Raw genomic sequence first — 288,358 nt, 5'->3', positions numbered from 1 at the left:
AAGCTGCTTTGAAACAATTACCAATTGTAAAAGCGCTATATAAATAAATTTGACTTGACTTGACTTGACTTGACTTGAACTACGGCTCTGTCTATTAAATGCCGCTCCATTTGAAAGCAGGTGATGGTGATTTATCGGTAATCAGGGAACCGGCTTTACTGACGAAATGCGTGACAATCGCATGCGATATATCGCCCAGCCCTACTGAATAATAATAATAAAAAATAAAAAAAAAGCAAGCAATATATTCAAATTAAATATTTTTTAAATAGACTGCAGCAGTTCATATTTTGTTAGAACCTCTAGTAAATGTGTAGTCACAAAACTCACAGTTCGGATCATATCACTGTTATTAAGTCACAGATCGGATCATTTTTCAGATCAGCACAAACAAAAAAGCGGGGGGGGGGGGGGGACTTTGCATTTATTACTTAGCCCACTTTAACTACTTCGCAGAAACGAATAGCCTAAGTAATACATTATTAAAAGGCACATGAACAGATGGAAAAAGAACAAATAGTGTACACTGTACTATACACACCGATAACAGCGTGGTGTGCGAAAGCCTACCAAATTAAATCCTCTTTTGCCTCTTCTAGCGCTGAATGGTTTTTTTATCTATTTATTATGTAAACTAGCAATACAAAACACGTGCAAATGATAACCTTTCACTGTATTGCGGGTAAACTTGCAATTCATCCGCGAATCACATGCTTGCCGAACCATGGGGCTTGGTCCATATGGATCACGGATCAACAACGATCCATTTAACCACTAGTAAATTGTTATTTTATTTAGTTGTCTATTCAGAATCTTGGAAGAATTGTGATCTCTATTTGAAACAAAAAAAAATCATGATTCTCGATTCATCCACAATCGTGCCACTCTACGTGAAAACAAATGATCATTCACTCACCTTGCAGTTTAAAGAGCAGAAAGGAGCAAGATCTAGGATCTGAGGAAACTGCACATGTCTGTTCACCTTACAAACACTGTATCCAACCTACAAGCAAATAAATGACAAAATAAGGGTGTAAATGCAGATTTCTTTGAGTTTATCAGTGTGGTGAGATCTGAGACAGGGGGAACAAGGTGTTTTACCTGCTGGAATCTCTTCAGGTGGAGCGTGAGCACTGCTGGAGGATGAGAGATCAACATCTGCTTCAGTGCTTCTCTGTAAACAGCTTTCTTACCACCTAAATCATGACAAAATCAGTTTAGAAACACTGCTGTCAAAATTGAGGTTTATGACAAACATTAAGTTTTAGACAATTTTAAATGACATTTTAATGTATTTTAAATATAGCAAATGAGATGTTAGAAAATAGCTGAAACATTTATACTGCAGAATATTTTCTAAACGGCCACTAAAAAATAAAAAACAGTACCACAGTATTTTCTATTTAATAGGCAAGGGGTTTTTGAGTTGATGAAAAGCTAATAAAATGAAAGTAACACTAAAATTAATAAATGGGGCTTCACAATTAATTGAGATAAAACTAAATGTGATATATCTTATCAAATCTAAGTGTGTGTGTTATATTTTGTCTGACAAAGAAAAAGAAAAAGAAAAAGTCTGTTAATATAGTAAATAATGTAAAAGGTGAACAATATTTTCTGAATGTGCACTAAAAAAACAAAAACAGTACAACAGTATTTTCTATTTGCTAGGCAAGGGGTTTTTGAGTTGATGAAAAGCTACAAAAAAAGAAAAGTCAGTTAATATAGTAAATAATGTAAAAGGTGAGCACAGTACCGTCTGAGGCTTTAGACTGGCGTTTTGTACAGGTAACACACATCAGCCTGTTGTTCTCTGTGAGATGTTCCACCTCAGTGAACTGGTAAAGACAGGACTCCACCGAACACTCCTGCTTCACTGGCGACTCCCTGGTGGTCAGTGCGTGAAAAGCAAGCTCAGGGTCCTGATTCACCACAGTGTATTCTTTAGCATCAGCTGAGTCATCATCTCCATTCTCCATCTCACATTTAGGAGCTGTCTTTAGTGACATAGTATTCAGTTCTTCTACTAATAGATCCTCTTCAGCACCATCCTCCTCCTCAATTTCATTCAAATCTTCCACTTTGTCTCCCTCCATAGACACATCTTCAGAGGTCTGGTCTTCGGATAAGGCAGTGAAACGGTTCTTGCCAGCAGTAGCATGTTCTTGCTCGGGTTCCTCATCATCTTCATCCTCATCCTCATTTTGTGAGTGTGTGGGAGGTTTCTCAAGGATCAAATGCTCCTGGCTGTTTTTATCTGGTTCCACATCAGCACTGCCGTTTACTGACACACTCTGATCAGAGCCGTCTGCTGGATCGGTGCTGCTAGCTGTGCTCTGATTGGTCAGAGCATCCAGATTGACTTTACCACCCAGTTTCTGCTGCCGTCTCTGATTCTACGGATACAAAAGCCAAAAAATATGCGCATTGCACATTGTCTGGCTTCTACTTGATATTGTGAAAAAAAAAAGTGTTTTTTTTAAGTTACTGGAACATGATATGTAGAAAACATGCAAGGAGATATCAGTCATAAAAACTAGAGGGCGCAGACTGAAAACTTTAAAACTAAAATTAGAAATGTTCCAATAAACTGAAACAAGTTTAAGTTGAAGCTCTAAAATTAATAACTGATCAGTTATCAATATCAATAAAAAAACTGAATAAAGGTGAATTAAACCAAAATAACATTATTAAAAATAAATAAAATGACAAAATGTCTAAAAAAAAAAAAAAAAAAAAATGAACCAACAAAAAATATAAAAATAAAAGCTAATTGAAAATATTAATAAAAGTGTAATAAAATTAAAATACTACTAATATACACATAAAGAGTAATTGTCTAAAAAAAATAAAAAAATAAAAGCTAATTGAAAATATTAATAAAAATAAAATATTAGTAATATACACATAAAAAGAGTAATTGTCTATTATCCACTGCCTAGGCTGTTTGAAAAACAAAAAGGGAGCTAAAGCATCTATTAATCTACCAAAGAAATTATTAATAATTAATATCAATATATTCACAATTAAATCCCGTCTCTTTTATATATATATATATATATATATATATATATATATATATATATATATATGAAATTAAATTAACATTTATTTTACATAATATTTACAATATCAACCAAAGCCATTAACAAACGCCTACATTTGGCGATTAAACAGCCTGGTCAATACACATAACATAGATGTAATAAACTTTATTGACCATCTGAACCAGTGTGTGTCTTTACCTTGGCTTGTTTCTTGGCCTGTTTCTTGGCTTTCTTCTGCTGGTACTTGCTTCCTGTTCCTGTAGACATGTCTTCATTCCCATTGGCCAGAGATGTTGTGCTGTCTCGATCTCCATCATCACTGACGCTGCTGCGATACTGAGGGGTTTTCTTCTGATTCTTCTTCCTGTAGGCCTGGAGGAGACACACAAATCAGTTCACTTCCCCAGAACATGCTCACACTTTACAACAGCAACTATGCACATTTTTCCAGAAGGAAGAGCCAAAGTGTTTGAGGGATAAAGCAGCTACATGAATCTTACCTCATCAGCTACTGGAAGAGAAAGATCCAGAAACATCTCTGTCACCAAAGACACAGTTCTGCACTCTTTACACATCACTGTGCTGCTCATCTCTCCACCAAACACTCGGTCCACAAAGTTCTTAGGTGCACCGTTTTTCTCATAATCTGGTGAAAAAAGATTTGAGAGAAAGTCAAAGTTATTAATTTAATATTACTCATGTTATGATTAAAAAGTTAGGGGTTTAACCATGCCTTATTCATTACATAATAATTAGTGCTGTCAAAATTAACACTCATGCAATTAACTTTTTCAGTTCAACACGTTAAAATTATGTAACGCAACTAACACAGTATCTGTTTTTTCCGTCATTCTTTAGCTAGCGTTACATTATATGATCACGCTATCATTCATTCAAGTGCAATAAGACGCAAAAATAACTTAAATCTGTACTGGCACGCTGTCTGTAACCCCTTATTTACACTGTACGCATCTGCGGCGCGTTACGGCTGCAACGCAATGCTTGTGTTTACACCAGCCACGCCACATTTCAGAAGCGTCCCAGAAGCGGCTCACCACACCGCTTCGCTAAAGATAGGCTAAAGATAGGCGACGAGCCTATTTTTGACAGATGCCGTGTCCAAGCCGCGTTGCTTAAATACAAAATAATGTCAAAACAATTACCCTGTGAAGACTCCTGCTCATATTTCATATCACTAGGAGGCCAGAAATTGAGGACAAGAGATTCGAAGTTGAAGAACTTTTTGTCCTTGTCGTCCATAACTGGACTTTTAAGTGCTGTAGCCTACATTAACTTCATCTGTAGGCTACAGCAAAATAAAGTATGGCATACGTCGGAGAGGCACATCTTGAGGTCTCGCGAATCCAGCCGCTTCGCTTCTGAAATGCTTCTGGTCTGAGTTGACACCACATAGAGGACGGAACAAAATCTTGTGGGAGCCGTAACGCACCACAGTGTAAACAAGGTGTGAATCTCCTGTCTGACAGACACACATGACTCGTGCACACAGAAAGCCTCTTCAGACAGAGCGCTGTCCGCATTCAGTTTTCTTTCGAGCTTGAACGTACAGAAACACACAAAAGTATACCAAAATGCCGGCTTTGTAGAGTATCCTCATAAGCACAGTCTTAAATAAGTTAAATAAAGTCTTAAATGATCGTAAAGAGTTATGAGAACATTGGATGTGTCAGATCCACGTCATGTGCTTCAGGTCTTAAAGTGACAGCACCCTAATAAACCTGCTGCTGTCTGTCATTAATGTTAATTAAAGTTAATTAAACAAAAGACAAAGAAAATCACTCACTTAAAAAAAAAAAAAAAAAAAAATCAACTGACAGCACTAATTATAATATATTATTTGTTGTTCTGATAATCTAATAATGACTTGTACCTTTAAGAACCTTCTTCGTCTGCTCAGCCTCTAAGCTTTTGCCAGAGTTTTTCAAAGCATCCAGAATTCCAGAATTCACTCTCTAAAAAATACAGGAAATAAACAAACAGGACTTGGTTAAACTAAAATGTCTCAAACATCCCTTAATCAAATGAAATGGGAAAGGAAAACAAGCAGCTATGTGCTGTTAGAGGTCCATACCTTCACTTCTTCTGCCCTCATGCCATCCAGAAGGTACCGGAGCAGCTCCTGACTGTCCTGCTGCTGAAAGCCTTTAAAGCGTGGAGCTCTGTGAACAACAGATAGTAAGAAGTCTTTTATTCTCACTAAGGGGTGGCTGCACCAGCTGTGCGTAAGTTGCATCATAGCCTAGCATAGCCCTTGACGTAAAGAGGCACTAACTTGTTTTTAACTGTAAAACTTAGTTGAAGCATAACTCTACGTATAAACTAAATATTTCCAGAAGCCTCAGATCAGGAGTAATGGTTGGAATAAAATAGCAGACTGACTGAACTGCATCAATGAGAGAGAGAACATTATGTGAATAAATTACTTTGTTAGCGGTTCTTCAACACGAACACGTCCTAAACAGTGAGCCTCTGTGTACATCGGCCCGTATTGTTCATGTCAAAATAAAATCAGTCATAATAAATAAACGCATTTTCTTATGTTTTATGGTATCAGCATTAATTTATTGATCTTTATTATTTCTCAAATAGTTTCTGAATGTTATTAAAGGTGTTATAGAGGATGTTTTGTTTTATACATTTTTGCAATATTACTTGAAACTGTCTTTACTAACTGATAAAAGACTATTTATTAGGTGCACTGAAAGGAATAATTATCAATATACATCATCTGTACACGAGGTAGGGCCTTAAAAACATCAGCCAATCGTTTGTGTGATCATCGCATAAACGATTGGCCGTCTGGCTTGTCAATCACTGCCATTACGTTCCTTGTGAGAGACGTGCACGCTCCAGTAACTTTCCACAGGCGCCGCATGCAATGTTTTTGTCAGGAATAACAAGTTACAACTGCAGATTATGAGTTACCTGCGGTGAGTCCGACATAATGAATCCACTAACACGACACAAGTGAATGCCGGTGGTAAACACTCGTGTTCCAATACTCGTGCACGAGTTTTGGGAGGCGTTCCCTCGAAATGAGCTGTGAAGGAGGGGGGTTGTTCTTACGCATGCGCTCATTTCAAAAACTCACTAACAGTCTTTGGTTTCTCAGTCGTCGAAAACATCCTCTATAACACCTTTAACATATAAAACACCTATTATGATATTCATGATTAAGTAGCATAAGTTAGAATGAAGGAAAAACTGAAATTCACAGCATTTAAACAACTTTTGCTCATGTATTTGAAGGCTGGTATTGGATCATTGAGGGTAAACGTCACATTATGCGACTACACATTACTTCATGGAGAGCTTACGACCTACTAGCTATGGCCTGCCTTAAGAACAAATGGTGCAACAGAACAGAGTTAGTTACAAACTATCTAGTAGTTACTAAGCCTCTAGTGTGGACTTTACATTTCAATTTAACTAAGAACTTACGAATGGCTGGTGCAACCCTACACTAGGCTGCATTTATTTAAACAAAAATACAGTAAAAAACACTAATATTGTGAAATATTATTACAGTTTAATTTTTATTTTAATACATTTTAAAATGTAATTTATTCTTGTGATCAAAGCTGAATTTTCAGCATCATTACTCCAGTCTTCAGTGTCACATGATCCTTCAGAAATCATTCTAATGTGATGAATCGCTGCTCAAACATTTCTGATTATTATCAATGTTGAAAACATTTGTGCTGCTTAATATTTTTTTGTGAAAACTGGGATTGTCTGATGAATAGAAAGTTCAAAAGGATAGCATTTATTTGAAATAGAAATATTTTGTAACAATGCAAAACTCATTACTGCCACTTCATACCAATTTAATGTTTAATAAAAAAGATTAAAACCTTTAAAAAAAAAAAAAACATCCCTTTGAACTATAGTGTAAATCAAAATGGTCTTAATTATTTTTTAGTATTTTCAATAGTATTTATAATAATTATTTATAACTTTTTGTCATTTTATTAATTGTAAAAGTGAAGAGAGAGGCAGATGGGATTGAAACGTGATGCAGGGCAAATCAGAGTCTCTTATGATCATCATGACCAAACTAGCAAACAAGAAACTAAACATATATGCAATAGAAGTTCTTTTCACATGTAGATGTAAAATAAATCAGGGTTACACTTTATTTTAAGGTCATATACTTACATTGCACTTACATAAGTACTGAGTAATATTAATTTACTAAATGTACTTATCATAGAGTTACTGTTAGGGTTAGGTTTAGGGTTAGTTACTTGTAATTATGCATAATTTACTGTTATTACTATAGTAAGTAATGTGTAACTACCTCACCTTAAAATAAAGTGTTACCTAAATCAGTATAACAGAGCTTTCCTCTTATTATATGAGGCTGCTGTGCTTGGAACATTTTTATGTGGATTCTTACTTTTTACACACTTGTGTGAAGAGTTCTTTAGGGGTCACAACACCTTTCTTGGTCTCCTGGATTTCATTCAGTAACTGACACATAGCCAGTGTGAGTGATCCGGGCCTTTCCAGCTGGATCTGAAGAGATTCCTGAAAACATAATGTGAAAATGTCCTGTTAGATGAAGATTCATGCATAAACTGAGACAGAGAAGAGCATAATAAGGCTCAGCATTAGTACCAGCTCAGATGACAGTGCAGGTGTGATGGTGAAGCAGCTCTTCTCATCCAAAATCTGGTTCATCAGTTCTCGCAAATACTGCGTCTGAGATAAATTCTGAGAGGGAGACGAGAGCAAGAGAGTTTTCAGAGCTTGTTTACATGCAGCAATATGTAGCATCTCAAACTCTGACTCTGTACCTGCACGACCGCATTGAAGAAACACGTGTTGCCCAGATTACTGAGACCCCTGACGCACACAACACCAGAGCTTCCTGCCGCTGCTGCTTTCTGTCTTTTGGGACTGTCATCATGCTTGGAGTTGCTCTTCTGGTTCTCCTTGTTCTCTTTCTCTTCGTCCAGTGTTTGCTCAGCAGGAATCTCTTCCTTCTTACATTCTGCAGAGTATGCAGGCAAATTTATGCTTTTTTTTAAAAAAATTTTTATTGAAACTAGTGCCTTTAATAATCTAATTTCAAAATAACCCAAAATATAGGTGTCTAAATATATTGATAATATCACTAAAAAAGCATTTCAAAAGATATAGATGCCAGCTTTTCTTCCCTACATTAAGACAAATAAATATTTTAAAACAAGGGCCTTCAACGATTACAGTTAACAGTGAAAACATGCTTTAAAAAGAAAAAATTTAAGTCCTCCGGGTTTCGTGTTCCGGCGCTCGGCATCGCAGTTTGATACACGCTCCGAAACCAGTGATTCAAAACAAAAGATTCATAAAACTTTCAAAGCTTTATGAAGCAGTGTTTTGAAATCGCCCATCACTAGATTATTGTTGAATAAAGTTGTTATTTATTTATCTTTTTTTTTTTTGCCGCACAAAAAGCATTCTCGTTGCTTCATAACATTAAAGGTGCTCTAAGTGATGTCACGCGTTTTTAGGCCAAAACATTTTTTGTCACATACAGCAAACATCTCCTCACTATCCGCTAGCTGCCTGTCCCCTGAACACACTGTAAAAAAACGCGGTCTCTGTAGTCGCCACAAGCTCTGAAAACGGCAATAAAAACAAACTGGTGCAGTCTGGACCACGAATCATAATAAACATGCTCCAGCCAATAACCGACAAGAATGATTTTAAATGCGCGTTCATGACTGTTTCAGGAAGCACGGAGGGGAGGGGGAGGAGGAGGAGGAGGAGGAGGGAGGGTCTAGCTAGCCTCTGTTTTGTTTGACAACACTTCGAACGTCAACAGGAAGTTACTCCACCCAGGATCGCTTAGAGCACCTTTAAGGTTGAACCACTGTAGTCACATGAACTGTTTTAAATATGTCTTTAGTAGCTTTCTGGGTGTTTGAAACTGTTAATTACCTTGCTGGCAATGGACATCTCACTGAGCCATCGGATTTCATCAAAAATATCTTAATTTGTGTTCTGGAAGATGAACGAAGGTCTTACGGGTGTGGAACGACATGAGGGTGAGTAATTAATGACAGAATTTTCATTTTTGGGTGAACTAACCCTTTAAGGAGAAAATTCCCAGCAATGACTAATGAATTTGCACATGTATTTTTTTTTCTAAAAGCATATTAAAATACAACATAGACACATAAAGATCATTAAAAACTTGATTTTCACACAGGGGGTCTTTAAGTTAATAAAAAAATTGTAGTTAAGAAGCTAAATGTTCAACTAAATGTTTCATTGTCCCTTCCTAATTGAAATGTAAAATGAAAATGTAAAGTAGAAATACATGACTTTATACAACAATTATATTTATGGTTTATATTATATTAACATAGCTCAAAAAGTTGCCCCATGTATCATCACTTTAAGGCCTGGTTTCATAGACTAAGCTTAGATTAAGCCAGGATTAAAGGGTTAGTTCACCCAAAAATGAAAATTCTGTCATTAATATTACTCACCCTCATGCCGTTCCACACCTGTAAGACCTTCGTTAATCTTCGGAACACAAATTAAGATATTTTAGTTGAAATCCGATGAATGTCAGAAATGACATTTCCTCTCTCAAGATCCATGAATGTACTAAAAACATATTTAAGTCAGTTCATGTGAGTACAGTCATTCAATATTAATATTATAAAGCGACAAGAATATTTGTGATGCGCCAAAAAAACAAAATAAAGACTTATTTAGTGATGGCTGATTTCAAAACGCTGCTTCAGGAAGCTTTGGAGCGTTATGAATCTTTTGTGTCGAATCAGCGGTTCGGATTGCCAAAGTCACGTGATTTCAGCAGTTTGGCGGTTTGACACTCGATCTGAATCATGATTCGACACAAAAGATTCATAATGCTCCGAAGCTTCATGAAGCAGTGTTTTGAAATCGGCCATCCACTAGATATTGTTGAATAAAGTCATTATTTTTGTTTTGTTTTTTTTTGTTTGGTGCACCAAAAATATTCCTAGTCGCTTTATAACATTAATATTGAACCACTGTACTCACATGAACTGGATTTAAATATGTTTTTAGTACATTTAATGGATCTTGAGAGAGGAAATGTCATTGCTGGCTATGCAGGCCTCACTGAGCCATCGGATTTCAACAAAAATATCTTTAATTTATGTTTCGAAGATTAACGAAGGTCTTAAGGTGTGGAATGACATGAGGGTGAGTAATAAATTACATTAATTTCATTTTTGGGTGAACTATCCCTTTAAGCCTTACTTCAATTAGGACATTTAAGTAGCTTTTATAAAAGTACTTTAGAAAATAACATTACTGGTGAGCATCTTGAGGAAAAAACAATGGCAGTGACACATTTTCATATACAGGGAGTGCAGAATTATTAGGCAAGTTGATTTTCTGATCATATTTTTTTCCCAAGCACATTTTACCAATTCCAATCCACATCAATCTTAATAACTACTATTAATATTGTTTTTAATCATTTATAAGTGATATATAATTGTTCATGAAGTCTGGAAATGAAAAATGCCTTATATTCAGGTGTGCAGAATTATTAGGCAAGTTTTCTTTTACAGGCAAAATGAGCCAAAAAAGAGATTTAACTCAGACTGAAAAGTCAAAAATTATTAAATACTCATGAGAAGGACGCAATACTAATGCAATACTAGAAATTGCAAAGTTAAAGCATGACCAAGGGACAGCAAAATGCTCATTGGGTCAGCGGGGTCAGACAAAAACAGGTGGAAAAGAAAAGACACATGTTAACTGCAAAATAATTAAGAATTAAGGTGAAGAATTAAGTGTGAAACCATCAGGAACCCTTTAGTCTCCAGCGCCACCATTTTCCAGAACTGCAACCTACCTGGAGTCTCCAGAAGTGCAAGGTGTCAGGATCTCAGAGACTTAGGTTAGCTAAAGAATCCTAAAAAATGACCCGCTCTTAATAAGAATCACAAGCTGAAGTGTTATAAAATACATGAAGACTGGGTTTTTATAGGCTTTATAGACAGACAGCTTGAGAGTGACTCCTGAAGGACCAGCACCACATCCTCTTGTACCACTGTTTGAAGAATTTATCTTCCAGAATCTGGCAGTAAGTTTTGGAAGATCATTTTTAGTCCATCTCTGCAAGACAGACATTTCAGGATAAGAGATGGACTAAAAGTGAACTCAAACACCTTACTGCCAGATTCTGGATAAATTCTTCAAACAGTGGTACAAGAGGATGTGGTGCTGGTCCTTCAGGAGTCACTCTCAATCTGTCTGTCTATAAGGCCTATAAAAACCCAGTCTTCATGTATTTTATAACACTTCAGCTTGTGATTCTTATCAAGTGCGGGTCATTTTTTAGGATTCTTTAGCTAACCTAAGTCTCTGAGATCCTGAGACCTTGCACTTCTGGAGACTCCAGGTAGGTTGCAGTTCTGGAAAATGGTGGCGCTGGAGACTAAAGGGTTCCTGATGGTTTCACACTTAATTCTTCACCTTAATTCTTAATTATTTTGCAGTTAACATGTGTCTTTTCTTTTCCACCTGTTTTTGTCTGACCCCGCTGACCCAATGAGCATTTTGCTGTCCCTTGGTCATGCTTTAACTTTGCAATTTCTAGTATTGCATTAGTATTGCGTCCTTCTCATGAGTATTTAATAATTTTTGACTTTTCAGTCTGAGTTAAATCTCTTTTTTGGCTCATTTTGCCTGTAAAAGAAAACTTGCCTAATAATTCTGCACACCTGAATATAAGGCATTTTTCATTTCCAGCCTTCATGAACAATTATATATCACTTATAAATGATTAAAAACAATATTAATAGTAGTTATTAAGATTGATGTGGATTGGAATTGGTAAAATGTGCTTGGGAAAAAAATATGATCAGAAAATCAACTTGCCTAATAATTCTGCACTCCCTGTATGTAAGTGCAAGTTGCTTTGAGTTAAAACAGCTGGGACTAGGATTAAGCCTTTTCTGTAAAACCAGGGGTAAATTTTACACAGCATGGGGTCTGATTTATCTCTCTATCCATAGAGGTGTTATTGACCTCAAACAGGTTGAAGACCCTGTTTTAATCTATTCATTTGTAGTAACACAAATGATTCTCATATTCCATAGTCCATCTTCAATCGGTCAAAGCGTGTGACCGATAGAATATCAGAATCAACCGTTAGCTGTGAGCAGATTGTCTGTTTGAAAATAAATATTACATAGTATATTCTGTTAATATTATGCACAAATACATGTTTGTTTAAATCATGAGCATCAGCCACTACAAAACAAAGTAAGTAGCTGTGAAAACTGTCTGGCACCTACTTTTGTTAGAGTTCTTCTTGCCAGGATCTGTCAGCACTTGTTTTCTTATGTTTTTGATCATCTGTGCCAGCTGCCCTGTGCTGGAATACTGAACTTCTTCATCACAGATGTAACACCTTGACGACACCAAGCAGAAGGTAAGAGGTCTGAACACACAAACCCTGCCACATTTCAGTGAGGGTGTGGATGTGTGTCACTTACCAGACGCTCCAGACGTCCAGGCTGAGCACTAAACAGTGTGGCTCGGATCGAGGCGTCTCATAGTGCTTAATCGCATGCTGATTCTCTGATCTCCCGCAGCCCTGATGAGGATCACAACATTGTTTATGAGCGGCTGGCCAATAGCAACGTGTCATCATAAGTCACCTGATCACTTACTCTGTGGCCGCATTTCAGGCACATCCACAGAGCTGGACTTTCTCTATCAGTTTCATCCTCTGAGATCTGGTTTTCAACAGGCTTGGTCGGCTCACAGTCTTGGCACGAGCTCAGACTCAGATCAGCCTTCTTCAGTATGCTGTTGTCTATTCCTTTACGGATATGAGTGCAGGAAACCCCTTACAAAGCAACAGGAGAATCTTGTGTGAGGGACCATTATTAAAATCACTGAAAGCATTTCATTGTCACACATGTACCTGGTGTCTCAATGCTGCTGTCTGCTCTAGGACTTCTGTCTTTCCCCTTCTTTTTACCCATTTTGGTTTATAGAAGAGCACCTGGGTGGGGTTTTAAAATATGAATATTAACAGGCATATTTTAACAGGCACATTATTATACTTTTATTATTACAAATAAACACCAATGATGTGATGACAGGAGGTCGTTTATGAGTGTGTCAGCAAATTAAGAAAAGTAATAAATTATAATCAATTTAAAGATTAAGTCACGAATAAGTCATGAATATTTCCATTTAAACCAGTAAAAATACAAATAAACTGCGACAACTGTTGTTTTCAGATGACAAACGTGACACAAACAGTTTAGGGAAACTTACGAAGCCACCAAAACCATTTAAAACTCTGTAAACGGAATTACATCCATCCAATTTTCCGTAATCAAATAATTTGTAGCGAGACTAACTGCATTAAAACATCAGTGTAAAGCATGTTCACCAACTGCTCTGAGTATTTCCGGGTGACGTGCGATCCTGTTGAAGTTTATTTCAAAATAAGAGTCTGACTGACTGAATTTCTCGTCTTTTCTCGTCAAGTCGGACCCATCTTTCTAGTGACTACACTTATTAGAAGAACATAACCAAATATACATATACATACAAAGGATACAAAAAAAGTTAATTAAACGATTTATGCTCAGAAAATATACTTAAATTCCTTATATGTGGATATTTTTTGACCTCTTTCTCCTTTATGATTTTGTTGCTCTATTGCCTGCACACCTAAGGGTTTTTCCATTATTATTTTATTAAGATATTTGTATTCTAGTTATGAAAGTAGGCTTTGTTTATTTTGGTCTTTTTTATACTGTTTACCTTCATACAGACCAGCGCTTTTCACCACGTAATCTGAAGCTGGAATGTTTGTTCCAAAATCCAAAAGGAAAGTGAATGTAAACAAAACAAGAAGCCAAAGGTGTATTCTATTAAATTAAATTAAATTAAACGCAGATAACAGTGGTTTACATTTCGGTGACCTATTCATGTCAAATTAATAAAAAGAACATTCTAATATCTTGGAAATTTATTATTTTGCTTAAAAACATGTCAAAATTGGACCCACTTGTTAATGCTGGTTTAATGAGAAATATTAGTTTATATGAACAAACTTTGGAATATACATAAGTACTTTGTCATATTGTTTCACACTTGAAAGTTACACCTTTTGAAAAAAAAAAAAAAAAAAATGCATCTAAAAAAATGAAAAATAGACTACCTCTACTACCTCTCTCCATTCAATATCTAAAAGTGATTTAATTCTAAATAAGACAGAGCGGTTGTTCCAAATAGGTGTATTATATTGAGTAAAGGCAAATTGTTCATACAGTAACTTACAGAGTGCAACAACATGATTAAAACCAGAAAATTTAAATGGATGTTTGTGAAGTATTGTATATGTATTGATGTGGTGAAAATCAATACCACCTACATTTTTCAAAATGTTCCTGCAAACACAAAACCAAAAACTGCCAGTTTACTGTCTTTACTGTCTAGTCAGAAAAGAGAAGGGAACATGCTGTATCTTGAAAGACTCCTCTTTAGTACACAGTATTCACTGAAACATGGAAATATGTATTTGAGGTCATCTTCAGAAAATATTAATTTCTTTATTTAACTTGTTCGAAGTTATACCTAGGTGTTTAACACTAGATTTAATTAAGGACACAATATAGCTGTCATATAAAGCCATTAATTCACATTTACCAGAATAAGTCATGAACCATGACAGGAGCTTTAGAAAAAAAAAAAAAAAAAAAAAAAAATATATATATATATATATATATATATATATATATATATATATATACCAGATTTATGGTTGTAGTCAGCAATTTAGGAACATAATTAACACCCTCAATCAGAATAATTTCTATTCAGTTTCACTGAAAGTATTATCCCATTTTAATATAAAGCGTGTACAGTCTCATCACTGCTCTTTTGTTGTTGGCTTCAAAAATGCTTTCCATCATGATGAATGTGTCAACATACCAATTAGTAATTTACTGTGTTCAAAGGCAGGAGGCAAAATCAAGAAACCAGTAAAAGAATGTGAAGATTTAAGTTGAAGCTTTAATAGATTATCATATACAAAAAAGGTAAATCATATTTTACAGACAAACATTTCCAGTGAAATTATTTGCATGATCTTTGTCTCCCTCTGCTGGTAGAGAAATTCAAAGCATCTATCACTTCTGTAGTCAGGCCCTTGTTTTCTCAAAGTAAAACCTGTAAAAACATTTCCTAAATTTATAGTCAAGATTTAAAAAAATGTTTCATGAGTTTGTGTGCCCATATAATCTTAGCGTAAGTGGTAAACAGATTTGGCTTGCTGTCTGCTATAGAGGGAATCTGAGGATATTCTACTCAAGCTCCGATTGCCCCCCATAACAGGTAAAATTGTACAAAAAGGAGGTGAAGGGGAGGAGGAGGGATGCCGAAAGAACTAACAACAGGAAGAGGTAAGATGCTGGTTTTATACCTTGGTATTAATTGGAAGATTAGATGGGCGTACTCCTCCCGAAATTACGTTTATTAACTTTACTTAAAAATTGTTTTATGGCTAAAGGAATCACATTATCCCGTTATAATAAGGCACAAACTATTTTACTATACTACTTTATTCCCACTATTAAATACCTGCACTTAGAGAACTTAAATTTTTTTAAATTTTTATTTACAAACCCGATTCAAAAAAAGTTGGGACACTGTACAAATTGTGAATAAAAAAGGAATGCAATAATTTACAAATCTCATAAACTTATATTTTATTCACAATAGAATATAGATAACATATCAAATGTTGAAAGTGAGACATTTTGAAATGTCATGCCAAATATTGGCTCATTTTGGATTTCATGAGAGTTACACATTCCAAAAAAGTTGGGACAGGTAGCAATAGAAAGGCCAGAAAAGTTAAATGTACATATAAGGAACAGCTGGAGGACCAATTTGCAACTTATTAGGTCAATTGGCAACATGATTGGGTATAAAAAGAGCCTCTCAGAGTGGCAGTGTCTCTCAGAAGTCAAGATGGGCAGAGGATCACCAATTCCCCCAATGCTGCGGCAAAAAATAGTTGAGCAATATCAGAAAGGAGTTTCTCAGAGAAAAACTGCAAAGATTTTGAAGTTATCATCATCTACAGTGCGTAATATCATCCAAAGATTCAGAGAATCTGGAACAATCTCTGTGCGTAAAGGTCAAAGCCGGAAAACCATACTGGATGCCCATGATCTTCGGGCCCTTAGACGGCACTGCATCACACACAGGAATGCTACTGTAATGGAAATCACAACATGGGCTCAGGAATACTTCCAGAAAAACATTGTTGGTGAAGACAATCCACCGTGCCATTCGCCGTTGCCGGCTAAAACTCAATAGGTCAAAAAATAAGCCATATCTAAACATGATCCAGAAGCGCAGGCATTTTCTCTGGGCCAAGGCTCATTTAAAATGGACTGTGGCAAAGTGGAAAACTGTTCTGTGGTCAGACGAATCAAAATTTGAAGTTCTGTTTGGAAAACTGGGACGCCATGTCATCCGGACTAAAGAGGACAAGGACAGCCCAAGTTGTTATCAGTGCTCAGTTTAGAAGCCTGCATCTCTGATGGTATGGGGTTGCATGAGTGCGTGTGGCATGGGCAGCTTACACATCTGGAAAGGCACCATCAATGCTGAAAGGTATATCCAAGTTCTAGAACAACATATGCTCCCATCCAGACATCGTCTCTTTTAGGGAAGACCTTGCATTTTCCAACATGACAATGCCAGACCACATACTGCATCAATTACAACATCATGGCTGCGTAGAAGGAGGATCCGGGTACTGAAATGGCCAGCCTGCAGTCCAGATGTTTCACCCATAGAAAACATTTGCCGCATCATAAAGAGGAAGATAAATCTATTTTTAACACTGTCAATGGCTTAAAATGGCTTGCTTAAAATGTGTTTAACTTTTTCCACTTTGCTTTAATTGTTTGCCATGTGTATTGGGCTTTACAACATCTACAATACATTGTTTCATATTTGATACAATTCAAAGTATCTATTTTCAGAACTCATTTTCATGGGCCTTACATATAAAACAAGAAACTGGTGTGAAAACACACACACAACAGTGTGATCGCTGTGGCGTTTATGTCTTCAGTCTCTAGCAGCTCCTTATTCACCATCAGCTGATCCTGAGGAAACTGAATAAGGAGTCCTACAATAAAACAAACACAACCACATATGGAATATGAGACATTACTCACATTACAAGTGACATTTTAAAGGTCCCGTTCTTTGTGGTTTTTTGAAGCTTTGATTGTGTTTATAGTGTGCAATATAACATGTGTTCATGTTTCGCGTGTAAAAAAAAACTGTATTTTTCAAATAATTTACTTATCTGTATACCGCTGTTTCCACTGTCATAAAAACGGGCTGATGACTTCCTTGTTCTATGAAGTCCCTCCTTCAGAAATACGTAACGAGTTCTGATTGTGCCAGCGGTTCCTGTGTTGCAATTCGACAACAGCTTAGCGCTCCTTGCCCGGAAAGGTCACGCCTCTTACCATAACGGGGAGATGCATGCGCTCAGTGTTATCGTAAACATGTCTTTAATTTTACCCTATCAATTTGAGCCGGAATCAGACCCGGAGAACATAGATGAAGAGGATCGAGTAGAACCTGTGCAAACACGTCTTTTACAGGATGTGTCACAATGGTAAGCTATTTATTTACAGTAGGTAACGTTACATAGGCCTAAACATAGAACAATGATTCGCGTGGCTGCAGCTAAACCAGCATGTGGTTAAACAGTAAACAACAGATATAATCAACAAATAATTTAAACTGATCATAACAAACACCAACAATCGATGGTGTCCGGCTGAATTACTACACTTTTTAAAAGTTTTGGTCGGATAAGTTTCAATTGCCATCTAGTTAACAAAGCTAAACAGCATTGCCCTTTGTGTGATAAGTTACAGAAACTGTTAAACGCACCAACGTAAATAATAAAATGCACTTACCGGTTGTGGTCCACAAACAACGCCTTCTCCAGACAAAGAGGGAACTGCTCCATCTTTCAAAAATAATCTTTGTGCGAATCCGCCATTAAACTGACTGAGATTGAGGAAGCTGTCCTCAGTAAAATGTGCTGCACATAGTTTAACATGTGGATTATAATTTTCGGGAACCGAGTTAAACATAAATTGTAACCACTGATTTCTAAGTACAGCGTCCCTGGGAAGGCCAAACAAAGGTGATTGGACTGCGGGATGAAAATAACAGCGTTTCGACGACATGGCGACAAACACACTTTACAAACGCAACTCTTGCTCTTCTCCGTGGGAGCGCAACAAGACCACGCCCCCTTTTTTTGTGTATTCCTGTGGGCGGAGGTTAGTCAAAACACAGTTTTAGTGACGTCATTAAAGAAGGAAGTAGAGGGATGTAGTCCAAACTGGCCGTTCGTTGTAGGCTATTTCTGTTAAATAAAATATCTCGCTTGGCATTGAACTTTGAGCTTTAAAATTTTACAGATTTTATTTATACTCTAACAACAACATTACACACTAACTAAAGTTGGAAACATGGGATCACGAAGAATGGGACCTTTAATCACTTACACACAGAGACACTGATGAAGATATTCATACATTTATTGATCATAGAATTAAACTCATTATTCTAAAGTGTAGCTGAATTATCTTATATTCTCCTGTTACACACATACAGTATGAGGAGTGTTACTAAACTTTGACTAAGTTAAAAGTTTTAAATAAAAATTTACTCACAATAGTATAGTCCCTCCAGTATATAATATGGATCACCCTTCAGATCAAAGAGCAGCTTCACTCCTGAATTTCAGTTTGTTCCAAGACAGATCCAGTACTCTAAGCTGCGACAGGTTTGATCTCAGAGTTGAAGCCAGTGCAGCACAACCTTCATCTGTGATATCCCAATGTCTCATCCTGTAGAGAACAATGACAGAATGTGAATTGTAATTCTAGTGTCTGTAGTTTGTTATTCTCTTTGGTCTCAGAGCAGGTCACCTCATGCTCATTACTGATCTCTCCACATTCACTCTCTGTGATGTAAACTTGGTGTAGATCTTATTCAGGAGTGTTGGGTGCTTTGCTGCTGCCTCATACAGACACTCAAACTTTGGCATCAGATTTGATCTAAATATGTCGAAGACTTGGCTGTAAAATAAAAAAACACAGTATTACATGAGTGAATAAGCACGATGTCTTCTGTATTCTGTACCATATATTCAAATCATTCAAATCATATATTTTACAGGAATGATTTACCTGAGATCAGGCTGTGTATCCACTTTTGACTGAACTATAAAAAAGAGATTAAAGTGAATCCTTTGAATTTATCATTTATGTCAAAGGCACTCACTTTATGATTTTTCTTTTTCAACAAAGTTCTTACAAAAATTGTGGATTTTAGAGTGTTTTCACAGATGTGTCTCTTTATTAGGGCTGGGACAATACTACTGATGCATAACGATTTGTGAATAATTTCTGATATTTTTCAAATGCATCGCAAATCAATTCTGAGCTTAGTTTTTAACAGCAGATGGCGTTCTAGGCCATTTTTTTAAACGCACACTCAAATGCTCACGAAGAAGATCGCTTGTGCATTCTGAAAATGTATTTGCACCTCAGAATGCTTTAATGATGCAAGATTAATGTAAACAGCCCACTGCAAACACCCCTGTAATTCGCTTCAACCTTTTTTAACTTTATCATGGATTATTTTATAGAAGGTTCAAGCGGTGTGTGTAAGGAATTGGAAGGAAGCAGAGTAAAGCATGCAGTGCCATCTGCTGTTGAAAACTAAGCTAAGAATCTATTCGAGAGAGAATCGAGATACATACGGAAAATATCAGAATCAATCCAGAATCTTTTCTACAATTTACTACAATTTACAATATTTTGTATAAAATACTACAGATACTATTCTGATAAGCTAAAATGCCATACTATAAAACATATTTTAATGTAAATGTTATATCTGAGATCAGTCTGTGTATCTCCAGCCTTAAAATCTAATGGCTGATCCATAGACTCATAACTCTTCATTGACACACAGCTAGACTCTGGTTCTGATGTCTTCTGATGAACTCAACTATAAGAGAACAGATTTAATACCCTATGATGACAATCACTTTATTATAAGGTCTTTAAAAGGTTTTTTTTTTTTTTCATAAAAAAAAAAATGTTATGAGGTGGCTGGTCTTGTTTTTAATAAAATCCTAATTTTTAACTTAAAGGTGCTCTAAGCGATCCTGGGTGGAGTAACTTCCTGTTGACGTTCGAAGTGTTGTCAAACAAAACAGAGGCTAGCTAGACCCTCCCTCCGCCTCCTCCTCCCCCTCCCCTCCGTGCTTCCTGAAACAGTCATGAACGCGCATTTAAAATCATTCTTGTCGGTTATTGGCTGGAGCATGTTTACTATGTTTCATGTTTCATGGTCCAGGCTGCACCAGTTTGTTTTTATTGCTGTTTTTGGAGCTTGTGGCGACTACAGAGACCACGTTTTTTTACAGTGTGTTCAGGGGACAGGCAGCTAGCGGATAGTGAGGAGATGTTTGCTGTAGGGCTGGACGATTAACCGAAAAGTAATCGAAACTGAAAAATCGAAAGTGAGCAGGTAAAATGTAAATCACGAACACCTGTTTCTCATTCCAGTAATTGGCGCGGAGACAGGATAAAATGCCAGGAGAAGCAGGAGTGTGTGAGAGAGAGAGAGGGACTGCTGACTGAGACGCTGAGCACGACAACAGCACTGGAGTGAAGCCCTATTGTGGATTGTTTATACCGACGTTGGAGTGAAGCCCTGTTGTGGATTGTTTATTTTGTTGTTGTGTGTTGCAGACTTTTGTTGGACATTTTTATACACCGAATGAAGCTCAGTCAGCAGTCAAAAGCCGACCCTTGTCCTCTTCCTTCCCTACGAACTCTGAACTTTACTACACACAATAATTCAGCTGAACTGAGAGAGACAGAGAAACAGGATCACGAGATGCTGGTGTTCTCTCAAATATACAATGATAGTCAAATGTTAAAACAAATGCTAAAATAAACCACAGCCAACATGAAACACCAATGGAATTGGAATTTTCCAGATGGAAGTGATGGAACAAAGACACAAACTAAACGAAGTAAAGAAACACTGTGACTTCAAAATTCAAGGAACAAAAGCCAAAAAGCTGCATACCTGCTCATAGTGTGGAAAAAAAAAAAAAAGAAACCTTAATGCACACATAAGATTTCACACTGGAGAGAAACTGTATACATGCACTCAGTGTGGAAAGAGTTTTTCTCAAAGATCAGGTATCAAGAATCATCTGCTCAATCACTCTGGAGAAAAAACATTTAACTGTGATCAGTGTGGTAAAGGTTTTAATTCATCTTCACATCTAAAATCACACCTGAAAGTTCATTCAGGTGAGAGGCTTTATGTGTGTTCACTCTGTGGAAAGAGTTTTTCATGGCCGGATAGTTGTAAACAGCAACAGGAAAAAACATGATCAAGAAAGAGATCGTGTATAGTGTGAATGTGTGAAGAGCTTTACTAGAGCTGACAACCTGAAACGACACAAAATAATTCATACGGGAGAAAAACCTTACAAGTTCTCATATTGTGACAAGACTTTCACTCATTCTGCAAACCTTAAAGTACATGAGCGAGTTCATACTGAGAAGCCGTACTAGGCTACTGTACTCAGTGTAGGAAGAGTTTTAAACATTCAAAAAACCTTCTCACTCATATGAAAAAATACTGCAAAGTTCATTTCATGTCAAATGCTTCACAAGAAAACTGTGTGAATTAAAATATGAAGTTTTTCCTAAAAGCACAATATCATCTAGATTAATTTTGTTAATTTGGTGAAAAGTTTAGAAAACTAGAAAGACTTGAGAGTTGAAGCTTCAGTCAACAACTCTTACAGTGTAAATAAAGTCATTGTTGTTGTTTTTTATTTTCTGCTTAGCAGGTCTTACTTGAATAAGATATTTATGTCATTTATTTACTAAGTGTAGCCCTACTATATTGTGTTCTAATTTTGTCTTGATTCATCATTATTAAATACATCCTGTTTGTGTTTAGTTTCAATTTCATGGGCTTTTAGGCAATGTACACACTGCAGCTAAATTCGGTTGTCGGTGCACCTTTTATTAGGCCTAGTGCTTAATCTTATTCTGTACATGTGCACACAGTTCAGTAAAATACGGGAGTGACAACCGCATTCTACAACCGATTAACTCCCGAAATATAGAGGTAGTGACAACAGAATTTACCGAAATTCTATGCAGAGTGTACAGAACCGAACTGAACAACTAGTTGTTAATGACGTTTATAAATAAGCAATAAGGTACGAGAGGCTGTGTTGTATCGTGAATAAGTCACGGCTGAAGGGCATTGTAAGGCACAAGGCGAAGCGGAGCCAAAAATATGTATCAATGCAACTTTCATGAAGTAAACTTTCACTAAAGCCTTCCTTCTGCCGGAAAAAATAGTCCCTGACCGTGAACAGCAACAGAAGTTACATTATTACGCCATTAGATGGCGGCAAAGACTGTCTTTATGAGTGTGTCCGTCAGTAGGGAAGACTTTTATATTGAAAAGTCTGAATTGTGAACATGGAACAAGATGCAACTGACAAATGCTTTGTCACGGGAAAACCCCTTAACTGTTAAAAGGACAAGATAATACATTGGACGTTTAAACAGATTTTTTATTATGAACATAGGACTGACCGGAAGGAAAATGCTAAATCTGAATGCAGGTAATGAACTTGCTCACTCGATCGCTTTCTCACAATACTCTTCTACATAATACAGTAGGCTTCAATGAACAATATCAATTGAGAACAAACAGTTTATGTTACTAAGAGTGGTTGCTAAGGGTGTTGTGTAGTGATACACAGAACCGTTGGGTGAAGTGGTCATAGCCGTGTTTTTTCGTGAATAAAACACAGCTATTGACCAATCAGAATCAAGGACAGGAACTAACCGTTTTACAAAAGCGCATAAGAGATGTTTCTCTCTTCTGTATCACTAAAAAAAAAAAAAAAAAAAGCATCACGAGCACGAGTGTTGCCAGATCTTTCTATAAAAACAGCGAACAAGAACAGGCCTATTGATGCAATTAGGAGATCCAAGGTCAGATGATTAAATAGATTTTATTGCTTAACAAAATATAATCATAAAATAAATGATAGACATATTGATTTTGTTAATTATTAAAATGTAAATTTAATAAATGAAAATTATCATAACAGAATAATACAAACAGATCAACTTACAATATCTCTGAAATATTGAAGTTTAAAAATTTAGTTTAAGTATTATCAAACAAAAATGTTAGTGAAGATCTTAATCAAAAGTTGGTAAGATCTTAACCCAATCTAAATATAATGTTAATCAAATTCTATAAGTCTCTTGCCTATGAAGAGTAAAGTTTGACGAGATCTCATTGGTATAAAATGCAAAGAGCAGAAATTGAGTCACGACTGAGAAGGTGTCAGATGAACTTTCAGGAGAAAATTGACCTTCCTATACCCTAAAATTAGACATCAGCAATTCCTTTTTTGTGCATGTAATCAAAACAAGTAAACCACAAGAGCTATTAAAGCAATTCAAGAATAATATAATTGTAGGAGTCTCAGCATTTTGCAGATCCACAGTAGTCTAACAACGGTGCTAGACGTAATGTGATGGACAAATGGGGAATTAATTCCCCTTTTCGTGGAAATCAAATACATCTGTAAAAACAAAGACCTATTAAAATGTACACTTTGGCCTTTGTTCAGACTAAGTTCATGTCTACTTCTGCAGACACGGCCTTTTAATAATATCTGTACTTTATCACCCTTGTATGCCAATGGAAACTTTCAGACAATGTGTGCATATGCGTATGCAGCAGAACAGTCAGTAATGTAAAGGTTATGTAATGTAACCCTTTACATGAGAGAAACAGTATTTGCCATAAAATAATGTTTTGTCATAAAATCATAAAAACATAAAAAAAAAAATGATTACAATATAACTTGATTAAATGATTGATTATAGGCAAGAAAAACACAATTTTTTCAATCTTCATCCATCACCTTCATTCAAAAATATATGGTTTCTATAAAAATATAATTGTGGCGACCAGGGCGGGCAAGAGCCGTGAGGGAACGGCGCGAGGCGCACCGGCCTTGAGTCTCTCACGGAGGAGCTCAGGAAGCATAAAAGGAGGAGCGACGACAGTGAAGGACGAGAGACGACCAGGCCTGGATATTATTTTATGTTTTATTATGTTTGTGTGGCCGGCAGACGTCCGTGAGGACGGCATTACTTTAGTTTTTCATTGTTTATTTTGGAATTAAAGTTTTGTTAAATGTTCGCCGGTTCCCGCCTCCTTCTTCCCGTACATACGAACTGTGTTACATCTCTTCGCCTTCATCACCCATGATAAACTGAAATAAATGCGAATGCTTTATTCTTAAAATAAGACCAAAACAGACCAAAATACCCGCGTCAAACTCCGTAAACTCGATCGCTTTATGAGCCGACCTTAAACAAGCTTAAAAACTCTTGAAATAAGTGAACATGGCAACGTCAGCGCGTGCTCTGTGAAGCAGCCTTTACAAGCATCAACAAAACACGACACCTCCATCCACTCTGCTTTAGTCTTAAGTAAAAATTTCTGAAAATAAGGAGTATTTTGTCATTGTAATATTACTTTGGTGGCAATAACGGACACCACACAAACAAGGTGCCACGTTGCTATGGTTTCCGAGTTGTCAATCTTCTGAGTTACGAGAGTGAGGTGACTCAGATAATATAAATAAAGGTGACTTGACTTGACTCATGTCCGTGCATCGGTCAAAGATGAAAAAGGGTTTTCAAGCATCAAAACAATAAGTGTAATACAGCTTTGAATTGTTGTTGTTTTTCAATACATCAGAATGGGTCCTGTTTAATTTGTGTGTTTGTTTTTATGAGCAAAAATTCAATATCATAAATTTTTTACCATGATTTACAGAAGACATCCACTAAAATGTCATTCAGTGTAACAATCTTGTCAGGGATATTAACATAAAAAATATATTTTGGCTATGCCATATTAAAGACTAATTACTTTTACCCCAAATGCTAATTACTTGTTATTTTACATTTTTAAACTTTTTCACACTTTAAACTAGATTTTGCCCATTTGACAGCAAAATTTGTCATTTAAAATGCAATAACATTTAGTAGGCTCACTTATTCTTTTATATATTTTAATGCATACAGGTCAGAATAAGTATTTTGTTTCAATTTTAAATGTAAACAATGGAACATTTTTTCACCCACATTTTGACATTTTATTCTCCCAAAACGTATTTGAAATCTTAAAAGTATGTTTATTTTTTATGATGTTTAATTTGCATTTAATGTGCTTTCTATCTATATAAAATCACTTTTGTAAATTTCTATTGATGCGGACATCTAGGCTAAATGTCTCTGACCCACATACAAGTAACGATATCTGATTTAGGGGATTCATTCCCGTAAGAAAAAGGACGAGAGAGGACTTATTATGTTTGTGTGGCCGGCAGACGTCCGTGAGGACGGCATTACTTTAGTTTTTCATTGTTTATTTTGGAATTAAAGTTTGGTTCAACGTTCGCCGGTTCCCGCCTCCTTCTTCCCACATCTACTAACCACGTTACAGTTATTTTAATAATATAAAATACATGTAGTTATGTTAGTAACCAACTTTGCATGTGGATGATACAACAGGACCGACTGTGCTATTGGTAGGCTGCTTGTAGAGGGGATTGCAAGGTGCCATATAGGTGAACATCTCTTGGACAGAAAGTATTGTCTGTAATAGGGAGTAAATATTGGAATAGTTTACCGCAGTCAATAAGACAATGTTCTACTTATCATGCTTTTTAAGACAGTGCTTCCCACACATAGACTTTACTTGGGCGGGCCGTCCAGGTATAATAACGGCCGCCCAAGTATATTTGGAGACACATTTTTGCTTTTATTATTTTTATCATCTTATAGTTTTATATCCAGCGCAAGATAATGAAACCAACCGCGTTTCGTACCTGCTCGTTATGTGAGCGTCAGAACTGTTTGCTCCCGCTTGACATTCCCACGGGTGATGCATTTTGCAAAGTCACAAGGCAGCGCCGTTGCGTGTTCTACAAGCTCGCGCGACAGCGCTTCAGACTGCTTCAAAGTGATTCTCAATCAATGAAAAGCGCAGATTTATGCCATGCGATTGCTAATGAACTCAGGTTGATGAATTATTACAATGTCTACTTCACGGCCTTTATATAAAATGTTTTATACGGTTGTAAGAATCTGAAGGATCAGCCTGCAATAGTACAGACATTTCAAAATAAGAGTCCCGGTGTATTTTGGGCTTGTTTATAATTAAAAGTCACACGCTAAGTTTTTTCTTTCTTTTGGGCATTATTGGTATTTTGGTTACACAATAAATTGTATTTAATTTGATTTCCATTTAATTCATAGTAAATTATTGTAGTCTCCCCCACAGGAAGAAAAGACTAAGAACATTATTTGACACATATATTATTCATTATATAAATTTTACTAGTAAAATCTGTGACCCATTCACTGAGAGAGACACTATATGACAGCAAGGAGAACATACGAAAAGGTGAACCATTTAAATGCTGTAATTTTGCATAATTTACAATGCATAATAATAAATGTAATAGTATGCTATGTAATTCAAATTAATTTCAATAAATAAAAATATTGTTAAAAATCACATATTATTTGTTTGTCACATGTAGTAGACCATTTTTGTGCCGTGGGTAATAGGAGGATATTTCACCCGGCTACCACCGCAAGTATATTTCAAACCTGTGGGAAGCACTGAAAGATCATCTTAAAAAGTGGCTTATGACGAATGAGTTCTGTAAACATGTGTCTTTGTGTGTACCTGCCTAGGGACTGCAGATGTAAATTAGCAATGTTGTATAATCCGGCTTGTTTACATTTTGTATTTTATACAAATGTTCATTAACATGTATTGTCCCTATTAAATAAATAATCAAACAACAACAAACAAAAGACCATTTTGCAAAAATAAACAAACAAACATGCGCACAAATAAATCTCAAGAGGGAGCTTGCCCTGCATGTGACCCTGCTAAACCCCCCAATGTTCAAATCAAAACTACGCCCAACCCCTTTTTTAGCATTTTGATTTTACGATTCCTGGACGAAATCACTTGTCTGTGATCAAAGATAGTGAGAGCTGATGTTGGGGAATTTAGCCAAATTCATGCTAAATTATTATTGATGCAGTCAAAAACTCTCCCAACTGCTTTGAAACCAAGCTTTAGCTTAGCTTTAGCTAAATGAAACTAAGGAAAGGACTAGAGGTGTATTCATTATTTTATTTCAAATTCTACTGTATTATTACTCTTTCAGCTATGTTAAGACTACATCTCTTAAAGGATTAGTTCACTTTCAAAAAACTCACCCCCATGTCATCCAAGATGTTCATGTCTTTCTTTCTTCAATGGAAAAGAAATTAAGGTTTTTGATGAAAACATTCCAGGATTATTCTCCTTATAGTGGACTTCAATGGCCTCCAGACGGTTGAAGGTCAAAACTACAGTTTCAGTGCAGCTTCAAAGGGCTTTAAACGATACCAGACGAGGAATATGGGTCTTATCTAGCGAAACGAATCGGTTATTTTCGGAAAAAAAACTTTAATGTAAATGCTTTATATAAACAAATGATCACCTTGCACGTGTTTCCACCAAAACCGCACTTCCATATTCTTCAAAAAGCTTACGCTGTATGTCCTACACCTTCCCTATTCTACTTACGGAACGAACGCAGCGCCAGTTCCGTTTTTTTCCATAAGTAGAATAGGGAAGGGGTAGCCCACTTTAATCCTGGAATGTTTTCATCAAAAATCTTAATTTCTTTTTGACTGACGAAAGAAAGATATGAACATCTTGGATGACATGGGGGTGAGTAAATTATCTGGAAATTTTTTTTGAAAGTGAACTAATCCTTTAAAGCAGAGCTCTCTGGCTATCATTTCAGTAATGTTTAATATCCTGTCAATGCATACATTAATCATTGCATTTGTCCGTTTCAAAGATGTCAGAGAAAAAGCAAAATTCAAATGGGTCTGATACCTTTTGTGGTCTGTGCAGACTCGCGCATATGATCCGCTCGGTGCTCTCGTGTCTCTGGACTGGAGCAGACTGCTCGCGTTGCGGCCTTTCATGTGACACTAATGCGAAAACGGACTTCATTCGCGTCAAAGGATAGCATATTTACACTCTCTGAATCGTTCCCTATTCTCTATATAATGCACTATGTGCCATTCACCATGAAAAAACTAGTAAATGTGTGAACAAATGACCGATTTCAGCCGAGGCTTCAGCGTCTGTAAGAGTGTAGGAGGAGGCGGGACTTCAGATTTAGAGAGCATTTGATTGGACAGAAGATTTGACGAGAAACTGAAGTGCGATGTGATGTCATGAAAATCCGTGATCCATTTTAGCAGAAGTGACAGACTGTAAGTTTTGAATGCTTATCTCCTAAATGCGACTTTTGTCATTGTTTTGGAACACACCAGCTTATCCATAACCTTAAAGCAGAACTCGGTAAGATTTGCGAAGCTCCCCCTACAGGTTCCTTCAGTGAATCACACTGTCGTAAATACTCCAAGCGCAGCTCTGGACTACAACGACTACAACGCTCACCAGCGCAGTAGTTTTGCAAATACAGTACAAGAAATCTCGATGGAGGTGGGTAATTTTCGAAATTGTCTTATAAAGTCATAATATATACATTGTTTTTGAATTACCGTAAAGCATTTTGTCACTCTCGCTCGCGTGAACGTGAACATGAGGCGAGATTGTGTCGGGTCGGTGCAGCTCAACTTGCAAGTGCTGTTTTCTGGCGTAGATGTGCCAGAGGGGGTTGGTGCATACCTCAAACACACCACTACAAGTCAATTAACCATCATAAGGACTTAGAAAACTATTTATGAAGGTAAAAAAAGTTACTTAGTTCTGCTTTAAGGCTATATTCATACTAAAAGCTAAAAGACTTAAATTTTGATTTCATGGGGACTTTAAGTTTTAGTTCAGGGGTGTGCACACTTATGCAGTTAGTTATTCTAAGTTTTTTATTTTTATCCTTTTTTCTCTCTGATTTTTTTTTTTTTTTTTCTGAAACCAAAAATAATGTTTTGTTGCCACTCTCCAGTGCAAGTTAATCTTTTCTTGCAATGACAATTTGTGCTACAGTACCTGCAGTTAAAAGTCATTTGTCAAGTTAAAACATGGGTATATACTTTGTGAGACACAAGTTACCAGATAGGATGGCGGGGTGAAATGTGTTATAAATGTAGGTAGCACATCTTGTCAGGGGAATGTGCATGTGGTGCAATGTGCTGTGATTTTTTTTTCTCTATGTTTATATGCTTATTAGATAGAGAGATATTACAGTTTTTACAGCTTTGGGACATTTTTTGAAACAGCCTAAACGTTCTCTAAACTGTACAATTGTCACAACTGTTCACTGAAACATCAGAACTCTATCACATGTCTGCAAAATGTAGTTACTCACCCAAAACATTTAATTTACGCTTCAAAACCTAGTTATTGTGTCAGTAAATTGGCTAATGTTTTTTGGTTTTTTTAAAATATGTAAAAAGATGTATGTACACAAAAAGTGCTTTGTATCAAATTATTCATTTACAGTACATTGAATGTTAGTACAAAGTAGTTAAAGACACCTATAAAATGGGACCGAACATTTTTATTTATACAGTACACTTATTTTTTTTTTTTATAAATATGTTACATGTAAACTGAAAATTCACAGTTGCTAGTTAAATCTTACACAATCTACTACATCTTCACCAAACATCACCAACACCACCACATATTCTTACATATCTTTCTATTGCACAGAGAGAGAGAGCGGAGAAAGAAAGCATACTTATCTTAGAATAAAATAGGTAATTTAGAGGGAAAACAGGAAAAATAGTTGTTTTTTATCCAATTGTTTGTCATATTTGTTTGCTTGGTCAACAACAGCTTCGTAGTACTATACATTAACTTAGGATATTTAGAACCCAAGTTTTTAGATGACGCATGCGCAGTTCGTCGATCTTTCCACTCCAGACTACTCTGACACTAATCACTTATTTTGAAGGTTTTTTTTATTTTTATTTTTAGTTTAATTTTTATTTATTTTAAGTAAAAAAGAAGTTTAGAATCAAACTGCATTGCAACGAAAATTACCTCACTTCCTAGCGTCCAGGTCCAAACAGGGCTAGTAGCGGTATGAAAATTGTGATGTCGAGTAAAGTCCAGTGCAGGGGTTCAACTTTGGCCCTCGAGGTCCACTTTCCTGCAGAGTTGCCCCAACCTTCAACCCGAACCTGCGGACTCAAAAAACCTTCTTCTTCTTCTTCTGGGGGATGGACAAGATGGCGGACCGCAGCTCGACTCATCAGGTGAATTACATGTTTGGGAGTCTGTGAGCTATTTTAAATTAACCCGTCCAGCAAATATAACCGATAATTTCATAAAACAACTGTAAGAGAATACAAACCTGTGAACTTGAGCAAAGTTACGTGATGGATGGTAAGAATGAGCTGTGAATTCTCGTTGCGAATCAATGATCAAATACGTAATCTGATCAGTCTAAAATTAACAACAGTCTGCAGAGGGAGAAAAACTCACCACAGTCATTTCTTAAAAGTAAATAAATTATCTCATGAGTTTAGATCTTTTAGCTTAAGATTTCTCTCATGTCATTATGATTATGGGCTGCTCGAGACTGACACCTACAGACTGTTTTAACAAACGTTTATTAATTATAATTAATTATTAAAACAAACATTTTTAATTCATATTTAACATTATTGGCATATATTTTATTTATTTTTATTTATAAAATAAATAAATGTATAAATATATAAATGTGTACAGATACATTTAGTAGTTCATATATATTTAAGTACAGTCTGCTCATGTCTGAAGTGTGTTTCTCTGTCCATCTAGATGCTGTTTTCTTCAGTCATTCTGTAGCAGCCGTTGACATCAGTAATGATGACAGGTAAGTGACGCTCTACACTCTGCTGTTATAGAGCTTGATGATTTCTACACACACAGACATGTTTCCTCTTCTAACCCGTAAGACCTTCGTTAATCTTCGGAACACAAATTGAGATATTTTAGTTGAAATCCGATGGCTCCGTGAGGCCTCCACAGGGAGCAATGACACTTCCTCTCTCAAGATCCATTAAGGTACTAAGAACATATTTAAATCAGTTCATGTGAGTACAGTGGTTCAATATTAATATTATAAAGCGACGAGAATATTTTATGTGCGCCAAAAAAACTAAATAACGACTTATTTAGTGATGGCTGATTTCAAAACACTGCTTCATGAAGCATCAGAACATAAATGAATCAGTGTGTCAAATCATGATTCAGATCACGTGTCAAACTGCCAACGGCTGAAATCACGTGACTTTGGCGCTCCGAACAGCAGAATCGATACACTGACTCATTTATGATCCGATGCTTCCTGAAGCAGTGTTTTGAAATCGGCCATCACTAAATAAGTCGTTATTTTGGTTTTTTTGGCGCACCAAAAATATTCTCGTCGCTTTATAATAGTGATATTGAACCACTGTACTCACATGAACCGATTTAAATATGTTTTTAGTACCTTTATGGATCTTGAGAGAGGAAGTGTCATTGCTCCCCATGCAGGCCTCACGGAGCCATCGGATTTCAACTAAAATATCTTAATTTGTGTTCCAAAGATCAACGAAGGTCTTACGGGTGTGGAACGGCATGAGGGTAAGTAATAAATGACATAATTTTCATTTTTGGGTGAACTAACCCTTTAAACAGCCTTCAGGAAATGAAGCACACAGACATTAAAGCGACAGTTCAGTCAAAAATGAATGAATTTACTCACCCTCATGTCATTCCAAACCTGTAAGAAGATATTTTGAAGAGTGTTTCAACTGTTTGTGTCCACATTTTGTGACTTAAAAAAATACAAACAAACAAACAAACAAACATTTTTTTCAAAACATCTTCTTAATGTTGAGTGAACGATCTGTTTAAGGGCAATCAGAATAATATATTGCCTTTTGTCATGATGTGTAAAGATAAATTAAAACATAATCAGACATTAGAAATGAAACACAGACAAATGACAACTTGAATAAAACATTTATTTTTATTGTTTTAACTCTTTTGAAACCACATAGAGAAATGTTGAGAGATTTGAGATTTGATTGTTGTTTAGATTGTTTGATAGTTTTATTTTTCAGTATATTTCATTTTTATTTGAGTAAGACTTTGTTTGAAAAATGTTAATAAAACTTACATTTTTTGGATTCTTAAGAAGGAAATGAATGCATTTTAAAAGGAACAGAAATAAAAAATATAGTAATTTAAGTACTTTTAATATTTGCGATTATGCATAAAATATTTTAATCAATTTACTATACTAGTTTTTATGTTTAACAGGCAGATTTTGATTATTGAAGCACAAATAAGTGCATTACAGAGCTTCTGTTTTATTAAGCTTCAGTTTATGAAGTTCACTGTGATTGTGTTTACCTGTTATAAACAGTAATTGTTGTATTTAAATAATTTAATCATTTTCACTGCTCTAATTGCCAATATTTATGTGATCATGTGCAAATCACACATACAAACATTTAAGAAATTATATATTATATTATATTATATTATTTATATATTTATATTATATTATATTATATTATATTATATTATATTATATTATATTATATTATGGTAACACAAAAAGATTCATTAGAGTACATTAGTTAATGTGAACTAATAATGAACTGCACTTCTACAGCATTTATTAATCTTTGTTCATGTTAATTTCAGTATTTACTAATACATTATTAATATCAAGAGTTGTATTTGTTAACATTAATGCACTCTAAACTAACATGAACAATGAACAGCTGTATTTTTATTAACTAACATTAACAAAGATTAATAAATACTGTAACAAATGTATTGCTCATGGTTAGTTCATGTTAGTTAATTGTAAAGTGTTACCATATTATTATATTATATTATATTATATTATATTATATTATATTATATTATATTATATTATATTTTATGCATGATTTAAATTAAAAATTCTGATTTAATTACCAGTCCTCAAATTTGATTGGCTGAGCACTGAAGAAAAAACACAGACTTGTCGTACACCTTTACCAATATTAAACCAGACTCTGTTTCCTCCTGTGAAGTGAAGTTTCTTCCATTCAGGTAATTCTGATGTTGTTGCCGTTGTCACGAGACTGTGATCTTCTGGCCAATCTGCTGCTGTCCAGAATCAGGTGGTTTGTCTTGGTCTGGCATCTCAGCTGAGATCTGTCCACTGTGGGTGACCCTCAGTAGTTGTGAAGTAGCAGTGGCGTCGCTCTCAGCATCACTGATGCACACAAGCCCTCACAGCACGTCAAGCTGCAAACCGTGTGAGGGACCCTAACCTACCCTAACCTAACTCTTTAAAAGCAACCGCATATCCACCAACCACACAAACATCCTAACAACCATGTAGCAAAGCACGAAAAAACACTCTGAAGAGTCCAGCGACCGCACAGCAACACAAAAACAACCGCTCAGAAAACCTTGACAAACGCATGTCAACAACAAAACTGCCCGAAACATCCCGACAATCGCGTAGCAAAAGACTAAAATCTGTTTAAAACAACCGAGGAACCGCATATCAGTGCAATGACAGAAACATCCTGCAACACACAGCAATGTGCTAAAAAATGTACTTGACAAAATAAAAAATAAAAACTTACTCAAACTAAAACTTTAAAAACTGAAACTTACTCATAAAACTATAAACGTACTCTATAACTATATACAGTATGTACATACGTCGCCCCGCTGTGATGACTCAGTGTCTGGGCTTCTTTCTTGCCGGTTCCTCTGGCAGCGGCTCTTCACTGATGTCCACATGGACACGAGGAGCGAAGCTTCTTCTGGATGTGGAGAAGCTCTCAGTGACGAGGACGCGTCCATCAGGCTGCTCTGTCTCCAGCAGTGAAGGGCGCTTGAGAGTCTCCCACAGGCGCTGCTTCATCTTCAGTCCCAGCTCAAGGCTGTAGGGACGGTGCCGACCATAGCGTGTCTTCATCATGGGCTCTGCCACAGAGCGGTAAATGTCCTGGTACCCCTGCGTGCTGTAGCCGTGGATGGAGACAGACTCTTCCTGCTGACACGGAGGAGCCGGACACACGTCCACCGAAGAGACTGAGGCTGCTGGACGGACGTCGGGAAGGACAGCTGCGTTCTTCAGGTAGCGCTTGGACACTTGCTCTTCCAATCCGTTGGGTCTTCGAGCTTTGGCAGAGATGCAGCTGTAAGTGTGATCCAACCTGCTTACAGCTGCCAGCCATGAAAGCTCACAGCGCTCTTGACTGGAAGAGACGCCCTCCACCCAGAATCCCCTCAGGTGTGTGGAAAGAGTCCTGGTTCTTCTCAGGCGACGCTGCTCCATGCTGATGACTGAAGAAACACTTCCCAAACTGATGAAACTTGTCAAATAGTAGAGTTGTAAAGAGTTTGTAGCGTGTGATCAGGCTTCAAGGCTTCAGGGACAGTTGTGATGATTTCAAAAATCAACTCAAGCTGCTGGACTGACATAGAATGTTGAGGCTGATTTAAATGTAAACAACACTTGATATCAGCAGTAAGTCCATTAGAGCAGCATGAGCTCAATGTTACATGTATGCTTCTCTGTAACCATTAACATCTTCATTTATAGTTATATTTCTCATCTGTGTGTGTGTCTGTGTCTGTTAAGGCCAGCATCACTAATAGAAACTGCTCCATGGTTGTGGTTATTTAGTCAATTTAGGCCTATGTGTTCAATGAATCTTTTAAGTGAACGAATCATTCTTACACTGACTCATATCTTTTGTTCACTGAAGTCTCTTCCTTTTGAAGTGCAGAACTGTTTGGTGGCTTTTCCTGCTTCCACAGACTGACTATAGCACAAGCCAGTAGCATTCGAGTGCGGCCTGAGAAAGAGCATTTCATTGCTTGTGAATCTACTGAACGAATCTTTACTGGTGTTTGAATGAATCTTGTTTGTGAATAATTATACATATGCACATACATATTGTTGTTCTCATTTTTATTACTTTTTTATCCTTTAGTTGTCCCTTTTCTAGCTTTGTAAATGTCAAGTAACTGAGCAGATCTGTTGTTTTTGGTCATTTTTAATTCTGTTTTTAACCCACGTCTTGATTTTGTAATTGCAAACGCCAGTGATGAAAAGAAACTTGAGCTTGTGAACAAGAAACATGGAGAGGCTGAAAAGAAGAAAGCAGATATAAAATGTAGGTTCTGGCAAGATTTATATAATGATTTTCATTCATTAATGCCATTTGACTGCTCACTTGATTATTTTATTCATTGATAAAAGAAATCAATAAATAATTGTATTTATTTGAATGTGTTCAAGTATGTATTCTTAACACTGAGTTTTTAAAACAGTAAAAATGGCTAGTTTGGATTTGTCCTGATGGAGGTGATGACTGTATTTACCGCCACACTCTTCATGTGTGTTTCTGAAGAAAGAAGAAAAGAATGAAGAGGAGGATTTGATAGAGACTGAGGTGAGAAGGAAGAGAAAATAGACCATTAAGAAGAGTGTCATAGAACATGATTGTAAAGGAAACAATGACATTGTATTAAAACTGTTATTATTTTCTTAAAACTGTTGTAATGATCAGCTGTTATTGTTGTAGCAAACATCACTTGAATTACTCTGGAAACATTTTTGGCCTGGAAGACAAAGAAAAGGCAAGAAAGACATGCTCTTACAGCAGAGACATGGAGAGAAAGAAAGCTGACGGGTGCTTCAGGTGAGAAAAATCATGGCATTGATATTCCTCCTCGTTATGTATCTGGTTTATGATTTAGTTTAAAGCGCTGAATATAAAGCACGTCTCATGTTTAAGACAACTTGGATCATGCCCTTATCCGGCAGCAGCACACTCTGTGTCCTTCATAATTTTTCAGATTTGTTAGCATCATCAGAGTAACCTATATTGGCCATCCTAGTGAGAAAATCGCAGTTTGAAGTTACGTTCCGCACACAGAGAATTTTCACACGTGCAGCTGTTAAAACAACACTGCATTAGCTCGGTACACATGCATATCCAACCAAAAGACCCGTTCTGAAAAATTTCAGTATGTGAATACATGTACCATTACCAGTGTTGGGGAAAGTTACTTTTAAAAGTAATGCATTACAATATTGCGTTACTCCCTAAAAAAGTAACTAATTGCATTACTTCGTTACTTTTTATGAAAAGTAATGCGTTACATTACTTTTGCGTTACTTTTTCTCACTGGGGATGGGCTTGTTTGTTTTTTAATAACAACAAAAAAGTTCTATTTTTGGCAAAAAGGCCCTTTCACACCAAAAGTGAAATGAATAAGCCTCAGGCTGAAGGAAAAGCATATTTACACCTGTACAGTAGGGGGCGCAGCTCAAACAAACCTTTCAGCTGTGCTGCCATTCTGGATTAAAGAAGAATAGGATACAGAAAAAGGAAGTTCTAGTTCTTATTTCTAAATCTAATCTAAAGTATTTTTTGCTTATTAGTATGGTTGAATTAGGTATATTGAAGGTCAGCAGCAAAGACATTGGTTAATAATTGAGAATAAATACATAAAGTATATTTGTGTAATTTAATACAGTTAATTATTACAGGTTTGCAAAAATTCTGAGATTGCATTTCACTGTTTTTATTCATTTTGAGGAATACTGAATGTTTTCGTGCAAGTGAGAAGAGTAAATGCAACTACAATAATCATCATACACAACACCTCTGCACTTTATTTCTCTCAACATGGGGACATGTCAGTCAATAAATGTGAAAAAGTAACTTGTGTTACTTATTTGAAAAAGTAACTTAGATATTTTGGGGTAAATTGAAAAAGTAATGCGTTACTTGAAGTACGGACTAGTTGAAACTAACTAGTTACTTGAAAAAGTAATCTGATTACGTAACTCAAGTTACTTGTAATGCGTTACCCCCAACACTGACCATTACATCCCTGATATATATAGAAAATATGAACACTGCAGAGTAGATTCAGACCACCCAGAGACTGGGTCGTTCCATCAAGATCCATTTTTGGGATACAAAGAAAAAATGAGTTTTTCAACGAGAGTTTATATCCAACATTGAGGTACAGCATATCACAGGATGACCTGTTCTGTGTGGCCTTCATACTTTTCTCCTCTGGCGAGATGACTCTCAGGACAAAGCCATTCAGTGACTGGAGTAACGTAAAAAAAATAGTCACAAAACATCTATCCACTCAAGCACATCAAATCGCTCAGTTACGTGCAGCAGATTTTCTACATGTGTGTGTGTATAGGAAAGAAGCAGTTAATTTGTACAGCTTAGATCATTCTCAACAAGACACAACAGAACGCAACAAACATTGGTGTCAAAGCAATAATTGATTTAATTGCTGTTTGCAGACAGCAAAATGCATCTCTTAGAGGTCATACAGACGAACACAGCAATTTCCTAACTTTCGTGCAGATGGTGATGCAACCTTAAAACAGTATTTGCAGCTTGCACCTTCAAACGCAAATTACTGTGGGCATCAAATACAAAACAAAATAATTGAGTTGTGTGGGAAACAGATTCAGAACACAATTCTTCAGAAATGCAAACGAGCCCAGTGGTTTTCTCTGCTGTCGGATGAAACCGCTATGTGGTTTGTGACTGGCGAATTTTTCGTTCAAGAGGACGTTTTGTGCTTTGTTTCCACTGCTGATACTACCAGCAAGACACTAACAAAAACATTGCTGGAAAAGCTAGAAGAATTTAAATTACAGCCTAGCAATATGGTGGGACAGGGGTATGATAGGGCTGGGAACATAAGTGGCAAGGTGCGAGTTGATCAAGCCTGCATTAAACCGCTGTATCTAGCTGCCACCTATGTGCATTATAGAAAACATGCACTTAATTTGGCAATAGTGCACTCAACATGCATCCCTTCGGTTCGAAATGCCTTGAATGCTGTACAAGACATTGTGTCTTTCATAACAGCTTCACCAGAACGACTGCAAACCTTTTTAGGTGAAAGCAGCACGAATCATGCTGGTCTCAGCATGATGTGTGCATTAGCACTGTCATCCAAAACTGCGAGAACATCTGTGTGACAATGGATCAGCTGAAGACTGAGGGGGAGCCCAGGAGCTGCAATACAGCGATGTCTCTAAGCAGAACAATGGAGTCGTTTGATTTCATTATCAGCATTATTGTGATTCAGGGTTTATTACAATTTCTAACGCCTCTTAGCAACAGTTTGCAAAACCCAACTTGTGATCTACTGAGTGCTGCCAGTAATGTCAGTGAATTGGTGATGCTGCTTCAAAATAAAAAGGAGGATGCAATGTTCGGAAAGATGTGGGATCAAAGTTGTGAATTGGCTGCCAAACTTCATATCAATCCCTCTGCGCCGAAGTTTGTATGGAAGAAGAATAGTAAGCATTCGTGATTCGCATCGCAAGCAGTAGAGCTGCACAATTCTGGATAAATTGACAATCACATTTTTTTTTGTTTGTTTTAAATAGTGATCACAAATCTCTGATAATTCTGAACAGACAACTAAACAAAATAACATGTAATTTACTAGAGGTTCTGACAAAATGTTAATTGCTGCAGTCTATTTAAAAATGTTTAAAGGTGCCCAAGAATGCTTTTTCACAAGATGTAATATAAGTCTAAGGTGTCTCCTGAATGTGTCTGTGAAGTTTCAGGTCAAAATACCCCATAGGTTTTTTTAAATTAAATTTTTTAACTGCCTATTTTGGGGCATCATTAACAATGCACTGATTTACACTCGGCGCCGCCCCCTTAAATCGCGTGCTCCCTGCCACATGAGCTGTCGACTATATTACAGCGCATTTACAAAGTTCACACAGCTAATATAACCCTCAAATGGATCTTTACAAGATGTTCGTCATGCATGCTGTATGCATGCTTCGAATTATGTGAGTAAAGTATTTATTTGGATGTTAAAGTTTTATTCTGAGTGAATTTGAGGCTGTCCTCCGTGGCTAACGGCTAATGCTACACTGTTGGAGAGATTTATAAAGAATGAAGTTGTGTTTATGCATTATACAGACTGCAAGTGTTTAAAAAATGAAAATAGCGACGGCTCTTGTCTCCGTGAATACAGTAAGAAACGATGGTAACTTTAACCTCATTTAACAGTACATTAGCAACATGCTAACGAAACATTTAGAAAGACAATTTACAAATATCACTAAAAATATCATGCTATCATGGATCATGTCAGTTATTATCTGCTCCATCTGCCATTTTTCGCTGTTGTTCTTGCTTACCTAGTCTGATGATTCGGCTGTGCGCAGCTCCAGACGTTAACTGGCTGCCCTTGTGTAATGCCCTTTCATAATGTTGGGAACATGGGCTGGCATTATGCAAATATTGGGGCGTACACCCCGACTGTTACGTAACAGTCGGTGTTATGTTGAGATTCGCCTGTTCTTCGGAGGTCATTTAAACAAATGAGATTTATATAAGAAGGAGGAAACAATGGAGTTTGAGAGTCACTGTATGTCTTTTCCATGTACTGAACTCTTGTTATTTAACTATGCCAAGGTAAATTCAATTTTTGAATCTAGGGCACCTTTAATGAATTTTAATGAATTATTTTTATAATATCACTTTGAATGAATGATTCAATGACTCACTTAAATACTTCTTGTTCCATTACTGGATAAATCAGCGTTTTTGGATTAATCTCTTGACAATAAATTTTTTAACAGTCCCTTGTCGCCACCTACTGGTGTAACAATGTAATTGATAGAATCTTTATTTGAAGCACCAAGTTACTTTCAAAAGATGATTTGCTCTATTTTGATTGCTTCCGTAGGCATCAGCGTTTATATCTGATTCCGAACTATACATTTTTATCCCAGCACTTCTGTGATAATTTGAATATTTGTAGCACAGAAATAATAATACTGTGTGGTTGGAAAGCACCACTAATTATTGTGAAATGTGTAAACACCATTGATGCCCAGAGTGTTTTCCTCTCTTCAGCCTGAGATGCTGGGATAGACTCCAGCACTCCGGCGATCTTACATGAGAAGAGAGCAGGGCTGTTGCTAGGTAATCTGACGCCCCTTGAAAGAATGGTGCTTTCAAGTTGCTTTCAAGAATGGTGAATGGTCCTTCCCCCAAAGGACGAAACAAAAGAATCCCAACGTGTTCTCATATGAACTTTTTTATTAAGTAACAAACAAAAACACATGTGATCATTGAAATAGATACAAAACAAAAAGAGTGGACACTCTGTGGCACTTTTAAGACTGGAACTGGAATTGCAATCCTCTTCTCTCTCTGAGCAGACATGGGTGTAGCTGGGCAGCAGGTCCAGGGGCCCTTTTCAATAAGGAGGTTCAACCAACACTGAGTTAAAACTTGAGCTCTGAGTTGACTTACCCTGAAATGGGAAACTCTGAGTTTTCAGTTTCAGAACAGTTGAATTGAGTTAGTTCAATCGACTCTGAGTAGGTTGACTCTGAGTTAAGCGTATGCACCACGACTATGAAAAGCCATCATCAATGGAGCTCCGATATTACGATTCACCATGGCAACAGCACGTGACAAAAGGACGTCAGCATACTTCTGAGTCAATGCAAGTTTCATTTTTATCACTGTTAAAATATAAAAGGTGAAAACTGGTAGAATGGTAAGTTATTGAACTAATATTCATTTTCATGGTATCCCACATGCAAAAAAAGAAGAAGAAAAAAATAATTTAACAGGATGCAATAATAACAGAGGGTAAATTATTTTATCATCATTACACACTCGTTAGGCAATTTACTTCCACTTTTAGGAGATTTTCTTCATTTTTATTGAAAATAAATGCCTTTCTGATGAGATATGTGATGGGAAAAGGGAGAATAGCAAGAAGGTGGATTCGATCCCAGTCATTCGCATCACAAGTTAATTCTCCGCACCTATCGCATTACCGTCTACACCATTGCAGCCACAAGAACGTGCGTTAATTTTAACCTGGTCTGACATTTGTGGGCGGAGCTACTGTAAATTTGCACTTAGTAATAGACACTCCGAATAATCTTGTTTTCCGTTTGCATTAAGATTATTTGTATTACCACACTGGCAGATATTGATAATTTTACTAAATGCTCTTAATTTAGATCCCCCCAGGAAACAAGACTAAATATCTTATATCATTTTCTTATATGCAAAATCCATCTTGATTTAAGAATTTTTAGATATTTGTACTTGAAATAGGACAAAAAATACTCGGTACGAAAAGCATTTTTGCAGCATGAACGAATGAATGAACTATTTAAACATCACTAGCACTTTAAAAAGGGGGAGGAGACCGATAGAAACTCTGGGTTTACTAAAGAAAACCTGCCCCTGACCAGGTTAGGTTCACAGAGTAAGTTACCATGGTAACTGACTCTGAGTATAAGCAAAGACTATAGAATAACACAAGACGTGTCACTTGTATGGTTTTGAATGGGAGAAAGTGTAACGCGCAATATGGCGGAATAAGTCCCGCCTTCTAAATAAGAGCCAATCGCCGACTGGTAAAGTCATCACGTCACTTCAGCGACCGTTAGAATCACCGGTTTCTATAGAAACAGTCAGACGCGCGCCTCCGAAAGAGACGCGCATTTAGGTCTGCGCATGCGCATTAGCTTGATCCAGCCTGAAAAATACAGTTTTTTTTGTCATGATTCGAGCGTTTAGAAACTAAATTCATGAGCCGGTTGTTGTTAGATTTCATTGGTGATTTCAAATATGAAATTTAAGCGTAAGGTTGGCGAACAGTTTTGGAGAATTTGATGTTACCCCATTCAAAGAGATTGCATGATGCCCAGGATGCCCGAGAGGCGTTTCAAAGATGGCCGCCGAGTGAAATGACTTGTCTTAAAGGGACTTTGGTATAAGTTACCTCTCTTTCAGAAACGGGCTTGACTTAACCTGCTTTCTTGTTTTTGACATACCTCCCATTCTGAAAAGGAAAACCCAGAGTTTCCCTCATTTCAGGGTTAACATACTCAGAGTTTTCACTTAACCTCCTTTCTGAAACCCAGGTCCACACAGGATGTACATAAATGAAGTCTTAGTCTAGATTAACTAGCAAGATGATAGCAGTTCACTATTTGTTTAATTGTTCTCACTCACCTTCTGACACTGGACTGGAGGACTGGCCCTGGGTGTCAGGGGAGGCCACAGAGGGGTCTGCATTAAAGGGTTAGTCCACCCAAAAATGAAATTTCTGTCATTAAGTACTCACCCTCATGTTGTTCCAAACCCGAAAGACAAATTAAGATATTTTATGAAATCCACAAGGTTTTTTTTATCCTTGATAGAAAGCAATGAAATTACCACATTCAAAGTCCAGAAAAGTAGTAAAGACAGTTAAAATAGTCAACGTGACTAGTGGTTCAACCTTTTTACTACTTTTCTGGACCTTGAATGTGGTAATTTTGTTGCTTTCTATCGAGGATAAAAAAAAACTTGTGGATTTCAGAAAAAAATATCTTAATTTGTGTTTCGAAGATGACCGAAGGTCTTAACGGGTTTGGTATGACATGAGAGTACTTAATAACAGAAATTGAATTTTTGGGTGAACTAACCCTTTAAAGGTGCCCTAGATTATGTTTTTAAAAGATGTAATATAAGTCTAAGGTGTCCCCTGGATGTGTCTGTGAAGTTTTAGCTCAAAATACCCCATAGATTTTTTTTTTATTCCTTTTTTTAACTGCCTATTTTGGGGCATCATTATAAACGCGCCGATTTTATGCTGCAGCCCCTTTAAATCCCATGCTCTCCGCCCACAGAGCTCGCGCTTGCCTTGAACAGTGCCTTAACAAAGTTTATACAGCTAATATAACCCTCAAAATGGATCTTTATAAAGTGTTTGTCATGCATGCGGTATGCATGCGTTGGATTATGTGAGTATTGTATACTGTTATATTGTTTACTTCTGATTTTGAATGAGTTTGATAGTGCTCTGTGGCTAACGGCTAATGCTACACTGTTGGAGAGATTTATAAAGAATGAAGTTGTGTTTATTCATTATACAGACTGCAAGTGTTTAAAAATGAAAATAGCGACGGCTCTCTTGTCTCCGTGAATACAGTAATAACCGATGGTAACTTTAACCACATTTAACAGTACATTAGCAACATGCTAACGAAACATTTAGAAAGACAGTTTACAAATATCACTAAAATATCATGTTATCGTGGATCATGTCAGTTATTATTGCTCCATCTGCCATTTTTCGCCATTGTTCTTGCTTGCTTACCTAGTCTGATGATTTGGTTGTGCACATCCAGACGTTAATACTGGCTGCCCTTGTCTAATGCCTTTTATAATGTTGGAAACGTGGGCTGGCATATGCAAATAATGGGGGGCGTACATCCCGACTGTTACGTAACAGTCAGTGTTATGTTGAGATTCGCCTGTTCTTCGGAGGTCTTTTAAACAAATGAGATTTATATAAGAAGGAGGAAACAATGGAGTTTGAGACTCACTGTATGTCATTTCCATGTACTGAACTCTTGTTATTTAACTATGCCAAGATAAATTAAATTTTTCATTCGAGGGCACCTTTAAATTCAGGTTCACTTCACTTTTATAATGCTTGCAGATTAAACAGTCAATAAAGAATAAGCTTATTTTGTTTGTGTTTACTTCTAAATAATGGCGTCTTTGATGTGTGTGTTCATGGACCGACAAAACAACACAGTCCAACATAGTTTTAAACTGCTGTTCTGTTTTTACTCTACCCAATTTATCAATGTTAAAAACTGATAGATGATGAGACAGAGTAAGGGCTGGTTCACACAAAACGCGATTTTGCTTTGAAAAATGAGAGACGTGGCCAGTGGAATGGGAGAAAAAAATGTCTTGTGACACGTTTTTTAAAAGTTGAACTGATTTTAACTTGAGCGCCACGTTTTTAGAACGCCGTGTCACAATGTTGATATACAGTTAAACTATTTCATATTTTTTAAATAAACAGTTATATTATATAAGTATGCCTTTTTTGCAGAGATGGTTGATGTCTCATAATAAATCTAAACACCCTGTGGGTTTATTTTCATTTGAGTAGTCCTTGAAATTGACTACTTGATTATTAGCAGAACCTTTAGCTTTTTGAAAATGAGTGAATTTTACATCATAATTTAGAAACATCTAAAAACATTAAAAAAAAAAAAATCCAAAATCTTCATGTCCAGGTTTAAATTACAAAAAAGAATCTCAGATTTTCAATGAGGTCTCAGACTTTTGCGCCTCACTGTTACATCCCTAGATGGCAGTATATCACATGAAAACACACATCAGACTAAGTGCACTGTAAAATGCATTTGTCACAGATTGCATACTGTTATTCAGAATTAAGGTCTGCCTGTGTCTCAGGGCTGTCAAGTTCATGCTTGTGAGAACTTTCTGAGAAAAACACATGCCTCAACATCTCCAAGACTTCCTCTAAAGCACAAGACCTCACGGTTAACATGAATTTGGATTTGATTTTCAAAACAGCATGAAAGGAGGATGTAGTTCCAGACTTTGATTGAGTCATGTAGTACAGTATCTTAAAGTGTGTGTAGACCTAGATTTACCATGACCAAATCTGTGGGTGTTTGGAAACCTCAACAGCCTCTTATCTCTAGGTTTTCATGCTTTCCCCCCCTTTTATTAGCCTACTAACACACAATGTTTTCCCCGATTGTTATTCACTTCACATTTAGCAGGTATTGAATGCCAAAAACTTCCATCCTACATTTGAAATAATCAAAGGTTATTATCATTTTGTTCACAGGAAGTGGTCTTTGAAAAGATAGTAGTGACATTTTGGAACATTGTTTCACCAACTAGAATTAGCCCAAAGCTTTACAGTGAACAAATGCACAGTCCAAACCTGCCTTTTAATATCATTCATATACTCGAGTATGTTAGTTTCTTTATGTTTTGGTTTGGGTCTGTTCTGTTCCTGTTTGCTTGTGTTCCCAGTCCTTGTTTGTTTCTATGGTTACTGAATGCTAATATGAACATTTAGTTTTCTCAACTGGTAGGTTGCGACCCAGAAGTGGGTTCAAAGAAACAACAACAAATCATAATTCTCAGGGTATGTTTACACAACAACAAAGTACTAAAAATGTAAAAGATTTTCTTTTGCGTGTACAGATGACACTGTTGTCAAAACGATCCCGTTCACTTGGATCTGTGAAAAGACAAAAAACAATGTATTATGCTGCCAGGCCAGTAGTTGGCGATGTCACTTTGTGAAGAAAAACTACATGCCTTACACATGTAGTTCAAAGCTTGCACTTTGAAACCCGTTTGTGTTTTCAGGCCGCTGTTGTCGTGTAAATGAACGGCCAAAACACGATGAGATGAGATGTTGTCAGGTTATATGTCAGTGTCATTATTCTAACTTTATTTCCGTAACCTGTGCTCTGAAGTATTCAAGATTTTTAACAATTTAAGTTGGAAAAGTCATTTTCATATCTATGCTTAAAAAAATGGGACAGACAATTAACTTGTAAAACATCTTTATATTTTCACAAACTTTGAAAATAAAAAGTTGTTAAACTCAGTAAGACACTGGCACTTCAGTGGCCTGTTGCATGAAGCTAATTGAACACTCTGAGTTTCAGAGTAGGTTTAGAGTTGACAAATCCAGATAAATCTAAACTGGTTAAGATCAGATGTTGAACAGCGCTCGGTATAAACTTTCTCTGTCAACTCGGGTTTAATCCAGAGTTTGCGATTAACTCTGAAGCGCATGCACCTGAAAGTGTGACACGTGCGGCAAACAGCCAATCGCACGTAACATGCAGAGCGTCCGTTTGATTCACTTCTCGCGAGAGAGCCGCGCAATTCACTTCTCTTCTGAAGATTAAGAGATCATTATGAAAAATATCATGAAATTAAATGCATTTACAAGGCAGGAATAAACACTGCTGCAGTGAAAGTTTGAGAAGGCAGCTGAAAGAAATTATCTGGCTATATCAATGCGTGTGAATCAAAGAAATATGCCTAATAATTTATAATATAATAACTTATATTAGATTCACAAAGAGCTCAAATAAATACACACAAGCTTAATTTGTTTAAAAGCTTTATATATTGATGCATGTATTATATTTATATAATTTTTTAAAGCAAAGTTAAATATTAATAGTCAAGTAATATAATCATTTGATGAATATACTATTATATGAATTATACATAATTTATTCATATAATATAAATATAAATAATTAGCAGCAAAAGATGAGCAATTTTGTCTCTAAAATGTTTTCAATATAAATTGCTTTAATTTGGAGTGAGAGATACAGGGGGAGAGGCTTTATTGCATCAGATAGGTGTCACTTTACTCACAGCTGATCCAGTTTGGGTTTACGATCTCTAACTCAGAATAAAACCTGCTCTGGAGCAGGTTAGCCATGTAGCGTTAGTTACCATATCAATGAAACCCGCTAAAAACCAATCCACTTTAATAAACCTGAAAAACCAGAGTTTGCTCAAACTAATCTTGAACTTACCTGGGTAGAAACTGAAACCGGCTTTGTGCAACAGGCCACACGACTAGAGTTGAAGAGCTCTGACATACAAACACAGAAGTGTTTTGTATTTTGGGTCTGTAGTTGCTTTTGAATGGCTGTTTGAATGTGTTAAATTGACCGATGAACAGTAAGAACATATACAATTTCTGTATGCACATTTCACAACACATTAGCATGTTGAAACTTAGCATTCATGTTCATGAGCCCAAATGAGAAAAAGTCACCAAATTTCAAGAAAAACAACATAGGTTAGATAGTGTTTCAGTTTGCTTGAAAAAAGCTAACACAGCTAACCTGCTCCAGAGCAGGTTTTATTCTGGGTGAGAGACCATTCGGACGCTCTGCCTGTTACGTGTGATAGGTTGTTTGCCGCACATGTCACACTTTCAGAGCTTCAGAGTTAATCGCAAACTCTGGATTAAACCTGAGTTGACAGAGAAAGTTTATACACTCTAAAAAAATGCTGGGTTAAAAACAACCCAAGTTGGGTTGAAAATGGACAAACCCAGCGATTGGGTTGTTTTAACCCAGCAGTTGGGTTAAATGTTTGCCCAACCTGCTGGGTAGTTTTATTTAAACCAACTATTGTTTAAAAATTGCTATATGGCTAGCTTAAAATGAACCCAAAATAGTTGGGAAATTAAAAACCAGATGCAATTAAAGGCAACAATAATAGACAAAAGGTGAATGTTTATTAATAAGCTTTAATATTTTATTAATATAAATTTAATAGTTTAATAGTTTATTAATATAAATTTATTAATAAGCAATTTAATAAATGTTTATTGTTTAATAATTATTCATTGAACATTAATAAATGTTCATTTCCAACATACTTTGGGTTAATTTTAATTAAGCAATACAGTAATTTTTAAACAATAGTTGAGTTAAATAAAACTACCCAGCAGGTTGGGCAAACATTTAACCCTACTGCTGGGTTAAAACAACCCAATCGCTGGGTTTGTCCATTTTCAACTCAACTTGGGTTGTTTTTAACCCAGCATTTTTTAGAGTGTACAGAGCGTTGTGCAACATCTGATACTGATCTTAACCAGTTTGAATTTATCTGGATTTGTCAACTCTAAACCTACTCTGAAACTCAGAGTTGTTCAACTAGCTTCATGCAACATGCCACAGGGGTCCCCAACCCCGTTCAGCTCCAGCCCTGCTCAACACACCTGTCTGTAATTATCAAGTGCTCCTGAAGATCTTAATTAGCTGATTCAGGTGTGTTTTATCAGGGTTAGAGCTAAACTTTGCAGGTACGTAGATCTCCAGGAACAGGGTTGGGCATCCCTGCCCTAGATCATTAAAACATGTAACGTAACAGTAATTTTGTGTGTATGTGTCAAAACAAATCAGCGTGTTGAAACTTTTCATGCATGTTCATGACCCTAAATGAGAAAAAGTCATAAGCTAACCAGCATTTCAGTCAAAAAACTCAAAAATCAAAACGGGTCAAATTGACCCGCAACATAACACGAGGGTTAATGTAATAATTTATTTTGATGTAATTTAACTAAACCCAGAAAAATGAAATTTTGAAAAAAGAAATATAAAACAAATATATCAATGTACAGTATATTACATTTTATAGAAAAATTGTATTGCAAAATGCAAAACAAAAGCATTTTCACTGGTGGTGAGAGACCTACCAACATCAGTGTATATACATCACTTCCTCTTACATCTCTTTTTCTTAGATGTTACTTGGTTGTGCACTTTGCATCACTGCATACACTTTTTTTCCTTCCTACCGGTGCCCACAATTTTGCAAGAATTGCCAATGGTGCAACACTGACTCATGACGCAGTGTCTTTTCAGTTTGTTCAAACATGTTGCCACACGTTCTTTGTCAAGAACCAGCATCTCTTCTGAATTTGTGAATTGCAACATCAAATAAACACCTATTTCTCCCTTGACATACGAAAATTGAGGCCGTGTGCCATAAACACCAGCAAATACAAGAGCTTTCACAGAACTTTTTTTGGGGGGGAAAGGCAACCAGGTGGGAAAGATTTCACAAACTTGTATGACTTTCTTTCTTCAGTGCATGGAACACAAAAGGAGTTCTACCAGAAAGACTCGGGAAGCAAAGAAACATTTGAATACAATTTATTCAACAGTATGAATGTAAATATCAAAGATAAATGATAAAGTTCTTTGGCGTAGGCCCCGTCCATAGTACAATCCGGAGGGTAGCAGACGATTGCAGATCCTGCCTGAAGATGAAGGCAGGGGCGGAGCCTACCCCTGTTGTATGGACGGGGACCGACCTGGTGGTGGTGGGGAGAATGGGGGTGAGCGCCGGCGATGGTATCTGCGAACACGATAGTGGGTGGGAACAGAACTTATATACTCAGGTGACGTGTAATGATTGGTTAGAAAATGAGCAATGACGTGCATTAGAGTCTTCCGGGTAGAACTTCCGCTAAACGCTCCCATATCTTTAGCACAATGTTCTGGCTGCTATTTTGCCTATAATGGAAAAATGCACTATTTTCACAAGGGAAGATGTGCAGTCTACTATTGACTGGGCTAGTAAATGATTTTCATTTTTGGATTGACTATTCCTGCAAAAACTATAAGTGCAACTTTAGCAATTATGCAATTATAGTCCTCTTAAGTTAGACTTGGAAACAGTATGAAACATCTGGTACACATTAATGTGTTTCTATTTGCAAAAAGCAAACCATCAGCTATAGATTGTACACAAAATGTACCACATAATGGCAAAGTAGCCATCAGTAATATGCCCATATGTACTGTATTGTCCATTATATGCAGACCAACTGCCTGTAAGGCTAAATATTTAATGCGTTTCGACCATGGCAGCTATTAAACTAACCCAGCTATTAGCTGTCTTCTAATAAAATATTATGACCAAAGGGAAGCAGGAAGAGCAAACATACTTGATTTTCCCACAAATCACTTTGTCCTAATGAACAGATACAGATAAGTGCCTTATGTATACAATTTGTGAAATGTCATGTTCTAATGTAGGTTTAATTGATGGTATAAAGGGTTTTCACATGCCACACAAATCTGATTTGGTTTTCAAATCCTGATTATCTGTCCATACTGTCAATTCGTAAGTAATGAAATCTGATCTTTTTACTCAGTGTATAGTCAATATCCAGTGTTTCTACATTAGTTATACAGTAATTATGTAAGCATCAACACAATCCCAAACACTTGAGAAAAAGAAGTGCACATAATTGTATTGAATGTGCACTCGTAGTATATTTTTAAAACGCTGTACTTGCATATTTTATATTATTGAAGTAAAAGGCCATTTAAAGAGAGTACACTTTCATGACTGTTTCTTAAAAAAGTCTTTAAGTTATAGTTCACTCAAAAATTAGATTCCTGACGTCATTTTCTCACTCTCAAGTTGTTCCAAATCTGTACTAATTCCTTTCTTCTGCTGAACACAAAGATATTTTGAAAAATAGGGGTAACCAAACAGTTGATGGACCCCATAGAATGAAAAAAAGTGCTATGGAAGTCAGTGGGCTCCATCAGCTGTTTGGTGCCGTGATGAAGAGATCAGTGTTATTCACTTCACCTGTCAGTGGTCATAATGTTGCCTAATCGGTGTATTTATATACATGCAATTAAGTGTCTAAAAACATTACGTTCAGTTCGCACATAAGTGTATTCTATTACAGTATAGTATTTCTTTAAAGGGTTAGTTCACCTCACCCAAAAATGAAAATTATGTCATTAATTACTCACCCTCATTTCGTTCCAAACCCGTAAGACCTTCGTTCATCTTCGAAACACAAACTAACCCTTTAAAGGTGCCCTAGAATTAAAAATGGAATTTATCTTAAATAACAAGAGTTCAGTACATGGAAATGACATACAGTGAGTCTCAAACACCATTGTTTCCTCCTTCTTATATAAATCTCATTTGTTTAAAAGACCTCCGAAGAACAGGCGAATCTCAACATAACACCGACTGTTACGTAACAGTCAGGATCATTAAGTACGCCCCCAGTATTTGCATATGCCAGCTCATGTTCAAGCCATTAGACAAGGGCAGCCAGTATTAATGTCTGGATCTGCACAGCTGAATCATCAGACTAGGTAAGCAAGCAAGAACAACAGCGAAAAATGGCAGATAGAGCAATAATAACTGACATGATCCACGATATCATGATATTTTTAGTGATATTTGTAAACTGGTCTTTCTAAATGTTTCGTTACCATGTTGCTAATGTACTGTTAAATGTGGTTAAAGTTACCATTGTTTCTTACTGTATTCACGGAGACAAGAGCTGTCGCTATTTTCATTATTAAACACTTGCAGTCTGTATAATTCATAAACACAACTTCATTCTTTATAAATCTCTCCAACAGTGTAGCATTAGCCATTAGCCACGGAGCACTATCAAACTCATTCAGAATCAAATGTAAACATCCAAATAAATACAGTACTCACATAATCTGATGTATGCATGCAGCATGCATGACAAACACTTTGTAAAGATCCATTTTGAGGGTTATATTAGCTGTGTGAACTGTGTTTATGCAATGATAGAGTTGAAAGCTCGGGAGGGGGCAGAGAGCAATTAAAGGGGCCGCAGCCTGAATCTGGCGCATTTCTAATGATGCCCCAAAATAGGCAGTTAAAAAAATGAATTAAAAAAAATCTATGGGGTATTTTGAGCTGCAACTTCACAGACACATTCAGGGGACACCTTAGACTTATATTACATCTTGTAAAAAAACGTTCGATGGCACCCTTTAAGTACTCTTAATTCATGCTAAAGTGTATACTTTTCACAACAGTTGTCAGTGTGGAAAGAAAAAAAAAGTATTTAATAAGATTTTTACGGAAAATTGCACATGACATGTCAAAAAATTAAATTGTGCGCACGATTTACTAATTCGTTCCCTCGATTTACTAAATTGTGCGCACGATTCTTCAAAAACTTACACATGATTTACTATTTTGTTCCCTCGATTTATAAATCGTGTGCATTATTTATAAATCGAGGGAACAAAATAGTGAAATCGTGCAGACGTTTTAGTAAATTGAGGGAACGAGATATTAAATCGTGCTCACGTTTTAGTAAATCAACGGAACGAATTAGTAAATCGCGTACACAATTTAGCCTACTATTTTTTTCTTGCATGTCATGTCCTGGGCTTTGTAGATTTCAACACTATGCTGAACAATTTATTTTTAGCAAATATAATTTGCAAACAAAATGATTGAAATGCATTAACACACACACACACACACACATATATATATATATATATATATATATATATATATAATATATATTATAAATTATTCAAGGACAAGGTACTGTAGATGTCTGTAGTTTTTTTAAATGGCACGAGGGACAGCTAACACTGGTCCCCAGTCGAGCATACCTTGGCCTTTGCACAGTTTCCTGCTATTGAAATGAGATGCTTTGCGTTCCTGAGACATACGTTTCATCTAGTTGCAGTGCACAAATGAGAGTCTTGTTTTTATGTGTTCAGTGCTATGGTTTTGTTGGAGGTATTGCGTGCAGCAGACAATGACATGTCTGTTTTTCACCGAAAATGTCTCCCTGACCTTGGTGGTGTTTGTTTTAAGAGAGCCCCATGGGGAAGACAGAACAATGGCCATAAAACATCTTACATGTTTTACAGGGTCGGCACAGGCTTTCTGAATTATATTTTCATGTCAGTTCTGGTTTGAGTATTTTCGCTTCTTAACAAAATCTTGAACACTCTAGCATTGGTGATGTTTGCTTTGGTAATGTTGTCACACATAATACATTAGACATGAATATACATGTCAGCATGTTACAAACTGTCAAATCTCAGCCTCAAATGGCCGCACTAACAAAGCATTCGCTGACCAGGCTACAACTTTCCAAAAGTGTCAGTTTATGCCATTTAGGGAGTGTTTACTTATTCATTTTTTTTTTCTGTCCAAAGAAAAGTGAAGCATTTGAAATATCACAATGTTTGTAAGGTTTACAACATCAAATATTTGAGTTTTGTTTGAGAATTTTTGGCCTGTTTTATCACCTGCCAGTCTAAACACGTATTGGTTTGGAGGTTAAACTCCCTTTCTATGGAGAAATTGATTTATAACAATAAAATAATTTCTAACATTCTTTACCATCTTTTTTATATGAATGGTATGAATGACTAGAAATATATTGCATTTAATATGCATAATAAATGTCTATATATCAGTATTTTGTTTTATAATGTGCTGCTGTCTTTAAGTTTAATATGATTTTCTGCACTGGTTATTCATGGTCATTGAGGACTTTTGTCTAAAATTCCTAAATGAAAATGAATGAATGAATGAGAAAATACTAGCAGAACTACGATTCCTCTATTATTTAATCAAAGACTGATTCCTCAAAGTATTGCATAATACATTGCATGTTGTTTTTGAAAGTTACATGCAATGTGTCATAGGGTGTGGTGTAATCCAAAGTGCCTTGCCTAACCCAAACATAATGTCTCAAAACTGAAGGAATTTTTGCTGAGGTAGCTGGTTGTACTTCCGCTTTTTTTTTTTTTTTTTAATCTTTGTTATAGTTTGGAAAAGCACAGAGATGCAGTTTCTATGTTCATGCAATAAAATGAAATAAAGCTAGAGCTCTTTAATATTTAAATGATTTCTCTCCGACAAGTAGCAAAAGTCTCTTACTACTCAGATAAAATAATTATTATTATATTGTTTTTATGTTATATTATAATATATTACAATGCTCTTTGCAGTCAGATGGTGTAATTATGGCATCTACCAGCAGGGGCTAACTGGTCCATGCTAAAGCAAACTGTGACTCCCTAGTAATCTCCCTAGTAAGCTTACAACTCAAAAGTCTTTGTCAAGATACCAGTTAGAGATTTCAATATGAACTCAAACATTTGAACTCTCAATAAATTATTTCAAAGCCCCACTAACTGAGCTATTCTATCCACATTTTATAGCTCCAGGTTTCAAGACACACCATATGAGAACTACTCTTGATTTTATTTTTTCCCTTTGGGTAAGGTTTAACATTAAATCATTCAATAATAAATTAAAAGTTGTCAAAAGAGACAGTTTGCACCTTGCACACTGTATAATAATAATGTCTTGCTGTTTGGCTTCTCTGTTAGAGGAGGAGGGATCTATCCAGGAGGCAGGAGGAGCCATGGTTAGTCAGATACGTTAGTCATGATAACAACGGCTTGTAAAGTCCTCCACAGCACAGCTGCCTCTCTCCCGCCTCTTCAATGCACACAGCACAGAATGCCCCTGGGGCTACTGCTGACGGAGACACCAAGACAGAGCAGTGAGGAAGGGGGTGGGCCAACAGACCCTCGGTTGAAGCCAGTCTGACTCGCTCATTCGCACTGTCACACACTCAGGGAGTGCTGCATGCGGTCTACAGGTGCTCTACAATCACTGGACCATATTTGGGACTGAGAACAAAGAGAGCTAATTGAAAGGATACTTCAAGAAAAGTCAGGGAACAACAACTATTTTGGAATGCTTTAATTAGTATGTTGGAAAAAGAAGTTTGCTTTTTCTCAATTGGATATACTAGGAGTGGATTCTAACAGGACTACTCCCTTTGGCTTTGGTTTGCTTGTGGATGGTATTGCTCAAGTCAAAGCAGAGGAAAGAACTGTGTGAATTGAAACTTTGAAGTGAGTAACTTCTAAGCTTGGGGCAACAATCTTGTGGGGTGGCTGGGGAAAAGGGCAGGAGGAAGGGGGAGGGGAAGAGGTAGTTGGGGTCTGGCTCCAGTCTCTGGGGTGAAATGCCTTCAACATGAGGCTTTGTTGAAAAATGCCACAGAGAAGTGTTTGATCGCTTCAGTTTTGAACTGCCAGCAGAAAAAACACATTAAAGAGATCTATGTGCCCTTGAAGGCAAGACCATCTTGCGGTTGGAAACAATCTGTCTGCTGCACATGCTTTGTTTTTCCCTGTTGAATCGTGGATTGAGGGAAATCCTCTTATTGTGTAGTCTCGCCTAACTGCCACCCCATAGTGTGCCTTTGTTTCTCATTGAGATGTACAACACGACTGTTCAGATGGAGAGTTCGACTCAGAAGTGGGTTAGCAGCTTCAGCAACTTGGACAATAATTCTCTGCCGCTGAACACCACCAGCTGCCCGAAGAATGACAACTTCAAATATCCACTCTACAGTATTGTGTTTAGCATTGTCTTCATGGTGGGACTCATCACCAATGTAGCAGCCATGTACATTTTTACTTGTTCGCTGAAACTGCGCAATGAGACCACAACGTATATGATGAACCTTGTGGTATCGGACTTGTTATTTGTGCTCACACTCCCCTTGAGGGTCTTTTACTTCATCCAGCAGAACTGGCCATTTGGCAGTCTGCTCTGCAAGCTCTCTGCTTCACTCTTTTACACCAACATGTACGGGAGCATCCTCTTCCTAACATGCATCAGCGTGGACCGCTTTCTCGCCATCGTTCACCCCTTCCGTTCGAGAGGGCTCCGGACCAAACGCAATGCTAAAATCGTGTGTGCCGCCGTTTGGATTCTGGTGCTTTCTGGAAGTCTTCCAACAGGCTTCATGCTGGATAGTACAAACAAGCAAAAAAATAATACAATATCCTGCTTTGAGAACTTCTCCTCAAATCAGTGGAAGAGCCATCTCTCTAAGGTGGTGATCTTCATTGAGACAGTGGGGTTCCTTATTCCCCTGATACTGAACGTGGTTTGCTCTGCTATGGTGCTCCAAACTTTGAGGAGGCCGCAGACTGTCAGTCGAGGAGGGAAGCTGAACAAGAAAAAGATCTTGAGGATGATCATCGTCCACCTCTCCATCTTCTGCTTTTGTTTCATCCCCTACAATGTCAACCTTGTTTTCTACGCACTGGTGCGGACGAAAACCTTGGAGGGCTGCGCAGTGGAATCGGTGGTTCGGACCATCTATCCCATCGCTCTGTGCATCGCTGTGTCCAACTGTTGTTTCGACCCCATCGTCTACTATTTCACCTCGGAGACAATACAAAACTCCATTAAGAGGAAGTCTCAGATGAACCGTTCCTTGGATGTCAAGTTCTCGGAGGCCTTGCAGTCAGAGACGTCCTCCTCCCTTCATTTCAGCCTGAGGTCCATAAAGAACAAGATGTTCCATTATGAATCCAACGTATGAGGACATATATATATATATATATATATATTTATATATATATATATATGTTGGACAAATGGATACTTGCTCAACATCCTATCTTGTTCCAAATCTCAAAGTAAAGTGGATGTAAAGAAAATGCACAAAAAGCTCTCTGTGGTGGATGAAATATGGCATAAAACATGTGGATTATGCCCTAATTGGGTTTGTTAATATCTCTCTGGGCAATAAGTAAACTATGCCCTTTTAGAGGGATTTACCTCCCTCTTAAAGTCATCCTTCAGCCCAGTACTTGGGGGCACACCTGTTCTCAGTGGAAATCTATCCAAACATTTGGAATACTTAACTGTGGAGTAAGAGTAATACAAATATAGATCAACTGGAACTTGATTAAAGTAGACCAGAACCTGTAACTATATGTGAATGTACTTACATTTCCAGAATGGTAAGTGAATGTGGAAATAACATACTAAGATATAACCGCTATTTAATTAAACCCACAAACAAAATAGAATGATAATATTTTATGCAATGCCACATAAAAACACATTGACTGCCTGAAGTGTCATAATATTAACAAGCTGAAAACGATTGTTGGCACTTTATATAATGTTGTATATTAACTTTGCACTGACATTGATATTGTCATAATGCACTGTTTTTTCTGTTATAAATTTCACTTGAAAAATAAAGTTCTAAAATCATAGGTAGAAGTATTTATTTACACTACATCATTATCATTCCTTCTCCCTCTGTAATGTCCATTCAAAAAGTACAAGCCTACAATATTTGCAAAGTTCTCTTTTTTAATCTTTAAATATTCAGCAGTTACTATTTAAAGTCTTTACTCTCTACGTATATGCCATTGTAAATGTGTGTAATGCCACACTGATATAAAAGATGAAATTCTCTGTGTTGTCAGCCATCTCAAGTGGCTGATATTGACAAAGAACAGTCTCTCAGACTAAATGGAACATGAGAACAACATTTCAACCACTCAAAGTGTCAGTAACTGAAGAGTGTAACAGCTGTGCTTTATTCGTCTAGAACTAGCTCCGCAACACTGTAAACTTTTTCCAAAATTCTGTTTTTCCTTGTTGTTATGAAAATGTAATTGCTGCGGGCGAAACTGAGCTGAGGTTTTGTATAAATAAGGTTGAGAAATTTCTTTATAACTGTGTAATTTGTGAGATGACAGCGCAACGCTAAATTTGGCAGGAACTGTCAACACACCCAATCCTAGCCAACATCCTCCCTTCTAAACGTGCCTGTAAAAGTTTGCAATAAGGTGTTGTTTTATCTGTAAAGATGTGTCATTCAAAAAGGGAGATTTACTGATAGATCAGATCACCCTCACTCATTGTGTCTCCAACTACAGTCAACAAATCAAAGAAAAAGGGGAATTGAAAAAGACCACAAGCGAAAAAAAAGTCTGATGAGAAGTATTAACTTCGCTTTTACCCACTTAAATCCAACTGCTTCCACTTACTCATGCAAATCATCGTATAGTTTTAGTGTTTTGGCTTCAACAGCGGTTAACCAGGGAACATGACTCGATCCCAATTTGATTCTAATGCACGTGTCCCTCACAAAATTCTGCATAGTGGTGCATGACTATGGATTTTTCAATTACAGATTTGTAAATTTTACAATTGGCTGAAAGTGGTTAAAAGTCTTGATGTTTTCTTTAATAACTGCTAAGACAGAATGTGGTCCAGAGCCTCTGAGCCCGTAGATGATGTTTCACCAATTAGTAATTATCTATGATTGCATTCTGTATTCAAAACTGTATAAGACAACTGGAAGTCCAAACTTTTAAATGCATCTTTAATGATGTCATTATGTAACAAGTCAAAGCAAAGATCTAAATATGGAAGATAAAAACATCCTCAAAAAAGCAGTGTGTTTGTTCCCAAATATCAAACTAAAATCCTGTTTTGTTTTCACTTCCTCATCTCCTCTTGTGTCAGCATGCAAGGTGAATGTCACAAAAAAACAGTGTGCGTGTCAATTTTCACCTCATGAATCAAAAGGAAAAAAAAGGATTGTTTTTCATAAAGAAATGTATGGGGTTTTTTTTGCAAATGAAGCATATTTTCTTCCTAAATTCTCATTACCATACACTGTAAAACCCAAATAAGTTGGCAAAACTCAAAAAAAAATGAGTTAAGACATTCAAAGATTTAGTAAGCAGAACTGGCAGTACTTGTACATTTTAATGACTCCTAACTTGAAATTTCTGAGTATTTTGAGTATTAACACTTAATTTTAGTTTTATTCTCCCTTTTGAGTGTCATGGCAAATCATGCTGGGAAATAGAAATCCTAGCCCAGTTTCAGGTAAATTAGGTTTGTCTAAATTAAAAGAAACAAGTTCATAAAACTCAAAACTACTTGTGTCAGTTTCATGAACACAAAAGAAAAAGAAAGTTCTAAATACTCATAAAAGTTAATTTGATTGAACTTATTTGTTTAATTTGAGTTCGCCTAACTCAAACCAATTAATTATTTTGAGTGCAAGGGTTTACAGTGTAATATGAAATAAATTGTTACAGTGCAAAAAATCAATTTGCAAAGCAACGCCGTTGTGCGATCCACCCATTAGATTGCTTGTATAGATATGCACTGGTTTCTCTTGACTTTGCATGGTTTTTTTCTTCTCAGCAGTTTGTTATGCTCCTGTCGCTTAAGATGGAGCCAGTGTGCTTTTGATAAACACCGGATTAGGTCTCCTAACTTCAAACAAGCATTACACATCCATTTTTTTTCCCCGCTGCTCAGCCCTGCACAAACACAGCATCCGAAACCCAGCATGCCACCTCAAGCTCCACTTCAAAGCTTCAAAAACTTCAACACAGCCTTGTTTACTTTTTCTGCACCTTTGACTGGTTCATTTCCTGATGTTGTGAGAAGGAGGGGTGCATGATCCAGAGAACTGAAGACAGTCTTAACTTGATTAAGACTAAAGCTATTATTTAGTCTGTTTAGTCCATCTGTTAAATTTTGTTCTGTCTGAATTTTAATATGTTTGATAGAAATGTTTATCTTACATTTAAAGGTACAGCTCACCCAAAACTCAAAAATTAAACTTTAGTCATTTAGGCAACCCAATTTATGCAGCTTTTTCATACAGTGAGGGTGAAGACTCCAAAATACACTAAAAAGTTATATATATATATATATATATATATATATGCACACAAGCATTAAAAAGGATTTTTCATTATTTTTGAAAGATGCCTTTTATGCTCACCAATATTTTAAAACATTTTATACATACATATAAATATTTATATAATATTTTATACAATTCAGTGTCACATGATCCTTCAGAAATCATTCTGATTCTGATTTGTTGATCAAGAAACATTTCTGATTATTGTTAATGTTGAAAACAGTTGGGCTGCTTAATTTTTTTGTGGAAACCATGATACTTTTTTTTTCAGGATTCTTTGGCGAATTGAAAGATCTAAAGAACATTATTTTTTGAAAATATATACATAAAATATATACTGTATATATAAACATTACTGGTGTGCATCTTGAGACAAAACAATGGCACTGACATATTTTAAGATTTAACTTTCAGTTAAAATGCATTTTAGTCTGGGACTAGGCTTAAGCCTTGTCTGTGAAACCATGGGCAATTCTTCTGAAGTCATATTGCTTTGCAGACTGAAATTGACATTTATTAAAAGTAGAATGATTCTTGGTTTTTAAAGATACGTTTTATGGTGCTTGCTGTCATTTTTTGTCATTTTTCATGTTGCATCCCCAGAACACAAGGCAGCAGAGAAGGAAAGGCCCGCAACAAAAACAAAGAGGCTAGTGTGTATACTTGCGAGTGACCTTCTGACCTTTCAACATGTGAGCGCCGCATTACAAGAGACGCTGTGAAGCAAAGCAATTGTCTGAAAAAAAAAAAAAGCTCAGCCATCGTAACTGTTTTCAAATCCTGGTGTTTTATTTGTATTCCTCTGTCTTTAAATGAGAGATTAGCATGTTTATTGACATGTACTCATGGTGAAGCAGAACAGCTGAACAAGCAAGGCAGGAACCCACTGAAGTTATTGATAGGCTGCAAGATTAGGTTTCCCCTTAACCCTTGACCCTTTTTCAGCAGAACACGTGACAGGAACTGTTCTCAAAACTGACTCAGGTATGCTAACCCAAACCGAAGCATGGCCTGAAAGCATGTTTCCTGAGTGTGAAGCGTTGTTTGTTTTTTTGTTTTTTTTACACCAGGCTGTCGACCACATTGTAGTGTTTGTGACAGTTGCTTTTGCTATCAGTATTCATTTTATAAAAGAAATCTGTTTTCAACATTGATCATGAACATTGAACATTTGTGATCCAGAGAATAAAGTCATATCCCTTTAAAACAAGGGGAAAATCTGCCACTAAAAAAAAAATACTTTTCAGAATTTGAGCTTAAAAGTAAAATTATCTTATTTAGATATTCTTACTGACATCTATCTATCTGTCTATCTATGTAATTATCAAAAATTCACTTTTTTAACTTAACACATACTCCCACTTGTTCTAGCAAAAATAATTTACAAGGCATTTAAGCAAGACAACACAGTGTCAGCAATTTCAGGAATTTAAAATGGCGTGTTATTGCACTTGAGACTAAACACACATAAATAACGCGTCTTCATCTTGTCAGAGAGACTATAGAGCAGAGTGAGTGTGTGTGCGTTCGGGGTGTTGCTGGTCCAGGTCGTGCTGTTCAACCCTATCTGAACTGGATCAGGAGCCTCGCACGCAGTCCACACTGACTGCTCTGAGTACAGTCTTATCTTATCACTCTAACAGCTCTCCCCCTGGGGCCGGGATTGAGACTAGCCAGAGCATACACACAAACACACATGCAAACACACACTCATTGTGTCCAATACACAAATCTCAAGTCTCTTACACCTCTGCATCTTTGTTTCGTCAATGGTGTGAGTGAGAAGATCCTGATGCATGTCTGTGTGTTTGCTGAGGCAACCAACTGTTAGATTTTCAAGGGTGGGTGGTTTTTAGTTCATATGAGTTGCTGGATAGGGAATTCTTGGTTGTTTCTCGGATGTTCTGGGTGGTTGCTTACTGGCTGAGTCAGAAAAGCTCCTCCTCAAGCCTCTATGATATTCCAGCCCCTAGATATGACCAAAGACGGTACATATACACCAAGTTGATTCACTCATATTTCTCTGAATCGAGCACATGCAGCACACATTATGGCATGAACAGTCTCATCTTCTACATAAAAGAGCTAATCAGCAATTGGTAAAGTCATTGCATCACTTCAGCTGCCAATAAAAGATCCAGGCTGCACAAGCGCATTTGCTGAACCAACCTGAAATGTATAATTTTTTTTTTTTTTTTTTTTTAAAGTATAAGAAACAACATTTACACACACACACACACACACACACACACATATATATATATATATATATATATATATATATATGAAGAGCTCTTTTCCAAAACGCTATAAATCCATTTTAATGACATTTTTTTACCTAGACCTATACATTTTGTTAATATTCAATTTATCCGGTTAAAATGGTCTATTGGCTCAGTCCGAACATGTTAAACAATAATTGTTAAATGAAACAACAATTTTGTTGATTATAAATTCAAAGTTTTTTTGTTTGTTTGTTTTTTTCAAAATGCTACAAATCCTTTTTTTTAGCCTTTTTATATAAAACATCTAGAAACATCTAGGGTGACTATATGTTTTAAACAGTTTACTGAACAGGTTGATCGCCTGATAAGATGTCACACACTTGCGCTCACACACACATACGAGGCGAGGCGAGACACCCTTATATTCAAACGAACCTATCTCGGGAACCAAGTCCGACTCCGGCCCCCAGGTGTAGGTCTCACTGGCTCATCCAGGCCATCAAAAGTATTAATAGAGTTTAAAGCACTCATTTTGAGGACTGAGCAAAAACAAACTCCCTCGCTTCAAAGAACCGCCATGTTAGATTGCATCGAATGCTCGCTGAATTCTGATTGGTTGAGAGGACATATCGCATTTAGGCTAAAAACAGATTTGGCGCTTATGGCGGTTTGAAAAGAAACTGCATCTTGCAGTACATTTTAAACAAGGAAATATAGCGATTTGGCATGAAACATTGATGGAGCAGAGAATAGGTTCAGTACACAGCAAAATGGCATGACGAACTCATTGTTTTAAAATTTGTCATTTATCGCGTTTTGGAAAAGAGCTCTTCATACATAATAAATATATATATATATATATATATATATATATATATATATATATATATATATATATGTAAGGCTGTGAGTGGAAAAAGAAAGATATATTTATGTATTATATTATGGCCTACATTTTAGCTTGCTTTTAAAGGTATGGTTCACCCAAAAATGAAAATTTGATGTTTATCTGCTTACCCCCAGTGCATCCAAGATGTAGTTGACTTTGTTTCTTCAGTAGAACACAAATGATGATTTTTAACTTCAACCGTTGCCGTCTGTCAGTCTTATAATGCGAGTGAATGGGAACACAATCTATAAGACTCAAATAAACATGCACAGACAAATCCAAATTAAACCCTGCAGCTTGTGGCGACATATTGATGTCCTAAGACACGAAATGATCGGTTTGTGCGCGAAACCAAACAGTATTTATATTATTTTGTACTTCTAATACACCACTATGTCCAACTGCGTTGAGCGTCTGAATTCATTGATGCTCTAATGCCGGAAGTTATCTCTCACACTCACACATATATAGCTTCCACCAGACCGCCTTCTATATCCGCCTTACAAAGAATTTGTAAGTTGAATACGGAAGGCAGTCTGGCAGAAGCTAGATATTTTACTTTATAACTTGTTAAATATGGATATTTTTCTTACACAAAAGCTCTTCAGGCAGTTCCTTTGACCTCATGATTCTCATTTGCTCTGACATGCACTGTGAGCTGTAAGGTCTTATATAGACAGGTGTGTGGCTTCCCTAATCAAGTCCAATCAGTATAATCAAACACAGCTGGACTCAAATGAAGGTGTAGAACCATCTCAAGGATGATCAGAAGAAATGGACAGCACCTGAGTTAAATATATGAGTGTCACAGCAAAGGGTCTGAATACTTAGGACCATGTGATATTTCAGTTTTTCTTTTTTAATAAATCTGCAAAAATGTCAACAATTCTGTGTTTTTCTGTCAATATGGGGTGCTGTGTGTACATTAATGAGGAAAAAAATGAACTTAAATGATTTTAGCAAATGGCTGCAATATAACAAAGAGTGAAATATTTAAGGGGGTCTGAATACTTTCCATACCCACTGTATGAAGAATTTGTAAGTTGAATACGGAAGGCGTAGGACGTAGCATAAGCGTTTTGAACTGCGAGAGGCATTACACTTTCTTCCTAAGTTGACTATGGAAGGCAGTCTGGCAGAAGCTAGATATTTTACTTTATAACTTGTTAAATACGGATATTTTTCTTCCACAAACACATTGCTTCACTTCAAAAGGCCTTTATTAACCCCCCGGAGCTGTGTGGAGTACGTTTATAATGGATGCACTTTCTTGAGCTTCAAACTCCATTGGTCCCGTTCACTGCCATTAGAAAGCTCGGATGCATCAGAATATTTATTAAAATACCTCCGATTGTGTTCATCAGAAAGAAAAAAGTCAAATACACCTAGGATGGCTTGGGAGTGAGTAAAGCTGAAATTTTCTTTTTAAAGTGAACTAATCCTTTAAGTAGGATTTAAGTACATCTTTATATGTAATTTCATAATTGCTTCTATTGTCTAGGTTAAAATATGGTTAAACTAAACTAAAATAGTTTAATGAGCCCCTAAACAAACAAACAAAAAAATGGGATAGGACAAAAAGCAAGTTTCTTAGGGGAATGCAATAGTACTGTGAGAGAACATTGACTTTTTTGGTGTGATGGGATGAGTTACACACTGAGTTTCTTTGTTCAAATTCGAGCATACGCTATAGCAATAGTGATGCTTGCCTTAGCATTTATTGTGTTTCATATTTAGCTCCATATTAATAATGTTTATATGAAACTCAAAATGTCATGACTGCACTTTGCTCATACTTTTTGGAGTGCAAATGAATGAAAGGTCGTACTGACTGCTTAGACGCATTTCCTCTCATGTTTCCATTTGTTTTGTTTACTAGCTACGTAAGGTTTTGCGTGCTAAACACATGCTGTTCTGAAACCCACACATAAGGTAGTGGCTTTTTTATGTGTCAAATGCTTCATGTAAGTTGTTGTGACTAAGGGCATGGGTCACAAATGCAAGTGTTTGTGGTTTGAATGAAACCTTAGCACAGTGACATGTCTGTATCTGTGTGGCCTGGGGATTAGCATTAGCAAATTCAGTCATGCATATAGTTTAGTTTTTCTAAGAAAATGTTTGTTTGTTTATTTATCCATGTCTTTTAGATAACTGGTATCAATCTCAGACAAAATAATTTACCACGTCTATGGAAACCCTACTTAGAGGTTGTTCCACATTATTAAGCAAGTCACAGTTCTCATGCAATATGGGAAGGAAGAAAGATCTTTCTGAAGATGAAAAGCATGAAATGGTCCAATGTTGTGCAAAAGGCATGAAAACAACTAATATTGTATGAAAACTGAATGGAGATTATCGAATTATCATAAGATTTGTGAGTGATTTAGAGCACAGCAGAACTCGGTCAGATAGAGGCTTATTAATGAAAGTTCCTGTCAAAAAAATTATTTGTATTAAAAGGGCAGCTAAAAAAAAAAGCCAGTTTTGAGCAGCAAACAGGTATTTGAAGCTGCTGGTGTCTCTGGAGTCTCAAGAAGCTCTCCATGCAGGCTGGTCATCACGAGCCGCAGGGTTTAATTTGGATTTGTCTGTGTATGTTTTTTTTTACTCTTATAGATGGAATTCCCATTGCCATCCATTATACGACTGACAGACGGCAACGGTTGGAGTTAAAAATCATCATTTGTGTTCTACTGAAGAAACAAAGTCACCTACATCTTGGATGCCCTGGGGGTAAGCAGATAAACATCAAATTTTCAGTTTTGGGTGAACTATCCCTTTAAAGGGGTCACATTTCCCAACTGTGAAACATTTATGCATATTACAAATGCTTTAAGTCTTGTTGTGGCAAATAAAGTTACCACAGTTATAGTTGACAAATGATAACTTCCGGTGTTTCATGTAAATGAATTATGAATGAATGTACCATTGTTTGTTGCACTGTCATTCTTATATTCTTCTTTCATCATGAAAGTAAAGTGAGTACATATAACTATGTAACAGACCAGTGACACATGGTTAAAACACTGTTACACTGTGAGTTGTGACATTACTGTTGAATTCAATATAGTCGGCACTGCATCATCTTTTATTTTCAGTCTCTCTGAAAAGCCTGTGGTGTTTTGATTAAAAATTAATGACAAGTATGAAGTATGAAGCTCAAAAAAGCACATCCATCCATCATAAACGTACTCCACACGGCTCCAGGGGGTTAATAAAGGCCTTCTGAAGCAAAGTGATGTGTTTGTGTAAGAAAAATATCCATATTTAACAAGTTATAAAGTAAAATATATAGCTTCCACCAGACCACCTTCCATATCCGACTTACAGTGGGTACGGAAAGTATTCAGACCCCCTTAAATTTTTCACTCTTTGTTATATTGCAGACATTTGCTAAAATCATTTAAGTTCATTTTTTTCCCTCATTTTTTTTCCTTTTTTTCCTTTTTTCCTAATGTACACACAGCACCTCATATTGACAGAAAAACACAGAATTGTTGACATTTTTGCAGATTTATTAAAAAAGAAAAACTGAAATATCACATGGTCCTAAGTATTCAGACCCTTTGCTCAGTATTTAGTAGAAGCACCCTTTTGATCTAATACAGCCATGAGTCTTTTTGGGAAAGATGCAATAAGTTTTTCACACCTGGATTTGGGGATCCTCTGCCATTCCTCCTTGCAGATCCTCTCCAGTTCTGTCAGATTGGATGGTAAACGTTGGTGGACAGCCATTTTTAGGTCTCTCCAGAGATGCTCAATTGGGTTTAAGTCAGGGCTCTGGCTGGGCCATTCAAGAACAGTCACGGAGTTGTTGTGAAGCCTCTCCTTCGTTATTTTAGCTGTGTGCTTAGGGTCATTGTCTTGTTGGAAGGTAAACCTTCGGCCCAGTCTGAGGTCCTGAGCACTCTGGAGAAGGTTTTCGTCCAGGATATCCCTGTACTTGGCCGCATTCATCTTTCCCTTGATTGCAACCAGTCGTCCTGTCCCTGCAGCTGAAAAACACCCCCACAGCATGATGCTGCCACCATCATGCTTCACTGTTGGGACTGTATTGGACAGGTGATGAGCAGTGCCTGGTTTTCTCCACACATACCGCTTAGAATTAAGGCCAAAAAGTTCTATCTTGGTCTCATCAGACCAGAGAATCTTATTTCTCACCATCTTGGAGTCCTTCAGGTGTTTTTTAGCAAACTCCATGCGGGCTTTCATGTGTCTTGCACTGAGGAGAGGCTTCCATCAGGCCACTCTGCCATAAAGCCCCGACTGGTGGAGGGCTGCAGTGATGGTTGACTTTCTACAACTTTCTCCCATCTCCCGACTGCATCTCTGGAGCTCAGCCACAGTGATCTTTGGGTTCTTCTTTACCTCTCTCACCAAGGCTCTTCTCCCCCGATAGCTCAGTTTGGCCAGATGGCCAGCTCTAGGAAGGGTTCTGGTCGTCCCAAACGTCTTCCATTTAAAGATTATGGAGGCCACTGTGCTCTTAGGAACCTTAAGTGCAGCAGAATTTTTTTTGTAACCTTGGCCAGATCTGTGCCTTGCCACAATTCTGTCTCTGAGCTCTTCAGGCAGTTCCTTTGACCTCATGATTCTCATTTGCTCTGACATGCACTGTGAGCTGTAAGGTCTTATATAGACAGGTGCGTGGCTTCCCTAATCAAGTCCAATCAGTATAATCAAACACAGCTGGACTCAAATGAAGGTGTAGAACCATCTCAAGGATGATCAGAAGAAATGGACAGCACCTGAGTTAAATATATGAGTGTCACAGCAAAGGGTCTGAATACTTAGGACCATGTGATATTTCAGTTTTTCTTTTTTAATAAATCTGCAAAAATGTCAACAGTTCTGTGTTTTTCTGTCAATATGGGGTGCTGTGTGTACATTAATGAGGAAAAAAATGAACTTAAATGATTTTAGCAAATGGCTGCAATATAACTGTCACAGAACCCTTGTTTCCCTGGACTTCAATTCCCAAGATCCTCCTGTTCTCCACACCTGCACTCACTTCCCTCGTCAGCTCCTCATCAGCACTCATCACCTGCACCTGGACTCTATTGTCTGCACTCCCATATATTGCACTCACTCCCTTCACTCCTCGTCCGTTCTCTGTTGTGTTACGTTATGTTTGGTGTTTCCTTGCCTTTGTTTGATTAAAGCTCTATGTATTGTGGAAATCCGTATCTGCCTCATCTCTACACCACCATACCGTAACAGAAGAACGGACCTAAGAACGACCGGATTTTCCACAGAAAAAAAAAAAAAAAAGGGAAAGATGGAGACTTTCCCTGGCTTCCTGGCTCGTGCTCCTCCTATGCCTCTCATCCATCTGTCGGTCGGCGATCGCCTCATCGGGCTCCTGCAGGTTGGTCGTTCGCTGGAGAGGTATGTGGAGGAGTTCGTTGATCGCTTATGTGTCTGAGCGAAGCAGTTTTGATCTCCCTGTTTCTGGATGGACTGATGATGACAATCCGTTTTAGGCATTACGTTTCTCCTTACGAAACCATAAATTCTTTTGTGGTTAAATGATTCCAAATATCGTTGATTGGGTTCAGATGGGTGTCTGTCTCTATCCATCCAGGAAGGTTGGCCGGGCCAGTCAGTCAACCTCCGGCTTCCTCCGCATACCCCTCCAGCGAACTCCCTGCTGCCCCACACGAACCCACAATCCTCAACTGGGTCCCGTAAGCGGAGGAGGAGGAAGCAAGCCGCTACTTCCAGAGCCCGCTATAACTTCTCCAGAGCCCGCTCCAGTCTCTCCAAGCCCGCTCCAGTCTCTCCAGAGCCCGCTCCAGTCTCTCCAGAGCCCGCTCCATCCCCACAGAGCCAGCTCCAGTGCCTTGGGGATTTTAATTGTATTTGAGGGGATGAACGAGCCCGCTCCAGCCCTTTCCACCTGCAGCTCCAACCCTGTGCGACACCAAGTGAGGTGCTGGCTTATAGACTTTTGGACAGAGCCAAGTTCTCCAGTCTCCACCGAGCCAGTTCTCCAGCCCGCCGAGCCAAGTTTATTAACCAAGTTCCCAGTCGGAGCCAAGTTCTCCAGTCTCCGCCGAGCCAAGTTCTCCAGTCTCCGCCGAGCCAAGTTCTCCAGTCTCCGCCGAGCCAAGTTTCCATCTCCGCCGAGCCAAGTTCTCCAGTCTCCGCCGAGCCAAGTTCTCCAGCACTTTCTCCGCCGAGCCAAGCTCTCCAGTCTCCGCCGAGCCAAGCGCTCCAGTCTCCGCCGAAACTCCATTGGAGCAAGCCGCTCCAGTCTCCGCCGAGCAAGCCGCTCCAGTCTCCGCCGACAAGCCGCTGCCCGCCGAGCAAGCCGCTCCAGTCTCCGCCGAGAGCCGCGCCAGTCTCCGCCGAGCAAGCCGCTCCAGCCGCCGCCGAGCAAGCCGCGCCAGTCTCCGCCTCCGAGCAAGCAGCGCCAGTCTCCGCCTCCGAGAAGCAGCGCCAGTCTCCGCCTCCGAGCAAGCAGCGCCAGTTCCGCCGCCGAGCAAGCAGCGCCAGTCTCCGCCGCCGAGCAAGCAGCGCCAGTTCCGCCGCCGAGCAAGCAGCGCCAGTCTCCGCCGCCGACAAGCAGCGCCAGTCCGCCGCCGAGCAAGCAGCGCCAGTTCCGCCGCCGAGCAAGCAGCGCCAGTCTCCGCCGCCGAGCCCTTCTCCAATTATGAACTTTGCAAAGACTATTTTCCCTCCCTGCCTCCCTCTCCCGCCTCCTCCCACTAATGACTCACTGCACCTCCACCTCAAGCCCCTCGCCCAATCTCCACCTAGACCTCTGGGCGATTACCTTCACCCTGGCTCCAACCTCCCTCGTCTCCACCGTTGCCCATCAGTCCTCCAGCCTCACAAGTCTCCATCCTGCCCCCGTTCACACCTTGTCCCTCGTCAGCCTGCCCTCCCCTCTGGACTGCACTCCTCCGTCTCCGCTCCGTCCCTCCGTCCCTCGTTTCCAGTTGGCTTCCTCACTCCCCCTGGTGTTCACTCTGTTGTCTGTCGTCTGTGTTCAACTGCGGCCTTTGGAGCCCCGGTTGCGCTTCGGTCGGCGGAGCCGCTGGTTCCGCCATCTCCCGCCGGTCCTTCAGCGCCGCCTGGGCTCGGCGAAATTCGGCTTCGGCTCCTGACCCGCCATGGCTGCCCGCTGCACCTGACCCGCCATGGCTGCCCGCTGCACCTGACCCGCCATAGCCCGCTGCATGTCTGCCCGCTGCACCTGACCCGCCATGGCTGCCCGATGCACCTGACCCGCCATGGCTGCCTTCAGCCCCTACCCGCCATGGCTGCCTTCAGCCCCTGACCCGCCATGGCTGCCTCAGCCCCTACCCGCCATGGCTGCCTTCAGCCCCTACCCGCCATGGCTGCCTTCAGCCCCTACCCGCCATGGCTGCCTTCAGCCCCTGACCCGCCATGGCTTTTGAACCTGCCCTGGAGACCTCCACTCCAGTTTGTCCTCCCCCTGCAAGCTTGAGGTCTCCAGGGCGCCCGCCCCCCTCCCGGTTGTTTCATCTACGGCGCGAGGACGCGCCTACCGGGAGGGGGGGTAATGTCACAGAACCCTTTTTCCCTGGACTTCAATTCCCAAGATCCTCCTGTTCCCCACCTGCACTCACTTCCCTCGTCACTCCTCAAACTCATCACCTGCACCTGGACTCTATTGTCTGCACTCCCAAATTGCATCACTCCCTTCACTCCTCGTCCGTTCTCTGTTGTGTTAACGTAGGGTGTTTCCTTGCCTTTGTTTGATTAAAGCGATTGTGGAAATCCGTATCTGCCTCATCTCTACACCACCATACCGTAACAATAACAAAGAGTGAAATATTTAAGGGGGTCTGAATACTTTCCGTTCCCACTGTATGAAGAAATTGTAAGTTGAATACGGAAGGCGTAGGACGTAGCATAAGCGTTTTGAACTGCAAGAGGCATTACACTTTCTTCCTAAGTTGACTATGGAAGGCAGTCTGGCAGAAGCTAGATATTTTACTTTATAACTTGTTAAATACGGATATTTTTCTTCCACAAACACATTGCTTCACTTCAAAAGGCCTTTATTAACCCCCCGGAGCTGTGTGGAGTACGTTTATAATGGATGCACTTTCTTGAGCTTCAAACTCCATTGGTCCCGTTCACTGCCATTAGAAAGCTTGGATGCATCAGAATATTTATTAAAATACCTCCAATTGTGTTCATCAGAAAGAAAAAAGTCAAATACACCTAGGATGGCTTGGGAGTGAGTAAAGCTGAAATTTTCTTTTTAAAGTGAACTAATCCTTTAAGTAGGATTTAAGTACATCTTTATATGTAATTTCATAATTGCTTCTATTGTCTAGGTTAAAATATGGTTAAACTAAACTAAAATAGTTTAATGAGCCCCTAAACAAACAAACAAAAAAATGGGATAGGACGAAAAGCAAGTTTCTCGGGGGTATGCAATAGTATTGTGAGAGAACATTGACTTTTTTGGTGTGATGGGATGAGTTACACACTGAGTTGCTTTGTTCAAATTTAAGTATACGCTATAGCAATAGTGATGCTTGCCTTATCATTTATTGTGTTTGATATTTAGCTTAATATTAATAATGTTTATATGAAACTCAAAATGTCATGACTGCACTTTGCTCATACTTTTTGGAGTGCAAATGAATGAAAGGTCATACTGACTGCTTAGACGCATTTCCTCTCATGTTTCCATTTGTTTTGTTTACTAGCTATGTAAGGTTTAGCGTGCTAAACACATGCTGTTCTGAAACCCACACATAAGGTAGTGGCTTTTTTTATGTGTCAAGTGCTTCATGTAAGTTGTTGTGACTAAGGGCATGGGTCACAAATGCAAGTGTTTGTGGTTTGAATGAAACCTTAGCACAGTGACATGTCTGTATCTGTGTGGCCTGGGGATTAGCATTAGCAAATTCAGTCATGCATAGGCACAGACCTGTGTGTGTCAAGTAGTAATTTAGGGGTCACTTCTTTTTGTTCTTACATTCCCTTCTTTGTTATATGTTTCTCTTGTGTGGATCACAACATAGATATATTAGCGTAGTTTCGTTTAGTTCAAAACAACAGATATGGCCCACAGGAAGACAGTCAAGGAAAGGAAATGAACATTATCAGTTTGATATGAGAAAATTACAGATGATTAGCTTGTTTATTGGGACATCAGAAGAATAACATCAGCTTTCTCACACTGGTTAAGTATGTGAATGCTTGGCTAACTGGCTAACTGCCCGTTCTGCTTTTACATACTGTTGTTTTAGTTGTTATTTTGGTTAATAAATGTGTAAAGCTGATGAAGATTCATTCTTCCTCTTCCTTGCCTGCCCAGACATGACATACATGCAGATGATATAATATTAATGAAATAAAAGACCGCTTAAGTGTACATAAACTGTTTAATAACACACTTAAATGTATTCATTTACAACGTCATCATTACAAATGTGTAATTACAAATATATTTTAATACATGACATACAAGCTTCAATAAAAATGACAATAAAGTATGTTTTAAATGCAGCACATTCAGCAGCACACTTTACTCATATTTCAAAAACAGTAGAATTATGAAATTACATATAAAAATCAGAGTGTCAGAGACACTCTTAAGTTGCAATTACACCAGCCTGCATGCAGAGCTTCTTGAGACTCCAGAGACACCAGCAGCTTCAAATACCTGTTTGCTGCTCAACACTGGCTTTTTTTATACCTGCCCTTTTAATACAATTATTTTTTTTGACAGGAACTTTCATTAAAAGTTTTCATCCTTTATCTGACCGAGTTCTGCTGTGCTCTAAATCACTCACAAATCTTATGATAATTTGATAATCTCCATTCAGTTTTCACAAAATATTAGTTGTTTTCCATGCCTTTTGCACAGCATTGCACCATTTCATGCTTTTTATCTTCAGAAAGATCTTTCTTCCTCCTCATTTTGCATGAGAACTGTGACTTGCTTAATAATGTGGAACAACCTCTAAGTAGGGTTTCCATAGACGTGGCAAATTATTTTGTCTGAGATTGATACCAGTTATCTAAAGGACATGGATAAATAAACAAACAAACATTTTCTTAGAAAAACTAAAATCTGAATGTTTATTCTACCGAAATCTTACTGATATAAAAACTGATAGCATAATAATTTGGAATGCCGTGTAATTGCATTTAACAAATTTTAACTATAATGTGTTTTCATTTAATGATAATGCAAAGGCAAACTTCTGCTCTGACGTGACAGCTGTCTACCTGAAAAATAAAACTAACCACAGAAGAATGTGTGGCAACACTGAGATTGCAACATGCTTAGCATTATAAATGCTTTTCAGCACATTTCGGAATCTAAATCTCTTGTGAAGCTGGAAGTGTTCACATACTTTTGTACAGTATGTTCTGACAAAAGTATATCCGCAAACATTTAGACACATCAGACCACTGCAAGAAAGTATTACTGAAAGTTAATTATTCACACTTCATTTAAAGTGTCAAGAACATCAGAGTATCACTGTGTCACTTGTCACAAGTTCATGACCCATAAAACAACTCTGAAAAAAAAAAAATGTAACATGACATGAATTAAATATCAAAATTTTCAATAAGAAAGCAGCCCAACAGCATGCTTCATGTCTGATGTAGCAAACCACTGCAAAATTGACACTATCTCCCCCTCCAGCATTATCATCTCCATAAGAAGCTCTTCTGCAGTTAGCTTAAGGAAGGGAGGAGAACACAGATGGGTTGTCATACAATCCAGACGTCTCAAAACACAAACAAGTCTTATCAAAGCACAGGGCAGAAGCTGTATCTGTGCTGAATTGCGTAACACCAGTCAGAGTGCAGGCCGTCTCACAACAAACTATCGAATCAATGGTTCATTCTCCTTCAGAAAATTTACCCTTAGCTGGTATTTTCTAAGGCAAGCATTACTGATTATGTTATTGATGTGAATTTATATTGGAAATCACAAATAAATTATGTTAAATCTAACATATCAGTACATTTGTATAAAGTTGGGACTGGTTAAATGATAATTTTTTGTACATTTTGTTTACTTTTTTAATTTTTATACACACACAGACACACGTATATAAGGATCAATAAGAATCTTCAGTAGAAGTTTTTTTTTTTTTTTCAATTCTATTTGGTGCCACTTGACGCACATAAATTAAATTACCTACAGCAGGGATTCTCTAACTTTGGGTCAAACCCATTTGACCTAAAATACTAGGTAGGTACTTGAAGCAGTTTATTACAAAACTAAAACAATAAAAAATCATTACATAAAATTAAAGGTGCCATCGAACATTTTTTTACAAGATGTAATATAAGTCTAATGCTGCGTTCACACCAAACGCAAATAGAGCGTCAAATTCGCGCCTACCGCGTCTAGTTTGCCGCTTGAACATTTTGAATGCATTCGCGCGTCTAGAGCGAAATAGACGCGCATAAAAAACAAGCGTTTGAAGCGAAATTGACGCGTGTCCGAGGCGAAATCCTCTTCTTGTGGGAGGGGCAAGTGCTAGGCGGTTGTCTGTTTGCAAGATGGCTGATGTGGATCGTGCGTTCATCGAGAGAGCTACCGCTTTGTATTCGCGGGTCGATAAACGTGTACGTGACTCAAAAGTGAAATGTGTATTTACAACTTACCAGGTAGCCCAATCTCCTCACCGACACTCTTCCAAGCGAGGTCCTTTTTATTCCTGTCTCTATAGAAGTATGAACTTGTGTCATAAATCTCTGGGTGACTGCTCACTGATAATATCAGTCGTTCCTCCATTTTGAATCAGTGACTCCGGGCGGGCCTGCCGCCACAGCAGCAAGCAGGCTCCTGATTGGTTAACGCGGCGTGAATTTACGACAAAGTTAAAAATGTTCAACTCGGGCGTCAGACGCGAATTCGCGTCAGACGCGTAAATGCACAAAAAGCACCATTCGCGCGTAACACTCAATTGGCGTCAACTAGACGCGTGAATGAGGCGAATTCGCGTCTTCCGCGCCGCGCTAAACGCCTCATTCGCGCCGCGAGACCTCCAGACACGCGTAAACGCGTCTTTACATTGACTTAACATTGAAATCATTTCGCGCCAGATGCTCTATTCGCATTTGGTGTGTAACACAGCATAAGGTGTCCACTGAATGTGTCTGTGAAGTTTCAGCTCAAAATACCCCATAATTTTTTTTTTAATTAATTTTTTTAACTGCGTATTTTGGGGCATCATTAAATATGAGCACGAGATTTAAAGCTGTGCCGGCACAGCCTTTAAATCTCGTGCTCATATTTAACTCTGCCCACGGAGCTCGCGCTTGCCTTAAACAGTGCCTAAACAAAGTTTACACAGCTGATATAACCCTCAAATGGATCTTTACAAAGTGTTCGTCATGCATATGGCATGTATGCGTCGGATTATGTGAGTATTGTGTACTGTTATATTGTTTACATTTGATTCTGAATGAATTTGAGGCTGTGCTCCGTGGCTAACGGCTAATGCTACACTGTTGGAGAGATTTATAAAGAATGAAGTTGTGTTTATGAATTATACAGACTGCAAGTGTTTAAAAATGAAAATAGCGACTCTTGTCTCCGTGAATACAGTAAGAAACGATGGTAACTTTAACCACATTTAACAGTACATTAGCAACATGCTAACAAAACATTTAGAAAGACAATTTACAAATATCACTAAAAATATCATGATATCATGGATCATGTCAGTTATTATTGCTCCATCTGCCATTTTTCGCTATTGTTCTTGCTTGCTTACCTAGTCTGATGATTCAGCTGTGCACATCCAGACGTTAATACTAGGCTGCCCTTTGTCTAATGCCCTTTCATAATGTTGGGAACATGGGCTGGCATATGCAAATATTGGGGGCATACACCCCGACTGTTACGTAACTGTGTAAAGTCTGTGTTATGTTGAGATTCGCCTGTTCTTCGGAGGTCTTTTAAACAAATTAGATTTATATAAGAAGGAGGAAACAATGGAGTTTGAGACTCACTGTATGTCATTTCCATGTACTGAACTCTTGTTATTTAACTATGCCAAGATAAATTACATTTTTCATTCGAGGGCACCTTTAAGTAAACATTAACTGAAATAACTTATTTTAAAACATGTTTTTTTTTTTTTTTTACTGTCACATTCAGTTTTGGTTTTAGTTTAGTTTTCATGGACATTTCCTGTGTTTCCTCTGTTTCCTTGGTTGTCATGGTTTATAAGAATGTTTTCATTTGTTGTCATAGTTGCTCATTGTTCGATTGATTACATCCACCTGCTCCTTGTTTAGTTCATCAGTTTAAAAGGAAATCAAATCCATGGGAATACCATGGACTTGGCAACACTGATCCTAAGTGTGAGCTGAGAAGGCTCCGCCCTCCTCTGGAAAGGGGGCAGGGAGCTGCAGCTCATTTGCATTTAAAGAGACACACAAAAACAGCGTGTTTCGTGTTGTTCAGAAACCCTTGGATTTTATCAAAAATATCTTAATTTGTGTTACGAAGATGAACGAAGGTCTTATGGGTTTGGAATGACATGAGGATGAGTAATTAATGACAGAATTTTCATTTTTGTGTGAACAAAGCCTTTAAGTTTAAATGAACTTGTCATGTAAAACTCATGCTGTTAATACTGTGAATACTACATTTTTCAAGCCACACTGTTTAAAATGATACATTGTTGTCACAAGACCACTTGTGCGGTATCTCGACCAGTACCAGAGTATGTGCTCAGTGCTGAGGTCATGACAATGCACAAAGCATGCCTGAAACTATGAAAATAACACACATTTTGTTCATTGTTAATACGTTTGTGAAGACTGTCGAAAAAAGGACTGTATGTCGCAGCATTATTGAAATCTTGGTCATTCCAAACCTGCATGCTTTTCTTTCTTCTATTTTGAAAAAAATATATTTTTTTTTTCATATGAGTCAAAGTTTTTTGAATAAATACATAAATAAATCAACATGAAAATAGAGACCACTGAGTGAAATGAAAAAATGTGAAAGTTGATTGCGCCTACTGACCAATCACAATCAAGTATTCCAGAGAGCCCCAATAATTCACTCTGCATTGTTGTATTATTGAAAATTCAATGCCCTGAATTACAATGTTTGCATTTAAGCATGTGTGTGTTTAAAAAGGGAGAATGTGTGAGAAACAGACAAACAGGAGAAACATGGAGCAAAACAGCATCATTTATATCTCTGTAATCCATGTGAAAATGAACAGATGAAAGTGAAAGCTTTTTTAGCAGATTATTTCCCACTGATAAGATAATATGATCACTGTAAAATGCCACTCATCCTTCAAAATCAACCTGAAATCCCATATATTGAAATTATAGATAGGCTTCTAAATCTGATAACATCTAATCAATTATTCCTTATTCACAACTGACCTTGTTATATAAACCTGTGGAAAACGAGTGTTAGGAAAAGCTTTGTGGTTTGAGCTAACTCAAGTTCCTACATGTCTGTGTGGAGCTGTCACCTGTGTGAACTAATGTTACTCTCTAACTGAGATTTTTCCCATAAACCCTCACCCTCTACTTACACGGAAATTCCCACTTTAAAATTACATCAGCAACTTCCTGTATTCACTGATGTTCATACCTTCTTTCACTTTGCATTTAAATAACACATATCACAACATAAATGGCATATCGCTGGGTTATAATTTAACTACACCTCTTATCGTATGTCGGATGGTCTGATTACCAATGCTGCTGGACATTTACAGGTTTATGGGAAATGGCATGAGCTCTAGGGTTTCCCCCGAGGGTGGATTTATGTTTTGTGAACATTAATAATTGACGTAAGAGCATGTCTGGGCGGGTCAGTCAAGGTGAGGCACCCGAGAGAACATGATGCATCTCCGGTCATGAGCAATCCATCATGTTTGGCAGAATGGCTTTAGGCTCTGGATCATCTCACTTTAAGATCAACGACGGTGTTTTCGGCCAGTCAAAGTCCATTTTTACTGATGTTGACTGTCTTAGTGAGGAATTTCTTCAGTGCCTCAGGAGAATTGTATGATTATTGACACACTGTATGACATACATTGTATAATTAAAACAAAGCACTGCCCAGGGCTCTTATAGGTAACCATATACAGCAAGAAAACAAACTGTACTATACAATTACATAGTATTGCTTATATACAGTGGTCAGTGTAAATGAGTACACCCACTTTGAAAAGTAACATTTTAAACAATATCTCAATGAACACAAAAACAATTTCCAAAATGTTGACAAGACTAAGTTTTATATAACATCTATTCAACTTTAACATGAAAATAAGGTTAATAATATAACTTAGAGAACAATTTTTTCAGTTTTACTAAAATTAGGGTGATGCAAAAATTAGTATACCCAACTGAAATTTTCTAGAGAAAAGCTAAATTTTAGACTACAAATGTCTAATTTAGCAAGAATTTAACCACAGATGAGTCTAATTATTCATTACACAGGTGTCCAGCAGACAGTTGACTATTAAAGGGTGTTAAAACCCCTTCCCATTTCATGCTGTCAGCAATGGCACTACATGAAAAAGAAATGTCACAAGACTTGAGAAAGAAAATAATTTCTTTACATCAGAAAGGTGTAGGCTGCAAGAAGATCAGAATCAGAATCAGAATCAGAAAGAGCTTTATTGCCAGGTATGTTGTTTACACATACTAGGAATTTGTTTTAGTGACAGAAGCTCCACAGTGCAACAGAGTAACAGCGACAAGACAAGACACATAATAAAAAGAATAAAATAATAATATACAAATTTACAAGATAGACAAAGTGCAAAAAAAGCAAAAGACAATATATATTATAGACAATTGTATGTACAATTATGTGTGCAAATTGAGATATAAATAAGTGTTTTAAGTAAATAATATGTAATAGTGTTGTGTGTTCCGTGTTTGTCAAGTGTTCATGAGATGGATTGCTTGAGGGAAGAAACTGTTCCTGTGTCTGGTCGTTCTGGTGCTCAGGGCTCTGTAGCGTCGACCGGATGGCAAAGCTTTCCTCATCAGTCAGAATACTGTAGCAAAAGTGGTACAAAAATTAAAAAAAAATGGAACTGCAACCATCTCACAGGGACATCCAGATCGTCCACGGAAGTTGACACCTCAACAGGAGCGTGATTAGAAGGGTTGAAGAAAATTGGCATGGAAGTTCACTGCAGTTATCTAAAGAAGTAGAAAGCCAAACTCGGGTGACTGTTTCCTGTGACACAATATAGCGTACACTGCAGAGGAATGGCAGGGATGGGTGCCGTCCACGAAAGAAGCCTCTCCTAAAGCCCAGGCACAAAAAAGCCCGCCTAGAGTTTGTCAGAGCCCATGCTGACAAAGATGAAGACTACTGGGACTCTATACTCTGGAGTGATGAGACCAAGATAAATATTTTTGGAACTGGTGGCTTCAAAACTGTATGGCGTCACAAAGGTCAGAAATACAAAGAAAAATGCATGGTGCCTACAGTGAAACATGGTGCTTGCAGTGTCCTTATGCGGGGCTGCATGAGCGCTGCTGGTGTCGGGAGCTGCATTTCATTGATGGCATCATGAATTCACAGATGTATTCCTCTATACTGAAAGAGAAGATGCATCACTCCGTGCCCTTGGTCGTTGTGCACTTTTCCAATATAAGTGATTCAGTGGCTCCTGATCTGAACCCAATCGAACACCTATGGGGAATTCTGAAGAGACAAGTTGAGCATCACTCTCCATCAAGCATCCAGTCTCTAAAAGAGGTCATTCTTGAAGAATGGAAAAGACAGATGTTGCAAAATGTTGCCAACTTGTTCATTCCATGCCTAGAAGACTTGGTGCTGTCATTAAAAATCATGGAGGCCAGACAAAGTACTAGATGTAGTGGTTTTTGTTGTGGGGTGTACTCATTTTTGCATCACCCTAATTTGAGTAAAACTGAAAAATGTGTAATCTAAGTTATATTATTAACCTTACTTTCATGTTATAAGTTAAACAGACATTATATTAAGACTTAAAACTAAGTCTTGTCAACATTTTGGAAATTGTTTTTGTGTTCATTGAGATATTGTTTAAAATCTTACTTTTCAAAGGGGGTGTACTCATTTACCCTGAGCACTGTACTATATAAGCCAGGATTTGGATACACTAAACACTAGGCCAAGAATATAAAGTTATGTTACATAACATAAATAAATGAGACTAAAATAAAGCAACAAAAGGTGTTAGAAAAGTTGCTGTTGGATAGTAAGAATTCAACAGCCTGGAGTCAATTATTCTGCTTATACTATAGTTACCAGTGTTGCCAAATTAGCGATTTTGTCACTAGATTTAGTGACTTCCCCGCCCCTTTTGACACTTTTTTCAAAAGTTTAGGGACAAATCTAGCAACTTCTTGGACAAATTTTATCTACATTCTTATTTTCCCCACTGATCTACAGTATATTCATATTTATATAGATCAATGAGTTTGCCATTATAGTGTCATGTAGTGACATTTAGCTACCAGTTTTAGCTACTTTCAATTGAAAGCAGTTGGCAACACTGACGGTTACCAAACCTCAAGACACTGTTCCAATGATTTCAAGACATTTGTCATGTTTTTGTCCTTAAAACACTCTTAAGTGTGGGACTAATTTCTTATATTATCTTATAGTATCTTATCCCAAGCCTCTGTTGCTAATTCTAAAACGTCATTTCAGAACTAGTAACGAAGGCTTGAGCCTTGATAGCAGAATTATACCGTTGATATAGTTATTAACGCAGAGAGAGAGAGAGAGAGATAGCATATGTGAATTAGCCTACCCGAGTCTGTGCATCTCTCATGGCAGCACTGTCTCTACTAATAGTGAAACTATAAGTTTATCTACCACAAGAACCACACAGTTGTTACCTCGCTGGGGAGAAATGTCATGTATCTATTATTAAAAAAACATACTAGCATATAATATTAATGAAATAAAAGGCACTGTCACGATTTGAATTTGTTTTAATTCATGTTTGTATTTCTGTTCTAGTGTTTTGCTGTCAGTGTAATAATTATTTCTGTCATTCTCAGTTTCCTCTGCCTGTTTGTCACCATAGCTACATGTTAATTTGAGTTTCAGTTCAGGAGTGTCTTGATAATTAGTCTCATTAGTTCCTCTGTTTGCTGTGTATTTTCATTCAGTTTATTGTCAGTTCTACGTCATGTTAAGTTGGTTGTCCTGTTCCTGTTCTTGCATGTCATGTGAAGATTTGAGTATGATTTTGAATAAAGATCCTGTTTCATCTCTGCTGCAACTAACCATGACAGGCACTTAAAGGAATAGTTCACCCAAAAATGAAAATTGTGTCATTATTTACTCACCCTCAAGTTGTTAGAAACCTGTATGAGTTTCTTTCTTCTGTTGAACACAAAATAAGATATGTTGAAGAATGTTGGTAATCAAACAGTTGATGGGACCCCATTGACTTCCATAGTATTTTTTTTCCTACTATGGAAGTCAATGGAGCCAGTCCTCTAACCCCATCTCTGCTGGAAGTTTGCAGCCATACAACATCTCTTGTGGTACCAAGCTTTGACGTCGAGCCTCAGGTCGAGCAACCTCCATCAGCGCCTGAGCGAGTGGATCTTGTGGCTCCGCCTCCGGCCTCTGATCACCTTGCTCCGTCTCGGCCCGTCAACCTTTCGGCACCACCTTGGCTCTTCCCACCTTTGGCTCCACCAGTCACCCTCAGCCTTTCGGCTCCACCAGGTTCCTTCATCCCATCTGCTCCCCCTTGGTCTTCACTCCACCTTCACCACGGACTTGCGGATCTTCAGCTACGCTCCGTTCCTTCACCCCAACGGCTGCAGCAGGTTCCTCCTTCCCTTCGTGTGCGCCTTGATCCTCCATCACACTGGCATCACCTCAGTCCTCAGGTACTCTGGCTCCACCTCAAGTGCTCGTCGCCTAGGCCTCCGGTGCCAGCGATGTCTCTCTGCTCCATTAGCTTTCCGTCTACGCCCTGGGATCAATCAGCTCCACCTCCGTCGGCCGTCCCCCAATTGACGTCAGTCTCTACTCCACCTTGCCTCCACCCTCCTTCGACTCCATTCTTTAAAATGTATTATTTTGTGTTCAACAGAAGAAAGAAACTCATACAGGTTTGGAACAACTTGAGGGTGAGTAAGTGACAGAATTTTTGTTTTTTGGCTGAACTAAAAAAAAAAAAACTAATATGAATTAAATATTTCCAGATAATATATATAATTTTTTTTTAAATTGCTTTGGCATTAGTGGCAATATAAAAGCCAATTATTCAAGGGTGTAGTTTTGGTTTGAACATTAGGTAAAGATTTAAAACAAAGTGCATACAAATGTGGTCTGAGTTTCACAAACAAAAACCACAGCCAGGCTGAATGAAAAATTAAATCCACTCCCTGTCAGTAGGTGGCGCTTATGGAACAGCAGAAATAGAGCTGTTTCCCAGGTAACCTCAATAAACAAAGCAATTCTTCTTATAAACACTATCAGGTGCATCCCAATTTGCGTACTTATGCACTATTCTATGACGTTTTTTAAGTACAAATAGTTCGAGTAGTGAGTAAAGCTTTAATTACATTGCTGAGGGGGAGGGGGATCAGACTCCAATGTTTAATGAGAAAATAAGCTTATAAAATTCATACACTACATTGATGAGTACATAGTGCATAAGTACATAGTGTATGAGTGCATAGTGTATAGTGTGTCATTTGGGATGCAACTTATGCATTGCATGTAGGGAAGATGAAAAGAAAATGCCGTCAAAACTTTTGTCAAGTCAGTCAGTTCCCTTCAGAGATACATTAATAGAATTCATTCATACTTTATTCATATTATTTCCCTCAGCACTCGCTTGTAAAGGTTGTAAAACCTCACTTCTTTCCGTCATTTTTTTCCCAAACGAAACGACGTTGCATGGCTGTGTCTGCATGAGACTATTGCTTACTTTCATCATTTTAATGATGAAAAATTACTGTGATAAATTAAACTGTGATATTATTTGCATACCATTGCATCATGGTTTATATGATGTTTTAAATTATTTAAGCATCTGTAAGCTTTGACAGAATTTTCTACTTCAGTGTGCCATAAGAAGTCAAACTACTTTGTCAAACATTTTTCATCATAGCATCATAGCATCATAGCATTTGTTATTAAAAATAGCAAAGTGCATATAGAAACAATAGCTACAACATGTCACAGTTGTAATGTAAATCTATAGTGAAAATATATTCCCTTAATAGACTTATAAATTCTACAAGTTAGCCAAATTGACCACAATTAATACAATAAAACGTAATAAATTATAGTAAGGGTGGGTCATGAATAAAGCTTTCTAATAAATGTTGGCGTAAGATGATGTTTTTTCCTCTTTTCATCAGTCTTTTGTTCATTGTGTTCATCAGTCTAGATCAGGGGTGTCAAACTTTTTTTTTTGGTTGAGGGCTGGATTGGAAATAAATAACCATGTGCGGGCTGGATTAATAATAATAATAATAATAATAATAATAATAAACCTTAGTGTGCTGATAGTTGCATTAATATTAGCCATATAAACAACAAATTAATTTGCAAGAAAACTAGTACACTGCTCCTTAAAACTGCATTTGTTTTTAAGGCGATTTTTTTTTTTTTTAAATGCTTTATTTAATATTTTTTTTATTATTGATGCACCTATTTTGATTTTTCATGGCCAATTCCAATTTTTTTTAGAAACAAATTGGCCGATTCTGATACTGGTTGCAGATTTTTATTTTTTTATTTTTTTTTTAAAGCAAATTTATTTGATTTATTCAAAGCACCTAAACAGAAAAATTTCAAATTCTCTCTTTGACAGTAGGTGGCGCTTATGGAACAGCAGTGATTTCGCGTTTCAATGGTTACCGCTATACACAAAGCAGCTCTGCGTCGATCAATAGGTTAATACTAGGCCTACTTTATACGGAGATAAGAGGAAACGCCATCAAAACTTTTCTGAAAACTTTTTCCCTTCAGAGATACATTCATATCAACCCCAATTTAATATTTGTATTATTCTTCCTATTTTTCGCGAACAGTGAGCTTGTGCATGGTAGAGTATTTCTTCTGCTGGCGTGTCTGTTCTCCTCTTTTTGTCCATATTCAGTGTGTGCCTGTGTTAACATCCTGTTTACAGACTTAGTAAATATTTCTACACAAAGGAAATTTTGGGAAATTATTACAAAGCAGTTTGTTTGCAAGCCCGGAATAAAGATTGACCAAAATAAAAGTAAAAAACGCTTGGATTTATGACCAGTGGACTAGTGCATCTCTATTTTTTTTATTATTATAGTTCAAATCATCCCCCAGGCTGGATTGGACATCTCTGTGGGCCGTATTCGGCCCGAGGGCCGTATGTTTGACACCCCTGGTCTAGATCATGTTTGACTTTCTCTTTAAAGTGTTTAACTCTAAGGGCCCTATAATACACCCGGCGCAATGCGACGCAAGGCGCAGCGCAAGTGTGTTTGCTAGTTTGCATCCGGCGCCGTTCGCGTTTTCCCGTTCAGCGCCACGTCCTTAAATTAGTAAATGCATTTGCGCCAGTTAGTGCGCCCATGGGCGTGCTGGTCTAAAAAAGAGGTGTGTTCAGGCGCATTGCCGGCGCATTGCTATTTTAAGGAGCTGAAAATAGACTGTGCCATAGACCAACTCAAACCTGGTCTAAAGTCTAAAGTCATTGGCGCAATATTTTTTTGTTAGAGCGCGTTGGTAGAAACTGCACCTCTGGGCGCGTCCACAGTGCGCGTTGACTTTGCTTATTACACACAGGGATGTGCATCACACAAACATGCCAAATATTAAAAACAAAAGGATTACAGTGTAAAAGAATATTATTGTGTAGGCTACATAAATATAAAAATGTAATGATGAATAGTCATTGCGTGTATTAGAATTAGGCTACCTATTTTCAATTCAGCCTATTATAATGATGAACGAAATTGGCTAATTAATTGAACAATCGTGCCAATACACACACATATATTTTAACTGACTCATCGCGCGGAGCTATTTGAAAGCCTGCATCCAGCGCAGACGACTGAAAGATTGACTGGCCACTTAACAGGTAATTTCAGCTTTTCCGCCAACAAATTCCGCCATGTAAATATCAATCCGCCATGGCGCGAGCACATCTCGCTCTTAAAGGGAATGGGAGATGACACTCTGATTGGTTTATTGAACGTTACGCCCATTACTCATTAAGAGAATAGGGACAACCCATTTCAAAAATGCGCCCCGGCGCACAGACCGTTTTTCCGTCGTTAAAATAGCAAAAGTGGATTTGGACACGCCCTGAGTGCACCTGCGCCGTGCGCTTTACACTTTGCGTTTAGATCGTTAAAATAGGGCCCTAAATAGAATTCAAATGGATTGCACATTTCATTATCAGTGTCACGATGGGAATGGCTCATGGAAATCTTAGAATATATTTACATATGGTGGTAAAACCGCCTATCGCACTATTGAGCCACTCAAAAATACCGCAAGGGAAATTCCTTAACCGCGACAGCCCTAGCTAACAGGCTAACGTTAGCATTTCCCAGATCACCTACTGCACCTTTAATATAAAAGTAAACTATGTATTTTACATTTTCATTTAATTGCAATTAACATGGAATTTTGTCGTTTTGGAGCTCAACCCTCATTCATTCATTCAATTACTTTCATTCTGAAGAAATTAGTATTTGGTAAGAATTCTTAAAAACTCACTTTACAAATTCGTACAGGTTCATAATGACATGAGGGTGTGAAAATCATTACAGAATGAAAATTTGTAGTTGATTCCTGTTTCTTTTTTAAAAAAAACAAACACAATCAGAACTGATTTAACGAGAAGATAATAAGTCCATGGAAATAGAAGAGGAAGTGGTTGTTTTAACGGTTTATTCTATTCACAGTCCGGTTACTGATATGATCAGCAGGAGAGGAAAGTTTACATAGCCAAGGAAACTGTAATGAAGAGCGAATCAAACTGAAACACAAATGATTCAAAATTAAATATGCAAATACTTTAACTTTAGATGTGAGAAGTGGCATAAATGGTCTTCTGTTTATTAAAAACAAAACAAAAAACATACCTGACAACAATACTGATGTCACGTACCAATACTTGATACAGAAAGTTTAAACAGGCCTCGCAAATGAGACAACTCAAGAAGAAAAAAGAAAAAAAAAATGGACGTGGTCACATTTAAACAATTGAGCTGTTCAACCATGACATCAATTTGTTGACCACTCCGGAAGGCTAATGGCCATGAATTCACTCTGGAAACCCTAATGCGTATTTAGTGGGTTTTCAGGTGCAATGAGTAAAACCAGCTCTGTGCTAAACATTACTTTCATGTTTTGTTCTACCATATAGATTTTTGTTCTACCAGTCATCCGTTAAACTTCAGACATGAATGCTGAAATGGTTTTGTGCTTTTGAAACATAAGTTGCTACATAAGGATAACAACTTACCACCCTTTTATACAGCTGTATTGCATTATAACTATTACTGCAATTTACTATTTGCATGTGACACGTGTTACACATACTCTGTAATGGACGGGTTACCAAAACATTGGTTTCTAAGCACTCTCAAATCAGTTGTGAAAGTGTGAGTGTGCCTCACAGATGTCGTGACTGTATAATGATTCACTTCATCCGGAGCAGAGAGGAAACGATAAGCTACCGGACACCTTACAAAACACACACACACACACGGAGAGACGAGTGGAAGCAGGTTCAGCTGAAGTGACTGTAGTGTCTTATCAAAACCGTCCAGCTTCACTCTTCATAATGACACTGTTAAAATGTGATCAGCGTGTCTTATAATAGCTGGCGCCAATTTTATGTGTGTGAGTCGAGAGAGAGATGTATTCAACGGCAATTTAAAACGTGTTATTCAAATGTGCTGATCTGTGTAAGACTGCAGAGGTGGGTCACTTTTAACAATGGAGCACATGAGCAAGCACAACTGAAAGGAAGACCACATAGGAGGACAGCATATTTATTACAGGAACAATCCCCTGTGTACACAACCTGATGTTAAAATATTATATATGTTTTGTTTTATAAACATATACCTTTACAATATATTATATTTTGCAGTTCAAAAATTTGGGGCAGTTTTTTTTTAAGAAATGAGAAGTTTTATTCAAAACTACTATCATCAAAATGGACAGTTACAAAAGATTTCTATTTCAAATAAATGCTGTTCTTCTGAAATTTTTATTCATCAAAGAATCTTAAAAAAAAATATGTATTACGGTTTCCACAAAATATGAGGCAGCACAACTGTTTTCAACATTGATAATAATTACAATGATTTCTGAAGGATCATGTGACACTGAAGACTGGAGTAATGATGCTGAAAATTCAGATTTATTAAAATAGAAAACACACACACATATATATGAACCACAAACAGGTACAGTGCATGCCTTTCGGAATCATATAACTATAATAAATCATCAACAGGAATGTGCGAAAGACTCTATCCATCAGTATTTGTGAAAACTTTCTCATTTCCAGGTAAAAGGAATGTGAAAGACATGCCAGTAAGACCTGAGGCAAATAAGAGGGGAGGTGTTCGTACTGCCCTCATACTGCAGCAAACACAACTCCCCCATTAACATCTGAACACTTTTATTCTCCAGAACAGACACTCTTGGAAACATTTCTTAGTTGCTCTCACACATGGCAAGAGAACTGGAGAACGTTTTCATTCTGACATACCGTTATTCAGATTTGTTACTCACCTGGGAAATTGAACATGACAGGGCTGAGGAAATTCCACTTTCATGCAATTAAAAATCCATGGTGTTATATTGCTTCTAAAATGTATTTTTAAAAAAATGATATTCAAACAATGTCCAGCTAAGAATTTTGTCAATGAAAATTATTAACTGATCATTTATTTTAATATGAATAATAATTGCAGTGCTGCAAAAAATTTGTGATTTGTGATTATGGGAAGGTCCCAGCATTCTTAACTTGATGAACACAGACAAAAATTACTCATTAAGCGTCATTGCTGAGATCATTAGATCTCAGATTCTGAAAAAGATTTCACATTTTGAACTTTGTATTACATTCCATTGCATATAAAAGACAATAACATGTTTTATTTTAATATTTAATACATACTTTTTTTTTTTTTTTTTTTAAATTTAAAATAAACTGAAAGTTTACAATATAAATTCCAAAACTTTCTGACTTTCAGTAACCTGATGTTACTGTCTTGGTTTGACAACATTTGAAAAGATTTTTCTAAGGCCGTAGTCTATTTTGGGCTGGAAAGGAAGGAAGACTGAAAGACGGATGGAGTTTTTAATTTCTTTTCACAGCAGTGGACAGACATATCAGACACAGGAGGGGGAACAATGGTAAAAACACCACCCTGCTCCTCCAACGTCTTTCCATTTTTACCCACACGCGACCTTTGGGTAGCGAACACAGGATGAATTACACTGGCATGTTAACGCCAATCCCACCGCGCCATTTTCACTTGTATCATCCGGTCCAGAAACGGTACTCAAAGACAATAGAGCGAGACAAAAACAATGTCAGAGCAATATAAATAGTTACAAAGGATCTGTGACTTATGCTGCTACTGTGATTTGTGATTATGGGAAGGTCCCAGCGTTCTTAACCTGATGAACACTGACAAACATAATTCATAAGCGTCATTAGATATATCTTACAGTATAAAAACCATTACGCCTATGGAACGTCCCCGCAATTCACAAAAAACAAACGTGTGTGTGTGTGTGTGTGTGTATAAACACACACCAAAGGGAAAATAGCAACCAAAACATCTTAGCAAACTGACAAACTGAAGCAAACCACAAGGCTATATATATTCAAGATATATGTAGTATTAATCAGAAACCATGGAAACAAACTCACAGGAACAAAACAAAGAAAGCAACGAAACAGAAGCAATGGAACAGAAAACAGAAGTGTTAAAAATTATTTTTCAAAGTTGTAAATAACTTTCAAAATTCATATTTAATTCAATGTGTTAATTGCAAAACTTGCATATGTATATATATGCTTTATTTTGATAAAAGTCCACTTTTAGGTATCTACTAACTAGAAGTAACTTTGCAACTAGCAGTTATTAGAGTATTAGCAAACTGTCTGCTTAATATCTACTAACACTTTATAAGGCCCAACAGATATTCTACTGACTATAAGTAACTTGCAACTATGTCAACTTATTCCTAACATAAGATTATAATACTCTAATGAGAGTTAGATGACATGTAGTTGCAAAGTTAATCATAGTTGGAGTTAGTAAAATGTATATACTTATTTTGTGTCAGGTGTCATACAAATTTGAAATGACATGAGAATGAGTACATGGTGACTGAATTTGGAAGAACTATTCCTTTAAAACCAAACTTGTGAATTTCCCTCAGCAGCGATAGAAAACAGATGAGATGAGTGATAATTATTCACCCGTGTAGTTATATAATGCGGGACACGACAGAACACACTGTAAAGTAAGACTATATCAGGAAACAGTGAAAAGCGAAGAGAAGCTACAGGAAATCATTTAGAACGTGTTGACTTTAAACGTGCGTGCAAGCAACAGTTGTAGCAGAAAAAAATCTCTTATGCATGTGAGCAGTTTCACACCTTTGTTCAAGCATTTTTTAAGAACTGCAAGCTTCAAGATTTTTCTCATTACTCTAATAGAGTATTATTTATTTATATATTTATTTTTTAACTATTTTTTTTTACTATTTTACAAGAGGATTAATACAGTAAAACCAATATTTAAAAAAAAAAATTCTGCATAAATCAAAATGGGTCATGAACTGCATTTTTTAAAATTTATATTGTTCTCTTAGGTCCACTTATAATGTTATCAAGATTTTTACATAAAACAATTCTAATTTAGAATTAATAAGCTATTTTCCATCCTGTTTTTGACCCTCTATTTGAAACACTATGTTAGGGTGACCACCATCAAACAAACAAAATGTGGGACGATTACTAAGTTTGTGTGGGACAATGTGGGACATGTTGCCAACACTAAAACACAACCTGAAGCTGTTATATAATGTCTAAAACATTTGTATTCTGCCTTTCAGCTGATAAAATTACTTTGTTCTTAGTTCTTTATTATGTCTTTATTTTACATGTAATTTAAATTAAACATCACTGACCCTAAAGGCAGCAGGCATCATGCAGATAACTATTTTTGAATTAGGTGAATGGAAACTGGGGACATTTGCTATTTGAGTGGTCAAAATATCACCAAAATCTCATTTGTTATTATATATTTAAAAAACAGGGACAATACATTTTTGAATGTTTTTGTTTTTAATTGTTGTTGGTTCCTTATAGGCTATTATTACATTAATAATTATGATTTAGTTTTATTATTAGGATTTTTGTTTTGGTTTTAATACACTTATCTTAAGTGCTTTTACACGATTAATAGTAAACACTGTAAAAGCAGTTCAAAACAATATGCCTGTTATAGGAGACATAATTATGACTTTACAAGAGCACATTACATTACAAAAATAAAACAACATAAAAGGCCTATAAGAAGATAAATATTTAACAGCATTTAACAAATATTTTTTAACATTAAATTTTCACAAGCTATTTTTAGCTACTGTATACAGAAATTACACCTGTTTTAACTTTTAACTATTTTTATCTATTATTTTAAAATAGACTCATTTTAAGCACAAAGTACGTGTATTATTTTATTTTATTTTTTATTTATACATAGGCTATCTGAGTGTAGACTACCTTCACGTACGTAGACGTGTGTGTGGAAATTGCTGTGTTGTGACTGAGGAACTTTTGTGGACGTTTAAAATTGTGCAAAACAATCTTGCACCCTTTTGAGGCTCTGTTATAAAACATACAAACAGCATGAATAGTTAGTAAATACGCTGATATTATTTTGATATTTGACTATAATGGCGCTTATTTGCTCTGCTCCAGATCCAGATTACGTTCCTCATGAAGTAGCGCAACCGAGTAGCTGCACAGCGCCCTCTGTTGGTGAACATGATCACTTCACAATTTCTACAGCAGGCTGCTGTATGCTCGTCGGGCTTTTTGCAATGTCGTTTTGAACGAGCTGTAAAACGGGGACATTTCCAGGGACAGCTCCAGTCGGGGGACAGAACACCAAAAACCGGTCTTCAGATGGTCACCACCAACCATGGTCACCCTATTTTTTAAACAGTTCTGACCAAGTCCAACTCCGCTCCACATTTGGATTGACAGCCGTCACAACCAACTAATGACCGTGTTTACTCCTTTCTTTTCAACTATTGGATAGGATTTTAAAAAACGGCTGTTGTATTTGTGTAAGGCGGGATGTTACATTGGTCGAAGCGCTGTTAAATATAGGTGAAAAACTACGCAGCAAAAAGAATAAATAAAATGCTTTCTTAAAAAGGCAAAAGAATGCATGCACGTTTTTTTTTTTTTTTTTAAATATAATTAAAAATCACCAGACTGATGAAAATGCTGGACATTTTCCCAATATGAGACGTGCGGGACAAGGAGTCAAAATGCTGTGCGGTACAACGCAAAGCGGGACGGGTGGTCACCCTACACTACGTCTTTGTGGAGCTCATGGGCCAGAAGCAAGAGGTGAAACTGAGGGATCCACACACCAAGGTGGAGCTGATGACTGGGTAGCCTAAGGTGGATTCGAGCAGCATGGTGGAACCATTGGATGAGCCAAGGGGCTGAAAGGAGACAGCAGAGGTGAGGCCGTGGAACTGGTTGTCTTTGGCAGTGGAGGAAGGAGAGGGAACTTGGGGCTGGGCAATGAAGACTTGGAGCCAGGCTTGTCCAGTGACAACTTGGAGCCGGGCTTGTCCAGAGACGACTCGGAGCCAGGCTTGTCCTGCGACAACAATGACTTGGAACTGGACAGGACCAATGGTGGTGACAAGGCTTGAATGTAGGAGGGCATCAGGGTACCAAGGAGTTCACATGAGGAGGTACAGAGTTCAGGGGCATGAGGATGAGTGGAACTCCGTTCCACGATGTCAAACTCCATCAGGGATGAACATCAATACCAGCTCACTCACCTGGTCCAACCTGACAGGCTTCAGCTCTGGGTCTGCGGTGGACTCTGGCTTCTGGTTTATACTCATGGTGAGTGGGCTCTGGGATGAACACTGGTTCAGACTCAAGCTCCAGGATGGAGATTGGGGCCAGCTCACACATCTGGACAGACTCGGCAGACTCTGGCTTTGTGGTGGACTTGGGCTTGTGTTCCTTAGTGGGCTTTGGCACTGGCTCTGGGTTCGTAGCAGGTGTGAGGAGTGAGGAAAGACTATAGGGACTATAGAAGTTCCAAGGCAGGTGGGGTCACTGGAAAGAGGATAACTGCTGACTGGATGATGGTGGGAGTGGGCTGGGGCGGGTGAGGCTGAGGGGCAATGTCCTCATCTTCTGTTTCTCTAACTCTAACCGTGAATGGGGAACCAGTCACAGTGCATAATCCATGTACTGTGCCAGCATGCAGGTGGTAGCTCCCGCTGACAGTAGTTGGAACAGGTGGTCATCCAGCCCACTCCAAAAAAGAGGTCTTTAAAGTGCAGTCGCTCCAGCACACATGGTGGCATAGCTCGAGGAACTCCTCCACGTAGTCTTCCACGGGACGGCCATCCTGAGAAAGGGAGAAGATGGCTTGGATGACATGATGACTGGAGGATGACTTGGATGGGGTAACAGCAGTAGCTAGCAAGATAGTCAGGAACATCAAGCAGGTAAGTAGCAAGGTGAATAGTCTGTAGCATCAGGCGAGGTCAGACAATGACTCAGGGAGTGTGTGTGCTCTATGTGGTGCTGGTGATGAGGGCTAGAGACTAGTTCCAGTTGTGTGTAGTTAGGTGCTAAGGAGGATGGTGGGAAATGTAGTCTGTGACAGTCATATATTTATATCTAAACTGAAAATATTACATTGTAAAAAAAAAAAAAAAATTCAATATATATATATTTTTTTTCAGTGTAGATATAGATAAATATTAGATAAGTAAGTAAATAAGTTTTCACATTAGTGTTTATGGGCACTTAATGTGCTTAAAATTCATGAAATATCATGACAGCAACAACAACAACAAAAATCCTTGATGAAAAACACAACCGCTTAGTTTTTTCTTCTACTTTTTACTTGATTTAAGCATCTGTAAAGGTTTAAGTATTTATGCAGCACTATCAATAGACCAAATTTATGAGAGAGTACTCAGGTTAAATTTCAATATTTCCAGAGGAAAACCTGACCAGACAATTTATTTTATAAATGCTTTGTGTCTGCAATTTCAGAAGTCGTGACATAAATAAATAGAGAGCTTAATGGAGTCTGTAGAAAGTGGAGATCAGTAGGTCAGTGTCCATCTGCTGGACTCATCCTCTTCCTGTGGCGTCTTGATTCAGACACGGACAGACATTAAATGGGAGAACGGTGTGACCATCCGTAAGGAAGACAAAGAGTAAAAAAAAAAGAGGTGTGGGGCAGAAAATAAAGTCTGACAGAGACAAACGAGAAAGAGATGTGGTATAACATAGTATAATGTGTAATATCAGCTGATAGCAGGCATATACACTACCATTCAAACATTTTTTGTTTTAAAGAAATTGATACTTTTATTCAGCAAGGATGCATTAAACTAATGAAAAGCAAAGAGAAGCTACAGGATATCCTTTAGAATGTGTTGATGCTAAAAATGCACGCAAGCAACAGTTGTGGCAAAAACATCTCTGGTTTCACACTTTTAATTATGCTTTAAAAACCGTTTGCAGTCATGCTTTAAAAAGACACTTCAAGGTCAGACTCTGAGCTTCTGTTTCTTCAAACTATTCAATGCAGGGAACATTTGCACAGAATGCAACAGAGGATCAGAGAATGACACCAGTCAGCAGACACTGTGTTACTCTGCAATTTGTGAGCATTGTGCAGCCTAACAATTAATACAATATGTGACATTTCTTTACTGATTTGTTTGTTATTCTTTCAAAAGACATGACTTAATGTCGCCTTCCTGTGAGGGGAAATGCTTAATGGCGCACTTGCTAGTATGTGTGCTCCTGTCTGCCTCGCTGCTGAGTTGTTTGTATCTGTAAGCTCCATATATAGTCTCTTGTTTTGAATCTTTATTTACTATCATTCCTTGTTGTTTATATTGTTAAATACAACTTACTCATCACCATATATCAGATATTGTCTAATATTGCTTACCATATTAACCTAACATCGCTAGCTTTAATCTAAATCATTATCGCTGTCAGACACGACTGGAACTTCAAAAAAAAAGAGCCTTTAAAAAAAGAGCTTTTTGGCAGCAAACCCACCAGATGGGTTTGGTTCACACATGGATAAAAAGTACCCCATGACCACAGTTAAATATACTGCTGGATCTTTAATGCTGTGGGCCTATTTTTCTGCTGGAGGTCCTGGACATCTTGTTCAGATACATGGCATCATGGATTCTATCAAATACTAACAGATAAAAATCAAAACCTGACCGCTTCTGCTAGAAATCCAATGATGGGCCGTGGTTGGATCTTCCATCAGGACAGTGATCCAAAACAAACATCAAAACCAACACAAAAATGTGTCACTGAGCACAAAATGAAATTGAAAGTGCTCTTCCTCTGAAGCAAATACTCCCACAATTATTCCTCACTGCATCTCAAAATGATGTACTGTACATGAATCTGACTAAGCTTGATGCGTTTTTCCAAGCTGATGCGGGCGTTCACTCTCTGTTGCATGTATCGCCTCAGAATTTGTGTTTGAATAGAGCGCATGCTCTGTGGGCGTGGCCGCATTAGTGGATAATGAGCTGACTCGCGAACGACTGACATCTCTTTTCAAACAGATTACATGAAAAGAGAATATTTGTTTTCAATTTGACTTACATGATTTAAAACCTGACATTTTAGCATTTCTTTAGACGTGTCTCATGTTTATGTGATTAGTATTCACTAAGTTACAGTTCATTTTCTGAGGACTATCAGAATGGACTTCATTCAGAGAGTGACTGCAGCTTACGCATCATGTTAGTTTACTTTATTTTGCAAAAAGCACAACATTTTGTTTTTACTCTGAGTGTACACAAATAAAAGACATTTCACAGATTAGAATGGTGTATAACTCTTAATTTTATGTCCAAAATTGACAGATTATTTTGAGTCTTTTTCACACTGCTACGAAAAAAAGCGACGTGGTATCGCCGGCGCAACAGCCGATTCGAGGATGTTAAATGAATCCACACCTCAAGCTCACTGTTAGAAACACAAGCCTCATTTGAAAGGCAAAGCGGGAGGTGTTGCTGTAATTTATAGCAATATCTTCAGTATTACTCAGAGGTCTAGTTTCAAATATAATTCTTTTGAAGTGATGGTGCTTTATGTAACGTTATCTAGTGTACGTAATGAATCCCGCTTGACGTTTGTGCTGGCTACTGTATACAGGCCACCAGGGCACCATACAGACTTTATCAAAGATTTTGCTGATTTTCTATCAGAGTTAGTACTGGCTACAGATAAAGTTCTTATTGTTGGTAATTTTAATATCCATGTAGATAATTTAATATCCATTTATAGACATTTTTAACTCTATTGGAGTTTGACAACACGTGTCAGGACCCACTCATTGACGTAATCATACTTTAGGTCTAATATTGTCACATGGAATCGATATTGATGCCATTGAAATGCTGTAGCAGAGCGATGACATATCAGATCATTATCTAGTCTCATGTATTCTTCATATAGCCAAGGCTACAAAACCAACTCCCACATACATATATGGTAGAACCATCACTTCTACCACTAAAGATAATTATACCACTAAAGATATTATAAATAATCTTCCTGATCAGTTTCATCTCCTCAGCATACCAGATAGCTTAGAAGAACTCGATGTTACAACAGAAACTAATGACTCTTTTCCAGCACTTTAGACACAGTTGCTCCTTTGCACTTAAAAAATATTAAAGAAAATAGTCCAACGCTGTGGAACAACAAGCACACTTGGGTCCTTAAAAGAGCAGCCAGAAAAAGGGAGCGCAGCTGGAAGAAAACAAAACTAGAGGTTTTTCACATTTCGTGGAGAGAGAGCATGTTTGCATACAGAAATGCCTTAAAAACTGCTAGATCTGATTATTTTTCAACCCTCTAAGAAAACAAACACAACCCTAGGTATTTATTTGATACAGTGGCTAAATAAACTTGAAATAAAGCTTCAGCCTCAGACATTTCCAAACAGCACAGCAGTAATGACTTTGAACTATGAACTTCTTTACTTACAAGACTGATAATATTAGAGAAAAAATTATAAATATGCAACCATCTACTACAGTATCACATCAGACAGTGCATTGTAGTGTACCTGAGGAAAAAATCCATTCATTCATTTCTATAGGAGAGGAAGAATTGTCTAAACTCGTTGAATCATCTAAATCAACAACATGTATGTTATACCCTAAGCTAGTGAAAGAGATGCTTCCAGAGGTCATAGATCCTCTTCTTAATGTCATTAATTCATCTTTGTTGTTAGGATACATACCGAAAACTTTTAAGCAGGTTATTATTAAATCTCTTATTTAAAAAAAAAAAAAAACGCAACTTGATCCAACAGAATTAGTCAATTACAGGCCAATCTCGAATCTACCTTTTCTGTCAAAGATACTAAAAAAGGCAGTATCTTCACAACTATGCTCCTTTTTAGAAAGAAATGGTATGAGGATTTCCAGTCAGGATTTAGACTGTACCATACTACTGAGACGGCTCTCATTAGAGTTACAAATGATTTACTCTTATCATCGGATCATGGCTGTATTTCTATTAGTGTTACTGGATCTTAGTGTTGAATTTGACACTATCGACCTCAACATTCTTTTGAATTGACTCGAAAATTATGTTGGCATTAGTGGAATTGCATTGTCATGGTTCAAATCATACTTTTCTGACCGTTATCAGTTTGTAGTAGTAAACAAAGAAATGTCACACCGATCACAAGTTCAGTATGGAGTACCGGAAGGCTCAATACTAGGACCGTTGCTGTTCACTTTGTACATGCTATCCTTGGGAGATATCATTAGAAAGCATGGCATTAGTTTTCACTGTTATGCTGATGATACTCAGCTCTATATTTCCATGTGCCCTGACGAATCTTACCAATTCACAAAATTAACGGAATGCATAGCTGATATAAAAAAAAAATTGGATGACTAGAAATTTCCTACTGTTCTGAAAAAACTGAGAATCTAATTATTGGACCAAAAACCTCTGCACGTAATAACCTAGAATACTGTCTAACACTTGATGGATGTTCTGTCAAGTCTTGGTCAATCTTTCATTTGAAAGCCACAATTCTAGCATCTGTAAAACCGCATTCTTCCATCTTAAAAATATATCTAAATTACGACATATACTCTCAATGACAAATGCGGAACAGTTAGTTCATGCGTTCATGACCTCAAGGCTAAATTATTGTAATGCTCTACTCGTTGGTTGCCCTGCTCACCTCATAAATAATCTACAACTGGTCCAGAATGCAGCAGCTAGAGTTCTTACTGGAACCAGGAAGTATGACCATAATAGCCTGGTTCTGTCAACACTGCATTGGCTCCCTATTAAACATTTTATAAATTTTAAAATCTTGCTAATTACTTACAAAGCACTAAATGGTTTAGCTCCATAGTACTGGGAGCTCTTAACACATTATAGTCCTTCACGTCTATTGCGATCTCAAAATTCTGGCCAGTTGATAATACCTAGAATATCAAAATCAACCACAGGCGGTAGATCCTTTTCCTTTTTAGCACCTCAACTTTGGAACAGTTTTCCTAGCATTGTTCAGGAAGTAGACACACTCTGTCAGTTTAAATATAGACTAAAAACACATCTCTTTAACCTGGCATACACATAACATATTATCTACTTCTATAGTTTGAATCATGTAAATTGTTAGGCTGCATAAATTAGGTCAGCTAGAACCGGGAACACTTCCCATAACTGATTGTGATCAATGACATTACTAAATAGGCCCAGGAATACTTCCAGAAACCACTGTCGGTAATCACAATCCGCCATGCCATCTGCAGATGCCAACTAAAGCTCTATCATGCAAAAAGGAAGCAATATATGAACATGATCCAGAAGCGCTGTAGTGTCCTGTGGGCCAAGGCTCATTTAAAATTGACTGTTCAAAGTGGAAAAGTGTTCTATGGTCAGACGAGTCCAAATTTGACATTCTTTTTGGAAATCACGGACACCATGTCCTCCGGGCTAAAGAGGAGGGAGACCTTCCAGCGTGTTGTCAGCGTCCAGTTCAAAAGTCAGCATCTCTGATGGTATGGGGGTGCATAAGTGCATACGGTATGGGCAGCTTGCATGTTTTGGAAGGCACTATGAATGCTGAAAGGTATATAAAGGTTTTAGAGTAACATATGCTCCCCTCCAGAAGATGTCTATTTCAGGGAAGGCCTTGTGTATTTCAGCAGGACAATGCAAAACCACATACTGCAGCTATTACAACAGCAGGGCTTCGTCGTAGAAGAGTCCAGGTGCTGAATTGGCCTGCCTGCAGTCCAGATCTTTCTCCTATAGAGAAAAATACGTCAAAGACGACCACAAACTCTTCAGCAGCTGGAAACCTATATCAGGCAAGACTGGGACTAAATTTCAACACCAAAACTCCAGAAACTCATAACCTTGAAGCCCAGACGTCTTCATACTGTTTTGAAAAGCAGAGGAGATGCTACACCATGGTAAACATGCCCCCATCCCAAATATTTTGAGACCTGTAGGAAGCATCAAATCTGAAATGAGCTCATTTTGTGCATAAAATTGCAAAATTTCTCAGTTTAAACATTTGTTATGTTATCTGTTCTATTGTGAATAAAATATTGACTCATGTGATTTGAAAGTTTTTTAGTTTTCATTTTATTCAAATTTAAAAAATAATTTGGGTTGTAATTTGGCTTCGCTACACCATTGATAACAGACAATGGGATGTAACCGCACCTTTGACATAATGTAAAAAAAAGACAAATCTGTAAAATAAATTCTTTTGAGCAGGTAAATGTAAACAATTTAGGCATTGCTGACATTCAACAATGCTAGATATTGCTAGATATCTTATATCTCAAGCAAGAAAAATACCATCTCTGGGTCAGTTTTTTAATGCTTTGTAGCCTCCGATATATTGCCATCTCTGAAAAGCTCTCTAAGCAAGGTTTCTTTGTTTTAACAACGGATGTTGGTTGCCTTTTTGAGCTATACATTGTGTTAAAACTGTTGCTTATTTGTTATGTGTGCAAGCTGTCAGAACTAACACATCTCCCACCTCAACCACACATTTCGCTGTGCTGTATTTTTCTTTGCTTAAGGACATGATGTAACCATGTCCTGCAAAATACAACCCGACATTATAAGCTTATAAACTTTGAAAATCAGGGTAAGTAATTTTGAACACTGATATATGTATTTGTTCAAAAATTTAAAAAAAAAAATTAACAATTAAAAAAAAAAAAAATGTAGGCAGCATTCGACAGCAGGTCAATTCAAGTCCAAACACATGCATTTTTATTATTTCGATAGCTACAAAAAAATAAGTATTCAGCTGTTTATAATAATGTTGCAGACTGGTCTAATTATAGTTGGTATCGGCTACACTCGCATCCTCCCGTTATCCACACAGTAAACCCTAACGCTCAAAATAATTAATTGGTTTGAGTAGGACAAACTTAAATTAAACAAATTAGTTCAGTTTAATGAACTGTTATGGGTATTTAGAACTTTCTTTTTCTAACGACTTATTTCTAACGTCGCATTCAAAATGGGCCATAACTAAATAAGTTGTTATTTTGTTTTTTTGGCGCCCCAAAAATATTCTTGTCACTTTATAACATTAATATTGCACCACTGTACTCACATGAACTGATTTAAATATGTTTTTAGTACATTAATGGATCTTGAGAGAGGAGTGTCATTGCTGGCTATGAAGGCCTCACGGAGCCATCGGATTTCAACTAAAATATCTTAATTTGTGTTCCGAAGATTAACGAAGGTCTTACGGGTGTGGAACGGCATGAGGGTAAGTAATAAGTGACAGAATTTTCATTATTTGGGTGAACTAACCCTTTAAGTTTAACTGAAACTGGGCTGGGATTTCTATTTCCCAGCATGCTTTGCCCATGTTAAGTGGGAGATTTAGTAGTGATTAATGTTTTGTTATGCTAATTTAGAAGAGTTTCTGTTAATGTGGGGTTTTTGGGGAGTTACCATTTGCTGCAGTCATTCAGCAAATGCTATTGTTAACATGTTAGCAAATTAGCAAGTTAGCTAATTTCACACTAATAAAAATGTTTACAATGGGGTTACAGGATAATCTTAAGTTAAATGTATGAGTGTACTCAAACATTTCCAGTTAAGAACAATTAAAATGTTTCACTACAGTAGTACAAAATAAAAAATCTGCCAGTTCTGCTTACTTTCTGCTTAAAGGTGCTACAGAGGATGTTTTGTTTTATACATTTTTGCAATATTACTTGAAACTGTCTTTACTAACTGATAAAAGACTATTTATTAGGTGCACTGAAAGGAATAATATTAATATACATCATCTGTGCACGAGGTAGGGCCTTAAAAACCCTCTGGCTTGTCAATCACTGCCATGACGTTCCTTGTGAGAGACGAGCGCGGCTGCGCACTCCAGTAACTTTCCACACTCCACAGGCGCCGCATGCAATGTTTTTGTCAGGAGACAGGAGTAACAACTGCAGATTATGAGTTACCTGCGGTGAGTCCGACATAATGAATCCACTAACACGACACAGCGAATGCCGGTGGTAAACACTCGTGTTCCAATACTCGTGCACAAGTTTTGGGAGGCGTTCCCTCGAAATGAGCTGTGAAGGAGGGGGGGTTGTTCTTACGCATGCGCTCATTTCAAAAACTCACTAACAGTCTTTGGTCTCTCAGTCGACGAAAAGATCCTCTGTAGCGCCTTTAAACTTTGAATTTCTTACCGATTGCCTCATTTTTATTTTTTATTTTTTTGGTGAGTTTTGCCAACTTATTCGGGTTTACAGTGTACTTAAAACTTTGAGTTGCATTAAATTAAGATGAACAAAACACTAAATATATTGATTTAAATTAATGTTTATTTGTAATTTACAAAAACTAGCTATGCTTACTGATGATGTTTAAGTTTGCAAACTTAAAACAAAACAGAGGCAATCAGTTGAGTTAGTACAACTTATCCAGGTTTACAGTGAATATATTTTAAGTCACCTGTTTTTATTTTAAAACAGTGACTAATGATTTTTTAAAGCACAAACATATCATGTAGTCTGTCAGTTAACATGAGCTAACTTCTTGTACCCTTTTTTGACGTAAACATGCATAGTGCTTTCCTGTGCAAAACATGCAGCCACAATGCTGTTATGAGGTTGCTAGTGGTTTTTACCCTGTTGTTGTGCGGTTACTGGGGTGTTTTGGCTGGTTGCCATGTCATTGCTTACTAGCCAAAAACTAAACCCAATTCTTGATATTTTAAGGCTCGGGTCCCTCCTTCAATGTAATTCTGTTGTCTCTGCTTAAAAAGTCATGTATTTATTATTATTTATTATATGTAACAGATAAATAATACACAGAGGTGACCTTGCAGAAATGAGAACAGAACAGTCTGAAGTGCACAGTATCTACCATCTCTGAGCTCTAATCGAGTCATTGGTCATAGACACTGTCTGTTTCACCGTAACTCGCTTACAATAACGTCTAAATTACACTAAATATAATTCATTCCATCCAAGGACCGTGGAGGCCATTATCTAACATCACAAATGAAGGGCTCCTGCCACATTCATTGTACTGTAAGTGAATGGAAAAAGAGAGGAACAGTACTTTTTTATTGAAAATGTATCCTTTTGTGTTCAACAAACAAAGTCATATATGGGTTTGTAGCAACAACTATCCCTTTTATTCAACATCTCAGCCGAAACTGAGCAGCCTAAAACCGCATTAACAGGAACAGGGGTCTTTCAGAATGAGTGTATGGGTTACTATCGTATTTACAATTCTTGCGCTGCACATCCTTATATGTCTATCTTTGTCTCTCATAAGACATCGAGCTTCGACTTGAGGTAAACGAGGACAATTAAAAATGGCTAAAGGGCCTAGACTTGGTCCTTGAGGCACTCCATGTGGCTTTCAGATAAGGCTTCAATGCTGGCCCAGCATTTCCTCAAGAGCACAACTGGGGGCATTTATCTGCACACCAAGCGCCTCAACAGTCAGCCAGAGACCACTTGTAAATCAAGTAGAGTTCAAGAAAAAACCACAAACTGACTTTGAGTCCTCTCAGGCTTGGCAAGAGTGTGGCAGCATTCCTTTCATGAAAGCTCTTAGTTTGAATTAATTAACCAGGATTTATACACAGGTTTGAACAGGTTTTTGTTTTCAAGTGCACGGTTTGAGCATTTCTTTCCTCATCTAATATCAACACTCATACTTGAATGGTCCACCTAACTAAGCAATAAACAAAACAAGAAACACTATATTATTATCAACATCAAAAACAGATGTACTGTTTAATATTTTAGTGGAAACCGTGATACATTTTTGATTTTTTGATGAATATAAAGTTCAAAAGAACAGCATTTATTAGAATATATTTGTAAAAGTCTAACTTTGCTCTCACTTTTGATCAACTGAATGCATCCCTGCTGGATGAAAAAATTATTTAAAAAAAAAAACAAAACAAAAAAAACTTGCTGATCCCTATATATAATATATAGGCATAATGTAATGCACAGTCACTGTTCAGTACAGCACACACCAAATTCACGTTGTGGTCTAGATGATGGTAAACTCATTACATAGCTACTTATTTAAGTTTATTTTATGTGAAAAAAAGCCTGCAAAGTGATATAACAGGGGGGAAAATATTAATAATGTGTCCCCCAAAACAAAATATGCTGCAGTGTGCTGCATAAAGTAATTTCAACCTAAAAATGACAGCATATCAGCGATCTCACAACATGAAATCTACTGTAATATGTGAAAAACATTCAGTAAAAGTGTTTTGCATTCTGTCAGTCGATGACAGGGTTTCCTTTCAAGATAAACCAGATCATTGAAACAAATCTTCATGAAGTTGAGGTTATTTCCGCATGGTGAAAATCTGATCTTATTTACGAAGCTTTTACAAGCTCCTCAGTTTCCCTGCAAGAGCTTGCATCTGCACATTCTGTATTCCACCTAGTGGTCATAAAAAAGAGATGCATTTTCTCAATGACCTTCTTGGGCAAATTAAAAAAAGAAAAAAAAAAGTGTGCGAGGATTAGTAAGTTGATTCAGATGTGTTTCGACAGCTGTTGCTACATTATGCTTATATATTGTACAGTATATCGGTGCAAGTAAGTTCAGTAATTTAAAAAAAAATATTATTTTATTCAGCAAAGGATGCATAAAATTGATCAAAAGTGAGAGTAAAGACTTTTTCATTGTTTCACAAAGATATTCTAATCAATGCTGTTGTTTTGAACTTTATATTCATCAAAAAAATCTAAAATAGTGGGAAAAAAGACAGCAGAAAAAGGCTAAACGGCACTTTTCACATATATATATACAGTCAAACCAAAAATTATTCAGACATTTTTTATATATTTTTATTAGTGGGTGCAGGGCACTGTAGTTCATTTATGTAAGTGAGGATAGCAAAATAAAGTAAACTGTGACATATTATACCCAAAAATGATTCAGACACTTTGAACCGACCATGGTTTGCTTAAGTATTTCTGACATAATTAGGTGACATAACATATGTATGTGTGTGTGTGTTGTGTGTGTGTGTGTGACCCTGGACCACAAAACCATAAGGGTCCATTTTTTTGAAATTGAGATTTATACATCATCTGAAAGCTGAATAAATAAGCTTTCCATTGATTTATGGTTATGTTAGGATAGGACAATATTTGGCAGAGACACAACTATTTGAAAGTCTAGAATCTGAGAGTGCAAAAAAAAAATAAAAAAAAAAAAATCGAAATATTGAGAAAGTTTAAAGTTGTCCAAATGAAGTCCTTAGCAATGCATATCCACTCACAAAATTAATTTTTTGATGTATTTACAGAAGGAAATTTACAAAATATCTTCATGGAATATGATATTTACTTAATATCCTAATGATTTTTGACATAAAAGAATAATTTTCATCCATACAATGTATTGTTGGACTATTGCTACAAATATACCCATGCTACTTATGACTGGTTTTGTGGTCCAGGGTCACACACACACACACACACACACATACACATATATATATATATATATATATATATATATATATATATATATATATATATATATATATATATATATATATATATATATGACAGGTGAGATTAATATGCTTTTCTTTAATGTTTATTTAAAGGACTTTTTTTTATGTTTATTTAGTCAACTTCCAAATATTTAGTCATTAAATAAAGTCATTCTTCCAAATATTTTTCTTTGTGTTCAGCAGAACCAAAGAAGCTCATGCACGTTTGGAACTACTTAAGGGTAAGTAAATGATGAAAGAATTGTTCATTTTTAGGTAAACTATCCCTTTAACTTATCTGGCTTCAACAAGACATAATCATAAATGCATTTTTGAGAACGAGACAATGATTGATTTCTGTTATTAAACAAAAAATGTGTTACCAAGGACACCTTTATTGTTACAGGTTACAAATGAGATGTTGACCTGTTGTGTCATAAAAACAGCATGCTATGACATCACTCAACACGTTTGATCACACGTGAAGGGTCTTATTTATATATATGAAAAACGGTCTTAAGAATAAACTTGCAACAGGCTTTTAGAATTAGAAATCACTTTAATGCTACATTTTCATGGCTTATGATAAGAAATATTCAAAATCCAAATACAAATAAAACTTATTTACATGTACTAAAACACACTTGAGCTGCTAGTGTTCATCCACCATTTTCTCAAGTTCATTTATCCAGTCACAGGGACACTCCTCTTCAAAATCCCTGCAGTCAGGAGAGTAATGTGAGGTTTATAGGAACTAATGGGGTGGGTGGAGATTTGAGACACAGTACTGAGAGAGGGCAAACAGGAGAAACTCACGTGTCTTCATCATCTGAGCGCGGCTCCAGTCTACTGAAGTCTGTGATTGTCTCCTCAAGGCCATCCACTTTGTCTCCAGGCTCTGGGCTTAAAAAACCTGTGGAGAAAATAATCTGATTATGCACAGGCACTATGTGTTATACTTTTATTTTGAAAGAATACAGCATTAGAGCAAATTTCCAGCTTAAATATTAAAAACAAATAGAAAATAGAACAATAAATAGACATACTGTTCACAAAAAAAAAAAGTTTTAGATTTTATTTTATTATTTTGTTGTTATTTTAAAATCTAAATTATTTTTTTGTTTTAATTATTTTGTCAGCTTGGGCTACAGTATCTTATATTTTGTATCTAATGCAGTGCCATACCTAAAATACTTTTTTTCACTCCTCCACGTTGCTCTGCTGTAGTTGTTATCAGTGTAATAAATCACTCTTCAGATTTAGGTCACCATGAAATGACTCACAAAAAACATTTTGGGATTTTACTGAGAGAGTAGGTAGGCATTATCTGACCACATTGCATGTATGCAAACTAAATGAACTTTAGTCTTCCCTGGCAAAAGATAATATTTATCTACAATATCAAACATCTACAGAGAATGAAATTGGAACGTAGGCCGCAAATTAAGATGCCAGATAGAAATGGCAAACTATAAAATGTGCTTTTTTTAAAAGTGTAAACTACCTAAAAAATTTGGGGGTTTTTTGAAAGAAAAAAAGAAATTTAAATTGATAAAAAGACAGTAAAAACTTTTACAATGTTACAAAAAAAAAATTAATTTCAAACAAAAGTAGTTAGTAGTTAGATGTAGATTAGGTACAGAAGTTGAATAAAGTAATCAAATGTAAAATAGCACTGCATAGTCTTCACTGCATAAATTAAATCTAGATGAATCCTTATTAAAATTATAGAAGTTATTCAGTCAAGAGCATTGTGCGAATTTTTTGCAGTGAATCTGTAGTTTGAGTAACATTAAAACACAGACAGCAGCAGGAATATTAGGCTGCTGTCACTTTAAGACTAATGTACAGATCCAATACACTGCTACACCTGTGCTTACTTTCTGTTTACATTCACTTAAGACATAACCAACTATGTTTAGGATACTCGCCAAGATGGGCATTTTAACATAATTTTGTGTGAAATTGTTCATTCAAACACAAGATGTGAAAATGAGCTCAGCAGGCAATGAAATTATATCTGCGCTAAACTTATTTTTTGCCTCTAACTCAATTACAGGCGACTGTAATCGTACAATTCACTAGCCATCGGCTAATAAGACATTTTTTAGTTGCCTCTCATGAATTTGGTTGCATATGCGACTGATTTACATGCATTGTAGAGGGCTTGATTTTACATTTTCTTTCTATAAAAGTCTACTGCTGTACGTTCAGAAGGTCTTCCAGGTTTGTGGAATTGCACAGAGAGACCAGCCACTAGTCATGTGACTATCACTGAAAACTGAGACACACACAGCATTTAATCACTGGATTTGCTCTTCAGAAGTTTTTCTCAGGATTGCCACACTGCATTTCTAATCAGCTCCTGACGAACACATTAATTATTACTTGAATTATCACTCAGTGAGTCATTTAACCTTGTATTACTATCTCTAGAAGGCTTTTATTTCAAACACATTAAAATGTACAAATTCACGTCATTTCATATTTACATGCAATGCAGGGATTTCCCAACTTTCTTGTCAGCAGAAGCTCTTTGCCCTAATATATTTACTTGAAGTAAGCCCTTAGATTTTATGTTAATAAGTTAGGTTAATAATAAAATTAAGCAAATAATAAATAACAATAAAACGTTCACTGTGCTCTGATGACTGTTAATGGTCACATGACAGGTAAACAAATATTTTAAAATCTTTTTAGCAAATGTTTTATTTTGATTGTTTTTATTTAAAAAAAATATTACATTTATTTTTTTATTTATTATGATTTACTTACTTAATAGCTTTTCATGAAAATCATGAACCCCAGTTTGGGAAATCCTGACGTAATATAATTTTCAATGCACTTTATGTTGTTGATAAAGAATGGAATATATTTTCTTTCTCTTTGTGTTTCTATATCAGTATGGTGCAAGATTATCCTATTCAAATCAATGTGATAAACAAGTCAGGTCAAAAGTAATCTAAAAAGAATCAAAAGGTAGTCAGAATTACCTAAAATGAGATTAATCTAGATTTCATTACTAACTACAAATGTTGTCACGTAATTTGGAATCAGTAACTGACTACAATTTGTAAGTAATCTACCCAGCTCTGATCAGAGCAATGTGGATATGTTTGCACCAGCTCTTCAATTCGGCACTAACATGTCAAGTCACGTCATGTTTATTTATTTAGCTCTTTATACAATAGATTTCTTTAAATCAAGCAGCTTTACAGTATTCAAAATGGAAAAACAGTCACAGTGTCACTTTCCATTAGAATTACAACTAAATTTTCTATAAATGGCTCTCCAGTGTGTTCATATTTTTACTTGCAGACATCTGACCTTGACCTATTGAATAGAAGAAATAAACAGGAGAAGATTTCAGCGTCAAAGAAGGTGGAGCCTCAGAGCCACACCTGCTTATTACATAATCACGACTGACCAATGGTAGTTTGAAGCTGCTTATCAGCTGGAGCGAATTTTTTCAGAATGTTAATTTAGGCAAACTGTTTCTAACTTATGAAACGAACACAAAACAAACTTGATTTTGTTCAAAATGATGTCACACCTATTCATTATTGAATACTGCTTGAATTATATCGTGGCCTTTAGTCAGCTGTTCACTCCGCTGTTATTAAAGGGTTAGTTCACCCAAAAAAGAAAATTCTGTCATTTATTACTCACCCTCATGTCGTTCCACACCTGTAAGACCTTCGTTCATCTTCAGAACACAAATTAAGATATTTTTGATGAAATCCGATGGCTCAGTGAGGCCTCTATTGCCTTCATGAAGCTTCGAAGCTTTACGAATCTTTTGTTTCGAATCAGTGGTTCGGAGCGCGTATCAAACTGCTAATGTCACGTGATTTCAGTAAACGAGGCTTCATTACAGCATAAGTGTTTCGAAATTTCAATGGTTCACCACTGGGGGGGGCGTGACTTTGGCAGTTTGATACACGCTTCGAACCACTGATTCGAAATAAAAGATTCGTAAAGCTTCAAAGCTTCATGAAGCAGTGTTTTGAAATCGGCCATCACTAGATATTGTTGAATAAAGTCGTTATTTTGTTTTTTTGGCAAACAAAAAGTATTCTCGTCACTTCATAACATTAAGTTTGAACCACTGTAGTCACATGAACCGATTTAAATATGTCTTCAGCTTTCTGGACATTTGAAAGTGTTAATTTTCTTGCTGTCAATAGAGGTCTCACTGAGCCATTGGATTTCATCAAAAATATCTTAATTTGAGTTCCAAAGATGAACAAAGGTCTTACAGGTGTGGAACGACATGAGGGTGAGTAATTAATGACTATGAATTAATGAGTTTATTATGAGTTTATTAATGAATTAATAAACTCTGTTTCCTGATGTATGTCATGTGAGCAGACTGACCATCTCTGTGTATAGTGTACGTCTCAAAGCCATAGCAGAGCTGTGCTTTCTCCAGCACACTCAAAAGTCTCTCTGGTGGATCTTTGTCCCATTGTTTCCTCACTTGTCTCTGCTGGGTCTCTACGCTCTCGGCCTCTGTAACACAATCAGAGAACGCAAGAACTGACACTATTCACATGCCATTTTATCAATGATGGAGATTTTGCTTATGTTTCGCAGGGGAAAAAAAGAAATATATCTGCATTTCCATATATACAAAAAAAGAATTGTGGTGGTACCATGGTGCAGTGATGGAAAAAATTGGTAAAACCGTGCTGCTAAATGACTACCATATTCATACACCATGACATTTACATGGCACAAGGTTTTACCATGGTACATATCTGAGTTGTTGTACCTGAAATGAGGTCAGGCCGTTCTGCAGTTGCCACGCTACCAGTGGAAATAATGTCAGCATTTCCCAGGACCCCCAGCACTGTTTTACACGATCCGACTGCCCACCTCTTTCGAGAAGCTGGGTCATCACTGCTGTTGTTTTCCATAAGGGACTGTCCAACTTGCAAAGCTCCTTATCACAAATGAATAAGTTAGCTAACCAGTTAGGTTGATTCACTACAGGTGAAGTTTGAACTAAAATTAGGAATATTAACTTGTAGCAAGTGTACCTTCAGTGGTAGATGAGGTCACTAAACTCTTCTGGCCTAAAAACATGGCTACATTCTCTCCTTCCTCTTTCCTCCAATGGCTTCTTCGTTCTTGCACCAGTTCCTTTTTCTGCACAGTAAATTAAGGGTCAGTGACAAATAAGAGTACCATTATAAAGAAGTTCAAATCTAGTTTAACCATGTGTTTAATGTAGCTGAATTGAAAAGCCATTTCAATGGCTGCAGTTTAACCATCAAATAAAGTAATAACCCATTTTCCTTGCACCTATACATGCACATTTGAGTATACATCTTAATCACTATTTCCAAAAAGGCTTAAATATATTTTCAATGTAAACAGTATTTTTTTTAAATATTATTAATTCTTAAATATCATCAGGTTTTTGGGGAGCCGCAACAAAGACAAATAAACTTTTACCTAAACTAACCTTCTCTTGTCTGCTATTTTAAGAGACTTAAGGCCCGTTCACACCAAGAATGATAACTATAAAGATAACGATAACTATATTTGCGTCCACACCAACGAACAATAATGGTCTGTTTATCCTAAGCTCACGCACTGCTGTTTCAAAGTGTGTACAACATGATTTGCTGTGCTTGTTGCATTTATACAGCTTAAACCAGCAACTGTCCTCAGCATGCTATGTTTCGAGTGAATAGCTAGTGTAATTGATCAAATCTAACAGTGAATTTAGCTGACAAAGTCAAAGTAGTGGAATAAAAACAACGTTTAGTCTTTTTCACTGCAGCATCAAAGGAAGCAAGACAATGTTCTCAAAACTAGTGTTGGATACCTGAGGTAATTTTATGTTACACTGTTTGCTAGATTGGCATAATGATCTCATCGTTAATACTTCTCACTAATTATTCAGAGGGTAAGACTGATTGTTTTCCATATATCCATTTTCTTTAAAGCAGGGGTATCAAACTCATTTTAGGAGGAGGGCCGGATAGAATTTAAAATTTAACCATGTGTGGGCCGAATTACTTTTTTTAAACCTTAGTGCGCTGACAGTTGCATTTAATATTAACCCAACAAACTACAAATTAATTGGCAAGAAAACTAGAAAAACACGCTGCTCTTTGAAAACGGTATTTGTTTTTACAGCGAAAAGACTTTATTTATTAGACTTTATTTATGACTTTTTATATTTATTTTTTTTAAATTAATTTTTATTTACTATTATTTAATATTACTTTTATTTAATATTTTTTATTAGTGATGCACCGATTTAGATTTTTCATGGCCAAGTCCAATTTTTTACAAGCAAATTTGCCGATACTGTAGCATGAGCAGTTGTTTTTTAATTTAAATTTGATTATATAATTTCAATATTTACAGCAAAAACAGTATGGTCTGACTTTAGCTTTGTGAAATTATGCTACATAAGACACCTGCACAAAACAAAAATTGCAGATGGACTGAATGCAAATGCAAACTCACTCTCTGTCAGTAGGTGGCGCTTATGGAACAGCAGCGATATAGCGTTTCCTTGGTTACTGCTGTACACTAAGAAGCGCTGCGCTTGAAAACAAAACTTTATACGGAGATAAAGAGGAAAAGAAAATGCCTTCGAAACTTTTCTGTCAGTTCTCTTCAGAGATGCATTTATATAAACCTCAATATTTATATATTTTTCCCCTATATTTCTCAAACAGTGAGCTTGTGCCTGGTACAGTATTTTCCTCTGCTGGGGCATCTATGTTCTCCTCTTTGCGTCCGTATTCAGCGTTTGCCTGTTTTAACGTCCTGTTTACAGACTTCAGAATATTTCCACACAAATGACAGTCTGGGAAATGATTGCAAAGCAGTTTGCTTGCAAGTCCAGAAAAGAGATGGCCAAAATAAAACTAAAAACCGTTGGGATTTAATTGCTGGAGCTATATCTCTATTTTTTTTTTAATTTTTGTTCAATTCATTCAAAAATTGTTTTGAAAGTGATCCCAACAATATTGTTTCTCTATATTGTTATAGCTGTGGTGTGGACAGTCCTATTCTTTTACGATTTTTAGAACTATATCTTTATCGTTATCTTTATAGTTATCGTTCTTGGTGTGAACGGGCCTTAAGGCTGCATTCGAAATCGCATGCTCTCTGAGTAGGCACTTATTTTGAACCAATCGTTGTTGGGGAATGTTACTTTTAAAAGTAATGCGTTACAATATTGTGATACTCCCTAAAAAAGTAACTGTTACTTTTCTTCTAAAGTAATGCGTTACGTTACTTTTTCTCACCTTTATGTAACAATATGTTCCGACAAAATTCAGAATCACGTCATTGACCCTTAATACAGTTTTTTTTTCAAGTTTCAGTCAAAACGATGATGTAATGAAAATTATGAATATATAATCTCACTGAAAATCACATACTTGCTACCAGTATTCTTTTAGAAATCCTTATTTATATATATATATATTTTTTTATTGACTTGGATTGTCTATTTATCTACTAATGTACTTTAATGATCACAACAGTTTTTTAACTTGACTTCTATCTTGATATATATATATATATATATATATATATATATTTTAAATGATCAAGTTTAAATAATCAAGTATTTTTGCTCTCATTCTGTTTTTATAAGCTGCTGACTGGATTGAGCCATATAGAAATTGGTAGTAATTTTGTTACAATGACAATAAAGAAAAAAACAAAAAATCTACAAACTGACTGGATGATCATTATTTCCTCTTGAATCGCTCCATAAAATATTGATGTGTTTTCAAAATAATTTCTATGCAGTACCTCTGGCGTCAGGTGTTTCTGCAGCAGCCGGGAAGCGCGGTGAGAGCTGAGGATTGTGTGTACTGAGGGTCTGTCTCTGGGGTTAGTCTTGAACATGTGTTTGATGAGGTAGTGCAGCTCATAGGGGAAGTGACTGGGTAAAGGTGCGTATGTCCCTCGACACACCTTCAAGATCAGACTCTTCCAGCTACGAGCCTGAAACTGACGAAGGGAAGGTTGACAGTAAAAGAATAAGTGACATTGTTAGGGTAGGTTCCTTAATAATCTAAAACACACAGCTATAGCAGTGCAACTCTTTACACTGTCTGATGTATAAAGTCATTGTAGCTTTACAATTTGAGAATGTCAAGAGAAAAATACCGGGTGCTGGAGGGTGCAAAGTTCATACAAGACGCAGCCAAGAGACCAGACGTCACTGTAATATATACGACATATTAGTCCAAATGTAGTTTAAATTGTAAAAATCTAAAGATTCCTAATTATTATATAATACCTTTTATTATTGTAAGGTTTGCTGTCCCATATCTCTGGAGACACATAATATGGAGTACCCACATACGTCTGAGCGTATGCTTTTGCACTGCAGAAATACATATAAAAACAGTGCATATCAAAACATGTCACTCACATTACTGTATTCTTGCACTGAATTGTATACACCAAATTAAATGACAAAAAAATGGCTGAATACCTGTTAAGAGTACAAGCTGAACCAAAATCCCCCACCTTCACAGTTCCACTGTCTGTCAAGAAAATGTTCTGCAATGGAAATGAGAAACAAACTAGCATTGACTTCCACACATGAAAAAAATCCTTCCATTAATCCATTAATGATTCTTCTACTTAAATGTCCATTCATTAGAGTGTAATTTTGAATGCATGGTATTTTGATCTGAAAACACTGGCCTACAAAGGTCAAACACAGTATTGTAACTACACATTGTAACTTGTACTGTAGCTGTTCAGATTGAGAGAATATGGAGTGTAAAAAATGATATCAAATTGATACCAAAACCTCAACGTTCTTGCTGTTGATTGAATCACATGACTTTGATTTGGCAGACAAATCACTTTTTCTTATTTTTTTTCAAATATTAATTGGCAGTGTAGCAATATTTGTTATAATCAGTTAAAATCAGTGTTGGGTGTGACACGTGACCAGTAATGTGAGTTATGTAATCAGATTACTTTTTTCAAGTAACTAGTAAAGTAACACTTTACTTTTAAATTTACAACAAAATATCTGAGATTTCTTTTTTGGTGTGAAATGGCCTTTACATTTGCCAAAAAAAATAAATAAAATGTTTATGTGATAGATTTCCCCTATGCACCTGACTTAAGTTAAACTGGGCATCTCCACTTCGACACCTACAAATGTATACTCTACTAGGCATCACCTGATTCGAGTCGGAGGACGTCTCGGTCCTTATGAACACTATCACTTGGGAATAAGGTCTCTAGTGTTCAACTGACCTGCTGCAGCAGTAACCAGACAGACTCCAGACAGTCACAGCCGTGATTTTAATCACAGCCGGGAGGATTTCAGACCAATTTCAGAGAAAATCCCCCCAACAAACAGAGTACAATAGTTTAGATCGAATAAGTCCATGGCAAAGGTGACATGATTCATTGCATCATTTTTCATTTTTCTCGTTCTCGTTTGACTCGTTCTACATATGTATAATTCTTTGTTACTAGACAAAAGCATATTTGATTTCTTAGATATATCAGCTTGTTGCTGGGGTCATGAGGATATATTTATACGCGCACACACACACACATATATATATATATGTGTGTGTGTGTGTGTATAACAAAAGAGGAAACAAAACTAGACAGCTATATATATATATATATATATATATATATTCAGACAGCTGTCTAGTTTTGTTTCCTCTTTTGTTATACTCATACACACACTAACTTATCACAGTTATTAAAAAAAACAAACAAGCCCAGCCCAGATGAGAAAAAGTAACGCAAAAATAACGTAATGCATTACTTTCCAAAAAAAAAAAAAGTAACTAAGTAATGCAATTAGTTATTTTTAGGGAGTAACATGATACTTTAATGCATTACTCTTAAAGGTAAATTTCCCCAACACTGGTTATAATAATAATATGTTATTCATTTCAAGAATTTCATTCTTGTAGTACAGTATTGTTTTTTTTGTTTTTTTTTAAATGATATCAGGACAGATGTATCAGCGTGACATTTTTGACTTTATTCCCTAAAAAATAAATTAAAAACATGCTCATCAAAGAAGATGAACTCAAGTTATTGTATCTATGAACTGCATTTTTTAATAAAATAATAGTTCCAGACCAAAAATGAGTATCAAGTCATTGACCCCATATATTTTTTCTAGTTTTAGTCAAAATAATCTAATGAAAATAATGGGGGGAATCAGATGATCACAATTTCCTCCTGAATTTCTCCATCAAATATTGATGTGGTTGGTGTAATTACAGTATTGTGTTTTGCTTTCGCAGGGCAGAATAGTTGTGGCTGAAAACTTTATTATATAAATACTACACTTACACTGCGCTTCCTTTCTTTGTTCTTTTTTTTTTTTTTGTAAAATAAAACTTTTAAAATAAGAAAAAAGTGACATGCACCTTTGATTTTAAATCCCTGTGAAGTACTCTCTTGTCATGAATGTGTTTGGTGCCTAGACACATCTGTCCAAACCACTTCAGGATCTACAACAGAGAGATCATTAGTTATTAATTATTCCAAATCTATTATCAAGTTCATGTAAGTACTCATTACAAAGAAAGAAACAAAAAGATATTCTACTAACAACTGTACCAAAATAATACCATATTTGTTGGTATTTCACCCAAAACACTTTGCTCAAAATAAATAATAATGATATTTTATATTTTATATGATATAATATTTTCAAGACACTTTTCCCCACACAATTCTCATTAGTGTAATGCATTTAGATTTATGATTTTTTCATATTTTTCCCCATTACCATTATACTGGATGTGTAACGTTCCTATTATATTCTAGTATATATTATTACTGTACTTTTAATTTAGTAATTACATTCAATGGGATTACATTTTTATGGCAAAATTCTATATTTTATTGTATTTATACAAGGTTAAATTAAATTGAAAGCAGTAAAAAAATGCCACTATTGTATATAAATACATTAGAAATGAAATAATATATTGCTGTTTCTTGTGCACTTTACATTGCAGTAAAGTGAATGGGGGGAAGGACATGTGCTTAATTGTCATGGAAAAATATAAAAAAATATATAAATAGCAGTAAAATAGGGTATATATATATTTTTTGCATGAAAAAGGAACCTTATTTTATACCTATATATACATTATATATACACACACACACACACACACACATATATATATATATATATATATATACACATACATATATATATATATATATATATATATATATATATACATATATATATATATATACACACACATACATATATATATATACACACATACATATATATATACACACATACATATATATATATATATATATATATATATATATATATATATATATATATATATATAGACAATTCTTGTGTTACAAATCTGACTAATTTGAAGAATTAATCTGAGAAGAGTACTATCATCATTGTTGTCATACCACGTCTTCAGGGAACACAATATTACTGAATTTTTAATTAAATAAATGTAGCGTGAGCAGACGAAACTTTTTTAAAAACATTAAAAATCTTAGCTGCCGTATCCTTTGAAGAAGATCTCCACCACTGCAGAACTCCATCACAATGTACAGATGACCATCAGCTGAAGAGAGAGAGAGAGAGAGTTCATGTGTCTTTCTTACAACCTCTGATCTTGTGAAATTTGAGTCATTTACAGTATATAAAACACCCTTGACAAACCTTCAAAAGAGTCTTTGAATGCCACAATGTTTGCATGCTTCATTCTGGACAGAAGCACAGCTTCTCTTCTGCTGTTCCTCATCCCAGAGTCAGCCTATAATAAATGCATGAGATCAGTATAACATCAACACAATACAGCACATAATCTCTTTCATGTTATTAGTATGATCAGTACAGACTGTTTTAATTATTATTACTATTATTATTATTCAAGGATTTCATTACCTTTGGCAGTCGTATTTCCTTCATAACATAATTTTGTTTCTCTTCGTTTACTGGCTGAACCAAAAGAGCTCGACCAAAAGATCCTTCGCCAATGACTCTCACCAGTGAGTACTGATCCATAACGTCAAATTCAGACAGAATTAAAGCTTACGGCTGTTGTTCTTCCTTCTTAAAGCAACACTGCATAACTAGCCTAAATATACTGCTGTTATACACCTGCTCGAGCTTTATGGAAACAAACCACCAGACAATTGAATGGCAAGACTTATTTCTTCATTTGCTTAATAGTTTTCAACAGTGCAAAACTAGATAAATGATTTCTTTTTCGGGAGAGGAGAGTGGTCGTGCAAGCACAGTACAGAACCATCGGTTTGTTTCAGGTAAAGACCATGAAGACTCGATAGTTTCACTTCCGTATTGTTACATGACGTAGCGATGACGCTTTTGATCTGGGTAGAGACTGCTCTGATTTTTTTCCCTTTTGGATGCGAGAAAACTAACACCAGACGCAAAACTATAGCCTGCATATATGTATATATATTGGATAAATTAATAAATATGAATACAGTAAATATTAAAACTTACAGCACAATTACATAAGAAACTGGGTATTAGTAAAACAACTACTAAAGTAGTAAAAAATGAATCTCACAGTATTGTTTAATTGTCATGCTCGATTCGTCTAATATTTTTCCTATTTTAACTCTGTCGATTTGCAATTTTACTTTTAACTATCATTATTCGTGATTTACACGTGGTCCCCTCTTCTTTTCTAAGCGCTGGCCAGCATGGATGACAAAACAAATAAATAAATACATAAATAAATCCACAAAATTATACATAAATAAATATAAAATTAATATAATTTATAGTGTGCCGATTTTCCCCCAGTTAAACCGTTCTGACAGGTGTTGATTGTGGCTCAATGGAGGATCCGGTTTCTGGCAGCAAAGCGCCCTCTGAAGGTATACAATGGACGTGCCGTTGATGTTCTCATGTTTAGCCACTAGATGGCAGGAGAGGTATTTAGTAAATATACAGTGTGCATTCAAGACAGTGTTTAACAAATCAGCAGTCACTTTCATGCAATTTTCAATGCTCTCGTATGCTAAAGCTTATTATAATGACAGTGAGCAGGAGCTTAGTGTGTGACAAAATAAGCTTTATGTGCAGACTTCAAATAAAGTCCTTCCTCAGCATCCAGGCAAATGACTATATAAAAAAAGCTTCATTCTTACTTTTAAAAGGACTTGCTGGTGAGTTGGCAAAATTTTTGTCATATTAAAGTACACTTAAAAATAGATCTTATATTTGTATTGTGATTTTACCTGCTTTTTACCTTTTATGAAGACCTAATCAAGAAGTGAATGGTAATTACTGGGCCTCTTTGTCCGAGGTTGTTTATGTATGTGACGCATATCCTTTTAAGATAAATTGGCCAATAAAATGACTATATATATATGTATATATATATATATATATATGTATATATATATATATAAATCCAATGTAATAAGCAAAGATGAAAATCATTAAAAGTCAAAATCAATGATATAATATGATACTATACACAGTTTGAAAAAAGCTAACCAACAAAATGTAATAAGCAAAGATGAAAATCTAAATCCAAAGTCAAAATCAATTCGTCTTCCTTTAAAATGTGTAAAACATGCATGAAAACACTGATGAAAATATTATAATCTACACAGTTTGAGAAAAAATTAACTAATGTAATAAACAGTTATGAAACCACTGAAATCAATAACTGTATTGCTTTCTCTTAAAGTGTGTACATGATGAAAACAGGCATGCCAAACAAATTATAAAATAGAAGTTTATTAATATTTGATGAAAAATGCTTACTCCAGTGCTTTCAAAGTGGGCCTCCACTGCGATCATAAAAAAATATGAATTCCCGCCATTCTGAAATTAGCTGCTGCATCCTTCAGTTAACCCCTAATTTCCATTTCACTGAACCTCATCCACCCACACATTTATTTTATGGTTTGAGATAGACTACTCATTGAGCTCCTGTGTAGTCATTACTGCACGCCATTAATGTCATCGCCGAACCATTAGATTACTGGCTATCCTACTGGAAAAGGCCTCTGGATTTAAATGTGACGATAAGTCATTTTCAGCTGGCTTTAGTGTACGTGACTAAATGTGAATGCTAGTCTCAGTCTGGTCACATAAACACTACATTGATTTCCCACCAGTAATACATGTAATTGGTGCACTTTGATGCACATAAGTGAGTCTGTTCAGATTGTCTCAGTGGTTAATCCTCTAACCAGGTTGTGGTGCAACACTGAGTGACTCTCAAAGGCGTTCTGTATGTGCAGCTGTGTTTGCATACAGATGTCAGTGAACGCATGACATATCTCTCAAATGCTGCTCTCAAAGACTCAAGGCTGTGTTTGGAGAATGTAACGACAGTGAGCTGAAGCAGGAGGTAGATGTGCTTTACATCATAGCCGGATGAAACAGTTCTGTCAACATAACACGTCCATATAACAACACACTGAATTCTGAATCTTGAGAGATTTTTGAACTGTCAAAATATATGAGAAAACATTTAAATTCACGCAATCTGCAGGTTTTGTGATTGTTTTCATATATATGTGAGCTTGTGAAAGGCAAAACTGTATGAAACAAAGTAAATGTCAATATATAGTTATTATATTGCTTATTTTATATTAAAAAATGATCCATGCAAATGTGCAAACCATCATAAAATGAAAAAAAAAAAAAAAACTCAAAGGGTTAGTTCACCCAAAAATGAAATTTCTGTCATTAATTACTCACCCTCGTGTCCTTCCACACCCGTAAGACCTTCGTTCATCTTCAGAACACAAATTAAGATATTTTTGATGAAATCTGATGTCTCAGTGAGGCCTCCATTGACAGCAAGATAATTAACACTTTCAGATGCCCAAAACGCTACTAAAAACATATTTAAAACAGGTCATGGTGACTACAGTGGTTCAACCTTAATGTTATGAAGCGAAGAGAATACTTTTTGTGCGCCAAAAAAACAAAATAACGACTATTCAACAGTATCTAGTGATGGGCGATTTCAAAACACTGCTTCATGAAACTTCGAAGCTTTACGAATCTTTTGTTTCGAATCAGAATTTTGTCTGTTGGGAATTAATTGGATGATTGTGGTTTGCTGTGATGTCATGTGATTGACAGGTTGATCCCGCCTTCGCACCAGTAAACAGATCATCAGAGAAGAGAAAAGATGAGCTGCAAGAGGGAGGGTAAGATATTTTGATTAAAGATTACGAAGGTAATCAAAGATTTATTACAAACAATATCTTACTCCTTCAGGGAACCATTTAAGGCTTTATAGGTGTCATGAAAGCATGGATCCAGCCTGAGGTGTAGCAGCCATTAAACCTGATATTTACAATCTGTAAATTGACACATTCTGCAGAACATGTGTTTATCGCTGACACTTTACTAGAGTGTTTGCCAGATGCTGAAAATTGCAAAAATTGAAAAAGCATACCTCAAGTCTCTATGATATTCTGTATCTCATTGCCCACTCCCATAGTTCTTTCCCTCATAATATCCGTTAAGTACCTTAGTGTACTTTTGTCTTTTTGTCAGATTTTAACATTTTTTTTTTTTTGCTTCATATCAAAGTTTGTAATGTTGTAATTCATCTTTTAGCTGGTTGATTTGATTCTTGGTGGAAAAATTAATGGAAAAAATACTCTTTTGAAACAAAGGCTGCTGAAAAAGTGGGCAGACACTGTTACACTCTATAATAGTCCAACAGCACTGTGACTAGTTTACTAGTTTGTATCACTACGTTTCTGTTTGTGCATTTCAGACAGACAGTTTGTGGTGGGGATTTTCCAATGTCTCTTTCTGCATATGGTACATCATCACAGCAGTAGGTGGCGACAGGTGAGGGATTCAATTAACCGATTCATTCAAAAGGACTGGTTCTTTCAGCAATGAGAGAGTGATTGAATCATTCACTCAACTGATTCATTTAAAATGCTAATTCATTCAGGAACAAAACAATTGACAGTTTTTATGAGTGAGTCATTGAATCATTTACTCAATCAATTTGCAAAAAAATTCTAATGATTTGACTTTAACTTCTTTTGAATTATTTACATTAGCAGAACAAAATACATAAGTTAACTGGCAATATTGTGTCAAAAATGTAAAAGGTTGGTCACAAGTGTAGTTTACCATTGCTCTATGAAATTTCTTAAATGAAATCCAGTCATTTCAATAGGAATCCGCATAATCAAGAGTTTAGGTGTGGTCACATTTACCGCTGTTCAGTGAAATCAAGTCATTCAATAGGGCGTAAATGAAGGCGAAAGGTTTCAAAATACACATTTCGTAACGGGTTCAAGTTAGTCATGGAAATTCACTGTGTTAACTAACAAAAACTGCTTGGTTTGAAAGTGACTTTTGTGTTAACTATGCTTCATACATCACTACACTATTGATAACAGACAATGGACCTGTTTTCCTTGTGAAATTTTTTGTGAGAGTGAAAAAGTTCCCTACACAGACTTTCTGTGATTTTTAATTGCCATGAGAATTTGCTGCATTGACCAACAGAAAGCTGTTTGTTTTTAAAGTGACTTCTCTGTGAGAGGTGCTTCATCCATAGATACACTAGTTTGCCTGTGAAATTTTGCTCATCTGACCATACTTTAAGTTAGGGTTTGGGTTCTGAGCAACAGAAACCCAAAAATGAAAATTTCTGTCATTGATTACTCACCCTCATGTCGTTCCAAACCCGTAAGACCTTTGTTAATCTTTGGAACAAATTAGGATATTTTTGATGAAATCCAAGAGTTTTTTTTTTTTTTTTAATCACCCATAGAAAGCAACCTAATTACCGTCATTCAAGGTCCAGAGAAGTAGTAAAGACATTGTTAAAACAGTGAACGTGACTACAGTGGTTCAACCTTAACGTTATTTTTGTTTTGTTTTTGTGCACAAAAAGTATTCTCGTCGCTTCGTAACATTAAGGTTGAACCACTGTAGTCACGTGGACTATTTTAATGATGTCTTTACTACTTTTCTGGACCTCGAATGTGGTAATTACATTGCTTTCTATGGGGGACAAAAATAATCGAATTTCATCAAAGATATCTTAATTTGTGTTCCGAAGATGAACAAAGATCTTACGGGTTTGGAACGACATGAGGGTGAGTAATTTATGAAAGAAATTTCATTTTAGGGTGAACTAACCCTTTAATTATATGTCATTAGCCCAGCTGGGTATTTATTATCAGTTTATTAGCATCAGAAATCCCTTTCTCACATCTCTTTCACATGTCAGGGCTATTAATAGTAATGTGTTCAGTGAACCATTGCGTATAATGGCAGTAACAATATCAAACAGTCTTTTTGCTGTATCTTCTCTGACTGCCAGTGGTGAGATGTCAAGCTGAGATAATGGAGGAGAGAAATGCTCTGTTCACTTGACCCCAATGTGTCATGCTGCGCACCTCAAACTTCCAACAATCTCCAGCAATATCAATGGGAGAAAAAGATCTTTCACAGAAATGAGAGACACTTAGCACCAAAAGAACAGGATCTCTTAGAAGTGAGAATGAAAGAGACACAGAGGTTTCCTCAGTGTGTGTAAGGTATCATGGGTATTCTCATTATGGGAACAGATCACAGGAGCAGCTTCATGCCTCACTAATGAGTGAGCGAGTTCAGGGTATGAATTATAAACACCACGTGTATCGTACAACTTTAGCTTTCTTTACCACCTGAAATTAGGGTCATTTGGAAGATCTTTCACAGGTATTAAACAAGAAATCTGCACATTATTTTTGAAGACTTTACAATCATTCGTCAAATGTAACAACTTACTCACATTGAACCATCTAATCAATTCCCGATGAATAAAATGTAAGAACCTACTTTTTTTTTCTTGAACTGTCAGATTATGGAAGTGGTTGCAAATGGCATTTAATATTGACTTTTAATATGCATCAGTATGCAAATGGTATGTAAAACAATGTATATTATTCTGTATGAAAAATGGTTGTAGCTGGTGCTAATGAGCAAACACAAATCCTCACAAGAACTAATGCAGGTACATTTGTGGACTTAGATTTAATGTACTGTGGGAAATGTTTTCTTTTACTTTGCGTAATCTTTTCAAGAGTTTCAGTGATGAGGCAATCCTGTTTATTTTGGAATTTTGGCTAGCTAGACAAGGAATTGATTTACAAAGGTTTCAAAGCTTTACAAAGCGTGTTTTGAAAGTGCCCATCACTACCAAACTGTGACAGTTGCCTTTGAAGACGGTTCTGGACCATATAGGCACGACTCTGCTGGTGGGAGCCCACACTTCATACTTCATAATGGCATACTTGTTATTTATACTTAGTGTTAGTTTTTCAACAGTAATGTCTTTTCTTTTTTCTTTTTCGTGCGACGGAGTACTTGATGAATTCATTACACCAAAGTTATTTGTGTCTTGTAAAGAGAAACATAACTTTAAAGACAGACCTACTTTGAGCTTCGAGGTGGTTAATCGATGGTATTTGCTACTACTGAAGCCATCAGTCCGCATTATTTCAATAAAAAAAAAAAAAAAAAATTATAATAATAATAATCGTGTTTAACAGTAGATTTCATTGTGGAAAACTACATTACCCATTATGCTGCACAGAAAATTCCACCAATCAGGAAGTCGAAAAAAGCAAAATGCAGCAAAAGAGTTCCCTTGAAGCACATGCGAATGTAATCAAGTCAATCTCTCTACGCTCTCAAAATACTTCTCCACCGTTTTTAATTTATGCTGTTCTCAGTGTTTCATGGGATTGTAGTTCTTTCTATAACTAAAGCCTTTAGGTACACAATCTTGTACCTTTCGTATTTCGTATTTTTCGTATTCAGATTTTTTAAAACTTTGCTTTAAATCAAAGTTTGTAATGTTATGATTCACCTCGTAACTGATTGGCTTGGTTCATTCGAGTTTATTCTCAACATTTTATCTCAACTTTTTTCTCGAAATGTAACGACTTTTTTCTCATAATTTAATGACTTTATTCTCAACATTTTATCTCGACTTTTTTCTCGAAATTTAACGAGTTTTTTCTCATAATTTAATGAGCTTATTCTCAACATTTTATCTCGACTTTTTTCTCGAAATTTAACAATTTTTTTTCTCGTAATTTAATGACATTATTCTCAACATTTTATCTCGACTTTTTTCTCGAAATTTAATGACTTTTTTCTCATAATTTAATGACTTTATTCTCAATATTTTATCTCGACTTTTTTCTCGAAATTTAACGAGTTTTTTCTCGAAATTTAACAACTTTAATCTCGAGATGGTTTTATTTTTTTATTATTGCTTGGCCCTAATCCTCTTCCGTAACTATCTTACTACATACTCAAAAGTATGTATTTTCCCATTATAATTCCATTTGGTGCCACTATACTGTCGGTAAAATTACACACTTTACCTTTAATGTCCTTGTAGGACATCAGATAATATGACATGTTTAAAAACCACAAATAAAAAAGAGATCCAGCACTAGCAGCCTCAGTAACATAAAAACCAAAATGTTGATAAACAGATTTTATTCACGAACAAAAGATGAATCAAATAAGCAATGATTCCTCCTTGTTGTCTTTTTTAACACAATATGTCAATAAGATAAAAACATATGTCACCAGAACATATATTGTACTCTATATATCTAGCATACATTTATGTAAAAATGATCAAGCTTTGAAACAAAAAAGGTAATACAGAGATATTAACCATGAATATTATTGCATTTCACAATGGATATGTAAATATAAAGACTTCACAATAATGATAAATATATATTTTCATAACACTTGAAATATACATGAAGTCTGTATAAATAATGTATGTATGAAGGTATTTCTTAATTCTTTAACATTTTAATTGTATATATTTACATAAATAATATATATATATATATATATATATATATATATATATATATAGAGAGAGAGAGTAATATTATTTAAATGTAATGCTGATTAAACATTTTTAAATTAAAGCCTAATTATTAATGCATTTTTTTTAAAGGTCTTTAACATACTAGTGATTACAAGATGTATTATAGGGCATAATAATACTAATACATTATATATACAGACTTCAAGTAAAGTGTTACTTATCTTTTTACACTTGAACCAAAGCTTACTTTTACAATATCAATTTCAGAGAAAGGGAAAAAAGAAACAAGCACGCCTGTAAAATTCATAACAGTGGTCATAAAAAAAACAAAAACAATAATTGGTCCTTTTGCGTTAAAGACTCTCTAGTTTTTTAGAGAGCAGAGGAATTATTGTCAAAAATCACGCCTCTTTGAAAAGTGCATGCTCATGTGAATCACACAAATGTCCATATGAGCATTATTATTATATAGTCTTTATGAGTCGAAGTTGCAGTAATTGAGGAAAGCCATCATGCCTTGGGCCACAGATCCGGTCTCCACTGAGTCTAAGGCATCCGTCCTGCTGTGGTTCAGGCCGTAGCTGAGGTCCGTTCTTCTAGTATGGGTATTGCTTTTGTTTCTTCCCTGCGAAACAGGCGAGCCAAGTGCACAGCAACATGGCGGAGGCGGCTCCCGCCCCGGTGCAGTAATATGCCCAGCCAATCTGACAAGAGCCTGAAGACAAGAAGAGAAAAAGAGTGTGGGCATCAGTGCATGAACTTCTGAAAGCTTCAAAAGACAAAGAATAAAGTGATCATATGTGTGATGGATAAATTTTATTATTTATTTATTATGTGACAAAGATTTTTCATCACTTAGCTTGTGGAAGAATATTGTACAAAGTTGTAAAATTTGGCACACTGATTCAGACATTATTAATATTCCTAAAGTCTCTTAAAGCTTCAAGCTTCAAATTTGCTCATGTTTCCTTGGAACATGCAGAGTTCAGTGCACCAGTGATATTTTAGTATCATTGATATAATATTATAGTTTTTGTTAATATTTTGCATTATATTTTATTTTTAATATTTTCTGTTTTCATTTTAAAGTGTTAAAGTTTATGTAATTTTGTTTTGTGTTTTTTAATTTTTTCATGTCTACATGGTTTTTAATTAAGCTCCCTTCAACGTGGAGTTTCAATGCTGCATCTGGTGTTGACGCTATGGATAATGCCATCAGCGTGACCAGTTTCTGAAGCATGTGTAAACAAAAGCAAAAAATCATTGGCAGATGGCGGTCCATGACGTGATACATGGAGCACCCGTGAGTATAAAAGGATGCCTGAGTTACATGTCATCAGCTTTTTTTGTCTTCAGGAGCCTCTTGTTTGTATGCGTGTGTAAGATAAGAGTAAGTTGGAGCGTTCGAGGGAGCTGGACTGCACTCATTACGTTGCATTCATGGTAAGAAGCTCTGTTCTTGCTTGATTTTCTTGTTTGATTTTCGCTCTGTTGCCACTTCAGAGCTGACTGATTAATGTGATGTCTGATTTTGAGGAATTAGATGCAGAGAGAGTTGAGAGTTGGGGTGGGGGTTATTAAAACGAGTTGGACGTAGGACAGACTATTTCTGTGCCAAACATACTCCTTCAGATTTCCTACATGTTTCGGAGAGTGGTTTTTTTTGTTTTTTTTTGAGTATGGCCCTGTAATAAAGTAATAAAGTAATAAAGGCCGGAATTCCTTGTATGGGCATACACCCATCAATGTGCTTAGCTGAGGTTGCGGAAGTCGTCGAAAGTGCTGCACAGGACTTGCTCGAAAAAGATTTGTCACTTTGTTTTTAGACTACGAAATCAACAATGTCACCAAAAAAGTGTGTTTTTGATTGTGAGGGAAAGATAACCTTGTTTCCCAAAGAACAGTGAACAGTGAAGCTGAGAGATTTGTGCTCATGCATTACATTAATGGGCTCTTGAGATTTGTCATTAGAATAACCATAGAAACCGCCTTAAATTAACTAAGGATAAAGTCGTGTCTGATAGTTGCAATACTTTTTTAATGGTTAAAATGAAATGGAGAATATCTTGTGTTTTTCAATGGCTGCTTGATCCCTCAGGATCGGTGCTAATGGTTTTATAAACATGGCCCAGTTCGATGCAGGATTTACAGATCGTTTGAAAATGAAAGATGGAGCGGTCACAATGATAATGATGAGTCAGAACCACAGGTAATAAGTAAAACTGTATCAAATGTCTGTTTTGTTGGCAATAGGCACCAATAGGTGCATATAATGTAAACAACACGAATGTAGTGAATTCATAAATTCATTATTCATCATTCACTGTACGCTATATTCATTGTAGTGATTCAAAAGATATCCAGGGATAATGCGATGGTATATTGTGTGAGTTTAAATACATTTATTTAGCTGAATGCTATACTACTCTATAGGTACTCAAAATTAACATGAGATTGGCAGAAACTGTGTGTGTTATGTATCCTAATCCACCACCGCGGTCACGCATACAAGTTTGTGAGACTTTTATTTCTTCTGTAGGTCCACATTAAGGTATTACAAGATACTAGAGGAATTTATATTTAGCTCATATAGTCTCTCCCATGTATTCAAATTATTTGCATGTGGGCAATGCTATGTGATGATGGCCCAGTTGAAGAGCTGCTTGCTAGCTATCTCTCCCCTGGTGCTACATCCTCTTTGAAGGCTCCTGCCTTGCCAATAGAGCAGCTCTCGAGGAAGCTTACTGTGATAAGCCGCGGTGAGGGAGCTCCCCTCTCGCATGGATTTTTTCTTGTGGGATGAAAGTCAGCTGTTTGTACCTCTCATAGCAACTCCAGGCTGCTATTGGGTTTTGAAGTAGGGATGTATGCTCCCCTTTGGATGGGTGCTTTGATGGGTACTCTACTAGTCCTGGTCCAGCAATGCTAATAAGCAGAGGAAGTTCGCTTGCGGGGCATCCCTCCTTATTATCTGTTGCTTACTATGGTTTTAAGCTAAAGAAAAAGATGAAGCGCTAGCTATAGTGGGCCTTAGGTAGAATGTCTTGACTCAAGGCAGGGTATGGGCTGCTCTTCCTCAGTTACATTTGGGTGTTTAAGTGGAACCTAGAACTGCATTATGTCCTGCTCTCGTTTCCCTCCCTTTCCTGAGTAAAGGGTAAGGATGTACTGTTTACTCCCCCTTGGATGAGTGGCAGTGTCGAAGGGAGGTGCTAATTACTGAGGTTTTTAGCACCTTGCATGGTCCCTTTAGTAGGCTGCTCAAGTACCCCTTAGAGTAAAGCAGAGTGAATGGAACTATGATGGGCAATTCACAAGAGTCAATCTGTTTCGATTACTCGGAAGAAGGAATATATGTTCCCCTTTGTTGGGGTGCTTCTATAGGGGTGATTAGTGTTACAAACTGCTGACTAGAGGTGGATAGCCAATGGCATCCCACCTCATCATTGTAGCATTCTATAATTTAACCATTAACCAGAACTATAGTGAGTCCTGGAGAAGTGCCTTTACTCAGGGTGTGAGCTATTCTACCCTAATCACTCTAGGGTTGTTAAAATGGAGTAGAAGCTCCCCCTAAGAGCCTTATCAAATACTGGTGAGATATGCCTGACACAGCTGAGGCTATTTTGGGTATTTTCCCCTTTGAGTTCTGCTCTTGGGGCCATATAGAGGCCTGTCCCACAAGGCAGGGAGGAAGGTGTAACAGCCAGGAATTCCCTTGCTGTAAAGCATAGAAGCTTGGGGATCTTTCCTAATATGGCTTAGGGAGTTGTGCCACTATATGAGTCAAATGGGATGTGCCCATAGGGTTGACACACTTCTGACTCTGGCTGGGTAGTCTTTAGAGTTGATTTATGCTATGCCCACTATGTGCATATTCAGAGTCTAGTGAGGCAGGCATTCCCTCAGCATGGCGTAATGGGTATTGGTTTCCCATAGCGTCAATACCAGACACAGCGACAAAGTTCTACTTCAAAAGGGAACATCTTAGGTTGCGTATGAAACCCGGTTCCCTCAGAAGGGAAACAAGACGCTGTGTCTCATTTGTCTCCCTCATACAATAGAGTTCATGACGTGTAACTCAGGCACCCTTTTATACTCACTGGCGCTCCATATGTGATGTCATGGACTGCCATCTGCCAATGAGTATTGACTTTTTTTTACACATGCCTCAGACACCAGTCATGCTGATGGAGTTCCCCATAGCGTCAATACCAGAAGCAGCATCTTGTTCTCCTTCACAGGCAAGAGGGTTTCATACGCAACCTAAGACATTTCAGTTTTTCGTTCTAATTGTTATTTTAGTACTTCAACAACTTAATCTAATGGATATGAGAAATGTTGCCTTGGCAACTAACTGAAATAAATCCTGAAATGAAAACGTATATTTTATTTCAAGTAGGGAAGGACCGATACTTTTTTCTAGTACTCGCCGATACTGATAGTACTATCACTACCGATACCTATACATTTATTAATTTCTCTCTCTCTCTCTCTCTCTCTCTCTCTCTCTCTCTCTCTCTCTCTTTGTTTTGGTGATGTTGCAGTTTTCCAAGCACAACACAGTGAGACTAATGAATGTAGGACAGCTTCTTTATTATTACTCTAATGAAAAAAGTAATAATTTTTTTATGTGCCTGTTACAAACTTAAAGAACAAAAATTTCACAGTGTCCAATAACCTTCAAAGGGCATAATAACCAATATATATATAATTGTTGTTATATAAAAAGAAATTTACAAACAAATTACAAACAATACAACAAATACTATAGATACAAACTAAATAAACTTGTTTTTAAGATACAGTAGGTTTATTTACCATGTATACATTTATTTAACATATTTTGTTGTTTTATTAACATTGATGACAAATATAGGCTATGGTACCTTTAAGACCGAATCCATGGATACTGACACATATCCTGTTTTCACCCAAATGTTTACGTCCACTTAAGCCATAACCAACTGTACTTACGTGAGATACTCCACACGATGAACATTTTGACATCTACAGTATATGAGCATTTGACCATTCAGGCGCAAGGAGAACTGATGGCGCGCTGTTTGAGAGAACTGGGATCGCGCGCAAGAAAAAGAGAGATCGCGTGCGAGAGAGCGCACTTCCAGTCTGTGTCATCAGCGGGATTCCGCCTATCCCGCCTTCACTAATCGATAACGAATTGTGACTGAAAGCATGCAGCTCGCAATGTATGTGTTGTCATCATTAATTTTGAAGTATTTCCACACCTCTGAGGCTGACATTGTTTCTGCTGCTGCTGCCGCCGGTGTCTCTGTGAACGGACAATTTTGTCAGTTACGTCACATGAGGTATCGGTCTTTGGTATCGGGGGTACGAGTACAAATACATGAGCTTGCTATCAGGGCCGATACCGATACTATTATCGGTATCGGTGCATCCCTAATTTCAAGTAATGAAAATGTTTTTTTTTTTTTATTATTATTATTTTTTTATGGTTTTAGTTTTACTTTTAGTCTAGTACCAAAATATATTTCTCGTGCCAAAATATAAAGTTGTTAGCATTCATGCCAAAGTCAACTGGAACATTATAGGTTCTAAAATCAGTGAAGTGTTTAATATTTTATAAATACAAATGAAGCTGCTAATTAAAGGCAGTGGCATCATAATGATGATTAATTACATAAAATTGGAGTGTGCCATGCAGTTATTTGCATTTATAAGTTCAAGGGCATTCATGCTAAACATAGTATCAGACTGAAGGGAATAAAACAGACTCATGCTGCTTAGTGGATCAGCAGGCTATTCAAATTACAAAACGAACAGAAACGACAAGGTTCTATAACTTAAAAGGAAGAAAGACAGAAAGCAAGACACTGAGGCATTCATTAAGGACTGTTACAGGTTCCCTACAGGTACATCAAAGGACCAAAACCCCCTGATATCTCATTTAAAGCAACACTCATAGGGAGACAGACAAAACTTCTGGGCAACATTTGTTTGTTCCAACATTGCGGCAAATATTTCAAACAACTTTGATGCATTTGCCCTTAGCTTTCAAATCATGTGCTGCCTTTAAAATAGTAAAATTCCCCAGAGTGAGAGCAGACAACCTCAGGAAAGAAATATTCTCAATTCCAACCAATTCTTTTGAGACAGACCCACTTGATGTTACGCTATAATGCAGTTTCTTACTTTGAAATCATGCAGCGCTTTTCACTCTTAATAGATGTTGCAATAGCAATGTGATATTGTTTTTTATCATGAAAAATATTCCTTCTGACAAACAGCCGAGGTCTGGGATTTTCCTAATGCAGACACAATTGTAATAGAGTAGTTTGGGCACTGAATGCAAACAAGCTCTCTCTATGACAGTCTACAAATCGGAGTACTTGAATCAACGGTCATTTGCATTCTATCCTTTTCATGTTCCCAGCCTCATGGTGATTCATAGTTTATGTAGCAACATTTAGTGGTGTTTGCTAAGACAAGCATCAGCATTACTATCGCTCATACTTAGTGCAACTGGTTTGAATGTGAATGATGCCTCAAACCATGCAGCTTGATGAGGAGAGCTGTGCTGTTAACTGTTCAAAGCAATTGAATGCACAGTTTTCATCTGGTGGATGATAAAATGGGCAACACATTTTTGAGTGAACTATAGGCTACCTTGTGAAAAAGAAGCGCACTTAATTGTATTGAGTGTGCATTAAGTGTACGTTAAATCTTAAAATATATATAGTAAAAACCTTTACATTCAGATAATAAAAGGCCACTTTCATGACTATTCCTTAACACTTTAAAGTACATTTAAAAACAGTTTTAAAAACAATATTTTGTCATGCGTTAAAAAAGTACACTTATTTTGGTGTTGAACTTACTAAAGCACATGCAAAGTACTTGATTAATAATTTAAAGTGCACCGTGTTTCAAAGACAATAGAAGTAATTATAAAACAAATATGAACTATGTAAGTCCTACCTAAGTAGGTCAAAAAAGTTCAGCTATTTGCATTTAATATAAAGTTAAACTATAATACATTTATATTTTATTGCATATATTATGCAATTAACTGTCTGAATACATTACATTTACTTTGTGCTTGAATATGGGATCTCTTTAAAGGGTTAGTTCACCCAAAAATGAAAATTCTGTCATTTATTACTCACCCTCATGCTGTTTCACACCTGTAAGACCTTCATTAATCTTCAGAACACAAATTAAGATATTTTTGTTGAAATCCGATGGCTCCGTGAGGCCTGCATAGGGAACAATGACATTTCCTCTCTCAAGATCCATAAAGGTACTAAAAACATATCTAAATCAGTTCATGTGAGTACAGTGGTTCAATATTAATATTATAAAGTGACGAAAATATTTTTGGTGCACCAAAAAAAAAAAAAAACAACTTATATAGTGATGGCCGATTTCAAAACACTGCTTCAGGAAGTTTCAGAGCATAATGAATCAGCGTGTCGAATCAGCTGTTCAGAGCGCCAAAGTCACGTGATTTCAGCAGTTTGGTGGTTTGACATGCAATCTGAATCATGATTCGACACGCTGATTCATAATGCTCCGAAGCTTCCTGAAGCAGTGTTTTGAAATCGGCCATCACTAAATAAGTCGTTATTTAGTTTTTTTTGGCGCACCAAAAATATTCTCGTCGCTTTATAATATTAATATTGAACCACTGTACTCACATGAACTGATTTAAATATGTTTTTAGTAAATTAATGGATCTTGAGAGAAGAAATGTCATTGCTGGCTATGGAGGCCTCACTGAGCCATCTTAATTTGCGTTCCGAAGATCAACGAAGGTCTTACGGGTGTGGAACGGCATGAGTGTGAGTAATAAATGACAGAATTTTCATTTTTGGGTGAACTAACCCTTTAAAGCAAGGTCAATTGTTGGACATAGTGTATTGATTGTTCAATGCTATCACTGTGTAAATAATGTAGATGTTTGAAGATGTATATAAAGTTCAGATTGAAGGTGACACGAGGACGTACCAAGTTCAAACTGATCTGAGCTGTTGTTACACGTCTGTCGGACCTCCTCACTGTCCCACCCGAGAGGATACAGAGCACATCCTGAACCGATGAGCAGACCTGCAGAAACACACACATCAAGACATGAATGACGTTACTCATGTATAATAGAATAAACACATGCACACAATTATTAGTGGTGTTTGCTAAGGATAAGATTTGCTAAGTTTGCTACGATTTATCAAAGTTCCAGCCCTAAGTATTATACTTTAATCTCACAGTTTGTACAGGACATGAATGATAGCTCAAATCAAGTGGCCTGTGATATTAATTTAGTAAGTGATTAGACTTAAAAAAAAAAAAAAATCCCATAGACTTAAAGTAAGCAACCACCTAGTACTACTCTGAACACCTAAACTAAAGCAATAAGCCCCAAGAAGCCGTGGTTTACAGTGAATTTATAACAGCTAAGGGGCGTTGTTAGGCACGATGCGGAGCGGAAACCCCCTTAGCTGTTATAAATTTACTATAAACCACGGCTTCACAGGACTTATTGCTTTTATAAAACGGTTACCACACAATACAAATATTATAGCAACAGAAGTTACATTTATTATGCCATTAGATGGCCTCAAAGATTGTCTTTATGAGGGAGTCACTCAGTCGCAAAGACTTTTATATTGAAACTTGTTGTGAACACGGAACAAGACGCAAATGACAAATGCTTTGACTAGTGCTGTCAGTGTCAGCAGGGCACGGAAAACCCATTAAATGTTAAAAGGACAAGATCGCAGCGGACATTCAAATGGATTTTTTTATTATGAACACAGGATTGACCTGAAGGAAAATGCTAAATTTGAATGCAGGTAATACACTCGGTCACTCGATATCTCTCTCACAATACTCTTCTACATAATGCAGTAAGCTTCAGTGAACAAAATCAATAGAGAACAAACATATGTTTACGTTGCTAAGAGTGGTTGCTAAGACAGATGCAGTAATATACACATTTCAGTGGCGCAGCGATACTTATGTAATGAGGTCAGCTGTGTGTTATCGGGGAATTTTACAACGGCTTTGAATGCGGCTCAACCAATCAGAATCAAGGGCCGGATCTATCTGTTCTATAAAAGCAGTTTATTAATGGCAACTTATTGTAAAGTGTTATCAAATATCTAAATATTATAATTGTTACAGTGTAGCAGGACTGGAAACATAACAGCTTTACTACAACATGTAAAGACAACGATGACTGACTGAAACACATATACTCTGGGTAACAAGGGGCTTGACAAGGCACAGGTGATAGAAATGAATCACTAAAGTAACAAATGAGGGTAACTATGGAAACAAAGTGAAACAGGAACTAAAAACAAGAAGTGAACATAGAAAACAATGTGAAACACTTCAAAATAAAAGTCCATAACAAAAACCATGGAACAAAACCAGTGAACATATTATAATGATAAGACAGAAACTGCCTTTAATCCAAAAATGAGGTCAGTAATATAATGAAAGGCTGGAATACACTACACGACTTTTACTCAGATTTTTGTCCTGATTTTCAGTCTAGACAAGTCAACAATAGTTGCTGAAAATCTGTGCCAGTCTGCAGATTTTGGACAGTCAGAGCTGACAGATTTCACAGAAGATCATGTAGTGTATTAGGGGCACAGACTCTAAAAAAGTTCCATTTTTGGCAAATGTAAAGGCCCTTTCACACCAAAACTAAAATGAATAAGCCTCATGCTGAAGAAAATGCAAATCGACTCCTGTACAGAAGAAGGCGGAGCTCAAACAAACCTTTCAGCTGTGCTGCCATTCTGGATTACAGGAGAATAAGTCTCTTACTTTAGCAATACATTTTTAAAAATTATTAAAAATTATTCATTTTTAAAAATTAAAGTAATTTTTGCTTATTTGTATGGTTGAACTGGATCATCAAAGGTCAGCAGCAAAGACACTAGAACAATAACAATCGATAACAAAATTTACACAGCACCTCTGCACATATGATTTCTCTCAACATGGGGACAGGAGAGCTGTCAGTCAATAAATGAGAAAAAGTAACTTGCATTACTTACTTGAAAAAAGTAACTCATGTTACTGAAAAAAAGTAATCCGCTTACGTAACTTGCATTAGTTGTAATGCGTCACACGCAACACCGACGTGTCGCTACTGAAACTGAAGTGGCTCTCTATCTACCAGTGTTGCAATAAAATACAATACAATACAAATGCAATAACAAAACAAAAGTAAATTAACAGAACCTGCTTGGGCTGGGCGATTTGTCAAAAATGTAATCTCGATAATTTTTTCCCATATTGATCGATAACGATATATATTTCGATATATAAACTGTTAATGCTTCCAGCTTTAAAAGAGTATCCCAACTATGACAAGCTACAAAAAATCTGCAGCGCACGTTAGAATGTCGTGAATTGACGTGAACGTTAAAAGCTGCACGCTGATTGGCTGTTGTTGCATATTTCTGCTGTATGATTGGCTCTTATATTAATCCATATCTAGTAAAAATGCCTAGAGCTTATTATCGTTATCGACATATACTTTATCGCGATTCGATTTGATATCATTTATCGGCACAGCCCTAGAACCCGCATAACAGATTGGCCTCCATATTTGACCCAACAGCACAGATAAACAACAGACTACACCACTCACTTCTAACATACATTGTAATCTGTACAGTCCATACTGACTGTGTCTACCCACCCAAGACACATCCAAATGCGTTTTTGTTTTGCGACTCAGCACAGAGTCACTACAACAACTACTTGCTTGTTGTGCTTGAAACAATTTTAAAGTCTGGTAGTATGTGATCCTTAATTGTTTAGTATATGATGCCCAGTTTTTCTCTGTAACCAAAGTCGACAAGTGTATGATGTACGGAAGTGGATTAGGGCCAAGCAATAATAAAAAAATAAAACCATCTCGAGATTAAAGTTGTTAAATTTAGAGAAAAAACTTGTTAAATTTCGAGAAAAAAGTCGAAATAAAATGTTGAGAATAAACTCATTAAATTATGAGAAAAAACTCGTTAAATTTCAAGAAAAAAGTCAAGATAAAATGTTGAGAATAAACTCATTAAATTACGAGAAAAAACGTGTTAAATTTCGAGAAAAAAATCGAGATAAAATGTTGAGAATAAAGTCATTAAATTACGAGAAAAAAGCTGTTAAATTACAAAGAACAAATTCGTTAAATTATGAGAAAAATTTCGTTAAATTTCGAGAAAAAAGTCGAGATAAAATGTTGAGAATAAAGTCATTAAATTATGAGAAAAAAGTCGTTAAATTACGAGAACAAATTCGTTAAATTATGAGAAAAATGTCGTTAAATTTCGAGAAAAAAGTCGAGATAAAATGTTGAGAATAAACTCATTAAATTATGAGAAAAAAGTCGTTAAATTACGAGAACAAATTCGTTAAATTATGAGAAAAATGTCGTTAAATTTCGAGAAAAAAGTCGAGATAAAATGTTGAGAACAAACTCATTAAATTATGAGAAAAAAGTCGTTAAATTACGAGAACAAATTCGTTAAATTATGAGAAAAATGTCGTTAAATTTCGAGAAAAAAGTCGAGATAAAATGTTGAGAATAAACTCATTAAATTATGAGAAAAAAGTTGTTAAATTACGAGAACAAATTCGTTAAATTATGAGAAAAATGTTGTTAAATTTCGAGAAAAAAGTCAAGATAAAATGTTGAGAATAAACTCATTAAATTACGAGAAAAAACGTGTTAAATTTCGAGAAAAAAATCGAGATAAAATGTTGAGAATAAAGTCATTAAATTACGAGAAAAAAGCTGTTAAATTACAAGAACAAATTCGTTAAATTATGAGAAAAATTTCGTTAAATTTCGAGAAAAAAGTCGAGATAAAATGTTGAGAATAAAGTCATTAAATTATGAGAAAAAAGTCGTTAAATTACAAGAACAAATTCGTTAAATTATGAGAAAAATGTCGTTAAATTTCGAGAAAAAGTCTAGATAAAATGTTGAGAATAAACTCATTAAATTATGAGAAAAAAGTCGTTAAATTACGAGAACAAATTCGTTAAATTATGAGAAAAATGTCGTTAAATTTCAAAAAAAAAGTCGAGATAAATGTTGAGAATAAACTCATTAAATTATGAGAAAAAAGTCGTTAAATTACGAGAACAAATTCGTTAAATTATGAGAAAAATGTCGTTAAATTTCGAGAAAAAAGTCGAGATAAAATGTTGAGAATAAACTCATTAAATTATGAGAAAAAAGTTGTTAAATTACGAGAACAAATTCGTTAAATTATGAGAAAAATGTCGTTAAATTTCGAGAAAAAAAGTCAAGATAAAATGTTGAGAATAAACTCATTAAATTACGAGAAAAAACGTGTTAAATTTCGAGAAAAAAATCGAGATAAAATGTTGAGAATAAAGTCATTAAATTACGAGAAAAAAGCTGTTAAATTACAAAAACAAATTCGTTAAATTATGAGAAAAATTTCGCTAAATTTCAAGAAAAAAGTCGAGATAAAATGTTGAGAATAAAGTCATTAAATTATGAGAAAAAAGTCGTTAAATTACGAGAACAAATTCGTTAAATTATGAGAAAAATGTCGTTAAATTTCGAGAAAAAAGTCGAGATAAAATGTTGAGAATAAACTCATTAAATTATGAGAAAAAAGTCGTTAAATTACGAGAACAAATTCGTTAAATTATGAGAAAAATGTTGTTAAATTTAAAAAAAAAAGTCGAGATAAAATGTTGAGAATAAACTCATTAAATTATGAGAAAAAAGTCGTTAAATTACGAGAACAAATTCGTTAAATTATGAGAAAAATGTCGTTAAATTTCGAGAAAAAAGTCGAGATAAAATGTTGAGAATAAACTCATTAAATTATGAGAAAAAAGTCGTTAAATTACGAGAACAAATTCGTTAAATTATGAGAAAAATGTCGTTAAATTTCGAGAAAAAAGTCGAGATAAAATGTTGAGAATAAAGTTTTTTCCTCATAATTTAACAAATTTATTCTCAACATTTTATCTCGACTTTTTTCTCGAAATTTAACAAGTTTTTTGTCGTAATTTAACGAGTTTATTCTCAACATTTTATCTCGACTTTTTTCTTGAAATTTAACAACTTTAATCTCGAGATGGTTTTATTTTTTTATTATTGCTTGGCCCTAATCCTCTTCCGTAGTGATGCCTAGTGTTTTAAAATCTGTTCAGATTTTAAAAATTGTGTAGTGTATTCTAGCCTTTAGAGACCAAGAAAAAAAATCATCCTAAAAGTATTGTATAACCAAAAATGGACCGGGATCAGTTGAATCCCTGCTGAAACTAGCGGGCCGAGGCCTGTTCCCCAGTGCCACAGGAAGATAGTGCTGCTTCTCTAAAATTTCATGAGCTGGGGTCTTGACACAGAGTCCCCCTGAATCCAGCAGCTCTGTCTCTGGACAGATACCGGCCCGCAGGTCTTCTGCTAAGGGGCTTTTCTATCACATTAGCTTAATCCTTTCCAATTCTCCCCTCACATGCCTATCAGTTTTAGCGGAGCTGGAGAGAGAGAGAGCGAGAGAGAGGGGCACTTTGAGGCACAATGATTAACCCCTGTCACACCGCACAAACTTACTGCGGTGGGCTGAGATAGCAGACAGGAATTCATCTATACGCTGCTGTACACAGTTTGAGCGAGGTGAGAGATGTCCTTACACACACACAAACATAAGCACACTGATAATCAAATTCTCTGCTGCTTGTTTTTAATATGTGTACAGACGTTGAGATATTAATCGGGACTCGAGAGAAGGAAATCATAAAAAGCCCTCCAGAATGTATATTAAGATATCATCACAATGTGCATGTACATTTGGCAGTGCAAATTATTAATGTCTCATTGATGCCAGTGTTTTTTAAGGGCGAAGCTTCTAAATGAAACTATTTCACACCCTCAAAAATGCATAACTGTATCTAGTTACTAGATTAAAAGATGACAGCTTCTTATACACTTGGTTTAATCTCAAAGCAGTTTCATAGGGCTCGTGATGCCTTTGTAGATGTAGTAGACCTTCTGATCCACAATATTTTACATATTATTAAATTTTTACATTATATAGCTTCTACTTTTGATGAATGATACATCAAATCACACGGGAAGAAACTTGAGAAGAGCGATGAAATGGCAATACAGAATATATATCAAAGTCACTATTAACTTAGTATCATTGACATACTATTTTATTTTTTATATTTTCCATTTTCATTTAAATTTTAGATAGATTTAGTCATTTTGTTGTTTATTTTATATGTCTATATAGTTTTTATTAATTTTATTTCAATTTTAGATTTTAGTACATCAAAAATATAGGGACCCACTTTATATTAAGTGGCCTTAACTACTATGTACTTACATTTAAATTAATCATTTAATATAATGTACTTATTGTGTACACACATGTTATTACATTGTACTTATATTTTAAAAACACCTGCATGTAATTACATGTGTAATTAATTTCTGTAATTACATTTATAATTACACTGTTGAGCTTTCCCTAACCTTACCTGTATCCCACCCCAAAAGCTGCAAAAGTGTTTTGCAATTCAATATGAACCCAATAAGTACATTGTACTTGTTTTTTGATGTTAGTACATAGTAGTTAAGGCCACTTAATATAAAGTGGGACCAAATATAGTTAATAGTTTATGCTTTTTTTCACAAGTAAAAAAATGTTTTTGACATTTACACCTGTTCACATTATGAATGCTCTTCTAAAAGGTGTGTGTCATCCTGTGTCAGACAGATACAGTTGCTTCATAGATTTACATAAACAAATAAATTTTTTATGTATTTCAATGACCAATAAAGCTTTGGTTATGTGGCTATGCATAACGAAAAGCTTACCAACAACTAGTGAAACAGAAGTGTTCTTCCCTATTGTGACATATATCCAAGTGAAACAGCTTCTCGAACAAGAATAAATCTAGGGCGGGACTTGATTTTGTCCTTTGAGAATTGATTGGATGGTTGAGGTTTGCTATTGGTCGATCTCATGTGAGTGACAGGTTGTCCCGCCCCCACAGCAGTAAACACAACATCAGAGAAGAGATGAGCTGAAAGAGGGAGGGGAAGTTATTTTGATTAAAGATTATGAGGCACATGAAAAAAAATAAATAAACTAATGATGTGCACAGATAAATCATTTATAATAACTGCAATATTCTATAAAAAAATAAGAAGCATCCATTTTGATTTCACTGTAACTTTAAGAACAAATGATGTAACCAAACAGCAAACTAACTAGTAGAACATAGGTTTGATTCCAGTGAATGCATAAACTAATCAAATGTATACCTTTAATGAAATGTAGGGGTTTTTTTTAGGATAAAATTGTCTGCCAAATATGTATCTGTAACCCTGTTCACAAGAACACTGAGACTTGGGCTGTATGCATGCCACATAACCACTCAGTCCACATTAGTAACAACCAACAACAGCAAATAGCATGAGTTTAACATTGGAAAGCACCACTTAAATTTCAGAACATGAAAAAAATCGAGTGTCATGCAAATCATCATGCAAAATCATCCAAAAGAAAGTCAAGCTTCTAGATTTTAAATTTAGTGTGACTAAAACTTTTAGCACTGCTGAAATCTCTATTTGAAAAGTTTGCATTTATATAATCTTTGCTGCGGCAGAGGCACAAATGTGTTTGCCAGCAGCCCATGTTGTGACGCTAATGTATTCCTGCTGAATATTAAACAAAATCATAAATTCTCTTTCAAGTCGTCAGTAATGTCAAGAGATAAAGAGGCGTGTAATCAGCTTGAAATGCCCCACAGCACTCAAAAGTAAAAACAAAAGGGGTACAGCCTCCACCATCCTAAAAAATTAAAGGAATGCAGCATGAGGGATTTTTTTGGTCTTCATTAATCATAAAGTGGGTGTTGTCCTCATTTTAGCACTTGAGAAACATAACACTAATACAGCTAATTATAAAACTGCGTTTCTGTTATCCATCCTTCATTTAGTTATGGACATTTTACTTTTATCTGTTAGTAGCATAAAACATGTTTGAGGTCAAAAAGTGAGCGAAAAATCCAATTATTATACTTGCTGATTCATTTTGTATATTCACTTGGGAAAAAATTAAAATAAACCAGTTTTATGAAACAGAAGGTAAAGGAAAACAGGAAGTGCAGAACAACTAAAGACTGTTCTTCTCATCCTCTGCTGTAGCAGGATGACAAGGAGAAATGGAGAGACGGTTTCACTGCCTGTTGATCAAAGTGTTGCTCCTGTCTTTTATCTTTTCATTTTCTTCCCGTTGTTCACATACTTTGTTCAGTCAGGAAGATTCTTCCATTGCAAAAACGCTAATGATGCATATTACTTATTGATTCAAATGGGGACGTGTGACAAATAATGATTGTGTTCCTGTGCATACTCTCCACGGGAACAGGAGGTGAGGCAACATCATCTGAGATGGGAAACCACAAGAAATAGCTTTTAATAAAACTTGGTTGCCTATGCAGTAGAAAGGCTTTTTTCCCCTTTTTTTTAAATCGGTGCTTCCTGACTAGAGAAAACAGAAACACGGCTGTTGTCTTCATTTTTACCAAATAGGTAGGAAAACTTCAACACCCATAATGCACTAGGCATGTTGCTGTCCAAGGCCACTCCCACCAGTCTGCTTTGGATACGCTTACCGAAGTCAAATACTGCCTTGCTTTAGTAGGAAATACTTCTTAGCAAACTTTTATTCATAATGGTATTAGGGCTGCACGATTAATCGCATGCTATTCTCACGCGCATTTCGTCAGTAAAGCCGGTTCCCTGATTACCGCTAAATCACCATCACCTGTTTTTAAACGGAGCGCCTTTTAATAGACGGAGCCGTAGTTCACGGACAAGCCACGCAATATCGCGTTCATTATCGCAGGCGATTCATCTGCGATATGAACGCGATATTGCGTGGCTTTTCAGTGACCTACGGCTCCGTCTATTAAATGCCGCTTCATTTGAAAGCAGGTGATGGTGATTTAGCGGTAATCAGGGAACCGGCTTTACTGACGAAATGCGCGTGAGAATAGCATGCGATTAATCGTGCAGCCCTAAATGGTATCAACTTGAATTGTTCTCGGTGCAAGATTTCAAAGAGTAAACGTTTAGTGGGAGTGAGTTACTTTCGGTTTCCAGTGAAAGATCCATCGTGTTGTAGGCAGTGGCTAAAAGCTGCAAAGAATTGCAAATACAGAGGGAACGTTGCGACAGAAAATCTGTTGTAGTCAACATTTCAAACTGGATGACCTAAAAAAAAAAAAAAAAAATAAGAAATGATGCCTTGGCAACTAACTGAAATAAGTTTAAGTTTAAGCACTAAAAATACTAACTGGAAATAAATTAAAACTAAAACTATAATACATTAAAGGTGCAATATGTAATATTTTTTGCAGTAAAATATCCAAAAACCACTAGGCCAGTGTTATATATTTAGTGTTTACTTGAGTAATTACAATATCCCAAATGTTTCCAACTATTTGTAAATCATGAGAAAATTGCAATTTTAACCATGGCTCCGGGCTCTGGGACGCCTATCAATTGCATCATACCCGCGTTAGCCCTCGGTTTCCGGTTTTATTTTAGAAACCATTATGGTAGAAACCATGGAAACACCAAAGACGCTTTAAAATATTACTCATTTTAAAGGTCCCGTTCTTCGTGATCCCATGTTTCAAACTTTAGTTAGTGTGTAATGTTGTTGTTAGAGTATAAATAAAATCTGTAAAATTTTAAAGCTCAAAGTTCAATGCCAAGCGAGATTTTTTTATTTAACAGAAGTCGCCTACATCGAACGGCCAGTTTGGACTACATCCCTCTACTTCCTTCTTTAATGACGTCACTAAAACAGTTTTGACTAACCTCCGCCCACAGGAATACACAAGAGTTGCGTTTGTAGAGTGTGTTTGTCGCCATGTCGTCGAAACGCTGTTATTTTCATCCCGCAGTCTGATTCCGGCTCAAATTGATAGGGTAAAATTAAAGACATGTTTACAATAACACTGAGCACGTGCATCTCCACGTTATGGTAAGAGGCGTGACCTTTCCGAGCACGGTGCGCTCAGAGCTGTCGAATCACAACACAGGAACCGCTGGCACAATAAGAACTCATTACGTATTTCTGAAGGAGGGACTTCATAGAACAAGGAAGTCATCAGCCCGTTTTTATGACAGTGGAAACAGCGGTATACAGATAAGTAAATTATGTGAAAAAATACTGTGTTTTTTTACACGCGAAACATGAACACATGTTATATTGCACACTATAAACACAATCAAAGCTTCAAAAAACCACGAAAAACGGGACCTTTAATAGACAAGGTAACAACTGTTTTGATATATTTATAGACAGAAAACTAATTATTGTTATATAGCTCAACATGTTTAGTCTTACTGTTTAAATCTAATTTTCTTGATTTTCCGAGAGTGCTTTACCATGCTTTACCATGCCTCAAAGAAAAACACTATTTTGTCAAGTAGCTAACATAGCATAATCAGATGCAGCTTTATTTTTAGTAACAGTAATACAGCATTTTCTCCATCATATAATACGTTTTAAAATGAATTGCATGCCATTTATCAACACAAGCCATCCAGCATTAAATATGATATTCTAAAATCGATCTATCTTACTGCAGTGCGCAACAAGTGTCTCACAGCAGCCGCCGAGCGAACGCACAGAGTAATGTTATAACATAATTTTCAACACACTCAAATTTATCTAATATGATAAACAGAGCTGCGTTACCTCATACTCATGACCGGAATAGCGGAAGCTGCGCCGGCGACTGTGGCATAATAAAAGTTCCGCTGCTCACGGCGCGTTGCGCAATCGCTCCAGCGGCCTCGTTCAGCTCCCACAACACTCGGTCCTGCTCTGCTTCATACTACAGTAACGTTAATAATCGCATCCATGAACATGGTTTCATCAAGAGTCCTATCCCTATTCTTTTGCACTGTCCGTTGAGATGGAGACCACATGTCCCAAGATTCCGCACTCAAACTTGGCAGTCATCAATCTACGCCTTTGTTTTGAATAGGCCTCTAGCGACCTCTGGCAGACAAAATTATTACATATTGTACCTTTAAATCTAAATAGTAATATTTAAAAAAAAAAAAAAAAAGCAGAAGCAAATGGCAAACTTAGAAAAGATTAAACTAAAATAATATATTGACATTTTGAGGCTTCTTAAAGGGATAGTTTACCCAAAAATGAAAATGTGATGTTTATCTGCTTACCCCCAGGGCATCCAAGATGTAGGTGACTTTGTTTCTTCAGTAGAACACAAATGATGATTTTTAACTCCAACTGTTGCCGTCTGTCAGTCAAATAATGCGAGTGAATGGTAACACAATCTATAGGAGTCAAAAAATATGCTTAGACAAATCCAAATTAAACCCTGCAGCTCGTGACGGCACATTGATGTCCTAAGACACGAAACGATTGGTTTGTGCAAGAAACCGAACATTATTTATATAATTTTTTACCTCTAATACACCATTATGTCCAACTGCGTTCAGCTTTCGATTAGTGAGGTCTGATCGCGCTCTGACAACGGAAGTAATGCCTAGCACTCATTGAAGTATACGCACGAGACATCACTGCCGTTGTCAGAGCGCGATCAGACCTCACTAAGCGAATGCTGAACGCAGTTGGACATAGTGGTATAAGAGGTAAAAAATTATATAAATAATGTTCGGTTTCTTGCACAAACCGATCGTTTCATGTCTTAGTACATCAATGTGTCGTCACGAGCCGCAGGGTTTAATTTGGATTTGTCTATGCATATTTTTTGACGCTTATAGATTGTGTTACCATTCACTCGCATTATAAGACTGACAGATGGCAACGGTTGGAGTTAAAAATCATAATTTGTGTTCTACTGAAGAAACAAAGTCACCTACATCTTGGATGCCCTGGAGGTAAGCAGATAAACATCAAATTTTCATTTTTTTATTAAACTATCCCTTTAATAAAAATCTAGATGGAAGTTGCTTTCAAAATGCTTTTGTTTAAAACAAGACAAGATGCAATACAATGCAAATTATGTCCACAATAAACATCCAACCAGAGCATGGACCAATGAAGGGGCGAGCTACCCAGCATGACACCTCAGAAACAAGCCTGTTCTGAAATCCTGTCACTCGTCAAAAATACTTTTCTAACTAAAATTAAAGTGTTGTAAGGAAGAAATCACTTATTGATTGTCGCTTTATTGTGTATATTGGCTAAGAAGAGCTGATTTTGGAGTCTTGATCTTAAAAACTTCTGGTCTGGATCTTGGACTTCGGTCTATAAATGTCTTTGGTATTGGTCTGAATCCTGGATGGTCAATTCTTGATTCAAGTCACCTATCTGTAAAGCAACCAGCAGGACACCTCATCTGAATTAAATAACTAAAGAGACAGTCTTCCCCCAAGGCATGGGTTAAAAGTAGCGCCGACCACATGTAGTCTGTCGTTTTTCATCTTTATTTGATTGCATTTCATTAAGTGTTGTTTCCAGAAGTTTAATCCTATCCTCCACACTTCTTATGTGGGTTATTGAAAGACTGAGATGGGTAGAGGAGGGACAGAGGGTGGGTGGAGATTACCAAGAATGGAAACAGCAACTTTATTGATGTGCCAAGAAACCACAGGGAGGTGGAGGATCTGAGCGCCAGCTATCAGAAGCTCTTGTTCAATGGCCTCCGAAGTTGCTCTCGAAAAACTGGGATATGATCTGTCTGTTTTGTGTCTTGTCTTTCTGTTTCCTGTTTCATTAAACTTCGTGACCTCTTTACGTCTGTTTTTTGACTTCAATGATGGGCGCAAACAAAAGCCCTGCGAGCGCATCGATGATTCACTTCACGCCAGTGTCCCAGATGTGCCTGCAATTACTTGTTAGAGGTGAAAAGCAGTGCATTCTAAACCAGCGTAAATGTGCTCTAATGAATTCCGTCTATTTCAGAGAGGTTTTGACATGCAATAAGAGGTGGTTTTTAGAAGCATGGGAAGGAAAATGAGTTACTATGGAAATCTACAGCTCTGTTTCAGTGACTTGTGTTGCTTGATGGCAGGTGTGGAGGTGTAATTTTTTTTAAACACTTGTTACACTTTATTGTGCACTTGTACCAATGAACAATCTCTCCATGTCTGGCACCATACCGTGACAGAATGTCTTTGTAGTTTTATGATATTGCATTACAGAAACAGAATACTGAGGTATAAACCAGCAAAACAAGTCGCTCTGTCATACTTGATTCTGATTAGTCAAATATTTTGGTATAGTAACTGCTAAACTATGTAATTGACTGCTGTACCAAATCAGTCAACAGTCCAATTTCCTTGACCAATAGCAAACCACAACCATGAAATCAATTTTCAAAGGACAAAATCAAGTCTCGTCCTACATTTTCTAGCTGTGCTAGTTTCATGTCTCTCAGTTTACATCAATATTTAATTTAATTTATTTCTTTCATAAGTAACAATGTAATAAGCTGGATAATGTACAGTCGGATAATATTGCCATTTCTTGGATAAGGGGTATAAACAGCCTCTTAGGGTCTAAGGCCAGAGTATTTTTTCAATAGTTTTCAATAGCAAAACGGCACACGGCAGCACTGCAACGAGGTAGCGTGGTGAGTGTCTATTTCAAGATGAGCACTTGCCATTTGTTTCTGGACCTCAAGAGTTGAAGAATGTTCAACTTTGGGTAAATCACAGCTCTCATCACTGTCACTTTTTACCCAGTTGTCCAATCACAGTGGAGGAGGGGCGGGACAAATACCACACTGATCAACCGCCACATCTTGCTAGGACAACGGCAACAGATGACAACAACATGCACAACAACGGAACAAAAGCATTTAAATCAAGAGCCAGAGCAAATACTTTACATTGTATTGACATTTTTTTATATTCAGAAACAAACTATTTGCGAAATCAGACACTAGTAACAGTAGTAGCGTTGGCTTAAGATGCTTTGGTGGGCACACAGCCTTATAGCAAGATATTAGCCAGCCAATATTGGCATGTATCAGTGAAACAAGTTGGCATGGCAACCAGTAGATTGGGATTGTTGACAACACTCTGAACAGGTGGATGTGGGCGAGATGATATGAAAAAGACTTTTGCAACTGGCATCCACCCATGTGTCAAAGGTCAACGCAAACAATCCCTGACTATCCATCCCAAATCTCTGACAATCTCTCACCTTTTATTAAGATCAGATGCCTGCATTTGAGAAGACATCGATCGCTGAGAGTGTAAAACCAGTCCATTACAGGCTGCCATTAGTGTTGTCCATTAAAGAAGCACTCAATATCCGCCCCTGAGTGGGTCATAATGAGTCTACAGTTAATGCGTGCGCACGCTCTGTGATTATCTCTCTAAGTGCCATTCATTCAGTCTGGCCTGAAAGCCACCCTACCTCTTACATGCCTACAAGTAATTAAAGATTAAATCACATGATCATATAATACCAAACAGCATGGTTTAAGGATTTAAGATGTAAATGTGAAAAGCACACACCCTAGTAGACTAGTTTCCATTGGTTGAATTTAGCGGTGAGATACACTTGTGGAAATCTGACAGTTGGTACACATTTTTGATTGGTTTGACTTAATTACCTAATTACCTTATAATCTTGATTAACCATGCATTTATATCTAATAATCATAATATAGTCACAAACATTTCTAGTATGCCATGAAAGGCTACTGTACATTCAAAATGTTAAATTGATTGGGCAAGGAAATAATTGAAACTGTAACATATCCACTTAAGCAAGTCAGATTTGAGAACCCAAGTCCAGTTTCAATTAATAAAGAGACAGAAAAAAAATCAAAACTATCAAGACTTAAATTAGACTTGAAATAGATTTGACTTGAATTAGACTTGACTTGACTTCAATTAGACACAACTTAAAATAGAATTGACCTAAATTAGTCTTAAATTAGACTTGACTTAAATTACACAACTTAAATTAGACATTACTTAAAATAGACTTGACCTAAATTAGTCTTGATTTAGCCCTGTAAAGCCCACTGTTGCAGAATTACAACATCACTTTCAACAATTTTTAAAAAAGGCTTGCAAATGTTTTTTTTCTCTCAAGACCACATTTACATAGTTAATGGGTTCTATTGTTTGCCCTCACAATGCTATTGGATAGAATAAGTGTTTATAGGTCCAGTCATCTGGCCATGAAGTTACTCTACCTGCAGACTTCGCGTCAAGCTCATCTCCTTTTTTTACATGACTGGATTTGTCAAGATTCAAGTAAGTAAATTTCCTTACATATTTTTTTTGTGTTTATTACAATGTCTAGAACACAGATAGTCATTTTGGAAAACATTAATCAAATTTGATTTAGAGCTTGTTAAGTCCATGTTGTAATTCTACAACGTTGGGCCAGAGTGGTAGTCAAAATAGCCTGTGCTCCTACATATTACATAAAGACACTGCACTTCTCACATGGTCACAAATTGAAATTTAAACTGTTAGATTCATTGTAACTAAGTTCTAAATGTGCTTTTCTGTTAAATTTGTACTTAGTTTAGTTTAGACCATAATTAAACACAGGAATAAACTGTATGTGGGATTTTAAACTCCATCATCCAGAGCAGTGAAACTCCCTGTATCTATGTAGTTTATTTGTTTTTTAACTTCTAAATGATCCTGAGATTTTTTTTGAGTGTTGGCCAAGTAGCAGTTTATAGCATTAGGAGCTCTGAATGATTTTGGGGGATGCCTTTTGCATTCTTCAGGGACAGGTGTGAATGGTCTTGAACATGAACCTTTAAGTGCTCTGGGGGGATGCATGTGTTCCTTTAGTATGATAAGTAGAGAGCATAATAGGCCAGCCAGACAGTATTGTTTTGAATGTAGTAGTGGAATTTTGATTAGCATTTGCATTGAAATTATAATACTTTGATGGATAATATACTTAGATCTCTACCCTCGACACATGGTCTACCACCCTGTATTCTTTCAGTTTATCTACTACAATATAAGACCCATTTGTATTATTCACTCATTAATTTTTTTTTACTTTTTCCATTTCAGAATGCCAAGATGTCATCGGAATACCCCCCACTGGATGTACGTAAAGACACGATTGCACATTTCCCAGTAAAGAAGAGAGGATGCTGTAGACACTGCAATAATGGATACACAAATACACTGTAGCAAGTGCAATGTTCGCCTGTGCTTCTCAAATGAAAAGAACTTAGGGACAGTCTTAGGGACTATCACTGTAAAACACAGACTTCATTCAAACCACATTGAAAGTGATAGAAGAAAAAGTTTTATAAATACAATTTTTTTTATATTTTTATTAATAAATGCTTATTCATAAAAAATATGATTGTTGTGTGATTATTACTCATGATATATGCTGTTATTGGGGTTATTTAAGCAATCAGTCCTGCAAATCAATGCTTAAATGCTCTGTATATCTGTTCAGACAAAGTGAGCACAAATACAGAAATTCTGCTCCTATCTAGGCCCAACATTGCAATATTACAACATTTCCCTAAAAACTTACTAAAAAGTAAAAAATTTGAAAAATCTTTAATTTCTACATCAGAGGCCTCCAAAAACAATATCTGAGAGGTCAAAAAACATTTTTGCTCTTTTTTTTCTATATTTGGGTTTTACAGGGTTAAAAAAGACATAACTTGACTTAAATTAGACATGACTTAAATTACACATGACTTAAATTAGACATGACTTGACTTAAATTAGACATTACTTAAAATAGACTTGACCTAATTAGTCTTGATTTAAAAAGACATAACTTGACTTGAATTAGACTTGACTTGACTTAAATTAGACATGACTTGACTTAAATTAGACACAACTTAAAATATAATTGACCTAAATTAGTCTTAACTTAAATTAGACTTGACTTAAAAAAAAACACATGACTTAAAATAGACTTGACCTAATTAGTCTTGATTTAAAAAAGACATAACTTGACTTAAAAAAGACATAACTTGACTTAAATTACGCATGACTTGACTTAAATTAGACATGACTTAAATTGGACATAACTTGACTTAAATTAGACATGACTTGACTTAAATTAGACACAACTTAAAATATAATTGACCTAAATTAGTCTTAACTTAAATTAGACTTGACTTAAAAAAAAACACATGACTTAAAATAGACTTGACCTAATTAGTCTTGATTTAAAAAAGACATAACTTGACTTAAATTACGCATGACTTGACTTAAATTAGACATGACTTAAATTAGACATAACTTGACTTAAATTAGACATGACTTGACTTAAATTAGACATGACTTAAAATGGACTTGACCTAATTAGTCTTGATTTAAAAAAAGACATAACTTGACTTAAAAAAGACATAACTTGACTTAAATTACACATGACTTGACTTAAATTAGACATGACTTAAATTAGACATAACTTGACTTAAATTACACATGACTTGACTTAAATTAGACATGACTTAAAATAGACGACCTAAATTAGTCTTGATTTAAAAAGGACATAACTTGACTTAAATTACACATGACTTGACTTAAATTAGACATGACTTAAATTAGACATAACTTGACTTAAATTAGACATGACTTAAAATAGACTTGACCTAATTAGTCTTGATTTAAAAAAGACATAACTTGACTTAAATTACACATGACTTGACTTAAATTACACATGACTTGACCTAAATTACACATGACTTGACCTAAATTAGACATGACTTGACTTAAATTAGACATAACTTGCCTTAAAAAAGACATAACTTGACTTAAATTATGAATGACTTGACTTAAATTACACATGAATTGATTTAAATTGCACGACTTGACTTAATTTAAACATGACTTGACTTCAATTAGAACTGACCTAAATTAGTCTTGACTTCAATTAGACTTGGCTTGAATTAGACTTAACTTAAATTAGACATGTCTTGATTTAAATTAGACATGACTAGTTCTTAAGACACAGTCTTTACATAGTGTCTGTTTGTGCAAAGTTTGTGCAACTGGCCCCAGAGTGTAAAGGATGATGAATCATATGATTCATCATCATATGATGATTTTGAATCATAATGACCATGATGTATTATTAAAGCTAAGATAGAAATAGTTGTTTTTAATTTGTTAAATGTTTTTCTCACTATATGGTAAAAGTCCCATATTACCACTGGTGTTATTTCATAGTTCCAGTAATGACTGCAATATTAATCTAAAGTGAAGAATTCACTTTTAACTAGTACGGCCCACACCCAGTTGGCACAGAAAGCTCTCGGATGGAAAGCAACTAAAAGCAGCCAAATCCAGTGTGAGACATCATTTGCCTATAAATGTATTAGGGAGTTTTTATTCTCATGGTATTTTCATGAGAGTTCATGAGTTTAAATGATGTGTCATTTCCACCAAAATCATTTTCCACATTAACAACACACAGTAACTTTCACTTCCAAATGCCTTGATTGGCCTATGGCCTATGGCCTATGTTTATCCATGTAATAAAGGTTGAAAGGTGAGTTCTTAATCCAGCCATCAGAGGTTTACGTTCTCTGCTGAAATCCTCTTTGGAGTGAGAACACGGCTTTTTCTTTCATCCGTCTGCCAGTGTGCTGTCTCGGGATCACTTGTACCTTTTGTCATCCTTTCCTAGTCCTCTTCAATGGCGCCTCAGGAATTCTGCACCCCTGCTCTCTGGCCCACACAATACCATTCACGTTTAGCATTCAAAAGGGCAGAAAGGAGAGGGCAGGGCAAAAAGAAATAAGCCCAGTTGAGTTTTAGGGAGCCAGCAGAATGAGAGCCGTGAATAGGTCACGTCGGAGCCGGTTTTAAAGGGCTGCTGTCAGAGGCTTTGAAAGAATGAGGAGTGCAGTTAAAAAAACGGCCCACCGAGGGCTGAGGGCAGCGCGGTAACTGTCGAGGTGAATGAACCATCAGGACGGGACCTGCCTCTCCCTCAGACACTTTCACAGGGGACGAAGACTGATGGAAGGAGAAAAGAATGGCCAAATGGGAGCAGAGGAAAAGAATACAAGAGGAAGTACAAGGACCAACTGACAGAAAAAGACACATTAAGATGAATTTGAAAAACCAACAAAAGTCAAGTAGTTACACAAAATAAGGCATACATTTTATATAAATATATAATAATTAACATAATGTTTGATATTACAAATAGGATTTACTTTTTTATTATACATTTAAATATTATATATTATTAATAGAGCTGCCATTTTAATGTTTTAAATTAGTGTGATTAAAAAAAAAAAATCAGTTATATTTAGAATGATGCCGCTTGACTTGTACATTAATTTGTCAATAAGAAATTATCCTCTAATCAAAAATGCTATTAAATTATATGGAAATTATATAAAAACACTTCTAAAGACTATATTGAATGCTTTCTTCTGCCAAAAAATTTTAATTAAATCTGTATATGTAATGCATTTATTACTAATTTAATTAGCTTCTATATATAATTTAGATATTTAATTTTTATTAATGATTATTTTAGTGTTTATTATTATTGAGATATTATTAATGTCTTATTAATGTTTTGAAGTAGTTTTTAATATTATTTTTTATTATTAGTGTTATTTTTATATGTTCTGCTTTCATTTTTTAATTTAGTCAAAGATTTAGTCATTTTGTTTTGTATTTTGTCACTTTAAATTTTTTAAATATGTCTATATCGTTTTTATTCATTTTTATTTCAGTTTTAGTTTTAGTAGTTTAGTACTTCAAATTAAACTAATAGAAAATGAAAAGTATAAAATAAGTAAGCATGATGAATCTATTAATATTGATTAAAGATAAATAAATGACAATATAATATGAATAATAAATGTAATAAAGTAAAGATGAACATCATGTAATAAATCTATTTTAGTTAGTTTCTATAAATAACTTGCTTCTATTAATAATTTATATTATATATAATTTATAGTATTATAATATAATAATTTATATTTTATAAATAATTTATAGAATTTTAGTGTTAATTTTTTAAATCTCTCTCTATATAAATTATTTGTATATATAATTTTATTTTATTTTATTTTATTTTATTTTATTTATTTATTTATTTTTTTTTTTTTTTTTTTTTTTTTTTAAATATATGTAATCATGATGAATCGCAAACGGTTATTTCTGAGGTATACTGATGTTGTTCAGATGAAGTATTGTGGCTGTCACCCAATTAAAGCTGTCGGGGAAGTTTTACCTCAGGTTACCGCACCCCAGATATTAAGATCCTGTTCATACCTGCAAACTATATTATCTTTAATTTTGCAATATTTCAAGAAACCATTATGCCTTCTTTATTTTTAAGGCCTTTTAAAACACATTAGACAAAAATCTTGTATAATGTGAACATCTTTAGACTATTCGAATCGTATTGTCCCAAAGTAGCCCATCCTCTTTGTTAGGTTTATTGTATTGCCTTTCTTTATTGCAAAGTGCTTTGATATTCCCCTGCTGTTCCTGTAACATTTCAATTTCTTCTACAGTCCAAATAAATATCAGAGTAGAATTTTTGAAGTCACTTTATGCTACAGTGAGTTTATCATTAGAGAAAGCTTTCCCATAATCCTGTGAGACAGCACTATGGATTCGTCTAGGGTCATTGAAAGGATGTATTCCGCAGCTCGGAGTGGGAGGGGATGGAGGTGGGCAACTTCGGTGGGAAAGTTTGGATCTGGAGTCCAGTAAGTGGAGGCTTGAGCGATTAAGTGTTGAAGACTGGATAGTTAAAACTCTTATGCCATTAGATGGCTGAACTTGAGAGGATCAGATATGTTATAATTCAGATTATATCTTCTGTGTGAAGCAGTCTGGGAATGTAGCGCTGGCTTTAGGGCATTAGAGGGAGATTCAAAGCAAGTCAAAGGTCAAATCACTATAAATAAACCATTGTTTTTCATTAGTGTCATCTACATAAGTTCACACAAACAAGTAAAGTTCTTCTGTATGAAAGAGAGAGATGGCTGTCAGCCCATGAGAATTGCTCTGAGGAACTACAAGGTCAGGTCAAACTGCATTAATCTCAGCAGGCACTGACCCAATGAGGACAGAGGTCAAAGCATGCTAATGAACATGACTAGATCTATTTAAAGAAGGAGATCACCCCCAAAAATTCAAATTGTGTCTTCATTTAGGACCTTTGGAATTTAAGACATTATTACTACAATATGTTTCAGTACAGATGATTTATGTAAATGCAAAGTTCTGTCATGAAACTCTAGATGGTGCAGGCTGATGGATCTTTAACTCAATCTGCTTGCAATCACATCATTCTCTATAGAGCACAGCTGATTGGTTCCTGCTGTGTCAATCTTCAAATACTTGGTCAGCTTTTGATGTACAGTAGCAGTTTGCAGTGCGCTTTCAGAAACCCTCCACCTTCCCCAGCTCCACCTGTACAGATCTGTTATGGCTGATTCTTGTATGCTATATTGTACAGCAGCAGCATGTCTTACGGCTCTTTCCCACCGCAAGCTTGAGCGGCACGTGAGCGTAACTACATCGTCACTGCAGCTGCAGAGTATTCAAACTGGAAGCGTTTGTACAACATTAGTTAACATAAAATAATAATGAACAGCACTTATACAGCATTTGTCAATCTTTATTTAAAATAAAATCTTTATTTAAATTAAAATCATTATTTAAAATCTTGTTAACATTAGTTGCACTGTAAACTAACATGAACAAGCAATGAACAACTGTATTTTTATGAATTAACGTTAACAAAGATTAGTAAATACAGTAACAAATGTATTGCTCATGGTTAGTTCATGTTAGTTAATACATTAACTAATGTTTAACTAATGAACCTTATTTTAAAGTCTTAATTTTATTTTCTTGTTAAAACACACTAGACATGTTTATTCTGTGCATTTTCAGCACTTTTTGTGTGAAATCATATTTATTTTGTCCATCAGAAGTGGACTTCCACTTGTATTGGCAGTAGCAAGTCCTGTACTTGCTCTGCAGCAGCAGCACTGACCAACAGCAGCAGCAGCAGCATCAATAACAGCAGATGCAATAGCCAGCAGCAGCAATAGCCAACAGCAGCAGCAATAACAGCAGCAGAAGCATAGCAGATCTATTCCACTAAGACCAAACATGTCAGCATTGTCATATCCATTACTATGCCAAACACTCCGAGAGTTGTCATGACTTAAATGTATATATACAGGAGAGGTGCAGTTACATGACTTGAGTCACAATTGAAGAAATTGTGATTTGCTTTAATAAATTAAGAAAATGACTTCATTTGACATCACACATACATCATACATTCTAAGTCTTCTGAAATCTTATGTGAGGAAAATTATATTCAAGTCATCATTCACTTAAAATCTTCCCCTTCAGGAGCTGTCAAATCAAAAACTCTCGGTGAGTTGAGATCAGGAATGAATCGGTCTGAATCATTCAGGACCAATTTTGTGAACCAGATCAACTAGGCGTTGATTCTTCTTTCATAAACAGTCATTTCTTTTGCTGCCATTCATATATAAATTAGGGCTGTCAAGCGATTAATCATGATTAATCACATACAAAACAAATGTTTGAGTTTGCATAATATATGCGTGAGTACTGGGTGTAATTAATATGTATATATATAAATACACACAAATTATGTATATATTTAAGAGCAATATGTTATTTATGTACAAAATATTTTTATTTATATAATATAAATTATATAAAAATATAAATAAATACATATACTATGAATGTGTTTGTATTTATATATACATAATAATTACACAAGCATGATTTTGGATTCTATTCCGAAGAGAATCACTGCTGTGACCGGATCACTGAGTTGAAATCAGAGACTCGACTTGGACTTGAACTGGAACTGCATGACTCGACAATGCCTTTACAACAACTGAAATTAGCCATGGAATCACTGGCACCTCCGATCAGAGTCTGTGTGATTGCTAGTGCTGCTCAAGTGAAGTAAAACGCAACGCACCAAATACAGAAACTATAGATAATCTTCCTAGGTTGTTTCTTTTGGATATAAACACTTCAAAACTGAACGTATTCATAATATGAGATTTGCTGTATGCATAATTTGCAAAGCCAGGATATCAGACATTGAACTTCATTCTCAGCTTCTAAAAGGAAAGCTATACAAGCTGACCTATTCGTTATGTAAATAATGTGAAATAATGTAATAAACAGCATGCGTCTTTATACAAAATTGTGTTTTCAAGTGTAGCTTAAATCTGTCATAAGATTTAAATGATTATTAATCTCATGCTTTAAAGTTAACTTAATGTCAGACTTAACTTGATTAGCTGACATTTGCTACTTTTCATTTCAAATCAACGAGCTTTAATGTCATTGTTATGATGGGGAAAAAAATATGCAGAATTTTCAAACAAGTCTCTTCTGCTCACCATTTATTTGATCAAAAATACAGTAACAACAGTGAAATATTACAACTTAAAAGAACTTTTTCTATTTTAATATATTTTAAAATGTAATTTATTCCTGTGAGGCAAAGCTGAATTTTCAGCATCATTACTCAACAAGAAACATTTCTTATTATTATCATAGTTGAAAACAGTTGCTTTGTATTTTGGTGATTTTTGTTGAAAGTTCAGAAGAACAGCATTTATTTGAAATATATATATTAACAACTTAAAAGTCTTCTGTCGCTTTTGATCAATTGAATGCATCCTTGCTGAATTAAAGTATTGATTTCCTTATATCTAATACATTTCTGAACATTTTCTAAAGGTTAAGCACCTCCTTTCAGTGACCATGAAAAAAGTACTTAATTTTTATGAGTTTCAAGCACAATTTTGGACTTTATTCATGGCAAATGCTTTACAATCCTGTTCCAAGGAAGAACACGACTTGACAAGCAGTCCACCTTTGAACATTTCTTATGGTTGTTTGAGTCATTACTGTCTTGCTTGCAAGCCAAGCCAGAATTAACCAAATTAAAGCCCCATAAAAATCAGTGGTATCTTACAAAAAGTAATCGTTTCAGCAGTACAGGCAGATGTCAATGATACTTCCCTTGAGATAGATAGACCTCTGCAGTTCTTTGGCAGGAAATCAATTTGTCCGCATGGCTACTATGTCATTCCTGAAACCCATACATCTCTTTTCAGCAATTCCTCCTTCATTTCCATTGATCTGTTGTCCACTGAACATGTCAGAGGTCTCCAGTCAATAGCCGGATTGATCAAATTGAACACTTAGTAAATCAGGCCCTGTTAATGATCTTAGGGTATACATTCACACCACTTTAATGAAGCACTTTAAATCCAATTTAAAGAGATTGTTCACTCAAAAATTAACATTCTGTCATCATTTACTTTTATGTTGTTTCCAAACTTGTATGACTGTCTTCCGAGGAACACAAAAGAAGATATTGTGAAGAATGTACTGATGCTCTTTTCCATACAATTGGAAATCAACTGCACGCTGGAATGAAATTGGATGGGGACTGAAGCTTTCAAGATTAAACAAATAATCATAACATTGGTGCAGTGTTGGGAAAAGTTAGTTTTAAAAGTAATGCATTACATTATTGTGTTTCTCCCTAAAAAAGTAACTAATTGCTTTAGTTACCTTTTACTGGATGTAATATTTTGAATTACTTTTTCTAACCTGGGCTGGGCTTGCTTGTTTGTTTTCTAATAACAAAGAAAAACTAAAATTCAATTTTTGGAAAATTAAAGGCTATTAAAGGACCTTTCAAACCAAAAGGGAAATGAATAAGCCTCAGGTTGAAGGAAATGCAAATTCACACCTGTACAGTAGAGGGCGCAGATCAAACAAACCTTTCAGCTGTACACAAGAAGTTCAACATTCTTACTTCAGCAATAAAAAATAAAAAAAAACCACACAAATATGATGTTTATCTAAAGTCATTTCTGCTGAGAAAACAAAGTAACTTGCATTATTTGTTTGAAAAAGTAAGATGAGAAAACAAAGTAACTTGCATTACCTGTTTAAAAAAATAACTCAGATATTTAGTTGTAAATTTAAAAGTAATGTGTTACTTTATTAGTTACATGAAAAAAGTAATTTCATTACGTAACTCGCATTACTTATAATGCGTTACACCCAACACTGCTTGTGTGGTATTTTCCAAGTCTTCTGAAAACTGTTTAGAAATCAGGAACGAATCATTCAGAACCAATTTTGTGAACCAGATCAACTGATTCATTGACAAAAATCTCTTCATGAATTAGGCATTGCTATATATGTATTAAAGGTGCAATATGTAATAATTTTGTCTGCTAGAGGTCGCTAGAAGCCTATTCAAAACAAAGGCGTAGCTTGATGACGCCAAGTTTTAGAGCGGAATCTTGGGACATGTGGTCTCCATCTCAACGGACAGTGCAAAAAAATAGGGATTGAGTCGGGAAGAAATCATGTTCATGGATGTGATTATTAACGTTATTGTAGTATGAAGCAGAGCAGGACCGAGTGTTGTGGGAGCTGAACGAGGCCGCTGGAGCGATAGCGCAACACGCCTCACGAGCAGCAGAACTTTTATTATGCCCCAGTCGCCGGCACCGCTTCCGCTTTTCCGGTGATGAATACAATTGAGTGTGTTGAAAATGTTATAACGTTACTCTGTGCGTTTGCTCGGCGCCTGCTGTGAGACACTGTTGCACACTGCAGTAAGCTGATCGATTTTTTAACATATCATATTAAATGTCAAAGTCAGACATGCCCCTTTGCCAGCTGTGATGCCTGGTTACTGGTTTAAACTTGGCCCAGGTTTGTAAAAGATTTTTGGGTCAGCACGCCTTAATAGCTTCAACAATTGATTGCCAATTAAGTTTAGAATACAATGAACCAATTAGAACCCAGTTTAGGTCAGATAGCTGCTAATGGTGGATATTTTGATGAGTCGAAAATGTAAGTTTTTTTCTACGTATCAACTGTTTATGTAATAAAATATGTTTTCGTAGTTTGTGTTGTCCCTTATCAGTGTAAAATTATCACAAGTTAAAAAGGATTCATGCCAATATTGTCCAAAACCCCACTTTTCTAGGGTGTTTCCAAACTTTTGGAGGGCAGTGTATATCAGAACAGATGTTCCCTTGTCTATTAAAATGTGTAATATATTAAAGCGTCTTTGGTGTTTCCATGGTTTCTACAAAATAAAACCGGAAACCGAGGCAGACCGAGGGTTAACGTGGGTATGACGCAATTGACAGACGACTCCTCACACGTCCCGGAGCCTTGGTTAAAATTGCAATTTTCTCACAATTTACAAATAGTTGGAAACATTTGGGATATTGTAAGTACTCAAGTGAACAAAATATATAACACTGGCCTAGTGGTTTTCGGATATTTTACTGCAAATATATTACATATTGCACCTTTAAACCCCTTCAGATTCTATTCAAGGTTGAATTACTGCTGAGACAAGGATTTCTTCACAAACTGGATGTCGCTTCTCTCATAATACAGCAGATGTTTCTAACAAAGAGCAAACGTATAACTTTAGTGGACTTGGAATATAGCACACAAGTCATATGGACCACTTTTATGGTGTTTTTATGGAGCTTCTGCATCGTTTTTTTGCTTGTATTACCCATTAATAGTAATCGCATGGAAAAGAGGAACAAGAAGATACTTTATAATTTCTCCATCTGCGTTCTAAGATAGAATTACATTCAAAAATAAAGTTAGTAAGTAAAGACAATTTTCATTTTCCAATGAACTGTTACTTCGAATTCAGCTGTATTCTGACTTTTTGGAGAAAGCTGAGAGTTAATATGGTGTGTGGGATGATAAACTGCAGTCTCGCTGTAAATGACTTTAAGATTGATATCAGAAGCTCACAACAGACTTCAGACGTGGAGAGCCATTGAGGTGCAGCTGGCAGGAACAGGAATGGTAAAATCCTAATACCACAATCCCTTCTACATAAAAAGCCATTTTTATGATAGTGAACTGAAACGTCTCTCTCCTTAAGCCTCATTTCAGACATGTCCAAAGAAGATTCGGAGGAGGGTGCATGAAGACATAAAAAGGAGGACTAAGGAATGCATTAGTGCTTGTGAAATATTCCACTTTTTCCTCCTTTCAAAAATGCCTGACTGCTTTGCTAAACTGGCGCTAAAATCCTTGCTGAGGTACAGCTCAGACACCAAATAAGTCCATGTGAACTCCTACAAAGTGTGACTGACTGAGCTATTAAGCCAACTGAGTGCTTCTCAATGCTTGAGGATTTTCAAATGTTTCCTTTATGATTTTGATTGACATCCACAGCATGAAGAGAGCAAGTCGACATCTCTCTGTTGTACATATCTTTTAGTAAAACTCAGTTTTTCCTTTGCTCTAAATGCTGAGAGCATAACTCCATCTCAAAGACGTGATCATTCCTCAGAGGGTTTCACCCAGTTCCCATGACCCTATGCTTCTCTGGCTTCCATTAATAATGGGAACACTGGTAAGCTAAACATAGTTTTTACTGCCAAACCTGTTTAAGGCTGAGCGGTTAGATGTGTTGAGGGCCCAGACATGCAATAGTGATGTCCAATTGACTCAAATTGTTCCTTTTAGAGCTCGTAATTACAGCTTGTAAAGTAGGATTTTTCTGATTTTTGTCTGAGCTTCTGTTTGCACCATATGACTGCTGTACCACCTGACCACTGCTTAGAGTAGACATCACATGTCGTCATCTCGAAATTACGGTAATTACAACATGGCATGAAGGCAGCATTAGCTTCATTGTTCTTCATGTGCTTTAAGTCCTGATGCCACAAAGGTGTTCGATGCTGCACTGCCATCTATTGACATGGATCAGTATGATCGAGTTGTATGTGTCTTCATTAAAAAAGAAGCCACTTGAGCATCACTACCAATGTCTACGCTCATTTTTGGTATTTTGGTATCTTTGGCCATAGGGGTACTGATTCTACCGCTGTTTCCACTGGTAAAGCATGATAATACATTTTTCATTGTCTAATTTTCGCTCTTCCATCATCAGACAACACTACTAGTGTATCTACAGAAGCAGCAGCCAATGAGCGTGAAGATTCTCTCAGACCTTTAGTGAAACACCATCATTTCAACATGGCGCAATACACAGAGAGGGGCAACCTGCACCATATATAATCAAAACACTTTTTATAGAAAATATTATGAGTACAGTCTTTATCTCATGTGGGCTTACACCATTCAGATGACTAAAAAAAACTTTCTATATTTGCACCAAACTACTGAATGCAGTAGTATCAGTAATATCAGTGCTTCATAGCTTCAAAAAGTGCTTCCCCACTTTTTGAAGCTTGACAGACCCTTTACTTGACAGACCCTTTACTTTCATTATGAAAGTAAAGGGTCTGTCAAGCTTCAAAAAGTGGGGAAGTTTCATTGTATACACCATTTACTTTCATTTTATAGCAAAGGGCTGCTTCAACATTGCATCAAAAACATCAACTTTTGTGCTCCAGGGAAGAAACATGCAGGTTTGAAACAACATGAGGGGGAGTAAATAATGACAGTTTATGGGTAAATTATTCCTTTAAAATGCCTACTTATAAACCTTAACAACAGCACTTGATCTTCACGCCTTGGGATAAGCAAAGCACAACACAATTCATCAGCAAGAAACTGCGCTATACTTGGCTACAATCGCACCTCTTTCTTCTCTGAAGCACATGAGGCAGTTTTTTCCCCAGAGTTTTCAGTCAGGCTGTCAAGATCTTTACAACAGCAGTTACTGAGCACCGAAGAGAAGTCACTAAAACTGCATTTAATAATATTTCTACTGCTGGAGCCAGAATATACAGCAATATGCAACATTGGATGACAAAAAAGAGGTACAGGGTACATAATCTAAAGTATGTAGTTTTCTGCAGTGGTCAACTAGGGTGTAATTTATTTGCAAGTTTTCACACTCTTAGCCTACTGAGGTTTGTATGAGCAAATTAATCTCAACCCCAAAAGGGCCTTTTTACCATAATATGTATTTCCACATTTCTGCTGCATACTTTTGTGTTACATTAATGACCTCAGAACCGGGTTAAGCCGCTTTGCTCATTTGGTCAGTCTTTGTAACGGGCAGTGAACTATCAAAGTAAGCCTCTTTTTGCAATTGCTGATCAAACAGGCGCTCATTTCAAAGTCTGCAGGCAATAAAAAACAGCTTAGATCACCAAGTTGAGCTGACATCACACTTGTTACTAAACTACACAATCACACTTTCAATAAAAAATCCAATTGTCTTACAATGAAAGAGGGTCTGCGTCACATCTAATATCATAATAATAATAATAATATCATAGAGGGCAAGTAAACAACCACCTAGCAACCATATAGGGACACTTTTACAATTAGTAACCACAAAATTCCCCTGGAATCATCTGGAACACCCTAGTATCATGGTGACAAGCACTACAGTACTCTTCCGAAAATCTAGTTTCTATAAATACACATTGAATGCCATGGCTTACATAACCATCTTACCCAAAGAACAGAGTCAAAATGAGGTAACGCGCATACTGAAATGTAATGCACAATAAATATGTAAATATGCATGAATATAAGAAGATCTAACAGCTCATTTCATACAGCCGCACAGTCTGTCGACTTGCCACCGAGATGAAAGCCATCATATGTGCTTCTTAGCTTTTCTAAGCCAACTCTCTGAGCTGCTTATTTTGGGTTTTCTCAGTTTCCATCATTTTTTGGGGGGGTTCCTGTCTGATGTGTGTTCACCTCAGGGCACATGACTGACAGCTGCTATTTTGGTTTTTGGGTTGTTTTAACATAGCAGAGGAACCTTTGGGTTTAAAGCCGCACACACAGAAATATCTTGAGGCGAGACTTTTCCAAAACAAACTCTACGTCAAGTGCAGGGTCCTAAAAATCCTGACCAGGGGCAGAATAATATAAAATTATCACTGCTTTCCTGGGGGGGTTGAGAGAGAACAAGAAAGTGTTTGTATTATGCTAGTGTATGACTGGGTGTTTCTTCAACTTTGGGTTTTTTTTTTTCTTTTTGTCACATGACGGTCACATTAAAGGGATGGTTCACCCAAAAATGAAAATTCTGTCATCATTTACTCCCCATAAAGTTTTTCCAAACCTGTATACATTTCATTTTTCTGCTGTACACAAAGGAAGATATTTGGAAGGATGACTGCCATTGACTGCCATAGTATTTTTTTCCTACTATGACAGATAGATAGATAGATAGATAGATAGATAGATAGATAGATAGATAGATAGATAGATAGATAGATAGATAGATAGATAGATAGATAGATAGATAGATAGATAGATAGATAGATAGATAGATAGATAGATAGATAGATAGATAGATAGATAGATAGATAGATAGATAGATAGATAGATAGACAGACAGACAGACAGATAGATAGATAGATAGATAGATAGACAGACAGATAGATAGATGAGGAAATAGTTGAGGAAATACCCTAGTAGTCTAAAGGGCTTTTCACACTGCGCTTAACCCCAGGTTATCATCATTCTAAACACCGCTTTTAACCCCGGGTAAAACAGCATTTCACACTTGTAATTTAGATGCGGGTTAGCACCACTTTTTACCCGGGGTTATGAAACCCTGCTCTGGAGAAAGGTTAGCACCATGAATCAATGCGGTGTTAGAATGTTACAACTGGATGCTTAGCAACCGACGTCCAATTCTGTGCCCTATATTCATGCGCATTGGGCAGACACGGAAACACCATGCGATGTATATAAACAGTCGTTTCTGCGTATGATAGGAGCACTGACACCGCAAATATTCAAACAAGGACTTTAACCCAGGGTTTAGGAATGTGCAATGTGAAACGGCAGCTTATGAATACCCAAGATTAACTGTTCACCCTGGGTATAGTATGAGCAGTGTGAAACATGAATAAAGATAACCCAGAATTCCGTTTTACCCGGGGTTTAGAATGACCCAGGGTTAACTATTTCAAGTGTGAAAAGCCCTTAATGGTACTAACCTTAAATCCATCTCAAATGCTCCTCAGTCAAGGTGGATTATTGTAAGAGGCACACAGAGTGTGTTTTTGCATTCCACTGTGCTGCTTTTTCTATGTAAATATATATGCTAGACCAGTGGTTCCCAATCCTGGTCCTGGAGGAACCCCAACACTGCACATTTTGCATGTCTCCTTTCTCTGACACACCCTTTTCAGGAGTCTCTACTAATGAGATGATGACCTGGATCAGGTATGTTTGGGAGATTAGGAGACAGTGTTGGGGTGCCTCGAGGACCAGGATTGGGAACCACTGTGCTAGACAGATGTCTTTGACTGTTGCACTGTCTCGCATCTTTTGCAGCATCTTGTGTGCATGAAACTGTGTTCTAAAAATGCTACAATCGAGTTAAAATAAGCTAAACTTTTAAAGATATGTTGAGTTTTTTTCCTTTTCCAGCACTCTGCATCTCATGTTTTTAAATGCAAAAACCATGAACCGGCCCTAAATAAGTGAACTTTACTCTTTCCAAGTTTACACTCTGTATCTCTTCATATACTTGAGTTTGAACTGTTTAAAGCGCGTCTGTGTAGGCCATGGGAATTATTTTCCATCAGTACTTCAACCACATTCCACATCTATCTAAATCGACACGCACAAACATTCTCAAATCAGTATCTCTGCTTCGCCTCGCTTTCGCAGCTTTCACGTCCCAGAAGCCCTCTGCATGCTGATGCCTCGACACTTTCAAGACCACCCGTCTAAGCGGCTAATTAATCCCACTGCAGATAGAGGCCTGATAGAGCTTTTCCCTCACCCCGCTTCCCTCTGCTCTCGGTCCAGCGACAGGTTCGCTGACAGGAAGTTCAGCAAGGATCAGTGTTCCATTACAACACTGCCATATTCAGCCTCCCTGTGCTCCTCAATCACTTTAACAGCTTTAGGACATCAGGTTGCGTACCTGAGACACTGCATTAGGAATGGTGCTTTCACCCTGTGGATTTGTCTTCCTTAGGGTAATGTGGATAATGTGATGGAATCCTGTTTGGAAATGTGATTGTCTCACTTAAGAATTACTTATGTCTCCACCTCAAATGGTACTTCAATATTCATGGACTGATACAGACCATTTCCATAAGTGAACTACCTTAGTTGAACTTGAAAATTAACCTTTTAAACGTTTTCTTTAACATGGTGATTTTCACAACACGCTGAACGGGTTATCGTCGTTCTAAACCCTGCTTTTAACTCCAAGTAAAGGAACATTTCACACTTTTTTTGGTTATGAAACCCTGCTCCAGATGGTTAGCACCATTGGGTGTAACGGTACACAATCATGATGGTTCGGTACATAACTTGGTATTGAAGTCACTGTTTGATATGGGTTCGGTGAGAGCAGGGGGGAGAAAACTAAACATAAAATTGCTTCTTTTTTCTTTTTTTCTTTTTTTATTAAACAGTGGTTTATTGAACAAACGGTGTCTCTCTTTAAATTAATTCATATATAATTAACATTTTCTCAAGGATAAAAAAATCTATCTCAGCTAATGCTGTATACAAGGAGCCCTTTCTTGCACATTACTATAATATTAACGGTTACAATTAACAGCAGAGCCCAAATGATTAAATTCAGTTGCTAATTATTTTTAGATATAATAATCAACACTTAAAAAAAAAAGTAAACTGCACATAGGCAGGTTTTGCATCAACTTCTAAATCTAATTATAACCTTATTTTTCAAGTATTTTTCTACTCCAATTCATTTTTTAAATATGATCATTTACACAGTTATTGTCATTACTTGTTTTCATGACAACTTTATTTGAACATACATTAAAAAAGACATTACCAACAGGTAAATATAATGAATAAGCTAATATAGTGAATATATTTAGTGAAATGATCCCCTCTAGAGTTCATTTCTCTAGCATGAACTAACATGCTGTGGACACTAAATGACTTGCCTGAAGTAAATGTAATGCTACGTGAGATATTATTCTCAAGCTGTTTGTTCGATGTTTTTCCGCGGATGAAACACTGGTTGAGAGATTCAAAGTAAACATATCTATGCATAGATCATCTGTTCTTTTTCTTATGCATTTTTCCCTGTTGTGGCAGTTAGCAAACAGTGTTGCATTACCGCACACACCCCTTCTGGATTGGAGTATGGACTGCCTGTGACTGACTGTACTCATCATTTGACTATGCACCAAACCATGACGTCCGTACTGTGACCGTTCGGGATGAACACATGTACTGTTACATCCCTAACCATAAACCCCTCATTGTGATGCCAAACTCGTACAGTATGAAATGATGCAGTGTTAGAATGTTATGACTAGATGCTTAGCAACCAACAGCCAATCACGTAGCTCATATTCACGTGCTTTGGACAGTCATGGAAACACTGCGTGTTGTATAGGGTTTAGGATTGTACATTGTGAAACGGCATCTTATGAATACCCAAGATTAATTGTTAACCACAGGTATGAGCACTGTTGAAACGTGAAGCAAGATAATCCAGGATTCCCATGGCTTAAAATGACCCAGGGTTAACTATTTCAAGTGTGAAAAGCCCTACTGTGTGCCATCTTCCATGTATAAATATTCTGAAGTGGTAAATAGTGAGGAGAAATAAAGTCCATAAAGTCTGTAAAAATGAGTCTGATATACTCAAATCAGAGGGGACTACTTTTTAAAGCAAATTTTACTTTTAATGTTAGTGTTTTTTTAGTTGATGTGGTATCAGCATGTTCAACACATTCTCAAGGCAAATTATTTTACATTTTTGCGAAGAATTTGACAATCTCATTTAGATGTCTTTGTACGATCTGCTCATGCCAGTTAAGTTTAGGGTTGGACCGTCATGCTATTTTTTCTAAAAATCGCACATAAAATAGTTACATTTTTCATGAGATCATGTTGGCATGTTATTCTCCCATTTGTATTACAAGCCTAATTCAACTGAAGACAAATCTTTACCTTTTTTTTAATAATTTATTTACATTGCAACTGAATAAAATGAGGATTCCTAGAAACAAAGAGAGATAGACATCTTTACTTGCATGGATGTGGCTATTGTGCATTATTGTAATAGCGCACAACTGGCAGCAGGAAGTATGGCACATACAACAGACTTTGAAATAGTACACTTATTTTTACTCTCTTAAATGCATGTGCATTAGTTTTCAAGTCACTACTTGCAGCTACATATATATTTTTTTTTTAGTCAAACAATTTTTCTTTGTTGTGTTATCCCTGGGAAACTCCTTGGAGAGGGTGCTGTTTAGGTATTGGCGATGAATTGTACAGTAGCCTATATATATAAAAAAATCAACAGTTACATTATTCTATGGTTGTCGCCATTAATAACAGATTCTTGCTGGTAAAAAGTACACTATATGCAACTATACAGACCATCTGCTGCAAAGCAATTTCAGTTAAATATAAACTTGAACTGTTCTCAATCTTGACAATGTGTACTTGTAATCGTGATTCCACGTCATTGAGGTCATTGTTTCCATGATCCTATAGGCTCTGCATAATGTGAATCAATCATCAAGTAGCTTCAGGTTCATGTAAACCTTTCCACAGCTGTCTTTACTCACACCGACTCGTATAACATTGAGTCACAGGTAGGAGTTCAGAAACGCTGTAAAATAAGACACCTGGATCTGTTCTTTCTCAGTAAAGTGTATATGAAATGTCTGGAGGCCATTTAGTTCTCCAAAATAATGAAAATACAGGCTGGGAAAATGTTCTTTTCACCTATGGACTGCAGTAAATTCAAGCATGTGAGGTCAGACATCAGGTATTGGATTGACCCAGAGCTGCAGAACTATAGTGAATTTAACACTGCATGAAACCTTGACGTTAAAGAAATAGCAACAATTCTGTCATTATGTGCTTACCCTTGTGAAAAAGAAGTGAGTTTAATTGTATTGAATGTGCACTTTAGTATGAAATAAAATGCCATTTAAGTGTACTTAAAGAGAGTACACAATTATTGCTTTAAAGAGATATTTTTACCTGATTTTACCTATAAATTCTAATTTTGTTGTAACCTACTTCAATAAGGTTTATGTAACGTAAAAAAAGGGAATGCTGTTTTAACTTAATTGAGTTACATTTACCCAACATTCAATTTCCAATAAGGACACATTCGACATATGTGCACCTGCTCCTTGCTGATTAGCATTTTATTTTTTCAATGAGAAATTGTGATTTGGAGTTATTATACATATTATGTTGTAGCAAAGTGAAAATCAAAATTGGCAGCGCTACTCTTCAGCACAATGGAAACCAAAACATTCAATAACAGAAACTCCTAAATGTTCAACATAATTGAACATTAAATATTAACATAAAATACTACCAACATCTTTCCCTTTACTGAAAAACACATAAAATAACACTCAATCCCTAAATTTACTACAGACAACGTCTTGGGTTACGTTTGTAACCCTGGTTCCCTGAATAGGGAAGGAGATGCTGTGTTGAGACGTTGTAATGATCTTTAGCGATATTACAAGTATTTAATCAATTTATGGGTGAAATATATGAATATAATAAATCATAAAGCCTTATGATTAATTATGATACATATATCGACCCAAGAGGGAATTATGCACATATATGGTGAATTAATTACCACAGAGTATAATCAATTACATATATGATTAGTTATAGCTTAATAGTTGTTCTAGAAAAACTATCCTAGTTTGTCCAGCAAACCATTCGTTTTCTCACAGACTATTATAAAAAGAATGTTATTCTCTGGCCACGAGAATAACTTTCTATTACAGCATCAAAGCGTAAAGCAGTGTTGCCAGATCAGAAACATAGAAGTGACTTGGTTTTTCTGAATGAGCAGCAGAACAATCGAGCACGAATATAATGTGTTTAATATCTGAAAACTACTAATACAGAGGTTATACATCTAAATATACACAGAGGATATACATATATACAAAAGCGGAAGTAAAGGCAGGAAAAGAGAGAAGACAAGTAGCAAAACTTACTAACAGTCCTTGAGAGCCAGCAAAGAATCAGTATCATTAGGTCTTGCATTAGTTTGCATGCTGAGTTTCGGTTCAGTGCCGCTGCAGTTCATTGGCTTCTTCCGTTTCCGTGGGAAGATTTGAACTGAGGACTTGAAAGTTCGTTTCACCGGAGATGGTCATCCCAAAAGAAGATGAGCGTGTGATGGAAGCGCGGTCACCTGAGACGTCCGGGAGAGACGTGTACGAGATGGCGATGTGTTTGAAAAACAAACCAACACGCCTCCTTGGGTGAAACAGCCAATAGATGCGGGTGCAATCCTGGTGGGCAAACTTTTTCTTTGTCTCCATTTATGACTTCATTTGCATGAATTATGAAGTGTCAGATCGGAGTGTATTTTCTCCGAAGTACCATTAAAAATAGAACAGTGCATTTTACAGTAATGTGACATACATTGTTGAATAAGGCATAAAGAGAGCTTTAAAAAGAAACCAAACTTGTCAGGTGGCGAAAACATAAAAGGGGAGATTTATACCTGAATTTTATTTCCTGAAATTTATTTATACCTGAGAGTTTATACCTGAATTTTATCGTTGAGATTGAAACTAAACACCACTACAGTCAGAGCTAAGCTTATACACTAGGGATACATACATGCTTGAAATACAACGACGGATACACTTTGGCACAGTCATATTTTGTACAATCTTCATGCGTGTTTGTGTGTGTCTGTGTGTCTGTGTGTGTGGTGTGTATTGGGTTTTGGCTGGGGTCTGGTATGTGACCACATGGTCCTTAACCCACATGGGTGATTCTTTTGAAGTCCCCAGAGCTGGAGGCTGGGGGACGCAGCGTCTCGTTCCCTATTCAGGGAACCAGGGTTACAAACGTAACCCGAGATGTTCCCTTTCATGGGAACTCGAGCTGCATCGAAACACTGTGGGAACACCATACCCACTATGCCATAGTGCCAAATGCCTGTATGTATCAGGACGACAGTACAGAAGACCCTGGAGTGGAGTCAAAATCCAGGTTATAAAACCTGACGAAGGTGTGAGGTGAAGACCACCCTGCTGCATTACAAATATCTTGCAGGGAAACTCCAGAAATCAAAGCTTTAGAAGCAGCCCACTTGCTCAATCTCTGCTTAGATGCAGGACACCCTTTCCTGGGTGACCCAAAACGAACGAACAAAGGACATAAGCATCTAATGCCCGAACACGGCAGAGCAGATTGAGTTTTTTCTAATCTGGTGTAGTAAAAGGTGGAGAACAGAATGCCTGCAGCATAATAGGACCTACAGTATTAGTAGGGACCATAGGCACATAACCTGGTTTTGGAACTCTTTTCTGGAACCTCTTCCAAGGGTTCGAATGGAGCCAGGCTAAGACCCTCACAGTCTCACACATACAATGGCTAAGTCCCAAGCCGGTGTTCTAGTGTTTTGAACAGGCCTCAACCTCAAAGTGCCACGAACAGAAATCGTGTGACCAGGAATTTCTCCCTACAGATGTTCCATCAATGGGTGAATGGTAAGCAGAAATAGCTGTTGCATACACTTTTAAAGTAGAAGGAGATAATCCAGTGGAGAAACGTTCTTGCAAGAACTCAAGTACAGGACCCACAATGCAATTACCTGGGTCTAAATGACATTCTTCACACCAAGAAGAAAACAGCCTCCACTTAATGGCATACAATCTCCTCGTAGAAGGAGCTCTGTATTGGAGAATGGTCTCTACCACCTGGAGAGACCAGAATCTATGAGCTGAACCCCCTCAGGGGCCATGCCCACAGCTTTCACAACTCCGGGTGAGGGTGCAATATCGTGCCTCCTGCCTGAGACAGGAGATCTCGTCTGACTGGAATCTCCATAGGCAGACCCTCTATCAGGGACACCAGGTCCGAAAACCAAATTCTGGTTGGCCAGACTGGGGCTATTAACCACAGACGAACCCCATCCTGGCGAACCCTCTCCAGAACTCCTGGGAGCAGAGCGATCGGGGGAAATGTGTACAGACGCAGCCTTGGCTATGTCTGTACCATGGCATCCAGTCAGAGAGCAGCCGGATGTGTGAGGGAGAATCATAACTGACAGTGTGTCACCTCCAGAGATGCAAACAGGTCTGCTTTTAAACGACCAAACTTTTCCCAAAGGAGCTCCACCACCTTGGGGTGGTGTCTTTTAAAACTTTTTAAGACTATCAAATCACATGAGCCAATATTTTATTCAAAATAACATAACAAATGTTTAAACTGAGAAATTTTATGCACAAAATGAGCTCATTTCAAATTTGATACCTGCTACAGGTCTCAAAATAGTTGGGATGGGGACATATTTACCATGGTGTAGCATCTCCTCTTCTTTTTAAAACAGTGTGATGTCTGGGCATCGAGTTTATGAGTTTCTGGAGTTTTGGTGTTAAAATTTGGTCCCATTCTTGCCTGATATAGATGCTTTCTAGATGCTGAAGAGTTCGTGGTTGTCTTTGACATATTTTTCTCTATAGGTGAAAGATCTGGACTGCAGGCATATGTTGCTCTAAACCTTTCAGCATTCATAGTGCCTGCCCATACCGTATGCACTTATGCACCCCAATACCATCAGAGATGCTGGCTTTTGAACTGAACGCTGAAAACACGCTGGAAGGTTTCCCTCCTCTTTAGCCCGGAGGACACGGTGTCTGTGATTTCCAACAAGAATGTCAAATTTGGACTCGTCTGACCATAGAACACTTTTCCATTTTGAAACAGTCCATTTTAAATGAGCCCACAGGACACAACGGCACTTATGGACCATGTTCACATATGGCTTACTTTTTGCATGATAGAGTTTTAGTTGGCATTTGCAGATGGCACGGCGGATTGTGTTTACTGACAGTGGTTTCTAGAAGTATTCCTGGGCCCATTTAGTAACGTCACTGACACAATCATGCTGATGAGTGATTGAGTGATGCAGTGTCGTCTGAGGGCCCGAAGACCATGGCATCCAATAAAGGTCTTCAGCCTTGTCCCTTACGCACAGAGATTTCTCCAGTTTCTCTGAATCTTTTGATGATGTTATACACTGTAGATGATGAGATTTGCAAAGCCTTTGCAATTTGACATTGAGGAACATTGTTTTTAAAGTATTCCACAATCTTTTTACGCACTCTTTCACAGCTCTGCCCATCTTTAATTTTGAGAGACTCTGCCTCTCTAAGACATCCCTTTTATAGCTAATCATGTTACAGTCCTGATATCAATTAACTTAATTAGTTGCTAGATGTTCTCCCAGCTGAATCTTTTAAAAATGTCGTGCTTTTTCAGCCATTTGTTGCCCCCGTGCCAACTTTTTTGAGACCTTTAGCAGGCATCAAATTTTAAATGAGCTCATTTAGTGGAAAAAAGTGGAAAATTTCTCAGTTTAAACATTTGTTATCTATGTTCAATTGTGAATAAAATATAAATTAATATTAATAATAAAAATATCATTTTATTCAAATGTAAAAAACATCCCAACATTTCTGGAATTCGGGTTGTACTCTTTTACTTTGTTTCCAAAAGGCAGTCTCAAACTGAGCACTCACAAAACCCATGTACTTTTATTCATTCACTAAATAACAAAAAAGAAGTTTAGCAGAATGCGCAAGCCGCTCTTTTACATATAAAAGCTGTTGCCAATTCCGACAGTCAAAAAATAAATAAATAAATAAATAAATAATAATAAAAAAATCAATACTATACCTAAAGGTAGAGTAAACTGCATTTAATGATATACAGCAGTAATGAAGGAAAACCTAAACTTAAAGGTAAATGCTCAGTATCGTGGCTGTAGGAAAGGAAGCCCCCCTTTTCAGTTAATTTAAGTGTGGACATGAGACTGTGTGTGCTTCTTTTTAAAAGTGGTCACACTTTAAACCCTCTCTCAGGGCATTTACCTTTGGTCTGTGAGCTTATTGGTGTGAGATTTCAATCTCCAGACCATGAAAATACTTCCTATGAGATGTAAAATAAATGAAGTAGCTCATATATCAAAATCTCTTCTCTGCACAAACAGCCAAAAGCATCTTATTTCCAAACAGATCTGTTCATGTACAGCACACTTTCATTCATCATCAGTTATTATAAACATTGCTCCATACATTAAAATACATATATTTTTATAAATAAATATGCTAGTTATTTCTATTGCAATAACCAAAAAAAAAATAGTAATTTTGTCAGCATTATTCTATTTGAAAATACTTAAAATCTTTGTACAGTTTACATATCCCTTGCAGAATATGTGAAATGTTGATAATTAAAATAAAAAATAAAAGATTTATGAATACTTACATATATTATTTATAATATCTATTATATTTTTTCTAGTTTTCTAGTTTTTTTTTTTCAGTTTAAAGATGAAGTAATAAATTAATAATTATATACATATGTATGTATATATATATAGTATATATATATATATATATATATATATATATATATATACATTATATTACACATTTATTACCACAACTGTGTGCCTCAAATTTTGTTTCTGAATCAAACATCTTATGAGACTGTGGGACAAATTCCTTCACAGATTCAGATGTGTGTCTGTGTGTGTCCCAGCACAACCCCCCTCTGTCCCAGACTGCTCATTAGTATTCCATGCATTTATGAGTTCACACACACACACACACACAAGCACACACCCATCTGTGGGAATATGCAACCTTACCAAACCCACCAGGAAACACCAAGACCGGCCCCCTTTCACATGAACAAGAACAATGAGAACCGCCCCAGTCCCTTAATCTCTCACACACACTCATAAACCGCTGTCCTCTAAAGCTCAATGTCACTGTGTCCTTACCAGCTCCATAAATGATCTTATGATCCGAGACGGAACAGAGCAGTCTGTGTTCGACATTTTTATCTCTACTCTGTGCTTTCTAAATGCATTACATTAATGTGATATTTATATCCCAAATAATCATACTTCACAGTGGGGATGTGCAAAACTAAATCGATCCAGTTCTTTCTTGAAATAAAGGGGTCATGACATGGATTTTTTTTTTTTTTTTTTTAAATATGTTCCTTGAGGTTCACTTATATATGTTAATAAAGTTATATATAAATATATATATATATATATATATATATATATATATATATATATATATATATATATATATATATATAAATGAACTAACTAACCTGTAAACTAATCAACCACTAGTCAAGGGGATCTACAAAAAAACTTTAAAATGTAAAATAAATAATAGTAATAACAATTCTAAATAAAATAAGTTAAAATATACCAAATATGACTATATCACTGTAATAACACTACTAATATCACTGTTTCCTTGTGTTTCCAAATGACTGGATGGAAATCATGAGAATAATCTTTAAGTAATTATTGACAGCCATAGTATTGCTTTTCTTCAGGTTTACATATAACTGCATTCTAATGGTGAGTAGAAATGCAGAAAACAGTGTTCGAATCAGTGGTTCGGAGCGTGCCAAAGTCAAACCAAAGCCACGCCCCCAAGTGGTGAACCACTGAAATTTCAAAACACTTATGACGTAACAAAGCCTTATTTACTGAAATCATGTGACTTTGGCAGTTTGATACACGCTGTGAACCACTGATTCAAAACAAAAGATACATAAAGCTTTGAAGCTTCATGAAGCAGTGTTATGAAATCGCCCATCACTAGATATTGTTGAATAAAGTCGTTATTTTGTTTTTTTGGCACACAAAAAGTATTCTTGTCACTTCATAACATTAAGGTTGAACCACTGTAGTCACATGAATTGTTTTAAATATGTCTTTAGTAGCTTTTTGGGCATCTGAAACTTAATTATCTTGCTGGCAGTGGAGGCCTCACTGAGCCATCGGATTTTATCAAAAATATCTTAATTTGTGTTCCGAAGATGAACGAAGGTCTTACGACATGAGGGTGAGTAATTATTAACAGAATTTTCATTTTCGGGTGAACTAACCCTTTAATTTGTGCTTTATAAGTACTAATAAACAGCCAATATCCTATAGTAATATACATGCTAATAAGCAACTAGTTAAAGGCAGGGTAGGTAAAAAATGTATAAAAAACTTTTTTTTCAAAATTTGTTTAAACTTTATTTATATATCAATACATATTTAAAATGTAAGTACTCTGAAAAAGAAAGTATAAAAATCGAGTGTCTGTAGACCTCTCACGACTGTTTTAAAGACAGCTCATTATTTCCATTCACTCCACCCCCTCCCTTCTGGGCTCCTTCCAAAGCCACGCCCCCAAAACGCATGAACGTGCCACTCCGACCACTGAGCTGGAAGACGCATTATTTACCTGAGACGAGCGGAGAGGAAGGAGCACAGTGCATGTAGTGACATCATGTCAGAATCACATGTAATAAAAATAACTTTATAATTATGAAGATAAACATAATTTAATTCGCTAACGAGCTAGTTATTTATAAGGCAAAGCTAAAAACAGGTTGCATGATACACGTTTTTCCATTACCATCATTTACACTGTGATGAAGATGAATTTCGTGTAAGATTCATAACATATACGTTGTTCTACAGATAAACAGAGTAACATACACTCAAATATCAACTCACAACTGCATTGCAGACACAAAATAATAACACACACATACAACAAAGTGTGTACGACACACACAGATACAAGATAAAGACATCAGTAAACATAGGTAGAGAATATAAAAACAAAACAAAGGCGAAAAAAAACGTGCAGGTAAACTTACAGGTGAACATGGTAAAAGAGTTAGACAGAGGGTAAATATAGTTCTAAGAAAAGTTCCTAGATGCTGAGTAACGTTAGGCCTACTATCTGTTAAACATGTATTTAGTTATCTAAAGCAAAATTATGCACAATTCAACACTATAGCTATCATCTTGTGCTAGGCCTATAGATTATTTATCGTCTCTACTACGGCTCGCTAAGTAATGTTATGTTAGCTATATTGCGCAGCTACGTGTGCTAATGACACATGCTTCATGAAAAAATAAACAAAAAAATATGTATGATCAAAATACAAAAAGAAAGATTTACCTGTCCAGCAGAAATAAAGCCATCAAGGAGTCACTTTTCAGCCCCTTGAGTTCCCTCAGTTCTCGCCATCGCTGGAGAGCCACGCCGATATTAACTCGCGTTTTATTTCTTTGTTTATCCAAAGACTTTTTGTTCATTGCCTTTTCTTGTACTGTTACTGTCTTCCTTTTTTGCCTGGTTTGCCTTCACTAACTGCATAGGCCGGTACTGTGAATTTTGCTTGCTGTTTCTCTGCCATTGTTTTGGTATTCCTAGGATCCATGCCTCTTGAATTCCCCAAATCAAACGTGCGTGCGCAAGTGGGCAGGTCATGTGTGGCAAAAGGGTGGTTGCCATGGTTGCGAGAGAGTGACAGCCGCCTAAGCCAATCCTATGTTTCGTCCCGGATGGAAATAATGAGCTGTGTTTAATACAGATTAAACGGTCTAGAGTCACTCGATTTTTATACTCTTTTTATCAGAGTTCTTACATTTTAATTATGCATGTATATATATAGAAAGTTTAAACAAATTTGGAACAAAATTTCTTACCTACCCTGCCTTTAATAGTGAGAATTGACCCCTAAAGTGTTACCGCTATTTTATATAACAGATGCTGGAATGTGGCATAGCCAGATGAAAAAAAAGTGATATAAAATTATTCATAACACTCATATACTCAATATGCAGTGTTTAATGCTTAAATAATGACTTCAACTATATGAATTGGATATGAATTTAACATATCCATAATCACGAGATAAACACAGAAACTTGACTCAAGACAACATGAATTCTAAATTGTTGCATTCAACACGAGCGCATCCCTTCTCCCGCTCCCATGGGAGCTCTGTAGCAATCTGTCATACTTCACACACCTCCCACTGTGTTATAAACCATGACATTTCATGACTTTTCCATGTAAGTCATAAAAATAATAAGTGAGATCTGTGTTGCAGAAAAATCCCCCAGCAAAAATCTACGAGGAGAAGAGTGAGTAAGTGTTGGCAGTGAGACACCTTGTTCAGAAATCCTGATGGTTGCTCTAATGACTCATAAATTATGTTATGAGTTCAGGCTGCTCTTTGTTACTCGCAATGAATCACTCCGTACAGAGGCACACTTCAGCCAGTTTAATGAAACTCACCAATCCCATCCTACATGATCACCTCAACCCAATAAATCAACCAGCACGAGGGAGGTTGGTTCCAAAACAAAATGCAGCTGACCATGAGTGTGAAGGACAATATTTATATGAGCAAAACGGCATGTTTTTCTAAATAATCTAGTCTGTATACCATTCCTGTATTCCAAGTTAAGTCGCTTTGGATAAAAGTGTCTGTAAGATGGGTTTGAAATTAAAGGATGATTATGATATCACTTTTTAAACTTTACTTAGTGTGTAATGCTGCTGTTTAAGAATGACATCACTAACCCTAAAATTTACATAAACCCTGCCCCCGAGAACATGCAAAAAAGGGGGTGAGGCCATGTTTGGCTGCTTTAGAGAAGAGGAAGAGTTGTTGTAGTAGAGTGTTGTTTGCCATGCCGTCATTTTACGCCGGACTGCTTCACAAACGAGGGTCAGTTCAACGCTGGATTTGCACAAAAGATTAACATGACGTCACATGCTAGTCGATGAGTTGAAATCAACTCCACAGCAACTACATACATTTATCCACTAACCATTCAGAAACATCCAGTTGCATTTTCTAAATGTTGTAACTTCTTCCTGAGTCTCCATCAGTGTTTGACTCTGGTTTGAACAAAGTAAGGCTGAACACCGTTAAGTACAATCATCATTTGGCTGTGTGAGATTCTCCAGCTTTGTTGTTGCCCTCTTTTGCATTTAAAGGGACACACACAATAATGGCATGTTTTTGCTCACACCCAAATGGGGCAAATTGACAAGCTATAATAAATGATCTGTGGGTTATTTTGAGCTGAAACTTCACAGATACATTCTGGGGACACTAGAGACTTATATTACATCTTGTAATTATAGGGGACCTTGCATTATAGGTCCCCTTTAACATTGCCAAATGCAGGTGAAGATCAGCCGTGGCTGGTAACAAGCATCAACAAACTAGCCAATTTGGCTGGGATTTGATTCATAAATTATGTATATCACTTTGCATGGCATCACCCTTTCCCTAAAAGGAGTCCTCAAACATTAGCAAAACAATGTGCAAAAAGGGTCGCACACTGAGAGAACCGGCACGCAGAGCCACATCTTTAAAATTCGATGTCTGTCCATGTCAAGCCGCGCCACAGCTTTACTCACATAGTTTTCCATTAAAATACAATGATTTGGGACAAATATATGTACGTACTAACTTCACCCTATGAGAACTGTACATTTTTCAGCAACAAGTTTGTTTTTGTTGGTTTAAACAGTCTATGCTTCATATAGAGCAGGGATAGCCAACCCTGCTCCTATATGAAGGGTTCCATAGACTTGGTTCTAAATTCACAAAAACAAACTTGTTGCTGAAAAATGCACAGCCAACTCTGCTCCTGGAGGGTTCCAACACTTTGATTAGCCGGTTCCTGGTTCTGGTGTGTTTGATTAGGTTGGAACTAAACTGTGCAGGATGATAGCCCTTGAGGAGCAGGGATGGAGACCCATGATGTAGAGAAATAATACTTGATCACTCCTTTCTCTTTCTGCTTCACTGTTTTTTCAAATACCTTAATTCAAACTTATTGACGTCCAGTTCTTGAAATGAATTTGTGTCTATATGGTGATTAGATTCACTTGTTTTGGACTGCCACCTTGAAACTTGAAAACACGAGTACAGAATGACACGATCAATGTGTGATAGGCCTGTGAGATGTCTGAGGTGTTTCGTGTCAGCTGTGCGACCTCTTAACGCTCCATCTGAGCCCTACGAGACAATTAAGAAGCCACTTTTTCCAACCTGTTCTCATAAAATGTTGCATGTCAAAGACTTTTGCACAAAAAGCGCCCTAGCGTCTTTATTGCTACGCACAGGTAAACTCATGGCTTTCATTGAGAAACATCATGAATTTTATTATCATGAAAGTATACAGTATGCTGGCGTAAATGTAAATGTTTGAGAGGCTTCCATACAAGTTCAGTACGTTGACTTCTGTGAAGAAACAGCTGATGATTATGAATTTGACAGCCTGTCTGCTAGTCTTTAACTGTCACTAGTGCTTTTGTTTCGTTTTCATGGACTCTTAAGTTGTTTCTCATTGTTTCCGTTTTCCTGTGTTCTGTTTATCATTAGTTGTCATGGCGGTTTGTAATTGGGCCAATGTTGACAATATAAATGGACCACTTTGGATTGAAGTAATGCGGTCAGTATCATGTGACAGGATGTGACATCATTCAGACACCTGCAAAGGATCCACATGGTCATGAAGCAAAGTAACTAACTCTCCTTTAACTATTTGAAAAATTCATGTTTTCACTTGCTCATATGCATGTCCCGAACCATCAGGTCATTTGGTACAACCGCTATAAAACATGGAAAATGTTGTAATATTTTAAAAACTTGTACTAAATATAAAATGTTTGATTGTCCTTTTGCTAGCTAGCTAGATATCAGGCTGTTAGCATTGTTTGAAAATATTGTCATTTGGTATAACCAAAAGTGTCAATTTGGTAAAACCAAAATTTTGGTTAAACCGAATGACTTTTTTGGTGACAAATTTTGTCCATCTTGTCAAAAATGACAAAAGCAGTGTTAATTGATTATAAAAACCACATAATCTCATTGGTTAACACTTAATAAAACTTCAAAATTAATTATATCTCCATTACGTTTTTTACACTTTTAAAAAACGTATTCATTAATAACCCAATTATGTTGTGTATTGAATGCCTCCCGTTCTGTTTTGTCATTGTCTGGTGTTGTTTAAGTACACATTGTTGCTTTGCTTCGCACTATTATTTTCAGCTTATGCTGTTATAAAAGCTTATGCTGTTTATTTCTTTCAAACCTTTGCCTTCGTCATCCTTTGCCCTCATCTGCATGACATCAACATGTTTAACATTAAACATTCATCTTGGAGTTTCTATTTACAAGAAATAAATGCTACTTATAAGTGATGTCACAGAGAATTAACTTAATTTAATTTAATTAATTTTGGCTAGTAGAAGTTCTGAATGTCCAGTAAATTTAGTAGCTAAATTGGCTGGTGAGTGAAAAAGTTCATTTCAAACCCTATGCATATTAGATGCATATTAGCAATGAGATGTGGGTGTGTCCAACATCCCAACAAAGTTGAGAAAAGTTTTAACATAATGCAAATGAGTAGCAACACAACTACAAATGAGAGTGAAGTCAGTGGATCTCACTGGATTTGTCTCCATGTGAGATAGTTTAAGCAAGACTCCAAGTTATTGTGTGTGAATTAACTGCTCTATATAATTTACCTGCCCACATATGCACTACAACATCATATTTTCAATGGCATGAAACTGTTGCATGCTAAAACTCTATTCTGTTATATGTATATGATAGAATAGATGTATATGACAGAATGTACTTTTTATTGATTAATTTTACTATATAATGTGTTCATGTCTATAATATCTATTATTATATATGCTGTAGATATCTATATAATATTTTTTATCTAAAACTTTTTAGCTTGAATTTAGTTATTTTTATTTATAATTCACCACCCCTAATACCAAACCATGTCTTCTTTTGTCAAGTGCAACTTAGCCATTATTGATTTTTTTAAAGGTACCAAGTATTGTAGAACAATTGTATTAAAATGATAAAGCTCAATTTCCTCAAAGCAGGGCTGAGAGCGAAGAAACATTGGGCGAGAGCTATCTGAGCAGCGCATTCCCTCCTGAGACCTTACTGTTATATAGCAGAGCTCGTCTTTTTGTTTCTACCATCAGGATGTGGGAGAGATGCTTTGATCATGGGTGGAACTTTTCTACAGCCGAGAGCACACGAGGGCAAGAGGAGCTTCCATCCAGCGGCGCTGAAGGAGTTGAATGAGAAAATGAAGTGCAGAAAGTAGGACAAAGCGTGTAAAGAAAAGCACGCCTAGAATAAACACAGAAAAAAAAGTGCCAACAGCTTCAAATCAACGTATACTAAACCATATTTGAAACAGAAAAGAAGAAAAGAAAAGAAGAGACAGAAAATATCCTATATTTGGGGCTTCCTAGAGGGGGAAAAAACACTGTTAACACTAGTTAAATGCACATAGCCATTCCTGTGGTGTCTAAGGTCAACGCTGACAGGAAATACAATTATCGTTTGATTAGCTATCAGTGTAAATCTGACAGAAATTCTTCCTCGTCTGCCTATGGTGGTTCCAAATCTAGGCTGCATTTTACTTTTGTTGTGCAGTCAACTGTAAAATAGGATTTCTCTTGGCAGGGGGCTTTTGCTTTTTAGAAGAAGGCCGACATATGATGCCAGACAAGGCAATGCAACACAATGGTATAAGAACAAGAAAACAAATGAATCCAGACAGCCCTCCAAAGGCATGTGAGCTTCTGATGGCTTCAACAGGATTCAAAGACATCTGACAAGAGTCAAGATTCATGGGGAAAGGGGGCCAGAGCATTGTTATACTCTATGTGGTAACATGAAGCAAACTTCATTAAAAGTCTGCGTTGTTTTTAAAGTCTGATGTATTAAAGGATATAAATATACACAAATATATAATATGATCCTATTCGCACCGCTCTGAGCAGCATCACCAGCATGTGAGGAGGAGGGCACGCTAACAAGGATGCTAAAGACGGAAGCCTCTAGCGTCAGTCGCTAGTGCGCCTCTTGAGCGCAGGGGAGTGAGGTTTACCTTCACAGCTTTTCACTAGCTGGCCTCCGTTACGCTCACCCCCCTAATCCTCACTCCCATCCGGGTCACGGCACCAATGTGACTGGTCCTATAGGTGGGCGTACTAACAAGAATGCTAAAGACTGCAGCCACTAGTGCACCTCTTGAGGCCATGGGAGTGAGGTTTACTTGCACAGCTCTTTACTAGTTGGCCTCCGTTACGCTCACCCCCCAATCCTTACTCTCATCCGGGTCACGGCACCAATGTGACTGGTCCTATAGGTGGGCGTCTTAACAAGGATGCTTAAAGACTGCAGCCACTAGTGCACCTCTTGAGGCCATGGGAGTGAGGTTTACTTGCACAGCTCTTTACTAGTTGGCCTCCGTTACGCTCACCCCCCTAATCCTTACTCTCATCCGGGTCACGGCACCAATGTGACTGGTCCTATAGGTGGGCGTCTTAACAAGGATGTTAAAGACTGCAGCCACTAGTGCACCTCTTGAGGCCATGGGAGTGAGGTTTACTTGCACAGCTCTTTACTAGTTGGCCTCCATTACACTCACCCCCCTAATCCTCACTCCCATCTGGGTCATGGCACCAATGTGAGTGGTTCTATAGGCCGGTGCACTAACAAGGATGCTAAAGACCGCAGCCACTAGTGCGCTTCTTGAGCAGTGTTGGGGGAAGTTACTTTTTAAAATTCATGCATTACAATATTGTGTTGCTCCCTAAAAAAGTAATTGTATTACTTTATGAAAAAAGTAAAGCGTTATATTACTTTTGCATTGTTCTCACCTGGGCTGGACTTTCTTTTTAAAAAAACAACAAAAAAGTTTTATTTTTGGCAAATGTAAAGGCCCTTTCACACCAAAAGTGAAATGAAAAAGCCTCAGGCTGAAGGAAATGCATATTATGCCTGTACAGTAGAGGGCGCAGCTCAAACAAACCGTTCTGGATTAAAGAAGAATAGGATACTGGAGAAGGAAGTTCAATGCTCTTAATTCTAAATCTAATCTAAAGTAATTTTTGCTTATTAGTATGGTTGAATTAGATAATTGAATGTCAACAGCAAAGATATTGGTTAATCAAGTGAGATTAAATACATTTATATATTTGTGTTATTTAATATAATTAATTATAACAGGTTTGTGTACATTTCTGAGAATGCATTTTACTGTTTTTACTCATTTTGAGGGATACTGATTTTGTGCAAATGAGAATGCATGTTCACATTTAGTCTAGAACTACAATAACCATCATGTTTACTCAGCGCACACAACACCTCTGCACTTTATTTCTCTCAACATAGGGACAGGAAAGCTGTCAGTCAATAAATGTGAAAAATAACTTGTATTACTTATTTGAAAAAGGAACTTTTTCCTGAAAAAGTAATGCTTTACTTTACTAGTTACTTAAAAAAGTAATCTGACCCCCAACACTGTTCTTGAGGCCAGCGGAATGAGGTTTACTAGCACAGCTCTTTACTAGCTGGCCTCCATTACATTCACCCCCCTAAACCTCACTCCCATCCGGGTCACGGCACCAATGTGACTGGTCCTACACACACGGCTCCAAAAGGGAATCGAACCAGCGTCCAGGGAATGGGAGGTGTGCACACTAACAGGGACACTGGACATCTGCCCTGCACCTTCTATTACCTTCTATTATTTTATTTTATTGTTTTTTTTTTATTATTATTTTGTTTTATTCTGTTATTCTGTTCGACTATTTGTTACTCTGTTCAGCACTTTGGTCAGTTTTGCTGTTTTTAAATGTGTTACTGTATGTAAATAAAATGTACTTACTTACAAAAGGCCTGTATTGTCTGTCGCTAGTGCGCCTCTTGAGGCCAAGGGAGTGAGGTTTACTAGCACAGCACTTTACAGGCTGGCCTCCGTTACACATACACATAAAGATTGCCAAAAAAATTATAAAAGTTGAAGTCTCTTATACTTCACCTGGCAAGTACAAATATTGAAAGGAAAAATAGAAAAAGAGAAGTATCCAAAATTACAATTATTTCTTACAGGAGTGTTTGGGAAACCTGAGTCATTATGTTTGCAGTTCCATTTAGTGCCACTAGTGGTGCACAAATTTCACACTTCAACTTTTAAATAATATTTATTTTGTCTCCGATGACAATGGAATTTTCTAGCTCTTTATTTGCAATGAGACTAGAATCATTTTTTATCAGTTAAAAAAAAGCAATGATCATGCTATCATTCTTAATTTGCACTTTAAACTAAGCATTTATTCTTTGCAAACTCTTTTTTTTTTCCCCTCACATTTTCTGTTTGTCAAGTGTTCATTTTAGACCCTGAGGAAGAAACATGCAAAACTATGTTAATGATTTTCAAATAGGGGAGTAAGAAAGATAGACAGAGAGAGAGAGAGAGAAAATGTAGAACAGCGATCAACTGTGTGGGAACGGTGCCAGTGTGTGGGTACCAATTACTGCTGAGGATGGTAGCACAGGGATTAGAGATGCCCAGCGGGCACAGATGGCAGTGAAGTCCTATGGGTCCCATTCAAAGGTCATCCGCTTTACAATAACCTCTACTCCACCTCCAGGCTATCATAATTTACACATCATTCCCCATCTCCTCAAAGACAACCTCTTCAAGTGCTTCATCCCTTGTTTTCTTCAGTAACAAACCCTTCAAAGTGGGGGCATCTGTGTTATCTAGTGAACAAAGCCTGAACTTTGAAAATACACCCTCGCAGGTGAAGTGATGTCATTTCCAGAGACGCTGACTCGAAGGGGACGATTCAATAAGACACTTGTGTAGACGGGGGGAAGAAAATAGATGTTATCGGTTGTCTTTTGTCAAGACATTTCATCAAGAAAAGAGCCACAGTGAAAATGTCACGTCCCCTTCAGGTTACACCGAGGGGGGCGTATGTTGCCGGTCGGCACCCACCAATTGCGACGTTATTACATTGGCAATTTCCTTTGTGAAGGTCATTCTCGGCCTGTTATGCCTCCTAACTCCCTAAAATGCCTTTGTCTTCAGAGTGATCTCTACTTCTCTTTGTCCATTCTAAGAGGCTTAAGAATGGAATATATATATGGCTATATGGCCATATGGCTAACAACCCAATAGGCACTGGCTTCAACTGTATCACCATATCATTAAAATAACATTCAAACCTCTATCAGGGAACATTTAGTGATGTATTGCATTTCAAATCATATTTTCTAGAAAACGGCACAAATGGAATATACACCTTGATGATGTTTGTACCACATTTTCCGGAATATAAGAATCTGAATCATCTGAAACATGTTGCAAAGTATATTCCAAAGTGGCTTATATAATGCAATTAACATCAAGCACTTAAAATGCACACAAATATGCACAAACACACAACATATCAGTTCTAGCACTGCTAACTTGACATTGCAACCTATTCATCATCAAATTAAAAAAAATGTACACAGCTCAATTTAAGTCGTCTGTTGTGAATTAGGGCTATGCCGGGCAGCAGACAACCACCCCACCGCAGTGGTGCGGCAAACACGGATGCATGGATATTGGGACACCAGTGAAGTATAGAGCCTTGTTTGCATAATAAATAACTACATAGTTACATCACGAATATGGAAACATTTGGATTCATGCCGAATGAGAGGTACTGTAAGTGACCTGAACCGGAAATGGAAACGACGCAACCTGTTTTACAGAATACAGAAGTTTGTTACGCACATCACTATGATCAGATGCTTTCTTAACTGCTGTTTTCTCACTGCAGGCATTTTTGTTGTGTGTTTATTTTGAGTGCAGAACATCCATTTTTATTCTTTAAGTAAAGTATGAAACAGAACTTTGCTGTGAGTATATGGGAGCCTCAAAGCCATATGTCATCTTTGTATTGTGTTTTGTGAGCTGCTCAGCTGATTTTCCACAAATTTAACAATATTTTTAGATTGCACATGTTTTCTCTTCCCACATCCTCACTCAAGTATCATCTTTTTTCAGCTAATGACAGTCTTTTTTCATTAAATAATGGAAAATATCGGTCAATGCAAGTCAGTTGTTGGTAAATTATAAATGACTGGACTGTGCGTTCAAACAGAATTGTTTTATCTTTTGGGTTTCATTTTTTTTTATTATCTTTACTCACATTCAATTTTAACACAGTTTGTGCTTGTTAGGAAGGTAAGATGTTTAATTGTATAGAGCAAATTGTACAGCACTTTAAATTTGGCTAAGGTGTTTATAATAAATGTTGTTTATATGTTTATTTAATTCTCACATTTTAAATTGTTCTGTATACTGTTACATTTTACGATTGTTTAGTGGAGTAAGGAGAACTAAAATACATGTTCATAATGTTCATAATCTTTGTAAATGTTTGTACTTTTAAATTATTTCTGAATGTAAAAATATGACTTGTTATCCATGTTTTTTTTTGTTTTTTGTTTTTTTCCAACAATGCATTTTTTACGAAGCCCCACACATGACCTAAAGGAAAAAATATGTATAGCATGGCCATGAATTACCAATTTGTTCAGCACGTTTTACTAATTTACCAAATGAGGAAAACGAAATGAAGTCATGGGAACAAATTTTAACATATGGTCCACGAATGTACTAAAACAAGTGAACAAATTCTTATTTTGTGGGAAGGAATTTTTAATTCGTGGCCACAATATATATATTTTTGTCCGCATGTTATGTGCTGGGCGCCGTCATTTTTAACCGAGAATGATTCGTTTCAGGTACGACTTTTTTTTTTTTTATCTGGAAAATACAGTATGCTAGTAGAGCAAGTGGCTTATGCTAAACAGTGTAGCATTGTTTTGAGGTTTCATCAAGTGAAAGTGTGTGTGTGTGTGTGTCTGCCCTGTCATGCCCTAGCTTTTGTTGTCTACCAAGTGTAGCATGTGTGACTGATAGCCTCTCTTTAATGTAGCGTGATAAATGTTAGTCTGTTAGCAGGGTGATGAATAGATCAAATTTCCCCTTGAGGTCCAAACCTCTTATTACCACTTGCTCTCTAATGTCTTAATTGAACCTCTAGGGTTCTCATGCTGACCTTGTGGCCAAAACCCATGGGGCGGCACCTTTATCTTTACTTGAAAAAGAAGCCTTCCTCTGAAAGAATACAGCATCTGATAAGGGATGATAAGCGACCATCCGGACCACCCCAATCCCACATTCAATCTCCCATATGTCAGACAGACATAAATCTACCAGAGGGAGATGGAATAAACCGGCACTATTGGTGCGCCAGCGTCTCTACATTACTTTCCCAGATTATTAGATAGCGGCCTAACATTGTATAACAATGAATTTCATTCATTGAACACAGAAAGTAATCATAGTAGACTTAGCAATGCTGTGAATATACGCAGTAGATCCAGCGTGCGCTAGTGTGGGAGAAGCAAAAATAAGCGGTGATTACAGCTGTATGCTTCCGTGCACTTTTTCTGCCATATTTATAACCTTGTGGCCTGATTTAGATTCTCCATCTGGTCTTTTCGCTGTGGGGATGTTTGCGGTCTGTCTGTCCCTCTCTTTGGCGACATGGCACCTCTACCCTCAGTTTTTATTTCAGGAGCAGATCCTGATTTTTTGTTTTTGTGTGCTTAAGAGGTTGAGGTTTAACTTCAAAAAAAAAAAAAAAAAAAATATATATATATATATATATATATATATATATATATATATATATATATATATATATATATATATATATATATATATATATATATATATATATATATTATATATATACACTGTAAAAAAAATCCCAGTAAAATTTAAGGTAAAAAAACGGCAGCTGTGGTTGCCAGAACTTTACCGTAAAAAATACAGTAGCAACGTAAAAAAAAATCTGTTAAATTTACGGTAAAATAACGTATTTCATAAATGATATAAACTGATATAATGTTAATTTACCAACCTAATGAAGTACTAATATCTGTTTTGTACCTTTGTAATACACTGACAGTCACCAAACACAGTGGTGATAAGAGTCACATGATGAATCAAAGTTCATCACAAGCAGCTTTTCCACAAGCTGAGTAGGACAACACTAACATATAGAAGGTGCACACAGTGTTATTCACACACACAGTAAACACCATCATGGTAACATGCATGAAATTTTAAAAATGCAATAAACATTAATTTAACAACATTAGATGTAACATAAAACCCTAATGTACATAACTGATTAGAAAAAAATGAGAAAAACTAAGAAGAAACTTCTTGAGTTGAGTTATTTCAACGAAAATATATCAAATGTGAAGTGTCACGCAGGGAATTGTGGGAATGTCAATTTACGGTTTTTCACTGTAAATTTTACAATGAATTGTTCTTTTTCACTTCCAAAAACTGTGAATTTAACGGTATTTTACCGTAAAATTACATTAAATGTACTGTTAGATCTATTACAGTTATTCACCGTATATAGTACGGAAACTTTCTGTAAAACAATTGACAGTTTTTCACTGCAGCATTTTTACAGTCTTTTACTGTTAAAATCACGGTCATTTTTTATATAAATTTATGAAACTTATGCACTAATGAAACAAAATCAAAGAAATGGAGGGCCAGAAATGTCCACCCTTTTAGGGACAAATTAACAAGTTTGAAAGACTTATGATTTAAATGTACAGACAATTTGTGCATTATCTTAGAAAATTCATGTCCCCTTGTCCTTTTCAAAACTTCATTTTTTTTTTTTTTTGATATATTTATTATCCATGAATTGTTTCTTTGTTTATACTAATATAATCCTAAACATGAACAAATTTTATTTAAATAATTACGTCAATTATTTCTCAATCAATTACACATTGTTTCATTGTATATTTTTCTTAATGTTGTTCGATTAATATTAATGACTTAATAAACAGCAACTGCATAATGTACAGATCCTATATTTTGACACAAATCCAATTTGTTCTTATCCTGTATGTTTACATTCACTTAAGATAAACTGACTGTTTTTTTTCCTCACCAAGACAAGCATTTTGACAAGTGCATTTGCTCTTGTGCACATTGTGTCTTACTGCGAGACAAGAGTGCGCTTCACAGAGCATGAATGCAAATTTGCATGTGAGCACTCAAACAGATCCAACTTCTCAGTTGTTTTGTGCTTGGCAACCAAATCGAGTCAGTATTTTGTATTACCGATACTGTAGAAAAACCTATCGTCAGAGTGTTAAAGTTATATTTTTAAAATAATTTAAGATAGATAGATAGATAGATAGATAGATAGATAGATAGATAGATAGATAGATAGATAGATAGTCTACTAATACTCTAATGACTGGTAGTTGACATGTAGTTGCAAAGTTACTTATAGTGAGTAGAATGTCTAGAGTGGACTATCGAAATAAAGTGCCAACCATGAAAATACCACGGTGCATGAACACAGTAATCGTTCTGTAAACTGACACATAAGAAAATACCATGATATCACCAGCGCTGATAAACTGTAATCAGTTACTGATTCCAAATTACATGAAAAAAAAATTAGTAACAATCCATTACGATACAAATTTAAGGTAATATAATCTAAGTACTTTTTGACTACTTTTAGATTACTTTTGACCTAAATCGTTTAGCACATTGATTTGAATAGGATAATCCTAATTTATTAATTTAAAATCTCAGGGGGGGACTTCAGGTTTACTTTAGGTCAAAGAGGTTCAGCTGACAGTAAAGTTGGGGAATCATGTAAATATGAAATGACGTGAATTCATGTTATTATAAAAAGTAACTGTAGTCTGAGTATTTTAAAATGTTATATAATCTAATTACAAATACTTGATAATCTGATTATGTAATCCAGATTACATGTAATCACTTACTACCCAGCACTAGCAGTACTTTTGTGAGGGTTAAATTGAAGGTATAACCTAGGCTGCTTTGTCAAAGGTGCTTAAAGGGGGGGAAATAACATCATGAAGACTTCAGGGTTCATAAATCAATGCAATATAGTGCAATATAATGCCACTATTATTATAAACATGCACATATGTTCCAAAAAATAAAATGAACTGGAAATGTAGCAAGCGTCTGGTGAGGAATAAATATATCTCAGGCATATGGTTTGGCACTCTTCTGACACACACCAGTGGTCAGGTATCTTGTTGAGTTTATAGGGAGGAGGAGGACAGTGTTTGAGTGCTTTATTACACACTGTGGCCCCTTTATGTGTTCCCTTTGCTTCTAAACTTCAATTAAACTCTTTCTCCTTTCACCATAAATCTAATTCACACAGTTTATTTCCTAAACCTGGAGCATTATTGGAAAGTATTGCATAGGCCAGTCTCATATTTCTCAATTCATTCTTTTAAGGATGATATATTACATGCAACACTGAACAAGCTGAGAATAAGGTGTTAGTCACACAATAACTACATGAGAACGGTATCATTATATATGTCATAAGAAATTAAAGACAAAATAAAAAGGTTTGACAAACACATATTTCTTTCCAGTTTTAAAGTATTTCCTGTTGAAACAGGAAGTTCTGGCAAGCATTAGCATATATACTGCCTCAAAGCTAACCGCTGTATAATCTTTCAGAGGTACAACACTCATCTTTATAACAGCAGAGCTCACAACACCAAGCAGCTCATAAAAAAGCATTATTGTTTTTACAAGGTGACATAAGCAATAAAACATGTGCCTCATTTCTCTTTATGCAACAGACTCTCATTCTCTAAGCTGGCTACCGGCTAAGCTAGTTGTTATTGCATGTTAACCAGCCTGATCAGTGTAGTCATGATGAATGACCAGCTAAAACCAGCGCTTCACTTTTTCCACATTTTGTTATGTTACAGCCTTATTCCAAAAGAGATTAAATTCATTATTTTCCTCCAAATTCTACAAACAATATGCCATAATGACAACTTGAAAGAAGTTTGTTTGAAATCTGCAAATTTATTAAAAATAAAAACGAAAAAAATCATATGTACTTAAAGGATTAGTTCACTTTCAAATAAAATTTCCCTGATAATTTACTCACCCCCATGTCATCCTAGATGTTCATGTCTTTCTTTCTTCAGCTGAAAACAAATTAAGGTTTTTGAAAAAACATTCCAGATTATTCTCCTTATGGATTCAATGGCCTCCAGACGGTCAAAATTACAGTTTCAGGCAGCTTCAAAGGGCTTTAAACGATACCAGACAAGGAATAAATTATCAGCAGAACGAAAAAAAAATGTAAATGTAAATGCTTTATATAAACAAATGATCACCTTCCAAGTGCTTCCGCCAAAACCGCACTTTCGTATTCTTCAAAAAGCTTACCTTTGTCCTACGCCTTCCCTGTTCTACTTACGGAAAAAATGTAACTGGCACTGTGTTCATTTTGTAAGTAGAATAGGGAAGGCGTAGGACATACAGCATAAGCTTTTTGAAGAATACAAAAGTGCGGTTTTGGCGGAAGCACTTGGAAGGCGATCATTTGTTTATATAAAGCATATACCTTTACATTTTTTTAGAAAATGACAGATCGTTTCGCTAGATAAGACCGTTATTCCTCGTCTGGTATAATTTAAAGCCCTTTGAAGCGGCACTGAAACTGTAAATTTGACCTTCAACCGTTTGGAGGCCATTGAAGTCCACTATAAGGAGAATAATCCTGGAATGTTTTCATCAAAAACCTTAATTTTTTTTCAACTGAAGAAAGAAAGACATGAACATCTTGGATGACATGGGGTGAGTAAATTATCAGGAAAATTTTATTTGAAAGTGAACAATCCTTTTTTCGTTTTTTGTTTTTTAATAAATAAAAATAAAAAAGACAGTGTTTCTCTGTGGAGAGAGGAGAACCTTCCAGAAGAACAACTATCTCTGCAGCACTCCACCAATCAGGCCTGTATGGTAGAGTGGCCAGATGGAAGCCACTCCTCAGTAAAAGGCACATGACAGCCTGCCTGGAGTACTCTCAGACCTTGAGAAAAAAAATTCTCTGGTCCGATGAAACAAAGATTGAACACTTTGGCCTGAATAGCAAGCGTCATGTCTGGAGGAAACCAGGCACCGCTCATCACCTGGCCAATACCATCCCTACAGTGAAGCATGGTGGTGGCAGCATCATGCTGTGGGGTGTTTTTCAGTGGCAGGAACTGGGAGACTAGTCAGGATCGGGGGAAAGATGAATTCAGCAACGTACAGAGACATCCTTAATGAAAACCTGCTCCAGAGTGCTCTGGACCTCAGACTGGGGTGAAGGTTCTTCTTCCAACAGGACAATGACCCTAAGCACACATCCAAAATAACAAAGGAGTGGCTACGGGACAACTCTGTGAATGTTCTTAAGTGGCCCAGCCAGAGCCCAGACTTGAACCCGATTGAACATCTCTGGAGAGATCTGAAAATGGCTGTGCACCAACGCTCCCCATCCAACCTGATGGAGCTTGAGGTCCTGCAAAGACGAATGGGAGAAACTGCCCAAAAATAGGTGTGCCAAGCTTGTAGCATCATACTCAAAAAAACTTGAGCCTGTAAGTGGTGCCAAAGGTGCTTCAACAAAGTACTGAGCAAAGGCTGTGAATACTTATGAACGTTTTTTTTTTTTTTCTTTCATGTTTATATATATACACAGTAAAATCCCCAGAGTTAAATCAACTCTGCTCAGAGTATATGGGTCCTCTCTAAACAGTGTTAAAGTAACTGAAGAAGAGTTAAGGTTAATGAGATAATTAAGCAATTAATAAGGCTGTGACTGAAGTCAGTTGTAGTTCTTGTGTTTCTCTTTTCTTCAGTGATTCTGCTTGTTAAAAGCAGGTGTTCATCACTAATGCACAATCATCACTTAATTAATTGCTTAATTATCTCATTAACTTTAACTCTGCTTTAGTGTTAATTTAACACTATTTAGAGAGGGACCATATGTACTCTGAGCAGAGTTGATTTAACTCTGGAGATTTTTCTGTGTATAAATTTCTAAAGATTTCAAACAAACTTCTTTCACATTGTCATTATGGGGTATTGTTTGTAGAATTCTGAGGAAAATAATGAATTTAATTCCTCTTCAGAATAAGGCTGTAACATAACAAAATGTGGAAAAAGTGACGCGCTGTGAATACTTTCCGGATGCACTGTATACTGGTAACCAACATGTGCAACATATTCTCATATTCTCTATTCTCTTTCTTATTTTACAGTGCGCTCATAGGTGATATTTCATTCATTGTCGCATTTCAATTGGTAATTAAAGTAGCTTTTTTTGAGTAGCACAAACTCAAAAGTCCCTACAACCTGACAGATTTCACTGAAATAGGTGTCGTGAAAAATCCCACCTGTCTCTGTGACAGCCCTAGAATATAAAAACAGGAAAAAATAGTGAGGGGAGTGCTTGTGCTTTTTATCAGCTTTCTGCCTGTCAGTCAGAGTGAGTTTGGATTTGTTGACATCAGGGTTGGCTGACATGTCTGTGGAGGGCAGGGTTCTGTAGTGAGCCATGCGTGGTTGAAGACTATTGCAGTTTAACATCAAATTAACTCAATGCATTTCAATTATGACATCTCTCTGAGTAGGAATGTTAAAGGTGCAGTAAGCAATTTCTGAGAAGCACTGTTGAAAGTGGATCGGATCCAACACCACAACACACTTGTGTTACGATCAGGCAAGAGCTTTAGGATCCGTGTAAATATTAGAAAAGCTTTTCAGCGCTGGAGAAACCTAAAACGGATACTGAGGTTGCATTGTTTCTGCTCCACACATGAGAAACAGTGATTTTGCTGTTTCACAGAACCAGGATATGCTGTTATTGTTATGTTAGCTATAGTAACAGGACAGTTTTGAGTCTTATTGTTTGTCTGGAGCTGGTGTGCTGCTGATGACTAAAAACAAACTCTTGCTTGTATATACTCTTGTGTACTGTATGTTAATTTTTAGTTCTTCCTTGTCATTTGTTTGTCATCGCTTTATTTTTTGCGAAGCATTTTTTTTGCTTCACTTCAGCTATAATAAAGAGACATCCACTCTTGCGTTGTGTTTTCGTGCATTTTGGGGGCGGAGCAATGAAATGAGGGGTGTGTTTGTTTGGGTTTATTTAAAATATCAACAGTGTTTTTTAGAAATCACTTATTGCACCTTTAATGTATTTAGTCATGAAGGACTAGAGTTTCATAACTTAACTAGATATTAAAGGATTAGTCCACTTTTAAAAAAACTTTTCCTGTTAATTTACTCACCCTCATGTTGTTCCAAGATGTCCATGTAAATCTTTGGAGCAGTCGAAATTAAGATATTTTAAGAGGGTTTTTTAAAAATTTTTATCCCACACAGAAAGAAAAACATAATTACCATTATTCAAGATCTAGAAAAGTAGTAAAGTAATGAGTCGGCATTCTGATGTAGAACCTGGAAGCGCTTAAATAGTGTAGGAGAATGACAGGGAAGAGATGAATTTGTTGAATCAAACTGCAGCTTTTTTTTTTTCTATGCACAAAAAGTATTCTCAGTCTACTTCATAACATTAAGGGTTGAACCACTGTAGTCTACGTTGATTTTAACAATGTCTTTACTACTTTTCTAGACCTTAAATTACGTATATTGAAAATTATGGGGGATAAGTTTTAAACTCATCAGATGCTCATCTTGAACTATCTCTAATTCTGTGTTCTCGAAGATGAACGAAGATCTTACGGGTTTGGGGTAGATCTTACGACATGAAGGGTGAGTAATTAACTGACACATTTCATTTTTGGGTGAACTAACCCTTTAATGACATAAAAATGCATTAATGCAAATAAATAAATGCATAAATAATAAATCCCACATTAATTTAAATCTTTCTTTTTTGTTCAATATATATATATATATTATTTTGATTTTGGAGTCAAATTACCCTTTTTTCTTTCTACCTTTCACTATGTTCCTTTTTGACTCTGTGTCTTCTGTCAGGTGATGTGTGCCCCCTGCACCCATAGTTGACAGACATCTGCTCTACAGGAACAAACAGAAGACTGCATAACCTCCACCAGGAGCTGCATGTCACTCAGTTGTCCCTAGCTCTTCGACTATAGAAGAGCAGGAAACAGGCCTTATAAAGCTCCAAATTCAAAGCCCTTTCTCACACTGATAATACAATATCACAGAGGATTCAACAACACCTCTGTGAAAGGCCATTCTCAGAGGAACTAAATGGAAATACATTAATATTGTCAATTCAAGCAGAAAATTGTTCAAGAAATAAAATGAAGCTGAATTCAAATGTGTTATTCTCAGGCCGCTAAAGAACTACATGACTGCACAAATATGTCACACTAGCTCATGATAAATAGAAAATGTATTATGTATTGTATTAAATAAATGTATTTCTTACCTAATACAATTTTTTTTAATCTTCATTTGATGGTAATCTTCATTAAACAATGCTGAGATTAAGTATTCATAATGTATAATGTGATTAATTTTAGAGACAAGGGTCAAAAACAAGCCCATCCTCAACATTACTCTTCCCAGCAGTAACCGTGTGGTCATCTGGTGAACAGTCTGTCCTCTGGCTTGCTCCATGCTCAGTGTGCTGTCCTCCTCTACTGAAGACAGATGTGTTAATAAGGTTCAGTCTGGGGTTTCTCTGGACCCCCTGAGATCAGGGCACCAGGTTGTTGGATTAAGCATGGATCAATGTTGACACTCCTGGGAGGGATGATGCCCTGGAGGGTCCGCTGGCTGCACCCGACCCAGAAAACACCTCCACCGTAATCAGGTATTTGAGACTCAGGTGATTTAGAAATGTTGACACTCAATCACATTGAGAAAGGGGGTGTAAAACAGCCTCAAACTGGAAAAAAATGGTTCAGCAGGTTGCATACTTGCTAGCTGCTGTAGGGTTTCTCACTTCTGCTTAGCTCAAAACTAGGCACAGTACTGTAGAAGGCATTGAAGTGTAGGCAAGCTCAAGTCCACAAGATAATTTTGCCTGGTCTCTTTCTGTGCATGGATGAGTTGGAATCCATTGACATACCTGTGAAACAAGTCGCTAGATCTGCAGTCTGCCCTTGACCCAAAACAATTAGCATGACAACTTCAAGGCTGCCAAAGGGCTAACTGCTAGAAATAGTGACAGGGACGACAAATGTAGCTGTCTATCATACTTGACCTGAACACAAGGTGTCTCTTCTAATGGGTCTGGGTCAATGTGCCAGAGTCATCCAATTATGAGGCCATTGGAGGACCATGACCTCAGCAATGTGGCAGTATGAGGATAATTGCTTTGTAACTGAAAAAAACAAAAAACAAAAAACAGATGTGCTTCCAAACAATCTTAACAAAGGTTACCACAAAACTATTTCCCTAAAAGCCCCATGCACATACTGTGAATTCTTAAAATTAAGTTCTTCAAAAATTGTTTTACAATCTGATCCCAAAGAAAACTTTCATAAGGTTCTATGAAGTTTTGGCAGATTTTTAGGGAATATTTCCCAACCCAACAATTGAAATTCTATTGCAACTAGATGTTACAAGATACTGCATTTCTACATGTTCCAACTTGAGGTTCCAAGAAATTTTGGAATTAATAGCTGTATTTGATGTCATCGATGTCAAACCTGTTGCAATGTTTCCTCGCGTACCATATTAAAATGGACGCAAATGCAAAGATTTGAGAGCTACAGCTTTTGTTGTTCGAATAGAGCAGGTTTTAATTTATCAAAACATCTGTGTTTGTGTTTCACAGAAGAAAAAGAAAAGGGTAATAATCTGTGTCCAAAATCACTTACTAAGTAAGTACTACATTTGATGAAGAACTTCATTGCCGAATGTTAAAAACATACATTCAGTATGAATGTGTGTAGTATGAATGAAATCTGGACATACTACATTGGTCATGTGCTTCACTGCCAGTCACAACTCCTCTCCCATGGCCTCATGGGATAGTAAAGTGTCCATCAGATGCACACTTACGAATATCAGCACAAGCTATAGTTCATCTGAATACTTATCACCTACTGTTTTATGATGAATTCGGACAGACTACAATTTTCACATAGTGTTTTTCGCATATTCGAGTAGGCATATTCGGACTCAGGAATACAGATTTGGGATGACATGAGGGAGTTACTAATGATTAAAATTTAAACTTAATATAAAAAAATATATATTTTCAATTCTGTTTAGAAAATCTATATACTGGTGTTTCAAAGAAGAGCTTTTGAAAAGCACTTGAAAATAAGTGGGTTCTTTTACAGCAAGAACCACTAAAGACCTTTCTTTTTTAGAGTGCGCTGAAGATCTGGAGCCTGAAAAGGGCTCGGTTGCTTGCAAATGAGAATTCAGTTGCCTGTGAATAGAATTTTATTGGACACATATCTCTCTTCCTCCAGACAGCAAGTACACCACCAGGTTTTGTATCTGAGAGCGTGTGCAGCGAGCCAGAGACATCTCACCGGTGACAAATAGAGGGTATCCCTCACTCTGCAAATGGACAGGATAGGGAAGAGGTAGATCTCTTTTTACAGATCAGTAGTGCTTGAAAGTGCTTGTGTGGATTTGCCCCAGGTTGCCGTCCTCTGGGAATTCTGGGAAACAGAGTACTCCATGCTGGAAACTGAAGAGCTGGTCTCAGCAGGAATCAAGTCATGGAGGAGATAAGAGCTTTGATAACATTTATAAAGCCTCAGTTCTCCCTCTTTCTCTCTCCCTTTGATTCAGTTTACTCTATCAGCTAACAGGTATCTCTAGGGAAAAGCCTTCCCAACACTGACACATCACTAAGATTACCTGAGAATTTTAGCCCAAGACATACCAGAACTGAAGTTTATTTTGAAAATCGTATTACTGAATAAACTTGAAATTCACACTCACACAGTACCTAACAGCAATAGGCTCTTGAGCCAGTTCTTTTCAGTGAATAAGAAACATACACAGTGACCATATAGTCCTTTTTTTTTTTTAATTACTTTCAGGTGTTTTAGGTGAATCAAAAAATATAGCAGAACCAGTGTTGATTGATTCCCAAACTAGCTGGTTCAGGTAATTGTCATTTTCATCAAAAAGTACAACCAGCGGCATCTGATTCTCGAACAAATGACTCTTACTGTATAAGCCAGATCATTTAAATGAATCAAAAACATACAGAAAGGCCGGTGTAGTCCGATTCCTAAACAAATGACTAAACATATGCGTCAGTTCTTGAATCAAAAACACTTATGAACCAGATATTGAATTAAGCACTTAAAATACACACTTATTGAGCCACCACATTTTGCCATATCCAAACTCAAAATGAAGAAACTGAAACTGTATGCATTTCTTTCTTCTGTTAAACACAAAAAAAAAACCATCTTAGTGTTTTAATGGGGTCCATTGCTGTTTTTGTCCCTACTGACTTTCAAAGTATTTGCAAAAACAGTTGAGCATTGTTCAGAGTATCTTTTGTGTTCAGCAGAAGAACATTTGGAATGCCATGAGGGCATAGTTTTGGCTGAACTATGTCTTTACAGCATGTCCATCAATGAAACAAGCACAACACAAAAAAGGCAGCCTAGAGATCAAGCATTTTTCCATCACACTTTTGTAATGCTCACAACACAAACCAGCCTCCTCAAAACTAGGAATAACTCTCTTATGTCAGCCAAAAAAGTGCCTTACGGTCACATTTTTTAACTTTAATACTGCAAGCCAAAGCTCACATAGCTGGAATAACCTGATGGAAAAACCACATGAACCACACCCACATGGTCCCCTCCCATAATGCATCTGGTTCGGGCATTAGTAAACTCTGGGTTTCCTCTTTCGTTTATTGACTGGCTTAAAGCTGTCTCTCCAACGCTAGCGAGGCCTAACTGAATGTCTTTTTCTGAAACAGAGAGTGGGTCATCACAAAAAGCTCTGCTCAATTTGCTCTTGAGTGCATCATTTCAAGGATGTGGAAAGAGTGGATATTACCTTACAAGCAATGTAAGAGTGCTATGCATTCTCCTTTCTCCCTTCACTTGATTGTGAAGACCTAAAAAAAGGCATGGACTATTAATTTATGCCAAACCTAGCCCATGCATTAGCCGAGAGTTAGGGGCAACGTGTAGTTCACAGAAACCTGAAGCATATTTAGCCCTCTGGCTCAGTCAGTGCTCATTATATAAACACTTTCTCAAGTCTTAAGAATGACAGGAATCCCAAATCCAAACACAGCATTTTGCAGGGCTTAGAGCAGGCTGCAGAGCCAACGTAATAAGCTGCCAGACTTTCGCATAAGCCTTTGACATTTCATTTGCTTTTGTTGCTCTGGCTGAAGACTTATTCCCCTCATTAGATGGGATACCTCTCAGCAGAAGTGAATCTCAAGGCTGTAAAAGGTCATAGCGATGCTTAACTCTGCCATTTAAACATCACTCCTTCATTTATCAGCTTCTTATCTATGCAAATCTGAAGGTTGACGAGGTTGTCGGGTGGGATGTGAGGAGCAAATGCATGGTGAAAGTTTGACTCGTACTGAAAGTCTTGTAGTAAGATTCTTGTTGGGGCTCATTGGTAGTGTCCGAAACCATAGTGGACATAATTGAGTGTATAACCAATGTATGCTCAACAGCTAGATAATGCCCATAATGCACTTTGAGAGTTGTGCACCGAATTAATTACCATGTCTGACCAGAAGAAATTCCTTTTTAACTGATTATTATATTAATTAAGGTTTTTACATCTTACTACCGGAGCTGCCAGTTGGCTAAGTTTCAAATGATTATTAAACAGCAAGCACAAACTATGCAAAAGCGGCAGCCCTTGCATTCAGTGACCAAATTTGCTCACTCTTTTTCATTCATTCCTTCAAGTGGACTATATTAGTGCACTAATGTAGGAAATATAGACTGAGGATATAGGGGCGGTTTCGGACAGATTTGCTGGTTCAGGTGTCTGGGTTGGAGCTAAACTCTGCAAGAACAGGATTAGACACTCCTGGTGTAAGGGTATGCTTCTTGATTCTTCTTTGGGTGTCAAATGTTCTTGATTAAAATCCCAGATGAGCAGAATGTTTGAGCACTAGGAGTAAAGATCTGAGCTGTTAACTGATACCCCTTTTCCACTGCAATAGTTTCAAAGTTGTTGCTTAGCCGAGGGATCTGCTGTCTTCTTTCAGAATGTGCCTTTCCAACATTGTAAGACGTGAAAGATGAACTACCAGACTATAGTACCACAACCTGGCCAAAAACAAACACAACGGCCTTTGATTTGCAAATCTTACAAGTTGTGAGAACACATTTTAACCTCTAAAAGAATTTGTTTAAGGGGGTCCCCTGGTTCAAGACTGAAGGTTTGAGGTACCATTTTATTTATGGATCTTACATCTGCTTTCAACACAGTCAATATCAATCAATTGTTGGACCGTCTTTAAAGATTACAAGTTAATCTAACTCTTGTGCAATGGATTAAGGATTTTTTAACGAACAGACCCCAATATTTTAGAATGTATGACCACAAATCTAGTAGTATTACTATAAACACTAGAGTTCCACAAGGTTGTGTCTTGTCACCTATTCTATTTTCAATATACACAAATGAAATCATGTGTGGAATTAAGGGTATGTCACTTTTGAAATACGCAGATGTCAGGCAAGCGGTCTCTGGTTATATTCAGGCAATTTGTTGAATCCATGGTTGGTTGGTTCCATGACAGTTCCTTAAAGCTGAGCATAAGTAAGACCAAAGAGTTGTGCTGTGGGGTGGGGGTTCGTCCATCCAAAATTTCTTCTTCCCTTTATGAACCACTTAGGTTAAGGGGCAGGAAGTGGAACAGGTTGAATCCTTTACATATCTGGGTACTGTGATTGACCGCCAACTGTCCTTTGCACAACTTACGAATGGTGTCTACCAGAAGGCTAATCATTTATTAGCATTTATTTCTTCTGAGACAGCTAAAAAGATTTAATGTTAGACAAGACATTATGACTACAGTGTATCGGTCACTTGTGGAATCAGTCATGACATTTAATATTGTTTCTTGGTATAGCTTACTTTCAGCTGAAAATAAAAAAAAATATCAAGAATTATTAAGCAGGCATTACTGGGGTCTCGCAGCTTCACCTTTCAAACCTTTATTATATGGCAGTTAAGAGGAAAGCAGCTTCTATTATTACAGATTGTACACTTCCTCTTTATGATGGTTTTCAGCTACTTCCATCAGGTTGCCGGTTTAGAACTCCCTTGGCTAGGAAGAAGGCTTACAGGAATTCTTTTGTGCTCAATGAAGTAACTATTTTAAACAAGTTTAAGTGATTGTGTGAGTGTTGTAGAACTATGCATAATTGCGTTTTTTTTTTTTTTTTTTTTTTTTTTAATCTTAAAGATGTCTATTTTAAAAATGAATTGTGTGTTGTGGATTGTTGTTATGTATGTATTGTTATCTTGTATTGTATGAGAGCCTTTTAACCTAAGAAAAAAATTCTATCATTGGTGATAGAGAATAAAGTTTCTCTGAACTCTGAAAGGAGATTCTTTGAAAGCGAATGTTATGGACATTGATGGTCCATCTCTCTTCATCCTGCTTTGGGTGCCTACCTACATGAAATTTCCATTATATGGCCAACTCCTGGATGCCAAGTACCCTTCTCTTCCCAAGTGCAAGTGCTGTTCATTCCCACTATGCTCAACAGAATGAAAACCCAGGCAAGATGTTTCACAGTTTGAAACCCCTGTTGAAAAAAACACAGCATATGGTGGTTAGGTATGTTTTGAAGCATGACAGCTAGTTTGATCTGGTTTAAGCTGGTCCTTAGTTGGTCCTTAGCTGGTCATGAGTTGGTTTAAGCTGGTCAAGTGGTCCTAAGCTGGTCCTAAGCAATAAGCTCCTGCTCAAGACCAGCTTATAACCAGCACAAGACCAGCTTAAACCAGTTCATAACCAACTAAGGAGCAGCATAAGCCAGCTCAAACCAGCTGCCATTCTTCAAAACATACCTAACCAGCATATGTTGGGTTTTTTTCAACAGGGAACACTGCCAACAAATACAAAATACACTGATATGCATGTGCCAAAAGCATTTAAGTCAGCATGCAAATACCAACATCATATTGACTCCATTTGCCATTGTGAAATCTTACCCTCCTCCCCACGAGAAACTGACCTGAGCTGTGGCCTTAGCAAATGCCTTCAATGAAGAAACTGAATAGCTGGAAATGAATGAAATATAGCTCAGCGGATTGAAAAGCACATAATGATGGGAGATTTGCCACTACAATAGCCGAGGGGCCGGCCCCAGGCACTATCAAGGGCTCCAAGACCCTGAGTGTGTCCTCTTCTCTTATTATCACCCTCTTAGCCCCAAACTTCCCATTTAGGCATTAGTGGCCCGCCATGATTGAGTGCATCATGGGCCTTCTAAAAGAACCAGGCTTTTGAGTCTCCCCCCCTCCCCGATTGCATCCCACTGCATGGTTATCTCTCTGTCTCAGAGAAGGGAGTCATTATCGCCAAGGCCACATCCAGAGCCACAGCAGTGTAAATGCCTATTATGCTGTGACAAGGGTCGCTGCTATGGGCGGCTGGGATAAATTTGCTCCATTTAGGGTGAAAAAAGACAGCAGCCTCACTTGTTAAAAAGTTTCAAGTTGCATGAAGTAACTTTACTGCACTGATGCAAAACATGTATTTTTCCAGAAACATTGGTAGTGCATTATCATCATCTTGCAGTGTAATTTTTTTGCCTCATTTACACTGAATAACAGCTTTGTCAACAAACATTTCTGTCTGTAAATTCATAGACAAAATTGAAGTACATCTGATTGTTAAAGAACTCCCAGTTTATTGTTGACGGTCTTTGACCTGTCTTTTTCAGACCAGAGAGGTCTCAGCTTCACGTTTCTGACATCAATTCTAATTCTGATTTTCATTCTGGAATGTCAAGTTCTTTGTGAGATGATAGATGAGTAGTATAGTGTCAGGGTTTAGGAGGGTGAGAACCATCTGGCAGGGTGACGGGAAAGGTGCGTATGCTAAAGTAACGCTAATGAAATTCTCTTCGAGTGACAGCCTAGCTAATAATCATATCTTTTTCAGTGCAAGAGGATGTCTCTCATACAGTAAAACCCTGAGCTTCTTAAAAACATATGTCTCTCTGGAAGTAATGACAGCTTAATTAATGACTACTTCTTATATTTCCCATACTACCTAGAGAGGCTAACATTTGATGATTCATCTACTTCATTAAGCTTTTAGTTTTATATGTTTTACTTATAAAGTAGATCAGTCACCATGTTAATATCAAAGGCGTCCCTTATGATATCTTCTGCAAATGTGTAATACCAGTGAAGCTGCCTGCAGTTGCATAACATGTAAGAAAGATGAATAAAAACTGCAGTGGTTTGTTTCATCACTGATAAGTGCTAAAGTTTTTTTCTTGATATACAAAACCTGTAGACTATCCCATCTTACACTAATATAGAGAACTATTAAATCATTAAAATATTTTTTTTTCTTTGGCCTCAACTAATCTTATAAGCAAGGATTGCTAGAGAAAATTGATGCATGATGTCCACAAACACTAAATCACAAAAGAGAAAAACACTTGAGTATTATTACTTTCCTGACATGAATTTTGCATTGAAATCCCAGAGCCCATTGCAATAACTTACACACTAAAAAAACATTTAGATTCAACAATCCCTTTAGTACTATTGCAAAGATGTCAAACACATGGTCTATGGATGATATATACAAAGTTATGTCATGAAACTCTAGATGGCACAGGCTGATACGTCCTTATCTCAATCTGCTTGCAACACATCATTCTCTATAGGGCACAGCTGATTGGTTCCTGAAGTATCAGCATCCAATGAGCTCGCTGCTCAACCTTCAAATACTTGTCAGCATTTGCTGTAGGATTTTGCAGCGCACTTTCAGAAACCCTCCACCTTCCCCAGCTCCACCTGTATAGATCTGTTATGGGTAATTCTTGTATGCTATATTGTACAGCAGCAGCATGTCTTACATGCTCACAGCAGCGTCATGTATGTATTGGCAGTAGCAAGTCCCGTACTTGCTCTGCAGCAGCAATAACCAACAGCAGCAGCAACAAAAACAGTAGCAGCAGCAGCATAGCAGATCTATTCTGCCAAGACCAAACATATAAACATTGTCATATCCATTACCATGCCAAACACTCTGAGAGTTGTCATGACAGAAATATGGTTTAGCTACAGCCAGACTTTAATAGAACAAGTTTTTTTTTTATTTTTTTTTTATTTGTTATGTTAACTGTGTATAGCTTGCACGTTAATGGTAGAGCCTCGTATGCAGTTTTTGGATTTGGCACATATACATGAATTTGTGCTTTTCAGCTGAAACTGGATCTGTGTGTGACACATCTGTCCCAGGGCAATGTTGTTCATTTTCCTACTGTTTTTGCAAATTGCTTGCTGTAACATTGACAACATGGGCAAATGCAAAGAATTTTAGGAATAATAAGAACATTACTCCACCGAATACTTTTTTTTCCTTTTCAATATTATTGTTGGACTAATATTTCCTAATTACTAATTTTTATTTATTATTAAGTTCTTTTTTTTTATCTACAGCCTCTGGTGAATAAAATTAGTATGTGCTCCATTTGTGTTACCATGATATTGAATATTGAAAGTTGATTCTGGACTGTAAGGAGTAGTTCTCCTCATGTCATTGCATAAATGTATTTTCTTTCTTCTATGGAACACAAAATGAGATATTTATAGCAGAATGTCAAAGCAGCTATTTTTTCTGCCAGTCGATGGTGACCACAGCTGTCAAGCATAACTTTCAGTGAATAATTACTTAAATTTCTGACTTAAGTAGTTCTAGACTAAATGTGAACATTTACTCATCTCACTTGCACAAAAACAGATTCAGTATTCCTCAAAATTAATGAAAACAGTGAAATGCAATCTCAGAATATTACGCAAACCTGCAATAACTAAATATTTTAAATTACACAAATATACTTTATGTATTTAATCTCACTTTATGAAGTAATGTCTTCGCTACTGACCTTCGATCATCCATGCCAGGTGAAAAAAGTGCACTAAAATACACTTAATTTCAGTACACTTAGTACACTTCCTATAAGTGCACACTAATTTTGTAATAAACATACTAAACATTTTCTTTAGTAAAACATTCTAAACATTCATAATCTTATCAACTGTGCTATTTTGAGACACCAAATATGAACTAAAATTAACATACTAATTAACATAACATACTTAACTTTTAAAACTTTAAAATAACATACTTAACTTTTTAAATACTTAAAATCAACATACTTAACTTTTAACATACTATCTCTGTATTTAAAAAATGTATTTAGTTACCACTTGTAGTACACTGTGGGTTCAAGTTCATGTGAAAAGGACCTTTACATTTGCCAAAAATAGAACTTGTTTGTTATTAAAACCAAATAAGCAAGTCCAGTCCAGACGAGAAAAAGTATTGCAAAAGTAACGTAGTGCAATCAGTTACTTTTTAGGGCGTAACGCAATATTGTAATGCATTACTTTTAAAAGTAACTTTCCCCAACATTGTCAATATCTATGGACAAAACACATCAGAAATATTACATAGCATGAGCATGTGTTGTGGGTGTGCTCGTCATGTTATGAGCAAAATGCAAAACCAACTTGTAAAGTGCATGATTTAAGTGCATGATATTATACAGTACAATATTCCGAATCTCAACACCATAATAATGCCACAAACGGTTTCATTAAAGTTGAGTAATTCAGTAATTCAGGTTTTACAGTTGCAGGTACCCAAAAGAGATGACGTGGAACATGCAAATGTGCATCTCAAAGCATTTCTATGTGTCTTGGAGACAAACATGACCAGCAGTTTCTTACTGTCATGAAATAATTGTCTCAGTCTCGAGCACATCAGATATGACTGGCAGATTTCTACTGTCAGTTGTCTCTGTCTTAAATATTTCTTGGTTGCCACCAGCATTCTTGAGGCAGTTATTGGGTTTGATTGACAGTTCATAGACAATTCAGACTCAGAAGCTCCATCTGGTAGAGTGTTTACTGCTCATTACAAGATACAGACAGTAATTGTACCTGCTACATGCGACTGTAACTGTCAGAAACTGTTTACTTGTTATAAAAACTGTCCCATCTGGCAACACTTTGAGCACTTGACCTGATGTGAAAAATAAGGATTAAATATGGATTGCACAAAGACAACCAGCATGATAGAAAGAGAAAGGGAACATTGTTCAGTCCTTTTCATTCAGACAGGTGAAAAACAGCGTAGAAAGGAAGTGAAAGTTCCCGAGTCTCACATTTCACTCAAACTATAAATACAGGTCGATCCACAAAACATGCAGCTGGAGGAGTTCAGGAGTGACTGAAATCAAACCCACATCTCCATATCCCTGTGTGAAGTTCAGGACAAAAGCACTAGCTGTTCTTCAAAACAATGAATGTCACGTGTCCGTCTCTTTTACAGAATCTCATTGCTGTCTAGAGAAACAAATTAAATATTCCTGCTAGTCTACATGCAGCTTCAACCTCACATGTTCCACGGATCTTCTGTGCAAAACGACTCATATATGAAGTTCAGCCTGCATAAACAAACCAGTGTAAACATATAAATTATGGAAAGGGCCCTTCAGGGCCATTTACTGAACAATAAGCTGGTGGATTCCAGAAGTCTTGCGTTACCGGTTCATGGGTCTCCGTGGGTCATGTTTTGAGATGTCGGTTTTAAATATCTTCATGTTTCCCTGCTGTGGGTGGTCAGGGTATTGGGAATATTAGCTGTATAGATGGTTTATTATAAAAACTGAGCTTTCACTAATACTAAACACATATAATAGCCCACACACAAGCATGTTCACATCCCAAGAGAAGTATATATTTTTAATTTATTTGTATTGATTTTATTTTTTAACAACCAAAGATGTTGGCATATAAACATTTTAATACACTACTGTTCAAGTTTGCAATCACTAAGATGTTTCTAATATTTTTGAAAGAAGCTTCTTATATGCTGAGCAAAGCTGCATTAATTGTGAAATATTATTACAATTTAAAATAACAGTTTTCTATGTGAATATATTTTAAAATATAATTTATTCATGTGATCAAAGCTGAATTTTCAGCATCACTGCTCTTCAGTGTCACATGATCGTTCAGAAATCATTCTAATATGCTGATGAAAACAGTTGTGCTGCTTTTAATATTTTAGAATATTTTTACGTTTTTTGAAACAATTTAAAAGTCTTTTTGTGATCTTGCTAAAAATTGTCATTGATGGAATAGAATGAACTGTAACATTCAAGATGGCAGAAAAAAATAATGAAATATAAATTTAGTTTAAAAATAAATTTAAATAGGCCTATATTTCATTTAACACTGAAAATAAAATAAAATAGTTTTGTGTGTCATACAATCATACATTTGTGTGTTCTTTGTATTTTTCTGCTTATAAGATTATCAAGTTGTTAGCTTAGCAACATGCTAATGTAAAACTATTGGAATCGACTGTGAGTGTCAGTCGATTCTCTTTTGTGATTCATTTGAAGTAGTATACTATGTACTTCATATTGTTTATGCGTTTTGTGTAGGTGACAGCTAATGCAGTTCACAAGGGTTTAAAATGGTGCAAAACCATGGAGAGCAGCATTGTGACATGTGTAAAGTTGTGGATGAAGCCCGTCATAGGGCTGCAAGCTTTGACAGTTTGTTGGACAAGATCAAGTATCTTTTCACACCAACTGTTGCTCACCCACTAGATGTCTGTGCCCTCCTGCTACCATGGAAACAAGATCCCATAATAATCACAAGCCCACCCAACTGTTGCCCATCAGCAAATGGGATTTGGAGGGCCAGCAGAGGAGAGAAAGAAGACCGATAACAGGAGACAAATGATTGAAAGTCCATCCTTAAAAAGCTGTTGGTGTGGTAGTCAAAATATATTCCCCTCCCTCTTGCGGCTCATCTCTTCTCAACTCTGATGATGGCGTGAGTGCAGGACAACCTGTCACTCATATGAGATCCACCAATAGACCCCTTAATCGCCTACGTCACTGTGACGTCACCGCTCTAGCTGGAGGCAAAACATAAATAAGAACTAATAGCGTGCGCGCTAAAAGTTTGAGGTTTTGACTTTAAAATGTCGTCTTGTGTTTTTGGCTGCCAGAATAGAAGGAACAGGACTTTTGGTTCAAAACTAAAGTTTTACCAGATCCTGGCAGACATTCCTTCACAGAAATCAAAAAAGATAATTGTGGTTGAAAGCAATAAGGCGTACAGACTGGACGGAAACGATCATAAATAATGCTCGTGTTTGCAGTGCACACTTCATATCAGGTAAAATAATCGATGCATATGTAATGGTGTGTTGGTTTTATCTAGTACAAATCAGCAAGTTTCTGTTTTATAGGTGAAAAGTCGCCAACTTTCAGCGCACTAGCTAGCTTAAATGTTAAACAAACATACAGCGATAGATGTGTGTGCCATCCTTTGAATGGTCTCTTAAAATAATCCACATTGCTAGCCATAATCATAGTTAGCCCAGCGTTAGGTTACATTAGACAATAAGCCTTGACAAAATCCCCGAACCACCCGAAAGTAATTCATATGTTGTCTAGGAAATATCCAAAAGTTAAGTTAATTTACAAAAATAGCTGTCACGGTGTACAGTGTACAGTGACTGTACATATTCGGACAGTTCTGAACCTTCTTCTGCATCCATGTTTAATGCAACCTAAAACATGCTAGCTTACGCTTGTCAACATTGAGTCCAGCGTCTCTTTTTGCCTCCAGCTAAGCCCCGCCCACCAGGAAACGTTGCAATGTTTACAAACTTTTAAGGGGTCTATACCAAACCACAAACATCCAAATAAAACTCAAAGGATAAAAATCACCCACATTTCTTCTTGTTCCAAAACCCTTTTTACTTGGATATACGTCACATTTCCATCCAAAAAGTTATGAATTTAAAGGGTTAGTTCACCCAAAAATGTCAATTATGTCATTAATTACTCATCTTCATGTTGTTCCACACCCGTAAGACAAATTAAGATATTTTTGATAAAATCCGATGGCTCAGTGAGGCCTCCATTGACAGCAAGATAATTAAAGGTCCCGTTCTTCGTGATCCCATGTTTCAAACTTTAGTTAATGTGTAATGTTGTTGTTAGAGTATAAATAAAATCTGTAAAATTTTAAAGCTCAAAGTTCAATGCCAAGCGAGATATTTTATTTAACAGAAGTCGCCTACATCGAACGGCCAGTTTGGACTACATCCCTCTACTTCCTTCTTTAATGACGTCACTAAAACAGTTTTTTTACTAACCTCCGCCCACAGGAATACACAAGAGTTGCGTTTGTAGAGTGTGTTTGTCGCCATGTCGTCGAAACGCTGTTATTTTCATCCCGCAGTCCAATCACCGGGTCTGATTCCGGCTCAAATTGATAGGGTAAAATTAAAGACATGTTTACAGTAACACTGAGCGCGTACATCTCCACGTTATGGTAAGAGGCGTGACCTTTCCGGGCAAGATGCGCTAAACTGCTGTCGAATCACAACACAGGAACCGCTGGCACAATCAGAACTCGTTACGTATTTCTGAAGGAGGGACTTCATAGAACAAGGAAGTCATCAGCCCGTTTTTATGACAGTGGAAACAGCGGTATACAGATAAGTAAATTATGTGAAAAATACTGTGTTTTTTTACACGCAAAACATGAACACATGTTATATTGCACACTATAAACACAATCAAAGCTTCAAAAAACCACGAAAAACGGGACCTTTAACACTTTCAGATGCCCAGAAAGGTACTAAAGATATATTTAAAACAGTTCAAGTGACTACAGTGGTTCAACTTTAATATTATGAAGTGACGAGAATACTTTTTGTGTGCCAAAAAAACAAAATAACAATATCTAGTGATAGGTGATTTTAAAACACTACTTCATGAAGCTTCGAAGCTTTACAAATCTTTTATTTCGAATCAGTAGTTCGGAGCGTGTACCAAACTGCGTACCAAAACGCGGAACGTCTCGAAACACTTATGACGTAACAAAGCCTCGTTTACTGAAATCACGTGAGTCATCGGATTTTATCAAAAATTTCTTAATTTGTGTTCCGAAGATGAACAAAGGTCTTACAGGTTTGGAATGACGTGAGGGTGAGTAATTAATGACAGAATTTTCATTTTTGGGTAACCCTTTAACGTATGCTCAAAATTGAAACATCTCATAAAACATTTGCGACTGCTTCCCTCCAGTGAGTCGAAGAGAACAAAATCGTCACTTCCTGATAAACTGACGCTAAATATCACAAAGAAAAGTGGCAAAAAAGCCACTGTATGTAATAATGTCGTATATAATAAATTACTTGTGCCTTAGAGGGAGCAGACGAAATCCAATAAAGTTATCTTGCTTTCGGAGGTGGATGCCTGCTGTTTGGGAACACAGTTGTGTAAGACAGATCTGGGATGTAATTATACCAAACCACTTTAACAACAGACTTTTGCTCCACAGTCAAGGCACAAAGTCACATGACTTTTTTTTTTATGCGCATCGAAGGAGTTTATTTGTTCCCATCATATTTTATGTGCATGTTTTCTTATCAGATAAAAAGTTTATCCAACTCAATTTTTTAGAAGTTATGACAACATCTTGGCGTTTCTATCCAGCGTTTTTTTAATGCGATATCCCAAAATGCGCATACAAATAGGTGGATGGAAACATAGCTAGTAGAGAAGAAAAGACTGTTGCAACTTCTGTTTCATGCCGTCTTTAACCTCAGAAAATGTGAAATATTGTTTGTACTTAAAAAGTTGCTGTTACTAACTCGCAGATGATTTTGCTGTGAGTGGTTGCCAGGCTGTTGCTAAGCAGTTACTAAAATTTAGCATTAGCAATTTAACAGGTAATTTTAACTTTGTGGAAATATGTCAACACAAGAAAGAAAATGTCATGAAGTCTTTGAGGTATTTGAGTGCCTGTGGTGTTCTTAAAATGGAGGTCGGTCACTAATGCACTGATGAAGCTTTTCATCTGTCACACAGCGCTACTACATGGTGTTATATTACCATGGTGACAAGTATGAATGTTCTCTAATAAAAATGGTATTTCAAGAGATGTCAACTTATTTATTGAAATGAGTGTGCATTGTGGAACACAGGACCTTAAATCACACACACACACAAACGCAGTGCCTACATATTGGTGCAAAATCAATGGAATCCGTTTCTTTGACTATAGGCATTCAAGCATTTACATATATTCACTCACTCTCATTCAGCCAGCTGTCTCACAGCCTCAGTCATCAAAGGTCAACTAAGACACATCTTCTTCCGTACACAGCTTACAGGCAATTTATGCCACCCCTAACCTCTGAATACGGATGACATTTGAACCGTTTCCTGTACGGTATCTCCAAACACCTGTTTAATAGTGTGTTGTTGTAGGTGTGAGGTTTCACAGGCCGTTCGAGGTGAAGTTCCATAAGTCTGGTGTCCCACTCAATGCTGAGTGATTATGTGGAGGTTCAGGAGTGAGTCAGCAGGTATTTCTTTCTGAAATGTCATTATATTCTACAATACTAACACCATCATTGTTATTATACATGAAGTGCTGCTATCTGCACATCAGGACCAGTTCGATTTTCTCTCTATTTCTTTCCAGCAAGTTATTCAAATGTCTCTCACCTCTTCCATCACTCTCACACGCAAACCGGCAGCAAAGAAACATCAAATAGAAGATCTCCTGGATGTCTCCATTGTCTCAAATGGAGAACAAATGAATACTTTTGCTGTAATCTCCTGTTTCTCAGATGTTCCTTCTAAGAAAATGCTCTTGTAATAATAATAAAAAAAAAAAAAAAGATTTGAAGAGATCTCAACAATGTCTCAAACTGTTCTCAGGTTCAGACATCTGCAAATGTATGAGTCAAAAATTCCAATATGATCAAATTATCTTAAGACAAAAAAATATCTAGCATGTCTCCTCTAGAGTTTTAGAAGAGATCTCAATTGTCTCATTCTGTGCTCAGTTTAGCCAAAGCACTGAATTCTGCAAGTAAAAGTTAGAGATCTCAATATGACCTTAAATATTTCTCATCAGATTATTCCAACTATTATTCCAAATTGTCATACGAGTCATCTCTAGGTTTTTTAGACATCTAAACAATGTCTTATACTGTGCTCACACAACAAAGTCTGCAATAATAAGTCAGAGTTCTCAATATGAACTCAAATATTTCTCAACAAATTCACAACGTGTCTCTTCTATAGCTTTAGAAGAGAGAACAATACTCATACTGTGCTTTTGCAAGATAACAATATAGACGTCTAACATTTGCAAATCCGTTTGAAAATCTTGACATAACTTCAAATATTTCTCATCAAATTCTTCCAAGAACATTTCTCACATGAGTCTCCTCAAGAGTTTTTGAAGACATTTCAACAATGTCTCACACTGTGCTCAGACACCTAAGTCAAAAATCTCAATATGAACTCAAATATTTTTCAAAGTCCGAAATATCTCACTTTGTTTCTAAAGTTTTTAGAGAGATCTTAACAATGTCTTATATTGTGCTCAGATTTGCCAAGACACCAAAATCTGCAATTAAACATTAAAGATCTCAATATAAACTCTAAGGGCCGTTCAAGTATGTTATTTTAAACGTAGACGCGCAACAAGAGTGCTCAAATAGAGAACGATGTCGTCTCGACGCTCATGTGTTGTGCTCGTTTTTGCTTGTTTTTCCCAGGCATGTCTACACCATGAAAAAAAATGAAAAAAATCATAACTTTTCAGAATGACGCAAGCACAATGCAGGTCATGTGACAAAAACCAACCAATCAGGCTTTTTCCATGAGTACTTATACACGACGTGAACGGCCCCTAACAGATTTCTCAACAAATGCTTTCAAGACCAAAATATCTAGCATGTGTCTCCACTAGAGTTTTAGAGGAGATCTCAACAATGTCTCACTCTGTGCTCAAAAAAAACAAAGTCTGCAATAAGTCAGAGATCTCAATTTGAACTCAAATTCTTCTAGTACCAATTACAGTTGTATCGAGCAATTTTAAGAGAAACATCAAAGACAAAGTTGACACTTACTGATTAAACATAACTGAGAACTCCACAAACTAGTGAAAGTGACGTTATATGTGGCCAAGTATGGTGTAGCATACTTTGTGCTCTGCCTTTCTCCCATCCAAGTGCACACACACAACAGTGCATATTGAACACACACACATCTGGAGCAGTGGGCAGCCATTTTTGCTGCTGCACCCAGGGAGTGATTGGGGGTTAAGTGCCTTGCTCAAGTGCACCTCAGTTGTGGGTAATAAGAGTGGAAGAGAGTGCTGTCATTCGCTCCCCCCACCTACATTTATTGCCGGTACTGAGACTCGAACCTACAACCTTTGGGGTACAAGTACTGTATGTTCCCCAGCATAATGCAGCTTTAGCTGGACTCTGGCCAAACAACACTGAGATTTGCTCCCAAAACGGCATCTCTCTTTCAGCCCTGTGGAGTTTGAGTTCCATAAAAGAAGGTCACATCAACACCTCTAAGGATGTGTTCACACTTGGCGTGTTTGGTTCAATTAATACGAATCCTGGTGCAATTGCTAGTGTGGTCCATTTAAAATAGTTTAAATAAGTGTGAACGCTGCCATTCAAACCCTGGTGTGCTCCATACAAGTGGCCGCAGAAAAGATGAGTCTCGGTCCACTTCCAAATGAACTCTGGTGCCAAAAACAGGGTGCAATGTCACAGGATGCGACATAAAAAGGACAGAATGCTCATGTTGCCCATTACAGTTTGGTACAGGCATCAGAACCACAGCAGATCTTCATTTGTGTGTGTGACAGTGGGATTCCTGCCACTGTTTTGACACCTTTTGACACTCTTCACAAGTTCTCAGCTGGTCAAAATACCATCATATGTAGGCTACGCACATACAACGAGAGCATTTAGCCCAGCACACAGCATTGTTTTGGATGTTTGGTAAGTTCCGTCTCAAAATATACAGTATGTCAACCAATAAGGTTGTGAACGTTTCCCTATGCCTTTAAGTTTGGTCTCTTTAGGTTTGGTGTAAAAAATGCTAATGTGAACACTAAGCGGACCAGGACTAAATGGGTTTTTTTTGGTCCGAACCAAGTGAACTGAACTACAAGTGTGAACACAACCTTAAATTACAAGTCTCAAACCAATAACTTTAAAATGGCAAGAGTCCAAGATCCCAAAACGTAGATTGAAGGTGTGTTCACACTTGAAGTTCGATTCTCTTGGTCCTTTTGGTCTGGACCAAAAAAGAGAATGATACATTCAGTCCTGGTGCACTTAGCGTTCTCATTTTTAACACAGAATCTAAACATACCAAACAAAAACAGCTTTTATGACATATATTTTGTGGCTAAACTTACTGAACATCCAAAAAAATGGTCTGTGCTAAATGTGCTCGCTGTATATGCGTACAGTACATGTGATGGTATTTTTACCAACTGAGAGCTCATGAAGAGCTTAGAAAATTTGTAAAGGAGTCAAAGCAGTGCCAGGAAGTCCTCAATTGCACGCAAAAGAAAATCTGCTGCAAGGAGACAACGTTTCTGATGCCTGCTTTCTGTCCTTCTTAGGGTTATGTCTTGTGACATCACATCCTGTTTTTGGTTCACTTAAACGTCTTTGGTCCATGTTGCATTCAAATCGCACCGAGCTTGTTTGGAAGTGGAACAAGATAAACCTTTTTTGCAGTCTCAGTCCGCTTGTTTGGTGCGAACCAAGTTTCAGATGGCAGCGTTCACACTTAATCAAATGAACCGCACTAAGAGACCAATCGCACTAGAGTTCGTTTTGATTGAACCAAACCTGCCAAATGTAAGCACACCCTTAGACTCCAAAACTTTTCCAGAGCAAAATCCTCATCTTAGGCGACAGAGAGCTGTTTAAGGAGCTGTCAGCTTATGTCCTGTTCACACTTGGTGTTAAAATTTGTCTCAGATGATCACCTATATTTAGCACTGTCCCCTTGTTTTTGCATTACCCGAAATGGATGTTAATACCAGGTGTAAAGTATGTTTGAACATGTTCTACTACTGCTTGGATGTAGTTGAGAGAGATGGAGTGTAAACTGAGAGAGGTAGTGTGGTTAGTGAAGTGTCTTTCCTCTCCCTCACTGTGCAGTGACAGGTGACTGAGCTGTCGGGGCTCTCCGAACGGCTGCCGACAGGACTGTATTTCACTAGAGCAGTGGTCACCATAGTGCTCCTGTCATGTTACATGGAGTCATTGCAGAGCAACATAGGGCAAAACTGGCTGCTCTTTTCTATGCAATGAAAGTGAATGGAGACCGAAGCTGTCAAACCCTAAAATTTACAAAAAGCACCATAAAAAAGAACCATATGACAAATGTGCCAACTTCTTTGAAATCTACTCTCTGTACTCGGGTTGGTTTCATATGGTTTTGAAATTTTTGTACCATTTTTAAGAAAGTTTACTTTTAAATGACTCTAAAAATGTTATGTGGTTTAATCATAAAGTAAAATGTAATAATATATTTACTTTAAAAATGTGTAAGTGTCCACATCTTAATATACAGTAGTCAACATTTGAAGTGAATCAAAAAAGTTCAAAGTTGTCTAAGAAGAAGCTTTATATTATATATATATATATATATATATATATATATATATATATATATATATATATATATATATATATATATATATATATATATTAGTTTTTAAAATATTTTCAAGGTAAAAAAAAAAAAAATTTAACCAATATTATGAATTAATAATTAAAGCTGCAGTCCGGCATTTTTCCTCTTTGTCGCCATCTCTGTTTGAAACCTGCAAATGCAGTCATATGCGGAATTGTTATCATCACGTGCGTTGTGCATGATTGTCATTTGGACCTTTCTGGATTATAATCCGCCATCAAAATGATAAGTTTAATTATTTCAGCTGCTGTGAGAACAGGCTATAAATGATCCGCTACAACAAGCATCCTCACATGATAAAGCCGACTAGCCTGGACTCCTTCTTTCTGTTTACAGACATGACGTAATGACGCAAAGACGAACTGCTGAATTTCCCGCGGAAATCCACCAGGTCGCCCTTATTATAAAACGTTATTACAAGCTTACTGTTGTGAATCGGGCTAAGATAAGGAGATAGTTTTGAACACTGGCTGGATATGTACTTGCTCAAAAATTGATTTTGGATCATTTTTAACCAAAAAAAGTTCCAAACTGCAGCTTTAAATATTAATTCATAAATATCATAATCATAATCACAGCTTGACATTATAAAATCTCAACTAACCTTACTTTGTCATAATTTTTATTATTATTATTTCCTGTTATGGTTTCGTCTGCAGCAGCTGTTCAAATATTTTTTTCTAAAATAAAAGTATACGCCAAACTTGTTTCGTTTCAAAAAAAACAAAATCATTATTTTAATTAGGTCATGAAAGTTGTATCGCCTTGACGATTTTTCATTTACATAAAAAAAATAAATCAAAATTACTTTTCATTTAAAATATGTTCATCATTAAAGAGGTATATTCAAGTCATTGTATGTATGAAGTGTATTCTTAATGTATTTAATGAATGGAATGTATGGAATATTAATAGATCCAGTGTCATTAAAGTATTACGTATTTGCTATTACAGTGTTTATTAATATTTATTAATTAGCTTTTATTTTATATTTTTTTATTTAATTGTTTTTATTTAATTGTTTAAGTAAGATTTGGTTTTAAATTTCTATTTAGCTTTATTTAGATTTATTTCAGTTTTGGTAATTATCCATTTTATCATATTTTATTTCATCTCTAATTTTTGTTTAAGTTTTTTTTTCCATCTAATATTTATATTTTATTGTATTTAAACTATTTCAAATAACAAAAAATAAAAAATAATAATAATAATAGTTTTAAGAGTTTTAATAGTTTTTAGTTACCAATGACAACACTGAATACTGAGCTTCATTTCATTGTCAATGTTTCGCATCAAGCCTAACAACACCTTGTATGTATAATAAAATCACTGTAGCCTCTCTGCTTATTGCTTTAATACAGTACAGTCCCACCGGCCCTGAGCTTTTCTGCCCAAGGTGATTTCATAATAAATATGTCAATTACAAGTAAAACACTTCTATACATCAGCTGAAAGAGCTTTGAATTGTTTTAATGATCCACTTTCACCTCAGTGACTCTCATTTTCTCGAACCCGTACAGTTTACTTCCATAAAAGCACGGTCCATAAATCAGCTATGAAACAAATTTTCCCCACTACTGCTCCTTTCATTTTAGGGTTGGCTGTGCAATAACAATCCCCTTATGTCAGCGCGGTTCATTTTGTGGAGTGCTGAGTGTGAGGTGGTACATCGGTGGGCTGCGCTCGACCCCGTGCTGCTGAAAACAAGGACTTAACAACCCAAAGCGCTGAAATAACACTTCCTGTCTGTCCTTTGGCAGGCCAGACTTCCTGTTTGTCTGAAATAAATCTTTGCTTAAGCTGGACATTCCACTGTGAGCCGGTGTTTCTTTCTCTCTATGCTTTCGCAAGCTCTCGCTTCCTCTGCTTCTATTTTATTCTGCCGTTCTCTCTCGGGCTGCTCGACTACCCCACGGGTGACAGAGCTCTGAGTGAAAGAGGTTAAAGAGAGCTGAAATAGAGGGCTGGAGATCAGGTCACAGAGAGATAAGACCTCCTGAACGTGGGTAATTGAAAAGTTTAGAAGGACAGAAAGAGAAAGAAAGAGAGCTAGTAAACGACAGAAGAGAAAGACAAACGGCACACGGTCAAGCGCAAATGAAAAGGAGGAATCACACAAGACCAGCTTTCAGAAAACATTTGCATGTGTCAGTGTTTAAAATATAATAAGTCAAAAGACAAATAAGTTTTGTACGATACCGTATATTGGTGCATTATACTGGTTATCAGCTGATAATCTTACAATAATGTGTAAGTTTAAAGAAATTAATACTTTTATTCAACAAGGATGCATTAAATTGATCAAAAATGACAGTTGTTAAATATTTCTATTTCAAATAAATGCTGTTATTCTGAACTTTCTTTTCATCAAAGAATCCTGATGTATTACAGTTTTCCACAACAATATTAAGCATAACAACTGTTTTCAACATTGATAATAATAATAATAAATGTTTCTTGAACAGCAAATCAGCATATTAGAATGATTTCTGAAGGATCATGTGACACTGAAGACTGGAGTAATGATGCTAAAAATTCAGCTTTGATCACAGGAATAATTTAAAATATATTAAAGAAAACAGTTATTTCCATTTGTAATATTATTTCACAATATCACTGTTTTTTATTTAACGTAGCCTTGGTGAGCAAAAAAGACTTCTTTATAAAACATTTTAAAAATCAACAAGATTTCAACATAAAATCAATCAATCAACATTTTAAACTTCAATACTCTTACTTCAGCAATGAAAACAAAAAAAATTAAAGATAAATGTGATGTTCATCTAAAGTAATTTTTGCTTATTAGTACGGTTGAATTGATTGATCGAAGGTCAGCAGCAAACAAATTGGTTAATAAAGTGAGATTAAATACATAAAGTATATTTGTTTCATTTAACATGTTTAATTATTGCAAATTTGCGTAATATTCTGAGTTTGCATTTCACTGTTTTTAATCATTTTGTGGAATACTGAATCTGCATTTGCCCAAGTGAGATGAGTAAATGCTCACATTTAGTCTAGAACTACAATAACTATCATGTTCACACAGCGCATACAACGCCTCTGCACTTATTCACGATTTATGTCAACATGAAAATGGGAGAGCTGTCAGTCAATAAATGGGACAAAAAAGTAACTTGTGTTACTTATTTGAAAAAAAAATGTGAAAGTAATGCGTTAGTTTAGTTACTTGTGTTACAAACTGCCTGGAGACGCAAAGGTTGAGGATCCAAACGCAGTACTTTATTAAAGGGTAATCCAAAGACGTAATCCAAAACAAGCAAAAGGTCAAAACACAAGCAAACAGTCCAAACAGATACCAGGGTAAGAACTCAGGCAAACAGGGTAATCCAAGCAGCGTTGCCAACTGCTTTCAATTGAAAGTAGCTAAAATTGGTAACTAAATGCCACTAGATGACATAATGGCAAAATTATTTATATTATCTATATAAATATATGAATATAGATCAGTGGGCAAAATAAGAATCTAGACAAGGTTTGTCCAAGAAGTTGCTAGATATGTCCCTAAACTTTTGAAAATTTCTCAAAAGGGGTGGGGAAGTCACTAAATCTAGTGACAAAATTCCTAAATTGGCAACACTGGATCCAAGAGATTACGGGGCAAATCCAGAAAACGGGCAACAGGGTCAAAACCATGGAACAGATAATAAAAGGAGCGCTCAGAAATGCAGTTGTGATACATACAAGACTTCGCCATGAGTGACTGAGAGATACATGACTTTTAAAGGCAGAGATAATTAGATAATGAGACACAGCTAAATACAATAAGGGCTAATGAGACCAGACAGTGAGTCCTGGGAAATGTAGTTCATAAGGGAATGACTTATAGTCTGGGGTGGAGCGCCCTGAGGTGGCTATCAAGGGCATTGCAGTGGATGATTGTGACAACATGAAAAAAGTAAACAGATTACGTAACTTGCGTTACTTGCAATTCACCACAAAATCGTGTTTTGCTTAACAGCCCATAGTAGTTCCCACGACTAATACGTCATGTTTTATGTTCTCTCGTTTTATGTAAATTGTGCATACAATACAATAATTTGTTCCCTCGCTTTACTAAATTGTGGCCACATTAGCTGCGTTTCCATTACCCTTTAAATTGCACAAACTGAAATTGTGAATACGGCAATTTCGCAAAAACTCCCATATACTGCAGAATTTTTTACGCTCACATGAGGTGGTTTTTCAAGGAAATTCAAAGAAAAGGAATATTTCGCAAAACTATAATGGAAACCAGGCTATTATAATAATTCATTCACTAGTTTCAGTTAAAGGGTTAGTTCACCCAAAATGAAAATAATGTAATTTATTACTACCTTAATATTATAAAGTGATAAGAATACTTTTTGTGTGCCAAAAAAACTAAATAATGACTTTTCAACAATATCTAGTGATGGCCGATTTCAAAACACTGCTTCTGAGCTTTACGAATCAGTGGTTTGGAGCACCAGAGTCACGTGATTTCAGCAGTTTAGCCATTTGATAGGAATCCCTGATTCAAAACAAAAGATTCGTAAAGCTCAGAAGCTTCATGAAGCAGTGTTTTGAAATCGGCCATCACTAAATATTGTTGAATAAAGTCGTTATTTTGGGGGATTTTTGGCGCACAAAACGTATTTTGTCGCTTTAAAACATTATGGTTGAATCACTGTAGTCACGTGAACTTTTTTCAGTTGTTCATAAACATATTAATGACAAAGGTGTCATTACACTGTATTCAGCACAAACTAGGCTACCATAATATGTGAGGAACATGTATGCACATGTTTATGTTTTTGAAGGAATAACGTTTATGTGTGGTTATTGAAAAAACAAAAAAATTAAGTCACTGAAATAAGGCCAAAAATATATATTAAATCTGTGTTTACAAGACTTCTGGGTATTGGAGGTTGTAGGCTAGAGTTTTTGCTTCAAAATTATGTAAAAATTATAATGCCTGCTTGTTCATATAAAACAATATATTGATTTAGTTTTTGTAAGACACTTTTTGTCAAGAAACACAGTATGCGTGGATGCGTGAATCATCATGAATAATGGGACATTTACACCTGAGAAGACAAAAGAATCGCATAAAGAACCTCTAATGGTGCTGCATAATAATGAGGCCTTTCAGTCAGGTAGGCTGTGAAAAAAACCTCTGTAATCATGTCTCAGCTCAATTTAAAATAATGGTATTCTATTATATTCTTTAAAATATAATGTATTTCTGTAATGCAAAGAGTCTGAATATAGGTTTTTAGTTTAAAAGCATGCACATTTGGAGAAATATTGATGGATTCTCATATGTTTATGTCAATTTTCTATACAGAGGAGTTATATTTATTCAATATTTATTATCATCACTATGAGCGCTGGTGTTTTCAATTCATACTTGTAGCCGGAGGGCGCTCTCTGTGCACATTTAGTTCACAAATTATTCTAAAGAAGAAGAGGACATATCAGGAACTAACGGCATGTCTTCCAGAGGTTGCTAACCATGGCTTTTACATACAGATAAACACTTTTCAAGACAATAAATACATGATTGAGATGATGTATGCCTGTATTGACTCATAATTTGCCTCTGAATAGCGTTGGCTCCGTGGGCGTGGCCGCATTAGCGGATAATGAGCTGAATCACGGATTTCTGACATGTGTCTCTTTTCATACAGATTACATAAACACAGAATTTTTGTTTTCGATTTGACTTACATGATTTAAAACCTGACATTTCAACGTGTCTTTAGACATAAGTCTATTTTTTTGTGATTAGTATTCACTAAGTTATAGTTCATTTTCTGAGAACTATCAGATTAAACTTTGTTCAGAGGGAGAGGACAGATCATGCATCATTTTAGTTTTCTTTATTTTGCAAAAAGCACAACATTTTGTTTTTACTCTGAGTGTATACAAATAAAAGAAGATATTCTATAGTTTCAATTGATATATTACTTATGTCTCTATGACAAAAAATGACGGAGTATTTTAAGTCTGTTTTGCTGCAATGTGAAAAAAACCTGCAAAATACGCCGGCGCGTTTTCAGACCTCAGGGAGTTAAATATGTTTAAAACACCTTTATGGATCTTGAGAGGTTTGGTGGCATTGCTCTCAATTGAGGCATCAGTGAGTCGTCAGATTTTATCAAAAATATCTTAATTTGTGTTCCGAAGATGAACGAAGGTCTTACGGGTGTGGAATGACATGAGGGTGAGTAATTAATGACAGAATGTTCATTTTTCGGTGAACTAACCCTTTAAATCAAAGTGAGGGAATGAATTAGTGCAATGTGGCCACGATTTACTAAATCGAGAGAACAAATTATATTTATGTGCACGATTTACATAAAACAAGGAAAACATATAGCTTAAGTAAATTGTGGCCACGATATATATTTGTCCGCATGTCCACATGTGATGTGCAGGGCTCCCTACTACAGGCTCCAAAATGTTTAGTTCTTTTTTATTTCAATTTTTATTGTGCCAAAGTTCTATAAATGGAAGTCTAAACAAAGCAATAATGTTCTTTTCAGAACTGACTATGTGAATTCAAATTTCCACACAACAAGCTTTTTTTCAATTTAAAGAAAGGGCAATAACATCACCCATCACAGCAGAAAGCTTTTATTCGGATATGACTCAGTATATTTTGACTGCTCCAAAACAAATCAACTATTCAATATAAGTTACTCGGCACCATTCAAACAGTATACGGTCAGCAATTCATCACAGTTTGAAACATAAAAGTACCCAACAATGAATCACTTGCTGTTTTCAGCATGACGAACAAGGATGTGTCAAAGGGGGATGTCAGACAGACAGATAAATCTATAATCCAAAAGTTTAAACATGAAAGGGAAAAATAGGATAATTTCTGTACGTTCATGAACAATTCACTCATGATGAGCAATTCTTCCAATGTCTCATCGGCCTGTCTACCATCTTTTAGTCAAAAGGACACAATCCACATCAAAGCATGAAGAACCTGTTCTCTGATCCCTCATATTTACATGCTACTTCAAATGTACTGTACTTGTCCAATAAGCATGGTAATACCTTTCCCTTAGTGATATGCAGCTGAACTGAAACTAAAATGAATTCAAATCCACTACAGCGCCTGAGTAATATGTCCATTAAGTAGACTGAAGAGGTTTTCCATTAGGTTTCATTGGTTCAATTCCAGCTGGCAAACACATACATACAAACAAACACACATTAACACACACAAACAATGCAATTATCCATGCCCGTTTATCTTTATCCTGTGCAAAAGGACACATGCTGCTACATTTGTAATCCAGGGACATTATTAAGAAAGATCATATTTTGAATAGAGAAAAAGAATCAATTATAAATGTAATTCAGAAATTGAAATGTAAATAAATCACATTTGCATATTAAACAAAAAATTTAAAATATTTAATAAATGTTTTACAACAGTTAAAACCAACATCATAATAATAAGGGAAGATGTATATATATATATATATATATATATATATATATATATATATATATACTTTTTTTTTCACTATGATCTGATTATAAAAAGCTCCATAAAGATTCCTAAAAGTCTATCTTTTATATTTTACAAATAAAATAACAACATAAGAGTTTGGAACTGTGGTATTTTAGTATTACTTATATATTGTTAAAGTGTATTAATATTTTAATTAGCTTTTATTTTATTTTTATATTTTCAGTTTCATTTTAGTTTCCATTTTGCCAATTTTATTGTATGCTTTTGTTTAGTTTTTTCTATTATTTCTATTTAGTTTTAATATATTTTCAGTTTTAGTACTTTTATTTTAGTACTTTAGTACTTGCTCATTTAAATTTAAGGACTAAAATAAAACAATAAAATAATATTTTTTTAACATTATTATTATTATCAATGTTTGTGCTGCTTGGTGCCTTGGTGGGTATAAAAGACTTCTTTCAAAAACGTTAAAAAATTGTCAAAAATTGTGTTTCCAAACTTTTGGTACCGTATAAGAAACATTTATACAGGTACTGTATAAATGTTTCTTGAGCAGCAATTCATTAAATTAAAATGATTTCTGAAGGATCATGTGACACTGAAGACTGGAGTAATGATGCTGAAAATTCAGCTTTGATCACAGGAATAAATTAGATTTTAACATATATTCAAATAGAAAACTGGTACTTTAAATTGTAATAATATTTCACAATATTACTGTTTTTACTTTATCTTTGATGCCTTGGTGAATATAAGAGACTTCTTTCAAAAACATTAAAAATTTGTAATGTTTACAAACTTTTGACAGGTACTGTATCTATACATTATTACAAGTAATTAATTAGAGCATTTTTTAATTATTGAGTGTACTATAAAAGTGGTGCTCCCCATAATTCATATGCATTTTCAATTTATAAAATATCCTTGATGCATTTCTGACCAACTTGTCGATGACAAGTTGCTTAGTTGGGGACACTTGACATTTGACTTGACATTTGATATTCAACAGTGCTTTGATCTGCCTGCATTGACACTATTCTTTAAGAGCTGCTGTGCAGCCAAAATAATGTACCAGTTATCAATGTAAAGCTGCTTTGACACAATCTACATTGTAAAAAGCGCTATATAAATCAAGGTGACTTGACTTGACTTGACAAGGAACATTTGAATTATTATAGATGAGATTAAACCGCATAATTCTGGAAGGGTTTTCCAGGACTTCACATCACATAGGGAAACACCATCCATCTCTGAAAGAACAAAGATAGACTTTTGAACAAAAGGGCAAGAGGATGGCTCTAATCAAAGATGCTTTTGGAGACACATAAAGGGCTTATCAAACTCATTATCAGTAAAATGGGCATCAGATGAATCAATGTGAGCCGCAGGGAGGTGTTGTCTTTGCCAAAGCCCCGCTGCTCAGAGCCCTTGCTGCCAGACAGCACTCATTAACACACCACAATACAAATGAAAGGTACTCAATTGGCAAGGACAGCCGCGGTCCAGTGATTTAACATCAGGGTACTGTTCGTGTCCCTCTCTCTCTCTCTCTCAGTCGCTCGTTTTTCGCTTAACCCCTGTCTGGTGCTTTTCACGTCTCTCATTCACACTTGTTCAGTCCCACATACTTCAATTTAACGCCACGCTTCAACTCATGTGGCTAGTTCAATGTCAAGAGTTCAGCCGCTGCTCTCCAACGCTCTGTTAACTTCCTGGAACTCATTACAAATTGTTTTATAAACCTGTAATTATGACCACACTGTCCTATGTACACTTACTTGACAGTAGCATGGTAATACTGTGTTATTTTGTTTTTGTTTTTTGTTTTTTTAGGACATGGTAATACCATGTTATCTCATTAAGTACCATTTAATACCCTTTCAACATGTAATATCATTGTTTCTGGACAAACAAAGTACAGTAGCAGTACCATAGTACAGTAATGGTAGCATATGGTAATACTTTGATAAATATCATTGTGCTGAGATTCATAACCATGGTATTAATATGGTCCTCCAAGGCATGTTCAAGGATATCATGATACTAATGGTACATATCCCCAAAAAACATGGTATTATGCTACTATGGTACTTTTTTAGTGACAGTGTAGTTACACTTTATTTGAAGCTGTCTTTGTTACAGTGTTAATAAGTACTGAATAATATTAATCAACATGAATATGTACTAAAGGATTTGGGTTAGTTGCTTATAATTATGCATTAATAATTTACTGTTAATACTATAGTAAGGACACTGTTAACAAGTACCTTTTACTAAATAAATATCATAGTAATTCCATGTTTCACTGCAATTCCATGGTTTTATTATGGTAAATCTGTGGCACTATTACCATCTTAATGCAAAGTAATACTACAAATTATTTTTTTTTTTTACATTTACCATGGTAAGAAAACCACGGTAATGCTACATTTTTGGACATCATAGTATACTTAAAAGTACCTTGCATTACCATCTTAATACCATGGTAATACTGTTTTGGGCACAAGTCCCATGGTTAACAAAAGTAATAGATGGTATCAGATGGAAACACTGTGGTAATTTTAAAATACCATGGTTCAAATTAAACATTTTTTATTATTATCAATTTTGGAAACAGTTGTGCTCCTTAATATTTTTGTGGAAACTTTTTGTTAAGGATCTTTAATGAACAAAGTTCAAAAGAACAGCATTGATTTGAAATATAAATCTTTTGTAACGTTACAAATGTCTTTACTGATCAATTTAATGCATCCTTACTGAATAAATGTATTATATAAACAGCTTGAATTGTAGAGACATTCAAAATGGCTACTCAGCCTGACTTATATTCTCTGCAGACCAACAAAAACACAACTTCAGTTCATTTGACAGAACGTCAGTTTCATGATACAACTAAACAACTAATTGTCAGTTTCCATTGATTGTGAGTGAAAAACTGCTGATAAGGAGTATGATGCTTGCTTACATCAGCCTTGAGGTACTTCATCACTCTGTGTGATGAAGGCAGTGCTATGGGCAACATGACAGGAAGTGATGTGTTCAGCAGCCCTGCAGTTCTGTAACCTCCTTGTGTCGGGCTCTCTTAGGTCAAATGCCTCTGTCTGCTAGTTAGAAGAGACAGTGGAAACCTCAGCTGTCTACCATGAGCACACGATGACGCACCTGTGTAGCTGACTGGAGATCAGGTGAAATCTACCCTGACACTGTTGGTTTTGGGGCCAATCTAATGTCACAATAATTATGAGGGCAAACCTGAAAGGATTTATACACGAGGACAGCGCATGAATGCACTCTGTAAAAACTTAAAAAAAAAAAGAGAGAGAAAGAGAGAGAAAGTTGCTCAAAGAAATATTAAGACAGTATTTTAAATGGCTTTTCTGAATTTTTCTGAGGGGACCTATTATGCCCCTTTTTACGAAGATGTAAAATAAGCCTCTGATGTCCCCAGAGTGTGAAGTGTGAAGTTTTAGCTCAAAATACCCCACAGATCATTTTTTATAAAATGTTAAAATTGCCACTTTTTGGGGGTGAGCAAAAACTTTTAAATGCAAATGAGCTGATGCTCCTGGCCCAATTTCCAGAAGATGGCAGAGCTTCAAGAGCTTATGCTCCAGCATACCGGTGTAGGAGAGATTGCCAGAACACCGGCAACAACAAAACAGGACAATCTCACGCACTTAAAATGTCAGAAACTCTCGGTAGCGGTGTTCAGCCTTATATGTTTCAGAATCAACCTTTGTGAAAATCCAGCATTGAAAAGACCCTCGTTTGGCATAAAATGATTAGCGCAAACATATAAGACTTTACCGATTTTCTTCAGGACATTTCCCTCTAAAATGATATTTAACCATGATGTCCTCAGTGACTCAGATGCCGGGAGTCTATGGAGACTCTTATGTGCATTAGTACATCGCAAAACACAACATTTGTATCTACGTATCTATGTTATGTCTATGTTAATAGGGCAGATCGTCAACGGCTGTGGGCGGGGCTTCTCCCTATGATGATGTCATCTTAGGGGTGAATCTGAATCAGCTTGTTTGAAGAGACTGCTTTTAATTTGTGGGAATTATATAAAAAAAATGAATGAGTGGATTTTTACCATTACAGGCTGGTTGTTCTCATACACTGTGGACACAAATCGGTGTTATACACCTTATAAAAGTGAAGTTTGCATAATAGGTCCCCTTTAATACATGTACTACTTTATTATAATTAAAATGAATAACTATCTAAAGTAGATTTTTAAAGTTATATCAATAAGTTTTATGCAAATTGTTCACTTTAACATGAATTTAAAAGGGTGAGTGGGACTGATCTGTTTGAATTCAAAATACATTAATTTAGCTCACCTGCTGAGCTTGTTGGTTCAACTTAAAAAAAAAAAAAAAAAAATATATATATATATATATATATATATATTATTTATTTATTTATTTATTTATTTATTTTTAAATCTAAACTATATTCCTGAATGTTAGAACTTCTGAACAAACTGTAAAAAGGTTTATTGGTATAACTTAATGTTTTTAGGTTGATTCAGTGATTTTCATTTGAATAAAATCAATTTAGATGAACCATATGAAGCACATCTTTTAGTATAGTAATCAAGAAACTACAATAATCAAATAAATATTTGTATTTTTTTTTTTTACGCATTATGTATGTACTATTCTAAGATTTTAATTTTTTACATTTTAAGATTGGAATGCTTAAAGGTGCCATCGAACTTTTTTTACAAGATGTAATATAAGTCTAAGGTGTCCCCTGAATGTGTCTGTGAAGATTCAACTCAAAATACCCCATAGATTTTTTTTTATTATTAATTTTTTTAACTGCCTATTTTGGGGCATAATTAGAAATGCGCCGATTCATGCTGCTGCCCCTTTAAATGCTCGCGCTCTCCGCCCCCGGAGCTCGCACTTGCCTTAAACAGCATAAACAAAGTTTACACAGCTAATATAACCCTCAAAATGGATCTTTACTAAATGTTCATCATGCATACTGCATGCATGCATCGGATTATGTGAGTATTGTATTTATTTGGATGTTTACATTTGATTCTGAATGAATTTGAGGTTTTGCTCCGTGGCTAAAGCTAACATTACACACTGTTGGAGAGATTTTTAAAGAATGAAGTTGTGTTTATGAATTATACAGACTTCAAGTGTTTAAAAATGAAAATAGCGACAGCTCTCTTGTCTCCGTGAATACAGTAATAAACAATGGTAACTTTAACCACATTTAACAGTACATTAGCAACATGCTAACGAAACATTTAGAAAGACAATTTACAAATATCACTAAAAATATCATGTTATCATGTCAGTTATTATTGCTCCATCTGCCATTTTTCGCTATTGTTCTTGCTTGCTTATCTAGTCTGATGATTCAGCTGTGCACAGATCCAGACGTTAATACGCTGCCCTTGTGTATGCCTCGATCATGGGCTGGCATATGATTTGGAGGCGCATATTAATGATCTGTTCTAACAGTCGGTGTTATGTTGAGATTCGCCTGTTTTCGGAGGTCTTTTAAACAAATGAGATTTATATAAGGAGGAAACAATGGAGTTTGAGACTCACTGTATGTCATTTCCATGTACTGAACTCTTGTTATTTAACTATGCCAATATAAATTCAATTTTTAATTCTAAGGCACCTTTAAAATTCAAGAACATAAAACATTGGAACCCATTTTACATTCCTGATGCATTTTCAATTGAAACAGGATATTCAACAAGACAAAAATGTAGAAAAACTGATCATGTCCATCAGCATTTCGGCCATATCGGCCATTATAACAGAAAGGAAGCAGGTGATTGGCACTAGCAACACCAAGGTTATGGGTTCGATTCCCAGGGAATGCATGAACTGATAAAATGTATACCTTAAATGCTGTGCAAGTCATTTTGGATAAGCATCTGACATAAGCTTAAATGTAAATACTTTATTATGCTTTATTATGCTTAATACTTTATGCCATACTTTACTGTTTGAGCTTCAAGAAGTCATTTAAGAGGCAGAGGAAGTTATTTGTTACATCTACGCCTGTCCCGAACTCCGTTTCCCAGAATCCTCCTGTTCTGCACACCTGTCTGCACTTCCCTCATCAGTCTTCCCGCCGTCCCTGGATTCCCTGCACCTGTTCATTGTCATTAGCACTCCTTTTAAGTTGGACTCACTCCCAGCACTCCCTGTCCGTTCTTATTGTTATGTTGTACGTTTATGGAGATACTGATACTTGTGTTGTAGTTCATCTGTTCCTTGTTTATATTAAAGCCTATATTATTATTGTGGATTTCCGTGCCTGCCTCGTCTCTACAGCACAGTGTGTAACATTATTGCATTTTTGACAAACATTATGATATATTGCACACAATAACCCAAGAATGTGCATTAACATAAAAAGGCTCCATTTCAATTTTATGTTGTATTTAAAAATGTGCAATTAGCAGTTGATATGTGAGTCTGCATATACACTAAGCTAATGAGAATGAAGATGAGCTATTGTCACTTCGGGTGACACAATAGAGACAAATGGGTTGAGTTAATGAAGATAAAGCATTTTCAAACATCAGGAGTCCAAGAGCCTGACTAGAATTTTCAACACTTTGAGCCCCTGCAGTACAAAGAAAACTTCAATTCTAAGACGCCCCACGCAGTATTTGTTTCACCTTCTCTGACGTGTGCCAAAAGCCCTCAAGACTATCGGAGCAGCAAATAAAAGGCACCTTGCAGGCGAGAACTAAACAAAGTGAGTTTGGAATTACAGACCCCAGTTTCCAGTCTAAACTCAATCAGTTTCCCTTCCCTCTCTCCTCGCTGAGGCAAAGGCACCCTGAATTACACTGGCTGGAATCAATGTTCACTAGAGACAAAGAAAAAGGGGCTTGTACTCAATGACCTTATATGAATATTAGTCATTTCAGATCATTCATTGTGATAAAATTACATCAGTATAAATCAATAATGATCCTGATATGTTTGGGTCCTGTCACCTTGAATGGTCTTGTTCTTAGTTTGGTGACAGGATCCTGCCACTAGTGTTTGTGTGAGCACCGTGCATTTTGCATATGGCTTTTTGTTTGTTTCTGTGTGCCATGTGCTCTTCTGTCAGTCTCTAGTCTACGCCTGACAAACCTTAGCATGGATATTTTAATCCCATAACTTTGGAAACGTACACATAAAGTGAATCAATTAGCCTTAAAGGGATAGTTCAACCAAAAATGAAAATTATCCCATAATTTACTCACCCTCAAGCCATCCTAGGTGTATATGACTATCTTCTTTCAGACAAACTCAATCAGCGTTATATTAAAAAATATCCTGGCTCTTCCAAGCTTTATAATGGTAGTGAATGGCACTCACAATTTTGAAGCCCAAAAAAGTGCATACATCCATCATAAAAGTAATCCATGGGGTTAATAAAGGCCTCAAAGTGAAGCGATGGGTTTTTGTATGAAAAATATACATATTTAAAACTTTATAAACTATATTAACCAGCTTCCGACAAACATCCATACGCAAGTCGACTTATGGCATTTTTCCGGGCTTCAAAAATCGTGCCATTCCCTGCCATTATAAAACTTGGAAGAGCCAGGATATTTTTTAATATAACTCTGATTGTGTTTGGCTGAAAGAAGATAGTCATAGACACCTAAGATGGCTTGAGGGTGAATAAAGTTTAGGATAATTTTCATTTTGGGTGAACTATCACTTTAAGTCTGCATGTAGAATATACACTACCATTCAAAAGTTTGGGGTCAGTATGATTTTTCTTTTTTAAGAAATTAATAATTTTATTCAACAAGGATGCCAAAAATATGAAGCAGCACAACTGTTTTCAGCATTGATGATAATAATTTCTTGAGCAAATCAGCATTTTAGAATTATTTCTGAAGGATCATGTGACACTGAAGACTGGAGTAATGATGCTGAAAATTCATAAGAATAAATCAAATTTTAAAGTAGATTCATTTATAAAACTTTTATTTTATTTTATATTGTATTAATAATTCACAATATTACTGCAATAATGTTATCAAATAAATGCAGTCTTGGTGAGCAGAAAAAAATCTTACCAACCCCAAACTTTTGAACAGTAGTTTAAATACTTATGATAGCTATATTATTGTTCACCCATCACAAACTAACCAGTATAAAACAGTTTTAAACATTTTCAATAAACATGCATGCTTATAAAGATGTTGTAGTGTACCTCTCAAGAAACGGTCATATTACACCTTTAAATCAAAAGACAGAAATACATTTCAAAAAACAAAACAAACACAAAAAATATATTACGGTAATGAGAATAATAATCACTAACTATCTAAACAAACAAACAAATAAATAAACAAATCTTGCATTACAATATTGATAATTTTGAGGTAAATCTATGAAATTGTTGTGAATACAAAATATAATTTTTTTTGTCTTTCAATTTTGGAGTGAAATGTGACCAGGACATGCGTTTGTGAGTTTCACCCTAAACTTGTCTGTATGTAAATATACTGTAGCAGTCTGTTACTCACCTCCAAGAAACTGCATGCCCCCTGCTGCGCGTCCGATGGTTCTGGAGATGAGCTCTGATATGCAGCAGCCCATGAGCGCTGTGAGCGCCACCAGCAGCAGCAGGCCGCATCCGACCCCCGTCACAACAGTACAGATCCGCCATTCCACACTCGGGATGCCCTGAAAGCTTGCATAGCGCCCGCACTGCTCCAGCATGACCGTAGCCTGCCTCTCCTCATCCCGAACGGGATACGAGCACCGCCGGAAAGTGCCGAAGGACACCGGCTTATCCATTTGTGAGCCCAGCAACCAGTAGGGCATGAAGAAGCCCACGCAGGAAGCTGCTGCACTCAGCAGGGACACCAGAGCCCAGATCATCCCTGTGCATGTCAGGCTGGATGCCATGCTAGACAAATGACTTTAAATACTGGACACACTTCCAGAAGAGAGCTTGGAAAATGAGGATGTCACAAAAAAATAGTTCCTTTTCCCTTGTTGGAAAGAGGATGTCTATCTCCATACAGTTTTCACCATGGTTCTGTGTGCCGTCACCTGAGAAAGAAGCAATAAAACACATTGTCCCGTCAATCGTCACAAAGTTTTGACTGACTTTTAACAATCAGAAAGAGTCACAATTCCTGTTATCTAATGCAACAACATTCATATACACCAGGGGTTCTCAACTCTGGCACTCGAGATCCAATTCCCTGCAGAGTTTAACTCCAACCTCAAACAAACTCATCTGCCTTTCTAGTAATCCTGAAGACCTTGATTAGCTTGTTCAGATGTGTTTGATTAGGGTTGGAGCTAAACACTGCAGGAACTAAAGGGGCCGTTTAACTACTAAAAACTCGAAACTTTGGTAACACTTTATTTTGATGCCTCTTTTTTTTATAAGTAACTTTGCAACATGTCTGCTAACTCTCATTAGAGTATTAGTAGACTTTCTGCTTAATATCTGCTAACACTTATTGTGATGGTCCCCCCAACAGACATTCTACTGACTGCAAATACATGTCAACTAAAGCCCAAAGTATAGTTCACTTTTTACGAGTATGCAAGGGTCAGCGTACAATGCACGTGACGTGAATTCCATCATCAGAAGAGTATGTGCACACTCTAAGTGCACCGGATTTTTGTAACTGTGGACTTGTACGTGCAGGTCCCACATGCGCATTTATTCTTTTTTTATTTTTTTTGCAGTAATTAGTTTATCCACAAGGTGGCAATCATGCCCTGGGAGGCATTGATTCACAAGGTAGTCAAAGAAAAACTGCATAAACAGAACAGATTGGAACACATGCAAGCTACAGCGACAACGGAGGCCTACATAGACGAGAGATTGTGCGAAGAGGTTAGAAATACCCTCATTTGTACAACTCTAGCATGAAAGAATACAAAGATATTTACATGGGTTGTATCTCGTGGTGAGAGATTGCTCAGTACTGTGCATGCGTCGAACATCTGAGTATGTGTACGAGTCAAATGAAGTACACTTTACCAGGAGTTCGACTTTCCGTATACATACAACTGTGTGCGTACACTAGCATACGCATAAAAAAACAAAGTATACCCAGAGTTTTTAAATCTAACACTACTAGTCAACTAATATTCTTCTAACACTCTAATGACATGTACAGTAGGTGCAACGTTGTGTTGGGCAGAATGTGTTAAACGGACCATCAAAATAAAGTGAAACCAAAACTTTTAATGCATTTGGCTGTTCATTTAAAGGTGCCCTAGAGGTGCCTTTTCAAAAGATGTAATATAAGTCTAAGGTGTCCCCTGAACGTGTCTGTGAAGTTGCAGCTCAAAATACCCCATAGATTTTTTTTTTAATAAATTTTTTTAACTGCTATTTTGAGCCATTATTACATATGCACCGATTAAGCGTGCGGCCCCTTTAAATCTCCCACTCCCCCGCGAGCTCTCAACTGCCTTAAACAGCAAACACAAAGTTCACACAGCTAATATAACCCTCAAAATGGATCTTTACAAAGTGTTCATCATGCATACATCGATTCCTGTGAGTATAGTATTTATTTGGATGTTTACATTTGATTCTGAATGAGTTTGAGGATATATGCTCTATGGCTAACGGGCTAATGCTACACTGTTGGAGAGATTTATAAAGAATGAAGTTGTGTTTATGAATTATACAGACTGCACATGTTGAAAATAGAGATGGCTCTCTTGTCTCCGTGAATACAGTAATAAACGATGGTAACTTTAACCACATTTAACAGTACATTAGCAACATGCTAACAAAACATTTAGAAAGACAATTTACAAATATCACTAAAAATATCATGATATCATGGATCATGTCAGTTATTATTGCTCCATCTGCCATTTTTCGCTATTGTTCTTGCTTGCTTACCTAGTCTGATGATTCAGCTGTGCACAGATCCTGCCCTTGTCTTAATGGCTTGATCATGGGCTGGCATATGTAAATATTGGGGGCGTACATATTAATGATCCCGACTGTTACGTAACAGTCGGTGTTTATGTTGAGATTCGCCTGTTCTTTGGAGGTCGTTTAAACAAATGAGATTCATATAAGAAGGAGGAAACAATGGAGTTTGAGACTCACTGTATGTCATTTCCATGTACTGAACTCTTGTTATTCAACTATGCCGACGTAAATTAAATTTTTGAATCTAGGACACTTTTAAAAGACGGTGTTTTGGGAGCCTGAAAATGCAAACTTTTAAAAACGGGTTTCTAAGTGCAAGTTTTTGAAAATGATACCGTTATCGTTCTCAGAGTAAACTACAAAAATGCAAATTTGTGGAAATGGTGATGTCATGTGCATACGTATTACATGTTCAGTCTACAGGCATGTAGTTTTTCTTTACAAAGTGACATCGCCATCTACTGGCCTGCCAGCATAATACAGCATTTTTACTTGTTTTCGCTGATCTGTGTGAATGGGAACATAGGCGTAAGTTGCAGTTAGGACATATGTCCCCACTAGGGTCGATATTGTCCCACCCACTTTTTGAAGCATCTCGAGGCACGGAATATAAAAGAAGCATCTCTAGTTTAAATAGCAAATTGTTTGTTTGTGTTAAAGAGGTGATCTGTGTTGTTTTTGAAATCACGTTGAGTGCTTGTTGTTGCTGTTATCTTGTGTTATCTTATATTCTTATTGTGGATACACGTATTTAATTCACCAATGTAAATACTCTCGATACTAACAATATTTTATTTTGCAGTAGATGTAAGGATTAAACTATCACATTAAACATGAGTTCTATGTTAATAAACTTTGTGCATTTATTATTGTACATTTCTAATATGCAATCTCCACAACCCACAACAACCCCCCCACCTGCACACACACACACACACACACACACACACACACTTCTGTCCCACCCACAAAGTTATGCCACTGAACGGGGATCATTTTGACAATGTTTTCATCTGTACGCGAAAAACACAAAGGAAACACTTTTTCGTTTTTAGTACATTGTTGTCGTGTAAACATCAGACGTCAGAGTAAACGTCAGAGTTGAGAACCGCTGGAATACACTATTCAACTATTCAAAAGTTTAGGGTCAGTAAGATTATATATATTTTTTTATTTTATTAAAGAAATTAATGCTTTTATTTAGCAAGGGATCATCAAATTGATCAAAAGTATCAGTAAAAACATTTATAATATTGCAAAATATTTCTGTTGCAAATAAAATGTTCTTTTGTTTATCCGATTCATCAAAGAATCCTGAAAAAAATGTAACATGGTTTCTACAAAAAAAATAAGCAGCACAACTGCTTTCAACACTGAAATTATTAAGAAATGTTTCTTGGGCACCAAATCAGCCTATTAGTGTGATTTCTGAAGGATCATGTGACACTGAAGACTGGAGTAATGATGCTTTTTTAAAATTATTTTAATAAATGCTGCCTTGGTGTACAAATTATATGCCTAAATATTTCTTTTCTGGCAACTTAATTTTATAATTTTACTAAACACTTACAGTGTAACAGGTGATTAGTGTACATGTACATTTCAATATGACACGGAAATAAAAAACAAAACTCTATACATATCCCAAAGATTTGATATCTCTATCTTGGTAAACATTGCAGTGATTATGTTTTCCTCAAAAACACTTACTGAAAAATATTAGCTAAAAACAAACTTAAAACAAAAATACAATTAGTTTTATAAACTTACTTTATTTAACTAACTATATTTAGATTTGTATCATTTTGGCTAATAAAATCAATAGATGTTAACAAAACATTTTTCTTTTTTTCTTTTCTTTTCTTTTCTTTTCTTTTCTTTTCTGAGAACATGCATAAACAAATAAACAATCAATTAAACATTTCCATTCCTGTTTGTTCTCCGTAGACTTTACCATGACAATGAGAGCAATAGTTCTGAATAGAAATTAAAATTATTGATTGAATACTTTAAATAAATAAATGATTGATTGATTAAATGAATGAATGAATGAATGAATGAATGTAAAAGAATTAATCAACATTTCATGGCATGTCTAACTTGACAGAATCTGAATGAACTTTAACAAATGATTTTAAGCTTCTGGAGTTTAATTTGATGTTTGTTCATGTGGTTAATGAAAGTTGCACTCAACTTCTTTAAAACAGTGCAGGAAGAGTGAACAGAACTCCATATAAGGCTGATTTATCTAATATTTACACAAATGATTGCAGAGAGGACACTAGCAAAGAAAAGGAAAAGAAAAGAAAGAAAAGAAAAGAAAAGAAAAAATGTTTTGGTAAAATCTATTGATTTTATTAGTCAAAATGTCATTATTTGAGACAAATCTAAATATAGTAAGTTAAAGTAAGTTAATAAAACTAATTGTGAGGCTCGTTGGAATAACTCCTATGATAACTGCACATTTTCACTTTTCAGTGTGTGAATTTCATAATCAGTAATTATAATTCTCGTTAATAAGACATATGCTTAACAGATCAGCCGTGCTCATGACATTTCTATAGCCTATGAATGTTTATCTAAGGGTGTTAAGGATTATAAGGCTTAATGTAATCATATTTTTTATGATATGAATGTAAATTATTACAAAGTGCTTATGAGAGGTGTTAAAGGGGCTTAAACATCTAATATTTACAGAAAAGAAAAGAAAAGTTTCCGGGAAAACTCCTCAACAGACTGATCTTCTATAGGCTATTAATAGTACTAATAATGATACATTTATGACAGTTATGATATAAACTCATGCCATGCAAAAGACAAGCACGACATCATGCCAAAACATGAATAACCATAAAAACACCCATCGTGTGTGATAACTTACATAGATATATTCTGATTGGCGTGTTAATTCAAACTCCGGTCCAGCTTCATGGGACCGTGAAGCAGAAATAAACTTTGTCCGCTGAACGGGGCTCAACTCGCTCTGCGCACGCAGAAAACGCGCGTTAAATTCCGTTAAATGAGGTCTGCTGAGGTCAGCTTGTGTTTAGTTCACTGTCACTCCTGCAGGAAAGCGTTGAAATAATCCCAGTGTCTTTAATAAGAGACGCGAAATACTGAGCAGTGTGCCCGTGTCCCTGCACTGAGCGCAGTGTGGCAGCAGTCAAGACTGTGAGTCCGAGCGCGCTCCCTCACTCTCTAACGTCCTCGAAGCTCCGCCCACCGTCCTGCTTCCTTTTATTCACACCGGGGCTAGTTGTCACACGTTTTACCTCCAATAATATTTCTCAGGGTAGATTTATTTTAAAATCAGTTTCTATACAGACATATACCTTAAAGTCTTTACTACTACTACTAAAAAAAAAAACAAACAAACAAAAAAAAAAACGATAGAACATTAATGCCCAGCTGAAAAAAAATGCAGTTCATATATCACTTATAGCTAACTTACAGCTGGCAATGTTGTCTATATGTTGTCACAGTGGGAACCTGCTTTTGACCGATTTTTGAGACGAATACCTGCCTGTTGAAAATAAAAGAAATAGGCGTAGGCTATTGTCTAAAGCAGGGGGTTTTCAAGCAGAGGGTCCCCAGAAAATGTTCAGAGAATAAAAAGACAAAGCAAAAATGGTTAAAGTCTACCGACACATTCTAACTGTTTGTATATGTTTGCTTTTCTCACTATAGTCCCCTTTATCTTGCTCACGGTTGTATTCTTAACGCAGTACTGCGTTAAAGCTGCTTACATACATTTCTTGTGACAGTTGCTTGTCCAAAGAATTTTTTATTGACATTAATGTTCTTCTTCGGGTTTATAAATCCAACATTAAAGGTGCAATATGCAAGATTTTTGCAGTAAAATATCCAAAAACCACTAGGCCAGTGTTATATATTTTGTTCACTTGAGTAGCCTACTTACAATATCCCAAATGTTTCCAACTATTTGTAAATCGTGAGAAAATTGCAATTTTAACCAAGGCTCCGACCTGTGTGAGGAGTCGCCTATCAATTGCGTCATACCTGCCGTGCGTCAACTCGGTTTCCGGTAGAAACCATGGAAACACCAAAGACGCTTTAATATTTACATGTTTTAATAGACAAGGGAACAACTGTTTTGATATATTTATAGACAGAAAACTAATTGTTGTTATATAGTTCAACACGTTTAGTCTTACTGTTTAAATCTAATTTTCTTGATTTTGAGTGCTTTACCATGCCTCAAAGAAAAACGCTATTTTGTCAAGTAGCTAACATAGAATAATCAGATGTAGCTTTATTTTTATTAACAGTAATACAGCATTTTCTCAATCATACAATACATTTTAAAATGAATTTCATGCCATTTATCAACACAAGCCATCCAGCATTTATGATATTCTAAAATCGATCTATCTTACTGCAGTGTGCAACAGTGTCTCACAGCAACGTTAACTGAGTAACATTATAACATAATTTTCAACACTCTCAAATGTATCTAATATGATAAACAGAGCTGCGTTACCTCATACTCATGACTGGAAAAGCGGAAGCGGCGCCAGCGACTGTGGCATAATAAAAGTTCTGCTGCTCGTGAGGCGTGTGTTGCGCAATCGCTCCAGCGGCCTCGTTCAGCTCCCATAACACTCAGTCCTGGTCTGCTTCATACTACAGTAACGTTAATAATCTCATCCATGAACATGATTTCTTCCCGAGTCCTATACCGATTTTTTTCCATCGGCTGTGATGTGCAGACCGTGTCCCAAGATTCCGGGCTCAAACTTGGCGTCAACAAGCTACACCTTTGTTTTGAATAGGCCTCTAGCTGACAGAATATCTTACATATTGTACCTTTAAGTATAGCAAATTTAAGTTTGGAAACAATATGTTGTGTTTATAATGCCACACCTATTATTTATCTAATTTATCTATTATTCATAGTTTAAATATATCATATATCATATTTTATCATATATAAAAATATATAGATGGTTTTTAGGAAGGGTGTCCCTCATAAAAGTTTCATCATACTAGGGGGTCCTTGGCATCATTAAGTTTGAAAACCCCTGGTCTAAAGAGGTTTTTGAACTGCAGGGACCCACAGGGGCCACAAAAGAGTAGGTATGGTCCCTGGAAAAGTTTAGACTAGAGAAAACAAACAAAACAATCTAAAATTAAATAGATAATAAAAATAAGTTTAACTGAATTAAAATTAAATTAGATTAAAATAAAAAAAAAACGTATTTAAATAAATGAAAATATTCAATTAATACATTAAAATGATTTAATTAATACAAATGTATTCAATAAATAAACATATTTAATAAATAAATAAATAATCTAACAGTAAAGTATAGAGTAAAAAAATAATGTAACATAATAGAAACCAAATAAGTCTTTGCAGACAAAGATATTAGCTTTTTTTTTTTTTTTTTTTTGGAAGGGGGGTTCCTAGCACAAGGGTGATCATATTTGGAGGTCTGTGACATCAAAAAGATTTGTTTAAGAAGCTGATCTAGAAATAAAGTAAAGAAAAATTAAAGTAGAATCCTCCAACATCTTTATTTTAAATGTTTTATAGGCTTTTAAAAAACTAAATTTATACAGTTAAACAATTATGAATTGAAAAGAAATTCATAAAAAATAAAAAAGATTTCCAAAGATTTGATACTTGCATCAAATCGAACCATACAACAAACAAAGAATAAAACAAGAATGTATAAAATATAAATGGATAAATAATACTGCACAAATAAATAGATTTCCAATGTTTGTTCTCTTTAAGGCCCGTTCACACCAAGAACAACGCAAACTATAACGATAATGATAAAGGTATAGCTGTAAATATCATAAATATAAAAGCAGAGTACAACTATAACGATAACAGCACAGAGAAACAATATCGTTGGAATAATTTTCAGAAAAACTTTTTCCAGCTGATGAACGATAAAAACATTGACAACCAATCAGAATCCATGCTGATTTAAAGAGACAAAACTGCAGCATGCACTTATTATAAACAGAACAATATTATGCGTTGGTGTGGACGCTAGTTGTCATTATAGTTATCTTTTTGTAGTTATCGTTCTTGGTGTGAACTAGCAGTATGTTAGTAAAGCTCAGGAGATGCTGGTGTAAAGTGGTGCGTGCTGGAGAGGAGACTATAAGAATAATTCACAAAGCCTCACATCCTGAAACACAACAGAGAGCGTAACCCTGTGCCCCACCTCCACTCTCCATTTAATCCCTCTGAGGAGAAATGGGCTGAAATTCAATTGTGTTTGCCCTCTCTGGTGCAATATCTGTAGTTGTTGTGATTATTCATTGTCAAGGTAACTCCCCTTTTCCCTCTGGCAAGGTGAAGTTAATGTCAAGGCACTGGTCTGAAGTGATTTGTTGTATTTTGACAACAGTTACAGGCACCATTTGTTACGGAATTAAATTGACAGCAAGGTGTGTCAGCTCAAAAGATCACTTTTATTATGTTTGTGAACTTGTGAACTGGTTAAATCTCCCCCCAAAACAACCCAAACCCCTCTCATTCTCATGGGTCTGCCAGATTTTTCCAACAGTTGATACTTTCTGTTGACTTTTATTTATTATTATTATTTTTAATATATATATATATATATATATATATTGAGCTAATGTCTCTTCTAATCCTAAGCCTCCTTACACAAACCTTTCTGCATTTTTACATTTTCAATATATAAGCAATCACACTTAGCCATATTTGCTCTAACAGCACGGCTGTGATTCGCAGGTCAAGTCGTGCTAATGTACAGCCATCGCAGGCTATGAGTGATATTGCATTTATTATACAACAGTTCAATGGCACAAGTGTGTAAATAAATAAAAAACAACAATGGATTGTCTTTAAAAACCCTCTTTTGTGAGGAACTACTTCTTCTGCCACAGATTCAAATCTCATGTTGAAGTTGAACAGTTGATCCAAGCCTTGTTAATTTTAAACGTCACTTTATGCAAATAATAACGAAGAAACGTTATCACTTCATTGAAACTCACTGTAATATGTAGAGTAGATTACGGTACTATGAGAGAGAGATCAACTAACTCTAAGCTTCAGGTCAATCTATTACAAAATCAGTTTGAATGTCCACCGAGAAAAGCGATATGTTTGTCTTTTAACATTTAAGACATTCCATGAAGCGATAGTAATGCATTTGTCAGTTGTGTCTCGTAAGATGTTGTTTAAAGTAAAAACAATGTCCTTGTTTAGTTGTTTCAGTCCATTTCAATATAAAAGATGACTCACTCATAAAGCCACTCATTGACGCCATCTTGTGGCGTATATGTACTTTCACTAAGTCTAAAACACTAACAGCTCTTTCTCAATACCAAAAAATATGATTTATACTAATATTTAAATGAACAACAATGCCATTTAAACACTAGCAAACAGTTCAGTACGTACAAAAGCAGCGCTCTAGTTAATACAGATTTAATTTCAATGCAAATGAAGTTATGAAACAATATAACCCTTAAGCAAATCTATTAGCAAATTCCCGAACCACTGACCGAGATGAAGCTGTTCTCTGTGGGTACATGAGCACTGAACAGTCGCTGACGTTCTGCAGCTCACATCTACGAAAGCATCTAAACAATTTTTCAAATAGGTGCTATGTTTATATATAAATCGCATATCTGAGCTCTAAACAACTAAATTCTTGTCTAAAAACTCTTACAAAAACTACATACATACAAAATAACAGTATCTAATATGGTGGGTTTGATCATCTACCATGACACTCGCTGTGAGAATGCTGACAGTGGAGTGAGTGATTTGAACGGTGAAACGGTTCCTAGAATATCACATGGCTGGAAAGACCTCTCAGCCAATCAGATTCGAGAACCAGAATGAACTGTTGTATAAATAATTATAATATATTATGTATAATTTACCATCCTTATTAAGACATTTGGTCTCCACAATGTACACAAAACCTGACTGACATACACACACATTTATATAAGCCTACAATGGGGACATACCATAACCTTCTATTGTTTTTTTTAAGTATAGGCTAGTTGTGTATAATTACTACAGAAAAATATATATATATATATTTACAATATATTTAAAAATATAATGATAATAATAAGGCTATTATTGTATATCATTATAATAAAGTGAAAATATATTTAGTAATAGATATGAGATGTTTTTAAATATATATTTTATATTTACCTTATAAAATATATTTTGTTAAAATATATTAAAATATTTCAAACATTATTTATTAAGGTCTCCATGAAATCAAAATCTTGGGGCAATAATGATTTATCCGTGCACAATAACAAAAGTTGCGTCCCAAATGACGCACTATACACTATGCACTTATACACTATGTACTTGTGCACTATGCACTCATCCATGTTGTATAAGGTTATTTTGTCATTTAACAACGGAGTCCGATCCTCCCTTCCCCTCCGCTACGTAATTAAAGCTGCGACAGTTGAGTGCACGAAGTGTCCAACATTCCACACTTCGTTTTTTCCGTTAATTTAGTGCATCATCCGGGTATTTAAAGTGTACTTTTTCTTTTTGGAACCTGAATGCACTACTCGCACTATTTATACTTAAAAACGTCATAGAATAGTGCATAAGTACGCGAATTGGGACACACCTAATGTCCCTTTTTATTCTATAGTCTTTGACAGTAACTTCCCCTCTGATGACGTGTTTACTGACGTGAGGGCGGGGCAACCCTTCAAAACCGAGTCCCGGCCTACATTTTTTCTTGTTTTTTCGTTTCACTCCGAGACGTTACAATAGGGAAAGAAAAGATTCCCATTTAATGCCGACTCTAAACATTTCCCTTCCGCACAAAATAGCCAAAGAGCCAAGTGGTACCCACTTGGGACGCGGAACTAAAGTGTTCAGCACTTGTGGCAGTGGGACGTTTTTCTGGTTACTCAAAACAGCTTCCTGGAGGTTGACGTGGATGTTGATGATGGCAGAGACTAAAGCAGATCTGTCAACTGATGCTTCAAACCTTCACACCTCTAACAGCAGCGGGAATGTGTCCTCACAGACCAACAACCCTCTGTCCAGAAAACTCAACAAGATCCTGGAGACCAGGCTGGAAAATGACAAGGTCTGTTTCGGTTTGGTCGCACTAGCTAACTTATTAGCCTCGTAGTGCACCTGTCACTACGTACTCTTTACAAGTATAATTTATAATAATAGTAAAAAAAAAAAAAAAAAAATACTGCATCCTTGGTTTAAACAGAGATAATAAAGCAAAGATAGCACCAAAAGTACCAAAATTTCAGTACTGTGGAGTACTCTATATAAAAAGCTTTATCATGTTATAATATTACATGCTAAATCAATGGTACGTGAAAGTAAAAAAAATACTTAACGTTCATTTACTTAGATATTTACTTATCTTTTCTTTATTTTTTAAAAGAAATGAATGCGTGTATTAAGCATGGACACATTCAATTGATCAAAAGTGACAGCAAAGATTACTACATTGTTACAAACTTTCTATTAATCAATTAATTAGAATATACTAAATTAGAAAACAAAATAATATTACTGATTTTACTGTATTTTTAATCGAATAAATGCAGCCCTATATATCGAAAGACCATTGAATTTCCATACCATCACTGTACTGTACTGCCACAGTACACTTTGGTGAAGGTTTGCAGTAATGATTAGACATATTGCTTTGATCAGAACATGTATTGTGTTTTGTAAATGGAATTATATCATTTGATGTCTCTAGCCATGATCTTCATGTCGTATGGGTTGTAGGTAGGATGCAGTTGACAAACAATCAGCAGTAAAGGTCCTGTTGTCTCATTTTCTCTATTTTTAGGAGATGCTGGAAGCGTTGAAATCTCTCTCCGTGTTTTTCACTGAGAACAGCCTGAGAACCAGGAGAAACCTGCGGGGGAGACATCGAGAGACGTAGCCTGTCCATCAATGAAGAGTTTGTACGGATATTTAAAGAAGTGACGGAGGTAAATTCAGAGGCAGGGTAGAGTCGAGCACAAGCTGTTGGAAGTTCATTGTAGGTTTATAAGTGCAGAAATATATTTATTTTTTGACAACAATTTCTATGAAGCAGCTCAGACCAAAACAATCCAAAACTGTTACATTACATAAGCTGCCTGTGGGGCTTTTTATGATCTGTCATCTTATATTGTACATTAATTAAATGTGATTAAACATGACATGTTTTTTTATATGTTCCTTGAGGTTAACTCATAATATTAATTAAAAATTTTGCACACACACAGAAATGTATATATACACACACACCGATCAGGCATAACATTATGACCACCTTCCTAATATTGTTGGTCCCCCTTTTGCTGCCAAAACAGCCCTGACCCGTCGGGGCATGGACTCCACTAGACCCCTAAAGGTGTGCTGTGGTATCTGACATCAAGATGTTAGCAGCAGATCCTTTAAGTCCTGTAAGTTGCGAGGTGGAGCCTCCATGGATCGGACTTGTTTGTTCAGGACATCTCACAGATGCTCGATTGGATTGAGATCTGGGGAATTTGGAGGCCAAGTCAACACCTCAAACTCATTGTTGTGCTCCTCAAACCATTCCTGAGCAATTTTTGCTTTGTGTTATTGTGTTAATTATCTTGAGGCCACAGCCACCAGGGAATACCGTTTCCATGAAAGGGTGTACATGGTCTGCAACAATGCTTAGGTAGGTGGTACGTGTCAAAGTAACATCCACATGGATGGCAGGACCCAAGGTTTCCCAGCAAAACATTGCCCAAAGCATCACTCTGCCTCCGCCGGCTTGCCTTCTTCCCATAATGCATCCTGGTGCCATGTGTTCCCCGGGTAAGTGATGTACACGCACCCGACCAGGGGTCAGCATGGGCACCCTGACTGGTCTGCGGCTATGCAGCCCCATATGCAACAAGCTGCGTTGCACTGTGTATTCTGACACCTTTCTATCAGAACCAGCATTAACTTCTTGAGCAATTTGAGTTACAGTAGCTCGTCTGTTGGATCGGACCACACGGGCCAGCCTTCGCTCCCCACGTGCATCAATGACCCTGTCAACGGGTTACCACTATTCCTTCCTTGGACCACTTTTGATAGATACTGACCACTGCAGACCAGGAACATCTCGCAAGAGCTGCAGTTTTGGAGATGCTCTGACCCAGTCGTCCAGCCATCACAATTGAACCCCTGTCAAATCCTTACACTTGCTCATTTTTCTTGCTTCTAACACATTAACTTTGAGGACAAAATGTTCACTTGCTGCCTAATATATCCCACCCACTAACAGTTGCCATGATGAAGAGATAATCGGTGTTATTCACTTCACCTGTCACTGGTCATAATGTTATACCTGATCGGTGTATGTGATAAAACAATTATTTTCAAATTTAATTTTTGACCTTTTTGAGGGGTGACTCCTTTTAAGGCTCGTCAATAAATGGCCACTGTTATGACTGGCTAAGGGTATTGCACAGGAAACGGTATCAACACCCACTTGCTATTGTACATGTGTAAGTGTTTTGAAAACATTACCCATATAAAATCAGTTTGTGATGCAGCTGCTGTCAGATCCAATACAGAGCTGACTGCTTCATCTTTCAGAAAGTTTCTTTGCGAACTCTCCATTACACTGTGCCTCGTTTACAAAACAAAATGCTCTGAACAAGCATATAGTCCTCTGACGTGATCCAGGATGCCATTAAAAATAAACCTTTTTCACTCTTTCATTTGTCCTGCTGTCAACAGATTCAAGTGTGTGGAGTATGTCAGAAACTGAACGTGCATCTATATACTGTATCCAGTGTAGACAGCATCAGTGATTATAATGGGTTCTATTTGCTTTTAATGCGACACTTCTGGTGTAGGCAAGCGTCAGCCATTAAGAGAGCAAATGTGACGTCACATGTCCCACAATATCAAAACGAGCTGTTTTTGGAACTTGATTAAATTAATGCTTTGTTTATAATGAGGAAGAAGTTTTGAGCTATGAAACTTGCAGGATGTTTTACTGGTACAAAGACCTTGATGTCAAAAGATCAATGTAAATTTGGCAAATTTGATTTCTCATGTCATGACCCCTTTAAATTACAATGTATATTTATGCATTTTAATTAAGATTAATACATGTTAATTCAGCAAGGACACATTCAACTGATCAAAGTGAGACTTTTCTGCTCTTTTGAACACTCTATTTATCAAAGAATCCTGGAAATAAATCCATGGTTTCCACAAAAATAACAAGCAGCACAACTGTTTGATTATAATAATAATAACAGTGATCATAATAAACATTGATAATAATAATAATAAATGTTTCTTGAGCATCAAATCATCATATTAGAATTATTTCTGAAGGATCATGTGACACTGAAGACTGGAGTAATGATGCTGAAAATTCAGCTTTGGGATAAATTATATTTATGTATTAAAATAGAAAACTTTAAATTGTAATAATATTTCACAATATCACAGATCAAATAAATGCAGCTTTGCTCAGCATAAGAGACTTCTTTCAAAATCCTTACAAATATCTACCCACACTTATGAAATGTACTGTGCTTTAAATGTTATTCTTATTATAAATTCTTATGGATAAAAGCTTCTGACTAAATGTAAATGAGATATACATAATACACTTTGCTCATTTGCACATAACCTCTGTACCTTCTGCTGCTGTATAGGACTCCTCTTTAGAGATCTTAAGTGTGTCTTTCTGCTTCAGGAACTAGAGAGTGTTCATGAAGATGTTCAGGCTATGAGCTCCTGCTGTGAAGAAATGACCAACAGGTTAAAGGTAATCACGCATGTTCGCTTTCAGATAGTTACATCTGTAAAAGACCATGTGAAATCAAAATGGGACTTTTGGTGCTTTATATCCATGTCTGAGGTAATCTATATGCTAGTGTACTCCAGAATGTTGACATAATAAAAATTTAAAAGCCATTTCAAGAGTTTGAAGAAGATATTTGAATGAACATTTTTGAAGGACCAACATGCCAACATGCGCTTTCATGTTCTGTGTGTCAACAGGCAGCTAAAGAACAAACCCAGGACTTGATTGTGAAGACCAACAAACTTCAAGGAGAAAAGTGAGTCTGATGTAATGCTCTGCAGTGTTTGACTGATATGAGGTTTTCAATAGCTGGAGAGCAGGCTTGCCGATGGCATATACTGAAGCAATATCAAAAGAACAAGAGTTGCAATACAATAAAAAGTCCCTGTGGTACTAAATATCATATGGAGCCTGCAGTGTAACAACATATTCCGCCAGTATAAAAATGCAACAATATGTATCATGGATTGTGACGATATGTATTGTGTATAGTTCACCCAAAATTAAACTTTAGTTTACACAGACTTTATTTAGCATCAAATAAAGTAAAGATCAGACATTTAAGCTTTCATGTTTATTAATTGTTATTAATAAAGTAAAAAATAAAAGGCATTATATAATATAATAGAATATTTAAAACATTAAATGTATGCATTTAGTCCGGTCCAAGCCTATTCAAGTTCAAAAACATTAACTCTATTTTGACATTGTTTTGGCTTTTCTTTTTCCTGAATGTGGAAGTCTTGCCCGACTCATAGCAGAATTATCCTTTACGTTTTCCGGTATCTGATGTTTCTGGTCGAATTAGGGTATTTTCTGAGCTGATAATGTAATGTTAAACCTATGAAAATGGTTTAAAAAAAGCACATGGCATCTTAGTGCCACTATGACATGAAGTTAGCTGCATTGAAAACAGATGGGCACTCATATTCTACATACAGCTCCCGATCGGGATGAATTTTGGGGGTATATGTGCACTCTTATCATGTCCTCAAAATGATAAGAGTGCACATGTACATTTTATGATATTTTAACTTAAGTGCTGCAAGCCATACTTTTACGGATTTGCTGGTGCTCAAAACACATACTTTCCAGGAATTTCTTCAGTTTATAGCTGTTGTTGTGGCAGTCACTAACAGCACAGCTTAACTGTGATTCGTCAAGCTCAAATTGTGAAAGAATGGTTGGGTGGGAGCATGAATAATCATTTTCACCCATGAATCGGCTCATCTAAGTCCACTTGATGGAAATAAATTAAAGGGTTAGTTCACTCAGAAATGAAATTGCTGTCAATTAAGTACCTCAACCTCCAGGTCCTCAACCAACCATTGCGCTCCGACAACGGAAGTGATGTCTCACACTCATTGAAGTATAAGCAAGAGATATCACTTCCGTTGTCAGAGCGCATTCAAACCTCACTAACCGATTGCTGAACGCAGTTGGACATAGTGGTGTTTTAGAGGTAAAAAATGATATAAATATTGTTCGGTTTCTCGCACAAACTGATCGTTTCGTGTCTTAGGACATCAGTGTGTCGTCATGAGCTGCAGGGTTTAATTTGGATTTGTCTATGCAATTTTTATTTACTCTTAAAGACAAAGTTCCCACTTATATGCATTATAAGACTGACAGAAAACAACGGTTGGAGTTAAAAATTATCATTTGTGTTCTACTGAAAAAACAAAGTCACCTACATCTTGGATGCGCTGGGGGTAAGCAGATAAACATAAAATTTTAATTTTTGGGTGAACTAACCCTTTAAGAGGTGCATCAAGATCTTGTATTGACAATGCAAGAGTCTAACACTCTATAAAGTCTACTCCAGCACATCGCAAAGACGTTAAATGGCTCACAATACACTGTGTGTGTGTTACTAACCACATTATAAGATAATTTCTCCCTTTGCCATTTATTCTGTTTCTATGCACTGATGTTTGCTTCTAAAATGAGAAGAAAAGTTCTGTAATTTAATTTAAAACTCTTGTCTTTGTAATTAATGAATATCCAGCACTTCTACCAGAATGCCACAGTGTTCTATTTATGGTAAACATCACAATGTTGGACTATTCTTAGCAGTACAGCAGGGCAGCCTTTCAGAGCAGATGACAACAAGACTGCAGTGTTACACGAATCTCATTTCCATTTACAGTATACATCAGAGAAATCTGAAAGAGTGTGCACATGTTCACTGCTGAGCACTGTGATGTCCAACTTTTGATGAGGTCAATGAAGCATTCATCGTCTTCTGCTGGAAAATTTTATCTCCATTATACTATACAATATACTATGATGGTGCAGTTTTGCATTTCCAATTAATATTTCCTTATCTGTTTTGCTGCTAGCTTTGAATGCAACTGATTACAAGCTAGCTGCTGATAACGAGACAATGCGATACACAAAAGTAATGACACAGAGAGAAGAGGATTCTGGTATATGAGACTGTTCCTTGTTGACTTGATTGGTCGACCATATCATATCAGGGAATTTGGCTCTAGGTCTGAGACTGGACGATATGGCCAAAATTTATATCACGATATAATTCTTAATTTTGGTCGATACGATATAATTCCGATATCGATATGAACTATATAATAGCCTCAGAAAAACTGCCAAGAACGGCCACAACGGATGTCTGTACCTACAAACGTCTGAAAAATGAATTTGCCAAATCTATGAAATCTCTTCCTATAAAACTATATAATATTTTAGAAATAAAAACAGTACAAATAAATTTGTTCAGCTTTTATTTGTATTTAGCCTTCATACAAACATAAAAATAAACATAAGACTCACTCACTTTAGTAATATTAATATCTTTAACATTTAACTATAACATAGGCTGATTTTATTATTCTTAAAGGGTCATGAAACCCCAAAACACTTTTTTTGAGATGTAAATAGATATGTATAGGCTTGCACATCATTGAAAACACTAAAGGTACTCAATGTTATTCATAAGTAAAAAAATAGTTATTTTTGCATTTTTCATAGCGATTTCTGTCTTCCTGTTTGAAAAGCTGAGTCGGAGCAACGTCACAAAATCTGACGTCATCGTGTACTTTCGGCCCAAGTATGGGCATGGTCGAACATGCTGACGTAGACCGCTTCGAGCGAATCTCGACATATATATTCATGACATAAAGCTCATTTAATCCAATCACTGCGCTGTAGTATGCATAAGATTATAATTGCAGTATTTTGCATGAGGAAGCATCACTTCTCTCGGAAGTGGATTGTTTTGCTGTAATCTACCAGCACAAATGGAAAATATGTTCGCATGAGATCGCATTACAGCGGAGAATTCAAATAACACAAAAGTGCTGTTCATTCACCTCTGCCTGCTCTAGCTGCGTTCAAATACGCACGTGTGTTGTTTGTATTTTGCTTGCGATGCGGTCAGAACTGGAGTTTGAATACGAACACATGAAAAATACGATTGTTTTTATGATATACAGGCGGAGCGCGCATATGCTCGGTTTCAGTGCGGAGCTCCGCGATGAGTTTAATAACACTAGCCACGTGACACATAGCTCATACAGAATAAAGTATCCTTGTTTAAAGTTTTTATTTCACACATTCTCCTGCACCAAACATTAACCAATACGGTGTAGTTATGCACACATATTTTCATCAAGTTGTGGAAGCTTGTTCCATCGCATTTGCATCAGGTGTACTCATTTTGTAAAACTTGCCGCGTTCGCGTTTGATCTTAGCGTACAACTGTTGAGCACTGGCTGGTGGCTGCATGTCTCTGTGATGTACGTCATCACACTAATAGGCAGTCGCGTTCTGCTCTTTCTAACGGCTGCGCCTCAAGTCAGTGATGCTGTAATGTATATATCGAAATACCGGAAATGTGTTTAAAAATCATATCACCGTTATCGAAAAAAATTATATCGCGATATATATTGATATTGAATTATTGTCCAGCCCTAGCACAGAATGGTAAATCAAGGCTCTATCTTCAGCACATCTTGTACTTCCTGCCACCCACAGATCAGGTTTATGGCCCTCACTGGTGAAATATCCTTGTTTATGGCCATTGAGAGACTGCCGATGAAAGTCATTTGAGTGGAATTAATTGAAGAAAGGGCTGACAGGGCATTGACTCTGCCGGGCTGTGGTGTGCCATGTGGTGGACCAATGAGATGTGGAGAGAGACAAATAGCAATGAAGTACTTTGCTGTCCGCTTTCTATGGACAGCTACCTTCTAAGCAGCATGTATGTGTCCACTGGTGTGGAGCTGAGTGCGTGTTTTCTGTTAAGTCTCTTAGAGAGCTGACCGGAAGGCTTATGCAGGCGATTGTGGGATTGACAGTGAGTGGAGTATTTAGAGGGTTTAGAAATGTAGAAAACTATATTCAGTTTTGATGATTGCTATGAGGCAGTGATTTGTAATATGTTTGTTTGCTAATACTGCTGCAGATTCTGGCGGATTTAGTCCGAAGTAGGGCTGCCCTTGACTAAAGATTGTCTATGCACATCTCATACGTATTACATGAGAATATTTGTTTTCCAGTTGAATTGGTTCATTTAAAAGTAGACATTTAGCTTTCTATATGTCTGTGAGGCAAGTTTACATTGACTTTCGGTTCTTTTTTATTGGTGCGCTCAAGTTCACAGAGAGAAGCGGTAGAAAGCGCACCCTGTTTGCTTTCATTATTTTACAAAAGCACAATGTTTTGTTGTTACTGTGAGTGCACAGAAATAAAAGTAGACTCTTCACAGATGCAAAAGATGTATTACTCTTATCTGCGTGACCAAATATGTCGGAGTATTTCAGTGCAAGTGATCGCGCCGGCGCCTCAATGTTAGCTGTCATAGAGCAAGCACGTTACTATTCAGCTTTCACACTTCGCACAAACACTTGAATAGCCCACATTTTTCTAGGCTAATGTTAAAGTGAACGGCCAAGTCAAGTTGCTACTACTTACGTTTCAGATGATAAGCCATATTTGAGGTCGATGAATGATGATAGGCGAGCTTTTGGATGTCCTGCCCGATGTACTGTATTTACCACATAGACCAGCTGTTAATGATCTGTCCGTCACAGACTTCGAAACTTCCTGTGGAATTTTTTTTTTCCCTGCGACTAAGCGACTAATAAAATTTTGGTTGACTAAGCCTCTTCTCATTGACTAATGGTTGGTCGACTATTAGGGGGCAGCCCTAGTCCTAAGCAAATTTTTACATACTACTACGTTTAATTTAATTTCAAATATAGTCTACAAGAAACTCATAGTGCAATTGCATTCTAAGTGAGGGATAAATGTGATGCTGCCTTACAGAAGGTATTTGAAGGCAACATAACGTTTGGAACAGACTTCACACCAGGGATGCGCCAATGATGTCTCGGTAGGTTGGAAACTCATTAGGCTTTGGAAAAGAGATGCAGACTTCAATGAGGAAGGCGAACATTGTGAAGACCGAACAAGATCTTTTGATTAAGAGATGAGCTAAGTTCAGAGGTTTGTGCGATTGGCTGAGGGAATAATCCTGTTGTTTTAGAAGCGAGAGTCCATCGTATCTCTGACCTTGTGGAACGGCCCTTGATTTTGGCACCAAAGGAAATGCTGACAGCTGTGATGGACAGCTGGTGTCTCCACGCTCTACTACCATCAACCCTGTACCCGTCCAGCAGGAGAGTTTGTCTAAATCCACAGAGTGGCACACAAAGACAGACAGGTGAGAGAGAAGAGATGGATCAGAGAGAGAGAGAGACAGAGAGATATCGATGAAACTATAATGAGGTCATTTTTCTGGAGTGTATTGTAATGGAACGCTGTCAAGAAATATTTGTCCAAGCCAATAAAAATGCTTAGTGTTCATTTCATGCCATTCCGTAAGGTTTCAAATTCATTCATGTCACGGTAAACAAGATTCCCCTTCCTCTTTTTGTTGAAATAAGAGCTTGGTCTACTGAATGCAAAAGCTTTCTCCTCAAACATGGCTTGTTTATGATAACCCTGAGCTTATTAATGATCACTGAAATTTGCATAGCAAAACCTGTTTAATATTCAGCAACCTTGTCCTCCCAGATCAGGGGTATCCAGTCCTGCTCCTAGGGCCAACATCATGAAAAGTTAGATCCACCTTACCCCAACACACTTGCCTGGAAGTGCCCAAAGATCACTTTCTGTTTATCCTGAAAACATAAATAGTTTGGGTATGTTTAACTTAGAGCTAAACTGCAGGAAGGTGGGCTTCCAGAATCATGGTTGGACACCCCTGTTCCAGATGAAGAACAGACAATGTGAAAGTATGGTGGTACGCAGAGGTTAGCCGATCATAACTTTTAATGGTACATTCACACAGAATTAATTTTTTAAATCTACTGGGCCACGTTTCCATTATTTTTCTATTTAAACATTGTGCTCACGTCTTTTGCTGTCTTGCACATGACACAACGTGGTCTCTAGACCAGCATTGCCAAGTCTGAGGTTTTCCCGCAGAATTGGGCTACTTCTACACTGTTGCCGTGGGTCGTTTTTCATGTCCGTGGGTTGAAGCTACCCCAAATAACATAATTTTTAGCTCCTGGAATGCAAATTTTACCAAGGGAACCCCACTAAAAACACATATTTTACCCCCCGGAATTAGACTTTTACCATGGGACCCCCATGAAACGCGATTGGGCTAGTTTTGAGTAGCAATTGGGTGGGTTTTGTTGTGAAAATCTGGCAACCCTGCTCTAGACTTTGCAGGTTTTGTTTTTATTTATTTCACTGCCCTGCCTCTCGTTTTTTAAATGCAAAAACGTCTTCTGTGTCAAGGGCCCCTTAGAGTGTCAAAATCCTTTGTAATGTTCAGGGATGGGGCAATGCAAACAGAATCCCCAGAATTTTCATGGTAAAAAAAAAAAAAAAATCCTGTGATTTAGAAGGACTTCTCATGAGGACGAAAGATTTTCTCACGCTGATTTCACAAAGCAGGATTCACCTGGATTAAGGATTCACCGCGTTGACCAACAGAAAGCTGCTTGGTTTGAAAGTGACTCCGGTGTGAGTGCTGCACTATATGGACAATATACAGTGGACCTTTTTGCTCAGAAAATTGCACTGAAAATTCGTTAATGTACTACACCTTAGGGGTCAGTGAGAAAATGGTCATGAAAACTAAATTAGGACTACCATTAAGTTGACTTTAGGGGACAGAAATAAAATACTGAAGAGTATGTCTACTTTACATCTAATAATATACATTTAGCTGCATTGTCCCATATGGAGTCACATTTGGTATTCTATTAATATATATAGTGTCCTTCCACATTATGTTGTCCTGCTGTTCTGTAGGGACATTGCCTGTCTCAGTGACATTTTCATCAGCCAGATGGGATTGTGCCTGCTTGTCCAGCTGCTTTTTAACCTTGCCTGACCGTGTCTGTCCCCAGAGGGACAGCTCTGCAAGGGACAGGTCAGGACATGGCTTGTCATTCTTTCGTGGAGGACAGAAAGCAGGATCTCAAATATTAATACACACCTGCTGGTGTTCTATTTTCTCTATCTGGAGTTTGTCTTGCCAGGTGACCTTTCTGTCACTGATATTGACTGAGAAAATTGTGTGGCAGAAATACCTGCAACAGTTGAGTTGATTTATATTACAACATGTATTTATTTAGTAGTTTTCATAGCTTCATTTAACTGAAATGATTGATGTAGAGGCTCAAGTTTGTGAGAGACTTGATCAATTAAGTTTTTATTCGTTACTCTGCAACGCTTTCTGCATATAAAGTATAGTGTGATTCCAGACGAGCCCCCAGTTTTTCACTTCTTAAACCTCTAGACTCACTTCTGGTATAACAGGATGTTTTTTCTCCTTCTGTATCAAAGATTTTGAAAGCACTTTGATGTCAGTAGAAAAGTCTGAGCACTGTTTCATTTGAAACTGAGAATAAATGCAAATATCATTCCTGACAGCAAAACACCAGTTCATGACAGCACTGAAAGCTCCAACATAAAAGACCAAGGACAGTCAAACAGACCAGGACCTGGCTGCATTGTTTTTCCACAACCTTCATCACTACCTCTCATTATATCTTCATTCATATCATTGAAGCTTTAATTGGTGTTGAGAGACCTTTTCATTAAGAGGCAGGAAGTGAGTGTCATGCTGAAGGCTTTATCCTGTCACCTGTCTGAAGTCTGGTGATGCTTCTTGCATCAAACACTCGTTACTGAAGATCAGCAGCAGATAGTTTAGTATGTTGTAATTTTCTGTGAAATGATGCAGCAAACCAGTGTTTCTCAGCTGGTTTTGCTTCAGGACCCTAATTTTGGCAACCCAACACAATTTTTTTTGAAGTAAAAATATTTGCAAAAATAAACCAAAATGTCCTTAAAGTCAAACAGAAATTTAATTATTATTATTATTATTATTATTATTATTTTTATGAATTAACTTTTTGATGTTTTTGTTACATTTAATGATAATTCTGTGGTTTCTCTTGGGGGCTACTGTAATAATTCATAGCACAAAAAAACATGGTGATCAACATTTTCTCCCTTTTAAAAGTTAAAGGGTTAGTTCACCCAGAAATGAAAATAATGTAATTTATTACTCACCCTCATGCCGTTCCACACCAGTAAGACTTCGGAACGCAAAATAAGATATTTTTGTTGAAATCCGATGGCTCCGTGAGGCCTTCATAGCCAGCAATGACATTTCCTCTCTCAAGATTCATTAATGTACTAAAAACATATCAGTTCATGTGAGTACAATGGTTCAATATTAATATTATAAAGCGACAAGAATATTTTTGGTGCGCCATAAAAAAATAAAATAATGGCTTATATAGTGATGGCCGATTTCAAAACACTGCTTCAGGAACCTTCGGAGCATAATGAATCAGCTAGGGCTGTCAAACGATTAATCGCGATTAATCGCATACAAAATAAAAGTTTGAGTTTGCATAATATATGTGTGAGTAATGTGTGTAAATAATATGTATATATAAATACACACAAATTAATGTATATATTTAAGAGAAATATGTTATGTACAAAAAATGTATTTACATATAATATAAATTATAATATAAATAAATACATACTTGTAAATATTTCTCAAATATATACATATGAATGTATTTTTTTTGTATATACATAATAATTACACACAGTACACCCACATATATTAGGCAAACTCAAACTTTTATTTTGTATGCGATTAATCGCGATTAATCGTTTGACAGCCCTAGAATCAGCGTGTCAAATCAGCGGTTCGGAGTGCCAGAGTCATGTGATTTCAGTGGTTTGACACACTGATTCATAATGCTCCGAAGCTTCCTGAAGCAGTGTTTTGAAATCAGCCATCACTATATAAGTCGTTATTTTGATTTTTTTTTTTTTTTTTTGGCAAAAAAATTCTCGTTGCTTTATAATATTAATATTGAACCACTGTACTCACATGAACTGATTTAAATATGTTTTTAGTACATTAATGGATCTTGAGAGAGGAAATGTCGTTGCTGGCTATGCACTGAGCCAACGGATTTCAACAAAAAATATCTTAATTTGCATTTCTGAAGATGAACGAAGGTCTTATGGGTGTGGAACGACATGAGGGTGAGTAATGAATGACATTATTTTCATTTTTGGGTGAACTAACCCTTTAATATCTAAAAATATTGATCACAGTTTGTTTTGTGCTATTAATTATTCACTTTTCCACTGACATCAAACATGTAAGGAAAAAAAAACAAAAGTCATGCTACGGTGAACAATGTTTCCAAGTCTGCAGAATTGGGATTTTGTACTGTTGCCATGGGATTTTTTTATTTTTAGTCCGCGGGTTGAATCGGAATCACCCAAGGAACTCAATTCCCCACCCCCACCCTGGCCTGGAATTTGAATTCCTTGAACGTGATTTTTAGCAGGACAAAGGTAGGCAAATGGGCTAGTTTTGGCCGTAATGGGTTGGTTTTGAATAGCAATTGGGCTGGTTTTGCTGGGTTTGAGCAAGCAAAAAATTGAGGTTCAGGATCATACTGTACTCACACTGTACTCTACTACACTTTAGAGGGTTTTTTTCTGAAATATGTGGTTTATTATATGGTTAGGTTTATAATTATATTTTTAATAATAATAATTTAATGATATTGAAAAAATTGGGGGATTGTCCAGGATCATTGGGGAAAATTGTACCCCTGAGATCCTGTTACACAGATGTACTAAAATAGAAATTCTTGAGAGATCCAAGTTACTAAGATGCGGGAAGTGGTGAAGAAACATCATCAGTCGGCCCTCGTCTTTGAATCTAATGAATGTCCTTTTAATCGCTCATGAACTCTTACATGAGTTCAACTTCTGTGTTTCCTTTCTGATCTGTTGTCCAAAATTGTGTGTAGAATTATGTGAATCCTTTTGTTTGGAAGCTAAATAACTGATAACTGTCCAACCAGTGACATTTTGAGATGTGCTCAGCAACATTCTGATGGATTGCCAATAGATAGTAAAGGATAACTGACATAGCATACAGGGAAGACCATTTTTGATTTGTCTAAACCCTGTTATTGTTGTTCTGGTTTCTAAAGGGTCCTATGATAAACTAGTTTCAAGTTTGATGGCTCTTTCTCTGGTAGTGATATTGCTGTAAGTGGAGACTTGCAGTGAAAATCCTGATATCCAGAAGGGTCTGTTATCTTATTGTGCTAATTAAGCTGGGACCTTATTACCCACCCACACAAATGTCCTCCGTCTTTCATACACCCCCATCCACATAGCAAGTAAAAGAAAGTCAATAAGTAGGCAAGCCTGCTGCTTTGTGTTCTGGGCTTTTGCAGATATGTTTTTCTGGGCTGAGGCATTGATTAAGGTCTTTACCACTCACTTCTGTAATATGTTGCATTTGATAATCAGTAGATTTGATTGGAGGAGGTGTTAGGCTGAGGAACGAGTCATGCTTTGGATGGTTCCTTCAGTGTTAACAGATGCACTGTTATTGTGATGCATCATAAAGCTTGCAAATTATTAAATAATAATGATATTATTACCTACCTATATTTTCTCTCTCTCTCTCTCTCTCTCTCTCTCTCTCTCTCTCTCTCATGTATATACATATATATTAGGGCTGCCCCCTAATAGTCAACTAAATGTTAGTCGACTAGAAGAGGCTTAGTTGACCAAGATTTTATTAGTCGGCAGTCAAGTGTCGACGTGTTAATTTTTTATTTTATGTAGTTGTAAAATATTATTTCTTTTGCCATGGTGCTGTAGAGAATAGTTGTGCAGAAAATGTTCATGGCACATCATGACTGCTAGTCTTGAAACAGCAGTGTGGTTATATGCCATGAACTTTATAGACTGCGCTTAGGTATTCATTCTTCTGTGCTTTTTATATTTATATTTCTTTGATTTACTTGACTCAAAGTGAAAATGTGTCATGGTCTCACACTTTTTCGGTGCACTTTCTTTTTTCTTCTTTGACATCTTGTAGTTCTAGAGTGATCTTGTGGAACCAGCAGTTCTCATTAATAGCCTATGAGGAGATTCAGAGGATGACTGATGAAACACACTCCTTCATCACAGTTTGGTGTCTGATGTGATCTGAAGTCACCCATGCTCATCTGAGCATAAATGCACAAAACTTACCGTCTGCAGATCTGTTAGTCAAATTTTTTCATAGTTACACTCCATTGAAAGTAGTGTGGTTTTGTAGTCTTAAAGTATTAGTTTCCCCAGAAATGAAAATTGTCATTGTTTACTCAAACTGTATGACTTTTTTTTTTTTTTTTTTTTTTCTGACAAGAAACACAAAAATTGAAGTTTTAAAGCAGCAATAAATAAGTAATAAATAAATAAGTGCCATAAAAACATTATAAATAAGGGTGCTCCGATCAGGATTTTTGGGGGCGATTACCAATTATGATCACCGGGAGCAGTATTGGATGAATAATACTATTCTTAAAAACAATTTATTTTAAGTATTAAAAATTTAAGAAATGAGAAAGTATCATGAATTGACAAACCTTTATTTATTGGCAAGCAACATATTCCATTCCCTCTCTTAATGTAGCTTTCCTGTGAAATATATAATATTAGGCTGCTGTCACTTTAAGACTGAATTCACAGATCCAATATACTGTTACACATGCGACTTATTTTCCTACTGTTTATGTTCACTTATGACATAACAAATGGTGTTTAAGCAAATGCTCTCCAAGCTGGGCATTTTGACACATTCTGTGTCTTTTTAACCTTTTAGGCTTGAACCCGAAGCTTAAAGTTCCCTTTGCTTGTCCGTGTTTCACTCTGTCTCGGAGGCGCACAGAAAGCCACTTGGGGAACAGTATCTTTTTCACAGCTATCATTGCTGTCTCCGCTCTCCGCAAAGACGTTGCACATTTATTGTCCTTTTCATACACCTGGTAGAACTGCCTTCAAGACTTTTGAAGCCATGCAATAGCCTAGTGATGCTCAAATTTAACTCACTAATAGCTACTCACTGAAAATCTTCCCGTGCAATTCGCATTAGCGATCACGTGTACTCTATGTATAGGGAGAGTAGGTACTGACCGCACGTTTTACAAGATAAAATATTTGTCAATGACACTTAGGATCTGTTGCACACCAAATTCTCTGCCATTGACCGGTCAGTCATCTCTCCTCACTATCTTCGCATGATAAGTAAAATCTGATGTACTGTAATGTAACCGACTACCGCAGCCTAACCATGTCCCTTTAGGGGCTCCGAAGAATGCGTTATTCATTTTCTGTGCCTTTCTGAATTTGGAAGTCGGCTTTGGGTACCTCTAGTAAGCAATAACGTACATCTGAGTGAACAAGATGGATCAAAGTTAGCAAGGGATGACATAAAAAAGTGGACTTAAATGCAGCTTAAGTTGAACTTCGGACCATTTGCAAACATATCTTTTAGATCGAGTTTCTGAATTGGATCAAGATCTGAAAAGATCTGACACAAAAGAATGATTTATTCACAAAACAGTGTTATTATTATTAACTAAAACTATGAAAATGTATTACTGTTAATTGAAATGAAGCTGAAATCATATAAAATATAAATAGTAGATAAAAACAGAAGCGTGAACTTTTTCTTTAAATCGGATGTCTAAATTCCAGTTTTCTTTCCAGCAGGCTTGTCTCTGTCTTTGAGTTGTAATTTACATCTTCTCTGACATTTACAATGTCCCTCACAGACACACACACCCTGCAGAGGTAAACCTTGGGTGGCAGGGAATTACAACCATTTAATACATCTTTGACATGTTCTCATTGTTCAGATTTTCCAGGTTGGATATCTTTCCCCTGGCCTAAAGCAAATGTCAAATACTTCTTTGAAACCGGAAACATGGAATACGATCCCAAAGCAAGTCCACACGACTAGACACGTCCCCTGAATGCTTACATGTTTCCTTTGGCATGTTAAATACTGTTACAAGCACGTAGTCATGGGGAGAGTTAAGGTAACATTATGTATTTAACTGGGGAACATCTTACAGAGAGAATGATTTAGGAGTGTGCGATATCCCGATTTTAGATTGTGAATGATTAAAATGTCTCCAAGATCTGCTTTTGAAGAGAAATCATAGCATTGTGCTACAACGCAACTTGCGTTCAAATCACGTTTAGCAATTCAGCGGTAGGGTTAAGTTCATGTGACGTTACAGTTCTTCGCAATAACGAAAGTTTATTATTTGCATGTGTTTTAAAGCCTTGCCAGGTAAACTTTTGTATTCACACACTGACACAAGCTTTTCTGTCACACAGTGTGTGAGTGTTGAAATAAGTTCTCTTTTGAGTCTTATTGCTTTTAAACTGTCCAATACACACAAGGTTTACATAAACACAGTCATTTTTATCTTGGGTGAATGTTAACCATTCGGATGCATGCCAGTATATTATGATACATGTGTTTCAATATATTAGATCCTTGCATTAGGTCTTAAAGTGACAGTAGCATAATAAATCCAATGCCATCTGTGTCATTAATGTTATTCAAACAACAAAATACAAAGCGAAAATCACTCACTGACCTTAATAGCTTAAGTAGCTTTAATAATCGTCGGTGTATTTTTAATTTATACAATGAAGTTTATGTAGGGTTTTATTTTTACATTTGTTAATTCAATGTCTGTCTTGAATGCTATTGTTAAATCAAAACAAAGATAAAATAATGAAATAAAATAAAGTGAAAAGATTTTGGTCGTATCGCCCACCTCTAATTAGGCCTAAATGGTCTATCATTCTTTTTTTCTTTTGTTACCTTGTAAGTAGGGTTGTCACAATACCATAAAAATGTCTTACGATACTATACCAGCTGAAGTATCACGATACCAAGTAGTATCGCGATACCATGCAGTATACAAAATGAACCAAACTTTCATAAATACATGAAAACAGACCAGATTTTTCTCTGAATACTTCATTAATGAGAATGAATAACAGGCTTTTATTACAATCAAATGAATCATTGTAAACAAAATTAATCTTAGCACTGCACAGAAGCTGTATGAACTGACATTACGATGTAGCATTTATGCATTTACACTTAAATTACAATTGCATAAATAATGTTATGATATTAATGTTTCAAATATAAAAATCTGAATATAGAAATAAAAATGTTGGCGGGAAAAAAAAAATGATAGAATAGACCTACTTTTAGATGGTAAAAAATGATAGAATAGGCCTACTTTTAGATGGGAGACTAAAGTCGCCAGTGGGTGGCAGCAAGTGTTAATGATTAAGTAAATGAATCATTCAACCGATTCGTTCAAAACGGCTGATTCATTCAGGAACGAAGCAAATGAATGGATTAGTGAGTCAGTGATTAGTGAGTCAGTGATTAGTGATTAGTGAGTCAGTGACTCACCCAATTTGTTCAAAAACAGATTCATTTAGAAACGAAACAAAAACAGCGCTCTTGCTCGTGTCACAAACTATCAGGAGCATTTTTGCCAGCCTATCTTGGAATATCTAACCCTGACTGGAGAGCAGTATGTATATTAAAACATATAATACATTTATAATTATAAAATCACGATTGATATGATTGATAAGAACTGAGTGCAAACTCGCTATAGTTTATTGATGAATGGAATTGCATTTGTCTGAATCGCGTCTGAAAGATGTTTCTAGAAACAAACTATTTAATCTTTTCCAGAAGTGGTCAAATGAGCAACGGAAAAACTGTGAGAATTCATTCTTATATAAAGATTTTATGACGTTAATTAAGTGAATTTCAGACCCTCCAGATAAAATGCACTGCGAACAACAACGTGCAAGTGCAACTTTATCTCATTGCAAAATTAACTGAAGCATCAGGAAACAATAAGGCGCTAATTCTACAGAGCATTTACTACACAGGGCACAGCAGACAGTCAACGGCAGTCTCTTGTAATGTTTTTGCAGGCACGCATGTTCAATTGAAGTGTACCTGCCGCACATACAACATTCCTTACGGTACTGACGATACTACCGTTTAAAAAATACAATGGCATCGCCAGTATTTTGAAGCTTTAGTATCGCGATACTACCGTAGTACCGGTACACCGTGCAACCCTACTTGTAAGGCTATTTTTTTTTTTTTTTTTTTTTTTTTTTTTTTTTTAAATAGGGAAATTAGTTTGGCTGTACTGCTTAGTGACTTGCAAAATAGTCTTAAAATTCAACATGAAAAATGAATTGTGATAGTTTGCCATATCACCCACCCCTAGTATGATTGGAACTTGCCCTCAGGCTAAACAGTTTTTGCTAACTGCTTATGAAATTAGGGTTCCTTTACCACAATGTTAATGTAAAATACATTACACTAAAACATCTTAGCTGCTATATGACACTTGATGTCTATTGGCTAGGTTCGTCAAATTTATTGTCATCAGATTCTCTTATTAATTCTCTCCTTGAATATTCTGACTGTGTCTGTTGAAGAGAAGAGTGTGTGAAACATTGTGAAACTGTTGTTTTAAAGCATATATAACATACTGTACAGTCCAAAAGTTTGGAACCACTAAGATTATTAATGTTTTTAAAAGAAGTTTCGTCTGCTCACCAAGGCTACATTTATCTAATTAAAAATACAGTAAAAAACAGTAATATTGTGAAATATTATTACAATTTAAAATAACTGTTTTCTATTTGAATATATTTCACAAAGTAATTTATTCCTGTGATGGCAAAGCTGAATTTTCAGCATCATTACTCCAGTCTTCAGTGTCACATGATCCTTCAGAAATCATTCTAATATGCTGATCTTCTGCTCAAGAAACATTTAATGTGTACAATTGTACAAAATATTTGTGTACAATATTTTTTTTCAGGATTATTTAATGAATAGAAAGTTCAAAAGAACAGTGTTTATCTGAAATCTAATCTTTTGTAACATTATAAATGTCTTTACTGCCACTTTTGATTGATTTAATGCATCCTTGCTGAATAAAAGTATTCATTTCTTTAATTTCTTTAAAAAAAAATAAAAATAAAAATTCTTACTGACCCCAAACTTTTGAACGGTAGTGTATAATGCTACAGAAGCTTTGTATTTCAGATAAATACTGTTCTTTTGAACTTTCTATTCATCAAGGAATCCTGAAAAAAAAAAGTACACAACTGTTTTCAACATTGAAAATAGTCATAAATGTTTATTGAGCAGCAAATCAGCATATTAGAATGATTTCTGAAGGATCATGTGACACTGAAGACTGGAGTAACGATGCTGAAAATTCAGCTTTGCATCACAGGAATAAATTACTTTGTCAAATATATTTAAATAGTACACAGTTATTTTAAATTGTAATAATATTTCACAATATTACTGTTTTTTACTGTATTTTTAATTAAATAAATGTAGCCTTGGTGAGCAGACGAAACTTCTTTTACTTGATTTACAAGATTTAAAACCCTTTCAAATGTACAAATGCAGATTGACCACCCAAATCAAGACTATAGCCTACATCAGGTATGTACAGTTATTTTTGTTAGGCTATATAAAAAGAACAAAGAAGCAAATTACAGATAGTAATTTAAATTTTTATTTTTTTCAGACACATGTGTTTATTTAGCATACATGTATACATGTATTTAACATTTTTTGATGTTTGATTAACATTAATGACAGACAATTTATTTGGGGGCTGCTGAATACATTTATGTCATATAGCTACTGACACATATCTAGTTTTTACCCACCTGTTTACGTCCACTTAGCCGTAAGCCATAGCCGACGGTATTCACGCGAGATACTTGACACGATGCATTTTGACGTGTGTGTGTGTGTATTCAGGCGCAAGGAGAACTGAATCGCGTGCGTGCGCGATTCAGTTCTCCTTGCGCCTGAATACACGCACACACATATGTCAAAATGCATCGTGTCAAGTATCTCGCGCTTCTGTTGTGTCATTTAGCGCGATTCCGCCTATCCCACCTTCACTAACAGCAAGTTAATCGATAAAGAATTGTGACTGAATTGTTATTTTGTGATACGACGAGTTTGGCTACTTTTCATTTGGCTGTAGGCTAAAATTATATTCAACCCGCCAAAGTGGCTAGTGGGAGTGGCTGTCTTACCCGCCACAGCTGAAATCTACCCGCATTTGGCGGGTTGGCGGGTGTTAATGTCAAGCCCTGGTGAGAAATATTAACGATGAGATCAGTATGCCAGGCTATAGCCAACAGTTTAACATAAAATTAACTCAGGTATCCAGTGCTAGTTTCAACAACATGTTGTCTAGCTTCATTTGAAGTTGTAGTAAAAAAGACTAGCCATTATTTTATTCCACTGTTGACTTTGTCAACTAAAATCACTGTGAGATTGTATCAATTACACTAGCTATTCACTCGAAACATAGCATGCTGAGGACATCTGCTGGTTAAAGCCATGTAAATGCAACAAGCACAGCAAAAACATGTACACACTTTGAAACCGCAGTGCATGAGATTAGAATAAACCGTTATCGTTTGTGGGTGTGGACGCAAATATAGTTATAGTTATCGTTCTTGGTGTGAATGGGCCTTCGGAGTGACAACATTACTCATGATCTAATAATTTACACTAAATTCTAAAACTTACAATAAAAAAATGGAAAGAATTAGAGAGAAGTGTGCTTTCTACGATATGGTTATGGATAGGACCATTAGCCTCATGGGCAATCTCTCCGACATATAGCGCAACTGCGCCTCCGGTGATCCGAGTTCAGTTCCTGACTTGATGTTCTTTGCCGATACCGTTCCCCTCTCTCCACCCGGTGCTTTCCTATCTGATCTGTCCTATCCTGTCCTATCCAATAAAGCAGGAGTCTGCAACCTATGTAGCCTCCGTTCATGCGTACCTGGTCACTTAACTATCCTATCCTGAAAAGACCAGATGTAAATGCCCACCAACAGATAAGGCATAATCGCATTCTAGTCTAAACTGGACAAGTATTAATGCATGTGTTTGTTGAAGCCACATATGTAAATTTTACTCCTCTCAAAATGATATAAAAAAAAAAATAAATAAAATAAAATAATAAGAAATAAAATGTATGAAATTGTGTTATAACAGCTCCCGGTAGCCAGATATGACAGTGCTGCTGTAACAGGCATCACTACAGATATGGCCTGCAGCAGATGAGTAGCTGAGCATCTCTTTAGCAAGCCGACGTGCAAACTGCCCAAATGAATGATCTTGCTTGTGCTGATGCCTCTTTTTTTTCCCTATTGCGGTCTTTGATCTTGAAATTAGGTGATGAAAAATAGGCCTAAATTGAAGCTTATGTGTTGCTGTCATTTGCATGAACTCCGCTGAATTTGCATACAGCTTGTGAATCGAAGATTAGATTTATATTTGTTTCAAGTGTAAATAAATTGAAGAGTTTTAGATCAGTAAACAAACATGAATGACCAGTTGTAAACAGGCCCATTGGAAATCTGTTCTTCAAAGTTTAATTTGAACTTTGAAAACAAACTAAAGGATTTTGACAAATGTAAAACAATTTTTATTAAAAAATGCTTCATAAAATTGTAAGATTCTACACTATTTCTGTTAGTCATTATAAATATTTAAAATAGCATGTGTTTTTATACATGGCACAGTGATTTACTTTGCTTTTGAAGAGAAATCATAGCATTGTGCTACAACGCAACTTGCGTTCAAATCACGTTTAGCAATTCAGCGGTAGGGTTAAGTTCATGTGACGTTACAGTTCTTCGCCATAACGAAAGTTTATTATTTGCATGTGTTTTAAAGCCTTGCCAGGTAAACTTTTGTATTCACACACTGACACAAGCTTTTCTGTCACACAGTGTGTGAGTGTTGAAATAAGTTCTCTTTTGAGTCTTATTGCTTTTAAACTGTCCAATACACACAAGGTTTACATAAACAGTCATTTTTATCTTGGGTGAATGTTAACCATTCGGATGCATGCCAGTATATTATGATACATGTGTTTCAATATATTAGATCCTTGCATTAGGTCTTAAAGTGACAGTAGCATAATAAATCCAATGCCATCTGTGTCATTAATGTTATTCAAACAACAAAATACAAAGCGAAAATCACTCACTGACCTTAATAGCTTAAGTAGCTTTAATAAGAGTCGGTGTATTTTTAATTTATACAATGAAGTTTATGTAGGGTTTTATTTTTACATTTGTTAATTCAATGTCTGTCATTATAAATATTTAAAATAGCATGTGTTTTTATACATGGCACAGTGATTTACTCAGAAAATTAAAAATGGCACTTCATGACAAAAAAGTTGCTGACCCCTGCGATAAAGGCATAAAAATGCTAGAAACACAACTTGTTACATTACGTTTGCTCGCAACAGCTACATTCCCCAGAGAAGTTTTGAGTTTACTCACAAAAACATTGAAATATAGATTTTTCCTCTGACCTCATATATTATTTCCATCACAAATTTTTGTGTTCTCTTGCAAAAGTTTTGCGAGCTAATGCACAGTTTCTCAAGGGAATGCAAAAGCATTGAGTTTTTTTCTCCCATATCTAATTTTTTCCCCATCACCATGTTATCATGTTGGGAGACAAAGGCTGCGTTCACAATGTCAGTCCAAATCCGATTATTTGTTTATCAGATTGGTATCTGATTGTCCACACTATTTATCGCAGCTGTTCAGCTGTTCAGATCTGATTGTGCGTTCTGTGGAGCTCTTGGATTTTCCGAAATATCTGGATTGGATTCTATGGCATGATGTAGCTAGATAATGCCTACACCAAAAAACAACAACAGTAACATGGAGGGGTTTTGCAGTACTGATGTCATCTTACAACATGATGTGTAGTCATGGTGCTGTATAACTGCGTCTAATGAAGCAGTGACTGTTCACACTTGCTAATATGATCCGATTCCAATCAGATATGCCCAACCAAAAATTGATTCTTCCAACAAATTGTCACGTGGTGCTTTAACGTTCTGAAAATATCCACCTCAGGAGGTCAAAAGAAATGTGGAAGACTTGATTTCATTTTTTTTACATTTTTTTTAAGTTATACTTTCTTTGTCATTACACATTGTTACTATAATATTGCTTTAACAATAGCTACTGAGAGGAAAGTGAAGAAATGAAAGAAGGCTGAATCAGCAGTGAGTTGCTCTCCGAGGACAGCGGTTGTCATGACTGCTATTGTTCTGATGTCATACTTTATATACGTTCTTGTTCAAATAATGTCGCCTCGAGCCCTTTTTTCCCTGTGCTAGTTTTCTACACTTGCTCTTACAGTGCTCTCTTCTTAAAAATAAATAGATGAAAGACTGTTTGTTTCAAAAGTTTTAAGTATGTGAGTTGTGTTTTTGGCAAGAGTGTGACTGCCATCTAGTGTTGGCTCAGGGAAGTTGTTTTGGATAGAATTTTCTGTGAGTACATAAATGAAATAAATGTAAATATGTCTTACCTAAATGAAAACCTCTCTTTCTCTCTAGATATATTTATATGACTCTGCTGAAATTATTGAATTGTTATGTAAAGATGTATTCCTTTTCTCTTTAGTCATCGGTTGGAGGTTCGAGCTCAGGTGGCTCAGGCATTCCTGTCAAAGTTCCAGCTGTCCGCCGCCGAGATGGCAACGTTACGCTCCGCACGAGATGGACCCATTACAGAGGTGACCTCACGTTATTCTACAAGAAACTGCTTGCTATTCCCTATGAAATTTCATTTCAGAATCAAAGCATGTGAATGCTGTCGAACTACGAGATGGCAGATTGGCAACATTATTTTTTATCTTGAATGATAATTAGAAACAGTGTTGGGGGTAACGCATTGCAAGTAATGCGAGTTACGTAACTGAATTACTTTCAAGTAACTAATAAATTAACACATGCAAAATATCTGAGGTCCTTTTTTCAAACACGTAATGAAAGTGACTGTTTTTCTCATTTATTGACTGGCTCCTGTCCCAATGTTGAGAGAAATCGTGAGTAAGTGCAGAGGTGTGCGTTGTGTGCGCTGTGCAAACATGATGGTTATTGTAATTCTGGACTAATGTGAACATGCATTTACTCATCTCACTTGCACAAAATGGGAGTTGATTTGGATAATTTGCAGGTCTGGATAAGTGCGGAAATTTAAAAAAAAAAAAAAAGTGTTTCATGGTAAAAGTTTAGAGATCATATAGTGATTGTCGAAGATTTTCATTATGAAACGTTATCAAATTTAACATAAGCAAGTCTATTTTGAATGTAATTTCCACTCAAACCAGCAACAGATAAAGGAACAAACGATCATTTAATTCAGACTGTACTTTTTTTTTATTTATTTGTGATCGTGCAACATCAAACTACGTTTATAGTACCAAACCAATGTGTCAGAGGTGAATACATGCAGGTTATGAAGCATTTTAGATGTTTTTGCATGTAATCAAGTACATGTTATCACTTGGAGAAAACAGTTGGAAAAACAGGAACATAAAACAGAAATATAATTACAGATGACTGTACTATATACCAATATAATGCTGAAAATAATGCTGTACGATCCATTTATGTTAAATATGGTCTGAAAAATCTACAGAGAGGTTTAGAAAATTTGAGTCTGCAAAAGTATGGAATTTTGAAATGGCAAATGTGTAGGAACCCTGGGTTCAGTATTCCTCAAAATGTCAAGTCACCTTTAGTTATACAGCGCATTTTACAATGCATATTGTGTCAATGCAGCTTTACAGTGATAACTGGTGAATAATTTTGTCCAGCTTAAGTAAATTCAGTATTGATTCATTCGGTTGTAAAAATCCATAATTAGTTCATGCATCTATCAGCACTGGAGAAAACAGTGATGTTATCATCCAGCTCAGTTCTGGGGCCTGTACCATGAAGCCAGATTAGCTGGCAAGCCAGGTAAGTTTCAGATTAGTTTGCACCAATCCTGGGTTTTAGGTACCATGAAAGTGACTTGGTTTTTATTGGTGTTCATCACCATAGTAACTTACGCTCCACGGCTAAGCTGCTCCGGGGCAGGTTATGTTCTGGTTTAGAGATCTCAAACCGAAATTGGGCCAATCAGATGTGAGCAAAGTGACACTGACACATCCAACGCAATAAAAGTCACTCCCCCAGTTTCTCTTCCTCCAAATTAAAGGTCACTGTAGCAAAAAAAAAACAACATATTTAACATAAATTTTTCTAGCTTTAATGATAATTACTTAGAATTAGTTTATGATTTATATATGATTTCTTTAATTATTATATGATATATTATTTTTAATTCATTACACACAAGCGATTTTAGTTTAGCAGTTATTATTAAGCATTTAGTTTTAATGAATATTAATATATACAGATCATATGTAATATAAATAAGCTGTGAATAAACTTGAAAGGTGCCCTAGAACTTTTTTTTAAAAGATGTAATATAAGTCTAAGGTGTCCCCTGAATGGGTCTGTGAAGTTTCAGATCAAAATACCCCATAGATTTTTTTTTTATTCATTTTTTTAACTGCCTATTTTGGGGCATCTTATAAATGAGCCGATTCAGGGTGTGTGGCCCTTTAATTCTCGTGCTCCACGCCCCAAGAGCTCGCGCTTGCCTTAAACAACATAAAAAAATGTTCAAACAGCTAATATAACCCTCAAAATGGATCTTTACAAAGTGTTCATCATGCAGCATGCCTAATCGCGCAAGTACAGTGTTTATTTGGATGTTTACATTGATTCTGAATGAGTTTGAGGCTATGCTCCGTGGCTAACGGCTAATGCTACACTGTTGGAGAGATTTATAAAGAATTAAGTTGTGTTTATGCATTATACAGACTGCAAGTGTTTAATAATGAAAATACTGACGGCCCTTGTCTCCGTGAATACAGTAAGAAACGATGGTAACTTTAACCACATTTAACAGTACATTAGCAACATGCTAACGAAACGTTTAGAAAGACAATTTACAAATATCACTAAAAATATCATGATATCATGGATCATGTCAGTTATTATTGCTCCATCTGCCATTTTTTTGCTATTGTCCTTGCTTGCTTACCTAGTCTGTTGATTCAGCTGTGCACATCCAGAAGTTCTGCCCTTGTCTAATGCCTTTCATAATGTTGGGAACATGGGCTGGCATATGCAAATATTGGGGCGTACACCCCGGCTGTTACGTAACAGTCAGTGTTATGTTGAGATTCGCATGTTCTTCTGAGGTCTTTTAAACAAATGAGATTTATATAAGAAGGAGGAAACAATGGAGTTTGAGACTCACTGTATGTCTTTTCCGTGTACTGAACTCTTGTTATTTAACAATGCCGAGGTAAATTCAATTTTTGAATCTAGGGCACCTTTAAATGTGAAGTGACCTTACATGTTTGAGTCTCTATCGCTATTATCAACTGTATAAACTAACTTCACAAGTTTTACTTGCACTGATAGAGCAAGACACTTTCTTTTATCTGTCCTTTTTCATGGACAAGTATTTTTGTCAGTGTAAATGAGTTTAAATACTTCATTTATCTTCAATCTCTTAACCTTCAGCAAGAGAGTTTTGAATCACACGAGAAGTGAATCATAGTTTCTCTCTGTTGCAAGGCATGTGATTGGCTGTTCACCACTGATGTCACTCATTCATGTGCACGCGCTCTACGGACTCAGGATCAAAGCCTGAGTTGACAAAGAAAGTTGATGATAAGCATCATGGTACCAACAAAAGCTGGATTGGAGTTGTTTGGTTTTGTCAACTCGAAACTAATCCTATAACCCTGAGTTTGTTCAACTACCATCATGGTACAGGCCCCTGTTCGCATACAGTGGTGTCAATGCAGGCTGATCAAAATATTGTTGAATAAAAATATGCTCAAACTCAGAAATATCACTCAAACCTGCAATATGTTAAATAACACAGATATACTTTATTTAATCTCACTTTATGAATCAATGTCTTTGCTGCTGACCTTTGACGATCCAATTCAACCATACGAATGAGCAAAACATCATGTTTGCTTTTCATTTTTTGTTTTTATTGTTGATGTAACAGTGTGTTGAACTTTCTCCTCCTATTCTTCTGTAATTCAGAATAGCATAGCAGCACAGCTGAAATGTGTTGTGTTGAACTGCACCCTCTACTGTACAGGCATGAATTTGCATTTCCTTCAGCCTAAGGCTTATTCATTTCACTTTGGATGTGAAAGGGCCCTTGGTTTGTTTTTATTTTGTTTTATCTATTTTTTTAATTAAAAAAAAAACCTCACTTTGTTATTAAGGGGGGGTATCACACACAGTTTTCTGCCAATCTCATGTTAATCTTGAGTACATATAGAGTAACAATGCATCCTTCATATCTCCAAAAAGTCTTTAGTTTTGTCATATTTATAAAAGATAGATACGCTAAACCGAGTCTTTCCGAAAAAAGCCGAGATCCTGGAGGCGTGTCTGCCGTCAGTGCTGTGGGCGGAGCTAAAGAGACACGAGCGCGTGCAGTTTCTGCGTAGAAATCGCATGTAAAAAGGGAACAAAATCATTCATGTTGTTTACCTTATATGCACTTGTGCGCCGATTGCCAACAAAACACAGACATCTGATGCAGTTTTACTCGCCACCCCCGATCTGCAAATCCAGCGCCGAACTGGGACTTGTTTACAAAGTATTCAACACCTCACAACCACCTCACAACAACATCTTTCCCTCACAACCAAATAATACACTCCTTTGGTGACAGGAGCTGCGTCTCATTTCGGAGGCTGCGTCCTCAGGAGGTCGCATTTGAAGGCTGCATACGTCATCAAGGATGTCATATTTAAGAAAAGTAACCGTAATAAAATTGACTGATATTCATTGTGAGGTGTAAAATACTGTAATTTCTTTCATACGTTGCAATATAACGGTTATTTTTTCTTAAATGAGACTGCCTCGATTATAAATGCAGCCTTCAAAGTGTGCAGCCCCTGAATTGGGACACAGTCATTGTTGAAAATCTCTCGGCTTCCATATCCCTAACAAAACGCGTTGATGGGTGTCCTCTTGCTCTGGCTCTGGGTGATGTGTGTGCACGCTTATCAGGAAGAAGTGCCTATATAAGGAATTCCGCTCTTTTGACGTCATACAGGACACACTCGAAAAAACTCTCCGAATCCTGTACCGAAACCAGAAGTAGTGGATTTGGCACAGAAATACTCCGTCATACGTCCAACTCATGTTTTGAAACTTTGGCCATGTTTAACATGAGAATGCAACTCTTTAACAGTGTAAATAAAGGCTCCGGTATACTTCAAACGAACTTCTTTTTCGTTCTTCGTTTAGGGGTAAAACGAAGTTCGAAATGCATGACCAGCGATATACTGTAAACGAACATCTGACGCCGCCCACACTGCTAAGAGCGACGTTTAGATGAATATGTAAATATGTGCCGTGCACTTTCTTCTCAGTAACAAAATAAACACAACAAAAATGAGAAAACAGTAAGCATTTATTATAGAAAACATAAGAAATGGGTCTGATAAAGCAGCTATCTAGTGTGTTCATGTTTTCACCCGCGGAGCTCTTACTTCAACAAAATCTACAGACGAAATGAGTCAGAGACGTGTCCCACTCGAGTGAAGACGGAGCCTCAGCACACACCTCCTGTTACGTTATCGTCACTGACCAATGGTAGTACTAAGGTGTTTTGGTGCTGGAACAAACTTTTCCTGAAAGTTCGCTTTGGCAAGCCGTTTCAAACTTCCAAAAAGAACACAAAACGAACTTCGTTTTGGCCTGATTTTGTTCGAAATGACGTCACATCAGTTCTTTCTTCGATTTCGTTTGAAGTATACTGGGGCCTTAAGTTAGAATGCATGAAATAGCATTACCCCTTTTGCATTACCCCTTTAAGGTAATGCAAAAGTACTGTAACTAGTGTAATAGGTAATTTTTTAGGACATTAAAAACATTACTTTTCCCCAACACTGATTATAAATGTAATAATTATAATAACACATCTAATGCATTACATTTTTTATTTATATAGTTTTTTAACATCCCATTAAAAAAAAAAAAAACAAAAAAAAAAAAACATGCAGAACAGACAGACATCATTTCATAAAAATGAACTGGCAGGAGAAGTTTACAAACATTTCAACTCAATCTTCCAATTTTTATCAACTAGAATGTTTCATGATCTTCTCAGATAAAACTCTTAGATGAAACCATGTCTTGCAGACTACTTGAAAAATAAATGTCGACACAATTAGCTGTAATTGTTGAGTGAGCTCTGTTTATTGCCTAGGACTTCTTCAGAGCGCTGAACCGTGTGAAGAACATCCATGAAGACGTGAAGGTCCTACTGAGGACCAACCAGCAAACAGCTGGGTGAGAGAAAATAGAATAGAATAAAATAGACTTAGAAAATGTCAAAATTTTTCAAAAAAAAAAACTTGATAACTTGATTCTCACAGGCTTTTTTACATGTAGATGTTCAGTGATGTCTGTGCTTTAACTGCAGGCTGGAGATCATGGAGCAGATGGCTGTGTTACAGGAGACGGCATATGAGCAGCTCTATCGCTGGGCTCAGAGTGAGTGCATGCTCTGGAGACACACACACACACTCACAGCAGAGGCGAGAGAGAAGTTTCTGAAATATAAGCACAGCTGCTACTGCCTGAGAATTTGGAATGACTTATAACACTCTGTTTTTTCCATCATTTATGATGATTTTAGTATTTCAGTACTATGTTTTACTTGCGTAATATAAATAAAACAAGTTATTTATGTTGCTTAGTGCTATATAGATGTTTCTGTGTCTGTCTTTGGTGTCTGTAGATGAGTGCAGAGGGTTGACTCAGGAAACATGTGATATTCCTCCTGTGTTGAGTCAGGCTATGGAGTCTCTCCAGGATCGGCCTGTTCTTTATAAGTGAGTTCTTCTGTCGCTCACACATGCACAACAACACACATTCATTCCATTCATTTTCTCTGTAGGCTTTTTAAAACATCGTTTAATATAGAGTTCAAAGCCATGAATCAAGCCAGTCAGCTCCGAGGCGAATCTTGACTTTACAAATATTGATTTGAAGCAATAAAGTATGTGAAATTGGATAAAAGATGAAGGTACAAGGTTGTCTACTTAAACTGTTTGAGATTTATCAAATATGTAAGAAGTGAAGAGAGACCAACTCAATGGTATAACTTTTTAAAATCTTTATTTAAGAGTTCAGTCATAATTTTAATTTGTGATGAATACTGTTCAGAAGTTTGAAAAACTTTTTTTTGTCTCTTTTGCTCACCATTCATTTGGTTGCATTTATTTGATATACAGTAAAAACAGTAATATTGTGAAATATCATTACAATTTAAAAGATCTGGTTGCTATTTGAATCCATGTTAAAACAATTTATTCCTGTGATGGCAAAGCTGAATTTTCAGCATCATTACTCCAGTCTTCAGTGTCACATGATCCTTCAGAAATCATTCTAATATGCTGATTTGCTGCTCAAGAAATATTATTATTATCAATATTGAAAACAGTTGTGCTGCTTAATTTTTTTTTCTGTTTGATGAACAGAAAGTTCAAAAGAACAACATTTATTGGTACTGTAAACATAACAGTGGTTACTCATACCTGTGAACAACAGGGAATCAGACTGCAATTCCATCATGTACCATAAGGTGTCAGTCTAAAACATCCTTTTGGAAGCAGTTTCCTGTGTTTACTGTACCTTCCTCCAACTGTCAGAACGTTATGAATGTTCAGACTTCCGTAAAAGAAAACAAGAGTCAAGATTGATTAGTGTGTTTGAGTTAATGAGCCATATCGATACAATACAACAACAACTTGGTTTGCATGAATGAACACAGCCATAAAAATGACATATTTCTACAGTTTAAATAAACTCACTTCAGTATGTTTTGAATTTAGTTTAAATTACATAACATATTTTTGGTGAAGCCCACACAGGTTGTAGATATTATTCATACTGTTATTATTACTCATACTTAGGGCTAGCCATCTGAGAAAACCCCTTACCGAAAGTGCTAAACATCAGCACGTCCCACACTTTTGTGCTATGAAAATGAATGATACCTGATATTGCGTATATAAGAGGTAATTAGACACATAATCAACCCAAGCCATATCTAGAGACCTGAAAATCACAGATAACAACTTATGGGTGGGATTTTTTGACTTTGGCCGGTAAGCAACCACCCAGAGCACCCTAGCAACAACTCATAACACCATGTCAACTAGCAAAAACACTCTATCGTCATTTTGGCGCTTTTTGAGCTCAAATATTCTTAGGTTTCAAAACTTTTCAGCCAAACCTCGCTGACTTAAATATTTACTTGAAGTACCCCTGAGATTTAACAACATATTCGCATGTTCACGGTTCTCTGATGTCAGTTAATGGTCAAATGACAGGCAAGTAAATACAAAATATCTAACCTTTATTTAGTAAGTTTTAAAACAATCAAAGACTGTCATATGTTGTGATATGGCATTTCATATGAAAATGTCTCATATTGCTATACTGAGATATTGCTATACTTCTAATGGAAATAGTGACTTTTAAGGGTGTTCACACTTGGGTTCACTCTTTCCACCTGTTTTACACATACTCTGTTTGCAGTGCGTATGCGGTGCATATTTTTTCTGTGCCTATATTCATAGATAAGAGCATTCACACGTCACACGGATGCAGTGCGGCAAATGTGTTGCAGGATCGGTGCGGTGTAGAAGTGAATCCGCACAGAGTCTATTTTTGGTATAAGTTCTTTGCACTCATTCACTGTGAAATGAGACACAGAGCTGATCGCGTGAGTGATGCGACACTTCTCTTTGCGTGGTGCAAACAGACAGTCTTATGCGGTTTGATGAGGACAAAGCCTTATCGCGCTTTCGATTTTAGTTCTTTTGACAGCATTGGTGAAAAACACGACATTAGCAACCATTTATGTTGTAATGAGAAGTTTAAATATAATTTATTAAATATAATAAATCTATGCATGGGAATGTATTACCCAGTACTTTCTTAGGTAAGTGTACACTGTAAAATAAAGTGCAACCCTATTTTTGCTGCGCTGCACGTGCTGAGCCAGTGCATGGTTTGTTGTTGAAATGAACTTGGATGAGTTTGAGTTTATTTGAACAAAAAGAAGTAAATACTAAATGTGTTACAACTCATTTGTCAAGGATAACACAATAAAATTTAAGGGTTAGTTCACCCAAAAATTTAAATTCTGTGATCAACTACTCACCCTCCAGTCGTTCCAAACCCGTAAGACTTTAATATTTTAATGAAATCTGAAAGATGTAGTCCACGCAACTACCACTTTGATGCTTTAAAAAGTTCATAATGAGATTGTAAAACTCACTCAATTCATATGGATTAGTTGTACAGTCTCTTTATGAAGCAACAAAGACAAGTGGTAGTTGTGTGGACTGTCAGTGGAGGGCCAAAAATCTTTGAGATTTAATTTAAAAAGTCTTCATTTGTGTTTTGAACATGAACATAAGTCTTACGGTTTTGGAATGACATGAGGGTGAGTAAATGATGACAATTTTTTAATTTTGGGGTGAACTAACTCTTTAAAAAAACGTGTGTCTTCTGATCCTTGATATTTCAAAAAGGACACTATTGGCAATGGATATATTGGCATGCTGTCGCATCACAAATACAACTTTACAACCAGCTTTTCACTTTAAAGCTAAACCAACACTATTTGTTAAACCCTTAATATCCATAGGTAAGTTATTCCACTCCTGTTCTCCTGTGTATTCAAAAAACCTCTACCCATACATGGTCTTACAACAACACATATTAAGATCCATAAGACTTTGTCTAGTATTGTCAATTGTAAAATAAACCGGGGCTCTACTGGTAATAATCTTCTGTACTTTTTTTAGTTTCAGGTGAGCTACTCTTCTTTCAATTAGTAACCAGCCAAGCTATTGAAAATGGTTATCATCCACATTAGTAAAACAATGTACAACTAATCTAATCAATTTATCTTGTAACTTTCCCACCCACATACTAGATAAATCAGACATCCAAGAGTTACAGGCATTCTCAAAATGGCATTTCACTAAGCCTGAATTAAGCTATTTTAAATATTCATTATCCAGAAAACTAACATATCTGGCTAGAAATTTAATCTTTTGTCATTTACTCTGCCTACAACTTTCAAGGCCATGCTTGCACCAGTTAAAGTTAGTGTAGGCAATTTGTTTTATAAACACTTTTTGTTACACTGGTTAAAACTCCTCTTCACACCCTGATAGCAATCAATAATATAAGTGGTCTAAATATTAATAGATGTAAATAAATCCCATGTGGAAGGCGTAGGACCATAAAATGTTCGTCCAATCATTGCATTCGGTCTGATAACATATGTATTTCCATACCTCTGCACACCCTGCTCGTGCAGACATCACACGTCATCAGTGCGTTCCATAAGGCTGTGCAGAGTTGTAGACAGACAGTCACCGAGTGCCACAAACAACCAGCAGCCACCTTTTACAGTTCCTCCTGAATTAAAACAATGAGCTTATGTTGCATTCACGCTATGTTGTAACCGTAATTACAAGATAGCAACCCGTGACATTCTACCCAGAGCTGTTCACGTCCTCAGACTCTGATTTATGCATTTCTATGTCAACACTATCAATGCTGAAATGAATCTGCAGCAATCAGGTGGTACAAGTTGGATCTCTGTAAGTTGTTTACTTTCATTATTATTGTAATGTGATGTGCTTTGAGACATGAAGTAATTTAACGCTGTCTCTCGTCTCGTGATGCTTTGCAGACTCTGCTCTGGTTGTGCGGGTTCATGTTTTTTGGAGGAAGCGTGGCTTTGAAGAGCGCTCTTAAGAGAGGGTGTGATTTCATGCTTTCAAAGCTAACTTGCTAATGTTAGCCTTTCCGAAGTTGCCTACCCTACCTTTAAATTATTGTCAAAAACAGATTCAAAAGATGTATTACTCTTATCTGTATGACCATAAATGATAGAGTATTTGAAGTGCAAGTGATCGCACCAGCGCTTCCATGTTGGCTGTCATGCAGCGCTCTATTATTCAGCTTTAACACTCTGCACATTTATCTAGGTAAACGTTAAAGGTACAATATGTAATAATTTTGTCCGCTAGAGGTCGCTAGAAGCCTATTCGAAACAAAGACGTAGCTTGATGGCGGCAAGTTTTAGAGCGGAATCTTGGGACATCTCAACGGACGGTGCAAAAGAATAGGGATTGGAGTCGGGAAGAAATCATGTTCATGGATGAGATTATTAACGTTACTGTAGTATGAAGCAGAGCAGGACAGAGTGTTGTGGGAGCTGAACGAGGCCGCTGGAGCGATTGCGCAACACACGCCTCATGAGCAGCGGAACTTTTATTATGACACAGTCGCCGGCGCCGCTTCTGCTTTTCCGGTCAGGAGTATGAGGTAACACAGCTCTGTTTATTATTAGATACATTTGAGTGTGTTGAAAATTATGTTAGAGCGTTACTCTGTGTGTTTGCTCTGTGGCTGCTGTGAGACACTGTTGCACACTGCAGTAAGCTGATCGATTTTAGAATTCATATTAAATACTGGATATGTCTTGTGTTGATAAACGGCATGCAATTAATTTTAAAACGTATTGTATGATGGAGAAAATTATGTATTACTGTTAATAAAAATAAAGCTGCATCTGATTATGCTATGTTAGCTACTTGACAAAATAGTGCTTTTCTCTGAGGCATGGTAAAGCATGGTACTCGAAAAAAAATCAAGAAAATTGATTTAAAAAATAAGACTAAACGTGTTGAGCTATATAACGACAGTTCGTTTTCTGTCTATAAATATATCAAAACAGTTGTTGCCTTGTCTGTTAAAACATGTAATATTTTAAAGCGTCTTTGGTGTTTCCATGGTTTCTACAAAATAAAACCGGAATCCGAGGGTAACGCGGGTATGACGTAATTGACAAGCGACTCCTCACACACCCCGGAGCCTTGGTTAAAATTGCAATTTTCTTACGATTTACAAATAGTTGGAAACATTTGGGATATTGTAAGTATTCAAGTGAACAAAATATATAACTCTGGCCTAGTGGTTTTCGGATATTTTACTGCAAAAATATTACATATTGCACCTTTTAAAGCGAGCGGCCATGTAAAGTTGCTGCTACTTGCGTGTTTCAGATGGTAAGCCATATTTGATAGGGCTGGGGCGATACTATCGATGCATCGCAATTCGTGGATCATTTCTGATATCGCAAATCGATTCTGAGCTTAGTTTTTAACAGCAGATGCCGCTCTAGGTTATTTTTTAACCTCACGCTCAAATGCTCACGAAGAAGATCGCTCGTGCATTCGGCTGAGACTGGCAATGTATCATGATGCAAGATTAATGTAAATAGCCCACCGCAAACACCTTTGTAATTCACTTCAACCTTTTCGAACTTTATGAATGATTATTTTATAGAAGGTTCAAGTGGTGTGTGTAAAGAATTGGAAGTAAGCCGAGTATGTCTGTTTCTAAAGCACTCAATGCCTTCTGCTGTTGAAAACTAAGCTCAGAATCTTTTTGAGAGAGTATCGTGATGCATACGGAAAATATCATAATTGATCGAGAATCATTTCTTGATTTGTGATGCATTGATGTATTGTCCCAGTCCTAATATTTGAAGTTGATGAATGATGATTTTGGTCGACTAAGCCTCTTCTGGTTGACTAACAGTTAGTCACCTATTATGGGGCAGCCCTAGATTCTGTTTTACTTAGATGTAATAGAAGTTTGTTTTCAGACAGCCAGTCACCTCACTTAATTTGTTCTGTATTCTACTAGTCTCCTTATTTGAAAACAATAGAGCAGAATATAAAAACAAATTACAATTACTAACAACTTGCATATGATTTATATATAATAAAAATAAAACGGGGCCAAGTACACAACCCTGAGGGACTCTATTTACAAGTTTCCCCTCAGAAAGTATCCCTCCAACTTCTACCCTCTGAACTCTTCCTGTTAGATAAGAAGCCAACCATGCAATCACTGTACTCAAGACACTTAACACTTAATTTATTAAAGTATTGAGTGGTTCTCTGTATCAAAAGCTTTTTGTAGGTCCAAAAGAACCATGCCACACAAATTACTTTCATCAGTCTGTTTCCTTATGAAGTATGCTGAATAAATTAAACAAGTATCTGTTTAATAAGACCTCCTATGAAAATCATAAATTAATCTATTCATACATCTGTTTATGCACAACCTTTTCTATTATTTTTAAATAATGGAATGTAGAATGGAGACCAGACGACCAGATAAGTCCCCAGATCATGTCTATTTCCTTTCAATAGCTAATTTCTTCATCGCTACTTTTGGTGCAGCCAATCTGTAAAAACATCCCCAGCATCTCTCAATAGTTGTCAAATGTTCAGATATTCTCACATTGTTTCCGTTTCTATCTTTCTTAAAAATTCAGTTTATCTTTTTTATAGACCACACAGTTTCCCAAGGTGCCACAGTAGCGTCATGCGTTTAAACACGTGGATGGGCTTGCGTGTTTTCTTGTCATTCCATGTTTTTTTTTTTTCCTCACAGATTTTTATGTTTTCTTGTTCTCTCTCTTTCTGTCTGTGTCCCCTTCTCTTTTATCCCACACTCTCACCCCCAACCCACCCCCGCCCCCTCGACCCGCAGTGATTTTATCTACGGGAGTCCAAGGCCGAAGGAGAAAGAGTGAGAGGATGGGGCCCCCAGAGTTCCTGGAATCTGTGCCAAACTTCTCCATCCCTCCTCTCCTCCCTTTTTCTTTGGCCGCTGCGGTCGCTACTGTTTAGTCTGCACAGGGCCGTTCTCAGCCCGTAGATCAAAACATGGCCACATTTCCTAACTGCGAATGGGGCCCTCCATTGTTTTTGTCTGTGTGTGTGACCCTGGGTCTTTCTAAACTAAAGTATTTTTTTCTTGCTGATTTCGGTGACTGTTCTGAAGGTCTCACACTGTCTGTTTTGTTTTATGGCCCGGCATTTAATCTTGTTTATAATAGAAATGTACAAACTACATATTTTCAGTATGTACCTCAATATGACTTAACAAGACAAAAAAACATTAAAATAGGCTTGAACCAGGAAAACCTGGATAAATGATTTTAACATTTAAAAGTGTGATTTCTAGACATGGAATAGTCATGTAAACTAATACAATCTTGAAACTCCATGGGAATTTTTATAATGGATAGTTGGAGTAAAAAGGCTGACAACCACTTTGCTAGGGGGTCTTCTGAAAATTTTAGTGAAAAAAAAGATTAAAAAACATTTTAAGAAAGGCGAATTTTACATTACTACCTATTAATTTTACTACAATTAATTTTTTCATACAATTGGCATCCCTGGTTTTCAACAGTATGAAGTCAAAACAACTGTGTATATAGAATTATATAGAATATATAAATATTTTATTTATTACTGATGTTCATTTTTCATGTCTCCTCTGTAACAATATTTATTTTATTAAAAACACAATTCAATTTGAATCTTATGTGAAATTGAATCAAAAAGATTTCTCTCTACATTTTACTACATATAACTTATATAGTTAACTAACTAAATGTTTTCCAGATAATATTTTAATAATTATTTTGGTTTTAGTACAATGACAATATAAAAGACAATTTTTTAAAAAACTTTTAAACAACATGTCTTTATAATTTCAAGCGTACTCTTCCCAGTTATATGCATAAACGTCCTTTATTTTGTGAATGGGGTTCCTCATTAGAGGGTGAGCATATATGGAAGTTCTCAGCAACAAAACATGACCATGTGTCTAATCACTAAGGAGCTACGGGGAAAAAGTCATAATGACAAAGTTATTTGATGGCAACTCAAGAATGAGCACATTTCCAGACCCTTCACACACAACAATCTTGAGCGGTGATGTTACGCTTTTAACAGGCCTATAAAAAGAATCAGCCACTGCTAAGGCATTGACTCTACACCGCGCTCCAAATTATTATGCAAGTGACATATCAGTAAGATTTCAGTAGAATAAACATTCAGATTTTAGTTTTTCTAAGAAAATGTTTGTTTGTTTATTTATCCATGTCTTTTTAGATAACTGGTATCAACCTCAGACAAAATAATTTGCCAGATCTATGGAAACCCTACTTAGAGGTTGTTCCACATTATTAAGCAAGTCACAGTTCTCATGCAATATGAGGAGGAAGAAAGATCTTTCTGAAGATGAAAAGCATGAAATCGTGCAATTTTGTGCAAAAGGCATGAAAACAACTAATATAGCAGCAAACAGGTATTTGAAGCTGCTGGTGTCTCTGGAGTCTCAAGAAGCTCTCCATGCAGGCTGGCAGTTGTGCATAAATATGCATTTCAGCCACTCCAAACCAAACCTCACAAAGAGAAACATTTACAGTGGGTGTAGAAATACATGAAGACTCATTTTTAAATAGTTTTATTCACTGAATAATGCCGTACTACAATGGATGGTCTAAATGGATGGATTTCTGGATGGTTGGTGAATGGCCACCACGTTCCAACAAGACTGCGATGTCAGCAAGGAGTTAGAGGGTGATGATTTGGGCTGGAATATTGGGAAGTGAGATGGAAGGTCCATTTAGGTTCTCTGAGGGTATTAAAATGACTTTTGCAAGATATGTGGAGTTCATAATTGGTCATTTTCAGTTATGGTATAAAAAGGAGGATAGTGCCTTCTGAAATACAATGCACTATGCACCCACAGCAATAAAACTGTTTGAAAATGTATTTCTACACCCACTGTAAATGTTTCTCTTAGTGAGGTTTGGTTAGTGGTGGCTAAAATGCATCTTTACGCACAACTGCCAGCCTGCATGGAGGGCTTCTTGAGACTCCAGAGGCACCAGCAGCTTCAAATACCTGTTTGCTGCTCAACACTGGCTTTTTTTTTTTTTAGCTGCCCTTTTAATACAATTAATTTTTTGATAGGAACTTTCATTAATAAGCCTTTATCTGACCGAGTTCTGCTGTGCTCTAAATCACTCACAAATCTCATGATAATTTGATAATCTCCTTTCAGTTTTCACACAATATTAGTTGTTTTCATGCCTTTTGCACAACATTGCACCATTTCATGCTTTTCATCTTCAGAAAGATCTTTCTTCCTCCCAATATTGCATGAGAACTGTGACTTGCTTAATAAAGTGGAACAACCTCTAAGTAGGGTTTCCATAGACGTGGCAAATTATTTTGTCTGAGATTGATACCAGTTATCTAAAAAGACATGGATAAATAAATAAACAAACAAACATTTTCTTAGAAAAACTAAAATCTGAATGTTTATTCTACTGAAATCTTACTGATATGTCACTTGCATAATAATTTGAAACGCAGTGTACATTAAAAGAAAATTGAAATATTTGCAATATATATTGTTGTTTTGAAAAAATAAATGCCAGAAAAAAACAGCTAATTTGGAACAGCCTTCAATTGAGAAGGATCCTTTTTGCCTGCAGAGAATGTAGTTACAACATAAGCTAACAGGGCCATGCTAACCAGCCAAACCTTGACCTCTTGAATTCATATCTAATTCTCACTCTTTTTTCTACTTCTCCCAGGTACACACTGGATGAGTTCGGAACGGCGCGGCGTTCTTCCGTGGTCCGAGGTTTTATTGACGCCCTGACCCGCGGAGGCCCGGGCGGCACCCCGAGACCCATAGAGATGCACTCTCACGATCCAATGAGGTAGAGTCCACGAAAAGTGCACTCATTGGGATCATTCCATTCAAAAGCTTGCGGAAACACAATGGATGACATTTTCTATTCTACACGCTAAAAATAATCACTTCAAACCGGCTATAATTGGGGGTCATTTTGAGGGTCACGCCGTTGTTAGCCACTAAAAGCCTCTCCATCGCTGATTAACATCCTCACATGTAGAGCCGCCATGCTCCTTTATGTGCTGTGTATCCTGAAGCTGCAAATCCAATTCCACGTCTAAGCACATTAAACCCAACCTGATTCTTTCAGGGAAGTGCTTCCTCTTTCATAGAATTACTTAGTGTTGGTTCAGAGAAAGGTCGGGCTGTCGAGATCTATGGATTGTCACACGTGCTCCAGGCCGGCACCCCATCAAGCTTTCGAACGCCCTCCTCCCCCCTCCCGTCAGGAACCCGAGGAGAGAACATGAGGTTCTTGGCGGAACGTCGATAAAAGTGGGAAGCGGTGGTTCTCAGAACAGCACTTCCCCCCCGCTGTCCGATGTTAAAGGATATGGAGTCGATGTAATGATAGCTGACTGTGTGATGGCCTCAAATCTCAGGAAATCTATAACTCAACTAGGTGTACTACAAATCTAGAAGAAACGCTTCAAGTAATTAATCATCTAGTCATCCAGTTCCTACCTGTGCAAGCTGTTTTTGTTTGCCAAGGCCATCATCACTATTGCAATTGTTCATTGTTAGGGTTAGAGATTTGAACAAACCCCTAAAATGGGGTATTAAAGGAATAGTTAACCCCAAAATGAAAATTGTCATCATTTACTCACCTTCATTCTAAACCTGAAAAGGGGCCAGTCACATAGAAAGCTTTTTTTGCATTCCACTGTGTTGCTTTTCCATTGTTTTTATGTAAACATAAATGTGCTAGATGGATGTGTTGACCATTGCATCTTTTGAAGACAAGGCATGGCTTAAAAGAGTAAAAAGTTAAATGAAGTTCAACTGATGTGTGAGCTGACATTATCGAGTATACCTCTCACTTTGCAAAAACCAAACACTCCTTGAGAGTCTGTTCTTTCACGGTGTGATGTAGCCTAGTAGAATGCAGTTAGAATGACCCCAAGATTCAAGATATGGAGGCAAAAAATGTCCCTGTATGAGGTTTTGTCTTATATTTCTAAACTATGTAATTAATCATTATCACTTTAACAAGAGTACCGTTTTCCCAAATATTAGCACGATTGCAAATATTGATTTTATTCAGCAGTTCAATAAACAAGATGTTACATTTTAGGCACAATGTTACTGCTTAACTGCTTTACTAAAGAGCAATTGTGTTTCATCCCTGAATGAATCAGCATGTTTTAATGAATCGATGATTTAATGACAAAGACCGTCACTTGCTTCGTTCCTGAATGAATCAGCATTTTTGAAGGAATCTGATTAAATAACTGACTTTTTTTTGCATAAGAAAATAGTGTTTTTTTGGTGAGTATCATAAATGATACATCAGGCTTTTATAACTCATATAGTATGATACACACTCAGCAAAAAAAAAGTACAAAAGCTGTCACTGGGCCGGCACCCTTTCATAAGGTACTATTATGTAGCATTTATGTATTTTAAATGGTTAGTTTTATGATCAAAGCTCTGTAGTTTTTAGTGTGGAGGCATATAATGCAGTGATATCAAATGATGATTGAGAGATGTACAAATAATACAAATTTCTAAAAAATTATGTATGGATAATGATAAATGATGTTTGTATCTCTATTTGTACTTATACATGTCTGTTTGAACATACAATCATCTAAACAGGTATGTTGGGGACATGTTGGCCTGGCTTCACCAAGCCACAGCCTCAGAGAAGGAGCACCTGGAAGCTTTGCTCAAGCAGGTTACCGTGCAAGGTACGGTATCCACACTGTGTCTACACTGGAAGTGAGATTTACTAGTTCAGAACTAGTTTGCGTCCAATATGAACAAATCTGTCTACACTGTGATGTGTCACATTTGAGTAGAGGCCCGTGTCTTTATTTGTTTTCCTGTTCATCTAAATACTATAGATATAATGTGTAAATTTTTTGTTCTAAATTTATTAATTTCACTTTTGATTCAGTGTTACTTGCCATTTCTTTATGGAGAGAAAATATAACTGCACACTCTTTTAAAGGGTTAGTTCACCCAAAAACGAAAATTATGTCATTAATGACTCACCCTCATGTCATTCCAAACCCGTAAGACCTCCGTTCATCTTCGGAACACAGTTTAAGATATTTTAGATTTAGTCCGAGAGCTTTCTGTCCCTCCATTGAAAATGTATGTACGGTATACTGTCCATGTCCAGAAAGGTAATAAAAACATCATCAAAGTAGTCCATGTGACTAGTGGGTTAGTTAGAAATTGTTGAAGCATCGAAAATACATTTTGGTCCAAAAATAACAAAAACTACGACTTTATTAGGGCCCGAGCACCGATGGTGTGAGGACCCTATTGGAATTGCTCAGTCAATTATTCTTCTTCTCCAAAATTAATCGAATTTTTGAGGGCCTAAACGTTCTCAAAAACTCATGAAACTTTGCACACACATCAGAAGTGGTGAAAATTTACATCTGATATGTTTCAGAATTAGGTGTGGCAAAATGGCTCGATAGCGCCACCTACAAAATTTCAATTAAGCGCCCTTCGTGCTACGTTTCACGTACAGTTCTGAAATTCGGTAGACAGATGTAAAAGCCCAATACCTACAAAAAAGCCCCTGGGTGCAAAGTTTGTAAACCCAACAGGAAGTGAGATATTTTGAATTTTCTCTACAAAATTTTGGCAGTTTTTGCCATTTCCACATGTTGTACTTTAACGAACTCCTCATAGAGCTTTTATCAGATCAATGTCATATTTGGTCAGTCTAATCTAAAGGCCTTTATGACGTTAAATTGGGAAGATCTAGAGTTTTCGCTGAAGGGTGTGGCCTTAGCGGCCTGCCAAATTTCGATGTTTTGCCATGAAACAGGAAGTTGTTGTAACTCAGCCATACGATGTCTGATCTGCCCCATACTTCACAAGTTTTATTAGAGTCCTGACCTGAAGATATATATATGCCAATGTTCAGTTGCAGTCATAGCGCCACCTGCCAGCAACAGGAAATGACATGTTTTACATTGTGATTAACTCCTCAAAGACATTTAATAATAACAACATCATGTATGGTCAGTCTAATCTTAAGGCCTTAGCGACATTTAATTGCAAAGATCTTGAGTTTTTGTTGAAGGCAGCCTGACAAATTCTGATGTTTCGCCATGAATGTTGAAGCTGTTGTAACTCAAGCATACAATGTCCGATCTGCTCCAAACTTCACATGTGTGATAAGAGTCCTGGTCTAAAGACATCTATATGCCAATATTCAGTTAGTCATAGCGCCACCTGCTGGCAACAGGAAATGGTATGCTTTACACTTTAGTTCACTCTCAGAAAAATATTTTAATATGCCATGATGTACCAAACATACTAGAAATATGTTAAATCATGAAACACTTGGCTAAGTGCTAATGTATGCAATTAAAGCCAAGAAACAGGAAGTTCTAGTAACTCAGGCATACAATGTCCGATCTGCTCCAAACTTCACATGTTTGATAATAGTCCTGGCCTGAGGACATCTACCTGGCAATATTCGGTTACGGTCAAAGTGCCACCTGTTGGCAGCAGGAAGTGTGGCACTTTGAAATGACTTGGCTATATTTCTCCTGTATTTACTCGCTTGCATCCATGTCACCCACTGTTCACTGTTTTCCTAATGCCAAAGGGTGGCGGTTAGCCAGAGTGCGAGGGCCCTTTCATCGCTGTTTGCAGCTTTAATTCAGCATTGTCTTCTCTTTCAGGTCTGTTGTCAATCCGCGCTCACGACTCCGCAGTGATGCTGCTTGTGACAGCGTTTGCTGCTGTGTAGGAGCTTCTTCCATCGCTCTTAGTTCTTCGTCCGTGTATTCGGATTTAAATAAATATGGCTGAGCAAAAAAATGCAAGTCTTCCTCTGTGTCGAAATCCTTAAACATGTTTGCGAAGGTTGTTTTGTTTACAGCGTGCGTCTCCCTCAGACTGTAAACGAAGCTCGGGCGCACCAGATAACACGTCAGCAGAGTCACTGCGGAGTCGTGAACGCGGACTGACAACAGACCCGGAAGAGAAGACAATGCTGAATAAAGTTGTAGTTTTTGTTATTTTTGGACCAAAATGTATTTTCGATGCTTCAACCAATTCAATCAGTGCTATAGGGAATTTCGCTTGAGGGCATGAAAATTCGCTGCACTGAGCGATATGGCTTTCACATCGGAGGAACATTTTCATAGTTTCTAACTACTGGTGGAAGTATCCACTTTTTGGCGTGTTCAAACTGGAAAAGATTTTAGTTAAATGAGCGCCTTTTGGGGGAAATAAATTGGCTCCTACTTCAGAGTAGGATCAAACCCAGCACAATAGGAACTACCAGTGACGTACGCTGATTGGCATGCCATATGAAACACCGGCACCCTCCATTTTTAAAAAGCTGTGTAAACTCAGTTTACATATACTTACTCCACAAACATGGAATTTACCTGTCTCCTTTGTCTGTGGCGTTGTGTTCTTTTCTCTGCCTTGATGCAAGTTGTCGTAGGAGATTTTGTCTTTCTCCTTTTTGCTCTTTCAATCACTTAACTTAAACGTCTACATTCCATCTCCATTATCACAAAGCCCACGACACGCAACAAAAACACAGCTCTGATCATGGCGTCCTCCATCCACCACTTGTTGACATTGTAAAAGGCGCACTTCATAAATGACGTCACTGTTGACCGGCTTCCGTCACTTCAGAGTTCCTACTGGCAGTGCGAATGCAGCCAGGAAAATGTCCCTAGGGGAAAAGTTTGTTCTCAGGGGACCACCCTGGTGGTTAGTTCCTATAACTGACTTCCTATAACTACTCGGTGTGAAAGCCCCTAAAGCTACTTGGTTTGAAAGTGACTTCTATGTAAACTGTGCTTCATACTATTGACAATTGACCTATTTTTGCCTATAAAATTTCACAGAATTTTCGATAATGTGACTTCACCCATGAACACACTGTAAAGTTTCAGGAGTGACATGTACACTTATTATATATGTTTTGCGACTCGTTGTTTGCACTTGGCTCAATAAACTATACAGTTTATGGAGTTAATAAAGTAGGCAGATGCAGGTAGCAATATTTAAGTTTGTTTTTAATATAAAGTATTTTGATTTATCAATTATAAATTTGATTTATATGGGCTTGTTCTTGATTACTGTTTTTTTTTTCTAGGAAGATTTGGCAACACAATTGAGTCAAGACTCTCTATGGTTTTCTTCTGTATGTGGCACCGCACACATACAGAAGAGAAACACATCCCTAATTGTTCAGTTCGGTTCCGTACTCACTGCATATCATTTTTGTAAATGTGATTGTCACTACCTGCAATTTTCGGGAGTAAATTACTGAACTGTGTTTGAACAGAATGGGATTAATCACTAAAAGGTGAAATGACAACTGAATTTAACTGCAGTGTGAACGTGGCCACAAAGACCGCAAACATTTTCGAACTTATAGAGTTTTACCTCGCTCTCTAAATGTAGTTGAGTTGTAGATAAATTGTTCTGCTGTGTTTGTGCAGGCGTTGAAGAAAACATGCAGGAAGTAGTTGGCCACATCACCGAAGGAGTGTGCAGACCACTCAAGGTGAGATGAAAACAATGTCATTAGAGTTGTGAATTAGTGGTTAGTAGTTGAGCTATGGTGCTCAAATGGGAAACCAAGGTTCAAGTCCTGCTTGCAACACTTCTTAATCCCATAAACACCTCATATGGTACTTTCCTTAGGACTGTGTGTATTTAAGTGATTCATATTTAAGCAAACTTGATCTGTTTCTTTTTTATTTCCTCCACCAGGTGCGAATCGAGCAGGTGATCATTGCAGAGCCAGGTGCAGTTCTTCTGTATAAACTCTCCAATCTGCTCAAGTTCTACCATCACACCATCAGGTACATACACACACACACACACACACACACACACACACACACACCTTTGTGAATGGCTTTTATTGTCTTCATTTCAGACTACATTTGATGGAAGGACAAATCCTTCTTATTATTTTATTGCAGAGCTTAGCATACATCCAAAACAGAAATGGCATAGCTGCAGTTTTTCTGAATGCATCTGTCTCTCTCATGCAGTGGCATCATGGGTACCAGTGTTTCCTCTCTATTGATGACCATCGATGAGATGCACATGCTCAGTAAGAAGATGTTCTTCAACAGTCTTAGTCTCCATGCCAGTCGCCTCATGGATAAAGTA

At 36.5% G+C, this 288,358-nt stretch overlaps 5 protein-coding genes and 1 long non-coding RNA gene across 9 annotated transcripts in view; 3 read left to right on the top strand and 3 right to left on the bottom strand.

The window, feature by feature from the left end:
• Positions 1–2,235, top strand: part of LOC125248320 — a 7,126-nt gene extending 4,891 nt beyond the window's left edge. The window contains exon 3 of the long non-coding RNA XR_007180291.1: positions 2,099–2,235. This is a non-coding gene — a long non-coding RNA (uncharacterized LOC125248320). The remainder of the gene's footprint in view (positions 1–2,098) is intronic.
• usp16 (ubiquitin specific peptidase 16) overlaps positions 1–30,401 on the bottom strand; it is a 33,367-nt gene extending 2,966 nt beyond the window's left edge. For 2 of the 4 annotated variants that reach the window (XM_048160049.1, XM_048160052.1), the window contains exons 1-15: positions 13,359–13,518; positions 13,000–13,080; positions 12,743–12,921; positions 12,566–12,666; positions 12,365–12,480; positions 7,868–8,064; positions 7,689–7,784; positions 7,468–7,598; positions 5,140–5,227; positions 4,939–5,020; positions 3,548–3,693; positions 3,246–3,419; positions 1,757–2,396; positions 1,102–1,196; positions 917–1,003 (exon numbers count right to left, since the gene is read on the bottom strand). In XM_048160049.1, coding sequence (XP_048016006.1) covers positions 917–1,003; positions 1,102–1,196; positions 1,757–2,396; positions 3,246–3,419; positions 3,548–3,693; positions 4,939–5,020; positions 5,140–5,227; positions 7,468–7,598; positions 7,689–7,784; positions 7,868–8,064; positions 12,365–12,480; positions 12,566–12,666; positions 12,743–12,921; positions 13,000–13,060 — 2,193 coding nt within the window. In that variant the 5' untranslated portion in view covers positions 13,061–13,080; positions 13,359–13,518. Of the gene's footprint in view, positions 1–916; positions 1,004–1,101; positions 1,197–1,756; positions 2,397–3,245; positions 3,420–3,547; positions 3,694–4,938; positions 5,021–5,139; positions 5,228–7,467; positions 7,599–7,688; positions 7,785–7,867; positions 8,065–12,364; positions 12,481–12,565; positions 12,667–12,742; positions 12,922–12,999; positions 13,081–13,358; positions 13,519–30,332 lie in introns of those variants that run through there. The other 2 variants (XM_048160051.1, XM_048160050.1) reach the window with 2 other exon arrangements.
• Positions 30,402–53,904: 23,503 nt separating this feature from the next.
• lpar6a (lysophosphatidic acid receptor 6a) lies at positions 53,905–56,587 on the top strand. The gene has a single exon (XM_048161409.1). The coding sequence runs from the start codon at positions 54,786–54,788 to the stop codon at positions 55,902–55,904; it is 1,119 nt and encodes a 372-aa protein (XP_048017366.1). The 5' UTR covers positions 53,905–54,785; the 3' UTR covers positions 55,905–56,587.
• A 47,251-nt stretch (positions 56,588–103,838) lies between these two features.
• On the bottom strand, positions 103,839–115,835 carry nek3 (NIMA related kinase 3). Its single transcript, XM_048161634.1, has 14 exons — positions 115,399–115,835; positions 115,174–115,267; positions 114,994–115,075; positions 114,915–114,939; positions 113,885–113,968; positions 111,958–112,025; positions 111,760–111,846; positions 111,627–111,681; positions 111,267–111,467; positions 108,518–108,626; positions 108,250–108,420; positions 107,853–107,987; positions 104,292–104,388; positions 103,839–104,194 (listed from the first exon to the last, which is right to left on the bottom strand). Exons 1-14 carry the CDS (start codon positions 115,516–115,518, stop codon positions 104,128–104,130), a joined length of 1,395 nt encoding a protein of 464 aa, XP_048017591.1. The 5' UTR covers positions 115,519–115,835; the 3' UTR covers positions 103,839–104,127.
• Positions 115,836–123,817: 7,982 nt separating this feature from the next.
• On the bottom strand, positions 123,818–235,365 carry LOC125248507 (LHFPL tetraspan subfamily member 6 protein). The gene is made up of 4 exons (XM_048160425.1): positions 235,043–235,365; positions 229,766–230,297; positions 131,333–131,431; positions 123,818–124,058 (listed from the first exon to the last, which is right to left on the bottom strand). The coding sequence occupies exons 2-4, from the start codon at positions 230,148–230,150 to the stop codon at positions 123,940–123,942; spliced, it is 603 nt and encodes a 200-aa protein (XP_048016382.1). The 5' UTR covers positions 230,151–230,297; positions 235,043–235,365; the 3' UTR covers positions 123,818–123,939.
• A 5,561-nt stretch (positions 235,366–240,926) lies between these two features.
• The window catches only part of cog6 (component of oligomeric golgi complex 6), a 74,467-nt gene continuing 27,035 nt past the window's right edge, over positions 240,927–288,358 (top strand). The window contains 14 exon segments of the mRNA XM_048160218.1: positions 240,927–241,256; positions 241,989–242,063; positions 242,065–242,133; positions 244,866–244,937; positions 245,174–245,232; positions 265,920–266,031; positions 271,611–271,693; positions 271,827–271,897; positions 272,145–272,238; positions 281,913–282,041; positions 283,835–283,926; positions 287,677–287,741; positions 287,951–288,042; positions 288,238–288,355. Of these exon segments, the coding sequence (XP_048016175.1) occupies positions 240,957–241,256; positions 241,989–242,063; positions 242,065–242,133; positions 244,866–244,937; positions 245,174–245,232; positions 265,920–266,031; positions 271,611–271,693; positions 271,827–271,897; positions 272,145–272,238; positions 281,913–282,041; positions 283,835–283,926; positions 287,677–287,741; positions 287,951–288,042; positions 288,238–288,355 (1,431 nt within the window). The 5' untranslated portion in view covers positions 240,927–240,956.

The sequence above is a fragment of the Megalobrama amblycephala genome, linkage group LG16 (genome assembly GCF_018812025.1).
Source record: "Megalobrama amblycephala isolate DHTTF-2021 linkage group LG16, ASM1881202v1, whole genome shotgun sequence".
Classification (NCBI taxonomy): Eukaryota; Metazoa; Chordata; class Actinopteri; order Cypriniformes; family Xenocyprididae; genus Megalobrama; species Megalobrama amblycephala.
This window is presented reverse-complemented; position numbering and strand designations above follow the sequence as displayed.

What these genes read in the sequence shown, in the direction of transcription:
- LOC125248507 (XM_048160425.1), bottom strand. Translation starts at nt 230,150, where the DNA reads ATGGCATCCAGCCTGACATGCACAGGGATGATCTGGGCTCTGGTGTCC. An exon ending in GGGCATGCAGTTTCTTGGAG is followed by an intron (nt 131,432 to 229,765) that starts GTGAGTAACAGA and finishes GTGTTTCTGCAG; the next exon opens with GTCTGCTCATCGGTTCAGGA. An exon ending in CTCAGATCAGTTTGAACTTG is followed by an intron (nt 124,059 to 131,332) that starts GTACGTCCTCGT and finishes TCTTGTCTTCAG; the next exon opens with GCTCTTGTCAGATTGGCTGG.
- nek3 (XM_048161634.1), bottom strand. Translation starts at nt 115,518, where the DNA reads ATGGATCAGTACTCACTGGTGAGAGTCATTGGCGAAGGATCTTTTGGT. An exon ending in AGGAAATACGACTGCCAAAG is followed by an intron (nt 115,268 to 115,398) that starts GTAATGAAATCC and finishes CATTTATTATAG; the next exon opens with GCTGACTCTGGGATGAGGAA. An exon ending in ATTCAAAGACTCTTTTGAAG is followed by an intron (nt 115,076 to 115,173) that starts GTTTGTCAAGGG and finishes CTCTCTCTTCAG; the next exon opens with CTGATGGTCATCTGTACATT.
- lpar6a (XM_048161409.1), top strand. Translation starts at nt 54,786, where the DNA reads ATGTACAACACGACTGTTCAGATGGAGAGTTCGACTCAGAAGTGGGTT.